The sequence below is a fragment of the Centropristis striata genome, chromosome 20 (assembly GCF_030273125.1).
Source record: "Centropristis striata isolate RG_2023a ecotype Rhode Island chromosome 20, C.striata_1.0, whole genome shotgun sequence".
Lineage (NCBI taxonomy): Eukaryota > Metazoa > Chordata > Actinopteri > Perciformes > Serranidae > Centropristis > Centropristis striata.
Window position 1 is genome coordinate 3890949 of NC_081536.1, and position 254692 is coordinate 4145640.

At 38.0% G+C, this 254692-nt stretch overlaps 6 protein-coding genes, 1 long non-coding RNA gene and 1 other non-coding gene across 10 annotated transcripts; 3 read left to right on the plus strand and 5 right to left on the minus strand.

The window, feature by feature from the left end:
• Positions 1-45096: 45096 nt before the first annotated feature.
• Positions 45097-48130, minus strand: LOC131993711 (uncharacterized). The gene is made up of 3 exons (XR_009396346.1): positions 48015-48130; positions 46260-46354; positions 45097-46109 (listed from the first exon to the last, which is right to left on the minus strand). It is a non-coding gene; the product is annotated as an uncharacterized LOC131993711 (long non-coding RNA).
• A 35128-nt stretch (positions 48131-83258) lies between these two features.
• On the minus strand, positions 83259-125902 carry LOC131993874 (myosin light polypeptide 6-like). The gene is made up of 4 exons (XM_059359934.1): positions 125830-125902; positions 118816-118886; positions 83409-83492; positions 83259-83366 (listed from the first exon to the last, which is right to left on the minus strand). Exons 1-4 carry the CDS (start codon positions 125900-125902, stop codon positions 83259-83261), a joined length of 336 nt encoding a protein of 111 aa, XP_059215917.1.
• Positions 125903-150096: 24194 nt separating this feature from the next.
• Positions 150097-150190, minus strand: trnai-uau (transfer RNA isoleucine (anticodon UAU)). The gene is made up of 2 exons: positions 150153-150190; positions 150097-150132 (listed from the first exon to the last, which is right to left on the minus strand). It is a non-coding gene; the product is annotated as a tRNA-Ile (tRNA).
• A 2536-nt stretch (positions 150191-152726) lies between these two features.
• Positions 152727-153719, minus strand: LOC131993875 (hydroxycarboxylic acid receptor 2-like). Its single transcript, XM_059359937.1, has one exon. It carries the CDS (start codon positions 153717-153719, stop codon positions 152727-152729), a length of 993 nt encoding a protein of 330 aa, XP_059215920.1.
• A 6024-nt stretch (positions 153720-159743) lies between these two features.
• LOC131958683 (transmembrane protein 229B-like) lies at positions 159744-165477 on the plus strand. Its single transcript, XM_059323835.1, has 2 exons — positions 159744-159807; positions 163674-165477. Exons 1-2 carry the CDS (start codon positions 159756-159758, stop codon positions 164156-164158), a joined length of 537 nt encoding a protein of 178 aa, XP_059179818.1. The 5' UTR covers positions 159744-159755; the 3' UTR covers positions 164159-165477.
• A 217-nt stretch (positions 165478-165694) lies between these two features.
• haao (3-hydroxyanthranilate 3,4-dioxygenase) lies at positions 165695-175947 on the minus strand. The gene is made up of 10 exons (XM_059323833.1): positions 175764-175947; positions 175594-175672; positions 173139-173222; positions 172830-172936; positions 171653-171742; positions 171524-171567; positions 169852-169997; positions 167143-167211; positions 166128-166210; positions 165695-165989 (listed from the first exon to the last, which is right to left on the minus strand). The coding sequence occupies exons 1-10, from the start codon at positions 175850-175852 to the stop codon at positions 165917-165919; spliced, it is 864 nt and encodes a 287-aa protein (XP_059179816.1). The 5' UTR covers positions 175853-175947; the 3' UTR covers positions 165695-165916.
• A 6066-nt stretch (positions 175948-182013) lies between these two features.
• On the plus strand, positions 182014-210738 carry papolg (poly(A) polymerase gamma). Of its 3 annotated transcripts, XM_059323955.1 has the most exons (25): positions 182014-182313; positions 182364-182385; positions 184303-184464; positions 184806-184872; positions 185266-185347; positions 186294-186403; positions 188262-188315; positions 188871-188982; positions 189243-189332; positions 190129-190267; positions 191695-191767; positions 193174-193294; positions 193414-193498; positions 196440-196493; positions 196592-196711; positions 197957-198066; positions 199987-200108; positions 200222-200379; positions 201042-201142; positions 202068-202270; positions 202741-202821; positions 203447-203506; positions 204391-204494; positions 204654-204754; positions 208421-210738. In XM_059323955.1, exons 2-25 carry the CDS (start codon positions 182369-182371, stop codon positions 208594-208596), a joined length of 2502 nt encoding a protein of 833 aa, XP_059179938.1. In that variant the 5' UTR covers positions 182014-182313; positions 182364-182368; the 3' UTR covers positions 208597-210738. The 3 variants fall into 3 exon arrangements, with proteins under 3 accessions (XP_059179938.1, XP_059179939.1, XP_059179940.1); XM_059323956.1 differs by having other exon boundaries at positions 182016-182385; positions 201042-201115; XM_059323957.1 differs by lacking the exons at positions 193174-193294; positions 193414-193498; positions 196440-196493; ... (9 more) ...; positions 204654-204754; positions 208421-210738 and adding an exon at positions 191975-192421 and having other exon boundaries at positions 182024-182385.
• A 2968-nt stretch (positions 210739-213706) lies between these two features.
• Positions 213707-236501, plus strand: rel (v-rel avian reticuloendotheliosis viral oncogene homolog). The gene is made up of 11 exons (XM_059323961.1): positions 213707-213746; positions 214181-214219; positions 216319-216458; positions 218312-218460; positions 219252-219343; positions 231850-231990; positions 233089-233193; positions 233379-233597; positions 233713-233778; positions 234017-234091; positions 234243-236501. The coding sequence occupies exons 1-11, from the start codon at positions 213740-213742 to the stop codon at positions 235151-235153; spliced, it is 1944 nt and encodes a 647-aa protein (XP_059179944.1). The 5' UTR covers positions 213707-213739; the 3' UTR covers positions 235154-236501.
• The last annotated feature ends 18191 nt before the right edge of the window (positions 236502-254692 follow it).

A 254692-nucleotide genomic window follows, 5' to 3' on the forward strand; every position in this document is an offset into this window, starting at 1 on the left:
AGTGTTGGCATGTCTCTTCTCTGCTGTCTGTGTGTGTGTGTGTGTGTGTGTGCATGAAGTTATCTAACAGGTATTAGTGCCGGGGGAATCTTGACTTGAGTGAAACCAGCAGATGTGGAGGTGATAATGACTCTCAAAGTCCTCTTGTTCTTGGCTCGGGGAGTTTTCCCAGACTTTATATGCTCAGTCAGCTAAATTAACAGAAAAACAAGTGCTTGGGGAGTCAGAGAGCACTATATGTGTGGTGAAAGATGGAAAGATCATGGTCGCCGATGCTCTCGGCCCACTCATTGTCTGACCTAACAGATTCTTAATAAGCCACAGATTTTGAAGTCATTGTTGAACTGATATATCAATCACAGATTCCTTTATTTCCTGCTTTTGTCAGCTTGCAATTCACTCCTGTGTGACTGTTTATGCTGTCAAGACGGTAATAACTTTGTCATGCTTAAAGGCAAAAGGAGGCGCTGGAATCTGTTAAACAACTCCCCAGTAGTGTTTATCTCGGCACAATCAGAGGCCCATTTTATTTCCAACATGTTAAGAACTGTGAGAATGAACTTTTGGAGCATTGGAAACAGGTGGAGTTATCTTACCACACTGCCTTGAGTAAGTCCGTTTTGTGAGACTTGATACTTTTTCTTTCTCCCACACCAGATTTCACAAGATCCCTTCCTGCACTAGATTAATCTGACAGCTGCAGTTTTGACTTTGCAGAGCAGACTTTCACATGCAAAAGCTACAATGAGCTCAAAACTGTGCAATATCATGCACTGATACAGCTTAAACTACCCAACATTATATTGCAATGGCACCAACTACAACTCAACAATTTCCTACTTTATTTAAAAGAGTTGCAATGTGGGATTTGGTTATCCACACAGACATGAATGTGAGAACACTTATTGTATATTGGTTACCATTTTTTGTTTTGCAAGTCACAGATAACCTTCAAATTTTTGCAAAACCTAAGTCAAGTCCCAAACTTTGAGTTTCAAGTCCTTAACAGGTATGTAATCCAATTTTAATGACAAGTGATAATAAATAAAATGTTCAGAAATCAGGAATGGAATTGTGTTTATTTGTTGGTGTGGTTGAACTTAATCATAAAATATTAGTGCTGACATTGCACCTTAGGGGGATGAGTCACAAGTCACTGGTGTTAGAGCCAAAGTCAAGTCTTTTCATTTTATTAAGTTGAATTTAATATTTTAAAATTATAAGTTGTGACTCGAGTCTGACTCAAGTCCATGTCGTGAGTCCACACCTGTGATTATTATGATAATTAACATATTTAAAACAGTTTTTATACATTGTCCACATTGTTCGTCCTGTATAAGAAAAGATGTGTGTTAATGTACAAACCTAAATTACACACAAATTGTGTCATAAAAATATTTAGAGTTCAGACAGCAGTTTTTTTTAACCTTCCTGTTATGTTCGTTTGTCAGGAACAGCAATAATGTTCGTGGGTCAATTTGACCCGGGGCATGTTTAATTATCCAAAAGTGTCAGAAACTAAATAAAAATCCCAATAAACATTGTTTATATTTCATTAATAACTCCATTACCAACTATTTCAATCAATATTTGGTGCAATGGTGTTCTTTACCTCTCACAGATCATGGTTCAATGAGGATAATTCACTCGTTTTTCATTAAAAAAATGCATTTAAAAACTTTTTTTGTGAACATCGGAAAGACCTACACATAAAATATAATGGTTTTACATGGCACTGATTTAAAAAAAATATATTTTACATTTAAAATTATTTTTCTTTTTATGAAAAAATACATTTGGCTATTTTTTTTTAACTTTGAAATGGAGTTTGAATGCAGTTTGACCCACATAACATAACAGGAGGGTTAAATATGGGTTAACAGAGTGATTAAATTAATGTATTAATGCGCAGAATGCAACAGAGGAAAAGTTTAAGAAAGAGTCTTTGATTATGGCTCCATGTTGTCATAATGTTTATAGTACAGTTTGTGATAATGAAACTTCTGGGACATAGAGGAATATCCCCCTGTGGCGTCAGACAGCTGGCAGTGGCAGAGAAAGGAACTGTTGGATTGTTTCACAGCAATGACATGATTTTCTCACAGAGGCAAAATCTATCTGATATACTGAAGTGAATAGTGTGGAGCTCTTTAAGCTGGCCATCACAGGTACATTTACAATATTGTAATAAAAATTTGAGTTTTGCTGGAGTAGTGGCACGCTCTTGTGACCTCAACTGTTTAGATCAGTAGTTCTCAACCTTTTTGAGTCGCGACCCCCAATTTAACATACATGTTGTCCACGACCCCCGCTCACTGAACAGAATCTCACACGCACAGTTCAGATCATACAAACTCAGTTGATACGGAGAATTTTGGGCAAATAATGAAACAGACAACAACTAAAACATCTCTCTGACCAAAATGACCAAAAAATTACATAAAATTAAGCAAAAAAAGGACTCAAATTGACCACAAAATGACAACATATGACCACAAAAAGACACAAAATGACAAAAAAAAAAGACAAAAAATGATTAAAAAAAAAGACACAAATTGACCAAAAAAGACACAAATTGATCACAAAATTATCAAAAAAAAAGACAAAATGACCAAAAAAAGACACACTATGACCAAAAAAAGACAAAAAATTACCAAAAAAAGACATGAAATGACCCACAAAAGACATGAAATGACCCACAAATGACCCCAAAAGAGACATTAAATGACCAAAAAGACTAAAACACATTAACACATGAACACTTTAACACAGTGGAGACAGAGCTGACTTCCAAAATGATTTGGCGACCCCCAGAAATCATCTCGCGACCCCAATTTGGGTCGGGACCCCAAGGTTGAGAATAGCTGGTTTAGTGTAAGGGGGTCATAAAAAGTATTTTCTTGCCATTCCAGAAACAAAAAATCAAACGTGTTGAATATTATTGAGTTTGTTGTTTTCGTTTTGACTCATTAAGTGAAGTGAAGTGAAGCTCAATGACACATTTTCACAACCAACAGGTGTGTTCCCTCCAGCACCAAACAGGAAGCAACAAACCAGGTAGAAAGTAAACGTGGACTCAGTCTCAGTTGTCTTGGACTGTGGGAAAGGAGCGTACCTGGTGGAGTTTTGCCATGAGAAATACAGTGCTATGAGTCAGTGTTTAACTCAGTGTTTATCTGATTCAGAAACCAGCTGAGAAATCTTTTTCTTCCCACTAAAAGTTAGTTTGTGCAGCTAAACAATGGAGCGAGCCAGTAGCGAGTTGAGATGACAAAATAAAATAAAAAATACAGATTGCACACAAACACAGTTTGTCCTTATACTTCTAGAAAGACAGGATCAATATAAGTATGTGTTTTTGCAGAAACTTAAGGAATTGTTAACATGTCATATTGACTAACAACTCACATTGTCTTTAGATGAGAGAAGGTGTCAGGATTTAGTCCTTTCAAAGTCTTTTCAGACTGAATGAGTCAAGGACAGGACAGGAAATATTCAAATACACAAACAATACCACAAAACATGAAGGAAGTCTTCTGATTGAAGTTAGTTTACAATGTAATGTTTTAAATAGGAGAAGTTATGTTCTTTTCTTACAAATTATAAATCAATGTGGGTGCATATGTGTACATGAAACAATCAACAATAACAGATCTAATACTTCAACTACTATTGATACAAAGTTTTACAATGATCTTGCTTTTCTTTATTCGGCACCGAATTGAATGTGATATTAAATGACACAAGAAGAGATTTTGCATGTTAACCCTTTATCGGACAAACAACAATATCTGTGGTGGAAAAAGTATTCAGATGCTTTACTTAAGAAAAAGTACTAATACCACACTGTGAAATTACTCCACTACAAGTAAAAGTCCTGCATTCAAAACTTACTCAAGTAAAAGTACAAAAGTCTCAGCATCAAAATGTACTTTAAGTATCAAAAGTAAAAGTACTCGTTATGCAGAATGTAAATTTAAAAAATATCCAATCACTTTACATTGATCATATTTTTCATGTTGAATCTTGACCTGAAAAGTAACTAAAGCTGTCAGCTAAATGTAGTAGAGTAAAAAGTACAATATTTGCCTCAAAATGTAGTGAAGTAGAAGTATAAAGTTCCATTTGTGGAAATACTCAAGTGAAGTACACATACTTTAAAATTGTACTAAAAAGTACAGCACTTGAGTACTCAGTAAAACAAATATTTTGAAAAAAAGTGAAAGTCTTGTAATATCCTCCAATAGAACTTTGACATTTTCAACTTCCAAGTATTTCAATGAGTGCCACATAAAGGGTTAGAATATAAAATTTAATTTAGTGGCAAATAAAAACAAAGGGTCTTTTTGTTAAGCCTTCCTAGGTTTGTCATGTATATGTTTCCCCAGATGACGGTTCCTCTGGAGACAGCTCTGAGGCTGACAATGAAACAATGATGATAAAACTGTTGGTAGAAACGTGACGGATATGAATGACATTTGCTACGTGCGTGAGGAAAACTGGGTTTTTGGTTCATATCTCCTGACCTGGAACAGTTCGTCTGACGTGGCTATGTGGCACTTTCCAAAACTCATTCATCTCCTGAAGCAAGGCAGGTTTCAGTGCATACCTCACACACTCACACACACACACACACACACACACACACACACACACACATGCATGCATTAACAGTACAGTGTATGTTTAACTTAGCAGCTAGAATAGTCCCCCAGTGAGAGGTGCTGATGGATGGATGTCAGAAGGCAATGACCTGCCTGGGTCTCCTCTATTTCACACAACCACATTAACTGGGTCATCAATCAGTGTGTGTGTGTGTGTGTGTGCGTGTGTGTGTGTTTGAGCACTAGCACTTGCACACCATGTGTTTTGCTACGCCAGCGTTCCAGCATGTAAACTGCGAGCATGAATCCATATGTACTGGTGACACACACACACACACACACACACACACACACACACACACAATCACACACACACACGCAATCACAGAGGGATACGGATCTGAAGTGTTGACCCGCAGGACCTCATTACTGGGGCCAATCAGGAGACAAAACAGCAGGCTGATTAGTGAAAGACCTGCACAAATAAACAGCAAACGATTGAGCAGAGGGAGGGAGGAGGGAGAGAGAGGTTGAGTGAGAAAGAGATGAGAGAGAGAGAGAGAAAGAGAGAGATAGTGTTGCCTGAGGTGAGAGGGGTTTCTCTCTTGTACAACTTAACCTCACACTGCCCCCTCTGAGTTCATGTCAGAGGCCCTGTGGATCCATTACTATGTACGAAAAGGAGAGAGAACACACACATGCAAACACATCCACCAGTTCACACACTTGTTTTTCTTTCCTATCACTTATATCTCTCTCTCCCTCGCTCACACACACACACACACACCCCTAATGTTCCCTCCAAAGAAGATCCGTCGACAGTTGAGCAGCGCCACAGCTCAGTGGATGTGATGAATGAGCAAAATCACAGCTACAAATCTTATCTTGGCCCTCAGTGTGTGTGTGTGTGTGTGTGTGTGTGTGTGTGTGTGTGTGTGTTTGTTCCAGCTGTGCTCTACCTCATGGCCCAGTCCACTCTGATGCAGCTTTAGTGTGTTATATAAGAATTGGCATACTCAGCTATAGTGTAATACTACATATATTACTGTCCGTAGATGCAGGAACGTGCATTAGAAGGTGTGTGTGGGAGGGTATTCTTGTACGTCCTACATAGTGAGGACCGGAGTACATTTTTAACCAACAGATTGAGGACATTTTTGAAAAGTGAGAACATTTTGGCTGGTCCTCACTTTGTTTTAAGGTTGAAGTTACAATTAGCTTTAAGGTAAGGGTTGGGGTTAGTTGTGATGGTTAAGGTTAGGATAAGGGGCTAGAGAATGCATCATGTCAATGAACGGTCCTCACAAAGATAGAAGTACAAGAATATGTGTGTGTGCTTCCTCCATTGCCCTGCAGCAAAAGGCACGCGGCTGTAAAACAAATGTTATCTGAAATGGCCATACAGATGTTTATAACAACAAGAAAAGAGCGCACATTTCCTCACGCCTGCACAAACACACACTTTTACCACTTTACCACACAGTAGTGTAGGCATGCACACACACACACACACACACACACACACACAAACACACACATACACACATGCCTCAGTGACACACTCACACCAGTGTGAATGGCATTACAAGAGCTGAGGAATCTGGCTGCTGGATATTTCCTCCATTCCTCTGTCAACCATTCATCTCTCGCTCGGAGGGAGGAGGGGGAGCGAGGGGCGAGAGAGGTATACAGAGAGTGAGAGACGGAAAGAGAGAGAGAGGGAGAGACGGTCTCTTCATTCACCAGCTGGCGGTTGGCCAAGAACATTCTGTACTGGTTTGTTTGTGGGGGAAATAGAGAAAACGTTTCTATTCCATCATGAACCTGACCTTCCTGTCTGCCTCTCTGTTCATTTACTGTCTGTAGGATCTTTCACATATGACTGGCTGGGGCCCTGTGGCTCGGCTCATCTGCTTATGAGTCTGCATGCTACGTTAAAGCTCATACTGTAGACCAGTAGTTCTCAACCTTTTTGAGTCGTGACCCCGAATTTAACATGCATGTTGTCGGTGACCCCCCGCTCACTAACAGAATCTCATGCGCACAGTTCAGATCATACAAACTCAGTTGATATGACGAATTTTGGACAAATAATGAAGCAGACAGCAACCAAAACATCTCTCTGTCTGTGCATTTATATATTTTTTTTATATTTTATTGTTACTTTTAATCTAAGTCCTTTTCTATAAGTTTAAAGGGCCATTCTGACCTCCTGAGCTACTTTGGGATTTGTCAAAAAAGACACAAAATTACCCAAAAAAGAATCTATTGACCAAAAAAGGACACAAAATGACCAAAAAAAGGACACAAAATGACCAAAAAAAGACACAAAATGGCCCAAAAAAGAAACAAAATTACCAAAAAAGACACAAAATGACAAAAAAAACACAAAATGACAAAGAAGGAAACAAAATGACCAAAAAAGACACAAAATGACCAGAAAAGACACAAAATGACCAAAAAAATACACAAAATGACCAAAATGAGCTGACTTCCAAAATGATTTGGCGACCCCCAGAAATCATCTCGTGACCCCAAGGTTGAGAATAGCTGCTGTAGAAGAAGCAAGTGAAGTTATGACCTAAGACAGTAAATATGTCCGTCTGTGTGGATGCATATGTAGCTCAGTTAACCTTCTCCAAAAGCTGAATTTTTAACCCATGGGGGGGCCTAAATGGTTTCCGGGGCCTAAATCTGGCACAACTGGCTCCTGGACTCATGCCAGATTTGTGAGGAATGATGCACCAGAGTCAGACCAAGATCTTATTCTGGGGTCTGACAGTGGGTATTGGCTGGCCCAACGGCTTATAACTGGAAGTTGATTCTCACCCAAAGTCCAAATTTAGCCAAAATTGTCAGCTAAATATGGGCCACAGCAAAATTACATGTTGTATTTCTTCAATGCCGAGTGAGAGATAACAGCTGTGGTGCAAAATCAGGCCATACAACCTAATCAGAACATTACCTCCACCTTGAACAAATCAACTTGTCCTCTTTTGAGTTTGAAATATAAAGTGTGAAAAATATGACCCCAAACCAATTGACAGTGTTATGATGATTTCCAGTTGTTCAGAATGGTTCACAGATTTCTTTTTAATAGATAAATACATGACAATAAGTTATCAAAGGGAGAGCAATGGACAATTTTTTTCTTTCACTTATTATAAAGTAAATGTTGATTACACAATGTAATGGCTCCAGCATTTAGATTGGTTCACTATAAACCTCGATATTATACAATTCTATCGTGTTCCATCAGGTCAGGAAGATAAAGGTTTGATTTACGGCTTGTAACAAATGCTTATGAGTTGTATCTACATTTATATAGGTAATATAACAATAACTGGGAGGCTCTGTAGTCCAAAACAAGATGGCACATTGTCAAAGGCAGTGCATTACAGCGTAGCTTCAGTTAGCATTATACAAATAAGTAACTTAACAAAATAGCTTGGAACTTAAATTAGCTCACAACTCAAGAAAATAGCTAGCTATCAGGATATTCTATTGGTTTGGTTGATTATTAATATAAATCATTATCAGGCTAACATAAACAAGATGCAGAGTTGTTAGAAAACAGATTGTATCTGGCTAACATTAGCTAACGTTAGCTAATGTTAGCTAACGTTGGCTAATGTTAGCCAGATACGTTAGCTAACGTTAGCTAATGTTAGCCAGACACGTTAGCTAACATTAGCTAATATTAGCCCTCACAGACACTGATCTGAACGAGTTTTCAAATGAGGAAGAAAGTTTAATGTTGTAGTAAGAGGTAACATTACACAGAAATGTGTAATGTCAACATTAAAAACAATGCACATTTTTTATATTTTTTATTGAATAATTTAACATATTTGAAGTCTTTAACTTCCAAGTCAAGTCACATGTCATTTATTTTCTTTCAAGTCAAGTTTCAAGTCATCAAAACAGTAACTTGAGTCGACTCAAGTCCACAACTCTGGACACATGCACGTTTTAGCTCTCTGTGTCACATGGTTCGATATCTCGTACTTAAACCATGAAGCCAACAATCCTTCAAGTTGAGATGCCATAAATTAACTCCATTTGCACAAATGTGGATGTTGACATTGACAACAATTTCTGGCCATTCAAGTCCTCAAAATCAGTCGAGTCTTCGGTGTTGTTACCACTTACCGTCATTAGGGGGCACCAACTTGAGGCACTGTCACAAGCAGCTTTAAACGGCATACTAAATTGCATGACATGTTAATGGATATGTTTAAAGTATATTTACCTGTCTGTCTGTCCCTCTATGTGTCTCTTTGTCTGTCGTTCTGTCTGCAGAGACCACAGTACAGCACATGACAAACAGTCTAAACACAACCAGCTGTGGCCTGGACGGCTGGGAGCCCCCCACCACACAGCTCTGCTTTACACACACATCCACAAGTATATACAGTAAAAGCATTTGGATGTATGAAAACACACTTAAAGGCAAACAGCCGTGCATACTGTAGGCACTTTAGTATGGAGTATCTGTAAACTAAACAAGGCAGAATATCATAAATTATATTCAATTCCACTGACTTCTTTCTAAAAAAACAAGCCCCCTGTTTTTGTGTGTACATTTTTATTTGAACATGTTCATTGTGAGTGTATCAGTGTAAGTACATGGTGCATAAATGTCCACTCTGTCCAACAATCAATAAAAGCCTCTTTGTTAAAAAATATATTAGAAGCAGTAGACCTCTCTATGGGCCTTGCTGTGCCATAAACACCACTTATTAAACCGTACGAATTGGCATTATCCAGCACAGATCTGACAGTAAAATATGTATTTTCAGTGCTGGCTTGGCTGGCGTATATCACTAACAGCTTCTATAAGTTATTAGTGAGGGTGTGTGGAAAAGCTATGATGACAGAAGGATATGTGCCATACAGCACAGAGCTATAAACAGAGTATGAGCTCAATGTGAATTGAAGAGTATTAGCGTGCATTTCAGCACCGCGAGCAATTAGAGTAAGGAGTGGAGTTCATTTGTTCGCTGTGACTGGAGAAAAGTTAGCCATCGATGACTGACAGCTTGTAAGTATCTGTACTGTAACTGATGCAGGTGATGATATCAAATGTCCAGGTTAAGGAATCCATAAGGGCCAAAAGAAAACAAAGCATAAAGTTGTTATTATCAGCCACTGCAACACACACCGCAAAGGTTTGTGACTTCTAACCTGAACTTTTAGAAACCTTGTTAGGCTCTGATATAAGGGTCAGTTTGTTATAGATGGATGGATGGATGGATGGATAGATGGATTCATTCATTCATACATTAGGCATAACGAGTACTTTTATACTTTAAGTACATTTTGATGCTGATACTTTTGTACTTTTACTTCAGTAAGTTTTGAATGCAGGACTTTTACTTGTAGTGGAGTAATCTCACATTGCAGTATTAGTGCTTTTACTTAAGTAAAGGATCTGAATACTTGGCAGCATAAGCAATTATTGTAAATTGAGTTTGTGTCCACCTTATGATTTTAAGTACAATATTCAAGCTTCGTTTAGCTCTGTTTTGGTCTCCACTGTCCTGATGGGAAAATCTGGGTGCCAACAGTATCTACAGTCATTTGTTGATCAATTTCTGATTCAATAACCTGAGGAGAATATAAAAGCTGACTGGCTTTCATGCTTGAATTAAAAAATTTTGACACAAATACACCAAATTCAATCATTTGTGTTGCCTGACGCAAATTTGCATCTATTTACGTCTTTGCATGGCTTTTTATAGAATCACACCAAGGAGCTATTTTCTAATAAACCCACAGCCAATCACCAAACAGTAAAGTTAGTGACTAGCTTGTGAACACAGTGGAACACTGAGCAACTAATGGTGTGTTCGCACCATATGCATGGAGAACATCTGCAAGAGTCCCTGTGGAAACACTGTTGATGGGAGCAGTATGAGTAATCTAAAATGAAAAGTTGCTGGCCCTTCAACCAACGTAATGAGAAGAGAAACCAAAAGCCAGAAGGGTGAGTGATACAATGGTTTACAGCAGTGAAAAACACAGGTGCAGCTCAGATTTTTCCTCCCAGTTGGCTCTTCTTCAAACCTGACTTGGCCACCCTCGGGCTATCTGCTGTTTCACAGGTAGACAGCTCATCAGAATGAGTGACAACTGCTGGGGTGGAAACTTGACCAACCGTGGGGGAGGAGAGCACGCTGACAATACGCTTTCTGCCTCCGGGAGAGAAGTTGCGTATTGGCTCTTCAAGTTTTGTCTTGCAACATTTTAGGCCATGAGCAATCAGGGAAACTTCCAACAGGTTTTTCTTTTTAAATCCACAGCTCACAGCAGCTAATGAATATCAAACCTCTTATCTACCAGGCGGAATCATTTAAAATATAACGTTAAAAACTCCCCTGGCTGGCTGCTGGAGACACCAACAGTTAAAAGTTTATCACCAGTCTGTGTTCAGGCATGTCTCGAGTAAACTTTGTTTTTACTTAGAAAAAATCTCATATCTACCTCTAAGTCCAAGCCAAACAATGCTATATCACTATGCTTTGAGTTTCACAGCACCACAGCCTTGAACACACACACACACAAGAGGTTCTGTGTGTAAAGGGTCCACCTTTCTGTCTTTGAAAGCAGCCTGAGCATTCAGCAGCTGTAATACTCTGCTGTTGACTTCATGTTGACTTAGCCATTAAAAGCTGTAGCAGGTCTGAAATCAAAACCTGCACAACTGTTTGGCTTGGACTGAGCGTGCCTTATAAGTGTACACTTGAGCTGGGTTAAACACTTGTACCTCTGACACAGTCTTCACTCAGGCCGCTGGTGCATCTCTTAAAGAGGAACGTCACTCAGATTAATGTTCTCATACCTCACAGAAATGGAGAAAATCAGCAACTCAGAGTGTCGGACGCCAGAGACTGAGACTTTGGGTTTCAACAAGTTGAGAGCTGACTCAGTAAAGGTGTGTGTGTGTGTGTGTGTGTGTGTGTGTGTGTGTGTGTGTGCAGATGGGTGATTAATTGCCCCGGCTCAGATAAAACAATAAACAGAGGAAGAGCGGGATTGTTCCTGTCAACCTGTCATGTCAGGCTCAAATATCTTGATTTCAACATTCCTCAAGTCTCCACATTTCATTCCTGACTCATATGTTTGTTCTCCTTGAGTCTGCTTTTTGAAAACTTAAAGACTTCCCAAGGACAGCTCCAACATCTTTGGAGTCTTACTTTTGCTTTTTTACCCTTTAAAGTTGTTTTTATTTCCAAATACCATAATCTTGCCCTTTTAAGATGCATCTCGCAACTGTTTTATTGGGTAAAACTTCTATCAACACACCAGGAACATTACACAAAACTCTCAGAATGATTGTTACAGCCTATTACATCTCGAACAGGTTACATGAACCCGCTCATTTTTCATGATGTTTTTTCTTTTTTTTCCTCATCTTTGCTTTGACGTTCTAAAGATATTTTAGCAGATTGTTGGAACGACGTTTAAAGTTCTTCCAGATGGACCGCTGATGGGTCGCCTAAAAAGAAGTCCTTGTTTTATGGAATCAAAGTGGAGTCAGGCCTAATTAGAGCTGAGAGTGACATTGGAGAAGGAAAGGAAAGGAAAGGAAAGTATAGGATAGGATAGGATAGGAAAGGAAACAAGGAGAGGAACTAGGCTAGGAAAGGAAAGGAAAGGAAAGGAAAGGATAGGATAGGATAGGATAGGATAGGATAGGAAAGGAAAGGAATGGAAACAAGGAGAGGAAATAGGCCAGGAAAGGAATGTAATGGAAAGGAAAGGAAAGGAAAGGAAAGGAAAGGATAGGAAAGGAAACAAGGAGAGGAAATAGGCTAGGAAAGGAAAGGATAGGATAGGAAAGGAAACAAGGAGAGGAAATAGGCCAGGAAAGGAATGGAATGGAATAGAATGAAAAGGAAAGGAAAGGAAAGGAAAGGAAAGGAATAGATTGGAAAGGAAAGGAATGGGATGGATTGGAAAGAAAAGGAAAGGAAAGGAAATGAAAGGAAAGGAGAGTAGAGGGGAAGAAAGGAAAGGAAAGGAAAGGAAAGTTGCTCAGGATAAAAACTAAAGTCTCTAAGACGCACCCTTCAGCATCTGTATGAAACGCACCAGGCTTTCAACTAACATTGTAAACCCAGTTATGCTGTGTTTTAGTAGTTAGGTGAAGGGAAAACGGTGGATGGACAGGTCAGGAATGCTGCACCTTGACCTACCTGGACTACAACTAATAATAATGTACCTGAATCTGAATAAGAAAAACACATGATGGAAACAGATATTTTGCTCAAGTTGCTCATTAATATTCAGGGTCTGTGCATCAGCCATTGTATTTCTTGAAGTTACGAAAATGACAGTATGAGAATATGGAAATATACTTTTTAATTCATTATATACCAATATTATATCAATTTGAATCTATGAAGATTAAATCAAAAAGATCAGATCAAAAATTACATTTCCAATAAATATAAGGACAGAGAACACAACATTTGCCTTATTTAATGTGACATACATTACTACTACAACTTAAGTAACTGACGTTACCTGACAAACAGTTTTTTTTACTGAAACCACAATCTTTTCCTTGTACTTTTGTTTGAATTCACAACATTAACCATGTGTTCCACATGTTGTAAACTGTGACAGTATAGAGCGTCATAGTTTGATGTGTATGGCAGCCCAGTGTGCTTATAAGTGAAGCCAAGGGGCCTGACTAAGCATCCACATGTGACAAATTACAAATGACAACGGGTTGTACAACCTGTTTCCACTTTCTGTTTCTGGTCTGTCTGCTTCTACTGAACCAGCTTCCAACCATTACCTCCTTTTTCCATTGGCAGAATCACATCCTGTCATGTTTAGTGCACTGTAAGACAACCTAAAACTCCAACTAAAACTCCCCAAACATACAGTTAAAAACTAGAAAATGCAGATATCTGATGCTGGCTGGACAGTGGGAGTGGTGGGAGACAAGGCATGAGACAAAAAGTGTCTCCTGAGAATCCTATCGCCCATCTGATTAATCATCTGAGCTCACTTCCAACAAAAACACAGAAATATACAAACACACCTTCCTCACTCCCATATTCTACACTGGGACAGGGCTGATGTATTTTATTTACACACATTATTTAAGAGGACAAAGTGCAACGCAAATATAGCTGCTGTCTTCTGCTGCTGATAGAGCACCATTACTCAGCGGTAATGTTAAATACTCCAGCCGAGGTCCTGGGACCTGGAAATACTGAGGAGATGACGAATACAAACACACACACACACACACACATATAGACGAGCATTTGCAGACAAATGTGTTTTATCTGTCAGTTCAGCCAGATATGAAGGTCCTCAGCGGGTTCCTCCCAAGAGGTGCAGACACACACGCATGCACATGATAATTCAAACACTTTCACATGTTCCTGTGCATAATATACACACGGATGATGAAATATATCCCTGAAGTTAGATCATTTCCAGCTCATATGTAATGAATTCAGGCTGATGAGGGGGAGGGCAGAAACATCAGATGGCCAGGATGTAACTTCATATATTAGATAGATACGTTATGATAGGCAACAGATAACCTTAAAGCAAAATATAGGCCATCAAATATTTTTTTTCCTTTTTTTTAACAATGATATGGCCTGAGCCCAATGGCACAGTCCCAGAGACTGTATAATAGATCAAAGTTGGTCTAGACCAGGGGTCCCCAAACTTCTTTCGGTGGGGGCCACATCAACTTTTCTTTCTGTGATGGTGGGCCGGGGTCAGTCTATAACAGGAAATGATATGTGGTGTTATTGTGTAAATATAACGATCATTTGTTGGCCTTGGCACCACCTGTTTGTTTGCAAAAAAAGTAATAATAAGTCTTCACATGTTTATTTGAAGTAGGTTTTTAGGTTTTATTTTATTTGCACAGTTAGAATTACATAAAATTACAAAGATAACATATAATGTATTGGTTATTAGAAAGTAACAAACTGATAATAGAAAAACAAATGTATAACATCAACAAGTTATAATGACAATAACAAAAACAATTAAAAACAAAAATGAACATGATAAAAAAGTGTATTTGTGTGTGAACTAGAATTTCAAAGTACCACAGATATTCCTTTTATTTTGTAGAAAATAAAAACACAAGCTGATGCCAGTTAACAATGAGGTAATGTGATTTTGTAACAGGTACAGGTGAAAATAGATTCTGCATTCAGAATCTATTTTCCGTTCCCACATTTTGTTGACCGACTCTCTTCCGTTAGCTCGCCTTGACTTGACGCTTACGGCTCGGCATCACGTAGATCGGAACATACCATTGTGTGAGGGGGTGAAAATTAGCTACTACTGTCAATAATTCACAACTAAGGTCAATTTTAATTAGAACGCCTACCTTAATCATTACATGTGGATATTTTATAAATAAATATATAATAAATGCAATTTAAAAAAAACAGGCCATGTTTAGAAGGATTGTTTGGGATAGTTAAGTGGGCCAGTCCAATTGCTTTGGCGGGCCGGAAGTAGTTTGGGGACCCCTGGTCTAGACCAGCTATTCTCAACCTTGGGGTCGTGACCCCAATTGGGGTGACAATTTTTTGTCATTTTGTGTCTTTTTTTGATCATTTTGTGGTCAATTTGTGTCTTTTTGGTCATTTTGTTTCCTTTTTTGGTCATTTTCTGTCCTTTTTTTGTCATTTTCTGTCTTTTTGGTAATTTTGGGGTTTGTTTGGGTCATTTTGTGTCTTGTTTTGGTCATTTTGTGTCTTTTTTGATCAGTTTGTGGTCAATTTGTGTCTTTTTTGGTCATTTTGTTTCCTTTTTTTGGTCATTTTGTGTCCTTTTTTTGTCATTTTCTGTCTTTTTGGTAATTTTGGGGTTTTTTTTGGGTCATTTTGTGTCTTGTTTTGGTCATTTTGTGTCTTGTTTTGGTCATTTTGTGTCTTTTTTGATCAGTTTGTGGTCAATTTGTGTCTTTTTTGGTCATTTTGTTTCCTTTTTTTGGTCATTTTGTTTATTTTTTGGGTGATCTGAACTGTGCGTGTGAGATTCCGTTCAGTGAGCGGGGGTCGCGGACAACATGCATGTTAAATTGGGGGTCGCGACTCAAAAAGGTTGAGAACTACTGCTCTAGACTTGTCAGTGGCTGACACCATCTAACTCCCATCGTTTCCAAAAGGGGCTGAATGCAGTCGCAAGCCAACTTTCATGTCAGTTAGACTGTTATTTTGGCTGTAAAGCTGCATTTTAACACAGGGATCTTTGAGGATTGACACCCTGTTGGAGCCAGCCTCAAGTGACCAGTCAAGAATTGCAGTTTTTTGGCACTTGGCTTCACTTCAAGGTTGGCTAGTGGCTTTGCCACTATTGACTGTCCTAAATGCCCTTAGTTCAGTGCCATTCTTGTGTGATGTTGGGACAGAAATAAAACTTAATTTCCAGCCCTTTTGAGGTTCTGTGCATGCTTCTGGACAGTATTTAGGTTGTGTTTTTTCATATCCTAGTGCTGCATTTGCTTCCATCTGATAACTGGCTAACTCACAGCAAGTACTGCATGCAATAATTTGGCTAAATGCACCACCACATTCATCAGATATCTAGCTGACTGGTATTTGATGCTGAGCAGGCAGTAGGCTCTGGCCGGTGTAAAAAAAAAATTTCAAACTGGTTTGATATAAGCCTGTTGTTTCTGTATGTTTGCAAAATGACAAGATACTCTACAGAGGTTAGGGGGTTGCAGAGTGAGGGAATCTGTAATTTACATTACACATTGTTGATTGATCCAGCAATTATATAGAAATGTTAACCCTTGCATTGTCTTAACTTTTGTGTATACACCACTTGTCCTGAAGGAAAAAAAAAAGACCCACCTTCATTAAACTCCTTTAATAAAGCAGCTTGATTTAATTTTAAAATCCAAATCTATCTTGCATGAAGAAACAAACTTGTCATTCATCACAAACTTTGTGAAAAGCATGCATGTGTATGTGCGTGCATGCATGCTTTTTGTGTTTTTTTTCTGGTACGAAAATTATTTTATAGCTGCCGGGTCCAAAACAACCCCTCAATTAAGATTTGTACCATGTTGGTAAACAGCTTTCATGGAAATATGAACTAAGGCATTGTTTTACTTTTTCTCATGTTGGGATCATTCTAAGAAAAATCATTAAATTTCAAGTTGAAAAAAGATAATTAAGGGGGTTTTCTTCTGCTGTTAAACATAGTGGCAGGTTGTTGTTTTTTTTTACCCCTAAGACAACACAAGGGTTAATTAGTGCTGGAGTTTAATTTTTCATATCCATATCTACCTCTGCCAAGGAGGTTATGTTTTCTGCTCTGTCTGTCTTTCAGCAGGATTACAAAAAAAAATATGGGCTTGATTTTTTAATGAAATTCAGCCGACGGGTGTAGAATAGGCCAAGGCAACAACGCAATGTTTGTTGGAGGGGATCTAAGTCACAAAGCAAATACAGAAATTCATTATCACTTCCGTTGACATTCTGAGATAAGGCATTCATGTCATGTCAAATTTAAAAAATGAGTTCCTCACTGGGAAAATTAATATGAACTCCCCCATAAGTTGGAACGTTACATTTCAAGATAGGGCATGCCTTGATGCTCGCCAAGTGCCCTTTTAGTTCAAATGTTTCTTTTTTCTAACGGCTGTTTTTCCTGTGAGCAATGTCAAAGACTGATTTCTATTGCTCTGAGATGGACGATTAAGTTATTTCTATTACTATTTGTAGATGACAAAAGTCCTAATTTCTTATGAACAGTCTAGGCTTTTAAATAACCCCAGGCTGAGACTGTCTGCATTTATTTCAGAGCATTTTCTTGTTCCTCTGGTGAAGACATTTCTGTGGCAGGCTAACCTTAATCCAACCCGAGATAAGTATAACATAGTCTGACAGTAATGTCATAATAGTTTGTTTTTCTGCTGATCCATAAAATAATAAAATACTAGTTCACCAGCCTCTATTATCATTCCACATGCAATGCAGTTTGGTTCCAGTAGAAACAACAGTGCAGCCATACTGCTCGCCATTGTCCAGTTATCTGAGAAATAATATTTTCTCTCTGAATTAGCGTTATGGAATATGTACCAAGGCTGATGGCTTTAACATAACAAGGTAACAAATCTTTTGGCTGGCAGGCAGGCAGGCAGACATGCCGACACACAAACAGGCGGGCAAGAACTCACAGGCTGAGACACACAATACTGTACACACACACATGTACTGTAAGCACACCCACAATGCGTCAGCTGGGTAGTTATTGTGTAGAGCAGTGTAAACAGGAAATATGTCGCAGGACCTCACGATTTGTCATCAGACCTCCCAAAGCTTTGGTACACAGCAGAACAATACAAGCAAGATGCTAAAAATACACACACACACACACACACACACATTTGTCAGCATATCTGCACATGTGTGTGAGAGGACATGTGGGCATCTGTGCAGGTCTGTGCATGTATGTTTGTGTGCAAATCTACTGTATGTGTGTGCTTGTGTGTGTGTGTGTGTGTGTGTGTGTGTGTGTGTGTGTGTGGTTGGCTGTGTTGGTAAGGACGCTGAGATACAAACAAACTTGTGGTCTGCTCTGGAGAATGGGGCAATTTCCTGGTACACACAGCACACAGCAGGATAACACCCTGGACAAGTTAAGACGCAGAGAGAAAGAGAGAGGAGTGTACAATGATTTTCTTTTTTCATCTTCTCAGTGTTTTCACAGGAAACAGCGTGGGCTTCATAGATCAGAAAAGGATCACTTTCATTTGCAGTTTCGGGGAAAAGTTGCTTCTGATTTTACAAAAATACATCACAGAGGAATTAAAAAAATAGCACCAGCAACAACTATAGAACATAATGACAGAGAATAAAACATAATTGTTAAAGTTTTAAGTATTTGCTGGGGTAATGCTGTATTTTTGTCTGTGGCCATGCTAGCAGCTTCTGGGTAGTGTTATGGATGTTTTCCATATCCAAGTGTCACTTTGCTGCATTTGCTTACAACTGATAACTAAAAGTACTGCATGTAATAATTTGGCTTTTTTGTTGCTAAATGCACCACAAAATACACCAGATAGCTGACTGGCTAGCTAATTTCTACTATTTGATGCTGAGCAGGTTGTAGGCTTTGGCCGGTGTAAAAAAAACAAAAAAAAACAACAACCAGACCTGCTGCTTCTGGAAACAAGTTTGCAAGATGACAAGATACTCTGAATTTTAATAATTTGGTGGGGTAATGTTGTATTTTTCTGTTTTTAGCCATTTGTGGCCATGTTAGCAGCTCTGTAAGGCTCATAGAAAGTATAAAGATAGTGAACATTCCCCATTGGTTTGTGGACCTTTTTGAAGCTGCTAGTTTGGCATTCAGGCTGTCGCCATATTGTTTTTTTTGCAACCAGCATATGCGCAAACCATATCAGAAGCTTAAATGACATGTAGCTGTAGCGCTGGCTAGCTAGCTTGCTTTTTTATTGTAACTAGCACTTGAGACCATAAACTCTGAGTTTCAGAAAGTCACATTCATTCCAAAAATGTCCATTTTACTCACTCAGCGTTAATAACTCAAGAAAAAGACAGGCAGTACTGATTTATTTTTTTTAAAGTAAATTTAAATTGGTTAATTGAAAAGCAGGTTCAGTGTGCTAAAGTGAAAGCAGGCAGTTTGCTGTTTGTTTTCTCTGAATGACATGCGACACAGTTAGAGGCCGGACCTGTCTGCACATGCACATACTCTGAATTCTAATGATTTGGTGGGGTAATGTTGTATTTTTCTGTTTTTAGCCATCTGTGGCCATGCTAGCAGCTCTGTAAGGCTCATAGAAAGTATAAAGATAGTGAACATTCCCCATTGGTTTGTGGAACTTTTTGAAGCCGCTAGTTTGGCATTCAGACTGTCGCCATATTGTTTTTTTTGCAACCAAACCATATCAGAAGCTTAAATGACAGTAGCTGTAGCGCTGGCTAGCTAGCTTGCTTTTTTATTGTAACTAGCACTTGAGACCATAAACTCTGAGTTTCAGAAAGTCACATTCATTCCAAAAATGTCCATTTTACTCACTCAGGGTTAATAACTCAAGAAAAAGACAGGCAGTACTGTTTTTTTTATGTAAAATTAAATTGGGTAATTGAAAAGCAGGTTCAGTTTGCTAAAGTGAAAGCAGGCAGTTTGCTGTTTGTTTTCTCTGAATGACATGCGACACAGTTAGAGGCCGGACCTGTCTGCACATGCACATATAGCTCATACTGATGTAATTGGATGGCAAAGAACAATGTTATCATTCTGCCATCTGAAAGGAGTCATTCCTACACACACAAACTGGGAGGATGAAAGCGGTACATTTTATACATTGCTTTGGCTGTACTTAACCTGCCATAAATTAACGGTGCGTTTCCTATATTTAGTTTGGAGCTGGGCCAAATGTTCTCACAGCCTGCATGTCTGACTAACTTGCTTCATACCGTGACACTGGTTAAGGTTTGGGCTGTGGATCGACCATGCATGTTCACACACACACGCACACATGCACAAGTCATTAATGTGCGACCCCCACTAAAACACTTAAACCCTTACAGATTACTCTGGGGGTAAGCCCTCTGATGATTTTCATTTGAAGTGCGGAGAGCTTGTTTCAGTACAGCACATTTAAAATATTTTTAAAGCTTAATTGACCACGAACGTGACTTAAGATTTTTCTCTCTATCTGTGCTGTACTGTTTTTTTCTGTTCGGAAACAAAGGAGGCTTGTGTGTCTGCAAAGTCTGGAGATTATGATTAACTCTTTGATTGCTGAGGCTATATTTGGAAGAGATGGAGGGGTGAGAACGAGGGAGGAAGGGGGAGAGACAATGAGAAAGAGAGGTGAAGGAGTTCCTAGGAAACAATGCAAGAAGTGATGACATGCAAAGGAATCGACAGCTAATCCTTGTTGGGTGACAAACATCTGAATGGTGTCTGTGTGGGTGTGCATATCTTCTGCATGCTGGTGTAGGATTAACCCTACTGTAACTTAGAAACCTGATTTGCACAGTACACATAAACAGTGGTTGTAAGCTAATACCATACAGACAGCATTCATGGAAATACCCGACCTCCTGGTTAATTTTATCCTGTGAGCAGGATTTGGTGTAACGTATCTGCCGATCTGTCAGAACACAGGAATGTGTAAAAAAAAAAAAAGTTTTACTCCATGTAGAACCGTCTGCTACATCACTATCAGTTTAGTTGAGCAGGTAAAAATGTTCTCCACTGAAGTTAGTCCTGGGTCCTGCAACATCAATATAAAAACAGCAAATTGTCCAATTTTGGTGTTTAAAAGTAACCTGCATCCTGATATATTATGCTCCCATACAATGTCTGTCTTCCCAATAATGTTTCAATGGAAACATATTTTCTTCTCTATTACGCTTGCATTTGTAAACCAAACAGCAACCTCCGGGCCTGAAAAGTGAAGCCAATGCAGAAGTGTCTTCGTGCGCTTTCACACCTATCACGTTTGGTCCGGACTTTAGGACTTTTCAGTTTGATCCGAACCTAAATTCCAGGTGTGAAAGGTGTCACCAAAGGACCAAAGTTTGGTCCGACCAAAAGAGGTGGTCTCGATCCGGACCAAACCAACCAAGGTCCGAACCTTTTACAGTGTGAAAACAACTTTTTTATAGTTCGGACCTTCGTATGACAGGAAGTTTTTTTCTTCTTCTGCTCTCGAATTACGGTACAGGAAGCTCATTTTGCGAATGCCAAGCACTCTCATGTATTGCTCATTAAGCTGGTGCTGCTGGTAGCAAAAGACCAGCAAAAGTATTTGTTACGGCGATCTGCCTGGAGGTGGCTCGCTGGATTCATTTTGTGTAAACACGTTAAAGAAGTAACACTGACGTCAGATGCCGGCCGGCCTAACAACGCAGCGTAACCAAAACAAAACGAGCTGCGGAAGTACACAGGGAGATGACGTGTCCAGTAGAATTGTCTAAAGTCCGTTATTCCTTTTGCAGTGTGAAACCAAAACCAACCGGACCAAATGTATACAATGTAACAGAACACGGACCTTGGTAAGGACTGTCAGGTGTGAAAACGCCCTTAAACTTGAATTCTTTCTAATGGCCAGCAGGGGGCGACTCCACTTTTTAAAAAGAAGTCCATTTGTATGAAATACAGCATGATGTTCATTTTGTATATTATGGTCCCATTTAGAGTAAAATAGATGATGAAGCATGGTATGATTAAGGGTGGGGTTAACTTATGGTTGCAAAAAAAAAAACCCAATAGCAACAGTCATAAACCAAGGTGGACACGGTCAAAATGAAACTCGAGGCTGCAAAACCAACGGTGACTACGTCCACTATTTTTATACAGTCCATGTTTTAAACACATGGTTAACATTGTGAATTGAAACAAAACTACTTAGGTTCAGGAAAAGATCATGATTTTAATAAAATACGTATGTTTTTTACACAATTCAACTTACATACACCAGTTAAAATAAGTCACATTGTCAAAACATTGATGCTGGTTTCATGGTTGGTTCTGTGTTCAAGACATGGACACCAGTTTCCTATGTTTGACCTTTTTAAATCCATCCCTACACACAAGTTATGATGACTTTGACCGAAAACTTTTTGTGATTGCTCCAAAAACAAATGTCATTGACAACGCAGTCCCATTGTATTCAATGGAATTTAGGAAACCAAGCTGACAAAAGCCCTCAAATGTATGTCTTCCTTTCCCAACCATTTCACATTATGCTGCCTTCAAGAATCTGTCAGAAATACCAGAATTGCACACTGAAGACATACCGACAATGGAAACAACTAATGTTAAAGTGTGGTTTGCCAATCTGGGTCACATTATCCAAATCTACTTCTGCATGCAAGAAATCTAGGTTATCCAAAATGTATCAGTTTAGCACAAAATTGTTCACAGATTTTCTTACTTACTTTTGATTCACTGATATGGTGTTACTTTATTTCTCGACAATTTTTGATACCCATGTATCCTGTTCGGGGTCTGTTCAGTGACTGGAGCCTATCCCAGCTTGCATTAGGTGAGAGGTGTTTTAATTTGTCTCACTTTGAAATGTGAATTGCTGACTGTGGTTTGCTATTCTATACATTTTACTTCCAAGAGACCATTTTCACTCTGTATTGTTTCTCTTTGAACAAGCAAAGTAGTTTGCATGGAGGCTGAAATTGCATTCTTGTCAAATTAATGAATTATACCAAAAATACCTGCCTGGCAAGCAACATGGTCTCACAGGAATCCGTGAAATAGCCACGGATTTTCTTAACTCAAAATCCGTGGAATAGCCACGGAATCACTCAAATTTCCGTGAAACTGACACGGATTTCGCTACAATGCAAGTTAATGACAGTCATATCCCGTGGCTGTTCCAACATATAAGTGATTATGTACATTCACTGAGTGAATATTTAGAAAATAAAACGTATATTTATCGCTAGAAATGTGATCAAAATCCTTTTTTTATGCAGAAACTAAGTCAAAATACTGATTTTTTTCACTAAGAATTAGAGAACTGTGACCATGTTTTTTGTTCTGACCGCTGGAACCTTGAAAGTCACGTGACTTGGAACAAACCAATAGGAACAAATATTCATGGAATAACCACGGGATGTGACTGTCATTAACTTGCATTGTAGCTAAATCCGTGTCAGTTTCACGGAAATTTGAGTGATTCCGTGGCTATTCCACGGATTTTGAGATAAGAAAATCCGTGGCTATTTCACGGATTCCTGTGAGACCAGGTTCCTGGCAAGATAGCCCTGAAGAGAAAAAGTGAGAAAATGTGTTTTTATTTAATATGTCTGAACCAAGATTTTAACTCTGAGTGCTTCATGTCAGCCACTGCAGAAAGAACCAGGTCGGTTGAGCCTCTCTGGCTTTTACTGCAAAGGCAGCCAAGCTCTCCCAATCCAAAGGCTGACTTATGCTTTATGAGCTCATATTTTGGGTGTAGCATGTCTGTATTAGAGTACTCAGGGCAGGAGTGATGTATGCTGTGAAATGGATTCCACTCTCATAAATGTACAGATTTGTCTGATACTTTTCTGGGCTCTGCCTTTGAACTGCGGCTCGTGTAATAAACTCTGAATTCCAAGACAATTTCCTGTCCCACTGGAAGACGCTCTGTGATTGGGAGATGAGATCAGAGTTAAAAGAGTACGCTCTCACAGAGACACACAGTTTATCTCATACATATGCGTATGGATGAACACCCACATCCACCCAGACATGCTTGTTATACAGATTGATTACATGCGCTACAGGGCCCAGAGGAATCCAGATAAGCTTTGAGTGTGGCGGCGTTTACGAATAAAACTCAGAGCCAACCTGACACACAGGCTTACAAGACAAAAGGCTGCATGAAGACAGGATGTGAGATGCAGACAGTAAATACCTCATGAAACAATCATCCTCAACCTGTTTCATAACTGCACTCTATCAGGTTAGTTCAGTCTATTTTATCTGTTGAAAAGCACTTAATCATCAGCAGGCTGGAGTTTTAACTCTGCCAAGATTCTATAAGGACAGTTTTCTCCACTAACTTTATCTAAACTGACAGTAATCTCACAGTTTTTGCACAATTAAGACACAAGCATTTTGTATGCCATGTGGCTATAGAGCAAGGAGATGGTTAGCTTAGCATAAAGACCAAAAAACGGGGAAACAGCTAGCATAAAGTTCACCAATCAACATGTTGTATTGTACATTTATCTGTACTGGTTGCCTGGAAAAAAACTCAAAGAGACAAACGGCAGATTTATTTCATCTTTAGACAGAACCAATCCAGCTGCATCCCCCTGCTTCATGCTAAAATATGCTAAACTAGATTGGATTAGCTACTTAGACAACAAAATGCAGTTTAGCATCTAACCAAAAGTGCAAAAAGGCAGTAGTATGTGCAATAAGCTAAGAGACTGGTCTCAATCTTCTTATCTATCTCAAATAGTAATTTTCAATCTGTCTAATTTAAACAGTTCTTGCCTAAAGTGCCTAAAACTGCAGTTCCTTAATCCCCATAGACCCCCATGTTAAAACGCCCAATCTTACAGTCGAAATAAACATGTTTTCTAAAAAGTGTTCATGGAGTACATTTCCATGTAACTCAACCGTTTAAATTATATTAAGACTTAAAGTCATATTAGTTAAGGGTGTGGCTGCTTTAAATGAAAAGTGAGAGCCATCACAATGGCTCTTCAGACACCAATGGATGACGTCACTGAGACTATGTCCAGAATTTTATACAGTCTGTGGTTCAAACATATTGCTTGGTTCTCAGGAATAACAACACAGATAACAGAATGTCCAGTAAATGGGAATAATAGGGAGAAACTGACATTAGAAAATAACTAAACCACATAGCAGTTTTTTCCTTGTAATTTCCTGGAGGATAGTTAACTCCAGTGGAGTTTAATGATGATTCAGTGTATTGCTCAATGGCAGTCCAACAAGTCAAAGGTTTGGGGAGGGCAGAGAGGGCTGAATTGAATTGTTTTCATCCAGTTTTATCTGTTATCTGTTCTAGAGACTGGGGTGAGGGGATAGAGACGCAGGAGATTATTATCTTAGTTGAATGAGCAGGCCTCACTATCTAATGAGAACCCTGCAGGCCACAGATCCAGAGTCATCCCAAATCCCCAAAACATTCCTTGACAGCAGAGTGCATCATCTTTGTCTTAAATACAAATCTTAAAGCGCTGTGCAGTTTCTCAGATTTAAATCGGAGTGGGCCTCTATCAGATGTGCATGTTCCTCTGACTCTCACGTCAGTCCTTAAACACCAAGCTGACCTTACAGAAGTCCCATCAAAGCCTTTACCTCTGCATTAGAAACCACTGTGAGGACTCTAACTACACCCTACATGCATAAAAACATTTTTAATATAATGTGAATCTGTGTCTTTAATGCTCTGAATATGTAGCTATGAAACAGTTTTAAGGTACAGATTCTTTAATTGACTGTTTCCATTTTTAGGCCACTTTTTATCCCTTTTAATCAAGTTTAAGTGGACATCTTGCAAAAACAAAATTTTATTTAAATTTTGTATTTATTTTATTATATTTTTTATTCATTTTATTCTATTGTTGCACTGTGTTTATGTATTTTACTATTTTAGTTTTTAACGTATTTCCTGCAACTGTGATATCGGTACAGCACTTTGGTCAACCCTGGTTGTTTTAAATGTGCTCTATAAAATAAAGTTTGATTTGATTTTATTCTATTTATACTTCTATTTCATTACACAGCTCAATATTCTATTTTTTCCCCACTACCTGTACGTTTCTATAAAAAGGTCCTATTTTCAACTAAGTACATTCGCTCAAGTACTGTACTTAAGTACAATTTTAAAGTAGTTGTACTTTACGTAACTTTATACTTCTATTTCACCACATTTTAGGGGCAAATATTGTAGTTTTTACTGCACTACATTAAGCTGCCAACTTTAGTTACTTTTCAGATTCAACATGGAAAAATGCCATAAATTTAATATGATTACCCATTTATAAATCAAACCACATAACAGTGTATTAAGTTGTTAAGTCCTATCCCAACAACAGTAAGATGCTGCTTACATAATTGCATCAATACAAATAATCGAAAGAGTGGGTCCATTCTGAGTACTTTTGATACTTTAAGTACATTTTGATGCTGATACTTTTGTACTTTTACTTCATTAAGTTTTGAATGCAGGACTTTTACTTGTAGTGGAGTAATTTCACAGTGTGGTATTAGTACTTTTATTTAAGTAAAGGATCTGAATACTTCTTCCACCGCTGGTTGTAACATGAGCCAAGGAAGAAGTGATTCAATTTCAGAGCGAATACATAAATATTTTTCTTTTACTCTTATTAGCATTGCGAGATAGGGCATTTGTACTGCTTGTATAATCAGAAAAATGTATGAATGGCCCATTAAGTTAGAACATTAACATAGCGAGATAGGGCATGCCTTGGTGGAGGCCTGCTCTCTGAAATAGTTCTCAGATGCCCTTCTAGGACAACATGTTTTTAAAGCAAATCAACATTTTTCTCGGGTTTTCTTTGTGTGAATGCAGTGATTCACTAACGAACAGTCAGACAGCTCCGTCTCCTTGGCAACATCCCTCCAATTCAACATGCTGAATCAGCCAACTTTAGTGCCAACAATGATAGACACACAGGTTTAACTTTATCATCCCCAAAGAAGCTTTAGAAACAAGAAGTCAGAAACAGTCTGCCGCAAAATGGCCCAACAGCAGCTCAGGGCCCTTATAGCCTCTCAACATTTCACTTCATCCTTCAATTTTGTCTTTTCGTCTATACTCTCAGCCTCTCTCCCCCCCCTTCAGCCCCCCCTCTCTCATTCTTTGTCTCTCTCCCTCTGTAGCCCCAGGATTTTGATAAACACAGTTGATCCTGGGCCTATGCACTGAGTATGGAGTGTTTGAAGGGCAGCCTTTCTACTCAGGACCTTGTTTATTCTGCCCACTCCCCGTCAACCGTGTTTAATGTCACCAAGGTTTTTCTCTCTCCCCTGAACACACACACACACACACACACACACACACACACACGGTCTTTACATAAGTTGTAACAAAGGGGAGAGAGAGAGAGGAGAGAGAGAGTGAAATAAGGGAAACAGATAGCAGCAGCTCCATGTGCATGTATGTGTATGTGTTATAGGAAGAGGGGGAGGTAATGCACGAAACCCAGAGCTGCTGATTACATCTCTTTTGAGAAGAGTATGTGTGTGTGTGAGTGTGTGTGTGTGTGTGTGTGTGTGTGTAAGGGGGGAGTTTGCTGAGTAAAACCAGGCATACCAGCATCTTGGCACATGCATATGGTTTTGGCATTTTGGTTTTGTTCAGAGAAAAACAGCATTCCCTCTCTGCAAAGACTTCAGAATGCAAAGAGGCCTAGTGTGTGTGGGGGTGTGTGTGTGTGTGTGTGTGTGTGTGTGTGTGTGTGAGTGTGAGTGCATTAAGCCTGTTTGAACAGTGGGTTTGTATGCTGTCAGGTTAAGGTGTATGATTTGTGTGGTGTGTGTGTGCCTTTAAGTGTGTAGTTCATGTTAAAAGTGAACCAGCAGTGTAATCTGAGTGCTGACAGTTTAAATCCGCAGTGGGAAAATGGCTTTTGTACAGTAAAAAAAAAAAAGGCATGTGACCCAGATAGCTTGCAGCAGCAGTGTACATATCATTAGATTATACAACATATAATCAAATAGCATTCATTAAAGTGGGGAACTCTTGGTTGGAAAAATATATATAAGTCATGCAGGATCAAGGGATATCCTCGGAAAAACAAACAGCGACACTGAGTTCAGGATTTTTGTGCCGTGTTTGCTTGTCAAAGAGTTTTTGTGGTAATTCATTGGATTACATTTATTTTTTTACTTTAAAGCTGGTTATTGAAAATTATTGCTTTCCTATCTGTCAAGACTGCTGCTGTATTTAAAGGTTCAGTGTGGAGGATTTAGTGGCAACTAGTGGGGAGATAGCAGACAACAATCAACTGAATGAATAATGAATCCCCCTCCCCTGACCCCGCCCTTTCCAAGCATGTCAGAGAACCTGTGGTGGCCTTCAGGTAAAGTAAAAACACAAAAGGCCCTCTCTGTTCGCTTTATCCATTCTGGGTGTGGGAAGTTACATTTATAGTAGTACAAGTTACATAACGTGTAAACCTTAGGTCTTCTTGGCTTTAACTGATTCTAAGTTTCAGTTTATTTTACACTAATGCAAATATATTTCATAATACATTTTATTACATTTCTACCAATAGATCCCCCCTAAATCAAACACACTGGTCGTCTAAAGCAGTAGTTCTCAACCTTTTTGAGTCGCAACCCCCAATTTAACATGCATGTTGTCTGCGACCCCCACTCACTGAACAGAATTTCACACGCACAGTTCAGATCAAAAAAAGACACAAAATGACCCAAAAATACATAAAATTAAGCAAAAAAGGACTCAAATTGACCACGAAATGACCACAAAAATACACAAATTGACCAAAAAAGACACAAAATGACCAAAAAAAGACACAAATTGACCAAAAAAAAGACACAAAATGACCAAAAAAAGACACAAAAGGACCACAAAATGATCAAAAAGACACTATATGACCAAAAAAGACACAAAATGACCAAAAAAAGACACAAAATGACCAAAAAAAGACATTAAATGACCAAAGAACTAAAACACATTAACATATGAACACTTTAACACAGTGGAGACAGAGCTGATTTCCAAAATGATTTGGCGACCCCCAGAAATCATCTCGCGACCCCAAGGTTGAGAATAGCTGGTCTAAAGCACTAGAAACCCCCCCCCCCCCCCCCCCTTTTCTTTTTCATTTTCATTCAAAATTTCATGCATTTCTGCAAAAAGACATATTGAAATATACAGAAAAACTTAGCAGAATCTTTACAATAAAATTAAACCCCAATCAGTCTTTTTACAAAACAAGTAAAGTCCTTACATTTCAAGTCCCTGTGATAAGGACCCCCCCCCCCCCCCCCCCCATCCTCTATCTCCATTTTAATTGTTCAGTTATATCTTGACATGTAAGTTTTTGTTTGTTTCTTTACATCGAAATCCCTCTATTTGCCCCTCTATATATCCCTAGCATGCTGACATGCTAAAATGTAGTAAGTAAAATAGAGAATCATAATGTAAGCAGTAATATAAAGTAATATAAATATATAATACTCTCTCCCTGCTGTGGGACTAATAAAGGAAATCTTAACTCTAATCTTAATATCAGTTACACAGCAGTATCTATCTAATGCTAGCTAACATTTGCTAACGTTAGCCACCCTAAGCCAAAAGTCATACCAGACCAGGCTAGGCCATAGCAACAAAGGTGAACTATATTGTGTGTATACTCAATATATGTTTTTTTTTTTTTAAATCTTTAAAACATTACATAGACTGACTTTAAGCCCACCTACATATTTAGTGCACCTAAATATATCCTGGTTTGTATCAGTAGCCAGCAGGCAGGTTTTGTGTTCCCCACTTTGTCTCTACAGGTCTACTTGATAGATTTCTATAAATCATTGGGAGCAGCAGCTAAAGACATTTATACACTGGGTCTGATGTTTTACTGAGACCTGGACTGTATGCACACTCACACACACACACACACACACACACACACACACACACACACACACACACACACACATACATATAGGTGTATGTGTGCACATAAAAATAAATGGTTCAGGGACAAGATCATGCATGTAAGCACGTTACACGGACACACATGCACTCTGACAAACACACACACACACACGCACACATCCAAACTCACCCACACAAACAGCCCCCTAAGGTCCGGCCTGTTCTACAACCCCCCTTTGAAAACTCCCAAACCCCCCCATGTCTGCTGAGTTCACAAAGAATTTATTAGCCGAGCCACATCTGCAAGCCATTTCAGCTGTTGTTGTTGAGTCGGGCCGGGTCGAGGAGAAGGACTGGACACTGTATCCAGCCCCCCCGCCCCCCCATTACCTCCCCGCACACCTCCCTCCTCTCCCTGGGTCAGGATATCTTGAGGAGGTCCAGGGAGGAAAGAGAAAGGAGGATGGAGTGTGTGTCTGGGTGGGGGGACTTTATTGTCCAGGTCCGGTGCTAAACCCCTCAAGTTCATTAACATGTTCAAACTGCTTCAAGGTTGCTTCACTAATACACCCCCACCACCAAACTCCATCTACTGCAACAGCAAAACAATAGTTCTTTTCTGCAGGATTAACATTCAAATGGTGCATACAGTACAGGCCCTTTGACGTTCATATTAATGGTCCCTGTGCATGTGAAAGAGACACAGTAGGGGGGACAGAGCTGGATGGACTCTGGATATTTGCATGTTTCATTAATCTGCTAACATTTTTCCTTGGGTGGGCCATGTGTGTGTGTAGAAGCATTTAAATTTTCCACTTTTTTCGGCATTCGATCTCTGTTGAATAGAGATGGTCTGTGAAACCACAAAAAAAAGAAAAATTCTGTCAGAAGTAAAAGGAGTGCACAGAAAGTTTGGGTGGCCCCATTGTGTACAGTTATATTTGTGTGTGTGTGTGTGTGTGTGTGTGTGTGTGCAAGCTGGGGATCTACAGTAAGCTCCGTGCACACAGACCGTCATTAGTGATGAATGGGCCTACCTGGTGAGAGGGCCCTTCATGGACACACACATACACACAGTCTTCTTGCAAATGGATTACACTGCACCGGCATCCGACACACACAGAGACACACACTGAGTGTAATCCACTGTGTGTGTTTATATTGTCCATGGTCCCTAGGATTACGGCAGCTGAACGGGGAATGCTGGGAACAGCAGGTGAAGGGCTGTGATGGGTCTTCTTTCCATGACGTGTCGCTCTGGAGCTGAGGAGCTCTGCTGAGAGAGAGACATATAGTAAGGCAGCTTATAGCAAAAATAAAGGGGACATGCAAGACAAAAGCACCAAATTTTTTCCACATGCTCTCCATCATCATAAGTTTCAATTTTTGATGTGAGCCACTCAGAGATGGCAGCCATATAAAATCTATGAGAACCAATCTATCTTCCAAGCCACTTAGAAGGTCGATCTTGGTGTCAAAATATATATTTTCTGGATCAAGGAATCATTTACAGCTATTGAGAATATCACTAGATGATTATTTCATCAAATAGATATTATTCATTTTGGCCATGTATTTACGTAAACTCGTCGGATATATATTACTATAGGTCATATTCAGTACATATTCTGAAAAATGAATATACTATGTGATCAAAAAATCATATAGTGATAATCTCAATAGCTTAAATGGATTCCTTGACCCAGAAAATGTAGATTTTGATTTATTTTTGGTTTGATTTTATATTGGTTCTCATAGATTTTATATGGCTGCCATCTCCGATCCACAATCTTCATGAAGTGGCTCCAATCAAAAATTGAAATCTATGGTGATGGAGAGCATGTGGAAGAAATTTGTTGCTTTTGTCCAACGTGTCCTCTTTCTTCTCATATCTGGTCCTAAGCTGCCTGACTAATACTATCAAGGGACTCAAGAATCTCTTTTTTGCTCTTTTCCTTGGATTGTTTACCATCTTTCAGCTCATTGTTTCAGTTTAGTGTTGTGGTCTTGTTTTGCTCTCATGCACCAAAAAGGCCCTTTTAAACCCAAAGCACAAAATGACAGAAAGTTATCAGCTAGCTGTCATTAGTTAACCATTTAACAGCTGAAGAGCCTGATATTTCCCCTGGGAGTTGGTGGAGAACAAAACTAACCCAAAAGAGAATGAAGATTGGACACAAACTCACCTCAAAATGAATAAGAATAATGTTCTGTGTCTTCTGAATGTGTAGATAGGCAAGCTGTGCTAACACATTTGCTATATAAACTTTAAAAGATTATAATGTTGCGTTTTCAGCTTGTTTCGCTGCCCCCTAGTGGCCAATAAGTCAATAATACGGCATTAACTTGTATCAATAAAGTAAACAAACTTTGACCTATTTTGTTGGTTTTGTGCAAAACATATTTTGTTGTCATTCAGTTACAAAATCGAATTGACGCAGGAGGGGGAAAGAGACGGGAACGGGGTAATTGTGGTGTCTGGATCTTATTATCAAAGCTTTATACACATTTTCTATCTGGTATGAAAACATTTGTTCTCACCAAAGTATTGTCTAAGATCCGGGAACACAGCAGAATTGCGACAACAAAGTCAGACCAGACAGGAAACATGACAAACAGCTTAGTCAGCTCTTCTGAACCACTTTATTTGAAAGCAAAAGCAAAAATAAGCAGCCCAGAAATGTCTTTAATGATAAATTTGGTAGAACACACAACTGGGTCAAGTACAGGTCGTAAAGGAAAGTTTTGGTTATAATTTTCTGTACCAAACAAATCTGGCTGCTCTTTTTTAATGGCTTTAGCATTGACGATGGGTCCCCAAATGTCACGTTGCACAGAACTGGATGAGTACAATTTTTATTATTGCCAATAAACCAGAATTTTATATTTAGACTCACTACAAAGACGCACCAAAGACAAACATGTAAAGAGAGAAACATATCAAAACATACCAACCAGGAAAAAGCTCAGAAGAGACATAAAGTGATTACAAAGAGACACAAAAAGACTACTGAGACCAAAACAACTACAAATAAACACAAAAGATATTAAACAACCACAAAGAGACACAACATGACCACAAAGATCCACACAAAACTACAGAGGAAAACACAATTACCTCAAAGAGACACAAAACAACTACAAAAAACAAAATAAACGCAAAACAGCTACAAAGAAACATGAAATAAGCACAAAGATCCACAAAAAAACTACAAAGGAACCGCAAACACCCACAAAGTGACACACAATTACCACATAAAGACACAAAACAGCTACAAACAAACAAAATAAATACAAACAGACACAAAACAACCTCAAAGATCCACAAAAAACTAGAATGGAACCCAAAATGACCAAAAAAGAGACACAAAACAACTACAGAGACACACAATTACCACATAAAGACACAAAACAGATACAAAGAAACACAAAACAACCACAAAGAGACACATAACTACTACAAAAAAAAGAAAATAAACACAAAACACCTACAAAGAAACACAAAAGAAACACAAAGTTTCACAAAAAAGGAACTATAAATGACCACACTGAGACACAAAACAACTACAAAGAGACACAATTATCACATAAAGAATGAAAAAAGCTACAAAGAAACACAAAATGACCACAAAGAGACACATAACAACCACAAAAAAACACAAAATAAACACAAAACACCTACAAAGAAACACAAAATAAATACAAAGATCCACAAAAAACTAGAATGGAACCCAAAATGACCAAAAAGAGACACAAAACAACTACAAAGAGATACACAATTACCACATAAAGACACAAAACAGATACAAAGAAACACAAAACGACCACAAAGAGACACATAACACCTACAAAGAACTCTAAATGACCACACTGAGACACAAAACAACCACAAAAAAAAAAAAAAAACACAAAACACCTACAAAGAAACACAAAATAAACACAAAGGTTCACAAAAAACTACAAAGGAACCTTAAATGACCACACTGAGACACAAAAAAGCTACAAAGAGACACAATTATCACATAAAGACTTTTAAAAAAGCTACAAAGAAACACAAAATGATTACAAAGAGACCCAAAAAAACTTGAAAGAGATGCAGAACGACTAGAAAAAGGGACGAAACAACAGACAAATTTAATTGTAAACGCAGAAGAAGAGACAAACGTCCTCTCCACTCACTCTGCTGAGGGCAGCAGCAGTTAACCTGACTGTCACTTGTTCTACAACTGAGGAAACTGCTGTCCAAACAAGATATGCTGCCTCTCCGACACCCCGCTCTGACTCATCTGACTCATCTTCCTCACTTTTATCACCAACGCTACTTTCCCACAGACACACAGAGCAGCTTCCAGGTCAAAGGTCACGGTGCCAGCCTCTGTCTCTGAAGTTTTATGAGGATAGAGTGAGCAACAATATCCCGAATACCTGAATATAGTATGAGATTATAAGTATAGCAGCCATTTTTACATGCTTCTACACTGCAAAAAAAGAAAAGTTGGGTGGACTCAAAATTTAAACACAACAAACTTCAATAAAATTTTAAGTTGGACAATTAAACTAAATATTTTAAGTTTTTTTTTTAGTCTGCTCAACTCTGAATTCAGATTTCTGTCAACTTAACTGTAAGTTGTACTAACTTATAATTTTACATTGTAATAACTTTTAATCCTTACTTCTGCAATGTGCTGAATTGGCACGATTGTAACGCCGCTATGAAATGTCAGCTAATGTTGCGACCACAATTTTGAGTTAGCATTGATACGCTAATGGCTACTCTTGTAGCTGTAACAAGCAGCGCCGCTAGCACCAGTTAGCCACAATCATCAGTTAGCCGCTAGCATTAGTTAGCCGCTAGCATCAGTTAGCCGTTAGCTTTCGCTAATGAACGAATTTCACCGCTTTCCCGCATTTCACAACAAAGAAATAAGAGTTAGCAGAACTATTGTCCCTTGTTGTGAACCCCAACTTAAAGATATAAGTAACAACAACTCACCAACTTGTTTTTGAGCAGACAACTGGCTTCCTTTGTTGTGCTAACTTACATTATTGCCCTAAATGTCAGTAATTTATATTTCCAAGTTTTACCAACTTAAATCACTGTTTTAGGCCAAGAAATACAAGTTGGCTTTTTTGCAGTGTATACCATATGTGTTACACAGTATGAAGTGCTGCAGGTGTTACGCTGCTATTGAGCCTTTTATTTGGGAGTAGCAGTATCTTAGAGGGTAAAAGAATCCTTCGCCACGCTGGCGCCACACTAGAATCACTCTGTACACTTTCCTGGATTTATGTGTGAGAAGATATTGATAGGGATCTTCTCCATAACGTCTGGCTGTCTGCATGTGGAGATGCCTGGCCTTGAAAAATAGTCAACAGGCTCAATAATACAGTTTTTAAGGGGGAGGGAATTGGTTACCAGCCTCGCCAAAGGAATTTTCTGATGGAAGGAAGTCTCTGGTTCCCAAGCCAGGGCTATTTGAAGCTTTAAGTCCTGTCAATGCTGCTGAATTTTGATGTTTCCACACGCAGACATGAGATTTTTTTTCTCAGGAAATAATTATAAATGCTGCAATAAGCTCTAATATTAACACTAATGGATACTCCAGGTAGCAGGTAGTACAGTATGACCGTTTAAATGTGGCCAAAGACTGAAATGGGAAGAATGGTGTGTCAGAGCGTGTGGGTTTGGATGACACCATACAGTAGATGAATGGCTCCTACATTAGTCTGAATGCTGCTTTATTCAGGCTGCCCACATTTCTATGAATCTTGAAAGGCCAATGTGCTGTCATTTGATGGCTGTTTTGAGTTGCATTCAACATAACATTTCCAACAGTCTCTCTCTCTCTCTCTCTTTCGTTTTACAACGCTACCATTGGTTGTTTGTCAAAATCCTGCAAAGAAAGAGCAATTATAATTATATTTACTCCTTTTAAATGACAGCCACTTGGCTTTCTCGGAGACCCCCCAAATCCTTCGGGCATCCAAAGTTAAAGCATCTGGAAATATTTTGCTCATATAAAATCTTTATGTCAATCAGTTGTTTGTCGAATGCTTATTTTGTGATGTTATCTTGCTCGCTAGATTGTAATATTGTGTTTCCTTACCGTTCAGTCAGTGAGGCACAAGCCCAGGGGTCCAAAGTATCAGGGGCCCTCATGGGCTGCATCTGCAAAATGTGACTAAAAGAGACACCTACCAACCAGGAAAATACTCACAAGAGACATAAAGTGACCAAAACAACTACAAATAAACACAAAACAACCACAAAGAGATGTAAAACTACAACTACAAAGAAACACAAAATAAACACAAAGATCCACAAATCTACAAAGGAACCCAAAATGACCACAAGGAGACACAAAACAACTACAAATAGACACACAATTACCACATAAAGACAAAAAAGCTACAAAGAAACACAAAATAACCACAAAGAGACATAGCATGACCACAAAAGATCCACAAAAAAACTACCAAGCAACCCAAAATTACCACAAATAGACACAAAACAACTACAAAAAAACCCTGAATAAACACAAAACAGCTACAAAGAAACACAAAATAAACACAAATATCCACAAAAAACTACAAAGGAACCCAAAATGACTACAGAAAGACACAAAACAGATACAAAGAAACACAAAATGACCACAAAGAGACACAAAACAACGACAAAAGAAACATAAAACAGCTACAAAGAAACACAAATTACTACAAAGAGACACACAATTGCCACATAAAGACAAAAAAGCTATAAAGAAACACAAAATGACCACATGAAGACACAAAACAGATACAAAGAAACTCAAAATGACCACAAAGAGACACAAAAACTACAAAGAGATGCAGAACGACTACAAGAAAAAGGAAGAAACAGACAAATTTAACTACAAATGCAAAAGAATTACAAAGTTATACAAAACGACCGGAAAGAGATAAAAAACAACTTAAAAGAGACACACAGTTACCAAACTACAAAGGAACCCAAAATGACTACATAAAGACACAAAACAGATACAAAGAAACACAAAATGACCACAAAGAGACACAAAACAATGACAAAAGAAACACAAAACAGCTACAAAGGAACACAAAAAAACTACAAAGAGATGTAGACAACTACAAAAAGGGATGAAACAACAGACACATTTTTTTTCCAAAATATTTTTTATTGAAAAATACAATAAGACATTTCCAATTACAGGAATACAATTATCCTTTTCTTATTTTTTTATACATATATGTACATGTAAACAGTCACATATACACATACACAAACGAAAGTGAACAAAAACACTCTGATAAAATTGTAGAGGAAAAATAATAAAATTAAATTACAGAGTTCAGTCTAAATGAGTGAAATAGGAAATAAAAGGTTGCCATTTGTGAAAAAATTTAACTGTACTTCCTTTTAATGTATATTTAATTTTCTCAAGCCTTAAAAAAAAGCATGATGTCTTTAAGCCACAACAGACAAATTAAACTACAAACACAAAAGGTAACACAAAATGACGTCCAACGTGTGTGTCTGCACCTGTCGGAGAGGTGATGGGGCGTTTTACGTGTCTGTGCCCAGGAGCCCATTGTCTCATAATCCTGTCCTGTTGCTAATTTGTCTGCCTGAGAGGTTTTTTTCTCCTATATGTGATACTCCTCTTGCCAAATTGAGGACATGATCTTATATGACTTGTAGATTCATGTTTAATTACAAGACAGAGAAACAGAATAAATATGGAAGTGGTGCAACAGTGGAGAGCTGGAGGCATGGTTTGGAAAAAGAAAGAAAGAAAAAGAAATAAATGGAGGGGATGGATGGGAACAGAAAGCAGGAAGGCGGCACTCATCAGTCAGTTATATAAGCCAGCTAAATGAGTCAGTGCAGAAATGAGAGCTATCAGACCAGTGAAACAGACAGACTTGGCCGAGCAACTGGAACACTGTGAGGAATAACACACAACTGATAAGGCTGTGTTTTATGGCCTCTTGGCTGCAGAGTCACCGTGTGTCTTAATGCTGTTTTAATAAAGCTGGAGATCAAAGTCTGCAGCAGATCTGGGAGCAACAGTTGCTGCATTGATTTCTGCCTCCTAGTTCCCCCAGTAATAGATCAGTTATGTCACATGCAGGTTGTGACAGAGAAGCTGACAATTGAAATACGTCCTGATCATTGACTCAACTTTTTGGCCCCATCCATTGTGTTGTCCCTTTGCCAACAAACCCATTACGGCTCTATCTTACCTTGAGCAGGTATGTGCAGAAAAACAAACATTGTAAGAATGTATGTGCCTGATTGCTCTGGATTATATAAATAAGCTTTGGAGATAAAGGTGTAGCATTTCATTCCCCTGAAACCCGACTTTAGGCGTGTGTGTGTGTGTTTAGGAGCATGCAAGAGCAAGTGCTCCTGTGTTTTCGTGTGTGTGTGTGTGTGTGTGTGTGTGTGTTCGTTCTGATGCCACAGAGGAGCCAGGCTGTAATGGTCCAGCTCAGTTTGTTTGCACAGCCACCCAGAGACCCAGCAGGTCCACAGATTCAATCAGAGAGGATGTGGTTTCACTTCTAATTTTACACAAACAGTTTCGGCTACGCTATGGGTGCCTGTAGAGACAGGGATGAATGGATGTACAGATGGAGGATGGGTAGCAGCAGATATGAGTGTGTGTGTGTGTGTGTGTGTGTGTGTGTGTGTGTGTGTAGCTTTCTTTGTCCGCCTGCATTCATTATTTGCATGTGAGGCATGCAGGAAAAAAGTTATTCTGTTTCTGCAGAAGCATGCAGCAAGTGCATTTGTGCATGTATTTTAAAGTGTTTTGTGTGTGTGTGTGTGTGTGTGTGTGTGTGTGTGTGTGTGTGTGTGTGTGTGTGTGTGTGTGTGTGTGTGTTCTTGTATTTCTTACATAGTGAGGACCAGAACACATTTTTAACCAACAGAGTGAGGACATTTTTACAAAGTGAGGACATTTCGGCCGGTCCTCACTTCTTTAAAGGCTTTTTTTGAGATTTCAACTTTCAACTTTGTTTCAAGGGTTAAAGGTTACAATAAGGTATGTTTAAAAAAAATGATAATTAACTGAAACTGTATTGTGTGGTTACAAAACTAACTAAAATTATAGTGAAAATGTCTTTGTCAACTTTTTTTATACATAATGAAGATGGATAAGACAAAGGAAAAAAAGACAAAATTTACTGTGACCTCTTTTAATCTCCCACCCAACAAATACCCCATTACAAAAAACTAAAACTAATAAAAACTAAACTAAAACTAGTAAACTCATTCTAAAACTCATTAAAACGAACTGAATTTGAAAACAAAAAATCACAATGAAATTAAAACAAAAACTAAAGAAAAATCCAAAACTATTATAACCTTGCAAGGGAATTCACTGTTCCAATGAGGGTCCTCACAAAGATAGAAGTACAAGAATGTGTGTGTGTGTGCAGAATTCCTGACCCACTGCTCTTACAGCTGAGAGCCGTAATGAGCTTATTAGTCTGGGGATGTATTTAAAGCAGGTCACAGCAGTCTGGATTATTAACAGCAGACTGTACACACACAGACATGTGATATATGCAATAGTGGCAGTAATTGTAACAGCAGTAATAATAGTTCAGGCAGTTTGGCTAGTTGTTAATGCTGTGGTTGTGTAGTTTTGTTAATAAGGGGGATGTGCCTGTGTAGCATAATTGTGATAATTGTAACCATTTGGCTGTGGATAGACATTTTTTTCCTATAAATGCTTGATGATATTCAATATCCATACTTAAAATACACAAACACACACTTCCCAAAGTGTGTTGGAACAGACAGTTCCAATGCTTTGATTATGGTCTTGCCAATAAAGCCCATTTAAAGTTATTTAGACATTAGAGGTGGGGGGAAAAATCCATAGAGCATAGTATCAAAATATTTTGTGTGGCATTATTATATGGATTCATGGCCACCAAGTATCGATATTTTGCGTCCCGCCAACAGTGTTTTTTAAGGAATCTATAGGCACCATGTGTCAGGATATCGTTTCGGGAAGTTGTCGAAATAACGCTGCAAAGTTCGGCTATTTTTATGTTTTATTTAAAAAAAAAAGTTTTTCATGGGAAAGTCTCCTATCTGCAAATAAATGCAGAATCTGTAGGCAACGGGACAAGAAAAGACAATCATGTGAATGGGCCAGTAGTGGAATGTAACTAAGTACATGAAGTACTTGTACTTTACTTGAGTATTTCCATTTTATGTAACTTTATACTTGTTACTCCACTACATTTTGCTGACAGCTTTAGTTAGTTTTCAGGGTGAGATTTAACATGAAAAACATGAAATTTAAGGTGATTATGCATATTTTCTTTCAATTAAACCCTAATGACAGTATATTAAGTAGTTAAAATGAGCCATATATTTACAAAATTACAAAAATGCATCAATAATATTAATCTTATAATATATTTTGTATATTTATAACAATCTAAGTAGGGTCATTCTGCATAACGAGCACTTTTACTTTTGATGCTTTCAGTACATTTTGATGCTAATACTTTTGTACTTTTACTTCAGTAAGTTTTGAATGCAGGACTTTTACTTGTAGTGGAGTAATTTCACAGTGTAATATTAGTACATTTACTTAAGTAAAGGATCTGAATACTTCTTCCACCACTGGAGTGTGCTTTAGTTTCATGTAGGTAAACAATTTCGGAGCGCATTGGCTATTGTCTGACAACGATTTCAGCTTTTTATTAGCTTAGCTTAGCTAGCTGAATTAAACTGGCTACTTGGGAAACAATCTAGTCATATACATTGTCTCTCAACTCATTCTCGTGTCTTAAGTTGCTAATCAGACTGCAAACAATGACTGGAAACCCCAGAAATATTGACCCAGAGGCTAAATCATTGTTAGACTGAGAGGTTCCAAGATTGTCTTATCACTGATTGCCATTTTTTCATGCTTCAACTTAAGAAATATGTGTTAATTCTAACATATTTTCCATACTAAGTAGTGGCCTATAAATCATTGCTTATCAAAGAATTTCAGTTTTTAAAAAATCCATCTCTCTCTCTCTCTCTCTCTCTCTTTGCAGTGTCTGAATTTTCTACACAGGATTCTTGGTTCCACAGTTTAAACAGCCTCTCTGAGCTAGACTGCAGTGATGGCAGTAATTGAGTAAAAAGGTGGGTAAACACACAGGTCAAAAGTTAAAGGCAAATATTGACCCACTGACTCGAGAGCAGGAGGCTCGAGAAAACAGCTCCACAGAACGAGCAAGGTGTGCAGGGAGACCGCGAGACATTACGCGTGGAAAGTTTTTACTGCTGCTTCACAGAACAGCTTTCTTGGAGCGTCACAGTCAAAGAAAGTCGCACCACCAGTCCAACTCTCTTCATTTCTAATGTGGAGTCTTTAAGCTTTCCAGCAATGAGACAACAATTTCAAGTTCAAGTTCCTTTTAATTCCCACAGAGTCAGGCAGAAGGAATTTGTTTCTGGCTGGATGAAAATGTACTCTGACATTTATAGCACCTAGCAGTGCCACGCGGAGCATAAAAAACAATGGATCCTGCAGATAGAACACATTTCTTAACCTCCTGAGACCCAAGCTTTTGTTTGGTATGTATTGATAGTTTCTCCTAAATATTTAGGATTTGTAGGACCTGATAAGTACAAAAACTAAGTAACAGGAAGTAGTTTTTGAAAAAAAATAATGGGTTAATTTTACTGTACAACACAATTAATTCACCAGTATATAAAACTTTTGATTTCCTTACATTTACACCCTCGCTTTAGAAGAACGATAGTAAAAGTCTATTGGTTCTCAAATGAGTACTTCCTGATTAGCAGTGTCGTAGCTTGTTGCAATTTCTAGAAATAGTCAAACTTGCACAGAATATCAAACTACAAACATTATGAAGCACAAATAAACAAGTTTTAACCATAAAATCTGATCAGGTTTTGTACCTGGTCTACTTTTGTCTGCGGATAAGCTGTTGACTGACTTGACCAAGATGCTGCCTTCTGATTTTTACACTGACTGGTGTATTGTGCTTTTTCTAGTGTGTACTACTGGGTACAACATGTCATAGTCAAGCAGATTTAAGTATAAGGTCCAGCAAACCTAAAATGTAATGTCCACATAAGAGGACGCACAGGAGGTTAATGATCACAGAAGAAGAAACCAATGCTGCTGCTTTGTGTTATGCTGCTTGCTCATATAGTTGTTTCCTTAAATGTTTACAGACTTCTATTTTATTTTAATAGTCTTACTTTTAATGATCCAACAAACTCAATTACTTTCTCCTGAGTCCTTCACCCGGCTGGCCGAGCCTCCCGGTTCCTTCTTAAATTACAATTTCCTATCACTGACATCTGCACAGAAAAATTAGACCCTTGAAAAGACGTCCAATCTCCGAGATTGGACAAAGAACCTTATTGCCTTTCATAGTAAATTGCCTATATCAGTGTATGCATATCTTAGCTATATCTTCAACTGCTTGCTTTTGCTTCCAGTGGGCATTCATTATGAAAACTCTTGAGTTTCAGCCAAGCAACTATCACGATAAAGGCCCCTGGGTGGAAATCTAGAGGAGAGGCCATTTTGGTTCTTCAATGACACGTAATGGAGGCCATTGAGTGGTCCCTGGACAGGAAACCAGGGGCCGTTGGGGGTCGTTGACAGGCGTCACTGACCCCTTTCTCCACTCATCTGGGGAGAAACCAGAGCCCCCCAGCTGACAACACAACATCTCCTCACATTCAGGCCCGGCCAAAGATTTGGTGCTAATAGCTGAGGAATGATGATTGTCCCTGTGGTCGGGTTTCACAGAGGAGACGTTTGTGGACAAAGGACAGGGAGGGGAGAGTCAGCTCAGTGTCAAACTCTGTGCATGTAAGCTCCTGGAGATAAATCCACAGGTTCTTTGTGAGGGGAATGTCACATTTTCTACCTTGTGTTAGGGACCATGGATCAGAAGCTACAGTAGAGCTGGGACCAGTGGCGGTTCTAGACCAATTTTACTGTGGGGGCCAAGGAGGGGCCAGTGTTTAATCAGAGGGGCACATTAGCACATGAAAAAATGGCAAAGATGATATTTAAGCATTCAAAATCTTGAATTGAATGATGAATGTCTTGAAAAAGACACAAAATGACCAAAAAAGACACAAAATGACCAAAAAAGACACAAAATAAGAAGACAGAATAACCAAAAAAACCCCACAGAAGACATAAAAATGACAAAAAGACACAAAATATCTAAAACAGACACAAAAAAGACACATACATGACACCAATGACAAAAAAGACACAAAATGACAAAAAAAAGACACAAATGACTAAAAAAGACACAAAATGACTTACAAAGACATGAAAAGGATTCAAAAATGGACAAAATAGCCCAATAAGACTCCAGAGAGTTAAACTATTATACAATGTAACATTCTGGGTTCCTTTTGTGTACAATGAGATATTGTTTGAACAAAAAAAAGGTTAGAATTGTTCCATTGTTCATTGTTATAAATTGATCATTTTATTATTAATTTGACACAGGGGCCACAGCAGGGGCCAAGGGCTTCTTCACAGGGGCAGTGGCCCCTGGAGGCCCCTGTGTAGAACAGCCACTGGCTGGGACAATACATACAATACATGATATAGTCATTTACAAGCGGTGGTGTATCAAGTATTTGATATATTGACCACTAAGGATGGGCGTTTGGAAAAAAACCTGCCAACTCCATCATCTATAACATTAACGATCAATTAATCCCTGTTTTTATTCATACTCCAGTATGTATAAAACATGCATGGGCAAAATCATATAGCTATAAATATATACACAGTAATAATAATAATAATCCATTTTATTTATAAGCGCCTTTCAGAACACCCAAGGTCACTTTACAACAAAACATAAAATAATTTAAAAACAGTGGCAACAACAGTATTGACATGGTGAGTACTATGCAAAAACCTTTTTGGATGCTTTTAATTTGAAAGGACGATCATAGAACTAACTCACGTGAGGTGATACTGTAAAGATGACGTCATGGAGTTCAATGTTTTATGTTTTATCCCCTGAAGAGGCATGAGGTTAGTTTTCACAGTAATCTTGCATATTTAAATGTGTTTTTGTGTTTAAATACGTTTTGGATCACATTAAACCTAGTAATTAATGTTAGCAAGGTTTGATACAGTAAGCTAGTTTTGCTCAAATTAATACTCTTGTATTTCTGTATATTTTATAATTGTATTTCTGTATATTTTATAATTGTTATTGCAACTTTCAGTTTGCAAACTGTAGCTTTATCCAACTTAATTCTCAGTTCTTTGACTTATTGAGTATTAAGTTCAGTGATACTGATACACAGTCAGAGATAAAATTAAAAAATACAAGAATCGATTAAAAATTCCAGGTGATCGACAAAATTCTTAACAACCATTCATTGATCATTGATTCATTATTCCCATCCCTATTGACCACCCCTATAATATTCATACAATACAATACATACAAGACATTTATCAATGCTAATCTGAAATGGAACATTAGAAAAAAAATGTCCTTAAACCACAGTCCAGCTCAGTCATACTTGATCTTGTAAGTTATGAATTCAGACGACACAACCGTCGATCACCACAAGACCCACATACATAAATACCCCTCATAGATAATGACATGTGCAGTGAATCAAGTGATCAAGTGACACTCGGTCACACAGATCCCCCTCTTCAAACGCTCACTCCAACCCACCACAGAGTGAGAGGGGAGAGGCCTCCACTGGAGCGGGAAGTTAAACTCATCATCACAGAACCAAACAAACAAGAAGATTTGGTTAAGACAAGTCAGACCGAACGGGATTAGTGTCGATTGCATGAAACACCAACTTAAAGGACGCGGAGGAGTGACTTGGATGTCGCAAACAAAACTTCGCTTTTCTTCTCAGACCGCAGTTTGAAGTCTGGAAGATCTGGATGTAGGTCAACGGAGCTCATCTCTCTCTGTCTCTGTTTAAAAAGCATCCAGACCTCTCGTCCTTCCTCCAACCACAGATATCTAACCATTTCTGCCAAGTCTTCCCCTGGCTCCCATCCAGCAGGCAAGCACAAACCTCCCCTCCTCATCCATCCATCCCTCCTTCTTCTTCTTTCTCCGTCTGTTGTGTAAACCTCGTAACTGCAAACCACTGGGAATTTCATGTTTTTACAAGAAATGAAGTTTGACATGGCCCTTAAAGGTACAGCGAGCGGCGTGACCCCAGGTCCCCTGAAAGCTATTCAAATCCCACAAGAGCAAATTAAAAATGCATCGTCATTAATCTGAACTGACGTCTGTTTTTTTCCAAAGTTCAAGGTTGTTTTTTTTTAAAGTTATCCCATCCACCCATCTCCCTGGCAAAAGCACCATTACCACTAATCCTGCTGCAGGATCGGGACCCTCTTCACATGGAGGGCCAAGAGGGAGAAACCCCATCTGGGCACAGAAAACCAAAACCACACTGCTTTATGAAGGACGTGTGAAACCCTGCAAATATCTGGGTTTGGAGTAATGAGAGGGAATCTGATGTATAGCACGGAAACATTGCTTTGTTCTGTTCTCTTGCCCGCTCCTTTTTCCTCAGATACATGTATCTCACTGTTTGTGTTGCTGGTGCGTTCAAGGAGCTGATAGTTGTATCAGAGCTAATTTTTACTGGCACAGGTCAAAAGCAAATAGCAGTGTTCCAGCAGTCAAACACTATGCACACACACATTTCTTTGTTTAAAGATACGACAGCGTGCCTAGGGTGTAAAATTAAACTTGTTTAATCAACAAAGCGCCGTTTTTTTTCTTTACGGTTGAATAAAAATGTCCACAGATCCTCGTCCAAGCCCTGAATGTTCAAGGGGTTCAGCATGTCGATATTGAAGCAGATCGACTGCCAACGTGCTTCAATACAAGTCAAAATAACCTGATCTCTTGTTTGCATCAACATGAAATATCAACTTTGCAAAATGTGGTTGACATATTCTTATTAGCGATGAGAATAACAACTCTGCAGACATAAAAAGTCTCGCTGGTTGTATTCCAGTCATTGGAACGAGACTGGGAGTTATGGGAAGATTGATTTCAACAAATCTTTAGTCATGGTGCATGCATGCAAATGTAGTCACAACAGACAGGAACTGAGCAGAAGTCACGCCAGAAGTGGATTTACTGAAAGTAACCAGAGAACAATTGCAACGATTTATCATCAGCCCTTCATAAAGAGCAGCTCGCACACTATGATGCTCAGTGGTGAAGCCGTTTTCTAAAGAGGCAGATCCATTTAGTTATAGAACAACAGATTAAAGGTCAGAGGACACCAGGCCTTTGTCCCTGTGATGATTTACTACGGGGAAGCTGCAGAGTCTCATCTTTCTTTGCTAAGTAAAGACACATACAGAGTATTGGTACTAACCAGCATTAGACCACCCAATGAACAGAAACACACACACACACACACACACACAAATAAGGCCAGATTGAAACCCCAGTGGTGGGAGATAAATGTGGAGGCTGAACATGACACTCACTGTATCAACAGGCCTGTTGGGGTCACTGAGGGAGAGGGCTCGTCCTTAACGCCTTTGTCACAACAGAAGACATCCAGCCAGACAATGATGTGAATCTGAAAGGCATTATGGGAAAACACAGCTGACTAATGAAGGGCTAAACCCCCACAGACACTAACATGATGAAAAAGATAACCACAGTCTGCACTGGCTCTGCACTGAACCTCCTACACTCTCAGAAAAAGGGGTACAATACGAGTCCTTTTTTGTCCCCCGAGGTACAATCTACACTAATGTACCCCCTAGGGCCAATTATTGGACCTTAAGGTACCTATATGTACCTTTTTGAGGGCCAAAAAGGTACATATGGGTACCCAAGTGGTAAAAGGTACAAATATGTACCCTTCCTTTTACATGCTGGGGTACAATAGACAATCTGTGTTAGGCTCTACAAATGACAGTAGCCTAAATATTAATTATTGTTTAAATAATTATTTAGTCTTTCTTCAGCAGTAGGTTAGTTATACTTTTTTAATTTTAAACAATTTTAAATTGTTTAGTTAAATGAAAATGAATTGTGAAAATTAATAAAAAACCATTCTGATAAAGTGAAAGTCTTTTGTATAATGTAGATACACAAAAATATATAAAATTAAATACTGGTACAATACTGTACCCTATAAAGGCTAATTTTGTACACTTTTTAAAGGTCCATTTTTGTACTTCAAAATAAGGGTACAAAAAAGTACATTCTGAGGGTACTGCCCCAGTGACAAGCCATTGTACCCTTAAAGGTACAATTCTGTACTCTATTTTCTGAGAGTGTAGTGGCCATAGCCAACAATGCATTTTGGTATTTAACCCTTAATAGGACACTCATTGAAATACTTGCAAATTCCAATTTTCAACCGTAGAGAATATTGGAGGATATTACATACAGCCAGAATGTGTAAAAAAAACATACGAAAATAATATTTTGAGAAAAAGTTTACGAGATTAAAGTGTCAAATCTACGAGAAAAAAATGTGTAGATTTATGAGATTTAAAGTGGTGAATCTGGGAGAAAAAAGTTGTTTTTTTCCCCACTTTTTTCTCGTAAATCTGCAACTTTTTTCGCGCAGATTTGCCACTTTAAATCTCTTAAATCTGCAACTTTTTTTCTTGTAGATTTGCCGCTTTAATCTAGTAAATTTGCAACTTTTTTCTCTAAATATTACCTGAAGTTAACTACTTCCTTAGAGTAGGTAGTTACTTACCTTGTAACTACTTCACTTCCGGCAATTACGTACATTTATTTACTGTTTAAACTGTCTTTTAAAATGCCTTACCAGGAAGTTTTTTGCCCTAAACCTAGGTCAGTGGTTTTATAACATAAATTCACAGAAACTGCAGCCATTTTTACAACCGCAAGTGTGCAACGTGTGTGCTATTTTTAGAATGCGCCGATGTAAGCTTGATCTGTGATATGTACATACGTGCTGTAATTTGTTGTACTGACACACAACCTCTTTTGTCGTTTATGTTAGAGAACTAAGGCTGACATCTTGTTGCAGCGGACTCGGGTTCGAATCTGGCTCGAGGTCCCTTTGCTGCCTCCGTCTGTGCCCCCATTCCCTTCTCTGTCACCATCCAATAAATCATGAAAATGAAAAAAATAATCTTTGAGCACTGGTTCTGTGGTATGGTAGTACTACATTGGCTCAGGAACACTTCAGAAAAACCACGTCAGTAAACACAGTTAATCCCTGCATCTGCAAATACAAGTTAAGACTCTACCATGCAAAGTGAAGGCCGTATATCAAACGCCGCCAACTTCTCTGGGCCGAGCTCATCGGAGGTGGACTGATGCAAAGTGGAAATGTGTTGGTTTCCAGCGGGATGTCAGGAACTGTGGTGTCATTTGTTTTGCTGAGGCTTGGCTGGACCTTGGGGTGGCACTGTCTCTGCTTTTCTGTGTGCCGAGCTGACAGAGCAGGAGACACTGTCATAAAAAAAGAAAAAAAAGGACTGCACACATTGAAGGAAGTGACATGAAGTTTTTTTGATTATGCACAAATAATAAGACAAAAGACGAGGATAAAGAGATAACAACAAAAGGAAGGTGCAAGGTAGCGGCAAGAAACCTAAAAGGGCTTATACAGGCCTCTACCTATATTAAAATTCAAATTTTGTTTTTCAAATTAAAACAAGTAACTATGAAATAGAAAAAAAGAATGACACTAGAAAATGACGCAAAATTATCATATTAAAAGTAAAATGAAACAAAAGTGTAAAAGTGTGTGTGTGTGTGTGCGTGGCTGTGTATGAGTGTGTGTACTATTTAGTGACCTGAGCAATCAGAGCAGCCACTAAACTGCTCTTGTATGTATTCAGACAGGAAAATATTGTATTGAACTATTAAATTTATCATTCCAGATTATTGTTCCTCTGTATTTTAAGGAAATTATTATTATTATGATTATTGCCCAAGGGTAGTATGACAGTGAGGTGGGTGTAATCTTGTTAATTGTCAAATTAAAAATACAACCGCAGTGCTTTTATTTTGAAAAAAATAGCAAACGTTAGCATTAGCACTAGAGCTAACAAGCACTTTTACTATAGTTAAGACAACAAATATAGCCACTAATATATATGACAGAAGGAAATAAACTTTAACAAACCTTGTGTCCTGTCAGTCAGCCACTATAGAAGCCTTTTTCATACTTTTTATCAACTTTATATGAATTACTACGCACTCGTTATTATTTACCGTTCGTTTTTTCATTTAACCGTTCCACCTGTTATTTCCTGTCACTACCTTTCAAAATGAAAGCACCCGTTTCACACTGGACGGCACCTTTTCAAAATAAAAGCATCACAACATTGTTAAACACCTTGAAAATGTACAAACATGAAAAACAAGCTATATAATACAAAAACACAAATAGGAAGCTTACTAAAGGACATTTACAGTTGTGTTTAAAATAAATGGAATAGTGATATAGTGATTGGAGTATTTACTATTTTTTACTGCTGTATTTGATTTACTCCACATTAACAGTCTTATCATAACATGTATTCCTATCAGTAGCAGCTCAAAACCAGATAATTTACTGTATTTTATAAAGCGATTAAATTAATATTGAGCAGAATTTAGTTCACAGTTTTGGTCCGGCCCCTGCAACCTTCGTGGTATTGGTCATGTCGCCCCTTGGGAAAATAATTACCCACCCCTGATCTAGATTGAGAAATAACACCACAGGTAGCAGACTTTGAGGTGAATTGTCCCTTTAAAGTTCAAACTGAGCTAAAAACAGAGACAACTCACATTACACTGCTAGTCTAACTTTCCCAACATGGTATCTCCAATGCACCATTTGCAATAAGCTGACACAGACTACAAGTATATATTGGTTAATTTGACATTAAATGAAATACAGTTTGAGACTAAGTGGACCATATCGGACTTTTTAAAAAAAACAATTGGTCTCACACATGTACGACACATCAGAAACCTCATCCGTCAGTCCAGGCCTAATATGTAATGAAATGTTGAAAGTGTTTTCCTGCAGCACTGAAACAGAGAACGCTACTCAAGGACTTTATTTTCCTCTTCACACTCCATCCAACATACCATTTATTGTGGCATTTCTGAAGTGCCATTATTAGGCGCTATTACGAGGTGAATTGCAGTCTATCTCCCAACACACATGCTGACTTCAATGACATTGTAAAACGTACACACACACACGCAGCAGCTGGTGCGTAGGCCTCCCATCTGTACATCTCAGACACTGATAGACCCCCATTACTTTAATATGAAAATCACAACCACATGAAATTTCTCCCATGGTTCAAACATACAGCGGCTGGCGACCGCACTGTATGGCAGCCTGTCGCTCCAGCTCTGTGTTTTTTTTCCCTCATCTGTAGATCAGGCACTTCAAGGTTTGCCAACCAAAACACAGTTGGCACAGAATTTGCCCTCCCATCACTGCGGTGCACGCAAACGTTGTTTCACGTCTTTCTTCTCTTTTTTTTTCCCTCATCATCTGTTTATTTTGGTTTTCCTTTTCTTTTCCGAATGGAAATTTTGAGGTCGATTGGTGTTGCCTGTTCCGGGCGAACAAATCCAAGCACAAAGAGTAGGATGAGGGATGGGTGGAGGGCTGAAGGGAGACAGCGAGAAGTCGCGGGGGAAATTTAGATTTTTAACCGGCAATGAGGGAGCTTCAAAACAGCTCCCATGTGTTCTTTATTTCAGCTGGGGTTTGATGGCAAATGGAGCGAGGCGAGAGCTGGCTAGACCCTCTACTCGACACACAAGTGCTGTACACACACACGCACACACAGAAATACGTACATACTCTGCCCACGATCCAAATCCGCCGACCACATCCACTGACTACAAACCGATACAGAGAAGAGGACTGTACTTTCCCAGACCCTGCTGCCAGTTTGGACTTATTACATTACCTAGATTTGGTTTATGACAATACAACAAGACACTGAGGTTTAAAGGAATCCGGGACCGACTTACAAAGCCATGAATATACACATATCATAGCTTACAGTCGTCCAGGGGAGTCAATTGAGAACACTTTCTCTTTTCCAGGAGCAATCTGCTTCACATTCAATCAGTTTGAGGCCTGAGAGCTGCCAGCAGACTGTTGACCGCAGAGCAGGACTTCCTGCCTTGCTCAAGGGCAAACAATGCGACTGATGAGGGGGAGAGAGCATGACTCATTCACTTCAGTACCTTCCTGGCTGGATAAAAGATTCAAATCAACACCCGTTCAGCCACATTGTGTCATATTTAGAAGATAAAGTTCTGGTGAATCACATCTTGATCCTTTCTTCTATCTGTAATGGTGTGATGGTATTATAATTGTTCTCTCCTTTGTGTTTATTTTCTATTCCAGTAAAGTCTGGCTAACTGACCATCTGCTCCTGCTTCTTGCTACTTCTTTTTAGCATTCTGAAATAAAACATTACTACTGATGGACAAGACGAATAAAGAGGACGTATTATTCTCATTTTCAGGTTCATACTTGTATTTAAGGTTTCTACTAGAACGTTGCAGGTCAAAATGACCCATTTCAAAGTTTAAAAATTGGGGGCAAAAAGTATTTTTCACCCCAAAAAATGTAAATATGTAAAATTAAATTAAATTAGAAAAATGCAATGTCATTTAAAACCATTTAATTTTATATGTAGGTATTTCCAATGTACATAAAAAAAGTTTTAACTTTTGCATTTTTTATGAAAAACGAGTGAATTATCCTCATTGAACCATGATCTGTGTGAGGTAAATAACACCATTGCACTAAATATTGATTGAATAAGGGGTTAGTAATGGATATATTAAAGAAATATAAACAACTTCTATTGGGATTTTTGGAAACTTTTGGATAATTAAACATGCCCCGGGCCAAATTGACCCACAAACAATATTTTATTTTGTGCTTAGCCGGTAATGTACGGTGGATTCATCAGAGATTCTTCAAATAGAAAAGCTGTCTTCTGCATCTGGGAACCTTATCCTCACCACAGAGTGAGGGGAGCATTATGGGAAACGTTATTTTAACAGGAGAGAAACATTATTTGACACCTCAGGTGCTGTAAAACACCGTGCCTTGGCAGTTAGTTAACAACGTTCACTTTCATGAGTTGCAAATGGATATGTTCAGTTCACCCAAAACAACTCTTTTACTGCATCTGAAGAAGTGATCTATCTGTAACGTTTACCAAGTGTTTTATGTGCCTAAACCTAACTATTCCTTAACCACAGCGTCGTATTATATGCAGACAGGACGAGTGGGTCATCAGTCCCGTATATCTATGACTGTTTCCATTTAACAGTAACTATGACTCTGTGTTCTCATCTGAACTCCATCATCTGGTAGAGCGTTCGTCCACCGATCGGAGGGTTGCTGGTTCGATCCCTGACCATCGCAGCCTACATGTCGAAGTATCCTTGAGCAAGATACTGAACCCCAACTTGCTCCCGATGCTGAATTCATAGGTGTGTGAATGAATTCCCAGTGGTGGCAGGTGGCACCGTTTAGGGTATCCTCTGCCACCAGTATGAATGTGTGAATGAGAGCAGACTTTAGTGTAAAGCGCGTTGAGTGGTCGCAAATCGACTAGAAAAGTGCTATATAAGTGCAGGTCCATTTACCATCTGGCAGTAGAAGCGTCCCCATATACGTCTACGACTTCCCTGCTCTGTATGTAAATTAACACGTACATCATTTCAGTTTGCATTGCTGTTCTCCTGCATCTTTTTAGATATAGCTTCATATATCGGCCCGTTGCGATACGAATCTCACAGCTTTCACTGCACTGACTCGTCGGCCCAAATTGAGATCAGGCAGCGGGTTTCTGGCATACTCTATCCACGAATGTCATGCAAATGAGTACGTACTCCTGCTCAGGCAGGGGTGGCAGTTGAGTAGGCGGTGCCTAATGTGGACAAGCACTACTACTATCTGAATGTGGACACATGCGGCCTGAACCACATCCGAATGTGTTTTTTGACATCCGATCTCAATGCGTCCCGACAGTGTTTTCACCTGTATTTAGAGCTGTCCACTTGTGTTCGGATCACTCAGAAAACATGTTACTGCTAAATGGAAACAGGGTCTATAAGGGAACCAATAGGAGTCAGAACAAAGAGCCAACCCTGTGTTTAGGCACAATATTCCATTTTTTCTATGAGTAATGTAAAAATATGGATCAAAGCAGCTTTTAAAATTAGACCCTATAATTATCCTTCATCAGGACAAATGTATTGGCCACAGACACCAGTATTTTGCTTCACAAAACTTTGATCCCATTCGTGACATAACCTATGTACGTAAGCAATCATCCCGAGTCTGAATGCTCATTACAAATGACAACAAACATGCCTCAGTTGTTCTTTAACGCTCACTGCCTGTCAAACTCTAATCCGTCAGAACAAATGTTCTGCTAGGAGGGAAGGCGGTCATGGAAACAAGCATATTACAGATAAACACAGGAGGTGAAGCCCTCCTCTGTTTGTTCTGCTGTAAACATGAAAGCACTTTCATGCTGCTGGAATGCAGCGGCCTTGTGTTTCTGAGTGCATGTGTGTGCTTTCATGTATGAATGTGTATAGAGCTCTATATCTGTTTATCCTCGACCTTGCATGTGTCAGCAGTGTTGCTCAGCCTTTTGCTGTCAGCGATATCACCGCGTTATGTTTCGGTGATCGGTTTGAGCTCGCACACTGCAGTTTGTAGCACAAATGGTGATGCAGTAAAAAAAGAAAATTGGATGTATAGATTTTCTCATCTTGGCTGCTGATGGGAGATTTAGCTGCAGCCAAACTCTCAAACCCACCAGATGAAGAAACAAGGTGACCGTGGTTAACATCAGCCAGACAAAGTTTTGCTTGTCATTTGAAATAAATGGATTTCTTGGGGGTTTCTTTAGTTTATTGCGGTGAATGCATGTTTTGCATTCAAGGCATATGGTTGTAAAGAGAGTATACATAGAAACAAGGGTCATAAATCCATGTGTGCAAGTCTGAGAAAGTGGTTAAAGATGCATTTTTCAACATCACTATATGTCTATCAAACAGACTGCATTTGAGAACATTCTCACGAAGCTGATATTGTTAAAGGATAAGTGTTATTATAGCAGTATTACATTATGTCTTAACATTTAGCAACAAATGGACTGAGAGGACAAAAACCAACCACAGCCAGACATATCTGTTACCACTGTGACACAGAATGTGATTGCTGTCATCCATACAAAGCGTTAAGATGACATTTTCCTCCATAACAATCAACATGGCCAGTTCCTCCCAGTAAAGACTTAGTCAGTATACCAAAGCAGTGTAAGCAATTGACATTCTTTTAACCACGAACATAATATTCCTCAACAATAACACCAACTGGTTTTTATTTGTCCTGAAACCTTAAAAGGGAAACTTTTTCAACCTGGATCCTTTCCCCCCATGTCTTTATGTATAAAGTGTTGTCCCCATTTGATATACAGTAGTGTGTAAAGGTTTTAACCAGGTGTGAAAAAAGCTGTAAAATAAGAATGCTTTCAAAAATAGAAATGTTATAATAGTTTATAAATAATATAAATAGTTTATTTTTCATCAATTTACAAAAAGCAAAGTGAGTGAACACTTGTTTGTTTAACCCATCCATGCACCCCGACCTCCTCACTACACGAACTTTGTCGCTCTTTATACTGCATTACTTATGTAGGAACAAGTACGAAGAGTGATTGAGAACAGCCTACTGAGCTTGTTATAAACTGGCTAATTACAATATTATGATATTAAGTGTTGCTTGTAGAGTTAATTAGTACAATAACCAATGAAAGTGATTTCCAAATCTATGCAGATTACTTATAATAAACCATACATATTAAATATTAATCTGTGTGTGTCTGCGGGTGTGGGTTTGTGTGAATGAATGTCCTTGTATTGTCTGAGCATATTTGCGTATTTGAGTGTTTGAAATCGAAATCAATTCAATATTTGGTGTGACCACCCTTTGCCTTCAAACCAGAACCCGTTACCCGGCCTCCTGGGTCAAAGTTTATTTATTTTTATACCAATTCACCTACCCACCATGAACGGACCGTTGCACTCTTTATACTACAACTATTACTCTAAGCATCTAATATTGCATAAATGGGTTTAAATAGGAGTTCATGGAGACAAAGAACTCTTCTCACTTGTTCGTCCACTGAGCGAGTTTCATCCAGTTTTCTTAATACTTTCTTGGTGTGAACTCAGAACACGTCGAATCAGATCTACTCTCCAGACAGCCAGTTTATTCTGCATCTGCATCTGCATCCACAACTGCATCTGTGATATGTTCATACACTGCAAAAAAAAGAAAAGTTGGGTGAACTCAAAATTTCAAGGCAACAAACTTCGATAAAATTTTAAGTTGGACAATTAAACTAAATATTTTAAGTTTTGTTTTTGAGTTTGCTCAACTCTGAATTCAGATTTTTGTCAACTCAACTGTAAATTGTACTAACTTATAATTTTACATTGCAATTTACGTTGCAACCACAATTTTGAGTTAGCATTGATACGCTAATGGCTACTCTTGCAGCTGTATCATTCTAGCATCAGTTAGCCGCTAGCTTTCGCTAATGACCAAATTTCACCGATTTCCCGCATTTCACAACAAAGAAATAAGAGTTATCAGAACTATTGTCCCTTGTTGTGAACCCCAACTTAAAGATATAAGTAACAACAACTCACCAACTTGTTTTTGAGCAGACAACTGGCTTCCTTTGTTGTGCTAACTTACATTATTGCCCTAAATGTCAATAATTTATATTTCCAAGTTTTACCAACTTAAATCACTGTTTTAGGCCAAAAAATACAAGGTGGCTTTTTTGCAGTGTAGTAATGAATGAATATGCACCCCGGCACTCTTTTCTTTGTAATATGAGTAACTCTTAAAAAATAATGGGTCACCTTAACTATTAAACTGTGTTGCAGAGCTGTAACAATGAGCAACCTGTGGCCTCCAGTCTAGACACACTGTAACAGGTTCCCTCGTGACTGCGATTATGCTCTTAATCTCGTGGAAAATGTCAATGATCTGTGCTAAATAACTTGACCTATAGCCTTGGAACACATACACATGCAAACATGCACATATGCACTGCGGAGACCGGCCATTTGGTTTCCTTTTAGACACAGGAAAAGGTGCGGTATATAGCAGATTACTGGGATATACATCGATCAGAACGTTACATCGCTCCCCAGGTTCTCACACACACACATAACCGTTTAAATTGAGCTTGATCCTCGCTCGGGGAGAGCTAACAGCGCACCAGATGTGGTTGTAATGCTATTTTAATGTTGGACTTATATAGAAACTTCTATAGGATCAAGCCGCTTCACCCAGAGCGCCTTCAACACCTCATCATCAGCACTAGAGCTACTGAAGCGAAACAGTCAAATCCCTTGTTTGAAGATGAATTTAAGCTTCACTACAGCAAGTGTGGGCGCTCAAAGACTGAGTGCAGTGCAGCGGTGAGATAACATCACTGCCAAACATGTGGATGTTTTATCTTTCTTAACGTTTGGCAGTTCTGCTGTCTGGTGATGATGTTTGTTAACATTGCTATGGAAATGTTGGACATAACAATTATTATCATATCGGGAGTCATGATGAGGGAATTTCCACTGAGGGAGAGGAGAAGTGTTTATGTGTGTGTGTGTGTGTGTGTGTGTGTGTGTGTAGAGATGGGAGAGATATCTGTGTGATGATAGTGGTGGTTTGGACTGAATCATCATGCAGGTTGGTACGGCCAAGTCTCCTCAACCATGGTGGATCTTAATGCTCCTGAGCCTCTCGTTCTCTGCTTTCCCATCTCTCCTCATAGCTTAATCTTATGGGAAAAAAATCCCCTTCTCTACTTTATGTTTAGAAGAAATAATGTGAAAGCTTTTAATGGAAATAAATAAAAAACTTTCAGCCAACCCCAGCAGCCACTGAACAGCCAGTTTGGCCATTATCTCACTACGGTTACCATTCCATAAGTTTGGCCGAGTAGTCTACCTTCTAGTCGGTCCAGTAGATTATTATCAGTTCATTCAACTGTCTGCTATATTAACATGTATTGGTTGCAGCGCCCTCTAGTGGTTGGTGTAATTATGAACAATGCCAAGGCCGCAATGGTGTGTTTGTTTGACCTAGTCCTCTTCCATACGCAGACTTTGTTGCTCTTTATAATACTTTATCTGACATCACCTTTTTCCCCTCATAGCTTAATCTTATAGGAAAAAAATCCCCTTCTATACTTTATGTTTAGAAGAAATAATGTGAATGCTTTTAATGGAAATAAATTTAAAAAACTTTCAGCCAACCCCAGCAGCCACTGAACAGCCAGTTTGGTCATTATCACACCATGGTTACTATTTTTGGGCGAGTAGGGGCCTGGTCTACCTTCTAGTAGGTCCAGTAGGTTTGTAATTAGCTCATTCAATGGTCTGCTATATTAACATATATTGTTTGCAGTGCCCTCTAGTGGTTGGTGTAATTATGAACAATGCCAAGGCTGCAGTGGTGTGTTTGTTTGGCCTGTCCATCCACCCAGTCCTCTTCCATACATGGACTTTGTTGCTCTTTATACTACATCATCTGACATCAACTTTGCTCCTCATAGTTTAATCTTATGGGAAATATTTCCCTTCTATACTTTATGTTTAGAAGAGATAATGTGAAAGCTTTTAATGGATATAATTAAAAAACTTTCAGCCAACCGCCCCTGAACAGCCAGTTCGGTTGTTATCACACTACGGTTGCTATTCCATAAGTTTGGGCGAGTAGTGGCCTAGTCTACCTTCTAGTCGGTCCAGTAGATTGTTATTAGCTCATTCAATGGTCTGCTATATTTTATGTTTGTTTGGCCTGTCCATCCACCCAGTCCTCTTCCATACACGGACTTTGTTGCTCTTTATACTATGTCATCTGACATCACCTTTGCCCCCACTAGAGGGCGCCACCGAATATAAATAAAAAATATTGGATGTAATAAGTTGCTTGCGAACAACCTACTTGGTCAATTTTTTGGGGGGAGAGGACTGCATAACAGTAGAACAGTGTTTTGCATTTTCTTTTGCTAAATTTCTTTAAAAATGTCACTAAATTTGAAAGGAAACATTACTAATATGACTTGTGAAAGAAGAAAACATCCCTAATTCTTCCTTATTACCCTATAGTGGGTAATGTTAGCAAATTTTAGGTAGATCTTGCTGTATAATGGAGATTACTGAGTTATTTCACTTGACAGAGTTACCAGACTAACTGAATTGATAAATAAAGTCATTTTGATTTGATTTGAGTTAGACAACACCTTACTTGTGCGTATATCTACTAACTATATAATGGGATTTTTATATATATATATATCCCATAACTGTCAATTGTGAGTACAGTGGCCTCTGTTCTACAAAATTTAATCAAAGTTACTGAACTTTGCTCGACATAACAAAATTGTTAGTAGTGGCTGTACGAACAGACAGCTCAGTCAAAACTTATGTCAACTTGAAGATATTGACATAACACTGGCAGCAATGATAAGCTGTTATAACTGGAATAACTGTATTTAGTTCTTTATTCTTTATCCAGCTTTAACTGTTGGCAAATTTTAATGCTTGAATAAACTGTGCAATCGTCCTGACCGATTCCTCACTACGTGAGATCCTGTTTCCCATGTGCTCCGCCAGGACTCTGTGTATCCTACTGTGAAGAGCTATTCGCCAACAAGTCATCATCGATGTAACAACATGAAAATCGGTAATATTTATTGTACTCTGTGATTTAAAGTGGCTCTTATTCTGTTCCTGATCTAATGAGTCGGAGCTGCGGACAGTTTCTGCCAAACATTTCTGAGCCCAGGTTCCAAAACAAACCCTTGCAGACGTTGGGGTGAGTCTGTCAGTCTTGTGAAATCAAACCCATTAACCTCCTCTGATTTCTCCTCCTTCCTCTCTTCTGCTTTACAGTAAACGCTGAAGAGTAAATACACCACAATGAGAGAGAAAGGGCAAACAAAGAGCCTGGACTCTGCTCTGTTCACTCCCTCCTTTCATTCACAATCTCTCCCTCCTCTTTTTGTCCTTTCTTCAACCCTTATCACAAGTTTATGACTACAAGTCAAACTGATTTTGTTACGTTTGCAATGAAATCAGTATATATATATACAGTACAGGCCAAAAGTTTGGACACACACCTTCTCATTCAATGCATTTTCTTTATTTTCATGATTATTTACATTGCAGATTCTCACTGAAGGCATCAAAACTATGAATGAACACATATGGAATTATGTTCTTAACAAAAAAGTGTGAAATAACTGAAAACATGTCTTGTATTTTAGATTCCTCAAAGTAACCACCCTTTGCTTACTAGAATATAAGACATGTTTTCAGTTATTTCATACTTTTTTGTTAAGTACATAATTCCACATGTGTTGATGAATTTACAATGTCAATAGTCATGAAAATAAAGGAAACGCATTGAATGAGAAGGTGTGTCCAAACTTTTGGCCTGTACTGTATATATATATATATGTATATGTATATATATATATATATATATATATATATATATATCCTGAGTGTGTTTTGACAAGCCTCAAGTAATCAAAGTAAGAGCCATAACTGAAAGCCTCACAGTTGCCAACAATTTTTTTGTTTTTTTGGCATTTTTACATTTCTGCAAACTACTAAAATTAATGTTTTTTTGGTCCAGTGACATAGAAATGTGAATCAAGGCACACAGGTCTGCTGTCAGGAGGACGGGAGAGGAGGGAGACACCAACCAACCCAGGACTTTGAATTGGTAGACCAGTGTTCTGCTGGCTACATGCTACATGCTGTCTCAGCAGTGCTGCAGCCGCTCTCACTGGTTTTTTTTAAGGCGGTACATTAAATATGCAATATAAAATTAAAGAATCGCACCAAAACGGCTCGCAGTCGTGGAAAGTAACTTAGTACATTTCCTCAGGTACTGCACTTAAGTACAATTTTGAGGTACTTGTACTTTACTTTGGTAATTCCATTTTATGTAACTTAAACTTCTACTTTTTTAGGCAAATATTGTACTTTTTACTCCACTACATTTAACTGACAGCTTTAGTTACTTTTTTAGGTTGAGATTTAACATGAAAATTTAATTGGATTTTTTTCTAAATTAAATCTTATAACAGTATATTAACCCTATAAAGCCTGAACCATGAAATAATTGCCAGAAAATTATATTTTTTAAAAACTTGAGTATTTATTGAACCTGCTGACAAAAAATAAATAAATAAATTTGCATATATGAATTCTAATTTGTATCATATTTGATACATCAGGTCTTTTTGTACAATTTGTTGCTCACAGTTTGTTTTTCTTGAACTAAGAAAAACATAAACCCGAACATTTTTAATCCTATTAAGACTTTCCTTTTAACATTTAATTCAAATATGCAAGAAAAAATTTTTTATCTGCTGATATTAAGTTTTCACCCAGCAATGAACCTGTATCATTTTTGCTACATCTGGTATTTTTTGTGCAATTTGTTGCTCAGTTGTTGTTTTTTAAATCTCCAACACATGTATACATCAGGTTTTTCAGGAAAAAAATATATCAGACTGATGATGTAGAGGTCTCAACAACTTGTGTATCAAATATGATACACTTGGCTTTATAGGGTTAAGTAGTTAAAATGAGCCCTGTCTTTACAAAATTAAAACACTGCTTACATAAAAGCATCAATACAAATGATGTAATAACATATCTAGTATATATATAACAATCTGAGTGGGTCCATTCTGCATAGAGTACTTTTGTATTTTTAACTACACTGCAAAAAAGCCAACTAGTATTTTTTGGCCTAAAACAGTGATTTAAGTTTGTAAAACTTTAGGGCAATAATGTAAGTTAGCACAACAAAGGAAGCCAGTTGTCTGCTCAAAAACAAGTTTGTGAGTTGTTGTTACTTATATCTTTAAGTTGGGGTTCAAAATAAGGGACAATACTGCTAACTCTTATTTCTTTGTTGTGAAATGCGGGAAAGCGGTGACATTCATTAGCGAAAGCTAGCGGCTAACTGATGCTAGCGGCGCTGCTTGTTACAGCTACAAGAGTAGCCATTAGCGTATCAATGCTAACTCAAAATTGTGGTCGCACCATTAGCTGACATTTCATAGCGGCGTTACAATCGTGCCAATTCAGCACATTGCAGAAGTTAGCAGAAGTAAGGATTAAAAGTTATTACAATGTAAAATTATAAGTTAGTACAACTTACAGTTGAGTTGACAAAAATCTGAATTCAGAGTTGAGCAAACTCAAAAACAAAACTTAAAATATTTAGTTTAATTGTCCAACTTAAAATGTTATCGAAGTTTGTTGCCTTGAAATTTTGAGTTCACCCAACTTTTCTTTTTTTGCAGTTTACATTTTGATGCTGATACTTTTGGACTTTTACTCCAGTAAGTTTTGAATGCAGGACTTTTACTTGTAGTGGAGTAATTTCACTGTGTGGTATTAGTACTTATACTTGAGTAAGAGATCTGAATACTTCTTAATACTTCTTCCACCACTGCTGTTATCATCAGGACTAAACCCAAATACTCCCAATCACACACAGAGCCATTTGCCTCTAGCACCTCATCGCAGGTGCCATCTTTCGGTTAAATACATAAGCAAGGCAAGTTTATTTGTATAGCACAATTCAACACAAGGTAATTCAAAGTGCTTTCCATAAACATTAAAAACAGCAAGACATAGACTAAATGAGCAGCATCTGTATTTCTGAAGCTACACCATAGTGCAGTAATACCGCCCAAGCCTATAGCACACCATGGAATTCTCCTTTTTGAATGATGGAAAGATATAAGTAATGTCAGATTCCACTTTAAGTTATACACAAATTATTTAGTTATACACACACTTTCCAGTTTATTAGGTAAGCTAAAGCAGTCTAGCGGCCCTGCAGTGACTCAAATAGTACGTTCATGAAGAATCGAATGTTCAGTTTGTGTTGAAACTGTTTGAGAGAGGTGCTGATTTAACTGCATGATCATTTGGGAGTTTGTGGTGCTGTGGGGTTGTATTACATTATACTAAAACTGTAAACAAACTAATTAAAAACTGATGCGCACACACACAAATCCTTACAAACACACACACACAGGAACAGCAGCCAAGCAGGTGCACACACACACACACACACACACACACACCCCCGCCAGGCTTTTTTTTCCATTATTTTTCTACCTGATTAAACACTAAATTAGAAGGTCGGCCTTCATGTTCCTGCCTGGGAACTCAGCTTTGGCTCCAGCTCTGCTACACATCCTGGGAAAAATCATCATGTATGGGACTTACACAATTTCCATGTAGAAATCCAATGGAACAATATTGATATTTTTAAAAGTATGTGTTTCCACCCCCTCCATACACACACACACACACACACACACATACACACTCTGGGACAAGGAGTTCATTGAGGGAAGAAAATGCGGCTAAGCCCTCTTGATTGCTGGAGCGGCCTTTTCCTCCGACTCCCTTGGGTCACCTGCTGCTTCACCCCACCACCACCACCGCCACCATCAGCTCCTCCCTCTCCTCCCTAACTCTGCCATTTCTCTTTTTCTTTCTTTACATTGTTTGCCCACAGCGGGCCAAGAATGTGTTAATCCGCCGAGCACGCCAGCAGATTAATTGAGGGTGTTTTCTTTTGATCAGGACGACGGTATCTAGCGCTTGAAATATTTAAACCCAATCAGCGGCGATCAATTAGCAGAACAATAGCTGCAGGGTCGGAGTTGAGGAGCAGCGAGTGCCCCCTCGTCTTTTTCTCCTCCTTCTTCTTCTTCTTCTGTTATTTTTTCTGTCTGCTGATGATGACCCCCCGGCCAGCAATCAGGGCAGCGCAGGAAGGATTAGACGGACATTAACTATGATTAATGGGAAAAATAACATGGCAGCCAAACAAAGGCTCCACTTCCATGGCATCTTGGAGCCGCTTTGAAGAGGGCTTCTCTTTTCTTGATCTCCCCGCGCACACACACACACACACACACACCGCACGCAAACACACACATGTACGCTCCCAATTGCATGTGTGCAAATATGCACAGATGTACACACAGATACGCACACATGCAAACACACTCCCCCACACAAAACACACACTTTTCCATCTGTAGGCCGCCTTTCACCCTGACTGAGGGCCTATAAATCAAAGCCTGAAGAAAAGAGAGGGAGTCCTGGACTTGTGTTGGTGATATAAAGGAGCGGAGCATGTGTGCAAGCATGTGTGTGTGTGTGTGTTTGTGAGAGATTTAAGGGGAACTGTAGGGCCATAAACCCCCTGGGCTGAAAGAGAACAAAGGGCAGACATTCATTAATCTCTTTGTGCAGGCCTCTATTCTCTCCACTCCACTGGAGTACAGTCAGCCACACACACTCTGCTGCATTGCTTCTTATGCCGTGTTCACACAGGGCAAAAAGTCGCCTCGGCTACTCGTGCAACTTTGACCCCGGGACCACATATGTGCTTGTTTTTATTCCTCAAGTAAGATGCACCAGTGTAAAAAATGTGGCTTTTATCAACCATGGCCAAAATAACCACTATTGTTGCTTTCTACCTGTTGTGAAAGATGCAGGTATGTCAGAAAACCAAACGCTGTCATGTTTGGATTAAAAATATTAACAGGTGGTCGATTATTTCACCATCTCTTCCAGCCTGGATGACTGCCAGTACAGCCTTTTAAAGCAGTATGTTCTCAAAATAAACACATTTAGCTGTGATTTATTTGTAATATGCGGATAGGAGTATGTAGCGAAAAACGAGTTATGTCTCCGTATTTCACCATCCGCTGTAATGCGCCCACTTTGACAGCCAAGTGAAGTTTAAAAGGGTGTAGTCCAGTAGATGGATGATGTGAGGGTGGATGGGTTGAAGAAGCTGTGGACTTTCAGCCAGGAGAGCAGGGTTCATGTCCCGTGTGAAATCAAAAGTAAACCATTTTAACTTAAGTTATATTGTTTATGTAAGTTCCGTAACTTACGTTTTTTTACGTAACTTGCAGCAGTCACGTGACCCTTGTAACTACTTAATTTCCAGCATTTACGTACATTTACAGTTTAAACTGTCTTTTATAACGTATGAAGTTTTTTTCCCTAAACATACACTACTGGTCAAAAGTTTTAGAACACACCAACTTTTCCAGAATTTAATTGAAAATGATGCAGTTTAATGTCTCAGTGTACTCTGAAATTAATGCACATTTGCAACATTTAAAATTCTTTATTGAGCATGATAGTGTTTTGAAAGTAAAAAAAAGATTCAAAATCACATTTTATGTTGGACTAAAGGACTAAAAAAAGACTCAAAATGACTGAAAAAAGACACAAAATGAACAAAAAAAGACACAAAATGACTTACAAAGACATGAAAAGAATTCAGAAATGGACAAAATAGCCCAAGACTCCATAGAGTTAAGTTGTCAACCCACTTCTTGTTCCCTGAAAAAAGGCCTACTTGTATAATTCTGAAATGTACATTATATTTTACCTTTTTTTATTTACCTCTGGCAGTTCACCACTTACCTTTGTACCCTTTCAAGCTGTTGATTCGACTTGAACTGCTTGATTTTCAATAAAAAACTGGAAAAATTGGGGTGTTCTAAAACATTTGACCGGTAGTGTAGGTCAGTTGTTTAACAACATAAATCCACAGAAACTGCAGCCTTTTTTTTACAACCGCAGACCATACGTAAGTGCTATTTCTAGAACGTGCCGTTGTAGCACGAAACGCAATGCAGCCCGTGCCGCGATACGTTAATATGTGCTCTGAAACACTAGCCGCGATACGTGCCTATGTGCCGTAATTTGTGGTACTGACACACAACCTCTTCTGCCATTTCTGTTGGAGAACTGGATGATACGTCATGATGCCAATTCATAAATAATCTAAACTTTTAAAATGGCTGTTTTCGAACAGAGTTTGGGTCATTTAGGGCATTGCTGACTTCCGCTTCTACAGCAGTCTGTACCCATAATAAACAGATTCAACTGGGTTTTAATTGCAAAAAGTGAATGAAAAGTATGCCAAAATAACTACGACATGATGCTGATGTGCTAAAAGTTTGAATTCATGCTTTGTCAGATCTGAGAAGATGACAAGTAAACAAGATTTTAAATGATTGTTTTCTGAATGGAGTTTGGATCAATCAGAGCTATGCTATGGTGAAGAATCTATACGTTCTCACAACAGAGCATCATGCAAATACCCAAAGATGTTGATATCCTGTATTTGCATGATTTGCATCAACTGGTGCAAATTACACATCTACTCATGTCTTATTGTATCATTTTGACTTTTTGAGTTATCACCCGGTGTGAACTCACCATTTTATGTGACAATTTGCCAAATGTGGGTAAAAAATAACTTTGGCAGGTAACATTTGTAAAGTTGCTAGCCAAATTGGCTGGTGATGAATGAAGAAAATAACACTGTGTCTGTTTGAGTCAGCAGGCTGCAGAAACGATGAGACGTCAGTGTTGCCAGATTGGTCTGTTTCCCGCCAAGACATTTGGGAGGTTTTGTGTGTTTTTCTGGGAAGCGTAATCTTTATCCATCATCACGGCTTGTAGAACTAATCCCTAATCCTACATGAACATTTTGTCGTGACGTGTCATACGACCATTGGCTACGTGGCTACGTGCCTAGCGTGCATGGTATCAGTCACCCCTCACACCTAGCATTTCACTCCTCACGGTACATGCACACTTTAATTATTGTTTGTTTTAATTTATTTTTTGGATCACCCTGTTTTGATCTCACTAAGTAGAAGAGAATGTTTTATGTGTATGTGTCCTCTCCCGTGTTGATAAGAGTATTAAAAACTTGAAAAATATCCTGTTAAGGTAAAAAAAAGTGCTATTAATTTGCAATTAATTGCGAGTTCAATCAGTTTCAATCAGACCATCAGCGATTAATCACAACTAAAAAACTTATATCGATTGACAGCCTTTAAAGAAATGAAAAACAGACTGTAAAGATTGCCGGGTCGACACAAAAAACACTTTAAAAAAAAATTGGCCAGTGGAAAATCTGATTGGCTGGTAACTTTAAAAATCTACTAGCCATGTTGGCTGTTGATCAAAAAAGTTTAAGTTTAAATTTAAAGCCCTGGTGACAACCTGTCGGTTTGTGTGCATGTGTCAAATCAGCCACATATGGAAACTGCTTCTTGAAAAGTGCTTCTTTACTGTTTATGTATTTTTTCCGTTGATGTGGACATAAATAAATAAAGGATTCATCTGTGTGTGTGTGTGTGTGTGTGTGTGTGTGTGTGTGTGTGTGTGTGTGTGTGTGTGTGTGTGTGTGTGTGTGTGGAGCTTCAGAGGGAGCTGGTGCTGCAGCAGGGCCAGGGAGGCAGGATGTTCCCATGCTATGGAGTGTCAGGCAGCTGGCTGGCTCCCAGCCAAGCCAAACCTGTGGCGGCTGGAAGGAGAGCGGCCCAGCATCCAGATCCAGTTACCATTTCCTCAATCACCGAGCGAGAGAGAAAGAGACCTGATGAGCAGTCTTTCCTGTCTACGCAGAGATGATAAAATGATAGATTTGGGAGAGCAGGCTTGGCTGTGGGCAAACGCCCCGCGCCAGCTAAAGATGAAAGCCGCATGTCAAATTTCACTCGGAAAGATAAACTGCCAATTCTCTTGTTTCTTCTTCTTCTTGTCCTCCCATCATGCCCATCAACCCCTGTGGAAAGGAGGGAGAGGTAGAAGAAGGGGGGAGTGTGTGTGTGTGTGTGTGTGTGTGTGTGTGTGTTCTTGTACTTCCTACATAGTGAGGACCAGAACACTTTTTTAACCAACAGACTGAGGACATTTTTGCAAAGTGAGGACATTTCGGCCGGTCCTCACTTCTTTTGAGATTTCAGACTTTGTTTTAAGGGTTAAAGGTTACATGATTATGATAATTAACTGTAACTGTATTGTGTGGTTACAAAACTAACTAAAATTATAGTGAAAATGTCCTTCGTTTTCGTCTTTGTCAACTTTTTTCAGACATAATGAAGATGGATCAGGCAAAGGAAATAAAGGCAAAATTTACTGTGACGTCATTTAATCTCCCACCCAACAAATACCCCTTTACAAAAAAAATAAAAATAACACTAAAACTAATAAAAGCTAAAGGTAACACTTTACAATAACGGTTTATAAACCAATTAATAACCATTTACAAAGTGCTATACAGATTAAATCTTTAAATGTTTTCCAAAAAAATCTTAAAGGTATATGAATCATTTTGAAATCATTTGCATACTTAACATTGGTGTTAAAAATGAGTGCAAAACTATTAATAAACTAATAATTATAATGTAATTGTTTGTTAATGGTAAAGTAACTATCAACTCACATTAATATTTGGCATTTATAAAGGATATATAGTATATATTACCATATATTACCATTCCAAATGGCCTATATATGGTGTATGAATGATGGTTATTGTAAAGTGTTACCAAACTAAATTAAAACTAAAGCACTTCAAAAAAATAAATCTGCAAGGGAATTCACTTTTCCAATGAGGGCCCTCACAAAGATAGAAGTACAAGAATGTGTGTGTGTGTGTGTGTGTGTGTGTGTGTGTGTGTGTGTGTGTACCCCATATGGAAGCCATTCCCCTGTCCCTCCTCTATTTGCTGCTGGGAATGTTTTGGCGTGCTCTGGAGATGAGCGCTGTGATGTCACACACTGGCACAGTACTGCTGTGTCAGTAAAGAGGAGGAGGAAGAGAGGACCAGGAGGAGGAGGGGGGAGGAGGAGGGGGGGGAGGAGGAGGGGGGGGGGGGGGGGGGTGATGGCGGTCGACGAGAGGAGGAGGAGGGGTTTTAGGAGAGTGAATTGCTGAGCCGCCACTTTTTTCTCACCGCACTGTAAATTAGCGTGCTGGTTCCTTGATGGAAAACATTCAGGGGGCAACGCGGAGGGGCCTCCTGAGATCCTCGAAAAAGCGAGAGAGGGCCGTGTTCTGTCGGGGACGGGGCTGGTTCAGGGTTTTGGTGTCTTTTCAATTGAAAAAAGGGCCACGAACAAAACATCTCCCGGCTCCCTCAGGACGAGTCCCAGCAGAGGAGCGAGAGCATGAGAGAGAGCAGATGAGTCCTGATCTGAAACAGCAAAGGCTGCTTCTAATAAAGTCTTTATGTGCCCCCCCCCCCCCCCTCTTTATGGAAAAATCAGAGGCGGTACAAACAGCCCGGCTTCGCACTCCGCTGGAGATAATTAGACAAAAATAGAAGTGTAATTTCCACTGGTGAATAATCCAGAGCTGTGGTGTTGTCACTGATTGTCTCTGGGAGTGGGACATGCTGCAATCTTCAGCCTTTATTCTATTAACAGGCTCTTATTATCAGATAAAGCCCTCACATATTGCAACATGGTCTCACAGGAATCCGTGAAATAGCCACGGATTCGCTTAACTCAAAATCTGTGGAATAGCCACGGAATCACTCAAATTTCTGTGAAACTGACACGGATTTCGCTACAATGCAAGTTAATGACAGTCATATCCTGTGGCTATTCCAACATACAAAGTGATTATGTACATTCACTGAGTGAATATTTAGAAAATAAAACATATATTTCTCGCTAGAAATGTGATCAAAATCCATTTTTATGCAGAAACAAAGTCAAAATATTGATTTTTTCACTAAAAATGAGAAAACTGTCCGCCATGTTTTTTGTTCTGACCGCCAGGACCTTGAAAGTCACGTGACTTGGAACAAACCAATAGGAACAAATATCCATGGAATAGCCACGGGATATGACTGTCATTAACTTGCATTGTAGCGAAATCCGTGTCAGTTTCATGGAAATTTGAGTTATTCCGTGGCTATTCCACGGATTTCGAGTTAAGCGAATCCGTGGCTATTTCACGGATTCCTGTGAGACCAGGTTCCATATTGATTAGTCAAGTTAAGTCCAAGACCTGTTCCTGTCGAGACCAATTAAAAAGACTAAATCAAGTCCTGTTTAAGGCCACAATAGTGTTTTTCCAATGCTGATATCATAATTAATTAGTAAGGATGGACATAATTAATCATCTATCTATAAACATGATTGATCTTCTAACATCAAACTAATCTAACACGCTATGTTGGTGGAATCAACCAATCAGGAAACATTTTGTGCAACTGATCTAAAAAAAAAAAAATTGACAGTAGCCGAAGTCCAACAAGGCATGAAACCAAAACAAAAAGTGGTCTCAGAACTGGACTCAAGACTGAGACCAGACTGGAGTACTACGAGGTTCCTCAGGGTTTAGATCAAGTTCAGACCACTTTTCATTGCATCTGTTGAAAGGATCAAAAGAGGGGAAATCTTTATTTATAAATGTATTTCTGCTAGAGGAAAGATTTTCTAAATGATGTTGCCACAAGCTGACAACTGGAGCTGTGTGTGTGTGTGCGTGTGTGTGTGTGTGCGTGTGTGTGTGTGTGTGTGTTCTATACTGCTCGCTGCTGTTCAGAATCAGCTGAATTGCAGTAATTGGTCCAATTCTTTCTTTATGTGAGCTTCTAGTATTTTTTAGCAGCATCCATCCATCGATACACATTCTGATGACTTTATGATCTCAGTCATTCGTTTTCAAGCTTCTTCAATACAGCATGATGATCATTTTGTATATTTTGGTCCCATTTAGAGTAAAATAGATATAAATGCCGGGGATGCTTTAAGGCATGGCTACCTAGTGAATGACCACGACACAATGGATATTTTTGTCATAGAACTTTAACTCTTTCATGGTGTGTTTTCACTTCATGGAAGCTTTTGCAGCGGAGTCCCGAGGACACATGAGGTCTCGCGAATTCATGCGTAATCAAGTGATATAACCTGATTTTCTACATGTATAACTAGAGAATGTCTCATTTAATGTACAAGAACAATTCATTTACTTTCAAACAACATTTATTGGACCATATTAATAGCTTACCATCCACTCCCATTACTCCTGCAATGGTTTTCCAAGCCACTTCCTTTTTATTGTTGTCTTTATATAAAGGATGTGACGGGTCATAGATAATTGTATGATTTTGGACCTCCAGAATCAACATCTCCTCATCCATGGTGTCAGTGGGATGAAATGACGAGTGAAAACCTCTAACCTGTTGACTTCAGGTCTGTCCCCGCCCATCATCACGTCTTCAAGTTGTGAAATACGATCCGCCGTGAACCCGGATGTTTTATTTTGTGTGTGTGCACGACTTCCTGCCCACAGTCCAAAAATTGGTGACTCTAAATTGCCCGTACGGTTGTCTGTCTCTTCATATCAGCCCTGTGATAGTCTGGAGACCTGTCCATGGGTGTACCCTTCCTCTCAACCAATGTCAGCTGGGATTGGCTCCAGCCCCCCACAAGTGAATAATAGTAAATGAATGAATGAATGTGTTGCCAAAAATATCTTGGGCACATCTCACAGTCTTCAGCAGCAGAACGAGTTCACTTAATGTCGTTTTATCACGTGTCCTATTCACTGTAATAAATTATTTTGTAGTAATTTAATTTTACTTAATATATTTGCTAAAATGTATTAAATATAAATGCGTCCTTGATTTTGAGGCAGTTGTTTAAGTAACTTTAATATAAAAATGGTTGAGATAGAATCTACTTATTTTGATCACATTAAATATAATCTTGATGTGTATGTAATTCTAAATCAAGAGCATTTTGAATGAATCCAACACAATAGAATCAGTCCGTTTTTAATTGACAGGCACTTCCTGTTAAGTTGTTATTAACTCAACTTGTAACGTAGTTAGATTTAATTAATAATATTGCGTGCAATCTGTTGCCTCAATTTTATTGAGTAGCTATTGTTTATCTTTTTTTTTACAGTGTTGAAGTCTCAACTGTCAACTGTGTTTCAAGACAAATTCTCTTATCTCGATCTTAACAAAATAGTTTAAACATATCTAGTCTTCAATATTGAGATGATACAAGTCTGAATAACCTCACACTCCTCCCCCTCTTCCTTTCAGTTGTTGAGAGATCTGATCTTCTGCTCTCCGGTTATAGATTTGGACAGAAAGGGGAGGCCAGTCTTTACGAGAATCAACTGTACTGACTGTGGCACACATGGTGGTTGTGTGTGGGGGTCGAGGCGGGATTCTGTCATACACACCTAAATTTAAGCCATTCCCAGAGGCCAGGCCAAACAAAGCCTCAGGAAAAAGGCCCCTGCTCGGGTACGGTGGGCCGGCGCAGCGCTGCTAGTCTGAAAAACAACAGGAAACACATGTGGAGGGCTGGATACAGGGAGGGGACGGCAGAGCAGCCAGGAACCAGGATCCCAGGACTGAGACCCCACCTGACCCTGCCGGTTCCCACTGACACTTCCTTATCCGCTACATCGGGGCAAAGGTCGGGGCGGAGGGACGGGCAGCAGATGTCAGTGCTGAGCTCAGCGCCAGGAAGCAGCCTGGGCACGGAGCGAGGGATGGAAGAAGTGATGGATGTTTTTGTGTCCAATCTATGGCGTTGTCATGCTTACGCAACACATAAACATATAGTCAGGCGGCTTAGCCAAATAAAGGGGACACGTCGGACAAAAGCACCAAATTTTTCCACTATAAGTTTCAATTTTTGGTAGGAGCCACTTCATCAAGATTGTGGATCGGAGATGGCAGCCATATAAAGTCTATGAGGAATGCTATATCTTCTAAGCCACTTAGAAGGTCAATCTGGGTGTCAAAATCTACATTTTTTGGGTCAAGAAATCATTTAAAGCTATTGAGAATATCACTATCATGATTATTTGATCAAATAGAAATTGTCATTGTCACCCAGACTGGTAGGTCTGCAAGTGCTGCAGCAGGAATCCTGAGCGGAAAATGTTTGGAGTCTATGTTCACGGGAGAGAGCGGATTAGCTGCCATGTACACTGCTCAAAAAAATCAAGGGAACGCTTTAATCTCATGTCAGATCTTGATCAACAAATTATTTACAGTGAGTCATCTAGTGATATTCTCAATAGCTTTAAATGATTTTTTGACCCAGAAAATTTAGATTTTGACACTCAGATTGACCTTCTAAGTGGCTTGGAAGTTATATTGGTTCTCATAGACTTTATATGGTTGCCATCTCCAATCCGCAATCTTGATGAAGTGGCTCCTACCAAAAATTGAAACCTATAGTGATGGAGAGCATGTGGAAAAAATGTGGTGCTTTTGTCCGGCGTGTCTCCTTTCTTCTTAAATCTGGTCCTAAGCTGCCTGACTAATAGCCTTAATGCTCCTGCAGAGCTTTTCCTGCATTATAGATCAAATCAGCACTATATATCTTGATATTTATAAGCAAATATAACAATTTTACCAGGCAGCTGGGACTGGAGAGCAACACCTGTGTCTCATATTCGACACTGAAGTGGACCAGGGTCTTTCAGCCATGTTTGTTTTGGGAACAAAGCGAGTGGGATTACCGAATGACTTGAACAGAGGCTGAAATGGGGTGTCAGCTGAGATGTGTATGCAGCCTTGTCTTACTCAGGCTCATACATAAGAGATGGATCACTCACACGCACCCAACGCCCCTCATCATCATCATCATCATCATCATCTTAACCGTCATCTTCTTCTTCTTTCCTGTACTTCTTCTCTGTCGTTCCCCAGCGAGTCAGACAGAAAGCAGGGCAGAGTTTAGTCTGAGTTTGGGAAACGATAATCTCCTCGTCCAGCCCCTCGATGCACAGCCAATGTCAATGTTTAGCTCGACACAGTGAACAGAGCGAGCCCAGTGCTTTGTGACGGGAAGCCATATCAGTTCCTAAAACTGACAAATGAATACTGAGCACGTCCCTTATCCACTTATTTCTCAGTGATGCACATATAACATGCATTTTTATAATCGTATTTGTTCTTTTTGTATGGTTTCATATCACTTATATTTTTTATGTTACCCCCGTTACCTAAGAGTTATTTGACGCCAAAACTACAGGCTTCATTTTTTTAATGAAACTTGGTGGAAAAATGTAGCATGGACCAAAGTAAAAAACATTACATTTTGGGGCGGTACCACCCATTACAACACGTAGGTACGTATCAGCTCGCGGTAAGGTTTGCGATTGTAAAAAAGGCTGCAGTGTCTGTAGCACTTTAAAACATTATTAAAAACCTATCTATTCTCCTTGGCGTTCAGTCCCAGCTAGGCAAGAATCCTTGGCTTTCTTTTTACTTTTTTTACCCTTTTATTTGTCTTTTTTATCTCTAACTCTGTTTTGGATTGAGTTTTTATTACGATTTTATTCTATTTTATTTTATTGTTTTACTGTTTTTAGTATTTTATTGTTTTCATTGTTTTTATTTATACCTATTTGTGTACGATTTATTCTATTTTAATAACTGTACAGCACTTTGGTCAACTGAGGTTGTTTTTAAATGTGCTCTATAAATAAACTTTGACTTGACTTGACTGACCTAGGTTTCGGGCAAAACATTTCCTGGTAAGGGCGTTATAAAAAAAAGACAAAAGACAAAAAAAGACAGTTTAAACAGTAAATGAATGTAAATGGTGGGTGAAATATATCAATATTGCTCGTTTAACCTGTACACACACGACCTACATTGACATTATCGATGGGAGAACAGGCTGGCGGGGCGGATACAGAAATTATTTTAATTTTCATTAATTTTGCAAGGCAGGGCATTTGCTCCCGATCATATTTTTAGCAACATCTGATTTTGCTCTTATTTGGCATGCAAAGACAGGAAAACCAGTTATATAACAATGTGCCGATTGAGCAATAAAAAATCTCCACATTTTCTTCATAGTGTCCAAAAGCTCACGAACACACCAACATCAGAAGAATGACTCTCCAACTTGGGAAACAGGACCATTGGCCTTAGCCGGAGGTCTGCACACTGAGCGCCATTCTACTTTGAGAATGTTTTAACAAGAATATAATCTCCCGACACTCTCCCCCTCACTAAAGAGCTGCCAAAAAGCCAAATGGAAAAAGCTCTGATTTGATAAAAATGTTGATACACTTAACTGGGTCGCCTTCGATTATTATTTTGCACTCACAGATAAAACCTTCTCCAGCAGCAGCAGCAGCAAGTGGTTGACAGGCTTCTTTTGCCCAGGATCAGACCACATACAGGTCTTTTACATTCAAGGAACTTAACAACCAGTAACTAAATGTGTAGTGATCATGACAGCTTCCGCTTTTGTTTGTTTTATACAAATATCAAGTCCATGAAGGAGATGTGCAAATGGTGACACACAAGATACTGAACATTGAATTTCTTCAACCTGACCCCCAACGTGTTCAAAGGATTGTCCCTTCTATGCAGATACCAATATCAAGATGTTATGGATGTTGATCTGAAGATTAGTCATTAACAAAAATGAATTTAGATTTGCTCCATATACATACATAACCCTAATGTTAATAAACATTAACAATGAAGTTATAAATATATACACTACTGGTCAAAAGTTTAAGAACACACCAACTTTTCCAGAATTGAATTGAAAATTATGCAGTTTAATGTCTCAGTGTACTCTGAAATTAATGCACATTTGCAACATTTAAAATTCTTCATTGAGCATGATAGTGTTTTGAAAGTAAAAAAAAGATTCAAAATCACATTTTATGTTGGACTAAAGGACTAAAAAAAAGACAAAATGACCAAAAAAAGACACAAAATTACTAAAAAAAGAAACAAAATGACCAAAAAAAGACACAAAATTACTAAAAAAAGAAACAAAATGACCAAAAAAAGACACAAAATTACTAAAAAAAAGAAACAAAATGACCAAAAAAAGACACAAAATGACTTACAAAGACATGAAAAGAATTCAAAAATGGACAAAATAGCCCAAGACTCCATAGAGTTAAGTTGTTAACCCATTTCTTGTTCCCTGAAAAAGGCCTACTTGTATAATTCTGAAATGTACATTATCTTTCAGTTTTGGTTAAGCTTACCTTTTTTTATTTACCTCTGGCAGTTCACCACTTACCTTTGTACCCTTTCAAGCTGTTCATTTGACTTGAACTGCTTGAATTTCAATAAAAAACTGGAAAAATTGGGGTGTTCTAAAACTTTTGACCGGTAGTGTATATATATTAACAGCGTAAGTTACATAAACATTATAAGCTACGTAAACAGCATAAATTACATAAAAAGGTTATTTACTTTTGTACACATGGGACACAAACCTTGTTCTCCTGGGTGAAAATTTTATCGACCCATCCACCTCCCTGCCGCCCGATTGTAATATCCGCCATTTAAACTGTGTTGTACTTTGCTGCATCTGTTGATGTTTTTGAGGGGAGACCACTATCATGCAGAAACTCAACATATTTTCATGTTACGACTGCAACCACCAATTTCCACTCGGGTGCATTAGAGTTTCATCTCTTCCCTCTGGAGTCCATCTTTTATTGAAAATACATGTTTTATGGACAGTAATAACTTTATTTTTATGATATGTAGACAAGCTGAGAAAGCCAGTTGAAAGTGCAATCATAGGAGCTTTCACAGTGTGCCATTTATGTTTCTAGCAAATAGACTATTTATAGTTTTATTATTTATATTTTTTCTGCTGTTTTTTGTGTATAAATGGTTAAAAAAAATGGTACATTTCCATAGACACCTGTGTCTTTTGCTTGTATTTTGGGTTCCTGGCAGCGTTATACTTTAATTAAAATAAAATGACAAATCTGACTGATAGCCAAGTTTGTGTGGAGAAAAAGAAGCCATGCATGTGGTGTAAGGACAGACTGAAAGATGCTAAACAGACAGAAATGAATGCATAGGAAGTTGACAGATTTGAACCAAAATCTCCTGGACTTCAGAGGTTTAAAAACCAACACTGTTTTTCTGCACTGTGCTACTTGCTCATTTACAGTAAGTCTTCTCTGCATAAACTCGTGTTACATGTGCTGACAGAATCGTGCGTCAGGGCCTCGTGTAAAAACCCATAACCCTGATCCCAAATCACGCAGCACTCCTCATAACCTTTATTTCTCAGGGATTAACAGCATCTTCTCCTGTCAGAACATGACGGTGCGATACCGCGCTGCGTCCAGAGTCAACATCCAGACTCGGAGTTTCAGTGTGAGCCGGCGGTCCGCAGGTGTGATCCCGACGTGCCGGGACGAACTGAGAAATGTGATCCAGAAACATGCAGATGAATCAATCACACATAAACCTGCAGAGGCGTTCCACAGCCCTCAGCTAATCGACATGGCAAACCGTTGATTCATTGAGGGCTGTTTATTGAAAAAAATCAATCACTTAGATGCATGTTTAAAACCGTGGGATTGGGGAGTGACTGCTTAAAATTAAATGCGTAAGGATGAATTTCTCTCTCATTTGCTTCCCGTCCTCATTCGGCACGCAGCTCACAGGCGAAGCTATTGCGATGGTAATGAAAATAAATACAGGCCTTGGGAATCCATGTCCATTCCAAGAGCCATTCATCTATGAAGCAACCTCATTCTTATATAAGAGTCCCTATTTGGATTCGGTTCACATCACAGTTTATTTAACTTGATTTCCCTAAATAGGGTCCTGATTGGGTTGCATAAGGGATCTGGGTCCTGGGTGGATGGGTGGTTTGGGGTGGGGGGGGGTGGGGGGTGTTTATGGGGACTAGTAGAAGAAGGAAAGGGTGATCAGGAGGAGAAGAGTGAGAGAATAACGAGCAGGGTGTTTTAAGTTCAAGCTTTAACTTTATGTGTCTAAGTTGGGAACTGGTTTGGCAGCAAGTTACACAAATATTACAGGAATATAAAAGCCAGCCGCTGATGCTGATGACATCATTAAAGTCTCTGTCATCATCATTAACATACATAATACATATATACATACATATATATTCATAATCGAAGCTGAATCACAGTCTTCCTTGTGCCAACAGCATTCTGACCGACACAGTCACCGCATTGAAAAGTTGGAGTGGTTGAATTTAAAGTGTTCATTTAAAATAATCTATTCAGTCAGGCCATGTTCTTGCTAATGTGTATACTATGCATTTAAAAAAATGTATATGTACATGGCCTAGAGGTTAGAGCATAAGGCTCGGTTCGAATCCCGGGACTGATGCGCCCTTGAGCAAGGCATCTAACCCCCCCAACAAAAATAACGAAAACTAGAATTTAAAAAAAACATTTTCGTTGACTGAAATATAAAATAAAAAATGTTTTTTTTTTAAAAAACAATAACTAACTGAATTTTGTATTATAAAACTGACTTAAATTAAGGTGGAAAAGTCCTTCGTTTTCTTCTTTGTTAATTTTTTTCATACAGGAAGCATTGGTAAATGTGTTTATTGAGACTGGGATGTCTGCACGACTATGTGAGTCGATTGCCTTTAAAAAGTAAAAAAATTCAGAACACCCGGAGCTGCAAGAGTGAATAACCTTATTGGGGCTGAGATGGAGAAGGCAAAGGAAATAAAGGCAAAATTTATTGTGACCTTTTTGAATCTCGCATCCCCATTACATACCCCATACCCCATTACAAGAAAAATAAATAAAATATAACTAATAAAAACTAGCAAACTCACTCTAAAAACGAATTAAAACTAATGATAAATCCAAAACTACCTGGGCACAGAAATGTGCTGTCCACTATTCCTAACCATGGTGTGTTCACTGGTGTGTAAAATGGATGCAGAGGTTAAATTTCCCCATTATGGGACTAATAATGGAAAGTTGATCTTCTGTAAACTGATGGGCAGGTAAGGACTAATAACCTGCAACTCTTAATTGCTGCTCCAGAGCGACCTTTTGGCTCCTTTGTGTCATAACTGGCAAGCACAAATATGTTGGCCATGTGACCAGCCTGCCGTCAGGGGGCGGGGGGGTCAAAGGTTACAGATGAGCTCAACACAAGACCAACCAGGGGCCCATGCTTAGGTCTGTTGACCCTTGACTGGGAGTTCAACTATTTACCTGCTGACTTCCACTGACATTTATTTATGGCCAACAATAAATAAATGTATTGTCATCATCAGATACCCCCCAAAACACAAGTCAGGGTTTGTACACTTTAGCAGTGGTCAAATTCAAGCATTTTCATGTTTTAGATGAGTTTTTACATACTAAAAGGGGGAGATTTCACTGAACCATACCAACAGTGATGGTGTTACACTTTTAGGAGGAACGGTCTTCATTTCAGATAGGCTACTCATTATTTTTTACATTGAACATGTGATTATCTATAGTCTATACACTGCAAAAAAAGAAAAGTTGGGTGAACTAAAAATTTCAAGGCAACAAACTTTGATAAAATTTTAAGTTGGACAATTAAACTAAATATTTTAAGTTTTGTTTTTGAGTTTGCTCAACTCTGAATTTCTCTGGCACGATTGTAACGCCGCTATGAAATGTAAGCTAATGTTGTGACCACAATTTTGAGTTAGCATTGATACGCTAATGGCTACTCTTGTAGCTGTAACAAGCAGCGCCGCTAGCATCAGTTAGCCGCTAGCATCAGTTAGCCGCTAGCTTTCGCTAATGACCGAATTTCACAACAAAGAAATAAGAGTTAGCAGAACTATTGTCCCTTGTTTTGAACCCCAACTTAAAGATATAAGTAACAACAACTTGTTTTTGAGCAGACAACTGGCTTCTTTTGTTGTGCTAACTTACATAAATTAAATCACTGTTTTAGGCCAAAAAATACAAGTTGGCTTTTTTGCAATGTATGGATATAGTCAGCTTGCAAGAGAAATACAGTAAGAATTTCAAGCATTTACAAGCACTTTATCCAAAATCCAAGCACTTTTTAAACCTTGAAAATACAACATTTAAATTCAAGCATTTTCAAGGATTTCAAGCACCCGTACAAACCCTGACAAGGGACTCAAAAAAATAAAGAAAAGTGTGAAAATAAAGCACAAGCTATGACAGGCAAAGCTGAATTTGGCAAAGGTGAGGAGTCAGGCAGCCGAGGAAGAAATAACACCCACTGTAGTGAGCTCAGTTTTAACGCTGGAGTGAAGTCACTGGTATCATGTGAAGCTGGATGACCTATAAGGCTTTCAGAGCATGAACCTGGATGGGTCTATAACACTGGATTTGGAAATGGATGTAACAGATCCGATCCCTGTGACTACCAGGCCATCAGGTGGGTGGTGCAGCTTCTGGACCGGGTGTGAATGACGGCTCCATCATATGAAGATGAACAAAGTCAAACATTATTGGAGCCATTATTGTGGCATTACACACATGATTTATAGAATCAAATAGTAAATTGAAGCCAGACTTATCAGAAAAATCAACATGTAACCAGTGGTGGAATGTAACTAAGTACATTTACTCAAGTACTGCACTTACTACTTGGACTTTACTTGAGTATTTCCATTATACTTCTACCTCACTACATTTTAAGGCCAAATATTGTACTTTTTACTCCACTACATTTAGCTGACAGCTTTAGTTACTTTTCAGGTCGATATTTAACAGTAAAAAAACCTGATAAATTTAAAATGATTACGCATTTTTATAAATTAAACCTTATAACAGGATATATAGTTAAAAGGAGCCACACCTTTACACAATTAAAGAGCTGCTTACATTAATAAATCGTGACAAATGATCTAATACTATATTTAGACTATATATCTGAGTGGGTTCATTCTACATAATGAGTACTTTTACTTTTGATACTTTAAGTACATTTGATGCTGATACTTTTGTACTTGTACTTCAGTAAGTTTTGAATGCAGGACTTTTACTTGTAGTGGAGAAATTTCATAGTTTGATATTAGTACTTTTACTTAAGTACCTGAATACTTTTTCCACCACTGCACATAACAAACATCAGTGTGATAAGAACTCACTAAAATGACAGAAAACATTTTTTGGGAAAACATTATTTAACATGTACTTAATGTATTTTTTTTTGTTGTCCCATCATGTCCCATCCACTAACATGGAGGGGCGGAGCTTGTGAGTTATACTGCAGCCAGCCACCAGGGGGCGACTGAGATGTTTTGGCTTCACTTTTGGGGAATTTTCAAGTCGTTCATCATTTTATTCAGTCTTTGGACCCAATATGGAACATTTTGTATCCTTGTCTATAATTGCTAAAAGGCTGTCCTGCATGTGACATATTTCTTTCACTTTAAAGTCCAACACAAGACGTTTCTTGACAGATTCTTTAATCACATTATTGTGTTAAAAAAAGTCACGTCTAATTCCATATAAGCTCAGTTCTCAAACAAGAGAATTGCAGATTTCAGCCAAATCTCTCCTGTAAAGTGTTCCAGGGTTAAAGAGTCTTTGTGAACCAATACTGTTGAACTCCATCAGCACTTGAATCTATCAAAAATAAAACAGTTGAATGCAACAGTTGATTTGGACTCTTGAATCTAAGAAAAGCATGTCCAGGAATTTAGCAATATCTGACTCACAGTGCGTCTAATGGTTTTTAGAGCAGGATAATAACCCAGCGTCTGCTTTTCTAAGACCTTTAATATTTTATGGATGTTATCCGTTTGGTTATTTCATAGCGCATCTGCACCTGAGTAAAATTTAATATCTTAAACAAGCTTTTCATGGCAAACACTGACAGGAAATGACAAGAAACTGGAGACTAAGCAAAGGCCTTCCCATGGCTGCTTGTATCACAGAATATTTTTGCAGATATTTGGCCCCGAAACGTCTGCAGTCAGTACATCCAAAATAAATCTGGAGCTGCAGCTGAGTGAAATACAAACCCAAGAACTTGTCTGCTGATTTATTCAGAAAGACTTTTGAGAGACGAGAGAGATTTAACACACTGCAGACACAACAACTGTTCAGACGATAAAAAGGTGCGCACATATTTCCACGGCGGCTGACCTCACGACCCCGAGACGAGAAAAATCCCAGACTGGCATGACCGCACTTTTTACAAACACAGACAGGTGTGTGTGTGTGTGTGTGTGAGGGTCGGGGGGGTTGAGTGTGAGAATCTGTGCTCATGTGATGACAATGGTGAGAGATCGCTAACACCACAGGCTTAATGTATAGTTCCCGAGGTCAAGCTTTTTCTCCCACACGTCTTGTCTGGTGAATGAGCCTCTGTGCGGCGCGGCGGTCCGTCCGCGGGCCCATCCGGATGCCGACGCGATTACCGCGGGGATATTGCGGCTGGATTCCTGAGTGGCCGCTGTGACATTTCAGGATTAGTCATGATGGCTGATAGCTTGAGCGCCTGTTAATTTTATTATCAATGGATGGTACTGTCTGTGCTGTTCGCCCACTCATATTTGGGGAATTCTCTCTTCCTCTCCCCTCCTTCTTGCGGTTCCTTCTCTATTCACCCCAGACCGGCTCGGCTTACTTTTAATTCACCTCCAAAAACTGTAAATCAGACTTTCTAGCAAACAATTTTAAATTTATGACGTTTGGATCACAAATCTGTTCGACCTTCTTATAAAAAAATCTTTCCTTACACATGCCATCACACTGTACAATAACAAATAGTCTGGTTCTTTACATATTGTCTATGCACTTTATGTGTTTTTTATGCACACTGTTCATTGCACCTTATTTGTTTCATAGCACCAACATTTTTATACTGTATATTCATATTTATTCTGCACTGGAATTCTATTCTACTCCTTAATACATACTCCTTGTTTAGACACTTTATTTTTTATTGTATTTTATTGTATTTTTATATTTTATTATTTATGAAGTATGCCTAGTTTGTTCTTTTTATTTTATTGTGTTGTCATTGTCTCTGTGTGTAATGCTGCTGCTACACTGTAATTTCCCAGCTTGGGATAAATTGAAAAATAATAAATAAAGTCTATCTATCTATCTATCTATCTATCTATCTATCTATCTATCTATCTATCTAGTGTTTTTCTCTATAGGTGCGGGTTCAGATCCAGTTTGGGGGCCTAATCCTCGGGGGATCAGCGTATAGAGATGGGAGGTGATGGACAGTGAGAACTATGTGGACTGTGAGATCCTCCTCTAAGCTCCTGTGATTGCGGGATAAGAAGAAGGTCTGCTAAGGCGTCTTAGAGGAGTGCGAGGAAGCATGTTAAAGAAAAAAAAAAAACCCTCATCTTCTCCCCTTCTCAACATCTGCAGCCACTCACAGTTTCCATGTTCTGGCTTGATGAGCCAACAACACATGTCGGGTCGGAGCGAATACTCAGCGCGCACGTACACAACGAATGAGAGGCGACAGTGTGCGTGCGTGTCTGTGTTTGTGTACATTAGAGGCAGGGGAGAGATGTTCTTGGCCGAGGCACAATCAGGAATCAGACGTCTTTCTTTGCCAAGGACAAGTTTAACTCTATTCTGCTTATTTTTGGCAGCAGTGGTCCAAGTAAATCACAGTGCTGCTTTATTGGCAATTGCTGTGAAGCTACCACGGGCTGCGGCCCAGCTCCTATCCACTCACTACATCAACAAGGCTCCGTGCTGTGTAGTGGTCAGAGGTCACGCGGCAATACAAGTCCAGGCCAGTGAAGGGGCACAGAAAGAGCAGCTACGGAGTGGAAAACCATTTTTCAAATGTCTGAAAAAAGGAGGAGAAAGTGGGACAGCTGCCCCTTTTTCTCAGTCACACACTGAAGAGGAATGTACAGTAATACTAGACTATGATTTAAGGAGGATCCTGACTGACTGACTGAGGAAAACACAAGGTTTCTCTAAGCTGTCATATTCACTATTCCAGATGCAGTGATCGGAAGGTCGCTGGTTCGATCCCTGTCCACGGCAGTCTACATGTTGAAGTGTCCTTGGGCAAGTTAGTGAAGCCAAAATTGCTCCTGATGCTATGTTCATCTGAGTGGGAATGAATTTAGTGTATAAATGTGTGTGAATGGGTGAATGAGCACCATCTGCAGTGTAAATCGCAAAAAGATTTGTTGGAGGTAGGATGATGTGGATGTAGGGCAAAACAAGACAAACAATACAGAAAATATTCAGGGATAAAATTAAAGCTGGAAGCATGTTCCTGAAATCCAGTGGCAGTTTTACTGTGGGGGCCAAGCAGGGGCCAGTGTTTAATCAGAGAGACACATTAAAAAACGCCAAAGATGATATTTAAGCATTCAAACCCTTTTATTTTAGGTTATTTAAAAATCTAATTTAAGTATATTTGGAAGATACAAATACATTGATTGAAACAATGAGACTTACCAACAATAACAACTATTTTTGTACGACAGACATTTCTCATTTTTGTGCACAATTATTTTTTTTATTTTAAAAGTGCAGTACAGTAGAAATGATCTTTTTTTATATATACACAAGCTTTTATTGCACAATTCAACTATCATACAATGTACACATTCTGGGTTCATTTTGTGTACAATGAGATATTGTTTGAACAAAAAAATAGGTAAGAATTGTTCCGTCATTCATCGTTATAAATTGATCATTTTATTATTAATTTGACACAGGGGCCACAGCAGGGGCCAAGGGCTTCTTCACAGGGGCAGTGGCCCCTGTAGGCCCCTGTGTAGAACCGCCACTGCTGAAATCCTCAACCGCTCATCACCATCCGGACAAGTTCTTCAAAGTTAACGAAGTCATTGGCATCCTCATGTCCTGCTAAAAGAGTCTCCACCTCCTCCTCCATCAGTTTTTTCACCTAGTGAAGTGAGAACATGAGGCAGCTCTGCTCACCGATCACCGTGCCGTTTCCCTCCTTGTCAAGGACAAGCAAACCCTCCACGATGTCCTCACAGGAGCCCTGGTCCTTGTTCTTAGCGATGGCCTAGAGCATGGGCAGGAACTGTTCAAAATGCTGTTCATCTCTTCTAACTTGGGGTTTCTTGACATCCTGACACTGGCGGAAGGGGATCTTCTTCTGAGTGGTTGCAAAGACCAGAAAAGAGCTATATAAGTGCAGTCAATTTACCATATTGAAAGGCTGACTGCGTTCTTTTCCAGGTTTTTGAAACAGAACCGCCGACTAAGCCTTTGCAGAAAGCGGCCACGTAGGCTGCTACAATAAGCTCATCTATAAGGTCATGAATAATGTGAATGCTACCACTAGCTAAGACAACAGCTGTGCTAAGTTTGGAAAGCACAACACAGGATGTAGCGACGTGGACTCCATGTTAGATAGAATCTAAAAATCCCACAATAACACTCACTCATGGTCGAGGTAGCAGCAAATATGACCAGCAACTCTTGTGTTCTCTCAGGTGAAATTGCTTGTTTTTGTCAATGGAGTCTGGGTTCCCCACAGCAGCTTTATCCCTTCTGCATTCACAATGAACATGAGCTTCAGCAATCACAACTGCATACACATATCTAAAATAATGTAAAAACAAGTTCAGGACAATGTTCTCCATTACACACTAGTGCAATGTGGTTGCCGCCAAAATTATGTTATATCTCGGTTAAAACTCTTACAAATCATTATATAGCATTACATCTCGAGAGCATCGGTTAGCACAATTTATATACACACTTATTCAATCAGTAGTCTAAAATATCATACTATTCACAGAGCTCTCCCAAAGTCTGCTTACCTCCAGCAGAGAAGGTCTAGCTCTGAAGTAAGGGTAGCCAAAAAGCCCAATACATGTGTAAAGGTGAAAGTAAATATGCATGCATTGGTGCAGCCTCAAACTACATTAAATGCCATTGTAGTGGCATGATAATAAAAATTTTGGGATAATTCACTTAACCTGAGTAAGGACATTTTCAACTCTGTTACATACAACAGATTTTTTTAAGGTGTCCCTTATTTTAGGTGGTTAAAATACATTTTTGCTGCAGCCCCCACCCACACTCTTCAAAGTCACCAGACTCCTTTGATAAAAACATTGATATCTCGCAGAAAACTAAAGTTTTTGGTCCACCGCTGCCTTGATCTGTTTGTTTGTTATTGTGTGACTCTTAGTCTTGGATCCTAGCTTGGTTTCAGTGAAGTCACCCTGCTTCTCTGAACTGGGAACATACCACCCACCATCAGTCACATACTGGCTTTGGAGAAGTATATATATGTAGCAACATCATCGTCCAGAGACCTACATCAGGTCACATGGGAGAAGTTTTTAGCGGAGTTTGGAAAAATAGCATTTTGAGACTATGTACTTCAACCCAATGGTGAGTGTTTGGATTTAACTACATAAGAATCACTCCTGGGAATATTAGACACACATATAATACAGAATAAAACCTAAAGAAATAGGCTGAATTTCAACACTCAAACATGAGATATTTTGCTGAAACAATTTTGAGGTACTTGTACTTTACTTGAGTATTTCCATTTTATTTTAACTTTATACTTTATTTCCATTTTTTATAACTTTATAGTTCTACTTCACTAAATTTTGAGGAAAATATTGAACTTTTTATTCCACTACATTTAGCTGACAGTTTCAGTTACATTTCAGGTCGAGATTTAACATTAAAAAAACATGATCAATTTAAAAATATTAGACATTGTTTAAATTAAACCTCATAACAGTATATTAAGTAGGTTAAATGAGCCCTACCTTGAGTGAATTCAAACACTGCTTACATAAATGCATCAATAAGATCTATCTATCTATCTATCTATCTATCTATCTATCTATCTATCTATCTATCTATCTATCTATCTATCTATCTATCTATCTATCTATCTATGTATAATACTAATCCAATACTATATTTGGAATATATAAAACAATCTGAGTGGGTCCATTCTGCATGACGAGTCCTTTTACATTTGATATTTTAAGTACATTTTGATGCTGATACTTTGGTACTTTTACTTCAGTAAGTTTTGGATGTAGAATTTTTACTTGTAGTGGAGTAATTTACTAGTGTGGTATTAGTACTTTTACTGAAGTAAGAGATCTGAATTCTTCTTCCACCACGAAACATAAGTATATTATTGCGTTGATCATGGTTCTTTACCCTGTCATGTAATGCCATCTTGTTCACAGTTCAGGGTCCTGGCTTGAGGGTGTTAAGCGGTTGTGGGGGGTAAGAGTGATAAACCATTGTTGGGGTCTGTCCAGTGATCAGAGTATCATTACATGAGGATTAGTGGGTGGATCATCCAGGAGGTTACACTAAAGACAGCTGTGGTGTGTAGGGTGGTCCTGGGAACTGAAGGTCCGACTCACAGAGACGCACAACTAAACAGACAATAACGTCATGTTAAGTGTGAGAAAAGTCTAAACCTGCTTCCAGCTCAGAAACAGTGTTTTGTCTGGGAATGAGACATGTGGTGGGCAGGCGGCGGAGGCCATCTTGGCTCCAAACTGCCCTCAGTGGAAGAGTCAAGTGTCTGCAATGTCACCGCTACGATTCATGCAAAGCTGTAACCAAAGCTGCTCTCTAGGGAGCACTGGGCAACCGCTGCCGCAGTGTGTGTCACTGTGTGTTTGTGTGTGTGTGTGTGTGTGTGTGTGGAGGACCGTGAGAAAGTCTGGAGGAACCCCAGAGGTTCAGACTTACAGACCAGAGGGGTAAAACTCACAGCAGGCCAGACTTCACCATCCTGTTTAACACTCAAATTAAAAAGGTGACACTGACCAGAGCAGTGTGTGTTGTAAGTTGTGGTTATGTTGTTGTGTGTCATTCATGCCAAAGCAGTTTTTTACATGTAAGAAACACTGCACCTATGAAAACAACGTGAACATGAAGTTTTTCTATGTTCTCTTCTTTTCCCGTAGAGAGTATAATAAGGGGCTTTATTTTACCAATAAAATCTGCCTTGGCTCTGTTACTACTGAAGGTCTTAAAGGCATACTATGCAGGAATTTTCACTTACTGTTTGTAAACACAGCATTCAAAGTTGGCCCCTCCTCCAATGGCTGAAGCAAAGTGAAAGAAAACCCCAGATTCACTCTCATTTTGGAACCATCTTTGTCCAACTGGCATTTCTTTTTGCACTGTAACCACTATTGTTATAGCTTTGTGTCCAAAGGTTGACAGAAACATCCCAAACACAGAGAAATGGCGAAATAGAGGCCTACAACCTAATGTTGGAAGAGTACATTAGAGCAGTGTTTCCCAACCTTTTTTGAGCCACAGCACATATTTTTTGTTAAAAAAATCACACGACATACCACCAAACAAAAATGTCAAAACACAGTAAAAACACCCTAAATATGTTTAGAACTGCAAATGCACTGTCATCTGTCACAATTCCAACCCTCCTCCTTTATCTGGCCTCAGGACGGGCAAAGACGGACACACTAAATTTGCAGACTGGACGTTGAGCGGTTAACATCCCCTGCTCTGACTGCAGCTGGGAGAGACCGCTGCTGGAGGACTGTGCCGCTTGTGAGTGCTTTGGGACGGGTTAGGGGCCCAAGGCAGCACCCACGGCTCGATAAGAAAAGTAACAACTCCAAAAAAGTCTTTAATAACACCAGAAAAATGTGATAGATTTGTTGCTAGTCGCTTTTTTGAAAAAGAATCGCTTAGGGGGGGCTAAATATAGAGTCAAAGTCGCTAAGTGGGCAAAACTGTCCCAGCTGCTGGACATATTGCGCTGATACACTGCTCTCTGTTGGAAGAGCATTTAATTGTTCTGCCAGTCACTACACGCCTCTCACTTAGACCAGTAGTTCTAAACCTTTTTGAGTCGCGACCCCCAATTTAACATGCATGTTGTCCGCGACCCCCGCTCACTGAACAGAATCTCACAGTTCATATCACCCAAAAAAGAAACAAAATGACCAAAAAAGACACAAAATATTATTGTTATTATTATTATTATTATTATTATTGATAATAATAATAATAATAATAATAACAATAATAATGATATTGATTCTACAATAGATAGATGTACAGCTCATTCTCGAAGGCCTGGACCTCTCTAGTCGACTCTCCATCAGTTGTACTAAATTCAGCATAGCAGTAGACAATAATGACTGAGTCACTCTTCACGTTAGGGGAATCAACTCAACACTTCATGGGCTCTCCGTCTGCCAACTCTGGTACCTGGTTGTCAGAGTTTTTCAAATCTAAACATCAGAGTACAAAGTGGAGAAGTTCAGCACCAGCTAGGATCCTAACCACATGGACCAGCAGGACCATCTCTGCATCCATCTCATGACAACGAGCTGGTTCAGGAGATCTCACTAGTCTCTTGCTGATGCTGCTGGTCGAGTTTCAGGATAACCACCAAGGAAAAGGTGGAGAAGACGGGCACCAGCTCTGATTCCGACCACATGGACCAGCAGGACCTTCTCTGCATTCATCTCACAAGCATGAAGGAATTAAACCCCAGTCTTGATTTATGGATCTCCTCTTCCGGCCTTCAGACTGCCAGTGTGCAGGTGATGATGGTAAGCTGGTCGGCCTCCGGTTTCCACCAGATGTCAAGAGCTGCGCTGATGTTTTGACCGGATCCTGAAGCACCGGACGGTCCCGTTCAACCAGGAGACTCTTTTTCTTTGTGCCAATCTGGCGACCACATAGGGCCTTTTGCTATTTCATGTGACAAATACATTTGATTGATTGATTGCTCCAGCATGTGGAGTAATCCAGAGCTCGGCCTGCCATGCCTTGTTCATTGCTGAACTCTGATTGGTCAGCGATCTAGCCAACGGTCAGTTATAAGTTCTACAGAAGCAGTTGCTGCAGAGATGATATTGAACAGGTGGTTTTTGTTTTGCTTTGCGCACTTCCTGTACTATACAGCAGCTGGCCCTCAAAAACCCTGGCACCAAGACACTATTTTAAGCCTTTTGAATCAGATCTGTCCTTGAACGCAACTTCAGCATAACAGAACAGGTCTTGATAAATCATACGCACACACACACACACACATTAGATGGTAAGTCTGATACAGTGCTGATTGAGAGGAAGGATGAATAACAGCCTTGTGTTTGACGTCACTCTGTCAGCTTTCAAAAGGGCCAAATAGGCCTCCTTTCATAATCGCTAATCATAGACCCGTTGCTTGGCAACGGCAACAAAAACACAACTGTTGCGGAACAAATTAGTCGATGTGATTCAGTGAAAATTCATAAAAGAGGACATGAAGCCCTGGATGGCGAGGGTTTGAGTCATGAGTGTCGTCATGCTGCACTGAAGAGCTGCAAGAAGTCTCATTAGAATACCAAATTAATTATCCAGACACGTTAACATGCCTGGATATGTATTCAAGATACTTGTGTACTTTTTCACACATTCTGTCCCCCTCTCTCTCTCACACACACACATCTATGTATACACTGCAAAAAAGCCAACTTGTATTTTTGGGCCTAAAACAGTGATTTAATTTGGTAAAACTTGGAAATATAAATTATTGACATTTAGGGCAATAATGTAAGTTAGCACAACAAAGTAAGCCAGTTGTCTGCTCAAAAAAAAGATTGTGAGTTGTTGTTATTTATATCTTTAAGTTGGGGTTCACAACAAGGGACAATAGTTCTGATAACTCTTATTTCTTTGTTGTGAAATTTGGTCATTAGCGAAAGCTAGCGGCTAACTGAAGCTAGCGGCTAACTGACGCTAGCAGCTAACTGATGCTAGCAGCTAAGTGATGCTAGCGGTGCTCCTTGTTACAGCTACAAGAGTAGCCATTAGCGTATCAATGCTAACTGAAAATTGTGGTCACAACATTAGCTGACATTTCATAGCGGCGTTACAATCGTGCCAGAGAAATTCAGAGTTGAGCAAACTCAAAAACAAAACTTAAAATATTTACTTTAATTGTCCAACTTAAAAGTTTGTTGCCTTGAAATTTTGAGTTCACCCAACTTTTCTTTTTTTGCAGTGTACTACAGTGAGCCTTAACAACTCCCCGTGGATGAAATCCCTTTATTAGTGGCCAGCAGCCCGCTGGCTGGCTTTAAATCTGGCAGCGTCTGCTCGGGCCCTCGAGAAAGCGGCGAGCCATCCATAAATGTGATGATTGTTGCCCTGCGTTTTCCCCTGCGCTGTGTAAAAAACAGCCAATGACCTCCCTACCTCCCACCCTGGCACCAGTCTCAGCATCCCACTGGCCCCAGAACGGCTCCCGCAACAGAGCTCCAGTCGCCTGCACTTAACTGTAATCGCAGCAACGTTATTGGGAATTCAATAAAAATAACAGCCGCTGAATCTTTCACCCAAATTATAGGGTTGAGTGTGGGGCTGATTGAGAGGCGGGGGGTTGGGGGTCTTGAGGAGTAAAAATAAGGGGTGTGAGTGTGGGGGACGTACAGGCTGAACCCTGAGTTATGGCCACAAACTGACCGCTAATGGACCCAACTCACACTCCTCTGTGATTTGTGAGGGGTGAGGGGTCCCTCCACAATTCTCTGTCCCCGCTCCGGATCCAAGAACCTCGCAACACGTCCATTTATTTTCTCCATCCTTCAGTTACTTCCTCTATACACTAACACGGCGGTTTTCAATCAGAGGTTCATGATCCCCAGAGGAGTCACAAGATGATTCATAGAGTGTGAAAACATGGATCTTTCATTCACAGCCACACAGCTGTGTGATAAATGGCCTTTTTTTCCATATAAAATTAGTGTTTGCAGCCTCCAAAATTCTCAAATTAATCAAATTAAATAGGCTCAAAAAGGGAATATCACATTTGGTGTTGTAAAGTCACACATGTATGTTCACACCCACAGTAAAGGGGCTGTGGGTGGGGGTCCGGCTGATGTATGGGTTTGATTTAGATTATGTTGGACTTACTAGAAATAAACTGGCGACTGTCCAGTATCTGATTTGGGTCACAGTTTAATTACTCCGGCAATCATTTCTGTCAGTTATGATAACATTTAATTCACAAAAGTAATTGATGAGATCTGGGAACAAGCAACATTGCAAGTCCCACAGCTGGGGAGGAAACATACATTTCAATGATCAGACAAGTTGTGAACAAGCCAGCCGTTATCAGGTTGTCTAAACATCTTTATTTCAAGATAAAACAGAAAGTGACTTGCTTGAAATATTGGCCATAATCCCTTGTTGTACAGGAAAGCTGTGTGTACACAGTTGATGCAGAGACTTACACGCCTTACTAACATACCGTGAGTCAACATGTTCTCATGAATGGGTTTGTTTGATTTCCTACAAAATACAATGAAAGGGAATTTGTATGATATCATACAAAAATGGCCAATGCTGCAGAAGTACACTGTCAAAAATGTTTGTAGAAATTACAGTAAAACACTGTCAAATTGCATCAGAAATAGGTCATAAAATTGAACATTGTACATCACCGTAGTAGATACTTTTAATTACTGTAAATCAAAGAATAGCATAAAACTTTAAATTCTACTGTCATAAACTGTAGAAAACACACAGTTGTGCTGTAAAAATAAACAATTTTCATGTAAAATGAATGGAGAAATACCACGATGACACAATTATCCTGAAAGTAATGGGATTATTCAGTATAAATTACAGGTTTTTTGCTGATATTTACATTTACATACGCTCACTGTATTTCTTACGGTGAAGTTCTGGCAACCACAGCTGCCGGTATTTTACCGTAAATTAAACAGATTTTTTTTACAGTGTAGGGTCATATTCCCATTGACTAACGAATAAACTGACTTCTTTTTGCAACTGGCCATTAGAAAGAATGCTTATTTAACCCTTCTCTTAGGTTGCGGGTCATATTGACCCATTTAAAAATAAAAGATATAATAGTTAAAAGTATTTTTTCATAAAAATAAAGAATGTAAAATAAAAATTAAAAAAATCAGTGTTATGTTAAACTATTGTATTTTATATGAAGGTCTATCCAATGTTCAGAAAAAAAGTTTTAACATGCATTTTTTAATGAAAAAAGAGTGAATTATCCTCTTTGAACCATGATCTGTGAGCGGTAAAGAACACCATTGCACTAAATATTGATTGAGATGGTTAGTAATGGTGTTATTTATGACATATAAACAATGTTTTTAACAAAAAAAATTAGTTTCTGACACTTTTGGATAATTAAACATGCCCCAGGTTGTTGCTGTTCCTGAAAAAACAAACATAACAGTAGGGTTAAAACACTTCTGTATTGACTTCACTTTTCATCGCCAAGAGGTTAAACTTTACTATTATTCTGCTAACATGCAGCTAAACATTTGCTAACGTTAAATGGAGAAAAGTTTCAGAGTCGATTTTGACAATGAAAGCAGTACGTCAGTCTATAAACTGTGATGGAAATGTACCATGGCAATAATGGAAGTTATACAATTTTACCGTTTACCTTCATTTTTCCTCTCCAAATAACTTTGTCTATCATGGAGGTTTGGATGATCATCTGCTTATATTTCTCTCTTTTCTACATCTGACTTTATTTCAGTGATGTCACCATGTTCCCAGATCAACTTGGTTAGTGAAATGTTGTTAGAAAGACAGCCAAAGCTATAAAAAATAGGCTCGTAATAAATTATCTCTTATTTTCTCAGGGTTTTAAATGATTTTTTTCATTGTTATTTGATGGTGTAAATTTTGTTTTAAGAGGTTTTTTCCACCCTGGACAGAATAAGCATCTGAAGAAACTTTTGGGGAGTAAAAACCGCTTTGCTTTTCAGGGATGATCACCAACGAAGCTGTGAATCGACTCAACCTCTCGCTGACCGGTGGGTCTCATCCAGAGGTCCGGCAATGAGGGACTCCCAGTGGGCCGGTCCAGGGAGGGTGTTTAATAGCTGGGTGGAGTCCCAGAGTAAAAAATACAACAGCTCAATTGGGAGACATAACATCAGATGAGCTTAAACTGTAATGATCCCTGCAAGGACTCTGGTAGTCGGTGCAGCCAGTGGTCATAAGATACAAAATAATAAGGAAATAGGAATAGGAAATATATGTGTTATACTATATAATGTTATACTATAAGAACTAAGGGCAGTCTGTGGCCTAGAGGTTAGGAATTGGGCTTGCAATAATTATAACTAAATTATAACTTTGCACTTTGTAGTATTTATTATTGTATTTATTGTTTTTTATCTTTTTTTTTTAAGTATTTTAGCTATATGAGGGAATGTGTGTTTGTTATGTCTGTCCATACGCTGTTTGTGACACTGTAATTTCCTGTAAAGGATTATTAAAGGATCTATCTATCTACAGTACAGGCCAAAAGTTTGGACACACCTTCTCATTCAATGTTTTTCCTTTATTTTCATGACTATTTACATTGTAAATTCATCAAAACTATTAATGAACACATGTGGAATTATGTACTTAACCAAAAAGTGTGAAATAACTGAAAACATGTCTTATATTCTAGTAAGCAAAGGGTGGTTACTTTGAGGAATCTAAAATACAAGACATGTTTTCAGTTATTTCACACTTTTTTTGTTAAGTACATAATTCCATATGTGTTCATTCATAGTTTTGATGCCTTCAGTGAGAATCTACAATGTAAATAGTCATGAAAATAAAGAAAAACGCATTGAATGAGATGGGTGTGTCCAAACTTTTGGCCTGTACTGTATCTATCTTGCAACTGGAGAGTTGCCGGTTCGAATCCCGGTACTGACAGGTCTAGAACTGAAGTGCCCTTGAGCAAGGCACCTAACCCCCCTGCACAGCTCCCCGGGCGCAGTAATGTTCTGCCTACTGTTCCTTGCATGGTGTGTTCACTTGTGTGTAAAAAAAGGATGGGTTAAATGCAGAGGTTGAATTTCCCCATTGTGGGATTAATAAAGTAATCTTCTTCTTCTTCTTCTTCTCTCTCTAAAGTAAAAAATATGCAATAAATATGACTTGTGTACATGCATAACTATTGCAATACATGTCGTATTGACATAACATCAGATGAGCTTAAACTGTAATGATCCCTGCAAGGACTCTGGTAGTCGGTGCAGCCAGTGGTCATAAGATACAAAATAATAAGGAAATAGTTATATGTTTGAAGAACTATAAGAACTAAAGTCAAAAATATGCAATAAATATGACTTGTGTACGTGCATAACTATTGCAATACATGCAACGGTTTGCTCAGTGACGCCATCTCTCCTCCTCTCCCACGTTTGACAAGAAGCCAGCGACTCAGAGCAGCCAGCTGTTTCTTATTTTTCTTCTGCAACCCACCCACCCCCCCAAATCCTCCACCCATCCTCTCCTTCAGTCTCTCCTCCATCAGCACTCCCTCCATCCAAACATCCAGCCCACCTCCCCTCCACATGGGAGCCGCAGAGCCTACCTGATACCCAGATCACACACACACACACACACACACACACTTGCACACACAGGAAGGGTGGAGGAACCCAGAACACATATGATTGGTCTTTCTCAGTGTTGGATGTTGGAGGTGATTTGATTGGCTCGTGCCCTATACACACAATACCCCTCCTCCAAAAATGTGTAATTCTTTCTAAGTGATATATTCTGTGTTTGCAGTTTAAAATATGGATTCAGGAATGTGTGTGTTTTCAAGACAGAGGCTGTCTTTTTAAAGTTCTAGTACACACACTGCAAAAAATCCAACTTGTATTTTTTGGCCTAAAACAGTGATTTAAGTTGGTAAAACTTGGAAATATAAATTATTGACATTTAGGGCAATAATGTAAGTTAGCACAACAAAGGAAGCCAGTTGTCTGCTCAAAAACAAGTTGGTGAGTTGTTGTTACTTATATCTTTAAGTTGGGGTTCACAACAAGGGACAATAGTTCTGATAACTCTTATTTCTTTGTTGTGAAATGCGGGGAAGCGGTGAAATTCATTAGCGAAAGCTAGCGGCTAACTGATGCTAGCAGCGCTGCTTGTTACAGCTACAAGAGTAGCCATTAGCGTATCAATGCTAACTCAAAATTGTGGTCGCAACATTAGCTGACATTTCATAGCGGCGTTACAATCGTGCCAATTCAGCACATTGCAGAAGTTAGCAGAAGTAAGGATTAAAAGTTATTACAATGTAAAATTATAAGTTAGTACAACTTACAGTTGAGTTGACAAAAATCAGAATTCAGAGTTGAGCAAACTAAAAAACAAAACTTAAAATATTTAGTTTAATTGTCCAACTTAAAAATTTTCTGAAGTTTGTTGCCTTGAAATTTTGAGTTCACCCAACTTTTCTTTTTTTGCAGTGCAGGGCGATGCGGGTAACTCTCCCTCTCTCTCTAAGGTGTCAGCTGTTTGGCTCTACAGTGATAGCGTTGTGAGGGGCTAGACACACACACAAACACACAAACTGTCCAATTAGCTCCTGACATGAAAAACAGTACTTAGAGCTGTTTTTCCTGTAGTTTATTGAGTAAACAGCGCAGGTGAATGGGCATCAGGCAGCACCAGTAAAAGGCACACACATAACTGACAGTAGCTCTCTCTCACTTTCCCTCGATTTCTCTTTATATCACTCACTAACTCGCCCTCTGGGCCTTAAATAGCATCTCTTTATATCTAAATATTTTTTCTTTTTTTTCACAGAGGAGATGATAGAAAGATTCCTGAAATTTAAGCCTGTCAAAATAAGTCCACAGATGTGTGTGTGTGTGTGTGTGTGTGTGTGTGTGTGTGTGTGTGTGTGAGCGCAATAGACCTTTTCAGATCCAGTGGACCACTCGAAATCAACTCAACACACACATATTTATTCAAAACAGACTCCGTCTTCAACCAAATATCACATACTTTTTGCTTTTATACGCTTTTTTACTTGGTTCATGCACGTGCACTCTCTCTCTCACTCTCTCTCTCAGTCACACACACACACACACACACACACACACACACACAAACATAACGACAAAAACCATCTTTGTTCTTGCTCTATCTGGAGAGGGTGAAAGATAAACAAGCATTCTTTTGGGCGAGATGAAAGAGAGCTGGAGTGATTGTGAGAGAGGAGGAGAAGCTGGGGGGGAGGTGATGATAAGATCTGACCCTAATTATGTGGGTGAGATAGAGCCCCATATTGGAAGGGGGAGGGGGGGTGAGGGCTTCTCCTGCAGACACCAAAAAAAAACTGTTTTCAGATAGCAGGATGTTACAGTTAATCAGCATATGGGCATCACAGCAATTCCTACTAAATCTAAGAAGCAAGAAGCTACAAGAAGCAATGTGGTTTCTTTATCTGTGTTTTAGGTAAATGGTTTGGTTGACATCAGGCCAAATATTTCGTTAAAGAAACATTATGCAACCTAGGAATAACAGCCCCATGCTATTCTTTGATGTTTTGTGATATAGGGAGTTTCCTCGGAGCAATGGGGGAGTGTTGGTGTTTACATAGCTAGCGAAGGAGCTGGGCCAGCAGGCAATGAAACCAGGTTCAGCAGCCTATACGTACTGTACATCAGCTATTCTCAACCTTGGGGTCGGGACCCCAATTGGGGTCGCGAGATGATTTCTGGGGGTCGCCAAATCATTTTGGAAGTCAGCTCTGTCTCCACTGTGTTAAAGTGTTCATGTGTTTTAGTCGTTTTGGTCGTTTAATGTCTTTTTTGGGTCATTTTGTGTTTATTTTAGTCATTTTGTGTCTCTTTTTGGTCAATTTGTGTTTATTTTAGTCATTTTGTGTCTCTTTTTGGTCAATTTGTGTCTTTTTTAGTCATTTTGTGTCTTTCTTTGGTCGTTTTGTTTCTTTTTTGGGTCATTTTGTGTATTTTTGGTCATTTTGTGTCTTTTTTTGATCATTTTGTGGTCATTTTGTTTTGGGTTTTTTTTTTGGTCATTTTGTTTCCTTTTTTAGGTCATTTTGTGTCTTTTTTTGGTCATTTTGTTTCTTTTTTTGGTCATTTTGTTTCTTTTTTGTAATTTTGTGTCTTTTTTGGTCATTTTGTATCTTTTTTGGGTCATTTTGGGTCTTCTTTTTGTCATTTTGGGTCTTTTTTGGTCAATCTGTGTCTTTTCTGGTCATTTTGTGTCTTTTTTCATCATTTTGTGGTCAATTTGTGTCTTTTTTGGTCATTTTGTTTCCTTTTTTTTTGGTCATTTTGTTTCTTTTTTGGGTGATCTGAACTGTGCGTGTGAAAGTCTGTGTGAAGTCTCAAGCTAAATGTCAAACTATCCCTTTAATCATCAGAAATTTGAAATCTGAGTTTCTAACTGAATCTTTTCACAATACTCAATAGGGGCTACACTGTGGTGTAGTAGTTAGTAGGAGTGAATGTGAATGTGTCAGCTCTGTGATAGTCTGGAGACCCGTCCAGGGCGTACCTCGCCTCTCGCCCAATGTCAGCCGGGATCTCCTCCAGCCCGCCGTGACACCGAGTTCGGATAAGCGGTTCAGGATAATGAATGAAAAAAAATAAAACCCTTGTTGTTCTTTCTGGATCGTCTAAAACACAGCTGGTCAGCAGGTGACGCAACTCTCTTGGTGGAAACTTGGCAAGATGTAATAATCAAAGTGTTCGTAGATGAAGTGCTCAAACCATGTTACATAAACAATAGATTAAAAGGTTGAACAAAGTTAGAACATTGGATTGTTTATCTATGAATGTCAGAAAGTTTTTACTCTGAGTTATAAATGCTGGCAAGAAAAAACTCCTCATGATTGTCTTATTTTAAAATAAGCCATCAAGTCTGCAGTTAAGATTGTTAGCAGGTCATTTATGAAGGGTTTTTTTTTCTTTAATCTTCATAAGTTGTTGAGTGAGTTTTTGTGGCTGAACAAACCTTAGATGGGTCTTCCTGACCTAGCTCAAAAGACAAATGAAGTGTTATGTTGAAGAAAGATATACAGATTCTAAATTAATTTTTACAACCTTTCACCCCAAACGTTGCTCTTACTGATGGCTGTTTCTAGTCAAATCTATAATTAACATTATTTAAGCCATTGGTTTCAACTTTAACCCTTTAAAAGGTTGTTTTATTAGGAAGTTGCTCCAGTATTTTATACACGGTACTCATATTGTTTGGGGCAGGAAGCAACTGGACAAGTTAGCATAAACTTCAGTTGATGCTAGAATGGATGGTGCAGAGGTACATTTTGCTGTGCACTTTTGTCTAATTGGTTGATACATAGGGAACCTACTCTACCTCTGATTGGCTATACCAAGCACCAACGTACACCAATTGGTTTTGCCCTACATAAAAACCAATAACAACAGAGCGTCACTCCCCTCTCAGTCCGGACCATCCATTCTAGCATCAGCCATAAACTTTAGAGTTTCAAGTCATCATACAAGCTGCATACATTGGTTTTAGCTCTTTAGTTGCTAAATCATCTACTATGTCACCAGCTCGTTGCAAAACAAAGAGTGAGCTGGCCTTCTTGTTGTTGGACTTTTAAGTAATATTAGCTGGCTTGCTATGACTTGTGTTGCTGCACTTGCTTGATGTTTGGCAGTGTGAGCAAAGTTGTCAACTAGTTTTTCATAAACCATAACAATTGACCTATGGCTAAGCCACACCCCCAAACGCGATGAGCCAATCACAGTGCGCATAGCTAACTCAATACACTCGGACATTCTCTGCTTCCACATCCATTGAAATGCATTGGAGTTAGTCCGTTTTCAATCATTTTTATGTGTTTTTTGTTGAAATTTTAAGTTTAAAATGGTCAAACGGTGTGCATGGGGTACATGCAACTCTGACACAAGGTATAGCCCAATAATATGGGAGCAGTAACCCGGTTCCCTATGGCAGTGATTCCCAACCGCTGTTCCGCGAAAAATGTTCCGAGAAATCAATATCTATCAATATCAAATCCAGCGACTCCGTCTTAACGAGCGCTAACGAGGTCGGCCGGCTCGTTAACAAGAGCCTCTTGTTAACGAGCCGGCCGACCTGTTAGCGGCAGTTAGCTACAGTTAGCTCTGTAGCAGTACAGTGTGTTTGTGCTAACAGGCTAACAGTTAGCTCTGTAGCAGTACAGTGTGTATGTGCTGCTGCTGCAGGAGGTGTTCACTTAGCGATCTCTGTTTGTTTACAACAAGCACCGAATGAGCGGTGTCAGTGGGGTGAAAAGACGAGTGAAAACCTCTAACCTGTTAATGAAGGCCCTTTTGGTGACTTCGAGATGATATTATTCATTTTTCTGTCTCCAAAAGTGATTAATTGCCTCCTGTGAAATTTCTCTGACTGTCACAGCTGCCATAGCGCCCGTCACAGAATGTTGACAGTTTGTCCGAGTGAGTGGAGGGGGCGGGGCTTAGCCATAGGTCAATTGCATGTGTACAGCTGTTCATATTTACGAATTACAACTCTAACATTGTTAATTTTTGTGCAAAATCACAAAAATACCAAATTCCATGTATTAAATATAAAGCTAGAGTCAGCAGACGATTAGCTTAGCATAAAGACTGGAAATAGTAGAAACAATTGGCCTGGCTCTGTACAAAGTTAAATTAAATCAATAAATCTGCCAGCAGCTATAGTTGCTAACTTTGTCAGCCTGCTGTTTGGTGCAGGACAGGTAGTGTTCTGGTCGTATGGTGCTCAAACAGCTGGCTGCTGCTGTTGCTGAAAATGAAGCAGTAAACCGAAACAGTGAAGCTGTAAAACCAAAACAATTTTGGTGCAGCTTAGGCCTGCGACTCATAAACATCAGCAGACATTTGGGTTCCTAAGTGTTTTGCCTTCCCTCTGGTCCTCGGCACATTAAACACATATTCAATTAAAATGAGATCAAGTGGCTGCCTTGGTCATAAATGTGTTGCTACAAACACTTAAAATTGGGGGTATCACCTATTGGTTAATTTCCAATCAAATACGTTGGGGATCTAAATATGAGATAATGTGTCTACAACTTACTTCACTGACCTTATACTAATGGTTTATATTTTTACAAGCGATAGAGCAGCTCAGTGCTCATTAGTATCAGTCACGTCTTAAAGTCCGACACTTGGTTGTGGAAAACAAAAAACTGGTGCCACAACCCAAGGGCATCATAAATCACACAAGGGCCAATCCCTTACTGTAAAACCCTCAAAGGCACACTGTAAAATGCAGCTATCAACAGAGGGAGGGGTGATGTTTGGATGGTGTGTGTGTGCTGGGCAGAGGGGGGTTGAATGGAAGAGAGCGGATGGTGATAAGATTGAAATAACTCAGCAGTGTGTTTACTTTAAGAGTCACTGGTGCTGGTTGTAGTCCAGACCAGCTGAGAGTTGTCTGCAAAATGAGGGATTAGGGAGGGAATAGTGTGCATGTGTGTGTGTCCATGTTCATTCCCTACTGTAAGTATCGTACAAAAGGTCAATAGGCTAAAGAAGCGAGTAGCTTGCATCATATACAATAAAAGCAGGAATGCTTTCAATCTGCTTGGATCTATTTCCACGCCTGTCTTTCTCCATCTTGGTTTTTCGTTCTTTCCATCAATTCTCTCTCTCTCTCCCTGTCTCTCTCTCTCTCTCTGCAGGGATTTAACATGGATCAGTGTGCCCTGTTGCAGCCAATCACAGCCGTCCTGAAGTCTTTTGTGCCAAGCACGAGTGTGTTTTTTGAGTTATGTGTACTCAGTGGACCGCAAAATCTAAACACATGCAAGCACGCAAGCACACACACATAAACACAGCATGTAAACCTACCAAATTTTCCTGGTGTGCATCATACTTTCACTGTTCTTATGTTCTTATGGCAAGTCGTTTTACTTATACAAGTTCTGTTTCTGGGAAATTGTGCTTTTTCCACCATCAATTTAGCATGACTGATCGCTTATACAGTACCGATGAGCCTCAGGTGCCATTGCTATAGGGGAGAAGCTAGTCCCATACGTATCTACGCACATTTCCACTTCACAACTCTACAGGGAAGGCCCAACGTATTCTCATCCCCGCTCCACTAATTACATGCATTGTGGTTTGATCAAAATAAACTTTCATGTTCACAGGAAACAGTTCACTTTAGGCAGTAAAACCACTTGACAGGGTAAAAGAACAGGGTAGGGCTGGAAAACAACTGCTTTCACGATATAACGGATGCAATTATGCAGGTTGATTACGAATAACAACATTGATTCTTGGTTTCATACGGTACAAGGGGCTGAGGGCCATGACAAAGTGTCGGTATCTGAGACCGGGCAGGAAGGCCTTAACCTGAAAACACACAAAAATACCTTCAATTTGAAAACAAAAACACATTTTGCACATTTATTTACATATTATCATACTTCAAAACATCAGACAACTTTGTGTCCCCTTTTCTTCTCAGTGACAAAATCCAGAAATGTCTGAGGAAGCAGAAGGATAAATTTGTTTTCCCAGAACTGCACTGTAAAAAATGTTTGTAGAAATAACAGTAAAACATTGTCAAATACATCAGAAATAGGGCGTAAAATGAAAAATTGTATATCACCGACACTTTTAATTACCGTAAATCAAAGAATAGCACAAAACTTTTACTTTTACTGTCACAAACTGGAAGAAACACACAGTTTTGCTGTAAAAATATAACATTTTCATGCAAAATTTATGGAGAAATACCATGATGTGTGAATGAATGACACAATAACCCTAAAAAAATAACAGGATTATTCAGTCTAAATGACAGTTTTTGCTGATATTTACATTCCCACTCACTGTAATTTTTACAGTGAAGTTCTGGTAAACACAGCTGCCGGTATTTTTCCGTAAATTAAACAGATTATTTTTTTACAGTGTGTGTAGGGGGGAAAAAAATTGAATTTATAATGTCACGTCACTGCTGCCTGCGGCCTCCAATGAATGAACTAAAACATGCTTCTTGACGCATCTTGGTGTTCCTTTACATTTGGAACAAACAAAAACTAAACCCCTGATTAATTTTGGGCTCTAACCAATAGTTTAAGAAAGCAGGATGTAAAGCTGTGGTATTTTGCCATTCCTATAGTTCCCCCTCTCTTTACACGCTCTGCTGCTTTTCATTCTCTCACATGGTGATTGCTGTCTGTTTTTCAAGAGCCCAGCAATAGTTCCCTGGTGGATGGGGGGCCATGATACTTTACAGATGTGTGTGCCTGTGTGTGTGTTTTTGTGTGGGAGTGTGAGCACGCCACTGCAGTTTCCACTGATCTGTTCTAGCATTTACAAACAGGCCTATCAGATGAGGAGAGCTCCTGAAACATTGCTGCAGGTTTCACCTCACCACAACAATTGCAGGTCTGAGGTAATGTGCATCCTTTTGTTTTTGCATACATGCATGGAGGTGTTGCTTTCCCTGCCAACCAGCATTCCCTTTGTCACTCAAAAGCAGGACCCAACAAGACTGCCGTTATTAACCCAAGCGATCCTTTGGAAATCCCACAGAATCCTCCATAAGTCTCCTTAAGGCCCATTATAAACACTCAAAAAGCTTACCTCATGCTTTGCCTCATCAAGGTTCTGCATTTCAAACCACCATGGACAAAAGATGGAGATGCTCACCATTCAATAATCAGAGACAGGCTGATTGAATGGCGAGCAGACTCAGAGGCGGCCAGAGCTCGTCATTTGGGTCACTGTTATAAAACATGAAGAGTGCTATTGTCATGTGAGGATATATTCTGTCTGTGTGTCTCTCCAGGCTTATACTTATCCAACTTACCTGAAACTCAGAGTCAGATACTGGCATACAAAGCACCCATTAGCTTCTGTATGAAATGCACTACTATCAGTGGCAATACTAGGCGCAACTAGTGGAAGTAATATAAAGAGCTCAAAGTCAGTTTTAGGGTGGGTGGGAAGGGTGATGTATAGGTGAAACCAACCCCATACTTTGACCCAGAAGTCTGCGTTTCTTGTCACGTGTAAAACCAAATTCAATTTGTAAATTACTTGTAAGTTAATTTCAGGACATAGGAAAAAAGGTTTCCCCTTAACACTTGGACTTCCGGATAGAGTTTTGGATCTTTGTAGTTGTTTGGCATCTCTTTGTAGTTGTTTTGTGTATCGTTGTAGTTGTTTTGTGTATCTTTGTAGTTGTTTCCTGTTACTTTGAAAATGATTTGGTCTATTGTAATTTTTTTGTTGCTTCTTTTGAGCCTTTTTGTAAATTGTAGTTTTGTCTCTCTTTGTGATCTCTGTGTATTTTGTGTCTTTTTGTAGCTGTTTGGTGTCACTATGTAGATTTTTTTGTTACTTTGTGATTGTTTTTTACTTTCTGTCTGGTTGTTTTGCCCGTTTTTGTAATTTGTGCATATATTCTCAGTAAATTGAGAAGATAATGGGGCCTAGGACGGATCCCTGGGGTACTCCACAAGCAAACTTTGGTGATGTTTTTCTAATAAAGACCAGCAAGAAAGAGTGGTTGACGATGAAAAAGTTGCACTTAATAAAGGCAAAACATGATTTTACAAAATCACCTACTCAGAGTTAATTGTTCAGTTCTGTGCCAGAAGGAATTTCTTAAAAGAGATCACCACTGCTCAAATAGTTGGGTTACTGTGTTCTCTGAAACTTGGTAATAGTATGGAATGGTATTAAAAATGTTGTTAACAGTCTTAAAATAAATTGCTACAGTGGCAGTAATTATTACATGCATAGGGGGTGAAACACACTGTACACTTTCGGTATGAGTGTTGCTATTTGGCCACTTTTCTAGGTACATTTTAAGATTTTAATTTATTGTGTCAAATGAAGAACTGTGACCCCTGACACTGCCACTAACAAAAGTTAACGTGCAAATTTCATGCACCAACACCCCCTCATTCAGTAGACATAGGTCACTCTTTTACATGGAAGCTCAACCTTTGATTTTGGCTTTTTTTTAAATAAGTGCTGTACCTTTTATTCTCACAGTAGTACAATCATGTGTGTGTGTGCTGACAGAAAAAAATAGAGAATATTACCTTTGTCCTTGGCAATGCTCCAGCCAGGCCTGTGCTTGTACTCAAGGATTAGGTGTCTCTCAACACCTACACCCCACCTCCAACCACTGACTCATGGACACACACACACACACACACGCACACACACACACACACACACACACGCACGCACACACCTATCCAGAAAATCTGCACTGATTGCACAAGTCTAGGCCTTTTAAATGTGTTGCAATCCTTATTAACACACTTACACAGTAACACAGGGTCAATTAGTGTATAAACACACAAACATTCACACACAAGTATGATTGTGTACACACAAATACAGATTTGCAGAAATATTTGGATTTCCTGTCCACATGCATGCGCAAGCACACATAGATGCACACATATACAGATGCTGATCTGACATATAGGCTCTACTCCCAGTGTATATGACACGTCAATAAATGGTTAATATGTGTCTGCATGCATTCAAACATAGACATGGCTGACAAATTCATGCATGAAAATGCACACACATACACACAATAAGACTCCTAGTAACACAACACACTACTACCACTCATGTAGGTCTGGAGTAAAGCTCTTTAGGCTTAATGCCAACAAACAAAACTGGTTCAAGTCAAATTGTCAGAGCACATATTTGGCAGGTCTTGTTGTGACCCTGCTGGGAGAAGGTCAGCCCAGCCCCCGCTGTTATGGAATAATGCAACAGTGTCTGGAGTAAGTCCCATCTGTATCAAACATGTTTGATATCTGTACTGCTCACAGTTTGTGTCACAATGACTTTACCTAAAACTTTTATCTACTGATTTTCCTCGCTACAATAATGGTAAGACCAAATAAAGTTTCAGTTTACTTCTTATGCTTAGTATAAAGGATGGCTGCCCAAAGGTAACAAAAGCTAGCTCCCAGTTATATAGCAATTGCTTAAGGTTTCAATAGAAAACTTTTTTTGCTTTAATTTAGGATAATGGAGTAAATGTTGTTCGTACACTGTTATTACTTAAAGAAGATGACACTGTTGACCTTCAGATTGTTCCCTATAAGCTTTGCTTTCACTATGCAATTCTGTCTGTCACCAGGTAAGATCTCCTGGGAAAATGAAGGCTCGAATTATGTCACAAAGGAGGTTTTGGAATTATGAAGGTAATAAAATAATAACATAGATGCTGCATACTCTGTATCATGGTGGCATACAGTTTATTCTCTTCCACATTGTCAATGCAGCACATTTCCACTACTCCAGGTAGCGGATATAGCGGATGTGGAAACCTGCCTACATATTAATTCTACCAGGAGTTTTACTGTTTTTTTATTAAAGCACTGAGATCTGGGTTTTTGTGATTGGAATCGTGATTCTTACAATTGGTTGTTGCTTCGGACTGTAGCCAGGCTGCTAGCTGTAGCCATGTTGCTAACCCCTGGATTCCACCAGGTGCAGCTTTGATGTGGTCGATGGAGCTAATTGCTGTTACAACACTACACCGTAAAGCGAACTAGGAGCTACAATGAACCAGGAATAGCAATGCACATCTTTGTTTCTTCTCCTAAAAATACAGCGTGTCCCGTGTTGTTGTTGGTAGTTGCTCGGCTCTGAGGAAAATGAAAAAGTTGTTTCCACTTTAAAAACTGAAGTGTAAAAAAAACAATTTGTGGTTTTATCAGGAGGTAATGTAGAGGACTATTTACTTGTAAAAAGACAGCTGGCCACAGCGGTTTCCTGGGGTTTCTTGTGCTTGGCAGCTTCATGGTTACAGCAGGACATAAAGATAGCACTGCACCTGACGTAGAAACAGTCTAGCCCAGCTTTTTGTAGAAATCAAACAAACAAAATCAAACATATAAACCATAGGTTAGAGGTCCTGGTTGGTGTACTTTGTTGCCTTTGCAAAGAGCCGCACAAGCTGTTTCCCTTTGTTTCCCGTCTTTATGATAAGCTGAGCTAACCAACATATTGATGGACAGACACGTGTTCTCAATCTTCTCATCAAACTCTGAAAAAAAAAGAGCTATTCCTTTAATGCCTTGTAACGTTTGAGAACTGGAAGAGAGTTTCAGTTTCAGCAGTAACATCTCCTTGTCTACGCAAGGCTTTAATTGAAGACCTATGGGCTGCCTGTAAGCAGTGTTGCATTTCAAACACTCAGCAGCCATAAATCGTGTTGTTTCCAGGACCCCACTCTGAAAGTCTCAAAGAGGGGTCGTAACACAGGACAGGAGTCCAACCAGTACACCTGATTTGTGTCAGAGGAAGATGGTTACTGGAATAGCACTTGGTTTAAGTCATGTGCATTAGTGTCTTTATTTGAAGAGGCCACAGGGAGATTCTGACGTATGCTGGCGCTCCAACAGAGAGCGGCAATGAGAACCAGACCTTGGTTGGCTGGGGGGGTGGAGTAGAGGTAAAGAAGGAGGGAAGCGATTATAGAAAAAGTGTGTGAGAGAATTCGATTTCTGACACGTTTTTATTGGTTGCAATACAATACCACTGACAACTGATAAAAATACCTCACGCTAAACCAAGCACCAGTAAAGCCAGATAAAGATTAAACTGTCTCACATTTGGAAATCAAGTTCCGGCATGGCAAGAGGATAAGAAAGGGGAAAACAGTGAGCAGAGGAGTGGAGCAAAAGGCAGTTAAATCACGGTCAACTAACACCATAACTCATTTTGTTGGCTTGGTGGCGGGTTTGGCAGTGCTAGCTTGGAAGATCCCAGAGAACCCAGAGTTCCAATTAATTTCCAATGGGTGGATCTGCATCCAAGGGGGACGCATTTATGTCCCAGTGTCCCATACAGGCTTGACTTCCTGCTGTCCAAGCAGAATGAATGGAGTGTGAAAAGACCATCTGGAAAAATGCGAGGTGATCCAGGAGAAGCAAAAGAAGGGACAGAGGGGAAAAGAAGCAACGTAAGAGGGAGAACGGAGGGATATTTATCTTTTCCTTCAGAGGTACAGCACGTACTGTCCTTAGAGTCACATATGACGACTTGTTGCAGGCCAATCGTGTTGAAAGCTGCTTCTAAGTTCTGATTTAAGTGCTGCTTTTGATACCATAGATCATAGTATTTTATTAGATCACATGAAGAAGTACTTTGGGGTATCTGGATTAGCTCTTGAATACATTTCTTTCTATTTATATGATCTCCAGTTGGCTGAGAAAGAGTCATGATAGTGTGGCTCTCTGACCTTTGGAGTTCCTCAAGTGTCAATCATGGGACCTGTCATATTCTCCCTTTGCATGCTGCTTTTAGGGCACATTATCAGTCAGTTTTACTGTGTCACTTACAATTGCTATGTCAATGATGTCCAGCTGTATTTTTGAAACCTGGTTAACGATTCAAATCTTTCCATTTTGCATGACTGTCTATACAGAAAAGGTGTTTAAGAACTAAATTCTGGGAAATGAGCTCATTTGCTTTTTTCACTTTCACATTTGTGGTCCTGGCCAAGGAATAGTTCGGCCTGTAAAACAGAGAATTGTCGTTTTAAACTTTGCATGGGTTAAACAAACCAATAATCACAGTGGTGAATCTGTGCTTTCCAGAAATAAACTCTGGTCATTTTTGATTCCCAGGTGACCCTTGAGAAACCGCTTACAAAACCTTAGTTATTCTGACCTGTAATGTTTCGAAGAAATACTGCCAAACTTCGGAGCAGACCTGGGGACAGACAGCTGCCTAGTTTTAAGTGCTAAGTCCCACCCCTAGCATAGCATAGCATCAGCCAGCTCCGACCATCTGGCAAGACCAATGTGCTTTCCAACGCTGTGGCATTAAGTTGTTAAATTTTACTCATTTAGCAGCTGGCTTTCCATGCTTTGGACCAGTCCACTGCTTGTCTGGCCATTATTGCCTCCCCTCAGTGACTCTGTGACCTGCCACAAGTTGGTTTATACAGAAGTCAGCTACAATTCTTTGCTATGTCAATGGTTGAGATTAAAATGGCGGCTTTGACCATCCTGGGAATCTCCATTCTACTCCTATTCTATTTCTGTGGTAGCACCAACACAATAATTAACCAAGGTACCCGTGGGTAGAAAACCATGCAAGACAATCAGTGGTTTTGATCCATCGGGTCAAAACAATCCATTGGTGAATGAGTAAAGTAAATCCAGAATTGCGTCAGTGGTATACTGACGCTAAGTGATTTTTAGTGTGTACTTACTTTAACTATGGGGTTGTCGATCTGCCATGGACGTGTTTATTCAAGTAGTCCCTTCTTTATAAAAAAGTTTCAGATTTGATTAGTTGGCTGTAAAAATGGAGGAAGAGAAAGGCGGTCAATGGGGGAAGAGAGCCATGATGATTTAAATGGGAACAGACTGAAAGGGTAACAGACCCGGGTCAAATAATCTTGAACATTTACTTTAACCTGCTTGGAGCACCAGCAGGTTAGGTGGGGTTTACACCATTAAAACAGCTCAAATAGTGTCATGTCAGGTTGCCAGCCACAGAAAAGTTCAACAAACTGACTTTCAAATACTTTCAAATGATTGTCTAATAGTTCTGGCACTCATTGTATTGTTCTATGTGGCAAATCCCACCCATCTGGCACCGAGGCAGAGCCAACACAAATCATAAAAATTATCGTCAAAAATTATTTGGCTTAGTTTTCTGGGTCCCTGGTGGGAAGAGGGGGAAGGAGAGATGGAAAAATATAGAGTTCTCTTTCTCTGCCATGAATCTCTAGCTCCCCCAGTGGGGCTGCCGAGGCGTCTCTCCGGCATTCTGCATCCGTTTGTCATGTTCTTATCTGTCATCCATTAAAACATAATGGAGAGCAGATGCCCTGGAGATGGATAGCTAACCATAACACCCACCCACGCACACACGTACACACACTAAGACACTCGCAGACATCTGCAGCATCCATAGAACTAGGTCTAATTACATAACACTTGCCTCGCTCCCTGTGGAACACTGGCAACCATGTCAGGTTTCCTAAATCAAGAGATGCTGGGGTGATAAGTGACACCCACACACGTAAATATCCAAAATGTACACACTTAAACAGAAGGAAGTGCGTACAAACACACTTTTTGCACAAATATACAAAACTGATTGAATGATCACAAGCTGAAAAAGACAAACGCACGCACACAAGCGGTCACACATTCAGATGCAGTGATGTAGCGATGGGGAAATGGAACAACAATTAGCGTAACGCCTTGGGAGAGCAACGCCTATAAACTGCTGAGGACGCACAGCCAAGAATAGACCGTCAGAGAAAAGGAAGGGAAGAGGGGAAAATGTGCACTGTCACTGGGACCAAACCACCATCGAGCCTCTTCACCCGCCAAGAAAAACAGCCATCACCAACAACACAGAAGGAGAAAGAGGAAGAGAAAGACAGAAACAGACAGGGAGGGATGGAAAGAGAGGAAGGGAAAAAAGGCGGATGGCAAGAGACAGAAGCAGAGGGACAAAGAAAGAGCTACAAAGGCAAAGAATGGGAAAGCGAATTGTGAAATGGATCGTTTGCAGTCAGCGTGGAGGTCAAGGCTGGAGGGACGACGTAATTGGACGACCCCCTGAAGGAGACGATGATGCTGGACGGTGATTGGAGGTGAGAGCCGACGCCGTGGAGACAGAGCCAAAGTGGCTGTCCGTTTACGTGGAAACGAACATTGTTATGAGTACAGTTTGTCCTCTGATGTCATCCTGCTGCTTCTCATGGCCGGGCCTTCAGCCATTATGCCAGTCTACTGGAAACACACTAACACACACACACACATACACAGACAGTGACACACTAACACAGAAAAACACACATGCTAACACATAAAAGCATGACAGAGTGAAAAGAATACATTGTGAAAATGCAAATAATCCCATATTAACACTCACAATTCAAATAAATACATATAAAGTTCATACAAAAGGTGTGAAACAGCAACTAAGACCTTATGAACACAACACCTCTGTCACTCACCACTTGGACCACTTACTATTTTACTGGGAATCAACAAAGTGATGATGATGATGGTGATGATTATACAAGAGGCTCCTTTTATGGCTGTGCAGCAGGTAAGCAGCCTGAAAGTGTTGAGACCTTTCCCCCTCCTTCTATATGGAGGCTTCAGGGTCTGAACACAGGGTCAGTAAGCCTGCTGTCTCACTCCAGGCTCGGCTCGCGTTGACTGATTCTATCTCCTTCTGGGTTTGGCGAACGCTGAGGGATTCTGTCACCATTGGCAAAGTGGGTCTCCACATGCACAGTCACTAGTCTCCACCCTGCAGCCTTTTAACACACATGCACACAGGGAACAGCACACAGTCTCCTGGGTTTGAAGTAGCATTAAAATATATCCAATGCAGCATATTGTTCTCATATAACACAGGGACATACCGATGTATGGAGTCAACCTTTCCATTAAATATGAGAAAATAAGTCTGCGAAATCATTCAAACTAACATTTACCATGCTAATATTTTAGCATATGTAAGTGGTCCCATGCAATGGGTATTATACATTGACAGTCTTTTGGAATTGTCTTACTACATACAATTTGAAACTATGTACACTCAGACAGACAGCCAAGTTACGCCAAGTTCGGCCAAGTTGTCAGTGCAACGAAGAGCCAAAAAAGGTTTCTCTAAAGAGTATTTACTCAGGCTGTCAGTCGATTCATTACATAATTGTCCAAAGTTAACCGCAAATTAATCACACATTTGGTATCCGTTCAAAATGTACCTTTAAATGGAGATTTTTCAAGTATTTAATACCCCATTCTCAACATAGCAGTGGACAAAGATGCTTGCTTTCTGCACATGTATGTAGAATTATTATTATAAATCAATTAACAAAAAGGTAGCTAGAGGGCTATGCATGTTTACATACAACTGTTAGGTCTCTCTTATACATAGTAAATCTCTACTTATTACCAATCAGTTTTGCTGGCGGTTGCCACCAGAAAATGTGGCTCCAGCTTGTGAATAAAAACAATAAGGAGTACTTTCTGAGATGTTTCCATGTATAAGGACAACTGTACCAATTTATGTCATCAGAGAGAGCTATATGCTTCGTAGAGAAACACAGTTTCTCTACTCTACAACATCTTGATCCACACTCATTTTTAAGTGTGTGTGAACAGATGTCAGATGAATCAGGAGAGTTATAGTCTACAGCTTAAATAATTGGTATTTTCCATTTATTATTTGTCAGGGTTTGGGGTTTTTTGTACTAATAACCTTAAAACAACTGTGGCTCTCAACAATGATTGGTTCTAAGCTATAGCAGTAACATAACTGGTAATAAAAACAGTATTCCACAGACGCCGGTGGAAAGAGATTTATTTCTCTTCTGTAGCTGTAAATACAACGCATGGATACACTGATAACTAGGCTCTACTTGGGCCCATATATTGGACCCATATATCTAAGCACTGGACCAATGGGACGTTGGAACAATGCGGTCCTCCAGACTTTGGCTGATTTGCTGAGAATCAGCTCAACCAAGCAGCACTTGAGTTAGGTTTGGGGCAGTGCTGGCACCCGAAATTGGACTAGACTCTGACATGACATTTATCACAAGTCTGGCATCAATCCCAGAAGCAGCCGTACTGGATTTACGTCTGTTGGGCCCATTGCGGCCTCATGGGAATCTAACATCAGCTTCTGTTAGAAATAACATTTCTGATGTCATATTACCTTACAAAGTACCAGACAAGCCATATCAACATAAACATTGTATGGATGTTTCTGAGGTGTTAGCTAAGAGTCATCATCCACCTTCTACCTGACCTTCATGCCCTGTTTTAGTCAACAGTCAAATGATTTGGGACACATGGATGCCTATGATGTCTTTCTTTCCAACAGTTAAACATATCCAACAGACCAATATACCAAAATTGGTGTACTCCATTAGAGCAGAAAGGAAATCCCAGTTGCTGTAGAGCCCCAGCCAGAGTATACAGCTACTGAACTCTGCTGTAGGTGAGGCCAAACAAGACTCGACCTGTTCCACGCATGGATTATTAACACATGACTGGATTTGTTCTTGTTTAATTAGCCTGGTCGATCTGCAAACAATTGGAGCAGGTTTATTTTGGCTAATGTGTCACCACAGGCTCTGAGTCATGTCTTGACAGATGAGATGAGGTGAGCTGGGATCTTTGGATAATTATACATATAGATTGTGTAATTTTAAATTTCCTTTGTTTTGTTAAGCAGTTAATGTTGTCGCCCTGAACGAGGACCAATAAACGATCATATTTCAAAGAGCTTGAGTGCATTGTACATTAGATGAATTACTGAAAGCAGTTCAGTAAGAGTCCACTCCTATTTAGAGCAGTAGCCTGAGGGCAGCAGTTGAATTGGGAGGATCAAACACTCACACCTGAAGGAGAACCACAATAACATATCTGGGGATTTAAACTAGCAGCCATTAGATTGGCAGGTTGGCCTGGTGTTAAGTAATGTGGACCTGTAAATGGAGGTCATAGGTACAATCCCCTCACAACCCCAAGGGAAGTAAATCCCCATTAGGGTTCTTAAGCAGGGCCATATCTACCCCAACATATATAGGAGGCACCACAAGATGAAAGAACAAGAGTAAAGGTCAAAATGTTTTAATGACACATAATGAGTTAGAAGAAATAATTAAACCAGGTTTATAATTATATGTTTATTTGGAAGTGGTTTAATGTATGACTATGATTAAGCAGCCGTATCTGTGTAATCTCAACCAAACTCTTTATAGTTTGTTTATGCTGGTAATACGGCAACCAGAGTGCTCTGACAGATACATAAGTGTTCTCCGGGGCCTGATTGTGTGGGTACGTCCTATGGGAAACCCAGATCATATGAGTCCTCTCATAAATTTGCAGCTTTCCAGGGGACTGAATGTTCTTTGGGCAGCAATGATTGACTGCCGCTCCAAGGGTCATTATTTTCTGGGTGAGTGGCTACATCTTAAGAGGAGACAGCGAGTAACTCATGCCTCCAGGACCAGAACTATAAATCTGCGAGAGTGTATAAGTGTGCATGGATACAATATGTTTGTGTGTCTCTGAGTCAGTGTGTTGCCTCAGGGCGCACTTGATGCTGATGCGGAGCTTGCCCTTGCATGCCCATCAATCATTTGTCACTTTATGACTATAGTCTCACACAGGGTAGAGTCAAATGAGTTACCTCTGACTTTAAAATATCAGAAATTGGTTGATTCTGAAGGTAAACATCTGAATTCTGGAACCAATTACCCAAAGATGTGTAACTATGCTCTCCCAAGAAGCCACAGGTGGAAGGTTGGGATGAAAAAGCTTGGGATACATTAGGCCAATTACATAGAAACAGGATCTGGATGTATCCACAAATCTAACTGACTGGCTGACCCAGCTTTAAAGTGTAAGGCACCTAAATTAAAGATGTGCATCCCTCACCCATCCATTATCTGTAAGGGGTCACTGGGAGCTGGAGCCAATTCCTGACATTGGGCAAGAGGCGGGGTCCAACCTGGACAGGTCACCAGGTGATCACAGGGCTGAGAAAAACAACATTTTAAAAGTTGTCCGCTTGCCGTCTTAGGCCAGACAAGGCATCATGTTGTAGTATTTATTGCATACTGATTGCATTTAAATAACAGTAAAAATCTATTCATTTTGGATACATGCCAGTGTATAAATGCTGTACCTGCAGTCATCCAGACACAGGTCCTGGAGAAGGCAATGAAATCCACTGAGCTGTGTGCACCTCTGGATGATATTGTTAATACACACATGAGCATTTTCCAATTTATCTGGGACTTTCACAACAGATACGGAGCACCAATAGCAGTTACTTTAAATGTAACGTTAACAGTGGTGTTTTTTACACTGGCATGTCTTGTGCAAGAAACAGGAATAAAAAGGATTGTGATCCTGTCGTTAAACTTGTGAGGGGCTGAAATGAAAAGTATGAGGTTACCTGATGCACAGCAATGCATACATTTTGCATGTGCAAAATGTGGCCTGAAAAAGACTAGGTGAGGCTTGTTTTTCTTAGTTCTTGGTTATTTTTTCTTAGTTCTCTTTGCTATGTAACTGAAGCAGACTCCGACCCAGCTTTCAAAGTGTAAGGCATCCAAATTAAAGATGTGCATCCATCACCCATCCATTATCTGTAACTGCTTATCCTTTATGGGGTACACCCTGGACAGGTCACCAGGCGATCACAAGGCCATGAAATCCACTGAGCTGTGTGCACTTCTGCATGATTTTGAGTATGAGTATGCATGAGTATTTTCCAATTTATCTGGGATTTTCACAACAGGTACAAAACAGCAATAGCAGTTACTTTAAATATAACGTTAACAGTGGTGTTGTAACACGAATAAAAACGATTGTGATCCTGCAGTTAAACTTGATATTTCAAGGCGCTGAAATGAAAAGCATGAGGTTACCGGATGCACAGCAATGCATACACAGAGCATGTGCAAAATTTGGCCTGAAAAAGACTAGGTGAGGCTTGTTTTTCTTAGTTCTTTGTTGTATTTTCTTAGTTGTCTTTGCTATGTAACTGAAACAGTTGTTGATTACTTGGAACCCCTACCATCCAGAAGAATGAGGAGTTGAGTAAGAGGAGCGAGGAGTCAGTTGGAGCAGTTGATGACAATATAAAACAATCAATAAAACAGGTTTAACAAATATTATAAAACTGCACCCATGAGAGGTCACCGAGCATACAGTCATAAATATGCAAAACACCTCTAAGCGTGATTGGTCCAGTAGTGTGACTGCAGGCAAACAGACAGATGAACAGATACACACACGTAGACACACAAGCTGGCAAACACATTATGCCCTCCAGGTAATTAAGTATGTAGTGCAATTACAGTCTTGACACGATTTACTATTGTTATTGATGAGGCGGTTACAGTATTGAAATAATTAACCTGGCTGCAGGTGCGGTTGTCAGTTTCTTATGCAATCATGTGGGAGTGTTCACTGTAATTTTCTATGTCAGGACATTTTCTTGATGAAATACTTTAAAATAAAAATTTTCATGAATGGCAATGCATTTAAATCACAACTACATTATTGAAGTGGTGTTGATACTCATTGCAATATTACTCAAATGTGTACGAGATGACTTTGGTAACATTTATACAATAATTTCTGCAGCTTGCTTTAACACCTAATTTAGCATACAACATTTAAGACATTCACTTCCACAAGAATCAAACCGCAATGCTTGAGCAACGCTGTATACACTCACCTCTGGTTTACACACAAACACACACACAATCACACATTATCTGTGTGTAACTGTCACGTCACATGCACTCTTCATAACTGACTTTACTGGTTACCAACTGATGTTGGGAGACATGAACAGGCCTGCGGTTGCCGCAATAAGGATGACTCACTCACCCATAATAACACCCTCTGCTGTGATTTGCTTAAATCAATCAAACCTCAACAACAACAGTCAGTCTGCTTTGACCTTATAAAACTTTGATTTGAGGTAAACTGGGTTATGTTTGTTCCATCAAGACTGAAGACTTAGATTTCCAAAAACATGGACATATACAGAATATAATGCAACTTTCTAAAAATCCAGTATAGCACAGGAAATAAGTTGCATTCTACAGCATAATCATTTAGTAAAAAAATGCATAAATCATTTTACTAGTTTCCTTTTTTCCCATTCAAAAAGTCTACAGAAACAAGTAAAATCCTTGTCTGAAATATAACTGGGCGGCCATTTTTGTTGGTCAGCCATATTGTATTGTTTATTTATAGCTGTGTGACAACAACGTAATCCGAGGAAATGTCAGCTCAGTCTGTGGTCTGGTATTCCGCCCCCATGTCTGCTTCACATAGATACTATCACATCATTATTTCTGCAAATAGCAGGAAGAGCTTAAAGCATTGTGACGTAGGCAGAAAGCAAGGACGCGCTCTGAATAGCTCGACGAAAACCGGCAACAACAACATCTCTCTGTGAATGTGAGAAGGCGGCAGCAGCTTCGGGAATCGAGGGAAAGCATTGTGACAAAACTACGTTCTTGTTGTTATTGTTATGATACAGCAAGACAAAAGTGAAACATTTTTCTCACTGCAATGGAAAAACCGCTCGGCTTAGTGAGCTCCAGCTGCTTCGGTTTCCTCCCTCACCCACCTCCCCCAGCAAGACGTCTTTCATGCCATTGTGGATGTGGCATGCTGGAAACACAATGAAACAAGCATGAACCCAAACTACACTTCCCCTGGCACCAGCGCTGCATTGTGGGACTCGGTGGGAGGAGATGCCGGGTCAGAGGAAACTCAACTGGGTCCTTTGCACCCATAGCCAACTATTTACAGTTGAGAAAGCAAAGACAAAGGGCAGCCATGCAGAGATATATTAGCCTTCTGGCTACTTCCTTTGCTATTGCCGACCTCCTCTCATGCCTTTTTACCTTTACAAAGGTAATGCTTTTCATTTCAGTCTGCTGGAAGCCAAGTATGTGGAGGTTACATGGGTAGAAGTCAACCCAATGATTCAGCCTGTTCTCCCCTCAAAAACGTCAGTATAGGTCGCGTGTACAAGCAGCAAAAAAACAAGCGATATTGACATATTTCACATTCCGCTGTAATGTGTCCGCCGCCATCTTGCTGACGAAGTGATTGACAGCCAAGTGAAGTTAAATAGGCGGATTACCACCTTCAGTTGGAGGCTCGGGTGGTGGATGGGTTGAACAAACAGCGGACCACCCAGGAGAGCTGGGTTGCGTCCTGTGTGATTTTTAACTTAAGTTACGTGAATCACGTTTTTGAATGTAACTTGCGTTTTTTTACAATACTTGCAGTAGTCACGTGACCCTTGTAATTACATCACTTTCGGCATTGACGTACATTTATTTACTGTTTAAACTGTCTCTTATAACGCCTTACCAGGACATTTTTGTCCTAAACCTAGGTGAGTGGTTTTACAACATAAATCCACAGAAACTGCAGCCTTTTTCTTACAACCGCACCATACGTGTGTGCTATTTTTGGAACGCGCTGCTGTACCACAAGCCAGGATACGTACATATGTACCGTGAAATGCGAGCCGTAATATGTACCTACCTGTCGTAATGGGTGGTACTGACACACAACCTCTTCTGTTGTTTAGGTTGGAGAACTTGTTGTTACATGGGTAGAAATCAATCCAGTGATTCAATCGAAGTTTGAAATGGTTTCACCAACAGGGGTGGGGAAAAAACACAATACATATGTCAATTATTATATTAAATATTGGTCAAATGTCTTTAAGAATGTAATAAATCAAAAATATATTTAGTGACATGTATTTTTTGTCTCTCCTGGTTAGAGTTTTAGTTCATTCTCTCCTCAAAACATGGTATAGTGCTAACACTACTACGAAACTGAAGAGTAGCATTACACAGCTCACATCTGACTTGTTTCTGAAGAGAAAGAGAAGTTTCCCCTTTAAACAGTGCATTTACGTAAGATTGGAGGCTGTTTTTTCTAGCTCGAAACCGTTAGCATGTGCATAAGATTCTGGAAATTAACCTATAGACCACACAACTCTTTCACTGCACACTCCATATATAAAAAGTCCTCTGACTGACTAAATGGTAATGTACGAGTGACTACTAAAACAAAAGTAACAGTGAAAATATCTGCAGCTGCTTGGTTTAGCTAGCCATCCAAACACTATGCTAATGCTACAAGCTAAAAGCTGCAACAAGCATTTTCCAACAACATAAAAACAAAGTTAATCAATTTTCTATATGATATTCTGCCCTCATTAATGGTAATCTAATTTACTGGTGAAAAAGAAATGTCGAAAATTGGGAAAAAAACTTTTACTGCCTACTGATTGTTTACACTAACTGATCTTCTTTTTTTTATTTGCAGCCCTTGCTGTAGGAGAAATTATCAGCCGGTGAGCATGTTTCCACGACCCACGGAGAAACAAAGAAGACAGCCATTTTTGGATCTTTCAAAGTCGAGCAGAGCAGCCAGAGCTTTTTGAATAACTGCTAATTTTACACTCCAAGGCTCTGGGCCTTGGAGCCAAAAGGTTTAGTTGGTAATATATTGCTTTGATTAAAGAAACACCCCCAAGCCCACCAGCAACACCCACAGATCATGAGCTCTCCCCGGGGGGCTCATAGGTAGCAATTACAGCCACCACCCACCTGAACCACACACACATATAATCCCTCTCCCTCTTTTTCCTGACCATGACCCGACTATCCATCTCTTGCAGTGGCGGTTCTAGACCAATTTTACTGTGGGGGCCAAGGAGGGGCCAGTGTTTAATCAGAGGGGCACATTAGCACATGAAAAAATGGCAAAGATGATATTTAGGCATTCAAAATCTTTGAATGTCTTGAAAAAGACACAAAATGACCAAAAAAGACACAAAATGAGAAGACAGAATAACCAAAAAAAACCCACAGAAGACATAAACATGACAAAAAAAAGATACAAAATGACCAAAAAAAGACACAAAATAACTAAAACAGACACAAAAAAGACACATAAATGACACCAATGACAAAAAAGACACAAAATGACAAAAAAAAGACACAAAATAACTAAAAAAGACACAACAACAGACACAAAATGACCAAAAAAAGACACAAATGACCAAAAAAGACACAAAATGACTTACAAAGACACGTAAAGACATGAAAAGGATTTTAAAAATGGACAAAATAGCCCTATAAGACTCCAGAGAGTTAAACTATTATATGTACACATTCTGGGTTCATTTTGTGTATAATGAGATATTGTTTGAACAAAAAAATGTTAGAATTGTTCCATTGTTCATTGTTATAAATTGATCATTTTATTATTAATTTGACACAGGGGCCACAGCAGGGGCCAAAGGCTTCTTCACAGGCAACCTGGTCTCACAGAAATCCGTGAAATAGCCACGGATTTCGCTTAACTCAAAATCCGTGGAATAGCCACGGAATCACTCAAATTTCCGTGAAACTGACACGGATTTCGCTACAATGCAAGTTAATGACAGTCATATCCCGTGGCTATTCCAACATACAAAGTGATTATGTACATTCACTGAGTGAACATTTAGAAAATAAAACATATATTTCTCGCTAGAAATGTGATCAAAATCCATTTTTATGCAGAAACTAAGTCAAAATATTGATTTTTTCACTAAAAATGAGAGAACTGTCCGCCATGTTTTTTGTTCTGACCGCCGGGACCTTGAAAGTCACGTGACTTGGAACAAACCAATAGGAACAAATATCCATGGAATAGCCACGGGATATGACTGTCTTTAACTTGCATTGTAGCGAAATCCGTGTCAGTTTCACGGAAATTTGAGCGATCCCGTGGCTATTCCACGGATTTTGAATTAAGTGAAATCCGTGGCTATTTCACGGATCTCTGTGAGACTAGGTTCTCACAGGGGCCTCCAGGAATAGTCACGGGATATGACTGTCATTTACTTGCATTGTAGCGAAATCCGTGTCAGTTTCACGGAAATTTGAGCGATTCCGTGGCTATTCCGCGGATTCTGAATTAAGCGAAATCCGTGGCTATTTCACGGATTTCTGTGAGACTAGGTTCTCACAGGGGCCCCTGGAGGCCCCTGTGTAGAACCGCCACTGATCTCTTGTATCTCCTCAGCCTCCTCACCGTCCCCTGTCAGAGAGATCAGATAACAGGCCTCTCTGATAATGGTAAAGCAATGAGGTTAAATGTTGGGCTGGGCCTGTGAGTAGGTAGTCGTTGATGTGCAATACAAGGGATATTGGAACCTGGTCTCACAGAAATCCGTGGAATAGCCACGGAATCGCTCAAATTTCCGTGAAACTGACACGGATTTCGCTACAATGCAAGTTAATGACCCGTGGCTATTGTTCCAAGTCACGTGACTTTCAAGGTCCTGGCAGTCAGAACAAAAAACATGGCGGACAGTTCTCTCATTTTTAGTGAAAAATCTATATTTTGACTTAGTTTCTGCATAAAAATGGATTTTGATCACATTTCTAGCGAGAAATATATGTTTTATTTTCTAAATCTTCACTCAGTGAATGTACAAAATCACTTTGTATGTTGGAATAGCCACGGGATATGACTGTCATTAACTTGCATTGTAGAGAAATCTGTGTCAGTTTCACGGAAATTTGAGCGATTCCGTGGCTATTCCACGGATTTTGAGTTAAGCGAAATCCGTGGCTATTTCACGGATTTCTGTGAGACCATGTTGGGATATTGACTTTTTTTTTGCCTTTTCTAGGAGCCATTCTGCTGTACGACACACTCACACGCATATACCATACTCTTGTTTGTGTTTCCAAATAGATTATAGGCTGTTTTGTTTTCCTCTTCTCCTAAATTCAATTTGCAACCGTACACGCGGTCTGCGCTATGTGTTTAACTCCATCATCTGTTAGGTCATGGTCTGTTCAGCCGTGACAACCAGGCCGTTCTTCCCCAGCAATCCAGCCAGCCAATTACAGTAATCTTATTGATCCAAAACACACCTAACCCTTCCATTACATGTTATCTGCAAGATCGACCACAAACAGCGAGGCAGGCTCTCGCTATATACATCCAATGCGGTGAACCGTCCCTTGATATTTATTAAAGATGACATCTCCGATCCAAATCAAGCCCTTACTCGAAGCCTCCTCCCTTCAGAGTTTTAGTTGGAGCAAGAAAAAAAACCAAAACGGCTGCAAGAAACGTTGCTGTGGTTATGTACAGCTGTCTTGTGCACAGACATGCTGGATTTATGTTTACTCGCTAGCCTGGTTTAATCTGAGCAGTCTGAGTGGTGTGTAAAAGAGCTGCGATTTGGTGGATGTGTAATCAAAAACACAGAGCTGAGGGGAGAACGTCAATCATAGCCTGTCTCAAGAGTTTTTGTTCAAGATTTTTGTCCTATCTGCATCTTGGTGACTTGATGGTCTAGTGTAATTATACATACATACTGTGTTGAAATTTGGGGAAATGCATATAAAACAAACCTAGATCCAATAATTAAACTGCAGAAAAGAGCTATCTTATTTATAATAAATGAAGTTGGATACCGTGATTCTACAAATCAGCTTTTTATAAGATCACACACGTTGAAATTTCAGGACATTGTATATTCAAAAACATTAGAAATTATGTTTCGAGTGGTAAACATGTCAATTCCTGTTTGTATTCAAGAAATGTTTAAATTAAGGCAGGGGATTTATAACTTAAGGGGGTTGCTAATGTTTGAAACTCAGAAAGTCAGAACTAATCTCAAATACAGATGTGTGTCAGTTTTGGGTGTAAAATTATGGAATTATGGACTAAATGATGAAATAAAGATGTGCAATTCTATGTTAGACTTTAAAATCTAAAATTATCAAGGGTTACAATGAAATTTGATTGAATTTGATTTTTCAGTTTAAGGTATCATGTGTTTTGTAACAATGTGAATTACTCAGTTAATGTAATGTATATAATGTAATGTATATACATGTAGATAGTACAGGAGAGGCAAAAATAAGCCTTTAGTGGGGCTTTAGCCTGTTCCTTTTTCGGTTGCTGTCTGATGGATTCTTTTGTAAAAAACATGATTTTATTTTGTTGTCTTTGTTTTTGTTGTTGTTTTTGTTGTTTTTTGTAACCGAAATAAAAGCATTCAAAGCATTCTAATTGCCAAATTCTGAACTGTATAGGGATCACTGTTGTTCACTTTCTGTCTTTTTTCAGAGACCCCTGGAAGAGTATTGCAGACCCCTGGGGATCCCTGGACCCCACTTTGAGAATCACTGGGTGAGAGGTCCCATAAGGCAAGGAGAGGCTGGTTTCAACATGGAATAATCAGGATAATCTTTCCACACAAATCTCAAGCTATTTTCTGAAAATAAAACATGTTCATATGTGCCCTTTAATTGGATTTTGCTATGGTTAGAACCAGTGGTGGAATGTAACTATGTACATTTCCTCAAGTACTGTACTTAAGTACAATTTTGAGGTATTTGTACTTTACATGAGTATTTGAATTTTATGAAACTTTATACTTCTACTCCACTACATTTAGAGGCAAATATTGTACTTTTTACTCCACTACATTTAGCTGACAGCTTAAGTTTCTTTTCAGGTCAAGATTTTCCATAAACAACACAACAAATTTAAAGTAATTACACATTTTTTAATTTATTTAAGCAGCAGTATATTAAGTAGTTTAAATGAGCCCTACCTTGAGAAAATGTTGCTTATATAAATGAATTAATAATAATATATTTAGAATATATATATATATAACAATCTGAGTGGGGTCATTCTGCATTATGAGTACTTTTACTTTTGTACTTTAACTTCAGTAAGTTTTGAATGCTGGACTTTTACTTGTAGTGGAGTAATTTCACAGTGTGGTATTAGTACTTTTACTTAAGTAAGGGATCTGAATATTTTTCCACGACTGGTTAGAGCAGCTGTTCTCAACCTTGGGGTCGGGACCCCAATTGGGGTTGCGAGATGATTTCTGGGGGTCACCAAATCATTTTGGAAGTCAGCTCTGTCTCCACTGTGTTAAAGTGTTCATGTGTTTTTGGTCACTTAATGTCTTTTTTTGGTCATTTTGTGGGGTTTTTTGTTTGTCATTTTGTGTCTTTGTGTCTTTTTTGGTCATTCTGTGTCCTTTTTTGTGGTCAATTTGTGTCTTTTTTGTCATTTTGTTTCATTTTTTTGGTCATTTTGTGTCTTTTCTGGTCATTTTGTGTCTTTTTTGGTCATTATGTTTCATTTTTTGGTCATTTTGTGTCTTTTCTGGTCATTTTGTGTCTTTTTTTGGTCATTTTGTGTCTTTTTTGGTCATTTTCTGTCTTTTTTTGATAATTTTTTGTCTTTTTTGGTTGATCTGAACTGTGCGTGTGAGATTCTGTTCAGTGAGCGGGGGTAAAATAAAATACACAGAAGTAATAGATAGATTGGACAGGGTAATTGTCATCAGAGGGAATAAGCAGTTTTAAACAGATGTGTTTTGAGTTGTGATTTGAAATGGGGGAGTGAGTCAATGTTCCTGAGTTGGGGTGGTAGTGAGTTCCAGAGGCGGGGAATAGGATGTTTTATATGGGATTTTGGAAATAAATACATTCTATTACTAGGAAAAAAGATATGTTTTGTTGCTAAGTATTAAAGGAACGTCCAATAGGAGCAGTGACTAGCTCTAGTTAATAGCGGAGCTCATGTGCTGCGTGTTAACAGACTGGCCACATACCAGTGTGACAGGCCTGTTTCCATAAAACAGAAAAGGAGTCCTGTGATCACCTGCTGCAGAGGGGTGGGACTCTCATCCGCTGCTACAAGAGCGCTGAGAGATGGACAGATTGGAAGATGGGGGGCCGGATTCCTCAAACACAATCACACACACCTGAGATCAGATCATCACCTGCGAAGATAGAAAGACACGCAAACACAGATTAGACCCCCTCCTCTGGCGCTCACACACAAACACGCTGCACAGGCACACACAGTCCACGTGTACAAAATAATCTGTTTAATTTACAGTAATATACCGGCAGCTTTGGTTGCCAGAAGTTCACCGTAAAAATACACTTAGTGGGTTTTTTCTACACAAAATTTAAATGTAAATATCAGCAAAAACTGTCATTTAGACTGAATATTCACGTTTTTTTAGGGTAATTGTGTCATTCATTCACAAATCCATTAACTTTACATGAAAATGTTATATTTTTACAGCAAAACTGTGTGTTTCCTACAGTTTATGACAGTAAAAGTAAGTTTTGTGCTATTCTTTGATTTACGGCGGGGGTCTCAAACTCAAATTGCTAAAAAAAAAAAGACAAAATTACCAAAAAAAAGACACAGAATTACCAAAAAAGACACAAAATGATTTAAAAAAGACACAAAATTACCAAAAAAAGATACAAAATTACCCAAAAAAGTAATTAAAGGGACCTTCCATACATAACACGGTAAAGTGACATTGATATAAAACTCACATCAAAGAGTTTGAGACCCATAATTTACGGTAATTAAAAGTATCTACAACGGTGATATACAATTTTTAATTTTACGCCCTATTTCTGATGTAATTTGACAGTGTTTTACTGTAATTTCTACAAACATTTTTTACAGTCCACGTGTACAAAGAGCCGAAATGAGAGCAAATTGCAGTGACATAAATGCAGAAACCTCAAGGATTAGGTATCCTGATTCAAAGCAGACTTGTAGTGTTTGCAGCTCATTCTGCTGGGAAAAAACAGGTCATGTCAGGTAAGCGGTGACAACACGCATAAATGTGCAACTTTTGTATACCGCTCAGGGATTATGCAAACTTTCTGGTCGCCCATTCCAAGCAGGTTTGTTTCAGATGTTGCCATCCAGGAGGCCACTGCATCTGCTACTACTAGCTGGGAGACACACACACACACACACAAAAAAAAGAGTTGCACAATGCACTTTTGATGCTGGTCAAACACACACATAAACACACACACACGAGAGCACATGGAGTCAGGAGGCAGGCATCCCCTTGTAGGCATTTCTGTGGGCAGCTGGGGCTCTTTAGTGGTCAAGGCAGACGCAGACACATTCAAAATCAGAGCTGCATGGAAATCTAAGGCCCTCATTAACACAGATGATTCAGCCCCTTTTCACAGGGCCATGCTATGTGTGTGAGTGTGTGTGTGTGTGTGGTGAGAGTGGGCGTGAGAGCATCATCCACTAAAGTATTGCTTTTAATGGAAAGGTTGTGACCTCCAGTATTTGCAAACAGTTCTTACAGTTAATTTCTTTCCTGCGTAAATGCCAGGAACTAATAGTATTATTACACTCACTGTTACTGACGTCATGTTTTCCTGCATGTGGATTGTCCTCGTATAATCACTTGAACATAAACAGCTCGGGAACTCAGCTCGAGATTTTATATGCAGCTACTGAATCTCTCGAGGTCAAAGGTCAGTGAGGAAGGCTGCAGGTGACCGCAGGTGTGTGTATGTGTGTGTGTAATCACAGAGGTGTGTTTTTACTGGTAGCAGGGGGTCAGAGGTCGCCACAGCAACTGCCACACAACACCAACAGTAGACTAACTGGCAATGACAGACTAACAGTGACGTAATTCAATTAACCCTTAATAGGACACTGATTGAAATACTTGCAAATTCCAAATTTCAACCCTAGAGAATATTGGAGGATATTACATACTGCCAGAATGTGTAAAAAAAAACATATGGACCTGGGGGAGGGGGGTAATATTTTGAGAAATAAGTTTACAAGATTAAAGTGGCAAATCTAAGAGAAAAAAATGTGCAGATTTATGATATTTAAAGTGGTGAATCTGCGAGAAAAAAGTTGCCTTTTTTAATTTTTTTCTCGTAAATCTGTGACTTTTTTCACGCAGATTTGCCACTTTAAATCTCTTAAATCTGCGACTTTTTTTCTTGTATATTTGCCACTTTAATCTAGTAAATTTGCAATTTTCCAAGTCATTGAAGAATAACACAACTGTTACAGATTTTTTTTCTACATTTTTCATTTTTACATTGGAGGTCAAGGCCAATAAAGTTACCGAATATGGTTCTTCGCCCGATAAAAGGTTAAAGACTCACTATGAAACTGAATCCCTTAACTTTTCACATGAAATTCCATCAATTGACAAATAAGTATTCATGTGTTGTCAATATTTAGCAAAGAAAGTGTGAAATATCTATCTATGATAATGTGTGTTCCTGCATTTTAAATTGAACTATATTAATTTCAGGGCTCAGGTTATTTTCGGGTGCTAAAAAAGCAGCATTTGTCCATGTTCAAGTCTTCTCTTTCACATTGGCTCGATAGCTTAAATTGAAAGTTAATTCTTGACCTTGAAAACAGTTGCTAAATGGTGAGATGGTTTTGTTAAATCCTGTTTTCAACCTTTCAAACACAAACTTCAGTATGTTTTCAGGGGTAAATTATATATTAAATAAGGCTTTATTTCAAGTCATCCTTGCTTCATAGTGCCTGAAAAATGCAAGAACTAGACAGAAAATGAGACAAAATTTGGGTGAAGGAAACTCTCAACGTCGTCAATGAATCATTACGATCATGCAAGATAACTGGGCATGGATAATTGGCGGATAAATGAATATTTTTTTCTTATAATTGGCAATGGAACATCAGAGGCAGATCCGTCTGGAACATGTGTCTGTAGGTGTGGACTGAAGCTTAACATATTGGACCTACCCCTTTAATTAATTCAGCCTGAGGACTGATGAAAAATAAGCCTCGCTGCCTCGAGTAACCTGAAGCCAACTCCACACACACACACACACACACACACACACACACACCGTAGTGGCCTGACCACCTGAAGCATTGTGGGGTATTGGAACAGCCGCCCCCGTCCTCCCCTGTCTCTTATTCTCCTCCACCCACCCCTATTAAAACTCAAGCTACTGGAGGAAACACCCACTTCCTCCACATTCCTGAAGGATTTTCCATACAGAGAATAGTAAACAAACCTGTGAACAAAGAGCGCGCGGGGGGGAGGGAGGGGCGCACGGACAAGTTAATGTTATTTCCTTCGTGTAGTAAATCAAACTAAAGGGCGAAGGGGAGGGGGGGGGCTCTTTTGTGAGTTGGTGGAGGTGTTTACCGTCAGCAGCGATGGCGGCAGGAGAAGGAGACGGAACAAAGGCCCGGGCGAAGGCCTGCATCACCCTCCTCATCCTCCCACTTACCTTTCCCAGCTGCCAGCGTACACACACACACACACACACACACACACACAAACCACACACTGCCTAGCACTGCATGGGAGGAGAGAGGAGTTGGCAGTGGGAGGAAGGCCTCCTTATCAGCTTTCAGCATGGGAACCTCTGTGTTGTTCACTGACTCGTGTCAAAACCTTGGCCTGAACTTGACGCAGAGGGAGTGCTTGTACGCATGTGTGTGTGTGTGTGTGTGTGTGTGTGTGTGGAGAAAAAGAGCACCGAATCTGGAGAGACAGGAAGAGAAACAGTCTGTCGTTAACTGACAAGTACAAACAGCTAGTCAGACAGTTAGCCCAAGAGGCAGACAGCTAAATGGAAAGATTTGGCTTATTCCCATTGGGGACTGATAGACAGGTGAGATGAGTGTGTGTGTGTCTGGTGTGTGTGTGTGTGTGTGTGTGTGTGTGTGTGTGTGTGTGTGTGTGTGTGTGTGTTTGTGGAGAAGAAAAGGGGAAGGACCTCAAGTGACATTTAGCATTTTACCAGACAGGGCAGGTGAGTCTTTGAGTTTTCCAGTACTGAGGGGTCATGCTGGCATACAGCTGTTGACTTTTAAAAGTGCTGATTTGTACAGTTGTCAGACGTTTCCTGCTGGCACACTGGCACACACACACACACACACACACACACACATATACATACAAAGCCTTGGCCCACACGAACCTCTGGGCCTCTTAAAAAGTCGGTTTCCTTCTTTAAAGGTCGCTCCACTCAGTGCTGACAGTTTCAGAGGGCATGTGAATTCAACATTCACCTAGCGTCCAGAAACAATAAACCCCCGTTCCAACCTTAGACCTCCGAGCTTCAGAAAGTATCTGCTGCGCTCATACAACACAGGAGGCCAGTTAAAGCGTGTTCTAGTGTCATGGAGGCTGAGCAGGATAACTCCTCTTCTATCCTGCCATCAAGCGAGGGCCTACTAACTGTGAATCCTGACCTGCTGCTTGTTCTGACGACGTCCTCTTTGCTCAATCCCTCTGGCAGAGGCCGGCCTGTAGCTGTGGATCCTGCCCCGGCTTGCACACAGGAATGTACTATTGAGAAAGCGCTGCACCGCAAACCCTCCCAGCCATTCCAAACCGTAATCAGATCCAGCCTGTCATCCCCCATCCTGTCTCCAATCTCTTTCTCTCTCTCTCTCTCTCCCCATTTTTTCTCTCTTCAATCCCTCTCTCTCTCTAAATGACATGCACACACGCAGAACACAAACACCCACATACAGAACAAGCACTCAGACACCCACACAGAATCGCAGACACCAATTTGTAGACATGTAAGCTTGTGCAAACACAGTTCTAAAGTCACAGATACTTTCCGCAGTCAGTGACGAGTAAACGCAGCTCTACTGGGGAAATGCACAATGATTGTATGAACATAGAGTGTGGAGAATTCACTATGAGAATAAACTGATACCAAAATGCTATTCCATCTATATTCATTTTATTTAACACATCATCACACATAACAACAGAATAGGTAATTTACGAATTACTCCCAAAACAATGTATATGACCCCGGCATGGATTCTGTTGGGGTTTTTTCCTACAAACTTATTTTATACAAAGATTTTTTTATGTGGTGTTCCTCTTATGTTCCCCTTTTTTTCTTATATTCCCCTTTTTTTCTGTAAAGCACTTTTTTTTATCTGTAAACTTTACTTAGGCCTACTTACTTACTATCTTACTTACCTACTTACTTACCACTTACTTGCTTGCTTGCTTTCTAGCTAGCTTGCTTGCTTGCTTGCTCATTTACTTAATTACGTACTTACTTACTCGCTCGCTCACTGGCTTGCTTGCTTACTAACTTACTTGCTTGCTTACTAACTTACTTACTTACTTACTTGCTTGCTTGCTTGCTAGCTTGCTTGCTTGCTTGCTTTCTAGCTAGCTTGCTTGCTTGCTCATTTACTTACATACATACTTACTTACTTACTCGCTCGCTCACTGGCTTGCTTGCTTGCTTACTAACTTACTTGCTTGCTTACTAACTTACTTACTTACTTACTTACTTACTTGCTTGCTTACTCGCTTGCTTTCTAGCTAGCTTGCTTGATTGCTCATTTACTTACTTATGTACTTACTTACTTACTTACTTACTCGCTCGCTCGTTGGCTTGCTCGGTCACTGGCTTGCTTGCTTGCTTACTAACTTACTTACTTGCTTGCTTGCTTACTAACTTACCTACTTACTTACTTACTTACTAACTTGCTTGCTTGCTTGCGTGCTTACTAACTTACTTACTTGCTTGCTTGCTTACTAGTTTGCTTTCTAGCTAGCTAGCTAGCTAGCTTGCTTGCTTATTTACTTACTTACTTACTTACTTAATGTTGTGAAACAGTCACAGTTTGAAACATGTGGTTAACATTGTGAAATAGAACTAAATAGTTGGGTTTAGGCTAAAAACTTGCATACCTGAGTTAAAATAAGTTTTGGTTTCACACAGGACACAAACAGCCGTCTCCTGGGTCTAAGTCCTGTGTTTGTTGTTGTTGTTGTTGTTTGTTGACTCATCAATCCACCCCAACCTGCACAGACTTTGTCACTCTTTCCCATTGCTCCTGCCATAATTTTTACAGCCACTTGAGGTTGCCACCTGACAATAAACCTAAATACGTTTCATATCATACCCTATCTGGCATTTTGTTTTTCATGACTGTTTATTATTTTATTAACTAAAGAGTTATTGATGTACAGAAAAGAAGCTCTCCTAGCTGCTGAGCTTGCTGGGTATCAGTTAGCAAGCTTGGTAGCTTGGTAGCTAAAAGTACACAGTTTAATCAAAATATATATCTTTACCATTAACCTCTGTCTCATAACTGTCTGCAATCCATTTTTCACCCTGACAGAAGAGGGTAAATAAAACTGGATGAGGCTACCAGACTAATAAATGAAGATAGCTTCCTCCATTTCTCTCTGGTCCTTTAAAGGTCAGCTCTGTCAAGACAGCTTGCTATTGGTCAATGGCACAACTTCAAATGTCAAAGTTCACCAAAGTAGAAGGCAAAAGAATGGAGGGATTTCCTTCTTCTAAACAGAATTGCACTTAAATGCAGGCGTGACCTAGCCTGGGTATACCCAGACTGCCTTGCGCGCTCGAATTTGATTTCGAACCTCCAGGCAGTCTGGCAACTAGGCGATTTCGCTAGCCCTGTTTTAGGGATCCAATCACAGAGCGGGGAGGGACGGTGAGACGATGACGCGTACTACTCGGCACTTGGAAGCTTTCCGGATCCAACATGGCTGCTGCAGACGCGAAACTCTCTTTAGCTGTAGATGGTGTTTTAAATAGTTTAGAGTGAAAGTTGAAAGGCGAAAGGTCTCTCGGCAGCTCCGCTGTCCCCCGGCTCGGAGCCAGATCACCGGTAGTGGGGCTATTAGCGCCGCACGGGCGGTTTCTGCGGCTCGTTGCGCCGAGCCGGTGAGACCGCCGGTCACCGCCGGTGATCTCGCTCCGAATCGGGGGACAGCGGAGCCCCCAGAGACCCGCAGCAGCTTGTTTGTTGCCCATAAAATCAGTGGATGTGTGTGGCTGAATGACATGAGGGGGAATAAAGCGTGAAAATAAATAATCTTGCAGAAAGCGAGAACTGGAGAAGCAAAGCAGCAGCAACACTCTCTCACAGACACACACACAACAAACATCCATCTCTGTTGCTCTACTACGTCATCTGGTATAACTGATCTGATTGGCTAAGAGCTACCTACAGACGCTTTGATAGACATTCTAAGCGCCCAATAAACGGCTCCGGAGGATCGTAAACCACACCTCCTCTACGGAGAAATGCATTGAAGGTGTCCAGACCTAATCTCCAATGAGATTTGGTCTGGTGTTAGCCAGGCTAGGCGTGACCAGGCCTTAATGTAAACTTTGCCAATTTTCAACCAGCTTTGTGTCATTGCATTATGGGAAGTATATGCAAATGAGAGAGAGATTGCTGGTTGAAAGTATCCTTTAAGAATCAGTCACACACAAAGTACAGTGCGTAGCTTTTATGAGACAAGCACACATAGGTTTATTACCCTTCCCGTATGTTTTCAATTTCAAATGTAATTCACATCTCGGTCTGGTTCCAACATTTCTTGAATGTTTTAGATAATTTTCCCTCCTTTACATATTGCATTGGTTTGGTAACATGTGTTTGTGCATTGATGCTCGGAGAAATGATCCAAAATGTAAGAATTCTTGCCCATTGTGTTTTATCAAATATTTGAGTTTACATGCCCAGTTAAAGGCTCAGTGTGAGTCTCAGCTAGTTAATCATCCTAACAATGAGCAATCTCTTTCCCCTCTATCTCCAACCAGCAAATCTCCTCATCTCTTTCCACCTGACTGACTATGATTGCTGCTGATCTTTCCTTCTTCATCTCTCCATCTCCAGATCCTCCCTCTCCTCTCTCTTTCTGTCTTCTCTCTGAGGCGGTATGGGGAATATTTCTTTAAGCTCCCTTTTCTCTCTTCTTCTCTCAGGAAACTCTGACTGCGGGGCTGTTATGCTGGCTTTCAATAAACTCTTGGATCCTGCGCCTCTCTGAAAAACCACAGCTTCGATTACACAAAATGAAGCACCACACAACCCTGGGCAACCGAAAGGTGTTTTCAATAATTACTTATTATATGTGTTTGGCGAATCAGAAACATCTGCGGCGAATTTGACTGAAAGAGCCCCAAAACAATTCTAAAATAGGACTGACGCACGCAGGCTCAGAGACACACACTCGCACACACGCACACACACTGGAGGGTTACACTGCGCCATTGTCAGTGTGGGTCTATTTGCGGGCTGTTTTTTTAGCTGGCCACAGCTGCGGAAATGAATATCAAATGTGGTTCTGCTCCCATAAATCAAAACCGTTTGCCGTGTTCTGACTTTCTTTCCCCCGTTTAAAGTCAATTCGCAGGGGCAGTGTGCATTACACTTACACCCCACGGCTTAACTCTTTCCTCTGACACAGTCACACAGGAGTGCTCAGGAGCCGGGGGTTAAGAAGAGGCTGGGGTGATATAAACGCTTGTTTTGAATGTACAGGCATTTGAATGGGCAAGATGTACCTCTCAGGCTTCCTAAAAGGTGTTCAGTATTGAAAGTGTTGGAAATACAAGGTATGGTGATTGAAGAAGGAATGACATATGGTAGAGTGACTTTGTATTTGCCCAGTATGAATAGTAGTTTATACAGAAGAGGATTAGGGCCAGGTAGGAGAAGAAAGAAATCATTATTAAGTTTGAGGAAAAAGTCAAAATGAGGAGAAAACAGTAGAAATACATTGTTGAGAAAAAAAGTCTAAATACAACGTAGAGAAAAAAAGTTGAAATACAATGTTGAGAAAAAAACTTCAAATAAAATGTTTGGAAAAAAAGTTGAAATACAAAGTCTAGAAAAAAAAGTCGAGATACAACGTCAAGAAAAAAAGTTGAAATACAATGTTGAGAAAAAAATTTTTAAATATGCGACATTACCTCTCTCTCCACCTTCAAATCACAGCTCAAGACTCACTTGTTTGGATTAGCCTTTTCTGTTTGACCTTGCCATCCTAATTTTTGCTCTGTTTGTTGTTTTTATTACCTTGAGTGACGTGAAAGGCGCCCATAAATAAAATGAATTATTATTATTATTATTATTATACAAAGTCGGGGAAAAGTAGTTGAAATACAAAGTTGAGAAAATACATATATAATAAATAATATCATACAATATATGTCTCAAACATTCACATACATTTCATTAAAGCAGATTTTCCCAAAAACAATAGTTATGGTAGCCTTTTACCAAGAATAGCTCATTAATGTGTCAGGGGATTTTAGTACGACTACACCCTTAAATATTGTGCTTATTGCTCATTTTATGACATTGATGAGAATCAGGTTGTAGCTTGCAGTCTACCTAACTGTTCATTTAGACATTTCTCTGAAAACAATGTTAGTCTGATGACTTATTGACACAAATATGTTAATATCTTTCCAACTTTACTGAAAACAAGAAGTTTACTTTATTCTCGTCATTTCAACTTTTTTCTCGAAATCGTATTTCAACTTAAATGAAGTAGACATCTCGACTTTATTCTCATTATTTCAACTTTTTTCTCTAACTGCATAATGGGGGGAAAAATCCTTCTCTCATTATTTTTTTCTCCTACCTGGCCCAAATGCTCTTCCGTAAGTTTCCTAATAGGAGTTAGAGAATGGTTAGCCACATCTTTTTAAATGTTAGGGTAATACTGTCTTTTAGTATATTTAGTAATTTGTCTTATAAGTGGACCAAGCTTTGTAGTAAAAGAAAGGGTATGTGGGTAATATGTGTGTGTATGTTTATTTGAGTTGTTACTGTCAAAGAAGTTCTGGTCAGGCCTGGTGACACATTTAAACATTCAATGGCTAAATCAATTCACTCCCATTGAATCAGAGCAACTAGTGGATTCGTCACGAGAGGCAGAGAGGTCAAAATGGATTAACTTATTGTTATTAGCCGTGATGCACCATCCTTTATTTACACTTCTCTGTGTAGGTAGAATATGTCCAATAAAAGCATGCAAATGATTTGCAGACAGTTATAACATAGACGTCAATGGTACAGTTTATAGGTGTCATTTACTCATTTACATGACCCACCCCAACGCTTTGAGATAAGCTTTATTTGCATAATAACGAAATCCAATACAAAGTAAATGTAAAAGACACAAATGTGCATTGTCCCAGATAAAGTGCTAGAAAAAAAAAACTTTGCCGATCAGTTGAAGCTATTCAATATATGTGTATGAGCCTACGCTATGCTCTTTTGATTCTTCTTATTTTGTTATCTCATTTTTTACCCACCTTTTTCTTACTGATCAACCCAATCCAATGCCTAAAATTGTCTATGTTGAAGAAACATAAAGTGATGCCCTTGGTACAAGTTCATTTTTTTAAAGTAAAATGTGTGCAGTTATTGTCCTAGAGACCAAGCTAACTAGCGTATTAACTGTTAAGCTTGGTTACTGATACTTAGCAAGCTTGCTCGCTCTGCTAACTTTTCAGAGCAGAGTAAATGTTATCTATCTATCTATCTATCTATCTATCTATCTATCTTCATACAGCACTAGCATATTAATGGCTGGCTACTGTATGACAGGTTAGCTTGCAAGTAACAGTAGTTTACCAACTAGCCATGCAACGATAAACTACGTTGCAAACCTTCTAAAGCTCTATTTTATAGAGAATGTGCATATTCATTTTGTCTGTGTCTGTGCAGGTTTGTGTTACCTTCTGTGGACCTTTCTCTGTATGAACACTGATCTTGTTGGGACCAATAGGGCAACAAAGACCAAAACATAATTTCTTGAGTTTTGATTAAAGTTAGGAGTGAGGTGTATATTGAGGTAAAGGTTTAGAGTCAGGGTTTGAAATTAGGCTGTCCAAATGAATGGAGTATCCTAAACAGGATAGCTGCACAAACCTCTATGTGTGTGTGTGTGTGTGTGTGTGTGTGTGTGTGTGTGTGTGTGTGTGTGTGTGTTTCCAGGTGAAGGAGGGTGTATCACTGAAAGCGCCGGAGGTCCTGGACTCGGCTTTACTTCTGCTTTTCTGGGATTAGAGGGGATCCAATGCTGTCCAAACCTTATCCTAACCTACTGCCGGGCCAAACCAACACACACACTCCAGATCAAGCTGTGGGACAATAGACCTGGCCGTCTGTTGCTTTAACAGGTCTGGATGCTTGCTAAAGGGGGATTGGGGAGGCCTGCTCTGATGTCCAAAGGCCTGGGATGGTGAGGGAGGGAAGAGGGAGTGAAGCACTGCCAAAGGGAATGTGTGTGTGATTGTGTGTACATGTGTATGTTCAAGTAGGGCAGGCTGGAGAGGGGTCACATGAGGCCGTGTATGTGAGTGTGTATGTTTGGGACAGTGGAATGTGAGGGCGCAGAGGGGGGACATGCAGCAAGGGACATCCCATTAATACCAGACCTAATCTCCACCCTGGGCACTGAGTATACACACACACTGCAGACAGACAGACAGACAGACAGACAGAGGGAAGGGGGGTGGAGTCCATGTTTTCATTCCAAACTGAAATGGAAAGGAAAAGGAAATGTTTTCGTGCCATTTGATATAACCGATACCACACAGTCAGGAAAAGACAGATTTGAAGATTTGAACACACACACACACACACACACACACACATCAGTACAACCTTTTAACTTATGTCACTTTAATCACTTATTTAACAGCTTCACTACACAATGTGGCAGTGTTTTAAATATGAAAGTTAACGTTTCAATCCTGGGTAGTCAGACAGTTTAACTACATTTCCCAATAACATTCATTATTGTGGCCACTTTCAAAATCCTACTACCATTCCAGTGGTGTGCTATTTTTTTCACTGAGCAGCAGGACAAGTCTACCAAATGCAACTTTAAATCAACAAGTTGACACTGACAGCTATCAATAATATAATACATTAAATAATGACTGCAACAATGTTTTGTACAGGCGGTTTGGTGCAGCATCAGCAGTGATGCGGGCGTTGTCCCGGACCATTGTGGTGAAGAAGGAGCTGAGCCAAAAGGCAAATCGATTTACCGGTCCATCTATGTTCCAACCCTCACCTATGGTATATACAACTTTGGGTAGTGACCGAAAGAATGACATCGCAGATACAAGCAGCTGAAATAAGTTTCCTCCGTAGGGTGGTTCCTCTTTGCGTTGAAAGGAGCCAGCTGAGGTGGTTCAGGCATCTGGTAAGGATCCTCCCAGGCGCCTCCCATTAGAGGTGTTCCGGGTACGTCCAACTGGTAGGAGGCCCTGGGGAAGACCCAGAACACGATGGAGGGATTATATCTCTCTCCTGGCCTGGGAACGCCTCGGGTCCCCCAGGAGGAGCTGGACATTGTGGCTGGGGAGAGGGACGTCTGGAAGGCCCTGCATAGCCTGCTGCCCCCACGACCCGGCCCCGGATAAGCGGATGAAAATGGATGGATGGATGGTTCGATGGATGGATGGTTCGACGGATGGTTCGATGGATGGATGGATGGATGGATGGTTCGATGGATGATGGATGGATGGATGGATGGATGGATGAATGGATGGATAGATGGATGGATGGATTGATGGATGGATGGATGGATGGATGGATGGATGGGTGGATGGATGGATAGATGGATGGATGGATAGATGGATGGATGGATGGGTGGATGGATGGATGGATGGATGGATGGATGGATGGATGGATGGATGGATGGTTTGATGGGTGGATGGATGGATGGTTCGATGGATGTTTCTTTATGTGAAATAGCTTCAGCATATCAAGTTTTCATGTGTAGCTTCATGTCCAGCATGTGCATGACTTATTTTATTTGTGAGTTTATTGTACACTGTTTCTACTTTATAAGGTAGACCTGTTCAACTGCTCGTTAACACAAATATCTAATCAGCCAATCATGTGGCAGCAACTTGTTGACTTTACACCATGAAGAATTAAGGCAGTTCTGAAGGCAAAAGGGGGTCCAACCCAGTACCGGTAAGATGTACCTAATAAAGTGGCTAGTGAGTGTATGTTTCTATGCAGCTGGCTGTTCGGTAAGTCTGGCCAAATAAACCTTTTGTATATTCCAACCTGTGCCCATTGTATTAAAGGGTATGCACTTCCTGTCTCCTAAATGGGCGTGGTCACCTGTCCTGCTGCTGTCAACATCAAGAATAATGAATTTAGATTTTCTTATATATTATTATATTTTCATTTGCCAATGTTACATATTTACACAATTAACAATCACAGTGAGCATCACAAAAATTAATAAACTGAGATGTTGTCAATGGTTTTTACACATTTAACGATAAAAACGTGTAAAAAAGCATCTTAGCTTGGAGCATACAAAGGATTGCATTGATGGTTGATATAATGAATATCATAAGCAATATAACTTCTTATTTGTGTATTGCATCAGATCAAATTTTCTCTAAATCTCATAGTTCTTATTACATCCTCTGCAGACTGCTTGAATTTATCGTGTTAAACAGGTCAATCTAAAATAAGCCAATAATTTCTCCATTGAATCATTGTCAAACTGCTTTGGTCACAGTGGTTTTTAGACTCAAGCTCTTTAGTCGCTTTAAATGTAATTCTTTTCATACAAGGCCAAAATAACAGTGATAAACTGCATCAAAGGTTTGTTCATATGAATAACATTTGTATTGAGTTACAATGGCTTAACAAAAGTTTTAAAGAAGGCTTATTCCCCCATCAGCTATTTCCCAGAGTCAAACTTGTGTGGATGGTCAAATAAATTCCAGATTGCACCTTTAAACTCCATTCAGTGAAAACGACTGCTTCACCCGAACTGTGCTGTCAGGCTTCATAAATTTCCCCTGAAAGCATGTTCTTTGCATGCAGCCTAATGTGTTTAAGCCCTGAGTCTGGGCAACATGTGCATGCAAGTGTCTACTTGTGCTGTACACACACACACACACACACACACACACACACACTGAGCTGTAACCCCCAGCCCCTTTATTAATATGGGCAGATTTACAGCTGATGTTGAGCCATAATTGGAGGTTTCACAAGGAGTGATAATGCAGCAGTGTCAACCCTATGCTCTGTAATTAAACTGGAAATTATGTGCTCTGTGTGTGTGTGTGTGTGTGTGTGTGTGTGTGTGTGTGTGTGTGTGTGTGTGTGTGTGTGTGTGAAGTGCATTGGTCTTTTTTCATGCTTACGTATGTGTGAGAATGTTCATGCCAGTCTGTGTGACTGTATCTTAGCATGTGTGCGTTTGTGTCTCCACTGTATTTATCTGTGTGTGTTTCTGTGTGCGTGTGAGTGTGTGTGTGTGTGTGTGTGTGTGTGTGTGTGTGTACAGTAGGAAATGACAGAGCTCCTGTGATGTGAAGTTCCATAGAAATGTTTGCTGTAGCTCCAGCTCCTCTAAGCCGAGAATGGCAACAATAACAACCCCCTCAGTACTGGAAGGAGTGATGTCAGCCTCTCCCCTCCCTTCACACACACACACACACACACACACACACACACACACAAACAACTGACACCCCCTCGATCGCTCAAATCAGACACTGGCGCAGCATACCAGCCTACCTTTCAAAACACACACACGCAGCTTCCTTCGCTTTACTCACCAACCCTTCCTTGCACCCTCCGCTGAATAGCCACATTCATAGCCGTCTGCGGCGAAACATAAAACACTATTAATAAAACAGCAAGGGCCTGCTGAGTGACACCTGCCTGGCCCTGCCAATGTACACGTAAGCCCGCTCCAGCAACAAGTGTTATCATAGTCAGCTCTAAGGAAGGTGTCATAAAAATACGTTAGAGTTAAAAAATATAGGAAAAATAAAGATCCTGGAGGGTAATTTGTGTGTGGCTGGGGGTGGGAGGGGGGGGGGGGGGGGGGGGGGGTGACACTGCAGCTTTGGGGCACAGCAGGATGGCAAAGCGACAAGTATAACAGTATCTACAGCCAGGTGTGAGTGCATGGACTGCAGGTCATAAACACCAAGCGTGAATGTCAGAGGTGATAGCCAGGCTGGAGGACAGAGAAGAATGGATTTCTGCTGTTTGCGCTCTGGATGACGATGAAGAGAGTCTGTATGGGGTACAATGAGGTCAGGGTTGGAGAAATATCAGGGCAGGAAGGAGCATGTGCAGAAGTTGTCCCCAAAGTTACTAAAAACTAAATATATGGAGACATTTAAAATAACCAATTCAAATTAAATTTGCACATTGCACTTGCAAAATGTAGTACTTGCCTTGACAGACAAAGTCCTTCAGCCAATAACAGTACCCAAACATGTAACGGCATCACTGTGCACTGCTCTATGGATACAACATCATGGATAAATGTTAGCATTTCAGATTAAACAAGCTATGGCTGCATCTGATTTTTGCAAAATCCAGTTAAAAACACCCCCAACTGCCTCTGAAATTGCAAACTCCTGTTTACAATTTTAATGGTTGTTTTGCATCCATTTCAACAATAACTGAGACCATAAACTGATGATCAACAAATTAAGTAAGTAGTAGGATCATTTTCTCATCAGAGTTTTTTTTGCAACCAGTGGAGTCGCCCCCTGCTGGCCTTAAGAAATAATGCAGGTTGAAGGTTCTTTTGCATTGGCTTCACCTTTCAGGCCCGGAGGTTGCAACTTGCATGCATTTTTGGTGCAATTGAACAAGAGCAGAGAAGGTAGGTCAGGTTTCCACATGTTCATTTCTGGCATGATTTGTATGTTATTTGTATCATAACATGATTTATCCAACTCCAATCCTACTTTTTGTTGTGCCTGTTTTTTGCAAATTAAGTAAAATGGGTGAACTATGACCAATAGTATTGGCATGGATGCACTGCAAGAAAGCCATTAGTATTTTTGGCCTAAAACAGTGATTTAAGGTAGTAAAACTTGGAAATATAAATGATTGATATTTAGCACAACAAAGGAAGCCAGTTGTCTGCTCAAAAACAAGTTGGTGAGTTGTTGTTACTTATATCTTTAAGTTGGGGTTCACAACAAGGGACAATAGTTCTGCTAACTCTTATTTCTTTGTTGTGAAATGCAGGAAAGCGGTGAAATTCGGTCATTAGCGAAAGCTAGCGGCTAACTGATGCTAGTGGCTAACTGATGCCAGCAGCTAACTGATGCTAGCGGCTAACTGATGCTAGTGGCGCTGCTTGTTACAGCTACAAGAGGAGCCATTAGCGTATCAATGCTAACTAAAATTGTGGTCGCAATATTAGCTGACAAGTTATTACAATGTAAATTATAAGTTAGTGCAACTTACAGTTGAGTTGACAAAAATCTGAATTCAGAGTTAAGCAAACTCAAAAACAAAACTTAAAATATTTAGTTTAATTGTCCAACTTAAACTTTAATCGAAGTTTGTTGCCTTGAAATTTTGAGTTCACCCAACTTTTCTTTTTTTTTGCAGTGTGGAGGTCACAGGTCAGCTGGATATGATTTTTTAGCCTCAGTATCAGAATTTGACTCTGATGGATAGAAAAGATAAATTCCCCTACTTTTTAGACAGACCTGCTGGTGATATTTCCACACATTACACTACACTACACTACACAACGTGCCATCAATCAGCCCTCGGCTCTCATTGAAATACATGTGATATTGTTGAGCTTTTCTCGACAGATCACAGACTCCGGCGTATCACGCAGCCTTAGCAGCACTATACAGCACCTGTAAGTCCACTTGCCTCCCTGCCTGTAACCACAGGCAAACACGGGGGGGGCTGCAGAGTTTTCCCAGGCTCAGCCAAGGTGAATATAAAGGCCGCTCTGTTCGCTCTCTGCCTGAATCTCCTGCTCCATCTCTTTGAACTGGGCGGTCATGTCAGCAGCTCCCAGCCCCCAGCCACCATACCGCCCTTCATGTGCCCACGGGGAGCGATAGGCTGGGCGCCGACAGATCCACACAACACCCGGGACTAATGCATGCACACACTTGGTTGTGCCCTGTCTACCTACATGAGAAGCTGATACAGGCATATGCAGAACACACAACCTGTATTTTTGTATTTAGCATGCGTTCAGGTAAACATAAAGTTAGGCTATTGTAATAATAACCCCTTTAAAACATCAAATATGCCATCAACTGTTGCATAACTGACTCAAAGATTACATTTAGGAACTTTTTATGATGTTTTGCTGTGATTTTTAATACACAAACACACTAAAAAAGTCATATAAACATTTGAGAAAAAACAGATTATGCATCCATTCATAAAAGCATGTGTTAAAATATGCTCAGGCACGCAGAGCAAACAGTCATGCACAAGCAAATACACATGGACACATTCTCTCACACACAAACTAAATACACAAACACACTAATCAGGCGTCCTTCCCTCCTTTTCCCGACCGCGGTGACGCTGGCCTAGCGAGCAGAGTACACAATCGTACTGGCGCGGGATCAGACAGTCCAACTTCCTCTATCAAAGGTCATCGTTCTGTTAATTATACCATCCGATTCTGACTCATACTGGGATTGTTACGGAATGAGCGAAACGCACACAATGGATGCATTATAAATCATTGAGTCCATATTAAGTATTTGGACAATTGATGAAACACACCTGGCTCATGCCAAAATGAAGATTATGGTGTTTGTCGTGGCAACAAAACAGCGAATACACATGTCACGGTGACCAGAGGGAAGCGCATGTGTGTGTGTTTATGTCAGTGTCTGTTGTAGCAGAAGCAGATGTTTTTAAAGAAATTTGGAGATGCTAAACTTGTGTTTATTTGCACATGCAAACTGTTCATGGGAAAATACAAAAGAAAGAGTCAGGGAGTGAACTGTGAAGGCTAGACAAATGCACATCGGTGCTAACAACATAAAAACTCTTCTCTCTCTTTCTGTGATGAGTTCAGGTCAGACCAGCCAAGAATGCTGCTTGGCTCAGACTCTCAGGAAGGACCCTTTTAGGGATCCTGGCCTTCCATCAGGTCACACACTCTTCCTCTTCCAGAGGGCTCTGCGCACACATAAATCAAACACTCCCAGCACTCCCCCCATTATTTGTGACATCTATCTGGATGGGCAGGCGCGTTGTAGAGGATGTGGTCGTTCGCTAGTCCCCGCCAGGACAGAATCTCGGGCCAGGGGAGAGGGGCGGAGGCTGGGACTCAAACTAAATCTCTGGCTGGGATGATAATACTCCCGAAGCTAGGTTTTTTTTTTCCCCCTATGACAAATGAAAGCCTTTGCTTGGGAAGATATAGGAAGTTTCAAGTTCAACTTTCCTGGAAGTTATGGGACACTGCAATAGTTAGTTGTAACATTTTAAGTACAAGTTTCCTGGATATAAAACAAGGGAATGAGTACGTTTATGTGCACCTTTACACTCACACAAACACTGATTCATACAACATGTTGCGTATCTGACCCAAGTGTCCATAAATGAAGAGTGAAGTGCTGCAAATCCTTTAAATCCACTGTAATTTCCAGTAAGAGTGTATGCGTGTGTGAGTGTGTGCGTGTGTGTATATGTGTGTGTGATTGGAGTTGGCAAAGGAGCCAGGCTGTTGGAGGGATGTTTAATTAGGTTAAGGAGGTGCAGCAGGGAAGACAGCCAACTGGCCTTACACACCCTTGTCCTCGAAACACACACACACACACAAACACACACACACACACACATATACACACACACACGCACGTAGACACTCGATTTCTTAAGTGCATCTGGCTCCCCGGGCTCAGCACAATGTTCAGTACCCGTAAAACTTGGAAAACCGTACCGGTTCCTAGCTGCCACCTGTTGCTGTACTTACTTTTCATTACTCCTGAGAGAGAACACACAGCGCACATTACTGTAACCAGCAAGCTGTCTTTTATTTTTAGTGTCTGTAGAACTCGGCAAAGCAAACAAATATGGACTTCACTCTTTAATTTATATGGTATTTCAGCATGTATTGTCAAAGCGATCTTAGAATAATCCTTCTTCATCATACAAACACAGATGAGCTCATGTATAACTAGGAGCGTTTCTTCTCAAGTCAAAGGTAAAAGCCTTGTTTAGTGAAACTTTGGCAGTAGTTGTCGGTAAGGGGTGAAAAGACTATTTTTGGTCAATGCGCCACAAGATGCAGCCTTCTCATTCATTTCAATGAGACAGCTGTGTTAGCAGTTACCATGCCAACAGAGAGGACTCCAATGACAGACCGTGTAAAAGAACTGTATCAGTCTTAAATGTGAAGTAATTGTGAAGTACTGGTACCTTAAACCTGTATTCTTTTTAATGGCCAGCAGGGGGCGACTCCACTGGCTGCAGACTGAAGTTTGATTGTATTGTCTATGAGAAAATGACCCGATACTTCTCACTTGATTTATTACCTCAGTAAAAAATGTCCTAATTAATCTAGCTAGTTGCTAGTTTCAAGGCTTCCTCAATACAGTATGTTTTTAAGTTATGGTACCATTTAGATAGATAGATAGATAGATAGATAGATAGATAGATAGATAGATAGATAGATAGATAGATAGATAGATAGATAGATAGATAGATAGATAGATAGATAGATAGATAGATAGATAGATAGATAGATAGATAGATAGATAGATAGATAGATAGATAGACAATAAAATGTAATGTAAAAATAAAGTGTCTAAAGAAGGAGAATGTATTAAGGAGTAGAATTCCAGTGCAGAATAAATATGAATATGCAGTATAAAAATGTTGGTGCCGTGAAACAATAAGGTGCAATGAACAGTGTGCATGAAAAAAAAGAATTTTAAAAAACACATAAAATGTATGTAGGGCAGGGCTGCCATGGTAACCTGTCACTCAGTATAGAGCATAGCAACTTGTATCCATGGCACTGTGTACTTTTAAATAGCCATAAACTTTTTGGATGTTATCAGTGTTTTCATGATTTGGCTGTTTTTTGACATGAGTACATTTAGTTTTTAGCCTCCTTTATGCTAGCCAAAATTAGCCTCCCAGTAAATATAGTTAACATGAATTACATAAGAACTTCACAATCAAGACTAGCTAGGTTCCTCCATCATTAGCTGGTAATTTAGCATCCTACTTTCCACCTCCACCTTCTCATCCATATATGGTCCAAAAAAGCCAAACTCAAGACTTCAAACAGCCAGTCTATGTGGGTTGCTTTGTTGTGAACAGCAAGTTGTACATAAACATCATAATTGAGGACAAAATCCGCATTACTGTGAAAAAAAATAATGTCACAATATCATAAACCACAATATAGACATTTGGTGTCTGATAAGCTTTAAAAATCATGAATATATTGTTCGAATTGAACTTTCTTGGATCATATTTTTCTTTTCACAAACAAATAAAGATCAACATAGCACATTTTTTGTTCTGAACCCTCGCCGACTACTGTTTCTTTAACCTTCCCATGATGAACATGCAGTATAAAATGAATCATCCTGTATCTACTGCAGTCATCTGTGCAGAGGTAAATCTAGCCACATCTCATCCACTGCATGAGAGCGAGTCCTGGATGATTCCCAAAGAAAAGCTGTGTGCTGCTCTTTATCTGAGGTGGGGAAATTAACCAGACATGATGAATCAACTAGTTGGTCCTCGTCCTTAAAGAGACAGTCTACCCCAAAATAGAAATAAACTCATAAACATATTTTATCCTTTCACCTGTATTGCTCTTTTCCCAACTTATTTTGTTATTATTTTATTGAAGCCTGCATATACCAATGGACGAGAGATGATACAGTTGGCAGGTGTGGTTTGGTGGAAAGAAAATACAGTTCCAACATGAAACTGCTAGAAGAGTAAGAATATGTATTTTTAGATTTGGGGGTGAACCATTGTTGGGCAAAATAAGAGAAAAAATGTCGAATTGAGCCGCAAACCTTATTTTGAATGAAAATGAAATAGCTTACTAAGTCTTAATTAGTCTACCAACATGATTAATTGGTCAAAATGAGCATTTATTAAAATGATTTTTTTCTAGTTTGGAATCAAAAGCTAGCCTAGCAAGGGAAACTTAAAACTAGACTTAAAGTTGGCAACAGTTTTAGGTTAAAGCTTTTTAAGGTTTTTTGGAAGTCATGATGCACATTTTAGTTGACTAAAATGTTAATTTAAAAAAAGGTTTTATTGGTGAATATAAACTTAACATTTTTACAATTGAAGAATACAAATTGCTTTTGGGCCTACATCAATGATAAATAAAAAAAAATGTAAATAATGTTTCATTTCATATATTTATTTTTTTGTCACAGCCACAGGGAGCCACTGCAGATGGCCTGAAGAGCCACATGTGGCTCCAGAGATGCAGGTTTTTTGATTTTGATTTGATTTAAGTTTATTTCGAATATGAAAACAAATAATAATAAATAAAAAAAGAGTCAGACAAAACATTTAACATGACAGAATACATATTCGAAAAGGAGTGAGAAGAAGTAAAACTTATAAACTCCCACCCCCTCTCCTTAAATATGACAAGTTAACATCCTTGTCTAAACATGTCTTGTATTACAAAAACATAAATATAATTTACCTATACAGCGAAATTATACATACATGCATACATACACGCGCCCACATTTGGATACATACCCAAACACACGCACACATACATATGAAAGGAAAGAAACAACAACAAAAGGAAAAGAAACAACAACACAAGGAAAAGGCTGCCTTCCCCTGCTTTAAAACCTTCTGTTCTTGTAAAACTGGAACATATAAAGTTGGCTGACCTGTAGGAGTGTGCTGCTGGGGGTCTTTTTTGGGAGATTAAAAGACACACAAACACACTCACACACACACAAAATACCATCCTGACCACTTGCATCCCAGATTATAATGATGATGAAGTGTGAGAGATGTTCACAGGTTCAAAAGTGGATGTTATGTAAATGTAAACGGTACATCTGGGAATTCTTCACCAGATGACCCCTAAAATTCACACACTTTCCATGAAGAACAGTGAAGAACATAATTGGCTTCCTAGGAACAAAACATTATCACAACCTTTTTTCTCAAACTCCTTCACCCACCCTCGCTTCAGGTTATATCCAACACACACACACACACACACACACACACGTCTCCCCTCTGACAAGACACGACACACCTTTGACCTCAAAGTTTTCTGGTGCGCGTCCAGGCAAAGTGACATCACTTCCTTTTTGCAACTTGACAGGCGCCTCATCAGTAAAGTCGCTCCGGGCTTAAGCGAGCATGTGGAAGGGGGAAAAAAAAAATACAATAATGATAATAATTATACCTTCACACGTAATGAACAGAGCCTACAGGGCGCAATACATAACAGCTGGGCCTGGGAGCTGTCAGACAGCTAGATAGTGAGTGAACACTCAGGGCTAACCAAAGGCAGATGTGAATTATAGCTGTGACACATAGCTGCGTGGTTAGTAAAGGTCGGGGGCGGACCTGGATCTGAAGATCTTAATATACTGCTGCAGGACGACTTTCAAAAACACTGAAAAGCAGAATTAGAGCTTGAGGTTATGGGTCAACCTTTCAAAAGTCATTTCAGTATCTGTGTTTTTGCAAAAAATGTTTAATGGAATTTTATTGCATGTATATCCTCCCACAAACCTTTTGACTCAAAGTGCTCTTGTGGGGAGCAATTAACCTTAAGTTGGTGGTTTTAATAGGTAAATAGAGGTTTAATTATAACCACTGGTGGTTTGCATTCATGACAAGTGTATTTATCATTAATCAAGTAAAATAACTGGTGGTAAATGTGATATTTTAATCATGAGAGGAAGTTGATTTATAGTCTTTCGGAGTGGTTTGTGTGCATTAACATGGCTTTATAATGAGATGAGGTGATTTATGCTGCAGGCCAGATCAGGGCAGAGATTAGAAAAGTCCTTGCCTCAACACTTTCAGACTTGCAGTCACGGTCTGTTTATTCTAATGCCTGTCCTTCGTCATAGATCGTGTAGTTCTCTCTCATTTCCCCACACTCTCCCACTCTTCCCTTCCCATTGTCCCGTCATAGTTCCTCTCTTTTATTACACTATCACTCATACTCACGCACACACATCCCAATTACTTTGCTCCATTAGAATGAAATGGGTCAGCAGGCTGTATATTAAAACAAGCCAAAGCCATTGTACAGCTAAAGGCATGATGACCCACTTACACAGGAAGACAGAATGTGTCCCAAGTGGAATGTGTTGGTTGATATGAGCCTTACTGTATAACAATACCAACTCCTCATCTAATACTTCTGCACAGGTTGTTCTGACTTAATGGAAACTTTTTTTTAGTTACAGTGTATGTACCGTATTTTCCGGACTATAAGTCGCTCCGGAGTATAAGTCGCACCAGCCATAAAATGCATAATAAAGAAGGAAAAAACATATATAAGTCGCACTGGAGTATAAGTCGCATTTTTGGGGGAAATGTATTTGATAAAATCCAACACCAAGAACAGACATGTCATCTTGAAAGGCAATTTAAAATAAAAATAGAATAGAGGCAACAACAGGCTGAATAATTGTACGGTATGCTTACGTTACATGACACAACTGAGAACGTGCCTGGTATGTTAACATAACATATTAAGAGTTATCCAGATAACTATAGCATAAATAACATGCTAAGAAGTTTACCAAACCATCCGTGTCACTCCAAATAACTAAAATCCAATGAAATCTTCATCCTCGGTGTCACTTTTAAACAACTCCGCTAACTCCGCAGGTAGAAGATGCGGCGCTTCTTCTTCTACGTCGCTTACGTCAGACTCATCCTCATACTCGGCCTAGAGCGCCCTCTTGCGGTTTAGTGTGAAAATAACATGTGAAATGATATACCGGTAATAATGTGTTAATAATTTCACACATAAGTCGCTCCAGAGTATAAGTCGCACCCCCGGCCAAACTATGAAAAAAACTGCGACTTATAGTCCGTAAATACGGTATGTACTGTTGGGATGATGTGCCCTGCCCTGTTACATTTTTTGGTCAGGAAACAATGTCACCAAGACATTGGGCCTCATTCACGAACCATTCTTAAGAACAAATTTGTTCTTAAGTCCTACTTACGAAGATTTTACGAAGATTGTGGCATTCATCAATTTAAGAACACGGCTGCAAACAATTCAGCGGCTTAAGAACACGTTGATGAATCTGACGTAGGGTCTTCTTAGAAATCTTCTTAAGAACGAAGTAAGAAAGAATCTAAGAAGATTCTTAAGAAGATATTGGTGAATGAGGCCCATTGTTTGGATTTGAGAGAAAAACTTGATTCGGGAAAAATGGTGTCAAGTGAAAGAAACAGCATTACCTTGCCCCAGTTATGTCACAGAATGAAAAGAGTATTTTAACCACACAGCATTGTATGCCATTTTTCAACACAGTGCACGTGTCACATTTGAATTGGAACCACTTGGCCTTCTGTTTGGCCCACTATACATTGGGCTCATCGGCCTGCTGGCGGGCTCACAGGTCATAGCAGGCTTCATTTTCTTATCTTATCTCTTAGACTAGAAGATCTAAGTTACCTATTGGTAAAAAAAAAAAAAAAAGTCAGGATATCATATTGGGAAGTTGATGAAATAGTACTGCAAAGTTTTTTTTTCTTCTAGGTGAATTTTTAATGGCAATTTTCAAAGCGAAATGTGACCTCTGAATGAAAATTGGCTCCCACAAGTCTCTTCTTTACAGTTGCAGTTTAAGACAATAACCACATAGTTTTTTTCTCATTATGCACATTGTACTATATAATAATATAATTTTTGCCCACTGTTTTTAAATATTTCTGCATAGTGGGCTCCTTAAACAGGTTTTGAATTACATAAATTGGTGTGGACTATTGTCATTTAAATGATCCCACTTTAATTCTTGTGAGATGATGTTAGTCCCATATGAGCCCATGAGAGATTTTCTTGAAACTTGAGCTGAGTGTATAAAATGAGCTGCTGTGAGCTCTAGGATTATCACAGCGTCATGAAACTTTACAACTAGAATAGACAACCAAATAGAGAACTAGGGCCTTCGGAAGATGTTTAATATAATTAATATTTAAAAAATGCATAATTTACACACAGCTGGTGCAACAGGCTGCAGGTTTTGTTAAGTTAGTGCTAGAATGAATGGGGCACCATCTCTAATGCTGTATCTAGTCCTCTTTATACATCCATGGTTGAGATACAGTGAGCTCCATGCTTTTGCACACACTACAATCACACAAATAACATTTTAGAATAATCAATGTTGAGAAACCATGCCAACACTTTAGCACACACTATGTTAAAATACAGCAGGCTCAATGCTAATACTTCATCACATACTCTGTGTTTCCAGCAAGTAAACTCCATGCTAATGGCCTAACTACACTGACATAAAGAAGACTCCATGCTAACACTTTAGCATATGCTTTGACAGACATTATGCTAACATTTTGAAACCACCACACTGACACACAGCAGACTGAACACTGTTGTGAGGACAGTATGCTTTGTGCTGACACCTCAGCAAGTTCATCAACCGTGCTAACATGTAGCTTGTTGAGAGACAGTAGCCCTACGTATGCTAAAATGTTTGCACTTGCAATGCCACAGTTAGCTCAGTGCTAACAATTTAGGATAACACCATGCTGCATGACAGGTTATAATGTAAAATTACATACAATTTAGCTTTAGCAGTGTGTTTTTCCGATTACTGTCTGCAGAATCACATCTAAAGCTGCAGGCTATGTTAATGGCTGATATCTTAAAATGACAACTAAATGAAGTATATACTTTACTCAATTTTTTTTTTTACTCTGACTGGACTTTCGTATTTATTCAAACAGAAATACAGTACATCTTGTGAGAGAGGGATCGGCTATGGGAGCAAAGACAACATTGACAGAATGAAAAGGCTCCTATGGACAAACAAGTATGGGACGGTGACAACAAAGTGTGTTTCTTAGATCAGATGAGACACAGTAATGTGTTGAGTGTGATCTTTTACCATCCCACATTTAAGTAAACTCGTTACTTGAATGGACATACACGTGCACACACACAAGCAGACTTTTTTTTTGCTAAATGGTGATCTCATGCACATTGCAGCTGGCCTCAAGTGATCATTATGGAGCAGGCTGAAGTCTCCAAGCAATCCATGTTTTCTACATTAGCCCTGTTCTCCAGCTCGTGACAGTCAGAGATGCGTCTTACTCATCTACTTTGGGGTGAAGACTGTTGGAACCAGTGTGTGTGGGGGTGTGTGTGCGTGCTGAAGTCAAATCATATCTGTCCATCTTTCCATTCATGCATACATAATATCCATTCATATCCCCACAATTTTCCTCATACTCTGCTTTCAAGTATTTTAATAGGCACCATGGTGAGATGAAAAATGACTTCTACATATTTAAGTTTTTTTTTATATGCACAAGCGACCAGATGACACACTCCCCAAAGACACATTTTCATCAGATACATAAAAGAATTCATTGAGACATCTATATGTGCAGGTCCTGCGGCAGTTCCCACAGGATAATGAAGTTGGCTTGTGTAAAATGTAACTGCATGTGTGAGAGATGAGAGCACACATAGAATACACAGAGTGCAAAAGTGGGAAGAGCAAACTGTTTTCATTCAAACAGCAGACACAGCCAGTCATTTTCAGCCAGTCACATCTGCGTCAGGAAGGGAAAAAAAGGACCAGAACAGCTAAACAGTGGGCAACAATGACCCCTAGTGGTAGGACAGCAAAGTGTCAAGTCACTAATTCTCTCACACTGATCCATGATCTAACCACTATCATGAGGTTTATTTTTTCATATGGATTAATTTGACCATATGCTTTAACTAAATGCTTTTAATTGTTTGTTTTTATTTGTAACTGCATTTTCACTGTGTTTTAACTGTAAAGTGTCTTTGAGTACCATTTAAAGTGCTCTATAAATAAAATGTATTATTATTATTATTATTATTATTATTAATAATAATAATAATAATAATAATAATAATAAGAGTTTTGCTATCCATCTTTAATTATTTGTGAATGGATATCAAATCACACATCATGAAAGATTTGGGATGTGATTTCCATGAATTTAATATCCATTTAAAACTATCTGTAAATTATTATTATGTGATGTAAATATGACATCTGCAAGATAACCCATTGTAAGTTGCATGAGTGACGTGTCTTTTCACCAGTTTTAAAGACTGGATCTTAATATAGATGGAGAGATACTGCCCCCTGTCTTCAGTAGAGCTGAAATGCCTCTCATGAGTTTCTACTGCAAACATACAATCAGTCATATCTTACATGCTGTTTTACTACTGTATTATGTTTTTGTTTTCAAGTTTGTCTCAAAATATTAATATAAATCATGTATAAAATGTATTTTTGGTAGTAAAGGAAAAATGTGTTGCAAATACTAAATTAATGACAAATATTACATCCCATTGCCTCCCCAAATGTTCAAAAATGTATAAATAAATAATAAATCAAATTTATTTAATCAAGTTCTGCTGACAAGCAGTTTAGAGTACTTTCATAGTTATATACATACATATTTTAAACTGTATAAATGTACTTATTGTGGTTAAATATTGATTTGTTATTTGTTATTAACAAACAACAAGGATTCCGTTGTGAGTGGGATCTCTAATCTCTAATATGTTTTAAATATAATGAAGTAAATTCGCCGAAAACAAACAGCTTCTATCAGTGTTTCAAAAGACTGCTCCAGGTGAGGCTCGAACTCACAACCTCGGCATTGCTCTACAATGTACTGTCATATAAGTACCGCGCGCTAACCGATTGCGCCACTGGAGCTCACTGTAGCCCGGTCGCAGTTGGCTTTTTAAACACGTCGTGACGACAACATTGCTTCACATAGTTTTTGTCCTTGCTTTCCATTTTAACGTTGTTGCACCGGCTCCACACAGATGTTTATGTTTACGGTAATATCAAGGGTACCTAAAGATTATGGCGGATTGGATCATAGTTGAAATTATGACTTATTTGTTAGACGAAGCGTTATTAAAACGTGTCAGCAGGGATATCGAGCATGGAAAAAATGCAACACAAAAATACGAGCAGTGCAATATTATAACCAAATTTCAACTGAAGGCGAAATAATGTCAGTAGTTTTTGATATTCCTCGAAGTCTCTGTCCCTACGCTACTTTCCGCCATGCTTTACGCTGGTTTTGGAGCTAAGCTTGTGAGAGGAGGATGAGACAGTGACGTCACGTCCGTATTCACCGCAGACTGCGAGACACACGGAAACACACACAGTCCTTCAGATTTTCAAAGTAAAACCATGCCATGTCACCCAGACGTGATTTATTATTTATACAGCTTTAGGCGACAAAGCCACCTACTATACTATACTATACTATACTATACTATACTATACTATACTATACTATTATATTATATTATATTATATTATATTATAGAATAAAAACAATACTAATATATGGATATAAATATGGATTGAATTGTGTTAATATATGGTAATATTTACAAGTATTAACCGATAAAATGCCATTATGTATCGTTTTATTTAATTTAGTATTAGTTAGTTGGTATTTCAATTTATTATTATTTATTATTAGCATAATAACAACATATTCTGGTTCTTTATTCTAAATAAAGATGAAATAATATGCTATGGCCTTTGGTTTGCAAGATCTCAGCTAGATATTTGAACAGCTGGAGAAAGGGGAAGAGACAAGATGTTTCTTCCAGACAGTAACGCATTTATTAATACCTACAATCACCAGGATGTCATCTCCATGTCACCAATCTATCATTTCCTCTTTTAGAGACTTCTTTAAATAAAAGTTTAACCGAGCAGTATGTCTATACCTATAGAGAATATAAAATAATCTTATATTTTAACTGCATGTCTACAGTATTCTATTTTACTTTAATTTAATTTGCACTTGATCTTTATATATGTATATGTATTTGTATATATTTATAACAGCACAATCATGATTTTTCTGTGTATGTACATTTTGGTGTTTTTGCTTCAGACATGCTTGGTAATGTAAACATCTGTTTCCAAAGCCAATAAATATAAAAATATATTTTAAAGAATTCAAGAGAGAAATGTATTTCTTAAGAAATAATGTCCCATATTGACAGACAATGCTATTATTGGGTGAAAATCAAATAAGGCCCACAAATCAGTTGCTGTTTTGTAGTCGTGTTAGGCATCAGTAATCCTGTTAGAGAAATCACAGGGTAAAATAAATCAATATTTTATTTTGTTATCCCTTCATTATCATTAACACATCAGAGAAAAGCATCAGTAGACACACTATATCAAAGAGAAAAAGATTCAATGAATGCCAACAAATAATATGCACATTTACATTTTATTGATTTTATTTAAAATCATATGCATATCATATATTTTGAACATAACAATAAATATTTACAGGAACTCCATTAAAAACCGTATACTGTTTTGGATGTTACAGCAAAGCTCTCCTTAAAAATGCAGTGATTGCCAGTACGTATGGACACAAAAGTGCAACTTGCAGCATTCCTGTCATCAGTCTAAAATCTAAATACTAGGGCCGGGACTTTAACGCATTAATTAAGATTAATTAATTACACAAAAATGAACGTGTTAAAAAAATTGACGCATTTTAATCGCACTTATTTTTTCACAGTGGAACGTTTCTCACTGGATGAGTTTCAGGCGGACCGATTATACTGGAGCACCAACTAGTGTTGATGAGTTGAGACAACACAACGGATGCAAGCGTCCATAAGAGCATGGTTGTGTTGCTAGGCAACAAGGAATTCACATATCACCATAGCAGCACATCCAGCCTCAAGTATCACCTCAATGCTAAACATGTAGCAGCTAGCGGCTAGTGTGCTAGCTAGCGTGGATTGTGTTTTACTTAAAAAACCAAAGTATTCTAGTTTACAGAAGGTCTACCTACCTATAGGCTACCTGGATTTCTGAAATGTAATATATTTCTAAATATGCCATTGCTACACTTAATGGCAAAAACTGCACTGGTCTGTTGGACTTGAACAAAAATAAACAATATTTTTGTTGCTTAAGCTTATGTATTCAGTCATTATTCAATGGTATACTAAAAATCCATGTGAAAAAAATTATTTCTCACTGTTCTCAGGTCAAATATTGATATGCGATTCATTTCGATTAATTAATTACAAAGCCTCTAATTAATTAGATTTATTTTTTTTAATCGAGTCCCGGCCCTAATAAATACACATACTGAAGTTTAATTATTTAAACAGTGTCACATTTGGGTTACCCTGAATGTTACCTAGTGTTCTCGTATCGTGCAGTCTATCCATTAAAATGATAGATTTGATTATTTTGTTTCTCGGTTGCCGGCTGCTCTGACATACTTCCTCACAAAGCCCAGTTGGCTGATGGCGGCCATGAGGGCATCACGATACATGGCGCTAGAGAAAACGTAGATGAGAGGGTCCAAAGCACTGTTGAGGTAGGTAAAACCGATGCACACCATAAAGATCTCAGTTAATAGTGTGTAGTACAAGCAATCATTGGGGTAGAAATACTTGATGTACACCGCACCCAAACCTGTGACTATATTTGGCATGAAACAGATGGTGAACACTGAACTGATCACCCCTACGGCTCGGATCGCCCTCCGTACGTTCTTCTTCTTGTCCATCCCACGTTGGCGCAGGATGCAGACAATCCGGGCTGAGCAGAACAGCAACATAAACCAGGGCAGGAAGAACTCTAGAACGAAGGCCACGTAGTGTACCACTATTGTCGGTGGGATTACCTCATAGGAGTTGAAGCTGCGACACAGTGAGACATTTTCATCCTGGTAATGGAGGTTGGTGGCCAACAGCGGAATCCGAAGGGCGACCACAGCCATCCAGATCAGGCCTGTGAGCCAACCCGCCTGGGTTAAAGTCATACGGCTGATCCAGTGAAGCGGATGGACCACTTTAAAGTAGCGGTCCAGTGCCACAACTGTCATGAATCCAATACTGGCAGAGCGATTGACAGCCAGCATGAAGAGGTTGATGCGGCACCAGACCGGTCCGAACCTCCAGTAGTTGTCTTGGAGATAGAGGTCGATGCGGAAGGGCACGCTGATGAGAAGGAAGAAGTCAGCCAGAACCAGGTTAAAGAGGAAGACAGTGTTGGGTTTCCAACATTTCATGCGGAAACAGAAAATCCATAGGGCTACAATGTTTCCCGGCAGGCCCACAAGCATCACGGTGATGGTGAAAATGCTCAGGAACACATTTCCAAAGTTGTAGGTGGATAGGCAGTGCAGGATGTTTGTTCCATTTGTTGCCGAGGTACCATTCACCAAATACATCTGAGTCGTTGCCATTGCTCCTTATTTTCAGCAGATATTCTTGAAGGGGAGAGAAAGAGAGATAAATGTGTTTAGACCTTTGTATTTACATATCACAGAGATTAAGCAAAAGTTTAACATATTGGGGAAATAGTTGCAACTGTGTGTTGTAGCATTTATCCTCAAAGGCTTCCCCTGAATCTACTGTGGCTTGGATTGTACATCATTTGTACATTGCTTTGACTTTAGCATCGGTCAAATGAATGTATGTATATGTAAGTACAGTTATATATTGCAAAGAGTTCGATTAGAAGTCTGGTCACTCTCATGTCTGTACGAGACTGTCCTCCCCCAAAACAGGACCCCATGTGTCGTCAGTACAGCAGCTCATTACGACCCTTACGACTCCAAATCGGAAGCAATATTTTGGAGTGTAGCTGTTGTGGCTGGGGAGAGGGACGTCTGGAATGCCCTGCTTAGCCTGCTGCCCCCGCGACCCGGCCCCGGATAAGCGGAAGAAAATGGATGGATGGATGGATGGAAAAGCAAAACGTTAAGTGAAGCTATAGCCTATTAAGAATGACATGGTCCATTTAGGGTGAGTAGTAGGGGTGGTGGGAGAAACACAGGGCCTTCACCCAGGAGACGGGCATTTGTGAAAGCTTGGGGAAAAGAAAAGAAACTTGACTTTGCTACCACAGTGCACTGGGTTTTTGACTTGCAACTTTGAACCTTTCACAGTGCGTTTTCACAACTGTTCATTGCCTATCAAGCTAGAAAACTAGCTCTATCGTTAGCTGATGGCATCATTCCAGCTACCGATCTGTTCTGTGCATGCACCAATTGCAAAAACAACCCAATATGGTGATAAAAACCCAAAAGCCCACAGACCAATGGGTGTTGTCACAGTGACTACTGCATGTCCACTTTTATGATACAGTCAAAAATAGGAATGTACGGCATGTGGTTGAACGGTTCAGATGACTTGTTGGTCTATGCACCTCCAGACTTCTCTCTGTCTAATATATATATATTTAAAAAAAAAAAAAAAAAAAAATTCTTGCTCTTCTTCTTCTTCTTTTCTATTCTTTTCTTCTTTAACATATAGCACTCCTTTAGCAATGACAGTTAGCTCTTAAAGTTATGTACTTACTTGATTCCTGTGGTCTATGTCTAGTACCTTCAGGTTGAATGCACTTATTGTGAGTCGCTTTGGACAAAATCGTCTGCTAAATGACATGTAATGTAATGCAATGTAATGTATACAGTTAATGTGAATATACAGCTAGCAGCCAGTTAGCTTATGTCCAAAGGTGGCAAAATGTTCAACTCTTAACAGCCCCGACAATATATGCAGTGGTGGAATGTAACTTAGTACATTTACTCAAGCACTGCACTGCAGTATTTCCATTTCATGTAACTTTATATCTTACTCCACTCATAGACTGTATAAAATAGACTCCACTACATTTTAGAGACAGATACTTTTTATTCCACTACAATCAGCTGACAGCTTTAGTTACTTTTCAGGTCAAGATTTAACATAAAAAACATGACAAATTTAAAGTGATTAGACTTTTAGACATAAAATCATATTAAGTTGTTCATACCATATTATCTTTTTGAAATGAAAACATTGTTTACATAAATGCATCCATAATAATTATAACTAATAATATATTTGGAATTTATAAAACAATCTGGGGCCATTCTGCAAAATGAGTACTTTACCCTTTGATACTTTAAGTACATTTTGATGCTGATACTTTTGTACTTTTACTTCAGTAAGTTTTGAATGCAGGACTTTTACTTGTAGTGGAGTCATTTTACAGTGTCGTATCAGTACTTTTTCTTAAGTAAGAGATCTGAATGCTTCTTTCACCACTGAATATATGATTTTATGCCTGAAATTGTATGCTGTATTGTATGCTTATTCCTATGTATTACTATGTATATAGATCCACAGCATTTATACTGCGTCACTGGTGATGAGACACATCAGTGACAGCAATACAGAATACAGAAAAAGAACAAATACACAAAAATACAAAGTTTAGCACTCACCAATAGTTGGAGTAGTAATGTAATCCTTGGTTCCGTCTAAAAGACCCGAACAACCTACTTTTCAGAAGTCAGAGGTGTCTTCATGGTGCATTTAGGAGACGAAAACCACAACCTGCACAAATCTCATGCTTACGTAGTAATGTTGTAAGACGAGAACCTCAGTTTCCTCTGAGGGCTTGTTATAACACGATGGTTCCAGTGAAAAGGAACTGTGATACCATCACTTCTGGTCACATAATGAGCCAGATCACACTTACTTCACTAACTTTGTTACACTCTCTTGCTCAACTTGTTATACTAAAGTAAGTTTATGTGGCATGCATGAGTTGATAAAAGAGAACATAAAAAGAAGAACATGAGATAAAAGAGAACTTAAAAAGGATTTGCTGATAGGGAAAGATTGTTGTTGTTGGTGGTGATGATATAAATACACGTTTGTACAAGTTTCAACGTAGGTGTAAATCTATATGTACTGTATTTCCTTTAGCAACTGCTAATAGTATGCAATATTTCAAGGTACCATCTATGCTGTAAATTCCTGTGTATTTTCTCATCATCTCATTTGATTACCTCCAGGACCCTCCTGGATTTGTCTTTATAGAGCAAAAAAAAAAAAAAAACATCAGTAGAAGGTCAGGGTCAAAAATACAGGCCTTTCACCCAGGTGACCGCTATGCTGTTTGTTGTTTTTTAAAGGGACTCTTTTAACTGTTTCACCTCTGTATGTAAGTCTGGTAGTTCTATGTCACCTATGTGACAAAATATAAAAAAATGTTTGATCACAAAAAAACTCAACTCTGATTTTTTCTTTTTTAACCGTCACCAAGTAGTTCTGTTGTGCATTAACTGTGAATGGTCACATATTTGAAACAAACTGTTTCACAACTTTTATTAAAATAGAGGGGGCGCATATACTGTGACATCATATGAGCCATAGAGACAGTCTCTGCAAAAAAAGTACACATTTTTTCCGTTTTGCCATGGGATTCCAATGCAAAAGAGTACTTTTTTGCCAGTATGGATGTGAAATGGGTCTTAAATTGTATTCATTATGGTCTTTAAAAAGTCTTTAAAAGTCTTAAATTGAACTTGTTTAAACCTATAGAGACCCTGTTTTACAAAATACTTATTAGATATATTTTGGCAATATTTCATTTAAAAGCGAGACTAAAGTTTATGCATTTGATATTAATGTATTTAAGACATTTCATGGGATTTTAAGAACATTTTAGACAGTTTAAGGCCTTAAGATCAAATTATTGGATCTTAGTTTGAGTTTTAAGACTTTTTAAGACCCTGCAGTAATCCGGGGGGGAAACAAACCATCTCTTTCCACTGACTTTTAATTGAAAGAAGGAGCATCCCTGACAAATTTGACAAAAAAAAAAATGGTCAAAAGCTGGTGTGTGGTCAAATGCACTACCAACAAGTTAAAGAACACCGAAATAAGTTTTTAAAATCTGATGAACCGTAAACCAAAAGTGGATATTAGCTAACATTAGCTTGCTAACATATAGCTAACATTAGCTTATTATCATAGAGCTAACATTAGCTTATAAACACATACTTAACATAAACGTATTAACATATAGCTAACATTAGCTTATTAACACATACTTAACATTAGCTTATTAACATAATAGCTAACATTAGCTTATTATCATAGAGCTAACATTAGCTTATTAACACATATTTAACATTAGCTTATTAACATAATAGCTAACATTAGCTTATTAACATATAGCTAACATTAGCTTATTAACACATACTTAACATTATCTTATTAACATATAGCTAACATTAGCTTATTATCATAGAGCTAACATTAGCTTATTTTCATAGAGCTAACATTAGCTTATTAACACATACTTAACATTAGCTTATTAACATATAGCTAACATTAGCTTATTAACACATACTTAACATTAGCTTATTAACATAATAGCTAACATTGGTTTATTATCATAGAGCTAACATTAGCTTATTATCATAGAGCTAACATTAGCTTATTTTCATAGAGCTAACATTAGCTTATAAACACATACTTAACATTAGCTTATTAACATAATAGCTAACTATAGTTTATTATCATAGAGCTAACATTAGCTTATAAACACATACTTATCATTAGCTTATTAACATATAGCTAACATTAGCTTATTAACACATACTTAACATTAGCTATTAACATGATAGCTAACATTGCGAATAGCCAACTTGTGATTTCTGGAAGACATGTGCCTAAATAATCATATGATGTGCTTCAATCTAATAGTTTAAGCTAGAAATAGACATTTTTGTTCCAGTTTCAGCCCATGGTTGTCTAAAAGTTAACTTTAAATATACTGTGTTTCAGGATCGCACAGTTGGCCTCATTGTAACAGCTGATGTCTCATGTCTGTATAAGTCTGTATCTGCTTTTGTTCTCTTAGAAGTTCTTTCGGTTTGGCATTTTATAAAAACTTCCAGGTTTTTGTCCAGGTTATTTAACCTGTTGGTAGCACATTCTACCACACAGCAGCTTTTTAAACGTGCTCTGTCTCTACAAGGATACGCTGATGTATCACACCCTATGATCACACCACACCAACTCAACATTGATGTTGAAGTTGAAAATAGCAACAAGGAAGGCTCTAATGCTAATTTCCCTAACCAAATTTTCTTTGTTTACAATTCAATATACAACAATGCAACGGACCAGCTCGCCACTGTGTGAAGAGTCTGACCTTTGTCAGCTCAATAACTTTATGGTCATTGACTCCCGTACAGCGGTGAAGTCCCTCTTCCAGCCCTAAAGGTGTGTTTGCTAGAATCGCTGGACTCTGATCTAAAAGTCCGCCATTCATCGAACTGTTTTATTAGAGTCCACACAAAACAAACACACAGGACCCAGCGGTGGCACCATGTCAGCACTGACATCTGCTCTCAGGGACACATTTATGGTCACATTGTATGTTCTGCATTTGTGAAACGGTGCTGGTAGAACTCTGCATCAGTATATTTATAGTACGTTTATGTGGCAGTGTGAAGTCTTTGGTTCTCGTTCCTCATTTTTAAAATAGCAGATTAATAAGTAATAATCTTTATGAGGTATCATAAATCTCTTTACAGCACGTTCAACTGCTCACTGTAAATAAAATGAAACAAAATGAACATGCAGGGTGGCTAACAATCAATACAATATGTGTGATATTATTATATAATAATATAAAAATGACACATATTAATTAAAAATTGCATTTGTTGTTTAGTTATATATTATCTACCCGTTAAATCATGCAAAACCGACTAACTGTAATATGACAAATGTCTATTATACCAAACATATTACCTACTGATTTAATGTTTCTGTTATTTCAAAAAAAATAAAAAAAATCATAAATAAGAATCAGATCAGATTGAAAAAGATCCAAAAGCCAGACCACACAAGCCAGAAAATAAATATAAAACAGAATCCAAGGTAAATCTAAATTATATATTATATATAAATATATTAAATATACTATAAATGACGATGTCACAACTGCTGGTAGTTTGGGAACCAAAATTACTGTTTTAAATGGTTAGTAATTGTAAAATAGTTTTTTTTTTAAACAAAAGTGGATGCCCTGTAAGCCAAACTCCTTAGATATAATCTATCGATACGTGTGTATTGTAGCCAGCTACCCTGACACACCCTGCCACTGTTCTTCACTGATAACCTCCAAGTTCGCAGCCACAGTCTCCCACTGTGAGATCAATACTTTTTTTTTTTTGTATGCCATTCACTCAGTTTGTTCCTTTAGGTGGCCCAGGTTTGCTTCCGGGGTCTCTTCTTCTGTTCACGACCTCAGCCTGTAACAGAGGCATCACTGTCTCACTCCCTGATAACAGGGAGCGCTTAATGTTTAGCCCAAGATCCACACACACACACACACACACACACACACACACACCTACACACAGGGAAGCAGAGGGATTACAAAGGCGCAGACACCCATATGCTGCCCAGGGATGGAGGCGAGGAAGCTAAATGCGAGGAGAACACAAGGTAATAATGGCAAAGGTGAGAATTATGAATTATAATAATATTAATTGTTTATTATGTTTAGTACTTGTGGAAGGCCACAGTTGGTGGAATAATATGGCATTTGTTGTTTTTGCATCCTAATCCTAGTTGAAGTCTTCCAAGTGATGGATTTATGGATATAATGCTACTGTTAGACCATTGTAACTTTATGTTGACAATAAATAATTTAAGGACAGTGACAGGCACCGAGAAGATTTGGTATTGGTAAATAGTGCGTTGATGTAGCCTAGTTGAAGATTTTCCAAGCCTTTAACTTGCTAAGCTGGGTTATTAGCCTGTTAATCCATATTAGAGCATGTCCACCGTGCTGTGTGTCCTCTACACCAGCTATTCTCAACCTTGGGGTCCCGACCCTAATTGGGGTCGCGAGATGATTTCTGGGGGTCGCCAAATCATTTTGGAAGTCAGTTTTTATCATTTTGTGGTCAATTTGTGTCTTTTTTGGTCATTTTGTGTCTTTTTTGGGTCATTTTGTGTCTTTTTTCTGGTCATTTTGTGTCTTTTTTTAGACAATTTGTGTCTTTTTTTAGACAATTTGTGTCTTTTTTTAGACAATTTGTGTCTTTTTGGTCATTTTGTTTCTTTTTTGGGTCATTTTGTGTCTTTTTTGCATCATTTTGTTTCTTTTTTGGTCAATTTGTGTATTTTTGTGGTCATTTTGTGGTCAATTTGAGTCCTTTTTTGCCTAACTTTATGTATTTTTTGGGTCATTTTGTGTCTTTTTGATCTGAACTGTGCGCATGATATTCTGTTCTCTATAAAGAGATGTAAACCATCTCTATAGAGACAGCAGTGTTTTCTGCTTCTCTAATGCTTCACCCATTTAAAATTAATGAAAAAATTATTTAAGGCTAACTGTTTGGACTGTAGAATGTAATGACCAACAGTGTCAATAACCCAAATATCCAATAACTTTTCTTTCAAAATACATCTCGTTATTGAGTTACATTCATGGTCACAAAGAGAAATGAAAGGAACCCTCATTCATAATCCCAATGTCAACAAAAATTGAAACACAGGATTGCAAGCTGTTAACTGTCGATTAAAAAATAACTGACACTTTCCCCCCCTTTTTTTTAAATACAGGAACTTACGCAAGATGATTAGGGCCAGGTAGGAGAAATAAATCATTAGTAATGGTGATAATAATATGACTACTCCCATAAATATTGTGGTTATTGCTCATTTTATGACATTGATGGAAATCAGGTTGTAGCTAGCAGTCTACCAAACTGTTCAGATAGACGTAGTTTCTCTGGAAACAATGTTACAATGTTACTTATTGACACAAATCTGTGATTATCTTTCCAACTTTACAAAAAACAAAAAATTGACTTCATTATCGTCATTTCAACTTTTTTCTCGAACTGCATACTGAAAAAAAAATCCTTCTCTCATTATTTTTTTGTCACTAATGTTAATGTAAACCTATGTCACTACATCAGTGATGTAAACACAATAGTAAAAAGGGCCGATTCAATTTAAAATATGATCAGTTCAGAAACATGCATCCTTTTTTTATGTATCCTTTTCAATTACCTGAGTGTAACTGAAGTGTTTTAAAGGTGCTGGATACACAATTCAGGACTTTAATAAAGCAGTAAATAAACATTTTACTTTACAAGCAATGATACTGAAGTGATCGGTTTGAATGTTCTGTGTAGCATTTAAAAAGTTCAGTCTGATTTCCTTTATTCATTCGATGAGATAGATAGATAGATAGATAGATAGATAGATGGATAGATAGATAGATAGATAGATAGATAGATAGATAGATAGATTAGCGCCACTCCCATGTGTTTTTTTTTTTACAGTAACTTTGTAGCTGGAGCCAGCAGCTCGTTAGCTTAGCTTAGTTTAGCATAAAGACAGAGGAACTAGCTTCACTCTAAGCTAACCACCTTTGAGCTCCTCTAAAGGTCACTGATTAACATATCTCGTATGTTTACCACATACAAAAACTGTAGAATAATAATTAAAATTGGTTAATGGTTAATAATTTAAGCAGTGGTGGAAAGAAAATAAGTACATTAACAGGTCTGTTGTTTTGAATGCAGGACTTTTACTAATGGTGGAGTAATTTCACAGTGTGGTAATAGTATTTTTACTTAGGTAAGGGATCTGAATACTTCTTCCATCACTGGTTTTGAGTGTCAAACTGTTTTAGGAAATGGCCTATAAAACATAACACATCTTTGCTAACGTTATTTTAAAGATGAGTGGTACCATCACATTTGTTTTTGTGCCACTTTACCCACATTTTGTATATATAAAAGTCCAGTCAAGTCAAAGTTTATTCATAGAGCACATTTAAAAACAACCTCAGTTGACCAAAGTGCTGTACAGTTATTAAAATAGAATAAAATCATACACAAATAGTTATAAATAAAAACAATGAAAACAATAAAATACAAAAAAAACAGTAAAACAATAAAATAGGAATAAAAACTCAATCCAAAAACAGAGTTACAGATAGAAAAAAAATAATAAAAGGGTAAAATAGTAAAAGAAAGCCAAGGATTCTTGCCTAGCTGGGACTGAACGCCATGGAGAAGAAGAAGACGAAGAAGATTACTTTATTAATCCAACAATGGGGAATTTCAACCTCTGCATTTAACCCATGGATTATGTAGCAGTGATCTCCAAAGCAAATTCTGACGTATTCTTTCTTTAATATAGTAAAATAGTGTATGTGTGGACCTGGCCTAAACCTCTTCGCATACAGGACATGTCATGCACATTTACTGTGTGGTGTGTTTGACAGCAGAGTGGTTCAGCATCCTGCATGTAAAGTTTTGTTTTGTACCAATTAGAAGAAGAAGAAGGGGAAGAAGATTACTTTATTAATCCCACAATGGGGAAATTCAACCTCTGCATTTAACCCATCCTTTTTTACACACAAGTGAACACACCATGCAAGGAGCAGTGGGCAACACAATACTGCACCCAGGGAGCTGTGCAGGGGAGTTAGGTGCCTTGCTCAAGGGCACTTCAGTCGTAGACCTGTCAGTACCGGGATTCGAACCGGCGACTCTCAGGTCAAGCCCGATTCCTAACCTCTAGGCCAGGGATTCCCAAAGTGTGGTGCGCGGACCCCCAGGGGTGCACGAGCTGCCGCTAGGGGGTGCGTGAGATGAAAAATGTAATGGCGGTCTGATAATTACACATTTAAATTTTTTTCCCCCACACAATAAAGACGTGTAAATAAACATTTCCTTTGCAAAATGTAAAATCAAAAACTGTAATATTAATTAATAAATAAAAGCAGGCTATTCAAAATGCACTTCATCTTAAAATGAAGTGCAGAAGAAGTTATCTTCCATTTTTCCAACCCGTGTTATGATGACGGGTTGTTTAGCGCCACACTAAACTTGCTGCAATTTTTGTTCAACACGGCTAAAAATATTATTACATTTTCCCAACTTATGTGCTTCCTGCCTCTGATCCTGAGCCTGTCATCATCCTCTTTGCTCTTAAAAGTGGAAGCTTGCGCATAACTTTGTTGCATTATATTGAAACTGTGTTACAGTGTTTCAGATTAATTCAAATGCGAGAGCGCATTGTTGTGATTGTGATTATTTTATTATATGTATGTTCTGGTCATTTGAGCATGATTAAACATGCCGCCTTTAATATGGCTATAAAAAAAGCTTATTGCATTTCGTTTTTTGAAGGCGTGGGGGATTGGGGGTGCGTCAACCTGGTTGGGACATAGAAAGGGGTGCACGGCTAAAAAAGTCTGGGAACCGCTGCTCTAGGCCACGGACTGCCCAATAGATAAATAGATAAAAGATTCAAAAATGGGCCAAAAATGTACAGTAATTACAGTTTCTGTGTAACAGGGTCAGGTGTTGGAGATGAAGCCCCAGCAGCGCCACATGGCAGCGTCTCCACTCGTCCTCTGTCCACCGCGGCTCGTCTCTACGTGTACGCGCTGCACGGCTGCCTCTGTGAGGTGGCCTTCACCGCCGTGTGGGACTGGTGCAGCACCCGGGACCGGAGCCTGCCGGGCCACAGCAGCCTGTGGGCGCTGCCTATGTACGCCACCGCCATCTACCTCATGGAGCTCCTGAGAGGCCGGCTGCTGGCTCAGCATCTCCCGCTGCCGGTGCGTCTGGCCGCCTACACCACGTTCATCTACCTGTGGGAGTTCAGCTGGGGGGCGGGGCTGAGGCTGCTGGGGGCGTGTCCCTGGGACTACTCAGGGCATCGCTATAACCTCGGAGGACTGGTGACTCTGGAGTACGCACTGCCCTGGACTGTGGCGGCATTTATAGCTGAGCATCACGTGATCAGGAACACTCTGAGGATAACGCTGCACGACTGAACTCAAGTCAGTCTGGAAAACTGTGCTTCCAGAAACAACTAGCATTTATGGACCTTGTTTTCAGAACAATTTTCGCATTTTGATGTTTAACCCTTTATTGGGTGAAGAACTATATTCGGTAACTTCAGTGGAGATCTAAACTAGGACCTCGTGTCTCTCTGTGAGGTCGTAGAACCACATGGATTTCTTCCAGCTAATCAGCAAAGATCAGGCTACGTCACAGACAGTGACACCATGACATCTGACCAATCAGTATGATAATAATATAATAATATTAACTTTACTGGCCTCACTGCAAAAAAAGAAAAGTTGGGTAAACTCAAAATTTCAAGGCAACAAACTTCGATAAAATTTTAAGTTGGACAATTAAACTAAATATTTTAAGTTTTGTTTTTGAGTTTGCTCAACTCTGAATTCAGATTTTTGTCAACTCAACTGTAAGTTGTACTAACTTACAATTTTACATTGTAATAACTTTTAATCCTTACTTCTGCAATGTGCTGAATTGGCACGATTGTAATGGCGCTATGAAATGTCAGCTAATAGTGCAACCACAATTTTGCATTAGCATTGCTAACTAACGGCTACTCTTGTAGCTGTAACAAGCAGCGCCGCTAGCATCAGTTAGCCGCTAGCATCAGTTAGCTGCTAGCTTTTGCTAATGAATTTCACCGCTTTCCTGCATTTCACAACAAAGAAATAAGAGTTAGCAGAACTATTGTCCCTTGTTGTGAACCCCAACTTAAAGATATAAGTAACAACAACTCACCAACTTGTTTTTGAGCAGACAACTGGCTTCCTTTGTTGTGCTAACTTACATTATTGCCCTAAATGTCAATAATTTATATTTCCAAGTTTTACCAACTTAAATCACTGTTTTAGGCCAAAAAATACAAGTTGGCTTTTTTGCAGTGTCATGGTGACTAAGTCCATTATTCATATACAGTCTATGGAATAAACCAGCATTGAGCAGAGCTGATACTGTCACACAGCAGACACCGGTATGTGAGCCATGTTTTTTTCCAGGTGATTTTTATCTTACAACAAGTACACACCTATCCTACACCCTTATCTTATCTCAACAAAAATTTGGCCAGTCAGTTCTGGCTTTCTTTGGAAAATTCCCTGATAAATACGTGGTGTTGGATAAATAAGAAGCTGACAAACTCAATGTGGCACGCAACACATGAATATAATTCAACAGTGTGATGAGTGTTCCTAAAACATGTCGGAACTGGTTTAGCATACTTTCAGCCAATGTGAAAATATATTAGGAGGCTGATACTACTGAGAGTGAAAGTGATCTCTTTTCTACTATTTCTCTTGTTTATGGAGTTGGAGGCTTTATGAGACAGTTCATGTGCAAAATGGAGTGAATTAATTATCGCATAACCACTACAGCAGAGGGGGAATCTGGAAAAATGTGATAATTGGGAAGTGAATGTCTAAATCTGTCATAATAATAATAATAATAACAACAAGTTATCGCAACAGATTTATTAATTTATTTCTTTTATAAAATATAAATTACCTGCAATGATGAGATTCATTAATTTAACTATAATAAAGTACAATTTACAGTTTCAATAGCTTATAGTGTTTATCAATACTGCTGGGTCAATGTTCACTTTCACAAACTTACACGGGTGCTCTGAATTTACATGACTTGCTGAGTGTACTTCAATTATTTAATTTTACATGAGTTCTCCTCCCCATCTATACAGAATACTGCACAATATATTTATTCCGTTTGTGACTTCAGGGTCTCTTCCGCTCTGGATTTTGGACCACAAACAGGGCAACAGTCGCCTCATCTCTCTGCCACTGGTGCCTGAAGGAGAACAAACAATACTCGATTTTCTTTGGAAATGATCAAATCTTTACAGGAGGTGACACACTGCAACACTTTTACCGAATAATGTGTACACTGACTGGAAGAGTTTGTCATTAATTGTTAATATTGACTCACTGGCTTTGTTCAGGAATGAGTAAACTGTCTCCTGCAGAGAGAGAGAACTCCTGCTCATCCATGGTTACTTTTGAGGATCCCTCCTGAGAGAAAATGAAGGAAAAAGACAGTTATTACACAGATACAGTAACTGTATTCCACATTTGACACGGTTCGCCGCTTATAAGTGCATCTCAATAAATGAGAATATCATAGAAAAGTTTATTTATGTCAGTAATTCAATTCAAAAAGTGGGAATAACACATTATTTAGATCCATTACACACTGAATGAAACTTTTCATGTCTTAATGTATTGAATTTCTTCTAATTATAATGATTATGGCTTACATTTAATGAAGAACCAAAATTACAAAAGATCAATTTTAAAAAGTATGTTTAATATGGAAATGTTGGCCTCTGAAAATATATTAATAGTAATCTACTTTATCAACATCCATCCATCCATCCATTTTCTTCCACTTATCCGGGGCCGGGTCGCGGGGGCTTTATCAACATATTCAGCCAAAAATACACAAAAATCATGAAATCCGAGTTGAAAAATGATACTATTTACTAAAACAAAATACACAAATATGCTTAACGAACTGTTTTGGAACTTGAAAATGTGAACATAGGATGTAAATATGAACATATAAAAAGGTAAAAATTTAAATATATTGAAACTATATACAAAATGTCCCATAAAAACTTCTGTACTATCAAATTAAAACTATCATATCTTTGGTTTTACATGATCTAGGAATGTCAAACAAAAATTGGGAGAAAGTTTCAAGTCTGTACTTTGGAGTGAAGTTGATAGCAGCGCTCCATGCGACCTTGTTTTATTGTTAAACGCCATGTGATCTGATCAGGACAGCACGATCATAGACCCCAGAGGGTTAATGTGAAATTTTGATAGAATGTGAGCCAAAAGATGTCTGATGTGGGATACAGTGACATCACACTTTGGGTCAGCTCTTAGAGACCGGTTGGATGAATGGAGTTACAGAAGGAACGACACTTTAGTGAACATACCATTTGCCAAATCCACACATCACTTTGCCGCAGTGACGTCTCGGTCTGGCCAGGTCCAAACACCATCACCTGTCATGGTCGTAAGACAGAGCATTACTGCATCTCTTCCATATCTTCATCATCATCATCATGATCATCATCATCATCTCAGCATATATCAGTCAGTACTGAAAATCCAAGATTAGCCATAGGGAATGTCAATATTTCCTTTTGGGGTTTGATTTTACTCAAGTACTGTACTTAAGTACAATTTTGAGGTTCTTGTACTTTACTTGAGTAAGTAATATGTAACTTTATACTTCTACTCCGCTACATTTAGAGGCAAATATTTCATTTTTTACTCCACAACATTTAGCTGATTACTTTTCAGGTCGAGATTTATCATAAAAAACCTGATCAATTAAAAGTGATAAGACATTTTTTAAATTAAACATCATACCAGTGTATTAAGTAGTTAAAATGAGCCCTGTCTTTACAAAAATAAAGCGCTTACATAAATGCAGTAATACAAAAAAATCTAATAATATATTTGAAATAAATATATAACAATCTGAGTGAGGCCATTCTGCATAATGATTACTTTTACTTTTGATACTTTAAGTACATTTTGATGCTGATACTTTTGTACTTTTACTTCAGTAAATTTTGAATGCAGGACTTTTACTTGTAGTGGAGTAATTTCACAGTGTGGTGTTAGTACTTTTACTTAAGTTAAGTATCTGAATACTTTTTTCACCACTGGATTTGGTTTAAATTTCACTCTGCTTTATGCCAAAACATCTCAGTATAGCATTACATGTGGATAATACAGCTTTGTAAGTTTGTTTGGAGCTGTTTGTGATCTTGCAAAACTACTGCCAACCACAGTAACAGTACCTTACGTTAAAGTTCTCAGGTATTAAACATCTAAACAAATGTTCCATATCCTAATTTTACTATTGCTGCTTTTTCTATTCTGTACACTCTGCATCAACTGCCTCCTCTGTTGCTCTTCTTTTTGTTTCTTGGTAAAAAGGGTTTAGTCATTTTTAGTCAGTGAATGAACAAGAACGTATGAAATTCAGATAAATAACAATGCTGTTTGCATTGTGGTTGGCCCTGTTAGTGATCTGAGAATGTGTTGGATTAAATCAGGAATCCACTCTAACGCTAAAAATATATTATTGCTATTGTTGGTAGCAGAGTGAATAGTATCTTACATCCAGCAAAACTGATCTGATACTTTCCATGAAAACACAAACAGCAGTTGCCCGTATGTCAGCCAAGTTTTTTTTGTTTTTTTATCTACAACAAGTCTACACAGCTAACCCTTGTGTTTGTCTCTATTGTGTTTACAAAATACAGGGATTAAGTTTTGTATTTCACTGGAAAAGATATCTACGTGTGTCTTGGAATAAAAGCTTTCCTGGGGAAAATGAGTTTTGGAGTGAGTCTTTCCTTATCTAGATTGGGTCTAAGCCAGATTTTGAAGCGCCTTAAGGTAAATTTGTGATATTTGTCTGTAGAAATAAAAACAGGTTTGACCAAAATTCGCTTTATGAGAGCCTTGCCTGAATAAAATAGTGAAAATTATTATTTAAATCAGCATCTGGTCAAATAAGATTCAAGTCTCTGTGTTTAAATTAATGAAATTAAAAATAAATATTCACAGTGATAAATCCATGTTCCATATCTCTTGATATATGTAAAAAATAAAAAAAAATGTAAAAAATAAACAAAAATCATCTTCTTTTCCTGTAAAACCAATCATTGATTACTTATTCTACAAAAATGAATCAAATCAAATGAGACTTTGGGCAACTATCTAGCCACACTGATCATATAAAATTGCACTTCAGCATTTCTGGGTCATCTGGGTTTCTCGTGAAGTATGAAACGTCCTCGCCAGAAATAACTATTTTCTTGTTCTTGCCCACTCGAGAACAAGAACACATTTCTCTGTTCTTGTGGAGTATGTGAAAGGCTTAAGAGAAGAGAGGTTTGTTTGGGAATCAGTTGGAAAAAAACACTTGAATTAATAGAAAATGGGGTTACAGTCAAGGTTATTATAGTTAGAAAAACTAATGAAAACTAGAATTGAAAAAACATTTTCGTAAACTGAGATAAAAATAAAAATGAGAGCTTTTTTATTTTTTAAACTGTATTGTGTGGTTACAAAACTAAAATTATAGTGAAATGTCCTGCGTTTTTGTTTTTGTCAACTTTTTTCATACATAAACCTTTTTGGTTGATATGAAATAATTTCATCTATCTGGTTTTATGCGTTAATAACCTTATTGGGGCTGAGATGGATAATAAATAAAGACAACATTTATTGTGACCTTTTTGAATCTTGCACCCATTAAACTAATTGTAATTGTACCTCATTACAAAAAAACTAAAACTAACAGTAAGACTAATAAAAACTAAACTAAAACTAAGCATTTTCCAAAAAAGAAAAACTAAGTAAGACTAGCAAACTCACTCTAAAAAAAATAATTTAAAATAACTGAAACTAAAACTTTGAAAACAAAAATTCATAACGAAACTAAAACTTTGAAAACAAAAATTCACAACGAAACTAAAACTTAAACTAATGAGAAATCAGAAACTATTATAACCTTGGTTACAGTACAGTAACCAACCTTTTGATTTAAAAAAAAACAAGAGTTCTACTTCAGGGATGCTTTTGACTGACATGTGACATGCAGACTTTATAATTCATACAACCTCCGTCTCAAACTGGGCTCCGAACACGTTGACGGGCCCGCCGCTGGCGAGGGACGGCCTCTGTTTGTTGATCCAGTCTTTGAAGCAGAACGGTGACATCACGTTCATGGTGTTCATCTGGAACAGAGGTTCTCTGAAGACTTCATCTGTTCATACAGAGATAACCATGACGGCACCAGGTCAAAATGACAGGAAACTAGGGCTGGGCAATATACAGGTACATCTCAATAAATTAGAATATCATAGAAAAGTTTATTTATGTCAGTAATTCAAATCAAACAGTGGAAAAACACATTATATAGATAAATTATATATATATATATATTAATTTATTTAATTTCTTCTAATTATAATGATTATGGCTTACATTTAAAGAAGAACTAAAATTCAGTGTCTCAAAACATTTGAATATTACAAAAGACCAATTTTAAAAAGTAGGTTTAATATGGAAATGTTGGCCTCTGAAAAGTATGTCCATCTATATGACTCAATACTTGGTTGGGGCTGTTTGATTTGAACTACTGGAAATGGACTTTTCCATCATATTCTAATTTATTGAGATGCTCCTGTATCAATATAAAAAATATATAGATATATTTTTAAATGTTGATTGTCTTTTTTTTCCTTCTTCTTTTTTAAGGAAGAGGGAAGAAAGTGTTAGAGCGTAAAGCTTTTCCAGCTTCTACCTCTCACCCGGGTTCTTTCTTCTAAACTTGGTCTTACCAAAACACTCAGGACAAATGAATAAAGTCAACCATTTATTGAAAGAATCATAGCCAAATGCAATGCTCAGCACTGGACTCTGCAATGTGACCTCGATGGAACCACAGGGCAGAGTGATTCCAAACTTCCTTAAAGGAACACTCCACCGTTTTTTCATATTAAAACATGTTATTCGGTCAAGTAAGACGAGTTGATACAGACCTCTTGCGTCTCAATGCGTGCACTCAATCGCCCTGGCGCGCGGCGCCACTTGGCTAGCACTTAGCTTAGCCCAGTTCATTCATTAGGATCAAAACAGATGGACAGTTAGAAGCGACCAAACTCCTCCACGTTTTCCCTATTTAAATACAGCTACACGAGTAGTTAAACGACCAAGTATGGCGACACAAAATAAAACGTGGCGCTTTTCGAAGCGGATAAAAAGGAGAACTATGATGTATGGCGGAATAGCACTTGGGAGCACTTCGACTCGGCGCAGTAATATCATCACTCCTGAAAAATCTTCTCCCCTCAGGAGTGATGATATTACTGCTGCCCTTAGGCCTACTAGGGTTTGTCATATTTGTTTTCTTTGTAATGTTCATTATTCTTTTCTCATATGAATATATTTATTTCAAAAACGATTGGCCTATTTAATTTCATAGGCTATTTTTTATTAAAGATATTTTTTAATTTAAATGTGCACTTTATGGAGCTTTAATTTAAAAAAAAAAGAAGGTATTCCTGTTGTTATACAGTATTTATGTTCACTTAAATAAACGGTTTCAATAAAACTACTTGTGACATGTCATATTTGGCTTTGACTGAACATTTGCTCTCACTTTGCAATAAAAATATCGGGATATATATCGTATATCAATATTCAGCCTAAATATATCAGAATATGACTGTTGGTCCTTATCGCCCAGCCCTACAGGAAACACAAGACCCTCATTTGAGAACAACTCACTTGGATCAGGCCTTCCTGTTTTGTTCTGCTTTGATGCCATAAACCTGCAAGTCAACCAACAACAACAAATTGTATTAAAACACATGACCTGGTCTGATGGATAACAATGAAGATGGGTAGATGTCTTACTCTTTGATTATTGGCACCAGTTCGGTTCCAAGATCCTGACAGTAAAACCATTTCTCAAACAGCACATCAGTGGTGTTTTCCACATAGTACCTGAAAGCAACAACACACGCTGATGTTAATGAGGCTTTCACATATACGACTATTTTCTTTCTCTCTCACTGAATGCATTGGCATGTTTGGTCTCAGTATACTTGTAAGATACACACTAATATATTGTTATTGTTTATTGTTGTTTGCACTTAAAAAAACATACAATCATAAAGAAAGAACCATACCAGAAACAGATCAAATGTGCAGGAAAGATCAAAAAGCCCAAAGGGCTTATAAGCGACCCTCCCTCTTAAACCTATAAATAACTATACTTTACTTAAATGACATAGCTAAATGACAATAAAAATACAAACAAAACAATGATACAGGTGATTAGAACATCTGTAGGGATTTTTTGAGCTTCTTCTTTTATGTATTTAAAGAGGAACATGATTCTGTTAGATTTTTTTATGTCATTCCACACTGCAAAAAAAAGAAAAGTTGGGTGAACTCAAAATTTCAAGGCAACAAACTTCGATAAAATTATAAGTTGGACAATTAAACTAAATATTTTAAGTTTTGTTTTTGAGTTTGCTCAACTCTGAATTCAGAGTTTTGTCAAACTTATAACTAAGTACTAACTTATAATTTTACATTGTAATAACTTTTAATCCTTACTTCTGCAATGTGCTCAATTGGCACGATTGTAACGCCGCTAAGAAATGTCAGCTAATGTTGCGACCACAATTTTGAGTTAGCATTGATACGCTAATGGCTACTCTTGCCATTACTCTACTCTAGCCGCTAGCATCAGTTAGCCGCTAGCATCAGTTAGCCACTAGCTTTCGCCAATGACCGAATTTCACAACAAAGAAATAAGAGTTATCAGAACTATTGTCCCTTGTTGTGAACCCCAACTTAAAGATATAAGTAACAACAACTCACCAACTTGTTTTTGAGCAGACAACTGGCTTCCTTTGTTGTGCTAACTTACATTATTGCCCTAAATGTCAATAATTTATATGTCCAAGTTTTACCAACTTAAATCACTGTTTTAGGCCAAAAAATACAAGTTGGCTTTTTTGCAGTGCACAGCACCACACCTTTATAGACAAATGAGAATTCAGCAACAGATCTAGTAGTGAACCTGAGGCAGTCGGTCTCCGTCAGCAGCCGTCTCCTCTCCACCACCAGCCCCACGGTGTTGGCCTGTCTCTGGGGGGAGTGTGGGATCCGAGCCGGCAGCAGGAACATCTACGTATAGAAGAAAAGAGACAAAGTTCATCACACATTTTATTGACAAGTGTACACTGGAGCGTTGTAAATGTGATCAGTTTAAACCGAAACAATCAAAAGGAGCAGTTCAAAGAGTAAATCATATTACTAGGACTGCATATATCATAAAAATATGTGATAACTACTGTTATGCAGTATAGAAAAGCATGTTAAAGTGTACCTCTCCCTCCTTGATGTGCACATCCTTGTGTTTCCCATTCTCTATCACCTTCACACACATGTCCCCCTTCACCTGGTAAAACAGCTATTTGGAAGGAAAAAAATGGAAGAAGACACATTAGATTAAAGAGAAACTGCACTGATATTACACAAATAAATGAATAGTGTAGAAATGTATAGGTGGAGAAAAGATGAGGGAGGTTGGGGTTTGAACATGAACAAAATAGTGTGGGTGTGTGAATTTTAATAATATCATCTCGAGGTGAAATAAACACCTTTAGCTGTGATTAAATTTCAGTAAATGCAATCAATACTTTGTAAAGTCTGTCTACAAGACAGCAAGCAGCTTTTGAAAGAGTTGTTTTTGAACAAAGTTTGGTTTTGACTGCCACTTCCAGAAGTTTGTACCCAAAGTTAACAGATTTAGCTGCTGTGATTTAATTGCAATAAACTAATAAAAATAAAATAAATAAGTATGCCAATATAACTACAGTATGAGGCCGATGCGTAAAAAGTCTGACGTCATGCTTTGTCAGGTCTGTCTGCAGGACGACAAGCAAACAACTTTTAAAATGTTTGTTTTCTAAGACAATTTCTCACTCGAGTTAAAGTTTTTCAACTCACACAAATAGTATTGTGTGATGCAAGTATCAAGTATTTGCATCACTTGGCAAAAAAATAATTTTTGCATCTTTTCATTCACTTTGTAGGGAATCACACCTCTACATTAGCTGCTACAAGCGTAATAAACCAGACTCTCTGTCAGTGGTCACAATGCATTGTGGGTTACATAAGCACCACAAGGCAGATGAATTTGTGAAATAAAAAAGACAACACCATATTGCTTTAATCATGCCTAATTATACGCGTATGTGTATTATATCTCAAAATATCTTAGAGTATTGCAAAAAATTACCACAGCTCTAAATTTCAAGATTAAGGTTAAGATTAATTACTTTATTAATCCCACAATGGGGAAATTTAACACATCCTTTTTACGCACAAGTGAACACACCATGCAAGGGTCAGTGGGCAGTTAAGAATCACTATTGAGCAACAGCTTGTTGCATGTGCTTGTCACCTGACCACCCTCTATACTTTGACTCTGTAAACTTTTAAAAAGGCTAACTAACAGAAAAGGATGCCAATGACAACATGAGTGTGGTGGAGTTTGCCCTGGTCAGTATGTTGGGAACTCCAAGTTTAAGGGATTTAACAAAAGTAAAGCAGTTAAATCAAGAACTGAGGGGCAAAATGACATCAGGAAATTATTTAAACTCTCTTATAGCTCTCCTATAGTCCTGGTGATGTGCAGTCACTGGAATATGTTTGGTAACGCTTTATAATAAGGTCCTTAATAACCATTAATTAACAAGTAATAAGGCCCTTGTAAGTCCTTACAAGATGCTTATTAACATTATTGTGTGTTTATAAGCGTATATAAGTGTTAATAAACACCCATGACCCACCCATTATGTCTTTGCCATGCCTTTATAAATCTGATTTTGTTTGCTTATTGATATTAAAATATACTTTATTGCTCATCTATTATAAGTTAACTATAAGTTAACTATGCTTTATGCAACTACTGGATCTAAAGTGAGTACAATGCATTTTTGCAATTTTACAATGCAATTATTACTTGTTAATTAATGGTTATTAAGGACCTTATTATAAAGTGTTACCAAACATATTCCAGTGACTGCACATCACCAGGACGAGAGCTATAAGAGAGTTGAAATCATTTCCATATAAGCATCATAAGGCATTGTTCTCGCTTTAGATCCAGTAGTTGCAAAAAGCATAGTTAACTTATAATTAACTTATAATAGATGAGCAATAAAGTATATTTTAATATCAATAAGCAAACAAAATAAGATTAATAAAGGCATGGCAAAGACATAATGGGTGGGTCATGGGTGTTTGTAATGCCATTATTAACACTTATATAAGCTTATAAACACACAATAATGTTAATAAGCATCTTGTAAGGACTTACAAGGGCCTTATTACTTGTTAATTAATGGTTATTACAAGGACCTTAACCCATAAGAACCTATGGTGACACGGGTGTCATAAACATTTTAAATGTTCCAGAAAATGTATGTTTTCTCAAGTACATAAGTGTGTTTTTCAGTGTTCTACAGCTACAGCAGCTTGTTGAGAAGCCATCAAATGAGGCAGTGTTATTTATTTATTTATTATTATTTTGTTACTTAAAAACAAATCTGAAATGGAATTTGTTGTTCAACAGCACTATTAATGTCACAATTTTTACATATGTGGTGGAGATGCAAAGAAAAATTTGTGTTTCTGTAAACAGAAAATGTGTCTAGTTTATTAAATTAAAAATAAGAAATATCATAAACATAAATACCATACTTTTTTTTTTAAACATCATAAATGTGTTCTATGTTGTACATGGGTTAATACAAAGTGTTACCCTTCTCTCTTACCTCCTCCCCTTCTTCTATATGATAATCCTTCCTCGTGTTAGGACCTCCAACAAACATGACATTCAGCTGGGAAAAGTGCCTGATGAAGAAATTAAGTCAATTATTGTCACAACATATCCTCAGTAGTAGTTAATGCACCAAAACTGTACACCAAAAGTAAAATTACTCACATGAGCTTGTTGCACACTGGTGGCAGAAAAGCATTCTCATTCTCTGCAATCCAGTTGGTCACATTCACAACAGAAGGTTTGCTGCTCATTTTTTTAAATTGATTGGGCTTCGTACTGCAGTTTTAATCCTGCTGTGCTGGTCTGACTAGTTCAAACTAGTGACTCACACTGAAAGTCCAAAATGCAGAAGAGGGAGTAGGCCCTAAGGGGGAGGAGTTGAGTTTACTAGGCAGATGAAAGGTTACTTCCACTGACATAATCAGTAACATGCATTCATCCTGCAGTGGCTCTGCTTTTCTCCTGGAAAGCCAACGGAAGATTAAACACAGGGACGGTGGTTTGGAGAGCCATGGCCGAAGAAATCAAAGAACAAGTAACTTCTTGAGAACAAGAACATCAGGACGTCAACATTTAACAACAGAACCAACACAGAAAAGTACTCAAGACTGATTTTAACAGGAAGGATTTTATGTGAAGTGAATCCATTGCTTGTCTGTTTTTCTCCCACTGTATTTTTATTATTTAGCTGTTTTTATCTTGATGGCATTTACAATTTTGTCAAGTCTGTAAAGTGTTTTGTAACTGTGTTTTGAAAAGTGCTAAACAAAATAGTTTTTATAGCTTTATATTCTGTTATAAAACACTGTTGAGCAAGAAAAAAATACACTAATCACACTAATTAAAACCAAATGTTATATTTAAGCTTTAAAAAATACTGTATTTATTAACATGTATAAATTAACCATAAAATAAAAGTTGGAATCTGCAAGTTAATATAATGTGACATGATAGATTCATTTTACAGGATTATTCATTTGCTGAATGGATTTGTATGTCAAATTACAGTAAATTCTATATACATATTGCTGAATGTAAAATTAAGGGAACTTTCTATTTTTTTTTAAGTAAAACTGTTTTAAAAATGGTATTTAAAAAGTTTCTTAACATCATATATGTATATAATGTTAAAAATTACACTGAATTCTTGGTAAAAAAAAACAACACAAAAAATACACATCATATTGCTGAATGTAAGATTAAGACAATTTCTATTTTTTTTAAAGTAAAACTTTCAATTTAATGTGAATTACCGTCATATTAAATTAAGGAAAATAAAAAACTTTAGTTATTCTATAATTATATTTTTTTAAATATAGATATTTAATGTATATTATCTGTATTTTTTAAAGAAATTATCAGTAAAATAACTTACAGTTGTTTACTGTTATTTGATGGTGTGCTTAGTCATTATATCAACGTTAGCAATGATTTTTATTTAACATGCTGTACATACTTTCACAACAGTTTTCCATACAAACGCTGTGCTTCATAAATAAAGTTAACTGGGATTTCAACACAACATAATTCAACATAACTGCATGATGTGTGCAGTATCTCGTCTTTAGATCAACAAACATTTGCAGTCGTTTAAAAATGACTTACCAGCTGATTATCATTGACTGTTCACACTGAAGTCATCAAGGCTGATGAGCAAAGCGGTTCATTTGAGGTGATAGTGCACCAGGTGTAGTGATTAAAACCGACCACCAGGTGGAGCTGTTCTCTCTGCTGAGATTAGAGAAAAGCTGTGTGTTCTTCAGAGAACCTGAAGGCCCAGCTGGGACTTCCCGCCAAATTAAACTGCGCCAAATCACACTGACCGAAACCAAAAGTGAATCCGTGCAGGATGTTTCAACAATGGAGTCAAACATTCCTAAGTTTATCAGCTGCCAAGAAACTTTTAGCAAAAATGTTTGCACACTCATGTTTTTTAAGGCAACTGAACCCCCCGTGATAAACAATTTATGGCTGTTTACAAGAATAATAATCCTATTTATGCCTGGATTTTTTATTTTCATAAGTTTACTTTAAGTGATACTCAACTCAACTCAACTTTATTTGTAAAGCACTTTAAAACAACCAAAGCCACAACAAAGTGCTGTACATAGACAAACAGAACAAGAGACAATAAAATAAATAAAACAGGAATAAATACTAAAATAAATACATTCATTGCTTTTTAAAAAACAATTTAAAAAACAATAAATAAAAAAAATAAAATAAAAGCACATACATTCATCACTTGAGACATTAAAACAATATACATATTAATATTAAAGTTTTTGCCCTTTTTAATGGAAATGTTGTCAAATCTTACTATAAATACTATAGGGGACTAGCTATTTTAAAGTTCGGGCCCTTCCATTCCTCTATGCAGAAACTCTTAATTTATTATAAGGATGCATAAATTGTCAGTGGGGTGATACATTCCTTCAAAAAATGAAAAAAAAAATCAATCATTGTTTTGATAAAAAAATGTGACCCAGTAATAATGTTCCAAGTTGTGAAGCGATTTCTTATAATAGCTGGTGTTTCTCTTTTTCTTTTGTGAGTATAATGTCACAACTGATGCATTTATATTAGTTGCATTTGCTTTGAAAGCAAATAACGGGTCATTGATAATATTTTGAGGGAACGAAACGATGTTCACAAATAATGTCACAGCCTGCAGTTTTCTATCAGCTTTTGTGTGCATGTGAAAAAAATGCATACATGTATCTGAAATTAGTGAATGTGTAAGTAGCTGTTGAAATGTTTTTGCATATGTGGGAAAAAATGTACACACATATTAATGACACGTGTAAAAGAGCCTTTTCCTGGAGAAATGTTTTTTGCACACACTAAAGTTTTTGCAGCTGTAGAGATATTTAGTGTGTGTGTGTGTGTGTGTGTGTGTGTGTGTGTGTGTGTGTGTGTGTGTGTGTGTGTGTGTGTGTGTGTAATTATAAATATGTGCAGGAATATTTTTTTTAGTGAGGTTTCACCAAGTCTAAAAGATGGACATATATTTTAATTACATGTACACAAAATATTGCTATAGCTGCAAAAATGTATTACACATTTACAATCTCCAGATACGTCCATGCATTTCTGCACAAGCACACAAAAGGTGATATACAACTGCTGACTGTGAAAATATTTGTCAACATTATTTCACAGCCTCAAAATATAATTGACCATTATTATAATTATATACATTTTTCTTATATATTATAGAATTTAATAATATAATATTAATATAATATAATTATTATAATTATGTTATAATTGACCATTTCTGAACTGATTTTAATGTGTGACCATTGTTGTTGATTTTAATTGTTTGTTTTTATCTTTAACTGCATTTTAACCGTTTTAACTGTAAAGCGTCTTTGTGTACCCTGAAAAGCTCTATACATTACTTAATTATTATTATTATTATTTGCTTCCATAATTTCAAGAATATCTGCATTTATTGATTAAAGTACAATTTGTTTACAAAATGTTTATACACAGCTGGCAAATAAACTAATTAGCCTTTGTTGTCCTTTTAAATTTTCACCATGGCAAGATTATTTATCATATCCGTATGTATCAGTAAAGATGAACTATATATTACTTTTACATGTAAAATTATCATGATTGTTAATAACTTTTACTCCATATTTTTTTTCACCAGAAATGATTAGGAAAATACTGAAAATACTTGCTTTGATATGATTTTCCCATTAAACAATCAGTGTCATTATACATTAAATGACCAGCTATAATAGAATAGAATAGAATAGAATAGAATAGAATAGAATAGAATAAAATAGCTTAATTTGTCAATGCATAACGAAGTTAAGTGCAGCAGTATACAAATATGTGCTATGTTAAAACATATGGTATAAGACATAAATAAAACAGAGTTTAAAAAAAACATGGAGAAATTAAAAAAACAACAATAAATAGCGCATACATCCACATACATAAATGATTTATCTAGTCCTCAAAACAGTGCAAACATTTAAAGTTACAGTTTACATGTGCGGGGTAAACATACAGGTCATTAAAGTCATCACAGGCTAACAAATATAGCCATTATTAGCTCACATACATTAGGCCGACGTGGTCTCTCACTAAAGTAAAACTGTAGCTTCCATGCTACGCACTTTCACTATACTTATCTTGCCCCATGTCCTATTTTAAGACTCCGAGCCCACCTTGTGTGACAGGTGTGGGTGCCATGTTGCAGCTCGGTGGTGTTTTTTATTTTTAGAAACTATTGGAACTAAATATTATTAAAGCAACATGGTGCAATACAAGACAAGACACCAACAAAACGCCGCCAGGGGGTTTCAACAATACAGAGGCAAGCTTTCATACAAAACATTGTAAAGTGAACATAAATTCAAAGTTTTTATAGCTTTAATGTTGGAAGATTTCTTAATAGACTTAATATATTGTTTGGTTTCATTTTCAAAGACAAGAAAGAGAGGTTTTTGATTAACGTAATGACATTTATTGATAATTTCACTCAAAAAGGCTATATAGATATGGTAACACTTTATTTTGAAGGTGTCTACATAAGAGTCACACAAGCCTGTGTGTGTCATGCATGGCATGACAAGTATCATGAGCATTAATGTTACTTCAAAGTGTCATTAATGTTCATGACACATCCCATGTCATGTTTATGACACGCTCATGTCACTCTTATGTAGACACCTTCAAAATAAAGTGTTACCATATCTTGCTTAAGTCACAAAGGCATGTTAAAAAAATGCCTAAGTCACATTTTATTTTGACTTAGGCATAATAAATCCACTTAAGTCACACACTTGACATAGGCCATTATCTTAAAGGGGTAAAATCACATGATCTGATCAACTGAGGACGTAGGTGATTTTTTTTTTTTTTTTCAAAATATTTTTATAGTCAATTTTCAGAGTGACAAATAACATACATAGACAAATAATAAAGATAATAATAAAAGGCAAATAAATAAAAATGAGATACAGACTATGACATATCAAAACAAAGTATACACAATATAATGTCAGTGTTGAATGTCCACTTAAGTGTATCAAATGTCACAATAGGTACATTTCAAGGACATACGATAATAATAATAATAGTAATAATAATAAATAAAATAGAAATATAGGTGAATAAATAAATGAGACAAAAAAATAAAATAACAAAACTTGACAAATACCATAACATACCAAAACAAATTACAAACAAAGAGGCACAGTATAATGATGTAGGTGATTTTACCATAGGTGGCCCGCGGCATGAGGAGATGATTTAGGCAAAAAAAAAAAAATTTGACAAAAAATGACAATTATATTATTATTATTTTAACAGTGTGACGATATGGAGTTGATACAGCGCGGCGGTGTTAACCCTATAAAACCTGAACCATGAAATAATTGCCAGAAAATTATATTTTTTAAAAACTTGAGTATTTATTGAACCTGCTGACAAAAAAAATATCAATTTGCATATATGAATTCTAATTTGTATCATATTTTATACAAATCAGGTCTTCCTGTGCAATTTGTTGCTCACAGTTTGTTTTTCTCGAACTAACAAAAACATAAAACCCTAACATTTTTATCCTATCAAGACTTTCCTTTTAACATTTTCCTCAAATATGCAAAAAAAAACATAATTTATCTGCTGATATGAAGTTTTCACCCAGCAATGAACCTGTCTATCATTTTTGATACATCTGGTATTTTTGTGCAATTTGTTTCTCAGTTGTTTTTTTTAAATCTCCAACACATGAATACAAAATATATCACACTGATGATGTATAGGTCTCAAAAACTTGTGTATCTAATATGATACACTTGGCTTTATAGCAGGGGTGTCAAACTCTGGCCCGCGGGCCAAATTTGGCCCGCAGTGTAATTTTATTTGGCCCGCAAGGCAACACCAAATTATAATATTATTATTGTACTATAAAAGCTGACCTGCCGGTATTATACGCGCATTTACCGCTAATACTAGATTTATTATTATTTTATTTTTAAATGTATTAACCTGTTGAAAAACTTTATTTTGATATTTAAATCAGAAGGATGCAAATAGAAAAGAGGCATACGATTTTTATTTAATTTTTATTTAATAAATTAATGACATTGATGTGTTTTTTATTTGAAATTTGATTTTGCATGTCTGCACTATTTAGTTATATATTGTATGTTTATAAGCGTTGCTGGTTCCATATTTAATGTTAAAGCAAAACATGTTTGGTATATATTGAAAGGTTTATTTGTTCAATGTTGGCCCGCGATTTTATTCAAGTTTAAAATTTTGGCCCATTGTGTATTTGAGTTTGACACCCCTGCTTTATAGGGTTAAGCTCCGCAGCTTCGGGCCTCGGCGGTCACGTGGTTCGCGGCCTGGTGAAGGAGGTGCCTGGTTGGGCTGCACGCAGACAAATGCCGCTACATGTGTAGTTTTTGAAAAAAAAAAAAAAAAGTCCGAACAGCTATTAAACGCGTGTCAGGTGCTCGAATCCAAAAAAAAAAAACCCTGCGCGTTTTGTAAAATGTATTAGACATGTGTCGTGTTTCGGGATCGCGCGCTGATCCGTGATCTTGTATGTAAGAAGTGCTTCCGGTTCAGTGGGAAGGTTTGAACCACATCTATCTATCTAATGGTGGAGCTGCTCTCTGGAAAGTGACCATTGTTGTAATCAGGTCGAGGCTGTTATCATTTACACTTGCTGACTTTCTTAGTTTTTTTACGGGTTTACAACAGAAAAACAGTGCAAGCTTCCTAAGAGTGTCATGAAAGAAATGTCAAGGTAAGTCGTGCATGTGGCACATTTCCCATGTGTGAATGTTTTTGTCCGCGTTTTAGAGAGTCCTTAAAGAATAGGCTACATGCTAATAGGCTACATGCTAACTATGGTTAGCTAACTGTCACAACAACCAAACAAGGCCTGCAGCCACCGCTAGCTAGCTAGCTAGCTTGTTTGTTTGTTGTTGGTAACTATGGTGTTAATACGCCTAACAAAATGGTCAGATTTCGTTTGTTTTTGCTGGAGAAAAATGTCCACTCTTACATTTGTATATAACCGGAAAGCGAGTCATTTAGTTAAACCAATTCTTCCGTAGCAGCCAGCTAAGCTAACGTTCGCTAACTTGCTAAATTAGCTAATTTGTTAGCCTGTTTGTAGCCTCTATGCTAGCTGTCGTTCAGCTACAACAGTAACTTAGTTGGCTCATTTTTAAACACGTTTCTGCCATTTTTGGTCAAAACACTTTTCAAATTTGTAGCTGTACACAACTATGGTGTCATTAATATGTATGTTTAGGTATTATACATTAAGCACATTGCTGTCGGAGCATGTACCGTTAGCGTGTTTACTTTACTATAGTTCTCGTTAAACCAATGAAGTCCAGGAGATTTTGGTTCAAATCTGTCAACTTCCTCTGCATTCATTTCTGTCTCTGTTTAGCATCTTTCTGTCTGTCCTTACATCACATGCATGGCTCCTTTTTCTCTACACAAACTTGGCTATCAGTCAGATTTTTCATTTTATTTTAATTAAAGTATAACGCTGCCAGGAACCCAAAATACAAACAAAAGACACAGGTGTCTATGGAAATACTTTTTTTTCTTTTTCTTTTTTTTTTTTACCATTTATACACACAAAAACAGCAGAAACAATAATAAATAGTAAAACTACAAAACTGCCTATTTGCATGTAAATTAAAAAATAGTAATATTTTTCATTGTAGAAAGAAAATTCACATTTTAAAAATGGTCTAGAAACATAAATGGCACAATGTGAAAGCTCCTATGATTGCACTTTCAACTGGCTTTCTCAGCTTTTCTACATATCATATATAAATAAAGTAATTACTGTAAATTAAACGTGTATTTTAAATAAATTAGGGAGAGAAACACAAACTTGTTAAGCATAACATTTGACTGGCTGATAATTGTCTTCGCCTTATCGTGGTAATCTTGTTTGTTATTTGAGAGAATGTTTGAGAAACTATGACAAATTAATGTAGTAACATAAGGTTTTGTGTAGTTTAGTTTATCATAAAGATCCCCATTAGTTGCAGCAAAGCCACATCTATTCTTCCTGGGGTCCCACAGTATCAAATATACAGTTGAAAACACAAAACAAACATTATAAAAATTAAAAACAAAAAAAAACAACAAGTGAGCGATATGCTCCACCTAACAAAACAAAAACAGAGTGTTTACACTTCTTAACTGTGCTTCATTCATTCTTCGTTATATTGATTATTCACATACTAATCCATATTACATACATTTCTACATATCATATATGTATACATCATTACACAATCTACTAACACATAATACATATCATATTGTGTATACATTCCTTTTACAGCATATACAGTATAATAACAGACATCATATCTATAGAAATATACTACATACATATAAATACACCATGTTTTCTTACTTTGATAAATACTGTTCTATTAATATTTTGAATTGCTTTATGTTAGTGGTGAGTTTGATATTTTTAGGCAGTGAATTCCATTCTTTCATACCTCTATACAGAACCGTGTGCTTGATGGCATTAGATCTTGCTTTAGGTAATGTAAAAATTCTGACAGCTGCATGTCTGGTGATATATTTATGACTCTGTGCACTAAAAGCGAGGTTTTTAAACAGTCGTAGCTGTCATTTCATGTATTGCGCCTTGTTCTCATGTCGTGTTCCCTCGCAGCACCATGCCTGGTGGGCAGCAGCAGCCTCAGAAACACTATGGTATCACCTCTGCCATTAGCCTTGCACCCCCACGAGAAATAGACCACCAGTACACCAAGAAGCTCTGTGATGCTATGAAACCTTTTGGGGTGTTTGAAGATGAAGAGGAACTGAACCATAGGTGAGGAAAAGAAAGTATAATTAACATCCATAACACCGCCGCAGGGCTTTTTGATGCATACCTTTAACTGCAGCAATCACAGCGACACTGAAAAGGGTGCATGGAAACATGAATTATTATAATGCAATACACTAACACTTTTCTGTTGGTCTCAACAAAAATGTGAATTTCTTAGCATCTGAAATGCAGCGTTATTGTAAGGCTCATCTACTGCACTTTATGTTCACATGTATCTAAATATATATGCCTTGACTTTTCAATGTGCATATCTACGTCCGCTATGTTAGTGAAAGGTCTGGATTGTGAGTGAGGCACCCACTAAATGTTGTGTCTCCTTTCAGACTTGCAGTTCTTGGAAAGTTGAATAACTTTGTTAAAGAATGGATCGCAGAGATCAGCGAATTAAAGGTGGGTTCTGTTGTGTTGATTGCCTTCTAAGTTAAATCTGTGATTTATGATGTATTATGGAGTCATAAATGGTGGCTACACTGTAAAACCCAACTTGTTGTTTCAACTTAAATATTTGAGTGTCTATGCTGCAAAATAATTTTATGTTAAGACAGCAAAGACAATCGAGTTAACTCAATTGAATCTTGCTATTTGACTCAATATTCTAGGTTAAAATGACTTTTGCACAAATCTTTGTTGTATTGAAAAAGAAAAATTAGTTATGATAACAAACATGCAACATTGGGTTTTACAGTGTACCAATTCAGAGACATCAACGTTATCTTTTGTTGTGCCATAAAGAGGAACAAAAATGTCCTACTGTTTCACTGTTTGTGATTTTCTCCTTTACAGAACCTCCCACCGTCAGCTATAAGCTGTGTTGGGGGCAAGATTTTTACATTTGGTTCATACAGACTTGGAGTGCACACAAAAGGTATGTCTAGTCATCAAATCACTATTTTATATTGGGAAGTTGTCTGACATCAGACTTTAATGTGTACACCTGTCACATGTACTTCACTATATTAGAAGGAGAGAAGAGAGGTAAAGGTACTGCAGCATTAATCCAACACAGCACTCGACCTTGTCAAAGCAGACATAGCTTGTTGTTTTTGAAAGCTCAGTTCATGCTGCCCACAATAAAGCACAAGGCTGGCATTGTCATATTCCTCTGCTTTTGAGAGTGTGTTTGAAAAGACTAGTTTTGGGGTCTGAAAGCTGTATAACATTGTCTTTCTATAGACCAAAGGCATTAGTGTGAATGTGGTCAGTGCATCCCTGTTCTAAACAAAAACACAACAATTGAAATCCAAAGATAAAAATGTTTTTAAAAATATAAACACACAACAACACTGCTGCATTACATTCCTATAAATCAGTTGAGCCTTTCGAGCAAGTCAGCTGCCGAGAAGAGCAAACAAAATGAGCAGCAGCTAAAGTTTCAGCTCGCAATATTTACAAGGACAGCAACTGTAGGTCAGCATAGTGAGCTGAACGTTTTGTGTTTCGGGGGGGGGGGTACCTTTCCTGGAGTACCTTTCTGCTGGAGATAAAAGAGAAGTCTATACAAATTCTGTCAAAACAGAACCTTTTAAACAAATCCCTGAAGTGTTTTTCATTTTAACCTACTGTTTTACAGGGTTCACTACAGGTCACCAGTGTCTTGAAAAACCAGCTCTGTGTTTTTTGAAAAACAAATAGTCAAACAAAATAAAGAGAATATTCAGAAGTTGCTCCAGCTCACTTCAGCTGCTGTATTTGCCACACTTCGTCTTTTATCATATGAACTCTATTAACCCTCAACACAGCATCTTTGTTATCAACCACTTAACCTGCTGTGCAACACAGATTACTCTGCTAAAAGTGTTTGTGTCTTCCAGGAGCTGATATTGACGCCTTATGTGTGGCTCCACGGCATGTAGAGAGAAGTGACTTTTTCCAATCTTTCTTTGAAAAAGTCAAACTGCACGAAGAGATCAAAGACCTGAGGGTAAGTTTCTGTGGCCATTACTCAATTAGGAAGCCCCCGTTTCATCCCTGATCTTGTAAAATCACTGTTGAGTCAAAGGTTTTTCAGTAAAATGGATACAAGAGCAATAGAGTGCTGACATCGCTGCTCCTTGATGAGAAAACACTCTTGGAGCAGAGTGCAAACCAAAAGAAAAGAAAAATTAGTTTTACTGATTGATAAATAAGAAAGTTCATAGTTGGAGAGCTGGCATATCTGCAGTATTTTGAAAAGCCCCTTTTGTTCACAAGTGACGGGGACAGTGCCTCGTTTGATTCAATACAAGCTGTTAAAGGAAAGCTCTTTAATTAATTAAGTCTAACAAGCAAAACCTGACAATCAGCTCACTGTCGAGATGTGCGGTGAGTTTGTCTGAGCATATCTGATCTCGTCCTAATGCCCTTGCAATATTTATTCTGTGAACAAGACATGCTGCTGCTGTTGTTTTTCCATTTCTCCTTGTCTGACAATACTTTGTTGTTGTTTTTCTAGAGATACTAGTCTGATTTTCCAACTTACACCTGCTGTACACTTGGTGTAAAAGTTACATCCAGGTGCACACCATCCAGGTTTTAAGTCTAAATGGTACACTAGTCGTAATCTAGAGGTGATCGTAACTTTTTTTTTTTTTTTTTACCAATATTTTATTCATTTTTAAACAGACACAAAACAGAGAACATACATGACAGCACAGGCAATTAAATACTTCACATAGACTGAATAATATATAGAAAGAGAGGCAAAAATAAACTAAAATGAAATAAAAAACAAATAAAATAAAGATACAGGTAAAAGTAAAACAAACACAAGAATAGCACGACTATAATGGACCTTACAAGGAAAGTTCTAAGAGAGTTTACTCTTTTAACATTATACATGGAATGGGGACTGTACAGTCATATCAATAAAACAAAATCAACACGTGGGAAAGAGCATTAGGGAGATATAGAGATGCAAGGCGGTTCAAGAAGGGAGCCCACAACTTATCAAAATAACTCTCGTTCCCCTTTAAAACTGAGCTCAAACGCTCCATCGGCAGAACTTTAAATATCTCTCCATACCACTGGTTAACAGATGGAGGTCTGGGCTTGATCCACTGAAATAAAATGCATGTAACTTTTAATTTTAAATCAGATGTTACATTTTATTCTGTGTAATATTGCGTATGCCTAGCTGGTGCACTCTGCTCCGGGAGAGCTCACAGCATTGGGAATGCAGAACAATATCTTTCCTCATAGAGAGAAGAGTTATATTGTAGCAACTCTTGGCAAAGAGCAACACCCAGGAGCATTGCCTGTGGTGATGTTAGGTCTGCTGCTAATGTTCCCTAGGTGTGTGTCCTCAATCAATATGCATGATGAAAAAGTGTGCAGTGTTTGCAGTGATGCTAAATTATATTTAAATAGATTTAATCAAAGCAGCTGCTGTTGTTAAAGTGTTTACTTGCAGTTTAATAAAACTAAATTCCTATACCTCCTAATACTTAGTGATGGTACACTTTTATTGCTGGATAAATGTTACTGATGCTGCCACTAAGAGGTTGATGATGATGATTAAGATTAACTTGAATATTAAAACCTTGGTCTCCAAACACATCCATAGGTGACACTCACATTCTACACTATGCTCATGTTTTCTGAATTCAAGCCTACTGTCAGTGAAATCTGTCAACAGCTGTCTGAAAACATTTTCAAAGCATTGTTGTGACATTCACAAAGAGTAGAAGCTCTGTGTTCTTGACTTTGATTCTCACCTGTTCATTATAATGTCAGCCAGCTTCCTGACTTGGCCTTGTTTTGGGATGTGTTGGTGATATTGTCTCTTTCGGTTCTTTATCCAGGCTGTCGAGGACGCCTTTGTACCAGTGATAAAATTCAAATTTGATGGAATAGAGGTAAGTTACTTTGAGATCCAGGTGATGTGTGTGTTGTCGTTATTGTCATGTTAAAAAAATGGCGGGTTTACACAGTGTGTTCCATGTCACACTAGTGACAATTAAATTAAACTAATCAGTGGTGTTCAGTGTTTTAACTCTAACTTGTTTTTATCGGCTCAGCTTGCTGCCAAAAATAAGTTGTCACAAAACAATATTGTTATTTCAAGAAGGCAGCAATATACTGCCAATCCAGTTCCCAAATGGTTGGGACCTTATGTTAATTTCAGCATTGTTTTTTTTTCATGATATTTCAACTCAGGACCTGTGAAAAAATACTTAAGCACTGTGCCCAAGTCTTGTATTTTATTTGGAAAATTCATGCTGTTTTCATGGCATCATGTTGGCTTAAATATTAGTAACATTCGTGTTTAAACAATCACGTAAAAAGTAAATATTGTAGGTACTATCCACAACTTTTGCCATTGGGAAAACCAGTAAAGAGCGAGTCTGTAAGTAGAGCTGTGATGTGTCCGGCAGTGAAAATGTGTCCGTTTTCTGATTCTCTCTGTGCAGATTGATCTGCTTTTTGCCAGACTGGCCTTACAGTCCATTCCAGACAACTTGGACCTAAGAGGAGACTCCATCCTGAGAAACTTGGACATTCGGTGTATCCGCAGCCTGAACGGTACGATATATGGCCTTTTATTGGCTTGTATTCATACAGCGAATGAAGGGATGATATTGACTTGAGGCCTGATGCTAAAGCTGGTGGGAGATAGAATAGTACAAGAGTAGAATAAACGTATAGTGCTTCACATTTGCTGCAGCTAGTTGTGGTAGGTATATGAATCTAGAAGTTTTTCAATCTAAACCCTAAGAAACTGTTGAAGTAGTAATGTGCAGATTGACTGTAGGTGTTTAGGTTTCTCATGTTTTATCTTGCAGGCTGTCGAGTGACGGATGAAATTCTGTACCTGGTGCCAAACAAAGAAAACTTCAGACTGACACTGAGAGCCATCAAACTGTGGGCAAAACGTAAGTGGATTCAAATCTACCATATTCAGTAGTTGTCACAATTTATGAGCTAATGTATCAAATATATAAATGCTCTTAACCCATAAGAACCCAGACCCAGTTAACCATAAAGGAAAGTTATGGGGGATATATCACAGACCAAGTGAACCACGCAGAACATATTTATGATGTGGGGTTTTTTTGGTCATTCTGTGTCTTTTTTTTTTGTAATTTTGTTGGTTTTTGTGTCTTTTTTAAGTAATTTAGTTTTATTCTGTAATTTTGTGTCTTTTTTTGGTCATTTTGTGTCTTTTTTTAAGTAATTTTGTGTTTTTTCAGTCATTTTGTGTCTTTTTTTTGGTCATTTTGTGTCTCTTTTTTTAGTAATTTTGTGTCTTTTTTTTGTGTCTTTTTTAAGTAATTTAGTTTTTTTCTGTCATTTTGTGTCCTTTTTTTTTTAGTAATTTTGTGTCTTTTTTGGTCATTTTGTGTCTTTTTAAGTCATTTTGTCTGTCTTTTTTGTGTCTTTTTTAAGTAATTTAGATTTTTTGGTCATTTTGATACTGCCTCCAGCGGCCCCCAGGTAATTTGAGTTTGAGACCCCTGTTATAGAATATTTAAAGTGTTCGTTACATGGGTGTCACCGTGGGTTCTTATGGGTTAAAAAGTGACGGCAACAAATTTGTGTGTAAAAGATATTGACCTCCGACAGGTGTTGTCCTGGTTGGTGTATCCTTGACAAACTGACGAGTTGCTCATGTTTTGGTTAACACAGATATTTTTAAAGAGGTCTAATTTTATTACTGTCTGCCTGCAGGCCGTGGCATCTACTCCAACATGCTGGGGTTCCTGGGTGGAGTGTCATGGGCCATGTTGGTGGCCAGGACCTGCCAGCTCTACCCGAACGCTGTGGCTGCTACACTGGTCCACAAGTTCTTTTTGGTGTTTTCCAAATGGTGAGTATTTAATAACGCCCTCCTGACAGGCCTGCCAGCCTGCACAATAAAACCGTTTCAGATGATCCAGAACGCGGCGGCGCGCCTGGTCTACAACCAGCCACAAAGATCACATGTCACACCGCTGCTCATTGAGCTCCACTGGCTACCTGTTGCAGCCCAAAGCATCAAATTCAAATCTCTAACGGTCTACAAAGTTGTCTCCGGTACTGCTCCTACCTACCTGAACGCCCTGATTCAGACATACACTACTGGTCAAAAGTTTTAGAACACTTTTCCAGAATTTAATTGAAAATGATGCAGTTTAATGTCTCAGTCTACTCTGAAATTAATGCACATTTGCAACATTTAACATTCTTTATTGAGCATGATAGTGTTTTGAAAATAAAAAAAAGATTCAAAATCACATTTTATGTTGAACTAAAGGACTAAAAAAAGACACAAAATGACTTAAAAAAGACACAAAATGACTTACAAAGACATGAAAAGAATTAAAAAATGGACAAAACAGCCCAAGACTCCATAGAGTTAAGTTGTTAACCCATTTCTTGTTCCCTGAAAAAGGCCTACTTGTATAATTCTGAAATGTACATTATTTTTCAGTTTTGGTTAAGCTTACCTTTTTTTATTTACCTCTGGCAGTTCACCACTTACCTTTGGACCCTTTCAAGCTGTTCATTTGACTTGAACTGCTTGAATTTCAATAAAAAATGCAAAAATTGGGGTGTTCTAAAACTTTTGACCGGTAGTGTATGCTACCTCACGACCGTTGCGCTCTTCCAATGAACGGCGCCTGGCTCTGCCCCCCGTTGGTCCAACGCAATCCAGACTCTTTGCATTTCTTGTTCCCCGCTGGTGGAACACACTACCAGTTCCAACCAGAGCAGGAGCGTCCCTCTCTACCTTTTTAAAAAAAAAAAAAAAAAAAAAAATCCTGAAGACCTTCAGAGAGCATCTTCTTCCTAGCACCACACGATAATTCTACTCCTTAACCCATTGAGGCCTGAAAAATCGCTGGGCGATTTTAAAATAAGCCTCTAATTTTCTGGAAATTCTGGAAAAATTCTGGGGGAAAAAGTGTCAACTCTTCTACTAAATAATAGATTTTTCAGCCTCTGTAGCAGATAGAAATGAAATTCAAAAAGCTATTTGAGAGCTTATACAAATACTACAAAACGACATATCCGCTTTCCAGGCTTCAATGGGTTAAAGAATTGTCACTTGCACTTATTGATGCACTAATTATTATTGCACTATACCTTGATTGTTTAATTTTACTCTTCCTGTAAGTCGCTCTGGATAAAAGCGTCTGCTAAATGACTAAATGTAAATGTATTTGTATTTAGCTTGCAATTCAAACAACATCATGTGTGTCCCGTTCCACTTGATGGCAGTATTTCACCGCCTCTGTCATCTCCATCATACAGGGAGTGGCCAAATCCTGTGCTATTGAAACAGCCTGAGGACAGTAATCTGAATCTACCTGTGTGGGATCCTAGAGTGAGTATGACCCCGGTGTTTTATTTCCATGTGTTAATGATGTTGTTATGCCTCCATCTGGACAGAGTTGCTTTGCTAAATGTTGAGTTTGTTGGTGTTTGAAGAACAGAGTGTAGGTTCATTTATTTTCTCTTATTTCATGTCTCCTCGTTCCTCTGTCCTCACGTGACCCGGAAAATTGATCGGGTCCTCTATCATGAGTTCCAGTTGTCTTTACTCTGCCCCGAGGAGGCTTCCCACAGCAGCTTGGAGCAAGGAAGACTTCCTACGTGGACGTCTTTTATCAGACATATACACCCCCTCAGTAAAAATGCAAAAACAGATCTGGCATTTGAATTTAAATCCCACAGTTACAACACTACAGTCAAAAAGCGTGTGTGGGCAGCTGAATGACAGTAAATATTGTAAAGGACACCTTTACTCACTCTTCTTCCAGGCTACCCATTTGATTCTTCATTCCCTGGTCTGGACTTTGATATTTGTTTTTTCACTTTTACTGTTTTTCATAACAATACCATCAATTAACTTAACACCGAACTAATTGGTCTATAGCCTTTAATTGAAAACATTCCAGCTGCTGTAACTGCTGTGTCATGTTTGTTGTGTCCCTTCAGCAATAAACACATTTTAATTATCTATTGGTGTCGTTTCCAAATAAAATTTTATAATTTCCCAAATGTTTAGGTTATTTTTTACAATAGGACATGTTCATAATGTAGACAACTAACAGAGAAAATGTAATGCAGGAACACAACAATGCATGATAAAGGCTTAGCTGCTGGCAGAAATCACTTAATAGTCGTGTGAAGTTGGTGTCCAACTGCTCTTCAGAATATTCTGTAAAAAAAAAAATTAAAAAAAACTTTGGTAAGGTTTTATCCTCATATAGTTCCCTTTTTTTTAAAAACATGGTCATAGTTATCAAAAGGCTGGCATCTGATATAAAACAGATTAACAAAGCATGCTATAAGCTTGACCTGTACACAGTTTAGATAGCTTATGCATGTTTTGTCAAGCAGTTGATATAAACTCTCATTGTGCATGTGATATTTTAAACTGTGTTTTGGCGCACTGGGGAATATTAAAATTAAATGGTGAATTTTGGATCGTGCGGCACATCTTTCTAAATTCTACTGAAAGCGAAGGGAGTAAATCTCTGTGGTGATGGAGCCGTGCAGCCTTCACGTGATGCTTTGTTACCTGAGAGGAACAAATGCAAATGAGGGAAACCTGAATAAAGTTAGGTGGATTGGGATGTACCGTGTGTGCGTGGGATATGTGCCCTTTGGTTGTTATGATGGCTTTCAGTGTGTGGGTGTGATGTTGCCTTGTGGGTGGAGTGTTGGTGAAGGTTGTGATTCCTGCAGCGAAAAAAAACAATCTTGGTCCCTGTGCCGTGTTTTCAGGTGAACCCATCGGACAGATACCACCTGATGCCCATCATCACCCCTGCCTATCCCCAGCAGAACTCCACCTACAACGTCTCCACGTCAACACGCACCATCATGAGCGAGGAGTTCAAATACGGTAATGCAACACAAAGTTTAACTTTTGTAATGGAGTGGAAACTGTAGGTTTCTGTTCCTCCTGAGTTGCAAAACCTGTTAAATTCCTATGCCTGATATGTCTTTGTCTCACATGAACAGGTCTCAGCGTCACAGATGAGATTCTTCAGGGAAAAGCAGAATGGTCCAAACTCTTTGAGCCACCCAACTTTTTCCAAAAGTACAAGTAAGTGTAAGGATTGATGGATGGAACAATTTATTTGTTGAATAAAATAGGGCTGGGCGGGTTGTGGGTATTACGAGTTATACCGATATATTTTAGAAAGAGATATGTAGTTGAGACCAAGGTTATTATAGTTAACGAAAACTAACGAAATAACGAAAACTCAAATTGAAAAAAGATTTTCGTTAACTGAAATAAAAATAAAAACTAGAGTTTTTAAAAAAACGATAACTAACTGAAACTGTATTGCGTGGTTACAAAACTAACTAAAATTATAGTGAAAATGTCCTTAGTTTTAGTTTTTGTCAACTTTTTTCATTCATAATTCAGTGTTTCTATTTGAACATGCAACACATGATAAATATGTTTACTGAGACTGGGGTGTTTACACTAGAACCAAAATTCAAAACATCCAGAACTGTAAGAGTTAATAACCTTATTGGGGCTGAGATGATAAACCAAAGGAAATAAAGGCAAAATTTATTATGACCTCTTTGAATCTGGCACCCAACACATACCCATAACAAAAAAACAAAAACTAATAAAAACTAAACTAAAACTAAGCATTTTCAAAAAATAAAAAATAAACTAAAACTAGAAAACTCACTCTAAAAACTTACTAAAACTAACTGAATTTGAAAACAAAAATTCACAACGAAATTAAAACTAAAACTAATGAAAAATCCAAAACTATTATAACCTTGGTTGAGACAATACCGCCATACCATTATATTACATCTTTTGATGTTGCCTTAACTTATGACCACTATGTTTGCTCCTCTATGCACACTAGCAGTTCCTAAGGAGAGAAAAAACAGTGGTACTGTAATTTGGAGGTATTTTGAATTTCAGATGAGCATCTGAATCTGAAATTGCTTCAAAAGGTGGAAGGTTTTGAATTTGAAGCTGATTTCTTGTGACGTTGAGTTAGCACTAAACACATTGCACATTTTGTTTAAAATACCTATATATACAGTACAGGCCAAAAGTTTGGACACACCTTCTCATTCAATGCGTTTCCTTTATTTTCATGACTATTTACATTGTAGATTCATCAAAACTATTAATGAACACATGTGGAATTATGTACTTCACAAAAAAGTGTGAAATAACTGAAAACATGTCTTATATTCTAGTAAGCAAAGGGTGGTTACTTTGAGGAATCTAAAATACAAGACATGTTTTCAGTTATTTCACACTTTTTTTGTTAAGTACATAATTCCATATGTGTTAATTTATAGTTTTGATGAATCTACAATGTAAATAGTCATGAAAATAAAGAAAACACATTGAATGAGAAGGTGTGTGTCCAAACTTTTGGCCTGTACTGTATATGTATGTGTGTGTGTGTGTGTGTATGTATATATATATATATTCCGCCTAAAAATACCAGGATATGAGTTGTGGTCCATATCGCCCAGCCCTTGAATAAAACAGAGCTGTTTTTTTAACATGCAGGTTGTTTGTATTTCTTTGTGAAAGTAGTTTAGCATTATGTAAAGTTATGTGGAAATATGTTGCTGTTGTGTGACATTAACAGTGTTGGCAGGCCTATAGGTATTCGTGCAATTGAAACTTAAACCGGATGATGCCAGTATGTTTTTTTTCCGACCAACTTATTGTTTTCACTTTTTGAGTCTGGGCAGGTTTGACTCATTCTGCTGTGGTCAGTAGAGTTTGGTCGACTCATTTTGTTTATGAAAGTTCCTCCCACACAAGTACCACAACTGAGTTTTCTGCCATGTTCTGTTGGTGCTGCTGTTTCAACACTGGAGCCACGTTACCTGAGCACTCTTGTGATTGGTTGTTGTTCATTTTCCACTGTGGAGCACATTGAATCCAAGAGCTGTGATGATCACAGTGTGAAGTACTGGTCAACGGATAGGGGTTTATCCCCAATTTTATTTCTTTTTTTGCATCTGATAAGAAACACAGGAATTGAACATTAATTATTACATTGATTATTGTCTGTATTGTTTGTTTGTATAAGTCGATCTGCATGCTGTATGCAGTGTGCTTATTCCTAATTTAGAAAAATGCATAAACTACATAAGTGTTTACAGGTAATCAAAAAAAAAAACTTTGAAAAATTATTAAATAAACCCTTATGAATGGGCGGGAAATGGAGCTTTATTGCACTTGACAACAGTATTTAATGGCTGATGGCGGCAGCATCTTCGTTTCTGAGTGTGAAAATTTGTAAACCTGCATAACTAATAATAAAGCTATGTTAGTGAAGTGGCCTCACGTGGTGTTTTCAAACTTAATTCTACAGCCACACAGACAAGCGACCTGCTGATGTGTCTCTAGACATTTTTTTTTATAAAGCCACTGGCCAATGCTGATGATCTCAAAATGACATTTATTAGAAAAAAAGTGTTTCTTTGCATTTAAATTTTCATTTACAATGTATAATTTGTATTCTTCAATTGTAAATTTGTGCAGCTTATTTACAGCATATAAAAAATGTCAACTAAAATATGCTTCATAGTTTACTAAAGTCTCCGGCCTGGTGCCTTAACCTCTGAATTTGGCCAGCATGAAGTCTAGTTTTGAGTTTCTCTAGAGATTTTTCTTCAATGTCCAGCCCCTCATTTGCATCTCGCTGACATTCTGACAAAATCATATTAATAAATGCTCAATATGACCTATTGATAATGCTGGTAGCCTGTTTAGTTTACACTTTAATGCTCAAATTAAGGTTTGGGGCTCCATTCAGACATTTTTTCTCTATTTAGGGCAACAGTGGCACTTCTGTGAGTAAAAGTTGCTGACCCCTGGTATAGAGGGAGGTTATCATGCATTTGTATTGTCTTGGAGCTGCTTTTCATCATAAATACTCACAATGCTGCTAGTCGCTGTATACACATTTGATGAGTCATGGAAAGAGTCTGTTGTGTTTAGCTTCTCAACATCTTGGCTGATTTTCTGCTCTGTGCTGCAGGCATTACATCGTTCTGACTGCCAGTGCCTCTACAGAAGAAAACCACCTAGAATGGTAAGTTTCAGTCGGTACTGAGTGAAACTTTACTGCAGTACTGTGAAGATAAGTTACTCTGTGACACCTCTGTGAATAAATCCTGATGTCTTCCTCAGGATCGGTCTGGTGGAGTCAAAGATCCGCGTTCTGGTGGGAAACCTGGAGAGGAACGAGTACATCACCCTGGCTCACGTCAACCCCCAGTCATTCCCGGGGTCCAAGGAGAACCGCAACGAGTGAGTTCAGTTTTATCTCTGATTGATTGATTGATTGATTGTCTTTATTTCGAACATGCAGCCAATAAAAAAAAAAAACAAGTTTAAATATTAATAGATGAATAAATAAAAAACAAAACAAAAAAGCAAAAAAAATGAAAAAAAACAGACACTTTCTGCAAGCTCGAAAGGGGGTAGGAAGAAGTAAAAAAAACGTATCTAGTCCTACCCCTTAACGCAGCTATTCTCAACCTTGGGGTCGGGACCCCAATTGGAGTCGCGAGATCATTTCTGGGGGTCGCCAAATCATTTTGGAAGTCAGCTCTGTCTCCACTGTGTTAAAGTGTTCATGTGTTTTAGTCTTTTTGGTCACTTTGTCTTTTTTTGGTCATTTTGTGTCTTTTTTGGTCGTTTTGTTTCCTTTTTTTGGTCATTTTGTGTCTTTTTTTTAGTCATTTTGTGTCTTTTTTTTTGGTCATTTTGTTTCTTTTTTGGGTAATTTTGTGTCTTTTTTTGGTCATTTTGTGTCTTTTTTTGGTCATTTTGTGTCTTTTTTGGTCATTTTGTGTCTTTTATTGGTCATTTTTGTGTCTTTTCTGGTCATTTTGTGTCTTTTTTGCTCATTTTGTGTCTTTTTGATCATTTTGTGGTCAATTTGTGTCTTTTTGGTCATTTTGTTTCCTTTTTTTGGTCATTTTGTTCCTTTTTTTGGGTGATCTGAACTGTGTGTGTGAGATTCTGTTCAGTGAGTGGGGGTCGCGGACAATATGCATGTTAAATTGGGGGTCGCGACTTAAAAAGGTTGAGAACTACTGCCTTAACGGGTCAGTATATACAAATATGAATAATCGATATAGTCACATACAAATATTATAAATAATTATATATATACATATACTATAAACAATTTATACTATACTATACTATACACATATCTCTAAATACAGACAGCATGCTGAGAAAGTTTTGGATTAGTGAAGGCAAATCCTGTTAATCAAAACAGCTTTTGATTTTGTCCTTGAGTAATTGGAACATGTTTGTGACTCATGATGTGTGAATAAGTCTGAAGTCTTTAATGAATCAGGTCTTGCCACTGGTTATTAATCAGACACACAGCATTAGTTGAATGCAGCTTTTAGAGTAAGTGCGTATGCTTTCCTAGCACATTGATTCGCTCCAGCGTCACAAGCATGTTCAGTACTGTGGTCTGGGATCAGCATGAAAGAAACATGACTAACCGTTGGTCTTTGTGTGCTCCTGGAACAGAAACGACTTTGTGTCCATGTGGTTCATCGGGATCATCTTTAAGAAAGTGGAGAATGCAGAAAGTGTGAACATCGACCTGACGTATGACATCCAGTCCTTCACAGACACCGGTAGGTCCCAACATGTCAATAAATACATTTTTTTGTTTTTTTTTGGTTTGTTTTTTTCTTTTTCTTCTTCTCTTTCTTTTCCTTAACCCATTGAGGCCTGAAAAATCGCTGGGCGATTTTAAAATAAGCTTCTAATTTTCTGGAAATTCTGGAGAAAAAAAGTGTGAACTCTTCTACTAAATAATAGATTTTTCAGCCTCTGTAGCAGATAGAAATGAAATTCAAAAAGTATTTGAGAGCTTATACAAATACTACAAAACGACGTAAACACTTTACAGGCTTCAATGGGTTAATGAAACAATTCATTGAATAAGCAAACAATTAAAAATGAATATCTTATTTACTTATTTATTTATTCTTTTGGCATTGCCTCTTGTAAAAAAAAATGCATAAATGTGGCAGGATGAATTGAATATGTGATGAAGCTGTTAATATTTGTAATTTCATAAGCTGCAATAAAGTAATAAAAATATATATATATATATCAATAAATATCGATGATGGTCCTGGAACAACTTAGTCAAACATTTAACTTAGAATAGGCTACAGCACAGAACATTTTCCATTGTACTGATAGACTGAAAGCATATAAAATTGCGATTAAGATTATCTTCATTTGTTTTCTCACATTAAATTAATGTATTCAGAAACAACTTGTATTGGTTTGCTTTCTTGACTAACAGTCTCAAATGTTGCCACGGTCTTCTAATCTCATGAAATTTAACTTTTTTTTGGCTAGAAGGAAAATACACACACACCTTCTCTGATATGTCCAAATATTTCCTTTTGTTACTCAGAATAGGGCTAATACCACATTGCTTTCATTCTATTTCGTATCGACAATATGCCTTTTGTCATTAAATACCAAGTTCAGGACCAAAGAAGTTAATCTCATGAGCTCAGTGAGATATTAAGCATGCAACATGCTTCTACCAAGATCTAATTATGCTGGTGATTGTTTGTGATGTTGCACGTCGTAGAGACATGCAGGAAAATCACTACATTACACATATTTGGGGCTTGTGTGAGTTGTTTTTTGAGATGCGTGAATACAGCATGTGTTGCAGAGGTGAAAATGAGCGGGAAAATAAAGATTTGTACCGTATTGTTTACATTTCTTTTTGTGAAAAGGGATTTTATAAAAGTACCACTCCGAAAGTGATGTCAGAGTCAAAGTAACAGTGCTGCTATAAAAAAAGATTTGGAATAATGTGCATCCCTAATTAGGAACAAATCAGATTTTTTTTATTTATTTTTTTGGTAAATTGAAATCTACTCCTAACTGGTATGAATATTGTGAGATGTTTAACATGTAAAGATCTTTAACAGAAGTGTCTGTATGAAAATGGTTTGCAAAGGCAACCTGCAGGAATAACCTTAGCACATTGATTGATTGATTGATTTTATTTGACCATTCTTGATATAAAAAATATGAAACAGCAACCTGTGTCATACGTAATATAAATAGATAAAAAATAGTCAGGGATGACACAATAAAGCCCAAAGGCTTATTTCCATTGTGGTCCCTAATGACCCATCCTGGTTCATAAAGTCAGACAATAGACATACAACATGGTTTCCTAAAAAAAACCAGAATAAAATACCTAATGAAGTTTAATTTACGCAGGATAAAAATACAATGTACCATATGTGCAAAGCAGCAGAGACTTCACTTTCTCTTCAGGAACAGACGGAACAAACAGTTGCAGGTTTAAAAATGCAAATGTTAGTATACCATAAAACATAACATGATAATGACTGAAAACAATTATCAGTGTAGTCAAAAGTTCAAGTTCCAAAATATCAGAATGTAAGAATAACCAGCAATCGGTTGGACGATGGTTGAGAAGAAAGTAAAAGATGTTTACACATTCATGTCAACAGCCAATGAACCTCACCATGCCTTATTGTTGTCTGCAGTGTACAGACAAGCCAACAACATCAACATGCTGAAGGACGGGATGAAGATCGAAGCGACGCATGTGAAGAAGAAGCAGCTCCATCAGTACCTTCCTCCTGAACTGGTGCAGAAGAAGAAGAGGGTGAGATATCTCCCTGTGCACGCTGGGACCCAAGTCCTTATCATTTAAAAACATTTCATGCTTAATAACTGAATATTTTTCCTCTTTGTCCATTGTTTTTTTTTCTTCTGCAGAGCATAGCTGAGTTAAACCGTAGCTCTAACGGGGGAAGCTCTAAGCGGATCTCTCTGGACAGCAGCCACCTGGACAGCTCCAGAGACACAGACTCAGGGACTCCCTTTAGCTCCCCACCCACCAAGACCTGCAAACCTGCCTCTGACACAGATGATGGGTATGATACACCTCCACATTTATAGGGCAGTTCACGTTCAGTTGTATCTTTTCAATTCAATTCAATTCAACTTTATTTATAGAGCGCATTTCATGCACAAGGCAGACTCAATGTGCTTCACAATACACATAATTACAGTTTTAAAAAAAACAACAACAAAAAACACAGAAAAATCAAACAAAAATCGATTACAAATTAACTGAAGAGTGCAGGTAGACAAGCTATTCCATATTCACCACATATACACTTACTTACTCACACATGTGCACCCACTCCCACAACCACACATGCACACAATTCAACCAAATGCTGTAGAGAAAAGATAGGTTTTTAATCTGTTTTTAAAAAAATCTTTGTACCTTTTTTTTAAAAAAACATATCATTAGCCTCATGTTAACGGGAAGCTGTTTTTATTCCTGTATAAGAAGCCAGTTATTTGTCTCATCTTAATGGCAAAGTTCATTTAAAAATTGAATTTGTCATCAAGCCAGATTCCAAGATGTTTATATTCTGTAACCACTTCTATGTCTGAACCATTTTTGGTTTGTAAATGCAGGTTATTCTGTGTAATATTTCTGGTCCTAGAGAATAGCATAAATTTAGTTTTGTTTACATAAAGTATACGATGCTGAGGGAATGCTTTTTCTTTTGGTGTTTTGCAGCGTCAGCCCACCCAAGCAGCTTTTCCTGGAGAGTCCTCCAGCACCCAGCGCTGCAGCCGCTGCTACAGAACAAGGCATGTCCATCCCCGTCATTGGCTCTCGTGAGTCTGTTTTCCAGTGATTATCACACTGAAATTGTCCTAAGTTGAGAGAAGTAATTTTTCTCTCTGGGATAGGTTGTTCAATATTTAATTATTGCATACAGAGTCTTATCAGTAATCAACAGTCTTTTTTTAACTAGCCAACATAATGGTAAACACCAAGTATCTAAATCTAGAGTACACTATTCTGACCTGTAGTCTGATTGAATGAGTATATCTGATATACAGTCATGGAAAAAAATATTAGACCACCTTTTTTCTTCAATTTCTTGTTCATTTTAATGCCTGGTACAACTAAAGACTAAACAAATATATTGATAACAACAAAAATGGCTCATAAGAGTTTAATTTCAGAGCTGATATCTAGACATTTTCCATGGTTTTCTTGATAATAACCAAAATCATTAACAAGAAAACCATGTAAAATGTCTAGATATCAGCTCTTAAATTAAACTCTTATGAGCTATTTTTGTTGTTATCATTATATTTGTCCAAACAAATGTACCTTTAGTTGTACCAGGCATTAAAATAAACAATTAATTTTTTTTTTATTACTTTATTGCAGGTTATGAAATTACAAATATTAACAGCTTCATCACATATTCAATTCATCCTGCCACATTTATGCATTTTTTTTTTTACAAGAGGCAATGCCAAAAGAATAAATAAGTAAATAAGATATTCATTTTTAATTGTTTGCTTATTCAATGAATTGTTTCATGCAAAAATAAACAATAATGTAAAAAAAAACTAAAAAAAAAAATTCAAAAAAATAAAAAATGATGTTTTCCATGACTGTAGACTACAACATCAATGAGACTAAATAAATAGTTTATTAAATCTACCATCTTAGACGCTCCTTAGCTAAGTCCTGGATAAATCATCCTGATCTAACTCCTTCATGTCTGTCTCTCTAACTCTACAGAGCCCGTGGTTAAAGCGAAGCCTGCTTCCCCACCAGCCAGCAGTTCTGTCTCCCCCGTGCCGAGCGTGGAGGTGCAGCCCAACGCCGCCAGCAGCCCCAAAGAGGAGCCCAACGGCCTGGAGGACTCCGTCAACGGAGCTCCTGCCAAGAGACCACACTCGCCGACACAAGAGGACCTGGCCAAGAGGCACAAAGAGGCGGAGGTGAAGAGGCGGGACAGGAGTGTGCATGTACAGTACAGGCCAAAAAGTTTGGACACACACCTTCTCATTCAATGCGTTTTTCTTTATTTTCATGACTAGATTCTCACTGAAGGCATCAAAACTATGAATGAACATATGGAATTATGTGTATTTACACTTTATGTATTATAAAAAAGTGTGAAATAACTGAAAACATGTCTTGTATTTTAGATTCCTCAAAGTAACCACCCTTTGCTTACTAGAATATAAGACATGTTTTCAGTTATTTCACACTTTTTTTGGTAAGTACATAATTCCACATGTGTTCATTAATAGTTTTGATGAATTTACAATGTCAATAGTCATGAAAATAATGGAAACGCATTGAATGAGAAGGTGTGTCCAAACTTTTGGCCTGTACTGTATATTTACTGTATATTTAAACTAAATGACAGATTTTAGTTTGTAACACTGTCCTGTTTCTGCTGCAGGTGGTGTCCAATGATGACTCTACATTTAAAGAGCCGTATCCACCATCCTCTGACTCCCCACATGGAGATGGACCCAATATTGTAGGTGTTATTTACTATTTACTGGCTGTTTTTATTACCTTTCAGACATTTCAAGCCTCTGTAACGTCTTCACCTGCAATCTGAATGCACCAAGATATGACTTTATTTATCCCGCAGTGGGGAAATGTAATCGTCACAGCAGCTCAAGATACAGATACATAGATATAGAAGACAGAATATAAACAATAAGACATATAAATACATTACATACACATTATATACATACATTTCTGCTATTTCTCATTATTATTAATATATCTTTTTTGTGTTTGTTGGTTTTACTGGAAGTACTTTGCATTTTACAGATATTGCACATTGGAAAAAAATATATTTTAGCATGTTAAAAAGGTTTAATAAGTTGTTGCATATAGGAGTAGTATGAACATCAATGAATAAATATATTTCAATATATGCAGAGATATACACAATATAGGTTAAGTGTATAAGTATAAAAGATTGCTGATTGTAAACAAACAAATATTCAGTATGAATGTCCGGCACAGCTCTTTACGGCAGAATATCTGGATTTTTTTGGGGAAACGCAGTCTAAAAAGGGGCGACTAGCTGTTCAATCCCCGACTAAACACAATTAACTATTTGTCACCTTCTGTCTCTTCACCATTAGACCCCACTTTCTGGATCAAAGGCTAAGCCCATTCCAACCATTGATACCTCAAGAACACAGGTAACGTCTACTTTGAAAACAGTCTCCAATTACAATTGGAAAATGTAACATTTACTAGTCCTGAAGATCCAATTTGTATATAATTTTATTTTTACTCTGTCTGTGTAGCATTAACACCACTTGGTAATAAAGTCAGAATACAAATACATTTTTCACGTGGCCCTAATCCTCTTCTGTACAACACATCAGAGGTGGAAAAAGTATTCAAAGTAGAAAAATATCAGCATCAAATGCACTTGAAGTATCAAAAGTAAAAGTACTTGTTATCCAGAACGGTCACACTCAGGTTGTCAAATATATTATTGGATTATTATTATTGATGCAATTATATAAGCAACAGTTTATTTTCTCAATACCGAGTTCACTTTCACTACTAAATATACTGTTATGTGGTTTAATTTAATAAAATGTCTAGTCACTTTAAATTGATTGTGTTTGACTGTTTGATTTTAATGAATGTTGGATAATTACTTCTACTATGTGGTGGACTTGATTTCTATTAAAGCAGGTTTTATTTTTTTTTTTTGTTATTATCTTTTTATTAGGAAATTTCACAACAATTGACAGATACAAGTGGATTTACAGCTGTTAGTATCAAAATTGTACAGAGCCAAAGGTTTTATATCAATAGCTTCTTGTTCCAAATGTTCATTGTCCATTACCTTTTTAATAATATGAATATGTAAAGAAAAAACAAAACCAAAGACATACAGTTTAACTATCTACATCCAGAGGGGTATAGAGGCAAAAAATAATTATATAATATGAATAAATAAATATAAATGTCTGTAGCAGTTGGGCATCATTCAGTTGTATTTTAAAGCAGGTTTTAAATGATATAAAATAAAGTGAATGTGTTCTAATGAGAGCGTCTCCTCCCTCAGAGACTTCCCAGCATGGAGCTGCCAGACGCCTCCTCGCCTCTCCCAGCCAGCAACAGTTGTCGCGTCGTGAAAAATTCCATTAAACTGGCTCTCAACCGCCACAAGTGAGCTTCAGCTATTCTAAAATAAACACATCTCTTGCACCCTGGCAGTGCTCTTGTGTTTATGCTCCTACTTCAGCTATTTTCCAGCATCATCAGCTGTTGGTTGTTTTTTTTTTTTTAAACTGTGTTTCTTGGCTTGTCTGTTTCCATTTAATGCAGCATCACACCTCCCAAGCCCCCAGTGTTTGAGGGCACCCTCACCACTGACACTCCTCCTGCCAGTGAAGAAAAGGGCATGTCCATTCCTGTTATCGGCTCAAGTGAGTGTCTTCATTTGCTTATTCTAGATAATAATCAAATTTCAGTTAATAGTAGTTAATTATTAATGAATCTACACTGAAAAAATTGGAGTGACATTTAGTTAAAACAAGCTAGGCAAGTTTTTCCACAGAAAGTGTTTGTAATCTTGTAATCTACTCAGGCTGTTTCTAAGTAATATTTATTTAATAGAACCACTTTTTTTTTTTTTATGAAAATACACAAGTAAATTGCAGATTCATCGATTTCCCTCAATTACATTTTACTTGGAAATATCAACTAATTAAGCCAGTGAACTGGTTTAGTGAATATTACTTGGAACGAATGATTCAATTTACATACAAAACTGAGGACACATAATAACAAACAATCACTAAGTAATGCACGACATGAAAAACTGCTATTTTAAAGTAAAAGCACTGAATTCATATTTCTTTGTAGAATTTATATAGATGATTGAAATAATAATTACAGGGCCAAAAAATATATTTTTTTTTTCTTTCAGTGTAGGTGCTCATCACATAACTTTTCTTGTTAAAACCTGCATAACCTGTTTCACTAGCGAGCAGCAGTATGGTCATTTCATGTCTCTGATTCATTGACTAAATGAGTCCACAATTCCACAAAAAAAAATAAAAATCACAACAAAATAGCTGGAACAAATCATGAAAACATGCAGGACATCACACAGGTTTTTTTTCTTTGAGTAGCATACTATTAGCAACATTCATCCAGCATGTGGTGTTAAGTAAATGTTGATTTCAATCAGCTTTTTTCTTGCTTTTATATCCATCTGCAGTAATGAGTGCAAGATTAATATTTGCTGTAAACTATCTTACAAAACATTTTTTGTCTAAATCAGGCATGTCCAAACTATTCCTTAAGCCATTAGTTCTCAACCTTTTTGAGTCTCGACCCCTAATTTAACATGCATGTTGTCCGTGACCCCCGCTCACTGAACACAATCTCACACGCACAGTTCAGATCACCCAAAAAATAAACAAAGTGACCAAAAAAAGGAAACAAAATGACCAAAAAAGACACAAATTGACCACAAAATGATCAAAAAAAGACACAAAATGACCAAAAAAGACACAAAATGACCAAAAAAGACACACAATGACCAAAGAAAGGAAACAAAATGACCCAAAAAAGAAACAAAATGACCACAAAATGACCAAAAAAAGACACAAAATGACCAAAGAAAGACACAAAATGAACAAAGACTAAAACACATGAACACTTTAACACAGTGGAGACAGAGCTGACTTCCAAAATGATTTGGCGACCCCCAGAAATCATCTCGCGACCCCAATTGGAGTCCCGACCCCAAGGTTGAGAATAGCTGCCTTAAAGGGCCATGCTGCTGCAGATTTTTGTTCCAACCAATCAAGAACACAGCTGATTCGGCTGATCAGCTGTTTGAACCCTGAGATCAGCTGATTAAATTACTCGTGCATGTTGTGCTTCTGTTTGGTTGGAAGGAAAACCTGCAGCCACATGGATGTTTGGACATGCCTGGTCTAAATGATATCTTAACATTTTAGCAGCTTGTCCTAAAGCTTCCATGAAATCCAACCAGATTAACATGGAAAAGTCACTAATCTTGCACTGATTATGATCTAAATGCCACTATGTGGACTAATGTTAGTCAATTTATTGTAAAATTTAGAGGCACCAAATTATGGAATACCTTTTAAGAAGTTTTTTTCTTAAGGGTTTTATAATTGCCTTTCTGGTTTTAGGAGAAATAGATTATGTAGGTAATTGAAAACATTCAAAACAGTCTGTAAAGTTTCCATAAAACAGCATTAAAAGACTTGTTTAAAATGTTTCAAAAGATGTCTAAAAGCCAATTTAACTGCTGTTTTAAAATTCTAATTCACACACAAATGCACTTTTATATCATGTTGGTATTTTTGTTTTTGTTATTGTCATAATTTTTTGTTGTTATAAATGTTTTTTTCTATTATCAGTTTGTTATTACTTTCTTATAAATATGACATTTTAGGTGGAGGCTTTAAATAAGCCCATATGGGTTTTCTGCCTCTCCCTGCACTTTACACTATTTGTTATCTTTGTCATTTTATGTGATTCTAACTGTGCCAAAAAAATAAATCTAAGGCTCCGTTTACACGAGGACGCTTGCGGGTAAAAACCACAAAATATTTTATCTGAAACCAGCCTCCAAAGTGGAAAAGTTGAATACGCTCCTCCGTAGCGTGTCGTCTACACTGACAAGACGCAAAACTCTGATGTGATCTGCTCACGTCACGTATGTGTTTACGTCACATACATGCTCCAGTACAGGAAAATAAACAAACGTGGGATTATTTCCATGGTCGGACCTTCAAGCTGCTCTGGCAGCTCTAATAAACTTACAGGAGTCTTTCCACCAAATGTACAGGATATGTACAGATAGTATTAGTGAACAGAGAAGGATCTGGAATTACCTCCATCACATTCTGGATGCAGCGATTGGTGGGAGGAGCCAGACGGCTTTGGACGAGACCTGGGAGATCTAGTGATGGTGGATGGGTGAAAACTTCCACATGCCCAAAGATGCTCCTATGGCTTTAAGTGATGCCGCCTGGCTGCATACAATCGAATTTCACACACTTTTGCGTCACCGTATGCAGCAGATTTCCTCCCGAAAATGCTCGTCTAAATGTGGAATAAAAAGTGAAGACGCGACGCCACTTTTGCATCTTCTGTTCAGACCGTCATCATGTAAACGGAGCCTAAACCTTAATAAGATAAGATAAGATAAGATGGATAGATAGATAGATATACTTTATTTATCCAAAGCTGGGAAATTACAGTGTAGCAGCAGCATTACACACAGAGACAATAACAACACAATTAAGTAAAAAGAACAACCTAGGCATACTTCAAGCAATAAAATATAAAAATACAATAAAAAAAACAATAAAATATAAAGTGTCTAAAGAAGGAGTAGAATAGAATTCCAGTGCAGAATAAATATGAATATACAGTATAAAAATGTTGGTGCTATGAAACAAATAAAGTGCAATGAACAGTGTGCATAAAAACACATAAAGTGCATAGACAGTATGTAATGAACCAGGTAAGAAATACTTTATTCCTCCCAGCAGCTGCAGGTGTTCCAGCAGCCAACATACACACAACACAACACAACACAACACAACACAACACAACACAACACAACACAACACAACACAACACAACACAACACAACACAACACAACACAACACAACACAACACAACACAACACAACACAACACAACACAACACAACACAACACAACACAACACAACACGTATGTATACATACATATTCCACCTATACAGAACATGAGCCCACAATACATAGCCTAGTATAGAGGAAGTGGAATGGATGGTGCATGTGCATTAGTAGCTGTTACTCATAGATAACAGTTACAGCAAGTGTGCAAATATATAGGTGTGTAAATAAATAAACATGTGTGCAAATATACATGTGCAAAAAACATGTGCAAATTTACAGTTTGGTAAATACAGTATAAGCAGCTAAGCTAAAATTTAAATTAATATTAAATATATATTCTTCTGTCCTTACTAAAAGGGGAGTCATTATAAAGTGCAATTGCAGTAGTAATGCATGTTTGTTTGACATCAACTCCTGTTTTCCCTTTTCCTCTCTGTAGAACACATGGCATCCAAACACGCGGTGCCTCCCGTCGGCAGCTCCATCCCCACGTTAGTGAGCCGAGGAGCCGACCCGCTGAACGGAGCGGCCGCCAAGAGGTCCCACTCCCCGTCTCTGGAGGAGCAGGCCAAGAGGCTGAAAGAAACAGAAAAGGCCAGAATCCACATAGCCTGAACACACAACCACCACAGACTGGGTTCATACACACACAGAGTTGGGGCTTTTCCAAGATAAGTCAAAACACAGAGAAGACGACTTCACACAGGGTCAGGTCGGTCAATCCCAAAGTGTGAAGCAGCAGCGGGACGGACAGCTCACCTCAAATCTTTAGAGATGACAGATTTGCCAGTGGATAGGTGATTTGGTCAAAGCAGATGTTGTGAGCGCCGTCTGTCACGCTACACAGCCAACCGTCACGGAGATATCTGACATCTGAGAACTAAAGCGACAGTTTTTTTACCCGTCTTCTCCCTCACTGTTTAAAAATGTACACAGTACAGATGGAAAATGAGCTGTTCTTCTTGTCATTTTCCCTTTTTCTTTTCTTTTTTTTTTTTTTTTCAGTTAACATGTTTTAAAAGAAAAAAAAGCCCCAGAACCTTTATCGACACTTGCTACACACTCTTCTTAGTGTATGCTGATTTCTTTTCTTTTGCTTTTTCTTTTTTCTTTTTTCTCCCAAACAGAATACTGTACAGTAAATGTTGATGTACATAACTTTTTTTGTCTTAAAAAAAAAAAAAGCAAAAGATCACTGTTAGTCTTTTGACCATTCTATTGTAGTTTTATCTAAAAAGGAAAAAAAAAAAAAAGTTTAAAAAATTGTAATTTTTTTTTTTGGGTTTTTCTCTATTGCTTGTCCAAAAAAAAAAATGTCTCCAGCCCTGGATATTTTTTTTTCTTTTGTAAACACTGTATAGGTTTGGATACAGTTGCAGGGAGGCTTTATTGAGGGTTTTCTTCTTGGATATGATGGAAATCACAACCTCAACTCTTTGGACCACCAGAGGACTCCAGGTTGGTATTGGACTTGCAGTGTGTAGGTGATAATAGACACCCGGTGACATCATCAGATCAGCGCTTCTCAGGTGCCGGTAAGAGCAAGAAAATCATCCTTAACGACAACAAGTTACTGTTCAGCTCTGGGAAGGATTAGCACAGAACCATATCAGAAATGCCACGCTAATCCTTCTGCTCAGAGTAGCTTCAGTGTCAAAGTGTCACGCCTATTGTACGTCTTTGGATTAAAAAGAAACGGTTGATGAGTTTTCTGCTTACTTTTCCTGCTGTGTTTAAAAAGCCCCTAGATGTCCGATAGGTTTTTTTTTTTTTGGTTGACACACACACACAAGTGCTGAAAGGCGTAGATGGTCACGAGGAAGTGTTTGAATATCCAGTTTTTGTGTACGTACCTGTGATTGTCTGACATTAATCTCTTAGTCCATCAGGAGGGCGAAAATAACACAAAAAAAAAAAAATCTGTTCGGCCCCCCCGACCCCCACCGCCAGTTCACCGTGGTCTGTTGTTAGTGAAGCTGATGAAGCCTGGTTGTTTTTGTCCATGAATGAGTTTTGGTGCTTTGTGGAGAAAAAAAAATAAGGTTTGAAGCTTTTTTTTGCCGCTGGTTTGTATGTGTATGCATGCATATATGGTTGACTGTGTGTGTGAGCGTGCATGCATAGGTGGCTGTGTTTGTGTCGGAGAGAGACAGAATTCCCTCTGGGTGTTTTACCCTCTGCGCCTCCTGTGGAGGTTCTTAAAAGGCATCTCCTGAGGCCACGGGTGGGGGGGCTAGGGGGTCAGGAGACGACTTTTTTTCCTGCCTTAGGCCCCAACCTTCCATCTTTACGGTCTGAAACCGAGCGAGTGATTTCAGCACAGATATATGTATACAACAAAGTCTAAATGATGCTGACGAAGCACCCTCTTCTTCTTCTTCTTCTTCAGAGCAGGTAGAGAGACACAGGGACACGCGCTCTTTTTCCAGCATCAGTTTCCCCCCAAATGTACAGAGAACAGTTTTTCCAAAAAGGCATATTCTTCATTATTGGGGGTTTTCTTATCACTTTATTTATATTTGCATATTTGTACCATGTGATCTTTTTTTTAATAGCATTCATAGCAGGTAGGTCTCTTGAATTTAATCTGCACCACTCTGTTTCAGACGACTCATGTTTTGCTGTTCGGAAACATTTAACAAAAACAGGTCATTTAGATGTTTGTTTCTAAAATGTATTGAAAGGGTATTTTTGTATGTGTTTATCACTTCCTTTTAAATGAATCCGTACCGAAACCCATTAAACCCCTAAAAACTATGCTGGTGTCTGTGTTTTTTTTGTTACACACTGTTTATTTTTACATTTTCGTGCTGTTGCACTCATTCTGCTTTTTTCCTGAATAAAGTCGTTCCTGTTCATAGTGTCAGTTTATATGGATGTCATCCACCAAATAGGTTTGGCAGCAGAAATCATTATGATGTTCAAATAAAGTTTAATATGTAGTTCAAGAATACCAGAATTTGGCAAGGCAGCAAAATAAAAAAATCATCTTTAAATCGTTTTCTTCATATTACAGGGTTTGTTTTTAACATGCAGGAAAGCCTTATAACATAGATTATTTACACTTCAACAAATTAATTTGCTCTTTGCTGTGCTGCATCAAATTATGATGTCAATACAGTTAATTTGTGGTGGGGAGAAAAAAAATGTGTCTTACAAAGTACTCGATAAGTTCCCAGGCTTCTTAAAAAACGTTAAAAAAGGAGGGTGAAAAATCAACATCAGGGTTGGGGGAGAACCATGATTTCCTCCATGGTGCTCATGGAAAAGCAATATTGTGTCTATTTTATATATATATATATATATATATATATTTCTGACATAAATTGTGACCACACATTAATGGGGTGTCTGGGTGTCCTCCACCAGGAAAATGACATTTTTCTACATTCTGGCAACATTTTTACACACCAGTGTAAAGGGCCCAGGGCAGTGTGGGCACAAGTAAAATATCTGTTTATCTCTTGCTGATATGTTCAACTCTCCATCGGAGCCGCTGCTCAAAAATGAATTTTGAGGTGATTTCTGTTTAAAATGAGCTGAGGACTAAAATGCTACTTGATTCTAGATTTTTGTTTGTCTTGTCTTTCTCTGTGACGGCTCTATCAATTCATTATTATATAATAATATATATTTGTGCTGCTGGGAAAAGGTGTTGTTAAATAAATATTGGATGCTTTGAAAGTGGTTGCTTACTTATTTTATAACTTTGATTTTATTTTATATTTTGTGAAAATTGAGGACACCTCCTTCCCTATCTTTTTATATCTTTTTGTACGGTGTCCTTGAGTGCCAAGACAGGCACCTCCAAAATAAAATGTATTATTACTATCTATACAGTGGGTCAATTTTGCCAGATTATACTAGGGATGCACGATATTGGATTTTTTTGCCGATATCCGATATGCCGATTTATTACTTTTTAACTCATTTAGCCGATTACCGATACCAATATTTTTTTCCAGCACAACTAATACCCACAGTCAGGGCAAATTTGGCCAATTTCCTAATTGACATAATAAGTAAACATAACCTGTGTTCACTGGGAACATGTGAAAAGTGCAACTGTACAACAATTAAACCCAAATTGAAAAGAACTACATGTACCTTACAGACTGCTGCTGACACACTGTCAATCAATATGTGCTGTGTGTGAGTCTGAGTGTGTGTTTGTGTGCATGTGTATCTATGTGCGTGTGTGTGTGTACATACAGATGTGTATGTGGGGAAGGGAGGGGTGGGTTTTGTCATTTTTATTGTCCGTTTTTATTTGTGTTGCATTCATATGTATGAAAAGCGCTATATAAATTAAGTTTGATTGATTGATTGATTGATTGATTGATTGATTGATTGATTGATTGATTGATTGATTAAATTCGAATTCAACTTAAAACAGGAGCCCAATATGTGACGACTCAATCTGCACTGTGCAAAAAAAAAATCACAAAAAGTACAAAAAATATAAGCAGCTTCAGTCCCTAATCAGAACATAAATAAATAGGTGGGCTCAGACTACACTGCACAATTATATGAGCTACAAACAAGGCAAATTATGAAATTAAATCAGACAAATTACATCAGCGTGTTATCCGTTGTCCGATAGTTCATTTTCAATATCGGCTGATACCGATAACGTGCTGATAACATCGTGCATCCCGAGATTATACTGATGCTGATGTGTTTTGATTTCATAACATCATATGTGAGTGAGTGGCCTAGTGGTGCATTTGTAGTTCTATGAGCATTTGCACATCCAGTGGTGGTTCTACACAGGGGCCTCCAGGGGCCACTGCCCCTGTGAAGAAGCCCTTGGCCCCTGCTGTGGCCCCTGAAATTAATAATAAAATGATAAATTTTTTAAACATGAGAGACGGAACAATTCGTACCTATTTTTTGTTCAAACAATATCTCATTGTACACAAAAGGAACCCAGAATGTGTATATTGTATAATAGTTTAATATTGCAATAAAAGCTTGTATATATATATATATATATATATATATATATATATATAAAAGGTTAATTCTCACTGTACTGCACTTTCAAAATAAAAAAAGTACTTGTGCACAAAAATGAGAAATGTCATCGTCGTACAAAAATAATTGTTATTGTTGGTAATTCTCATTGTTTCAATCAATGTATTTGTATCTTCCAAATATACTTGAATGATATTTTTAAATAAGCTAAAATAAAGGTTTTGATCATCTTTGCTGTAATGTGCCCCTCTGGTTAAACACTGGCCCCTGCTTGGCCCCCATAGTAAAACTGGTCTAGAACCGCCACTGTGCACATCTGTACATGAAAATGCATTCAATGGCAGTTAGTTATTGATGTATTGAGTATATTAACTGTATATTACTGCAATTTATTCTATATTTTGCCAGATTATGGTGATTCTGGGGTCATGATGATGGGGCCCTTGAAAATTGTTGCCCAGGTTACAGCAAGGTGTTAATCTGGCCCTGACACCACTCCACGGATTCACAGACGACAGGTAGTGTGTGTGTGTGTGTGTGTGTATGTTTGTGTGTGTGTGTGTGTGTGAGGAGGAGTGACTCGCGCTCTCTTTATCCACTCGGCTGTGAGTCATGCGGCCTCTGATTGGTCGGTTCGGATGAAGGGGGCGGTGACGGAGGGGAATTCCCCCGCTCGTCTCTTTTAACAAATATTACTTTTCCTGTCCACTGTCACTCATTCAGCTCGGAGTTCTCCAACAGACAATAACCTGCGACACGACTGAGAGTGAGAGTGTGCATCATGAATGGTGAGTGGCGGCACCTTAATTTACTGTATATTAATATCAATAAACATACTCGTAGAATAAACACAGATAATTGTAACAAAAATCATGTCTGTGATGTTCAAGAACATGTATGCATATAAATATCTTAACCCGAAACGTACAAAAGCAACTTAACTATTCAGTCAAATACTATTTATGGTGATTTATTATAAGTTTGTTGAAGAAAACAGTGTAACTTCCTCCTTGTTGCAGTGATTCACTGTTATTGGAGTGAGTGTCAGTAATTACAGGGCAGCTTTAGCAGAAGTGAATGAGCTTTCAAAACACAACACAACTCTTTTGAGTGAAATATTAATATTTTGTCATGTTCTGACAGCTAATCAATACAGTTTTGTGTCTAATTTGCACACAGATTTGCTTCATTTTCTAATTTTATGTCCCATTTCCCTCCTCAGTTCTTATGTCCTCCATGCTAGGGGACGATCCACACCTAAGTAAGTACATTTTAATGCCTCTTGTGTCAAAATTTTGCTGCCTGTCTCCACAAGTCATAACTTATAAAGAGTCTGTGAATGCATCGCACTGTCTTTCACTTCCTCATTTTGTTTTATTGGTAAGCATTGCCTGTTTTAGAGCTTCAGAGCTGTAGTGTGTGTGTGTGTGTGTGTGAGTGTGTGTGTGTGTGTGTGTGTGTGTGCATGTGTGTGTGCATGTGTGTGTGTTTGAAGCAAAGGCTCTTCTAATCTCTATTTATATAGTTTGTGGGTTATGAGTTTATATATTGCGCTATATGAGTTTCTGTGTGTGTGTGTGTGTGTGTGTGTGTGTGTGTGTGTGTGTGTGTGTGTGAGCTACATCATCTCTCAGTTCTGTGTTTGGAGCTGTGAAATGAGGAAGACAGGACGCGGCCCAGCCACTAGTTTGGCAAACGTACATTCTTTAATCAAGTCAGAAATGTAACAGGACTTGTTTCATACTGAACTAGGTTAACACTGTGTGTGTGTGTGTGTGCGTGTGTGTGTGTATTTACTAACTTATTGTAAGTCGCTTTGGAAAAGTAAAAAAAAAAGTAATGTATAATCACTGCACTTTGCTTGAAGTGTTTCTTGTTTAGCTGTCATATTCACAAAAAACACACTTTTTTGTGTTGTTAAATCAGTGGAAACACAGAACAAAACACCAAGCAGAGAGAAACACTTCCCTGATCAGTTCTAGTTCCTCTCTCACATGTAGGCATCATGTGGTGCAGGGTTTGTTTCATGCAACAGGATCAAAGTCGCTCTGACAAACTCGTTTCATGCTTTGTTTTGAATGCAGCATGGCTGAAGGTTGTCTGTTTTATTGAGCACTGATTTAATGATGCATGTCCTGTGTGTGTAATTTGGCTATATTTGCTGCTGAAAGACTTTTAGATTTGTAGTTTACATTCAGTGTCCTGAGGGCGGGTCACCAACTGGTCTGAAAATCTGTTAAAAAGATGTGTAGACTCACTGCAAACCACTAAATCCTTGCGTCGGCTATTAAAACTGACTGCTTAACCAACCAAATATCAAGTGAAGATAGGCATCAGGTTAATGTGGCTGGAGTTTTTCATGATTTTCAGACAGTTGGTAGAATAAAGGACATACAAGACATTTTAACCCCTTTGTGTCCACCACTGAAATATTGAACTCAGTCAAACAATTTGGCTGGAAAGTGAGTTTGCTGTTTGCATGAGAATGCTGTTATTTCTCTATATTTTCATTATTTTTCAAGAAAAAACTGTAGTCCCTTGTGCCAAAAACTAAATATATTATGATACTTTTTTTTTTTAAATGGCTGTATCTAAGAACTACTTGGAGCAAGTATTTTGTATCTGTGAAGTCATTTGATGGTTGAGTTATGTACACATATGTAGTGTAACAAGTAATTCATACTTTGACTGTTGATAAAAATGCAGATGGAGTCAGAATTTGAACGAGTAGTGATATACAGATAGGTGACAAATTCAAGCAAAACTTTGGTCAATAAGTTGAGAAATTAAAAAAAGGGCAGATGTGCATCATAATGGTTTGATGAGTATAAAAATTATATAAATCATATGGCCTTTACAGTCACCAAATCTCAACCCAATTGGGCGCCTATGAAAGATTTTGGGACATTTTGTAAGAATTGTTGTTGCATCCCTTGAGCCAGCATACATGTGCCAAAAACAGTATTTCCCTGAATGGTGTTTTATCAGATGTTGTTGCATCTTTCCAATATCATACTAAATATACAGTATTTGGGCATAGATTGGTTAAAGCCCAGTTGTATCCTCAACATCTAGATGTCCTTTTACCTGCAGATTTAATGTCTCTTGGGTTATTACATGTCAGAAACATAGTATTTAGCTGAGTTAATCTAACCCTGACTAATGACAATTTGATTCTATAGTTTTTGTCATTACAGCAAAAGTCAAGCAAAAATAACCAGAATATGTTCAGCACATGTCAGACTAGATATTGTATTAGATTTTGCAGCTGTCAGCATGCAAACCATTGCTTGTATAGTTCTTTTTTTTTTTTTAAAGCAAAACATAATACTCAATATTTCCTCCCCCTGTGTTCTCCAGTGGCTGAGCCGGCCATCCAGATCTTTGAGCAGCCCAAGCAGAGAGGGATGCGCTTCAGGTACAAGTGTGAGGGTCGCTCTGCTGGAAGCATCCCCGGAGAGAAGAGCTCCGACAACAACAGGACCTACCCCAGCCTGCAGGTCAGTCAGCCACACAGCTGATACAGTCATGGAAAAAAGGATTAGACCCTGAACATCTATGTCAACACCAGTCTGACACCTTTAAAAAAGGGCTTCAAACTTTTTTGTTCAGGGAGGCATTTCTAGGTTGTCCCTAGATGTTTTTATTATTGTCTCTGCACCTTAATCTCTTAATAATGTACTTAATTACCTGTCTTTTTTATCTACTGCTGATTTTAAATGAATTTTCTCTTAGTCTTTTTGTTTGTTTGTTTGTTTGTTTCTGGTTTCTGTAGCACTTTGAGATTTCTGTATGAAAAGCGCTTTACAAATTAAATTTATTATTATTACATTGTTTTCTTCAATTTCTTGTTTATAATTTAATGCCTGGTACAACTAATGGTACATTTGTTTGGACGAATATGATGATAATAACAAAAATAGCTCATAAGAGTTTAATTTAGGAGCTGATGTCTTGACATTTTCCATGGTTTTCTTGATAATTACCAAATTCATTTTCAAGAAATTTGTGGAAAATGTCTAGATATCAGCTCTTAAATTAAACTCTTATGAGCTATTTTTGTTGTTATCAATATATTTGTCCAAACAAATGTACCATTAGTTGTACCAGGCATTAAAATGAACAAGAAATTGAAGAAAACAAGGGTGGTCTAATTTCTTTTTCCATGACTGTATGTTTTCCAATATGTTACTAAATTTTTACTAGAATTTTTTTATTATTATTTATTCTTTATTCTATTCTATATATATATATAGAGAGAGATAGTTTTTCTCAGTTTTTATTTCTACAATTGTTTAATATTATGTATTATAGTGTAAATCATATATAATTTGTATGCATATTTTTTTTACAGAACATATTATTTTTTATTTATTCTTTATCTCAATGGTCAGCAATTGTCTGGTGCTGAATACCAATGTTTATTTAGCTTTTTATATATGTATATATATTTTTTTTATTGTCTCAGTTTTTATTTGTACAATTGTTTAATATTATGTATAATAATATAGGTCATATATAATGTTAAATATTTTTAATATAGTGATTTGTTTTTTTTTAAAAAAAGCAGCCTTCTGAGTATCTTTACATGGTCATATTAGTGCACAATCAACATAAAAAAATATTTTTTTATTCCAACTTTTAAATCCAGTATATCAACTGCTATATCAGTAATCTGAAAAATTGTGCTTAAATTTGACTTGTTTTTTTACTTGAACCTAAATCCCCTTAAACACAAAGATCTGCATGTGTATTAAAAGCCTATAAAGCACTTAGTTTCTTCTCCTTCTCTCTTTTTAACACCTCTGCGTGCCTTTTTATGCACCTAAAAAAAAGATAAACAATAGCTACTCAATAAAATTGAGGCAACAGATTGCACGCAATATTATTAATTAAATCTAACTACGTTACAAGTTGAGTTAATAACAACTTAACAGGAAGTGCCTGTCAATTAAAAACGGTGTACATTTGACCAAGTATAAACAAAAAATAATCCTTTCCTATCCTGTCACAATTTTGATAAATGTTGTGGAGATGCAAAGAAAAAGACAAAAAAGGTGTCTAGTTTATTTATTTTAAGAAATATCATAAACATAAATTCCATAAACAGACAATGTAACCTTTGTCTCACATCACAGATCTTTGACATTTAGGTGTAGTATTTAAAAAAAACACATCATAAATGTGTTCTATGTGTTCCACCTGGTCTGTGGTATATCCCCCATAATTGTCCTTCAAGGATAAATAGGTCTGGGTTCCTATGGGTTAATACATTTTATCAAATATATTAAGTAAAATGAAATGACTGCAGAATAATTTATTACAGTGTATAAACTATTCTCTCACTCCACAGATCCTGAATTACTGCGGAAAAGGGAAAGTGCGTGTTTACCTGGTGACCAAGAACGAGCCGTACCGACCGCATCCACACGACCTGGTGGGCAAAGACTGCAAGGACGGCTTCTACGAGGCCGAGTTCGGTCCGGACCGCAGAGTGATCGCGTGAGTCCTCCCCGCCACCGAAAGCACGCTTTAAATCTCACTCACCCCACTGTCACTGTCATCATCAGAGTAATTATCGCCACAGTCTCAGTCTTAATCAGCACTATGTCATCGAAATAAGTAAACACACATCACCACATAATCAATTTGCTCTCTATTAACTGTATTTCATGTTTCACTTTGGCGGTTTCGGAAAGTATCGAGTGTAAATCGGTGACCTCTCAGATACACAGGGAGGAACTCACACACACACACACACACACACACACACACACACACACACAAAGCATATTTGTCAAACCATGTCTGTGATGAGGATGGCAATATGGGAATTCCCCAAGTGACATCACCCGTATTTGCAGAGGTTGTGTGTGTGTGTTTGTGTGTGTGTGTGTGTGTGTGTGTGTGTTGGAGCATGTGTGCGAGACTTTGAATGAGTCAGTATCTTTTGGTGTGTGTAATTTTCAAATGCTTCATGGCTTGTGTAGTAAATTCACATTAAGTTCAACGTGAAGTCCCTCTGTGTAGATAAATCGAATTACTTTTACAGATTTGGATCAAACGTGATCATTAAAATCATAGCTTTGCGGTCGTGTGTTTTACAAGCAGAGTCAGATGGCGGTAATTGCATGATTGATTTGACTTTCACACACAGCTTCATACACACTCTGTTTGTTTTTTTTATTTTAGATCGTACATCAGTGAGGCGTGGCCCCACCCATGTTAGTTGTTTATTCTAATCGGCATGTTGTCACGTTCTCACGGCCCTGTTTGTGTTGTTATTTACACAGCTTTCAGAATCTGGGTATTCAGTGTGTGAGGAGGAGGGAAGTGAAAGATGCCATCGTACAGAGGATGAACAGAGGGATCAACCCCTTCAATGGTGAGTCAGTCGCCCTGCTTCCAATGTCTGATTCTGTGTTATCTCTTGCATCTGCAGCGGATGCAGGTTAGGTCTAGATCAGAGATGTCAAACTCTGGCCCGTGGGCCAAATTTGGCCCGCAGTATAATTATATTTGGCCCGCGAGGAAATACCAAGTGACAACCAGAGCTGGCCCGCCGGTATTATACAGCGCAAATAATACTACAAATCCCAGAATGCTCTGCTGGTGTTTTGGCTTGAACACAGTAGATCAGTGTGGAGCAAACTGAGCAACAATTAAAGTTGTCTTTATGCACTTTTTCTTGCTAGTCCAAGGCTTGAATGGCTGCACATTCATTGAAGGATATTATTATTAGTCATTTGGTTTATTATTTTTATTTTATTCTTACATTTATTTTTTAGCCTGTGGAAAAAGATTATTGTTAAATTTAAAGAAGGCCACATATAAAATAAAGGGACATACGATTTTTATTTAAATTTTATTTAAGAAATGGATGCCATTGATGTGTTTGTTTGTTTTATCTGATATTCGATTTTGCATGTTTGCAATATTAAGTTATATCAAGCTTTGCTTGTTCCATTTCGTTTGAACTTGTTTAGGTCAATTTTTTCAATAAATATCAATGTTGGCCCGCGACTTTGCCCAAGTTTTAAATTTTGGCCCACTGTGTATTTGAGTTTGACACCCCTGGTCTAGATACTGGACTTTAAGGGCCAGTATTGGTGTTTGAGAATAAATAAAAAATGTCACCCAAAAGCAACAGTACATGGCAGTTAAAAGTCAGTAAATCCAAAGAAAAGACCAAAAGTATCCACTTGCATGTGCGTCTAAAGCCTGATATATCTTCTTCCTCTTTGCCATAGAGCTCCATTGTTGTACTAAAGCTATTAAAAACGCATGAGTGAGCCACATGTCGAACTACCTGACGGGTTCCTTTGTCACTGTCAACATAGCTTCAGTGGTTTACTTTGAGTCAATAACCCATATAAACCTTTCTGGCACTGGAAATACTCACTGAAGCACCAAATGTGTATTAATCCTCCGCTGAAAATAGTCCCCAACAACTGCACTGTTTATTCACTCTAATGTATTTTATTTGCTAAAAGCTTTAGTGCCCATTTAAAGGAATGACTGAGCCAAAAGAAATGCAGTTTTATATTTGTGATCTGCGTTTTAAAAGGGGCTGTATGCAACATTCAGAGCATTAATATAGCAGCAAACAAGTGTTTACTATGTGAAGATATAGTGGAGTAATGGGACCTGACCAGAATGAAGTCATACAGACACTTTCAGGATCTAACTTACTGGAGAAACCAACAGGATGGGGAAGAAAGAGTCTGAAAGTGTTGAGACACATTGTTGGTTTTGGTGTTTTCATGGGATTTTTTTTACAGTGAGACAAGCCTGAGGTGGAGGTTCACTGGATCTATAGACATATGTAAAGTTGATATCAATTTACTACGGAGAGCAGAAGATCAGGTTGTGCATTATATGATAGACACAGCTTGTTGAATTAACTGTCAGTTTCTGAATTTGCATAATCAGTCGTCAACCGTACTCAACTGATAAGGCACTATTGCAATGAACCGGACTGAAAACAAGCGGTCTATTCAACAACTATTCAGCGTTGATAAAATCATGAAGCAATATACGGCCTACTTCTTGCCACAAATGTTTTTTTAGAAACATAATTCAGTGTAATATTTAATGGTAAAATGAGAACGTTTAGTGCCTTCTTCCAAAAGAGCAGGGAACCTTTACTTGTGTGTGGAAGAGCAGCGGGAGACCCGCCCGCGCTGAAACTCTGACACACTGAGGGCGGAGGAGAGAAGCATCGTGTGCACGTTTTTGCTCTTTATTTGGCTTCGGCGCTGCGTTGGAGCTCCGTAAAAGTCAGGAAAACCCTGATGTTTAAAACGTTGGTGACATTCTATGTCAACAAACACAGAGAAACGGAGAAATATCATGACCTTGATAACATCAGCTTGAAAAGTGATTATTTTGACAGGCCGAGTTATGACCAGGAGCTTATGATGACTCATTTTATTTTAACCGTGTAACAGATATTGCAGAGCCAATTTGTTAACTTCATGACTATTATTTAACTTCAAATCAAATGAAATTGTTATTAAAAAGTAGTAAACAAAAGCGAAAACACAACAAAAAAACACAAATTTAAAAAAATAAGGGTAAAATATATGTAAAACAGTAAAACTAGTAGAATGTTTTTTTGCATATAAATATGCTGTTACACTGTATATGCTGATAACAACAGTGCATTAATTTATTAATATCAATATGTCATTCAGATTTGAATAAGCAGTGTATAAAAAAAAGTGTGTTTTATTTTGGTGAAATACTTTTCTGCTCTCATTGCTGTTGGTTACTGTTGCTGCTGCTGTTGTTGTTACTGTTAAACACGCTCAAAACAATTCAAGAGAATTGTTTTCTAATGCGGACTGACCCAGTTCTCAGGCAGGGGAGATGATTTTCCTAACATCAAGTATAAAAATCCGCTCTCTTGCCACCGCACTGTCTACAGTCGTGCCATTTCCTCAGTGCGCTTTCATTCTGCGGTCCTCGGCTGCAGACACACAGCGCTTCTCGTGTACAAACAGGCGTTGAGCTACTTCCCCATTCTTAGTCACAGTTGCTCAATTCAGCACAGTGCAGGATGCCACGTGAGAGCTGGGAATGCAGGATTCATTAAAAGGGGGAGGGTGGACCGAGGGGGTTCCCCAGCTCTCAGAGAATATGATAAAAGTAGGGTATGGTGCTTTACAGGAGGCTTTATGAGCAGGTTTGATTTACACATATGTGCTTTTATGCTTTGCATGTTTCACAGTGGATTTTCTAATGTTTTTATTTATTACTTTCTGTGTTTTTGCAAGATACTTCTGTGAAGGCCAAGCTGTGCATACAGAGTGTGATAGACTGATAAGGCCAGTCACTGAACAATACACATACAGATGGTTTCAGTGTGATATGAACCTCTAACCCTAGCTGACATTTTTAGCAACATGCTCTGTTAGCTGAGCTTAACCACATCTCTGTTCTCTCACTGACTCGTTAGTATTACAGTTAAGGAACTAATTTAGGTGATAGAAGTTGACAGCTTGAAACAGTTTCCTCTGCAGTGATGTCAGGCTGTACAAATGTCCTCACTGCTTTTATTGTTTCAGTGGAATGTGACTAAGAACATTTATTGCTTTAATTGCTGTACTAAAACACACATTCAAGGTACTTTACTTGATTATTTCCATTTTTTTTGTGCTACTTTTTACTTCTGTGCCACTGAGGGAAAATTTGTACTGCACTACATTTATCTGACAGCTTTGGTTACTTTTCTGGTGACAGTTTTTGATCCACTTCCTGTCCAGTAAATACTATGTATGAACAGATGTGCTAGTCTTGAATATCGACACCCTCTTGAAATAATTTTTTCGTTTTTTTTGGGCGATTTTTACCAGAAGTGGCTAGCATCATGAAGAGAGGAATAAGGCAAAAGTCAAATATTTTTTGTCAAAAAAAAGAAATGCATTGCTGATGTTGGATTTTTGAAACAGATACTGATTTTAGAGTGGATAAATTCACCAATAACCAATATGGCGGTTAATATAATTAATTTATCAGCTGGAATTATAGTATAAACTTTATTAAACATTATTTTAAATAAAATATATTGCATTGTGGCCTAATTCTAGAAATGATAGCTGAAAAAAATAAAAGATAAATAAAAATAAAAGAAATAGCTAGAAAAAAAATCAGGTATGATAGCTGAGAAAATAAAAGATAAAATAAAAATAAAATAAATAGCTAAAAAAATTATGTATGATAGCTGAAAAAATAAAAATAAAATAAATAGCTAAAAAAAATTGAGTACGATAGCTGAGAAAATAATAGATAAATAAAAATAAAATGAATAGCTCAAAAAAAATCTGTACTTTATGGTCAGTATCTGTCAATTCCTGACCATTTATAATAAAAAAATATATATATTTAAATTGATAACACCATTTCTAAATGACCCCCTGCATAATTTTCTGATAATGATAGATACCAATATGGCTTTATATGGTGAATATCCACCAATAATATCCATCAGGCTCTGATTGCTCTGGCTAACTACCTAAAGCATATATAAAGAAGTTAGAATTCACACAAACTTCAACAGCTGCACTGCACTGCAAATAAAATTTTAAGTTGGACAATTAAACTAAATATTTTAAGTTTTGTTTTTGAGTTTGCTCAACTCTGAATTCAGATTTTTGTCAACTCAACTATAAGTTGTACTAACTTATAATTTTACATTGTAATAACTTTTAATCCTTACTTCTGCTAACTTCTGCAATGTGCTGAATTGGCATGATTGTAACGCTGCTATGAAATGTCAGCTAATGTTGCGACCACAATTTTGAGTTAGCATTGATACGCTAATGGCTACTCTTGTAGCTGTAACAAGCAGCGCCGCTAGCATCAGTTAGCCGCTAGCTTACGCTAATGACCGAATTTCACCGCTTTCCTGCATTTCCCAACAAAGAAATAAGAGTTATCAGAACTATTGTCCCTTGTTGTGAACCCCAACTTAAAGATATAAGTAACAACAACTCACCAACTTGTTTTTGAGCAGACAACTGGCTTCCTTTGTTGTGCTAACTTACATTATTGCCCTAAATGTCAATAATTTATATTTCCAAGTTTTACCAACTTAAATCACTGTTTTAGGCCAAAAAATACAAGTTGGCTTTTTTGCAATGTGGGTGTCTCTTTCTCATGGTTCAAACCTTCCCTTCCCCTCTGTTCAGCTCACTTCTGCTGTGAAACTCAGCTGCTTCCTGTGTATCAGGGGGAGATAAGCCCCTCTACCCCAACACACAACCACCGTACACACTTTTATTCGCACACAAACCCCCCGACCTCACCTCAAGCCATGCATGTGAAATGTTGTTCAGGCTGCAGCGTTGGGGTTGTGCATGAGACCTAAAGAGTATCACCTGTCATAGTGATGACGCAGGATACTTTGTGTGACATAGTTATATCTCTCTGTATTACTATGTTGTCTTGTCATTTCACATCTGGGTTGTGGTGCGGAGGCACACCTGGTAGATGTTCTCACATTCTTGAAGAGTTAAATGATTAAAAGGAACATCTGGTTAAAAAATACATGTTTTTTTCTTCTTTCCTGTAGTGCTTTTTATCAGTTTTTTTTATTTATCCATTATATTATTCTCTTGAATATAGTGGAATTAGATGGCATTTGGCTTGTGTCACTCAAAGAAAAAATACATTTAAAAACTGATATTTAGCTTGATTATATTCCAGAGAAGGCAGACATCTTTATTGGCATTAAAAAGATTTCAGTGTGACTTTAAAAGTAGAGAACGGCTTATATGGTATTTTTGAGACCAATAATGATTTCAGAGAGGAAATTCACCAATGTGGTGGCCAGTATAGTGCATGTATGAATTTGAATATTTTCATATATATGTTAATTGTGCACTAATATGACAATGCAATGGTACCCAGAAGGCTGATTTGGAAATAAATGACTTTTATATTTAACATTTTTACACATTATATCAGCCAATTCTAGTTATGAAAACTGCCAAAATAAAAAAATAATTAAATTAATAGCTAAATAAACATCAATATTGTATGTTCATTTAAATAAAGAATACATAAAATAAATATCTGACATCATTTCATACTGATATTGTCTGTAATGGACCAATAATAGGCACATTGATTTAACTCTGTACTATCAGTCTAGACATAGTCATATTGGCAGAGATTTGGTATTTTCCAAGTTCCATAAACCTGAAATGTCCTTCCTCTGTTTGTCTTTGCTTGAGGAGGATTAACATACTGGAAGTTCCATTGGCCTTTTGACTTTTTTATTATCTGCCATTGCCAAAAAGCCTGTTTATATCCATACCATCCTCGAAAGCAATTTCTCTACGTGCTGCAACACAGATTTGAGAGGAACCTGACCCCGGCCAAAAGTTTGGAAGCAAGATCAAATATGTACAAAAAAAGATCAAAGTTTCATTGCTATACCTTGTAACAAAATAAGCATGATTATTATATAAAGAGTCACTTATTAGACAATTTTACTATGATTATCAGGTCTTTGGGTTTTTATTTCTTAGACTTTGTGTGTCCTGCTTTCCTTAATGTATAAATCTGAACTCTTGTTTCTTTTGTCAGAGATATGAACACAGTTGAGAGTTATTGGGAATTTTGTATCCAAACTCTCAAAAGCCAAAGACCTAAAGCGAATAATGCAAAATTTTATTTTTTTTATTTTATTTTGCACTGAAGTTGTGCCTCTTCCAAATCTTCTGAACCCTAAAACTAAGCCCTTATTTTCTTTTGTTAACATTTATTCAGCAATGGTCTGGTAACATCAATGTATACTTAAAGGTTAAATGAGGAAAATAGTTTAATTCAATAAAGGTAAAAGAAGATCATGCAGTAAACACATCCAAAAAAGAATCCATGCTGATGTTTAAGAAAGCCATTGTGAACGTTGGGTTACAAGGTAACCCTGGTTCTCTGAGTATAGAGAATATCTCTCCACTACATATAGAATATATGTTATGAGATTGCTGCCAGGATGTCAGCAATCTCATAACATATATTCTATATGTAGTGGAGAGATATTCTCAAAAGAAAGAGAACAGAAAATTTAAGTTGCTTCCAAACGTTTGTCCTGTAGTGCAGCTATTCTCAACCTTGGGGTCCCGACCCCAATTGGGGTCGCAAGATGATTTCTGGGGGTCGCCAAATCATTTTGGAAGTCAGCTCTGTCTCCACTGTGTTAAAGTGTTCATGTGTTTTAGTCTTTTTGGTAATTTAATGTCTTTTTTTGTAATTTTGTGTCTTTTTTTTGTAATTTTGTGTCTTTTTTGGTCAGTTTCTTTCTTTCTTTGGTCATTTTGTGTGTTTTTTTGGTCATTTTGTGTCTTTTTTTGGTCATTTTGTGTCTTTTTATAGTCATTTTGTGTCTTTTTTGGTCATTTTGTTTCTTTTTTGGTCATTTTGTTTCTTTTTTGGGTGATCTGAACTGTGCATGTGAGATTCTGTTCAGTGAGCGGGGGTCGCGGACAACATGTATATTAAATTGGGGGTTGCGACTCAAAAAGGTTGAGAACTAACTGCTGTAGTGGATATGAATGATGTAACTATAAATCATTCTGACTGCCTCAATAAGACTCAAACTGAGCGATGCATGTCATACAGCTTGATGAAATAGTGAGTCACCCAGTGGAGACGATGTTTGTGGTGAGGCTTGGCACCTGCCTCCCCTTCTTTCTCACTCTCACATTCTGCTCCCACAGAAACACTAACCACTCACGCCCCCCACTCTCCCACCCACCCCTGACCCACCCCCCCCCCCCAACCCCCCCCCCCCCCCCCCTCACCGTCACCGTCACTGTCCCCCGTCAGCCAATAGCCTCGTCCGCCTGCTGTGGAGCCAGATGCCCAGCGGCGACTCTTTTTTCTTTCCACCACACACCACTACTTTAACCTCCAACCCACTTCACTGCACCTGTCCAACATCTGCCTCCTTTCGAACACTCACACACACACTCACACACACACACACAGACCAACTTTGTACGTTCCATCAATATTTGCTACGACACAAGTGTTCGTTCCTCCCTCCTTCAGTTTCTCCACTGTGTGTCTGTCTCTGCCACCTACAGCACACAAACCTGATGATCCGACAGAAATGTGAGCAGAGCTGCATTCAGACTGTGTCACTGTTTTTGTTGTTGTTGTTGTTGTTGTTGTTGCTGAGCACCGATATCTACTATACAGTATGTCATATAGTGTGTTCCGCAAGCACAACTTTGAGGTACTTGACTTGAGTATTTCCACATACTATGCTATGTAACTTTATACTTCACCTCCACTACATTTAGCTGCCAGCTTTAGCTACTTTTCAGGTCAGCATTTAACATGAAAAACATGATTAACTTGAAATAATTATGCATGTTAATCAGTGGTAGAAAGTAACTAAGTGCATTAACTCAAGCACTGTACTTAAGTGAGGTACTTGTACTTTATTGAGTATTTCCATTTAATGCAACTTTGTACTTCTACTTTACTACATTAAGCTGACAACTTTAGTTACTTTTCACTTGGAAATCAGGATCAATTTAAAGTGATTAGATGTTTTTTTTTTTTATTAAACCTCATAACAGTATATTAAGTGGTTCAAATGAGTGTTAAAATCTTGAGGAAATTAAAACACTGCTAACATAAATGCATCAATACAAATAATCAAATAATATATTTAGAATATATAAAACAATCTGAGTGGGTTCATTCTGCATGATGAATACTTTTACTTTTGATACTTTAAGTACTTGATACTGATACTTTTGTACTTTTACTTAAGTAAGGGACCTGAATACTTTCCACTGACGCCCATATAACAATATGAGTGGGGCCTTCCTGCATGACAAGTACTTTAACTTTTGATACTTGAAGTACATTTTGATCCGGATACTTTTGTACTTTTACTTCAGTAAGTTTTGAATGCAGGACTTTTACTTGTAGTGGAGTAATTTAACAGTGCAGTATTAGTACTTTTACTTAAGTAGAGGATCTGAATACTTCTTCCACCACTAGACAAACCTGATTCAAAAGACTCCGTATCAGTTTTGGATATATGTTAAGGCATATTTAATATTTAAGACAAACTTTTACTATTTAACATCTTAAAATAAATAAACCCACTGCAGTGCAGCACAATTCAACAGTACAGTTAAACTGAGCATTACAGTTTAACAGCTCTGCACACAGATGAAACAAATAGGCTACTTATAACTATTAATAAGTGAGCACCTGATTATTGATCCTATTCCTTTCATGCCTTATGCCTTATCATTGATTCATATTTCACAGACATTCATGAGCATAATGTTAAGCTTCACATCTAACTTTCAGACACAACAGCAGCTGATGTGAAGCAGCTCAGACAGTCTGTAAGTTAAATACCGTCCCCATAGAATTTGTAATTAAAGTTAGAGCCAGGCTGACATGTACTGGTTAAATCTGATATCAAATCTTTTTTTCAGACAATGCTGAAAGCTTCATGTCAACACTAGAGCAGCTTTAGTCCGGTGTCGACATGTTTATTGTCACTAAAGATGCTCATAGAGACGTGTGAAAAAGCTGTTTTGCTTTATTGAACACAGATTCTGAGACTTCTGACTAAATAAAATCCAAACAGACTGAGCTGATGACCTGTGACTTCACTTGGACTGGAGCCTTGATAATAATAATGGCAGGTGCCAGCAGTGCATGCAGAGACAGAGCAGGAAAATACTTAGCTACAGTGCCAAGAAAAAGGAAGTGAAGCCTGGAACCTTTATACACAATTCATGCATCAAACGTGGTCAGATTCTCTTCACAGTCACTGTAGAAGACAAACAACCTCTGTAAAGTAATAATATTAAAGTGATTGTTGGAAAAATTGACATATTTATTAAATAAACTCAATATGATTAATCCAAATAGTATGTAAAAGTGTGCTAAAAGTCAGATTGTCTCATCAATTAGTTAAAATTATAGTAATTATAGTCATACTAGGAACTGAAACTCATCTCTGCACAAGCTGAAGTGATCCTTCCTTTATTCAGAGTACTTCAGATTAAACAAGATGTTAGCCCATGCTGTTGAGGTGTTGTTAACTTGTTTATTGTACTAAGTGCAATTCATTTTTCATATGTCCCACGGTCTTGAACGCGCCATAGCTGTTCCAACGCTATTTAATGCACTGGCCGTGTGAATTGCCATGCTGTGACATGTTCGATTTTCTCCCGATACAGCGGCAGATAGATGTTAAAGATGGTAAAGAAAGAGTTAAAACAGGTGGAAGAGAGCCCTCGCAGGGTTTCAGTTAAGGAACTGTCACAAGGTCACACATTATACATCTCAAATTAGCAACCAAAATGTTCCATTATGTCACAATGCTGTGTGAAAACTTGAAACAAAAGATCTTATCTTCTCGAGAATGACTTGTATCTGTGCAAAGTTTCAGTAACAGTAACAATCATGTGTCATTTTTCATCTGTGCACCTACAATATGAGACAATACAATATGTGTGTAAGCTAACAAACAACATGCTAACTACTAGTTGCCAATTTTGGTGCACATCAGGCACATCAGGCACTGCTTTTTCACCGGTCAACCTAGCACGAACACTGGTTGTCGGCAGCGCAAAGGCTAGATCCATGTTAAACCATGTTAAAAGAAAAAAATATGAATCATAGCAGAGTATTTTGAAAACATGCCTGGAGGCAGGACTTTAAGGTCAAGCCTGGCCTCAAATCAATTGTGACATTAACTGAAGAGAGCTATTTATGATCAAGACATTCTGGAAATATCAATAAAATTCAACAATTTTGTTTGGGGAAGTGGGCTAAAAATGGAGATGAGGACTTGCAGGAAACATCTGTTTGATGTCACTGCTGTAAAATAAGGCTTACTAGTTGCTAAAACCAATGGGTCTTTTTACAACCCAACTTCAAAATTGTTAAGCAGATAATTCAATAAATACATCAAAACATGCAATTGTTTTCATGTTACCATTTCCGGCAGATGTCTTTTGTCTGTAATTTCTGTAATTGTGACTACATTTTATGATTAAATTCTCCAAAAAATGCAAAGAAAATCAAAGTAGCTGTTTACTCTGAGCCTCTCCAGTGACACGTTCTGTGAGATTGAAGGGTTTCCCTACATGTCGTGTGTAGCTGCGTTGCAGTTTTTGTTGTACAATGAGGGGTTTTACATTATCAAGAAATCATAAAACAAAGTCTTAAAATCTGACTTGTGTCCCACCACTTTCACACACGTCAGGAGCCCTCATGGTCACTCATGCAGGGAGGCTCATCTCTGTGCACACGAGCACACACATGCACATCTTTCCACCCAGAGGTGACGTCGCACAGCGTCACCGCGGCAACAAATTGTAGGCGGGGAGGGCCTCGACATGAGTGCGAAAGATAGAAATTGAGAGATGGAGGAAGAGAAAGTAGGCAGATGTGAAAGCCTGGTGTGTGCCTCTGTGTGTGGGCGTCTCTCAGTCGAGGCTCTCACTGCAAGGTGTATGTGTGTGTGTCTGTGTGTGTGAGTGCGTGTGTGTGTGTGTGTGTGTGTTGCCTCTGAGGGCGGTGTGTGTGACGATTGCATGTGTGTAATTGCAGATGAGAGTGTAGGCTGTGGACGCTAGAAAAAGCTTACGTGACGTGTTAAAGTTAATCCAAAGCTGAGGTTTTGTGGACAGCCTACAGATCTATCTATCTATCTATCTATCTATCTATCTATCTATCTATCTATCTATCTATCTATCTATCTATCTATCTATCTATCTATCTATCTATCTATGGTTTGACATGCTTGTCATTACGTTTTAAGTGCATAATTCTGTGTTTATATTAATTATGATGCAGTTGCACAACAATTACAAAAAAATTTGATTTGTTTCAGCTTACATCATGACCATATTTGAACCTTCTGTCTTTGTTATTGCTATTCAAAGGAATGTAAAACCTATATTTCAAAAATTCAACAACTGATTGTATTTTGATGAATAATTCTCAGAGATTAATGTTTTTTCTTAGGAACTATTTTCTTAGTAGAAATTAGTTCAAGTGAATGACTCCCCAGTTTTGTCTCAATAAGTGGATGATGCATAGTAACCAGAATATTGTTTGTGCAAACACAAATTGCAGAAGTTGGTGAATTTAAGGTGTAATTTTCCAGTGTTTTGAGCACTGTAGTAAAACTAAGAACATTTACTACATTGCTGTACCTAAGTACAAATTCTAATATCTTCTCCAATACAATTCATAGGGAAATATTGTACCTTTTACACAACTACTTTTTTGATAGCTGTAGTTACTTTAAAAATCTGATATTTTCACACAAAATACAACAGTTCACATACAGTATATTCTCCCCTCCTTCGATCGATTACAACTGTAAAAGACTACCTACACATTTATGCATCAATAATGATCCAGTAATTTAGTATATAACAGTATATATTTTTGTATTGGTTTCTATTAGAACCTGTTTACATGCTTAAATCTTCAGAAAAACATGATTTTTTTTATCATACTGTCTGTTTGAAACGTTCCGTTTAAGTGACTGTCTCTTTAAGACCCCATCCCAAAAAAGCCTCTAGTCAGTGTTTCTGCATCTACATCTGCACTCTTGTTATCTCTGCACCATCACTGCAGCCGGAGAATAACTGTAAGGGCACTGTAGCAGCCCTTTCTGCCTATATATAGTATAGTTGTAACATCACAGTCTGACAGAAGTTCTGACAGCTTGTTTAGAGGCACACTTTCCAAATAAGGGGATTTTTATACTTGTTTGTCTCATGCCTGTGATTATGCCCTTAGTCAGAATTCGCTCTCACCTACGTAGCTGTGATAATGACACCTTTGTTTATCTATGTGTGTGTGTGTGTGTGTTATCCTCAGTGCCACATGAGCAGCTGCTGCAGACAGAGGAGTACGACCTGAACGTGGTTCGCCTGTGTATCCAGGTTTACCTGCAGGACGAGAACGGCCACTTCACCCGACAGCTCAACCCCATCGTCACCAACCCCATCTACGACAACAGTGAGTGGCTGAGCTCTGTCTGCAAGTGTGCTCGTGCTGACGTCATGTTAGGCAACTGCAAGTTACAAGAAACATAATGACAATAGAATATAATTGCACTTACGGGAATACAGGCTGCCTGAGGTTAGGTTAGGCGTGTCCACCTTAGAGTCCAACAGATATCAAGAGCTAAAGATGATACAACATTAATTAAAGCTACAGTTGTAATTACAGTACAGGCCAAAAAAAAACAACTATTTACATTGTAGATTCATCAAAACTATTAATGAACACATGTGGAATTATGTACTTAACAAAAAAGTGTGAAATAACTGAAAACATGTCTTAGATATTCTAGATATTCTTATATTCTAGTAAGCAAAGGGTGGCTACTTTGAGGAATCTAAAATACAAGACATGTTTTCAGTTATTTCACACTTTTTTGTTAAGTACATAATTCCATATGTGTTCATTCATAGTTTTGATGCCTTCAGTGAGAATCTACAATGTAAATAGTCATGAAAATAAAGAAAACGCATTGAATGAGAAGGTGTGTGTCCAAACTTTTGACCTGTACTGTATGTGCTACTAATTGAAATAAAATAATATTATGCAAGGAATGAGAAGTTACCCAAGCAGCAGTGGTTGCACATAGAGTTCATACTGAATGTACCTTTGGCTGTGCACGCAAGTGTTTGTTGCAAGACCTGTAAATGTGCGTCCAGTGGATATTCTGTCAACACTGTTTTGAGTGTTGCACTTAGTGAACTAGTTTAGTGTTCCTCACACACATCAAGAAAGGGGAAGTGCTTTATACACACTAACCCTCAAACAACACTGTTACCATGGAGCACTTCCTCTTCTGACAGCAGGCATGTGACATGTGACTCAACCTGCTGAGGCTTCAACTGTAAACTGAATGTGGTCTTTTTTCTAAACTGAGTCAAATATTGAACACGATACACTAAGCCACTAAAGCTGTTTTGTTTTTTCAAAACAAGACATCAACTTCTGACATTATGACTCTTGAGAATATAAATATTGCCTCACTTGTAGAATGCAGTTTGACTTGTTAGATTTGTTGGGTTGCATGTTTAAAACTTGTTTCTGCACCGTCAGGAGCCCCAAACACAGCAGAGCTGAGGATCTGCCGAGTCAACAGGAACAGCGGCAGTGTCAAGGGAGGTGATGAGATCTTCCTGCTGTGTGACAAAGTACAGAAAGGTACATACTTATAATGAAATGTAGGCCTTTGTTAAGACACTAGTATATTTTTCTTACATTTATGTTCTTTCCATTCATCTTCATTCAATCCATTTCTCCATAAATCCATTGCCACTGTGCCCATCTCCCTGCATGTTCATTCAGTTTTCCATTCCCGTCTTCCCATCATTCCCCTTTTCTTCCAGACGACATCGAAGTGCGGTTCTTCTCCGCTGACGGCTGGGAGGCCAAAGGCTCCTTCTCCCAGGCCGACGTTCATCGCCAAGTAGCCATCGTCTTTAAGACCCCGCCGTACTATAACACCTCCATAACAGAGTCGGTCACTGTGCACATGCAGCTGCGCCGACCGTCCGATCAGGAGGTCAGCGAGCCGATGGATTTCAGATATCTGCCAGACGACAAAGGTAAGCAGTAATCGCCTTCTTTTGTTATAAACTTCCTCTGTGTCCAATTGTAGTGTCCAGGAACTTCTCTGTTGGATTCAAGTAATGAATGGAAAACATTATGTGTTTGCTTCAGATCCCTACGGCTACAATGAGAAAAAACGCAAAAGAGAGCACTTGATGAGGATAACTGGATTGTCAGGTAAGAGTTGGAGCACTGTATATTCAATACAACTCATCTGGTTGTCTACTTAGACCATTGTTTTCTTCAATTTCTTGTTCATAATTTAATGCCTGGTGCAACTAAAGGTTCATTTGTTTGGACAAATATATTGATAACAAAAATATCTCAGAAGAGTTTAATTTAGGAGCTGATTTTCCATGACTGTATGTCAGTATGCATGTTCGCATTGTAACCAAATATTCTGGCCTTTCTTCAGGTGGTCCATTTGCTGGTCTTAATATGAACAGGCCAAAAGCAGTTTCACAGAGTACCCTGAGTCACATGCGGAAAGGTAACTTAGTTTCCCTTTGAAATAGCAATGTTTAGCTCTCTTTTGCATGAAATATTACCTACAAAATTGACATAACAGTATGGTAACACCATACAGTAGAGGGTTAGATTCCACCCTGCTGTCACATTAAATGTCACTATATGTTTTGCAGACCTGAACAACATGTACCTGAGGCAACAGCCCACACCTTCGATGCAGCAACAAGCTGTATTCAACCAGTCCTACCAACCAGGCAATCAGAATGTAATGATGACCTCACAGGCTCCTAATGTACCAGTCAGCCATCCGTGGGCCAATCCCAACCCGGCGCTCTCAATGGATACAGTCACCATAAACCAGTCTGGTGCCATGAGCAATCTGCCACGACATACTAACAGCAGGCAACAGCAACTGAACCGTGGATCTGGTTACCCCCCCAGAGTGGAGCACGGCAACTTTGAGAACACCACCCTTCCTCACCTCTCCATGACGGACTTGCAGTGCTTGGATACGGTCCCCCAAGCCCCTGTAATGAGCCAGTTAGAGTCACAGCCAATGTACCAACTGCAGCAGCAGAGGGAGGAGCTCACGTCTGAGAACCTGGCCCAGAACCATCTAGGCAACCAGAACCAGGGTCTCCAGACTACTTGGCCCAATTTCAATCCACTCAATCCAGTCCAGAGCAACTTTAACGGATCAGTACCCGGAGGTGGAGGGGGGTCACAGGGTCAGAGCTCTTACTCCTTCCTCGGGGGATTGGAGACCGATGATTTCATGAAGGGTCTGGTGGGAGGAGGGTCTCAGACTGTCTTCCAGCTGAAGCAGGAGCCCCAGGCCACAGTGGGACAGGAGTCCCATGCTGGTCTCATGCAGTCCCCAAGGCAGAACCATGAAAATACTTACACCAACTTGGTTCCAATGAGCAATGGCGCCAACATGGATGCATTGAGGCAAGATGGTAGTGGCGCCACCCAGCCTCTTAAAAATCTGCAAAATCCGTACTCAAGCAATGGAGGAATGGTCCCCGATACCCGCTTTACAACTTTGGCTGACTGGATCAAAGCAACTCGGCACACTGACTAAAAGAAGTGACATGTTTTGGTATCAATTAAGAAAACAGAAGCAGCTCAAAGGAATTTCGCTTCATTCTGGCCCAGTAAGGCTCAGTGGGCTTTTGCTTGGGTTATTACATCCATTGGTGGACAAATGAGCAGCATTGTTGTCACCCAGTTGGAATCCATAACCAGACAAAGACATTGTTTCTTGATGGTACAATTGATTACGAACTACTTCCTTCTTTCGCAAAGAGATCACCAAGAATGCTTCCTACACCTGGTTGGCCAACCATGGCACTTTGTAAGGCTTCATTCGTCTTTGCTTCCCATTATTGATTTGAAAAGAGACATAAATCTCCTAAAAATGACCGATCAGATTTGATTTCTTGTGAGATAGACCATGCTGTCTCAGAACCCAGTTTACAATTGGCGCAATTCTGTTGATTCCAATTCATCTGGTGTTATGGATCTCAGTGGATGTTCCCAAGCCGAGTCAATAAAAATTGAGCTCACAGGTTCAGCTGGGGTCTGCAGGGCTCAGAACCATCCCTTCGGTTGCCAAGACGACCAACGACATGACGATGGTTTCCAAGCCAAAGTTAAATTTCCGCAGAATTGAATGTACTTCTTTCTTTCTTTGTTTTTTCTCAGGTGAAGTTGGATTCACTGTGAACATACTGTATAGTATTCAATGTTTTGTTGAAATATTTGATCTTGAATTAAAATAGGGGGGGTTAAGGGTTCGGTACAGCAGACAAAAAATGGCTTTTTTTTATCATGGGTTTACTTTTTTTTATTTCTTTGTAAAGGATTCTTACATATTGTACTGTTTTTATTGACTTTTAGCAGAGTATTTGCTGTTAAATAAATGTGCTCTGTACATATGTTAGCCATAGTTGAGAGTGAAAGCAATTACCCTGCTGCAACGCTCAAGAAATGGCAAGGTACTGAAATTTCCATTGAGGAAGTGGGAGGAAGCACATTCAGTGTTGTCTTGCCTTTGTAATGACTATGTCATAACAGTGATCACATGTGTAACCAGAGTTCTCAGAGCCTTCTGCTAGATGTTTTATGGGTTCAAATGTCAATTGATGTTTCCTTCATTTAGCAGAGACTCTTTCCGATAGCTCCCCAGAGCGCCTTGCTCCAGGACATGGTCAGGTTGGCTGATAATGAATTGTCAACTTGAGCCTAGCTCATCTTAGCATGTTATTTTTGTACTTGTATGCCCTCCTGAAGCTTTTCTGCGTTAAAAGAAAGTAAATATTTTGATGACTACTTTTTAAGATGAGCTATTTTTGGATTGTTTTCTACTGGATGAGTTCTTAATAAACTGAGTTCACATATTTTGTCATTTATTTGTGATCTTTCCAATATATTTCATGCGCTGCATACATGCAAAAAAATAATACTGCATATAACTTAATTCAATCAGTGCAACATTTTAACACTTAAAAATACTGAGTTGATTTGAAAGCTCTCAAATCGGTGAGTAATAGTGAGTCAATTTAAGTAATATTTTCAAGTATGTCTGAATTAATTGAATTGGCTCAATTACCACATAAATTGAGTAAATGTAACGAAAATATTATGTTAACCATATGGAAAACCTGAGTAGAAATCACTGAACAAACTGAGTAAATATAATTGAAAACATTTGTAGGATATAACTGCAAATTTGCTTCTGATTTACTTAAAAAATGTGTTGTACTGACTGATTTTACACTTATTGTACACGTATTATTACAAATATTTAAACCATGGACTCTGTGAGTCAGATATTAATTTATTTTGAAGAAGTAAACTTAATTTATTTATGGATATTTTACACAAAGATTCCTGTTGGAGTTCTACTAATGAATGTTGATGTAGTCAACTCAAATACTCATCATGATGATATTCAGCATTTTTATTTAGTATGCATACCTTTATATTACTTTCACATTTACAGGCTCCTTGCATCATTTCTTAGAGTGCAGCTGTGCAAGAGATACAGGATGTCTCTGTTATATGATAATAAAGGAAGAGGAACAGGCCAAGTGCATTATTTTCTATATTGGGACACTTTGGAGACATTATCACACCACACACCATGGACAGTTACAGGAAATGTTGGACATTCTGTGAAATACACATTTGTTGCTATCTAGCCAAGAGTTAGATGAGAATATTAATACCATTATCCTGTCTGTACAGTTAATATGTAGCTAGAACCAGCAGCCAGTTAGCCTTAACACAGAATGGAAGTTTCTGCTTACAACCAAGGCGTAACTGCTTTCTACCATGTTTTTGTACAAACAGGATAAAATATATTTTAATTCGGCCACTTTAGAGGTGTGGGAAAGCAGTAAGTTGTGGTTCTGGCTACATATTTACTGTATATATAAAATATATATCAAGATGTCGAAAATATTTCTTTTACAGCAAATTTGTCTGCAAGATTGCAAATTATTTAGCACAACAGTAAAAAGTTTTATTAAATAACTAATTATGAGAGTATAGATGTTGTCCATAGTGCTGACCTTTGTTAGAGTTAACAGGTAACAGCTGTTGTTGCTACTGTTACCTATGGTTTAATATAGACAGAGACAATTTAGAAGAGTGGCTAAATAGTCAGCCATCAGAGAAAAGTACTTTATATGTTCACGGTACAGGTGTTTTAGACATTTTAAGGGTGTGCCCAGCAACTTTATTAGAGTCTTCACTGTACCAAAACCCCTTATCTCTTCAAGTGCAGCTGTGTCAAATGACCTGAATGACAAAAAGCAATCATGCACTGGGCTTCAATCACCTGATAAACATGAGTTAGTGGTGAGTAAATTGAGCCACATGACTGCACTTTCAGTTTGAGTGAAGCGTAACTTTTTTATCATGATTAGGATTGGAGAAAATGTTTGTCCAGTCATTTGTTTTGCCCATCGAAACATTTCTCTTTCATGTCCATGCATAAATGTAGCATTATAAACAGAGATGTTATTATTTTGTGTTATTTAGTTTATCATTTAAATAACTTGGTGGTTAACTGATCTGTTCTTCAAACTACGAACATGACCTACTCTGATTTTGTGTCATGTCAGTGATATTCTAATTTAAAAAAAAACATATTTTTACAGTTAAATTATTTTCAACTTTTCAGTGCTAAGTGCAGAGTCGCACTTTTGTCAGTGTCATGCTTGGCCCACACTGCAAAAAAAGAAAAGTTGGGTGAACTCAAAATTTCAAGGCAACAAACTTCAATAAAATTTTAAGTTGGACAATTAAACTAAATATTTAAAGTTTTGTTTTTGAGTTTGCTCAACTCTGAATTCAGATTTTTGTCAACTGTAAGTTGTACTAACTTATAATTTTACATTGTAATAACTTTTAATCCTTACTTCTGCTAACTTCTGCAATGTGCTGAATTGGCACGATTGTAACGCCGCTATGAAATGTCAGCTAATGTTGCGACCACAATTTTGAGTTAGCATTGATACGCTAATGGCTACTCTTGTAGCTGTAACAAGCAGCGCCGCTAGCATCAGTTAGCCGCTAGCTTTCGCTAATGACCGAATTTCACTGTTTTCCCGCATTTCACAACAAAGAAATAAGAGTTATCAGAACTATTGTCCCTTGTTGTGAACCCCAACTTAAAGATATAAGTAACAACAACTCACAAACTTGTTTTTGAGCAGACAACTGGCTTCCTTTGTTGTGCTAACTTACATTATTGCCCTAAATATCAATAATTTATATTTCCATTTCCATATTTTACCAACTTAAATCACTGTTTTAGGCCAAAAAACACAAGTTGGCTTTTTTGCAGTGCAGACAGCCAATCAAATCATCATCATGTAAGAGGCGGGTGTTATTCCTGTTTTAATGCTGGTAGATCTGGTAGGAACAGGGGGAAGTGGTAAATGTAGATAAAGAGTTGATATTAACAGTATTTAATTACAATTGACTATATAATTCAGGGACATCCCATTATTATTATTAACTCTATAATTAGAGTATAAGTCTCAAGGCTTAAGGCTCATACATTATCCGCAAGAACAGTATAATGTTATTTTGTTCTTGCAGCCCTGGGAGAGAGAACAAATTTCTCTATTCTTGACACATCATCTGGGCAGAACTTTTTCTTGTGTGGCATCCAGGAACTATTGTTTGATTGGTCAGAAATTTGAATTTAAATGAGCCGTGTGCTGCAGTGGGAGGGCCCCTATGACGACTTCCAAGAAGTTCTGCAGTGGAGTTTCTATGAAGTATGAAATGTCCTGGCCAGAAATAACTTTTTTCTTGTTCTTGTCACCTCGAGAACAAGAACAAATTTCTCTGTTCTTGTGGAGTATGTGAAGGGCTTTATTAGCATGGAGTTAACTGTTGAACCGGGATGGAGCTACAGAGTATGAGAGCTTCACAGGGGCACCACGCTGCAAGGTTATAATAGTTTTGGATTTTTCATTAGTTTTAGTTTTAATTTTGTTGTCAGTTTTTGTTTTCAAATTCAGTTAGTTTTAATTAGTTTTTAGAGTGAGTTTGCTAGTTTTAATTTGTTTTTATTTTCTGGAAAATGCTTAGTTTTAGTTTAGTTTTTATTCGTTTTAGTTTTGTTGTAATGGGGTATTTGTTGGGTGCCAGATTCAATAAGGTCACAATAAATGTTTCCTTTATTTCCTTTGTCTGATCCATCTCAGCCCCAATAAGTTTATTAAGTCATAAAAGCAGATAGATGATATAGATTTCATATCAACCAAAAAGGTTTACGTATGAAAAAAGTTGACAAAGACGAAAACTAAGGACATTTTCAGTATAATTTTAGTTAGTTTTAGTTTTGTAACCACAAAATACAGTTTCAGTTAGTTCTCGTTTTTAAAAAAAATCTCTTGTTTTTATTCTTATTTCAGTTCACGAAAATGTTTTTTCAATTCTAGTTTTCGTTATTTCGTTAGTTTTTAAGTTTTGAAGAGGTTGCATCTGTAGCAACCTGTCTTAGTGTGATCAGTCCAGAGTCAGTAGTTGTTTAGCCTACAATATTTTTAACACTGTAAAACAGCTGAGGTAAATTCTCACCATAGTGTCCCACTAAACCCCATGTTAAACTGCAACATGCCTTTGAAGGTTCGCGGTATAGAAAATGTGCTTAATCATTTTCCTGCCGTGAGTTAGATTAGGAGTTTGATACCACTCTCAGTCAAATATAAAGCCAGGAGGCTGTTAGCTTAGCTTAGCATGAAGCCTGGAAGCAGAGGGAAACAACCAGCATGACTTATGTCTGAAGCTAACAAAATCTGACTTAAAAACATATATATATATATATATATAACATACTTTTTTTTACTTTTACATACAGATAAATATGGGTGTTGGTGGGCTAATTTTGTAAAGTTTGGGCAGGTAAGCTAATTCCCCCATCTTCCAGTCTTGGTGCTAAGCTAAGCTGGATGCAGGAAACGTATTGTCAGTATTACAAGCCTTCTCATCTAACTAATTGTTTGACTTGTTTGACAAATTTGCTCACTAAATCCTAAGAGCAACATGTTTCTGGTGGTTTTTACCATGCTTCAGTAATGCTGTGTGTGTGTCTGAGACTTTATAGGAACACAAAGTTTTATTTAACACTCTAAACAATCAGGTTTCTGTAAAGAATATGGTCAGATTTAGAAGTCACCAGTTGCACAATAAAGGAAATGGAGTGACTATAATTACAGTCACTACTGTTGAGCAATGCCAGTTGAGTATGTGGATACAGTGTTTGTCTCAAAAACATCTACTGTATGTTGCTGCTCTCTTTTCAGCTTCTAACTTGAAAAACCTGCACAAAAATATTATTTATTACTCATACAGTGTATTGTCTCATATTCCAGCTCAACGATTAATGAGGTTTTTTCTGCATGTGATCATTTGCAGATATTGGCCAACAGCTCTCTATAAATTACCCTTTTAAATGTAGCTAAATGTAGAATAATAATGCAACTAATGACAAATATCGATCCCCCTTTTATTAGTATCATATTTCCTCATGTTTGCAATACAGATGGTAATCTATCGCATGTCTTTGTTATGACTTACATCAGATAATATCAAGAGAGGAAAGTCACTTCTCACCTCCTGTTCTCTGTGTACAATGCTCAAAAACAAAAAAATAAAATTGTTTGCACGTAATAATGACGTGTAATTCTGACACATGTGAAACTGGTCATTACCTCAAGCTTTTCAATGACCTCTGAATATCTAGCCTCTCAAAAATATCCAGAGTCAGCTGCTAGAGTTTCTTGCTGACACAGACTGAAGGCAGTCTAAACTTTGCCACATGGTTTATATTATTTTCACTTAGATGACTTGCATTGTACAAAGCAAATTAATATTATAATATATACTTAAGTGATACTTTAAAGCAACAAAAAGATACTTGTTGTGGTTATTAAGCACTCTCAATTAAAAAATGTAGTCCAGATGAACAGTGGCGGTTCTACACAGGGGCCTCCAGGGGCCACTGCCCCTGTGAAGAAGCCCTTGGCCCCTGTGTCAAATTAATAATAAAATTATCAATTCATAACGATGAACAACGGAACAATTCTTACCTATTTTCTGTTCAAACAATATCTTATTGTACACAAAATGAACCCAGAATGTGTACATTGTATAATAGTTTATTGTGCAATAAAAGCTTTCAAAATAAAAGAAAGTGATTGTGCACAAAAATGACAAATGTCATTGTCGCACAAAAATAATTGTTATTGTTGGTAAGTCTCATTGTTTCAATCAATGTATTTGTATCTTTCCAAACATATTTAAATGACATTTTTAAATAAGCTAAAATAAAGGGTTTGATGCTTAAATATCATCTTTGGGGTTTTTTTATGTGCCCCTCTGATTAAACACTGACCCCTCCTTGGCCCCCACAGTAAAACTGGTCTAGAACCGTCACTGCAGATGAAAGTAGGGATTGTCCAGAGAGTCACCACAGTAAACATGTCATGGCATTCAATCATTGAGATATTTCAAAGTGGTGAATCAACAAATTGATATTATCACACCTGCAGCCTGAGCTTGCAGCATTGGGCTTTGCTTCCTGCAGGCTAGACAGTATTGACTCCATGCATTTCTTGTACAGAGTCATATTTACATCAGTGTCATTCTCGTATTTATTATAATTGAAATGAATGTTGATTCTAATCTTATTTCTTGAAAGTGTTTGCATCCGCCAAGGTACTTTACAAGCAATGTGTCCTGAGGCGTCAATACCAAGGAATCCAGGATGTCGACGTATCGGGAGACTGAGGTGAACGGGTGCTCTAGCTTCCTTCCTGTCTCGTTGTGAGGAACCACAGTAAACCCCGATTTAACCTCAGCGCACAGGCAATACTGTCAACAATCTGCCACAGGCTTTTGGTTTTGATTCCCCGGTTCCAATTCATTTTCAGATATAATTTTTATTGTTGATCTTTCTATCGGAAGTGCAATACTTGTCACGGGCATGCAGTTCTCCTGAACTTAAACTTAAATGACGCATGAAACACTTTTAGTTACTGAAGTTCCCCTTGGGGATGAATAAAGTAATTTTGATTTGATTTGATTTTTTTCTTTGAAATGCAACAACACAATAGTCAAGAGAAGTTTACAGCATTTCAGGGTTTTTTTTATCCACAAGCTTGTCACGTTTGACACATTTTGATTTATTAAGTTGGCAAGGCTTGCATGTTAGCAAGTTACATTAGCCACCTGGCAAACATAAGTCCTATTCCCTGTTCTTTAGCCTCTAAATGCTCCACAAAGTCCCACTTATGGGTGTAAAGAAACACATTTTTGCATGTAATCTTAACTGGTTTGTAAAAGGGTGACACGATGTGTTCCTGTTACACAGATTACTACATTGATCTTTTAAAAGAACATTATTTTGACATCTGAGCTGGCTGGTGTAATTTCCCTTTTGATGTTGGCCTGTTTGTAGCTTAGCCTTCACTGCACGTGCTGCTGACTCCAGCAGGAAACTACATTTACAGTACATAGGCTTTCCTTTCTCTGAGAGCACCTGTCCAAAGACCTTAGCATGAAGTAAAGGGTTATGTTGTAGCTTGTTCAGTGTATTAGACTAATAAGGACAATAGCAAGCTTTTTTTTGATAACAATTAAGTTTAAAAGCAAGTTAAAGTTTAAAACCCACTTGGTTTAACAGCCATCGAATCACTGTTCAGCAGCACAACAGCTGCGGCTGCTGTCGCTAAGTGTAAATAAACTGGCATGCTAACTGTACACGTGGTGCCCGCCGCTGATCGTAAACAAACCGACATCGCTAACTGTGCTAAGTGAAGGAATAAACGGAGGTTGCTAACTAAACAAATACTGCTGCAGCACATACACACTGTACTGCTACATAGCTAACTATGCAGCTTATTAGCACTGTGCTACTGTGTAGCACAAAGGTTGTCTCCTAGTGGTCTCTACCACTTAGCCTTGCAGCCTTTAAAACTACATTTTTGTGACAGGGTCATGGGGGAACCTCTGGGTCTGGATAGTGTCAGGTGACTCGCTGATGTATCCTCATTTTTACCGCCAGAGTTTTTCAAATTGAGGGGTACATTTAGCCTTAGCCCTGAAAAGTGAAGCAGGTTGTGCTCTAGGGGGCGTGGCACACTTTCACGGTGTGTTTCCAGTTCATGAAATTTAATTGCAACATTTTTGTTTCGTAAAAAGTCTTATTCACAAGTGGCTGTTCTTTTTGAATTGCAGATGCACCCTGCTAAGCATTCTCCTCTTGTCCTAATATGGACACTTCTGGCTGCAAAACACAAGGTGGTGACAGCCAAATTTCCAAACTCGAGGCAGTCAATTTCTTTTCATATTTGTTTCATATAACATGCAAGTCAACATATAGCCCACGACTGATGAAACTGTCCCAGACTCAGGTCATTTTCTGGTTAGTTTCTAAAACAGCGTCCTGCAGATTTTAACTTTGACCTGCATTTTAAACCAGCTGCTCTTTTATCCGGAACTCATTAAATCACAGCTCGTACAGTGCTGTGTCATGAAACAAGGTCTTGCAGCATCAAATCCAGTTGGTTGGGAAATAATAACAGGACCAATTGTCCTCACATAGACAATGACTAAGCAATCCTTCGACATTCGGGATTTTTCACTTCTGCTGGAAACTGCATTAGCACTTATACAGAAACAGAAAGTTCTCACAATAAAAACCCTGCATTAGTGTGTGGGTGAACATACATGTGCTGTATGCTGTGTGTGTGTGTGTGTGTGTGCAAGCATGTTTGCCCTTTCTGTGTACACATAGTGAGAGTTTATAGGTTCACTGTGACTTGTTCAGTGTTTCCTAACCATGTCCTGGAAAAGGCAAGCTAGACCTGTTTAGCCACCTATTTCCAGTAATGCCCCTCCTCTGCTGCTCTGTCTCCTCCCTCTTCCCTCCGCTGCCCCCCCCCCCCCCCTCCCCTTCCTGTGAAGCTCTCTAACCCTCCTCACTGCACAGGGCTGCTGACGACACCGGCATCCGGTCACACTTTACCTGAAAGAAGGCTGCGTTATCTCACCAAATTAGACCGGGGGTTACCACAGAGCAGGCTCGTCATCGATGTCATCAAACAACAATGTGTTGTATGCATGCATTACTGACAACAGAAAGTTAGTTTTAACAGTATTTATCCACTTCCTCTATTTATTCACTTTTCAAAGAAAATCTGGATTACTTTTTATTGCTCAGATGAGGGATTCTCTACCATTTCATGATGTTGCTTTCACATATACTTGAAAGAGGATAACACATTATGCCCTTTGGAAGTTATGAAAGTATTATTGTTTAACCTCGGTGAAGGAATTAAATATGTTCTAACATTTTCAAATGTCAATCTGCATTCACCTTTTAAGGAACAATACCAGCTCCAAAAGCTATTTTTTCTGAATCAAAACTCATGGAATGATGCCCATACAATGTCATAAAAAAATCAATGTCATGTAAAACCATTGTATTTTATATGTAGGCCTTTTCAATGTTCAAAAAAAGGTGTTAACATGCATTTTTTTAATGAAAAACAAGTGATTTATCCTCATTGAACCTTGATCTGTGAGAGGATAAGAACACCATTGCACAACAATGTGTTGTATGCATGCATTACTGATAACAGAAAGTTAGTTTTAAGTATGTTTAGTTAAGTTAGTTTAGTATTTATCCACTTCCTCTATTTATTCACTTTTCAAAGAAAATCTGGATTACAACATTGCTGGTTTTCACTTTTCTTATCACACATATGTATGTGTTTGATGCCCATTATATGTTTATTTTTGCATCAACCCTCCTAATTTCAAAGTTTAAAAATCTAAAAAAAATTTGTTAAAAGTATTTTTTCATTAAAAAAAAAAAAAAAAAAAAATGTAAAAGAAAATTTAAAGAAAAAAATCAATGTCATGTAAAACCATTGTATTTTATATGTAGGCCTTTTCACTGTGCCAAAAAAAAACGTTTTAACATGCATTTTTTATGAATAACAGGGGATTTTTTCTCATTGAACCATGATCTGTGAGAGGATAAGAACACCATTGCACAACAATGTGTTGTATGCATGCATTACTGATAACAGAAAGTTAGTTTTAACAGTATTTATGCACTTCCTCTATTTATTCACTTTTCAAAGAAAATCTAGATTACAACATTGCTGGTTTTCACTTTTCTTATCACACATATATATATTGTGTTTGATGCCCATTATATGTATATTTTTGCATCAACCCTCCTAATTTCTAAGTTAAAAAATTTGAAAAAAATTAGTTAAAAGTAATTTTTCATTAAAAAAAAATTGAAATGTAAAATAAAATTTAACGAAAAAAAGCAATGTCATGTAAAACTATTGTATTTTATATATAGGCCTTTTCAATGTACCAAAAAAAACTTTTTAACATGCATTTTTTATGAAAAACGAGTGATTTATCCTCATTGAACCATGATCTGTGGGAGGATAAGAACACCATTGCACTAAATATTGATTGTAATGGTTAGTAATGGAGTTATTAATGAAATATAAACAATGTTTATAAGGATTTTTTTAGTTTCTGACAGTTTTTGATAATTAAACATGCCCAAAACTATTGCTGTTCCTGAAAAAACTAACATAACAGGAGGATTAAATTCAAACAAGTTAAAACACATTTTTATTAATTTTTTTGGTGTACCATGCAGATTTCTTGCTCAGATGAGGGATTCTCTTCCATTTCATGATGTTGCTTTAACATATACTTGAAAGAGGATAACACATTATGCCCTTTGGAAGTTATGAAAGTATTATTAACCTCAGTGAAGGAATTAAATATGTTCTTACATTTCAAATGTCAATCTGCATGCGCTAATTCACCTTTAAGGAACAATACCAGCTCCAAAAGCTATTTTTTCTGAATCAAAACTCATGGAATGATGCCCATACAGTGTCATAAACACACATAGTTATCTTTTCCACCTATAAGATCACTGAGCCGAGACCTCTCTGAAACATAGAGAGCAGTTATTACTTCCATTCTCTGAGTGCAATTTCCCTGATCCTGCAATTTGCAAACTTCCTGCAGCACATTTTAATTATAGGTATTGTACCTTATGTGTAGCTAGAAAGGCTCCTCATGCAAGACCTAACTCATGTTTCAGAGCAGGGAAAATCCCACCGAGCTTTTACTGTGAATGTCTGACCAGAACAGTGTATACAGTGTTTAGAAAGAACTGAGGCCTTGGATTTACCTACATGTTTGCATAATGTATCCAATAAAATGAGGCCTGATCTGGTTTGAAGTTACTTTTATAAGCAAATATTATTCAAATAGACTCACATATAATCAGTGGTGGATAGTAACTAAGTGCATTTACTTAAGTGCTGTACTTAAGAACAATTTTGAGGTACTTGTACTATTTCTATTTTATGTAACTTTATACTTCTACGATAGTTTAGAGGCAAATATTGTACGTTTTACTCCACTACATTTAGCTGAGAGCTTTAGTTACTTAACAGGTCAAAAAGAAACATGATACATTTTGTGATTTTTCTCTTTTCAGTTATACAAATAATGTAATAATATATTTAGAATATATAAAAGTATATACCCTACCACAGTGTGGTATCAGTACTTTTACTTAACCCTTTGATGCACAACATGGGTCTAAAGTGACCCGACAGAGTTTTTATGTTCTATATCTTTGCAATAAATTATTTTCATCACTCAGTATTCCAGGTTTTCCTAAATTAGTTTGTCATGATCGTCATACATCCTAATTTTCATGTTTTCCTTTATTCATTTTTTTAATAAAAATCCTTTTTTGTGTCACTGCTCTTCTAATGCACAAGATGGGTCAAAAATGACCCATATCCATTTTTTAGCTAAGTAGCTTGCTAAGCTAACTACCTAGCTAACTTCTTGGCTAAGTATTTAGCTAAGTAGCCTGCTAAGCTAAATACTTAGCTAACTTCTTAGCTAAATAGTTAGCTTAGAAAGCTACTTAGTCAAGTAGTTAGCTATGTAATAATACAAAAACTTTTTTTTCATAAAATCTGAGAAGCAAAATGGAAATAATGATCTGTTGTTATCAAAAACAAGATATTTAAAGAATACTTGGAATATTCAATAATAAAATAAGTTGATATCAAAAGATAGAGCACAGAAACACACAGCAGCATTAATAACATGAGGAAAAAATGGGGTCATTTTGTCATTTGAAGGTAAATAGAAGAAATCTATATAGGAAATAATATGTAAAGTTTTCAAATTACCCCTAAAAACCTAATACGTGTCAGGTTTTCTATCAATAAGTTGAAATTGTATTTAAAACATAATTCTCCCTTGTTCTGTATAATATTTGTACAAAATGTGCTTTTACTGACACTCAAGCTGACAAGCCCTCACTACATGTGCTGTCAGAGTACTTGAGATGATGCAAGATTGCAAAAAAAGGGGGGTCTTTAAAAATGAAAGAGCACACCTACAGGGTTACATATAAGGAGCTGTCAAAAAATCTGAAAGTCAGTGAGGTCACCATGGAGACCCACAGCCTCAAATGAATTTAGATTCTCAGAATCAGAAATACTTTATCGACCCCGCGGGGGGGTTAGTATGTTGTTTTCTCCGACATGAAATAAAGAGATTCATTCATGTTCAAAACATTCCTGAAATATCAATATAATTAGACTGATTTGTATGAGGAAATGGTCTAAAATTCCTCCTTGCCAATGTGAAAATGTGATCAGCTCATGCAGGAAACAGTTGGCTGAGGTCACTTCTGTAAAATAAAGTTTAACTTCAAAACTTCACTTTCTGTTTCGAACAGTGGGGGAATGTATCATTTACTCAACTACTGTACTTTAGTACATTTTTTTAGGAACTTGTACTTTACTTGAGTATTTCTATTTTATGTGACTTTATACTTCTACTTCACTACGTTTTAAGGCAAATATTGTACTTTTTACTCCATTACATTTAGCTGACAACAAAAAAAACATGATAAATTAAAAGTTATTATACATTTCTTAAAATCAAAACTCATATCAGTATATTAAGGAGTTAAAATGAACCCTGTCTTAACGTCATTAAAACGCTTATAACATTAATTGCATTGATACAAATAGTCTGATAACATATTTGAAATATATAAAACAATCTAAGTCAGTCCATTCTGCATAAAGAGTACTTTTACTTTTGATACTTTAAGTACATTTTGATGCTGATACTTTTGTACTTTAGGTAAAGGATCTGAGTACTTCTTCCACCACTAGTTTAGAACTTGACTTTGAATGTTCAAGCAAATAATTCAAGGACACCAAACCTTGTGACCATTGGCCGCTTTTCCAATGTTGTGACTCTGAATCACATTTTCTGACTTAATTATGCAAAAATGCTGAGAAATCCAAGAGGTTTGGCACTGTGTCTAGTGTTCAGCAGGTTCATGTCCTTGCTTTTAGAGATCTTATACTAAAAGTGAGTGACTCAGGCAAATATCCATACTCTTTGTTTATTTATGCTAATATTGTAAGCTGATAGGAAGCAGTGTTAAAAGCCCTGCTGTCATTTATTCAGCACTGACACATAACCCTACGAAAGCCAGAATACAGTGGACTAACTAGATATTTGGTCAGAATTAGTAGATTTTAACTTATGTTTCCATTTTAAAGGTATTATACCATATAAACTTATAATTTTAGGCTTTCCTTAATATATTTAATTTAAAAATGGATTTTTATGCTCAATGTCATAAGAAAATGTCTTACTCCAAACACAAGGCAGTAGTTTATTGTAATAGAAATGGAGTAACAGGAAAAATGGCAACGTCACACCAAATAAATTAGCTGTGTGAAAAGATAACTAGCTTAGATACCCTTCAGATTGTCTAAACATTGTAGTACAGTATCTGATCTCACACTGACATATAATCAGTGGTGGAAAGTAACAAAGTACATTTACTCAAGTACTGTACAGTACAATTTTGAGGTGTTCTTGTACTTTACTTGTAATGTAGAATTTGCATTTTATGTAACTTTTTCCTTCTACTCCACTACATTTAGAGGCAAATTTTGTAGTTTTAACTATTTTTAAAAATGTTTTATTACACTTCATAACAATATATTAAGTAGCTAAAAGAGGCCTGTGTTAACTAAATTAAAGCACTGCTTACATAAATGCATGAATATAAATAATCAAATAATATATTTGGAATATACAAAACAATCTGAGTGGGTCCATTCTGCATAACACGTACTTTTACTTTTGATACTTTAAGTACATTTTGATGCTGATACTTTTGTACTTTTACTTCAGTAAGTTTTGAATGCAGGACTTTTACTTGTAGTGGAGTCATTTCACAGTGTGGTATTAGTACTTTTTCTTAAGTAATGGAGCTGAATACTTTTTACAACACTGCATATAATCCTATTGAAATATAGGAAATTCAAGGTTTATAAATTACAGTTTAACTATTACACATTTTTGATAGACTTTAAATTTCAGGCCTTTTTTTTCCAGCTTCAGTTTCTGCCTTTTTTTTTTTTTTTTGACGCCTCAGATAACAGAACTTGATGGCTCGGCCTCTTTGTCAATCATAACAGACATTACATTGTTTTTACTGTCTGTATATTTCCGTTTTTTACAAGCAGCCAGACAACAATGTCAACATGCCGTGGCAGTGTCAATTACACACACACTTAAACTGAGTTCTGCACGTTCCCCCGATACTTTCTCTCAATAGTTCCACTTTTATACTAACCTCCATCTTCCCCTCTCCGTCATGTACGCTTTGTGCAATACACATATGCTGCAAAAAGAGAACATGCACGCAGAGAGCGAGGAGGAACCAGTGTTAGGGAAAAGTACCCACATCACTTTCAGGCCAATCCCGCGTGCTGCCCAGCAAAAATACACCATATAACCAGTCAGGAAGACTGGAATTTCAGAGCAACTGAAGGAATGCTGCATTGGAGTGAAGTCATTGGTCTGGTTGGACCTGTAGCCTAAATATGTAATCAGGAACAGAAACTTAGCAGTTATCTGGTGTTAGGGGAAGATTAGAGACAGTTTAAACTGTAAAGGCTTTAATGATTATCAACTATAAACGCAGGGAATATACAGGGTAAGTTTGTGTGTGTCCCAGCTATTTTTTTTCTGTCTCTGTGAAATGTGTCTGCAATAATTGGGCACATTTTATCTTCAAAATTTCAGACTGACCTAGAGATAATCCTGGTTCAATGACCTCTAGTGGGACTGCTGCAGGATTTTGTTTGTTTTCGTTTTCATCAGATGTTAATGCCTTAAAGGGCCAGTTCGCACAAAAATGAACATTACATGCAGGTGCATCTCATTACATTAGAATATCATGGAAAAGTCCATTTCCACTAGTTAAAGTCAAGTAACCCCAACCAAGTATTGAGTGCATAAAGATGGACTCAATTCTTTTCAGAGGCTCATAAAATGTCTTAAATACAATGAATTTGAGGCCTTAAAATGTCTAAAACCCTTCTGAAATCCCATAAAATGTCTTAAATATGATTAATGTAAGGCCTTAAAATGTCTAAAATTCTTCTAAAATCCCATAAAATGTCTTAAATACGATTAATTTAAGGCCTTAAAATGTCTAAAATTCTTCTAAAATCCCATAAAATGTCTTAAATACGATTAATTTAAGGCCTTAAAATGTCTAAAATTCTTCTAAAATCCCATAAAATGTCTTAAATATGATTAATTTAAGGCCTTAAAATGTCTAAAATTCTCTTAAAATCCCATAAAATGTCCTAAATACAATGAATTTAAGGCCTTAAAATGTCTAAAATTCTCTTAAAATCCCATAAAATGTCTTAAATACGATTAATTTAAGGTCTAAAATGTCTAAAATTCTCTTAAAATCCCATAAAATGTCCTAAATACGATGAATTTAAGGCCTTGAAATGTCTAAAATTATCTTTAAAAAAGTATTGAGTGCATATAGATAGACATTTACACATTAAACATATTTTTTTTAATTGGTCTTTTGTAATATTTACATTTTTTGAAACACTGAATTTTAGGTCTTCATTAAATATAAGCCATAATAATCATAATTAGAAGAACTTAAATAAAGTAAGACATGGAATGTTTCATTCTGTGTGTAATGGATCTGTATAATGTGTTATTTCCACTTTTTGAATTGAATTACTGACATAAATGAACTTTTCTATGATATTCTAATTTATTGAGATGCACCTGTAGGTTAGCAAACTATTGCGTTCTGTTTTAATATCATAAACTACAACTATAATGGCCAAAGTTGGTCTGAGGCTGTTTTTGGTACACTGTAAAAAATGTCTGTAGATTTTACGGAGAAAAACTGCTAAACCATGACAGTAAAAGACCGTAAAATGATAAATGGGTTAATTCAGTTTCAGTAACAATTAAACACTGTAAATGTATATATCAGCCAAAACAGTATTTTTACAGGTTTTAAATAAAAAAAAAACCCATTACTCTATTACTGTAAAATACATTGGCACCGTGTTTGTAACAAAAAGCATCACTGTAATTTTTGCATTTATTTTTTGTAAAAATACTTTTTCTCACTGTTGAATGTACTAAACACCATATCTCTAACATAAATATACTGTAATATTTAACGGTAAAATCTTTAATTTATGCGGCATGTATAAAGTATTTTCTTGTCAATTATATGTCAAATCTTTTGATGGAAAAACCTTTTATTTATATGGTAAAAAATGGAATAAATGCAATCTTAAACGTGAAATCAACAGTGTCAATATCTTTTTACCGTAATATTAGGAAAAAGTTGCACCGTATTTATTACGGTAACGTTCTGGCAACCACAGCTGCCAGTTTTTTACCGTAAAAACAACGGGGGTTTTTTTTTACAGTGTACTTTGACTAAGCCCCTTTAAGTTTCAATTAAAGGAATAGTTCAGCTGGTTGACTTTTAGACTCAGTATTAGTTTGGATGAAAGTGTTGCTGTGAGACATTGTAACCTTTAAACAGAGCCTGTTCTCCCCTGTCCTCATTCTTTATGGTACAACCTTTGAAGCCACCGTCCAAAAATGTGTGTAAAGCCTGAAACCACAAGAAGTGGTGGCTGCAGCATCAATTCAACAATCATGTTTGGATTTTCTCAAACTTTTTACCATTGTATTTCAAAGGCTAATTTCTGTAGGTTGTCTTAAATGTACAGCTCCTTTACTGTTTTTGACCTCCTTATATCACCACAGTACAAAAGGTCACAGGTGTTCAGCACAAACCCCAAATACCAGGACGATCATCAGCTCAGACATGTTCCCACGCACACGGCGACATCACGGGCCGACACTCGGCAGTCCCAGACACCCGGCAGTCCCAGACTGTCCCAGACGGTCCCTGACAGCACCATGTCACAAACGGCAGCCTCACTCCCACACAAAGCTCTGCACAAGCCCCCCCTAAACGCAACACTTGACATCACAGGGCTCCCTCTTTAAACCACACCGTACACCTCTGCACCCACTGCTTGCGCTCAAGAGCAGCTTCCCTCACACTCACAGCAGCGTAGTCACCAGCCGCCCCCTCCTCAGCCATACTACTTAACTGAACAACACCTTATTTGACACTGAGAGCCAGTGAGAGCTCATAGGGGAATCCATCCTCACACCTAATCTACACATGTCATATAAGGCAAATCTAACAGCTGCTATGTCAGCAATAAAAGTAGACTGACGTATGAAATAATGATTGTCCTCAATAGGACAAACTGATGTGACTGCAGGTTTATTAAACTACAACACTGCAAAAAAAACGTTAAGCTTACCAAGTATTTTCTTCTTATATCGTTACCCTGTTAAAATAATCGCCTATGTCATTTTTTCAAGTTTTGCAGGAAACACTAAAAACTTCAAAGAGTCATTAATGTTCGTGACACATCCCATGTCATGTTTATGACACGCTCATGTCACTCTTATGTAGACACCTTCAAAGTAAAGTGTTGCCATATCTTGCTTAAGTCACAAAGGCATGTTCAAAAAATTGCATCACACACTTGACATAGGCCATTATCTTAAAGGGGTAAAATCACATGATCTGATCAACTGAGGATGTAGGTGATTTTACCATAGGTGGCCCGCGCCATGAGGAGATGATTAAGGCAAAAAAAAAAAAATGTATTATTATTATTATTATGTTCTTATTTAAATATCTTGTTTAAAGACTTTTTTAGGATGTACATTGTGAGCTTTTTCATGCTTTTCAAGCTATTCAACTGTTAATATGGTGAGCTTTTACCTAAAATATTGTTTCCAGTTGAGAGTTTTAGTTGCATGTAGGTTGAATGCTATTTCAAAAGCATTACATACCACCAAATCCTGCTCGTTTCAAGTATTGCTGGCTTATTTTAATGTTACTACAGCTGGGCTATTCAAGCCACAGTTGTATATTTGGATTTAATTCAATATATCGTTGGTTTTTCCAGTGCCTAGATATTTTTTACTTATTTAAAGAATTCTTACAAAGAAAAATTTACTTTACTGCACTGGCAGATAATTTTACTTGTTTCAAGCGTGTATTTGCTTAACTGTAGTTATTTATTTCTTATTTTTTGTCAGTTTGTTTTTGCAGTGAAAGTTCTCTTTGCAAGTGATCTACAGTTATTTGTCTAACTGTGTTAAAAATCAATCCATTGAAGACATGTTATTTCTTTTTTTGCAGTGGTTTTTCAAAGGATTAAAATCAACTGTGTGCAGATTTAGGACATAAAAAAGAGGCAACACTCTCTTCTCATGCAGTCTGAGGGGAGCACACTTTGTATCATGTTTGCTTTCATGTTTGTTAACAGTAGGCTGTTCACACAGCTCACATCGTATATGAGCTTTCTAATGTGGGATGCGCAGGCAAATATTGAAGTCCACACTTAAGGACAGTTTCTGTTTCTCTTTAGCCAAACCACAAAGATTTTAAATTTACTGCTGCTAACGTGACTGGACATAATAGTGTCTATAGTACTAGTGATCGTAGTATTAGAGGAGGGATATTCTCTTTGTTTTCTGCCTACTGTTGGCTACACCTCTTGAGTTATATACAATAGACCACCCTTAAGTTTAGAGTTAATTTCATATA

Bases quoted from the DNA above. Each gene is read 5' to 3' on its own strand.
- LOC131993874 (XM_059359934.1), bottom strand. From the start codon at position 125,902: ATGAGGAGGGTGATGCAGGCCTTCGCCCGGGCCTTTGTTCCGTCTCCT. The intron at 118,887-125,829 runs GTAAACACCTCC...TCTCTCTGACAG, and splicing joins TGCCGCCATCGCTGCTGACG to GGGACGGTGAGGAGGCTGAG. The intron at 83,367-83,408 runs GTGATCGGTGAG...TCACTTCACTAG, and splicing joins ACAAGGAGGGAAACGGCACG to GTGAAAAAACTGATGGAGGA.
- LOC131993875 (XM_059359937.1), bottom strand. From the start codon at position 153,719: ATGTATTTGGTGAATGGTACCTCGGCAACAAATGGAACAAACATCCTG.
- LOC131958683 (XM_059323835.1), top strand. From the start codon at position 159,756: ATGGAGGCGAGGAAGCTAAATGCGAGGAGAACACAAGGTAATAATGGC. The intron at 159,808-163,673 runs GTGAGAATTATG...TCTGTGTAACAG, and splicing joins ACAAGGTAATAATGGCAAAG to GGTCAGGTGTTGGAGATGAA.
- haao (XM_059323833.1), bottom strand. From the start codon at position 175,852: ATGAGCAGCAAACCTTCTGTTGTGAATGTGACCAACTGGATTGCAGAG. The intron at 169,998-171,523 runs GTGAGTTGTTCT...CTGTATGAACAG, and splicing joins AACAGGAAGGCCTGATCCAA to ATGAAGTCTTCAGAGAACCT. The intron at 166,211-167,142 runs GTATGTTCACTA...ATTTTCTCTCAG, and splicing joins ATGTGTGGATTTGGCAAATG to GAGGGATCCTCAAAAGTAAC.
- papolg (XM_059323955.1), top strand. The intron at 184,873-185,265 runs GTGGGTTCTGTT...TCTCCTTTACAG, and splicing joins CAGAGATCAGCGAATTAAAG to AACCTCCCACCGTCAGCTAT. The intron at 196,712-197,956 runs GTGAGTTCAGTT...CTCCTGGAACAG, and splicing joins TCCAAGGAGAACCGCAACGA to AAACGACTTTGTGTCCATGT.
- rel (XM_059323961.1), top strand. The intron at 218,461-219,251 runs GTGAGTCCTCCC...TTATTTACACAG, and splicing joins CCGGACCGCAGAGTGATCGC to CTTTCAGAATCTGGGTATTC. The intron at 233,779-234,016 runs GTAAGAGTTGGA...GCCTTTCTTCAG, and splicing joins GAGGATAACTGGATTGTCAG to GTGGTCCATTTGCTGGTCTT.